General features: G+C 40.2%; 5 protein-coding genes across 10 annotated transcripts; 2 read left to right on the top strand and 3 right to left on the bottom strand.

Annotated features, from left to right (window-relative positions):
- Positions 1–14918: 14918 nt before the first annotated feature.
- On the bottom strand, positions 14919–23949 carry LOC119855976 (cryptic protein-like). The gene is made up of 6 exons (XM_038402985.2): positions 23764–23949; positions 23392–23441; positions 22322–22468; positions 18181–18295; positions 17971–18080; positions 14919–15421 (listed from the first exon to the last, which is right to left on the bottom strand). Exons 1-6 carry the CDS (start codon positions 23775–23777, stop codon positions 15294–15296), a joined length of 564 nt encoding a protein of 187 aa, XP_038258913.1. The 5' UTR covers positions 23778–23949; the 3' UTR covers positions 14919–15293.
- Positions 23950–45348: 21399 nt separating this feature from the next.
- Positions 45349–63984, bottom strand: LOC119855977 (protein FAM240B-like). The gene is made up of 3 exons (XM_038402986.2): positions 63783–63984; positions 47111–47253; positions 45349–45618 (listed from the first exon to the last, which is right to left on the bottom strand). Exons 1-3 carry the CDS (start codon positions 63927–63929, stop codon positions 45540–45542), a joined length of 369 nt encoding a protein of 122 aa, XP_038258914.2. The 5' UTR covers positions 63930–63984; the 3' UTR covers positions 45349–45539.
- A 23001-nt stretch (positions 63985–86985) lies between these two features.
- LOC119855974 (cryptic protein-like) lies at positions 86986–91977 on the bottom strand. The gene is made up of 6 exons (XM_038402984.2): positions 91721–91977; positions 90974–91023; positions 90677–90853; positions 89508–89622; positions 89309–89418; positions 86986–87478 (listed from the first exon to the last, which is right to left on the bottom strand). Exons 1-6 carry the CDS (start codon positions 91741–91743, stop codon positions 87348–87350), a joined length of 606 nt encoding a protein of 201 aa, XP_038258912.1. The 5' UTR covers positions 91744–91977; the 3' UTR covers positions 86986–87347.
- A 13475-nt stretch (positions 91978–105452) lies between these two features.
- LRRC2 (leucine rich repeat containing 2) lies at positions 105453–216338 on the top strand. Of its 2 annotated transcripts, none has more exons than XM_043515132.1 (9): positions 105453–106334; positions 143746–143891; positions 158409–158619; positions 173131–173287; positions 184157–184293; positions 205006–205151; positions 211557–211712; positions 213112–213248; positions 215085–216338. In XM_043515132.1, exons 1-9 carry the CDS (start codon positions 106314–106316, stop codon positions 215132–215134), a joined length of 1161 nt encoding a protein of 386 aa, XP_043371067.1. In that variant the 5' UTR covers positions 105453–106313; the 3' UTR covers positions 215135–216338. The 2 variants fall into 2 exon arrangements, with proteins under 2 accessions (XP_043371067.1, XP_038258934.1); XM_038403006.2 differs by lacking the exon at positions 105453–106334 and adding an exon at positions 136066–136217.
- A 2972-nt stretch (positions 216339–219310) lies between these two features.
- Positions 219311–258569, top strand: LOC119855825 (spindle assembly abnormal protein 6 homolog). Of its 5 annotated transcripts, XM_043515077.1 has the most exons (17): positions 219311–219440; positions 226664–226724; positions 227253–227332; positions 228347–228451; positions 230285–230456; positions 231744–231821; positions 231955–232074; positions 232422–232613; positions 238389–238583; positions 240374–240463; positions 240548–240724; positions 241108–241189; positions 242915–243039; positions 249687–249839; positions 251641–251744; positions 254519–254607; positions 255407–258569. In XM_043515077.1, exons 1-17 carry the CDS (start codon positions 219424–219426, stop codon positions 255472–255474), a joined length of 1908 nt encoding a protein of 635 aa, XP_043371012.1. In that variant the 5' UTR covers positions 219311–219423; the 3' UTR covers positions 255475–258569. The 5 variants fall into 5 exon arrangements, with proteins under 5 accessions (XP_043371012.1, XP_043371014.1, XP_043371013.1 ...); XM_043515079.1 differs by lacking the exon at positions 249687–249839 and having other exon boundaries at positions 219365–219440; XM_043515078.1 differs by lacking the exons at positions 254519–254607; positions 255407–258569 and adding an exon at positions 252127–254512 and having other exon boundaries at positions 219365–219440.
- Positions 258570–288358: the final 29789 nt, after the last annotated feature.

Here is a 288358-nt window from a genome sequence, read left to right as displayed (position 1 = left end):
TTCTCTGCTTGCACTGCCCCCTGAGACTCTGCCAGCCGCACCCGCCACTTGCTGCTCTCGGCCTGCCTGCCAGCCGGCTGAGGGCTCCTCTCAGCCTCCTGGCCGGACCCCAGTGCACTTCCAGCTCTGGGCAATCTCTGCTTCCCATCACCTGTGGGGCCCCATCTGTCTCCCCAGAGCTGAGCTGCCTGGGTCTGGTGCAGAACCCTGGCCAGTTTCAGTCAGGTGGGGGGAGATGTTGGGGCGGGGAGTGCTTGGCTGGGCCCCTCCAGGCAAGTGGGCCTGAGGGAACCTGGCTGGGGCAGGCCCTAGCCTGGCAGATCGCACCACTCCTAAGGGGCTGGAGTGATTTCCTGCCCCCCCTGGGACCAGCCCTGGCTGCACTGCTGGCTTAGTCCAGCAGACACAGTCACATCCCGGGAGGGTGGTGACTGCAGCTGGGAGGCAGGGCATGGGAGAGGGGGGTCTGGGGTGGTGCTGGGCTCTAAGGGGGTGGGGAAGATGTGTGTGTTGGGGCATTAGGGTGTGGGGTTTGTGTGTGGTGTGCTGGGCAGTTGTGCTGGGGCTGTGGGCAGGGGGTGCTGAACAGGGGTGGTATTGTTCAGGGTGCTGTGCATTTGTGGCAGGGTCGGGGGGGTGCTGGGTATAGAGAGTTGGAGGGTGTTTGTGTTGGGCAGGGGGATGTGTGGCACGGCATGGGCCCACCCCCGAGGGGAAGGGGCATGCTGGCAGCACAGTGCCAGGCGGGCCAGTGCATCTGGGAACTAACGGTTTGTACATAGTATCCTCGCACTGGGCAGGGCCACCCCTGCCATGCCATGCCCCATTGCCCTTGGCTGGCCCCTCGCTCTGGGGACTGACCCTCCCCATGCCATGCACCATTGCCTCCATGGGGAGCCACAAATATGTTTCTAAGTGTTTGAAATGACATTTTTTGTGTTCTCTTTTTTAATATTTTGCAATTGTTACATTATTTACCACCTAAATTTCATTTATAGAAAATCTGGACTGGCATGAAGCATGAAGTTTGTCATTAAAAACTAAATTTTTGGCAAGGTTGACAATTTTTCATGATAAATATTTTTTGACATTTTCTGGTTGGGGGGAGAAAAACCTTGTTTGAAAATTTTGGTCAGCTCTAGAAGAAGATAAATTAAGGCGGAAAATCAAGAAAATATTCCTTACAGTGGGGTCAAATAGAACTCTGAAGTATTCTCCCAAGGGAAGTGTAATGAAAGCTTCATTATATCACATTTGTAATTAGGCTGGACAATGCATTAGCAAAACATAGTAGGGAACAATTCTATATTTCTCAGAGAGATGGACAAAGTGAACAAGTAGGTCATTTACACCTCTACTGTCTATGATTCTTTTGAATAATCCTCTCTTTTAGTCTTTAACTTTATTTAGATCAAGTATGCCTTCCTAACCTTTATGAAATCACATACCAAAGCAATTCAGTTCAATCAATATCTACATAAAAGCATTCTTAACCTACATTCAACCCTTTCATGCATTCCCTCAACAGCATGGGAAATAAAATATGCTTTACAGCCTACCATTGAGGTCAGCAAATTTTGGCTGTGCTGGACAAAGTGGAGGATGTAGGGAGGAGTGTAAATTCCACAGTGAAGATCCCTTCTCTCTGAAATCATCAGCTGGCTCCTCCTTAAACAAAGGAACTACTAGCTCCAGCTCCATAGGTGATTATGTGAAAATTTTGACATTTGCAGTGAGAATTGATCTCTGAAGTAACAGGACCTGGTCTTTAAAGGTCAGCACCGACACCTTAAAGTCATCTGAAAACAGAGTAGGAGCCACTGCAGAGCACAGAAACCAATGTAATCTGCTGCTGAGAGAACACTACTAAATACTCTCAGTTGGGTTTATTCTCCATGAGCTGAAGTTTCCAGGAATTTTTCAGGCATAGTTCCATGAAGAGCATATTGCAATAATCTGTAGGTCCACCCCAGAAGGAAATGGTTGCAACCATTTTAGAAAGTACAGATGGAAAAATCCAATAATGTGAAATGTTACAATACCAACTATTTTGCAAAACTAGATTTTCTAAGAATAAGGGAATGCCATATGTTGGGAACCAAACAAATTGTATTGTGGGTTCATTTGCTGCTGTTATGCTATATTTTGTTTAGTTTAACATTTATATTTGAATCCAGTAATATTCTCCCCAACTGACTATAAATGCTGTAATTGTCCTTTATAATCAAGCTACTAGAGTGGGTTTAAAATTGTAATCCTGATGCACAGCATAGTTTATCAAATGATGTTAGTTTGCTTGATGTTTTAATTTACAAATTCTTTATTATGAGTCTAGTCCTTAGATTAGTAATTACTTCAGACATGTCATTTTTTATGTTTGATATCCACAAAAACAAGAGTAGATCAGATTCTGAACTCAGTTTTGTCACTGTAAATCTAGGATAACTCCACTGAACACAATGGAGAAATTACTCCAAATTTTTACTGGTTTAACATAATCTGGCCCAGTATCTCATTCAGGGGCAAACCACCCTCTCTAAAGATTTCCCTTTTAGTCTGGCATATTGAAGACATTGTTCCTTTCAAGCTGTGTATCTTCTGATTTCCTTGCCTGATGGAAAAAATTAGGTTAGGTTTCTTTTGATAGGAAAAGAGAAGCTTTTTTTCCTAATGTTACTAAGTGCCATATGGAGCATCATCTATTATGCACTTCACATTGGTTGAGTTTTCTAATATCTCAGCTGCTGTTTTTCCTTCCAATCTAGTTATGTTTTGAAAACTTGTGAGTTATATATGGAGATAGATGTCAATTTCTGAAAGCTATTAATCAGGATTTTTGGAGGGACTTTTCTTTCCGTTTGAAATGCACTGGAATCAATTTATTTATTTAAATTTTATTTATTTTTTGGTGGGCCAGAATGGATGTAAGAAACATTTTGGTGAAAAATAGGAACTGACTCCAAATTGGGAGCAGTTGGCATCTATGTAATACTTTTCTTAACTTAATATTTTTGTTACTTTTTTATTAGGTTTTGTAATATCCAGCAAATCATATACCAAGCCCGCAATATGTGAACAAATTTTCCAATAAGCTTCAATTACATTGTAAGTATTAAAAGAAAATTGTTGAGCACATCTAGCCTGCTGACTTGTAAGGTACAGAACTAACATATTCCATCTCAAATGATAAGCCAAAGGGAGAGAGAATTAGTACAGGAGGCATGACTTTTTATTTTTTTTTTGGACAAGCTGGAGGAGATCAAGGACAGGGGAATTAATAATGTATAATAATAAATGCTCAGTTTGTATATGGTGCTTTTCATCTATAGGTCTCAAAGCAGTTTACAAAAGAAGGTAAATATAATTATTCCCATTTTATAGATGGGGAAACTGAGGCATAGAGTGTTGAAGTGACTTGTCCATGGTCACACACCAGGTCAGCAGCAAACTTGAGACTAGATTTCATTTGTTAAGTAACTGATCTGAACCTACTTTAGTTCATGCACAAATTGAACATTCTTTGAGACTCATAATCACTTGGTGAACTATTTCCCTCACTTATCTCTGCATCTCTTCTTTTGGCCACAAGAGGAAAAGCAGAAATGTTACAGAAAAGATGTTTCCGTGGTATTTTTCAACGCAGATAAACTCAGGAAGTGTGAGAAATCTGTCTGCCCTCATGGTAAGACCTCAGTAGCTCTGTAAACATGTCTAATATGGACATTTCACTAAGGAATGTTCTCTGTTCTTGCTGAATTTCCACCCTCCTTACCCCTCACTATTTTCTGCATTATCATGATCCAGCATTAACAATTCTATCTATCCTAGGTACATATATAATCACCATTAATGTAGTACCCAACACCTTTCACAATCTTCAATTTATTTAGGCCCAGACCATTCCTCTGAGGTATGGGAATATAATTATTTCTGTTCTATAAATGGAGAACCAAGGCAGAGAGACTAAATTACATGTGTAGGGAATGAATTGAACCAGGCTTTCCTGAGTCCCAGGCTGCCACTGGACAATTCTTCCATCTTATTGCTGTTCTGTCTATGTTACATCTCTCTCTCTCTACCATATCTCCCTTAAATCTGCATAATGCTAGATAGGGTCCCTGTTTTGGGTATGTACATTCAGCCTCTTGGGCAGGGCATATTTTCCAGGAATGTTATATTTTACTGTTAGTGTTGCGAAGGGTTTTTTGTTGTTTTTTTTTCAGCTTTTTTTGTTGTTGAAACTCATTGTACTGAAATTTGCATCCTTATATTTCCTTCTGTTCTTCTGACCTCTCAGTCCTTGTCCTCAAAGAAAACCTGAAAAACACCTTCTTTAAACTCAAACCTGGGAACTTAAATTCATAACTCTACTGGACACTTGAAAACCATGGATTTAACAGAGACAGTGGCTTTATGGCTCATAACCATACTTTGTAACACACCCTGCTGCCTACTAACCCTACTTTATCCTACAATTACAAAAGTATTAAGTGAAGCACTACAGAAGCCCAGCTGTAGACACAGCCTAAGTCCATAAAATCTTCTGTTGATCTCTCTCCATTTTTGTTTTTTAATTGTATTTCATTTTGAGCCTTTTTTTGAAACACACTGTATTGAAAATTTGAATCCTTACATTTCTCTTTGTTCTTCAGTGGCTCTGGTTCCTGCAGTGACATGTGTGTCAATCAGTTTCTTCTGATTTGGAGTGAGGCCTGAGGTTGTCAGCACACAATATGCCAAATCAAATGGGGGTAGTTAATAAAAAGAGGGTTCGGATAGTTATTCCGTTTCAGGGTTTGGTGGCCAAGAATGAGCAGGCAGGACTTGGCTGGAACCAATTGCTAGGAACCAATGGGGAGACATTATTTTTTTAAGATACCCAGTCATTGGGATAGGACTACTGGTATAACTAAAAGTTCTGAAAAGCTTGAAATGTCATATACAATAGGTTTGCATATAGACTTCAGCTGCCATTCAGGTTCCATTTCAGGAGAATCTTGCTTCTGGTATCCATTTCAAATTTAGCCCTCAAGTACACGGCTTTCTCTTTTTATGAGAGTGCATTTCAGCACACCTTAATTTTGGGCAGCTTTCCTCATCTGCTGTGTTCTAAGCTTCCTTTTTATTATTTTAGTGGAAACAAAACAATAAGTGAAATTCTACCCAGGCAGAAAGGGTAATTTATTGCCATTCTATTTCTTTTAAAGACCTAGTATATCAAATTACAGGATCACTCTAATGTTCTCATAGTGTGTTGTTGTATTCCCACTGCTATATTTTTCTTTCAATCATCTTTTATGCCCAGATACTGCTGAAGTTCTTAAGCTATATTTCACAATTAAACAGATTTCTTTCAACTGTTTAATAACATCTTAGCAACATGTAAACATTAATTTAGAAAACAGTTAGTAAAACGATAAAATGTTGCATTTGGATGCTGTATCCCAAGGAATGAAGCAGGTAAGAGGAGGAAAAAGCCTGGAATTGCAAGAAGTAAGGAGGTTATGCTGGTTTGAGACCAGATAGAATCTGTGTTACCATTTGGTCAGTGACAATAATTTGCTTATGTGATTTCTATATCTCTAGCCAAACCATAGCTTTAGCATTCATTTTGTGAGATTTTTATAATGTGTTGGTCCTTTTTTGTTGGATGGTATTTAAGGGTTCTGATTCAGTAAAACAAAGGGCTAATCTCTGCTTGAAATGCTAGAGTGGTTCAGATGTAGTGCTCAGCTGTGCTGCTGTAACACTTCAGTGTAGACGCACCACAGCGACAGGAGGGTTCTCCTGTCACCATAGTTAATCCACCTCTCTGAGAAACAGTAGCTAGATTGATGGAAAAATTCTTCCGTCAACCTAATGCTGTCTACACTGGGGGTTAGGTCGGCTCAAGGGGTATGCATTTTCACACAACTGCATTGACTTAACTTTTCAGTGTAGACCTAGCCAACAAAACAAAAACTAAGGGCCTGATCCAACTCCCATGTTAGTCAGCAGGGCTGTATTGAGGTATAAATCAAGACTCCTGTCCTATTTAGAGCCTATATTCAATAGTTTGAGGTATATGTTTACACTGAAGAGCTCTGGTCAGCACAGCTTTGCTGGCATAATCCCCTAGTGTAGGTGCAGTGTTTGACATTCTGCTGGTATAGGAACACCATCTCCTTGGAGGACACTAGCTTTCTTCTGTTGGCATAGCTGCATCTACATTGGGCACAGCTGTGTCACTAAGGAGTGTGTTTTTTCATATAGCTATGTTGGTATAAGTTGTAAGGGTAGACCAGGCCTCAATTGGTTTGGGATTTCCTGCCCTTGAATGCTATGTGAAATGAGATGAGGCACTGGCTCAAGAGCCTTTAGCCTTGTGGACTTCTCAAGCCAATCCAGTTGCTGAAACACATCCAGCCATTATCCCATAAGGAATAGGAGAAGAAAGTAAGACTGAGTCTACACTGAAAAGTTATATTGGCATATACAGACGTAGCTATGCCAACAAAACCACCAGTGCAGCTGTGTTGATGGGCAAGGGCTTCCATTAATGTAACTAACTGGTTCAGGGTGGTGTTCCTACACTGACAGAAGAATCCCGTCAGTCAGCATAGGCTGCATCTACACCACATGTCAGCCAATTTACTCACCCTCCGCTTGTTTGAATATCCAGGATTTAAAAAACTGGGCCTTTTGTTCATGTTAGAGTTTCTAAACTGGGGAGGGGAAATGAGGAAGGGTGGGGGGGAAACACTCTGATGGATGGAGTAGAGGAACAGAAGTGAGTGCTTTATTTATGCATACTGAGGAGCCTAAGTATCATGTCTTGTCAGTACTATATTTAAGCACTACTTGAAAAGGCTAGGTTCCCTGTACCACTGTTTCAGTTAGGGTTTTCAGTCGTACTATAAATGACTGAACAGACAGTTAATTATAGTAAAACATGACAACAGAATGAATCCTTGTGTCCAATAGGTCACAAGACTGCATCATAGTTCTTTGGCAGTATCTCCATGTCAGCCCCTATCATTTAAACCAGTGTAGGCTGGTTTTGAAAGGCAATATGAGTTTATATAGCTTTGTTGATTAGAGAAATGCCAGAATGTGTCTGGCAGCATTGTGGTTTGTAACACTAGTTTTTCTGGTGGTAATTTTATACTGTGAAAGAGATCTTTGATTTCACTGCAGTTGGCAACCTACACATTACTGGCTGGCTGATTTCACAAGAACCTCCCAGCTTCTACACAAGAAAAATGTGACTAAATTTTCTAAAATATAGAGGGATAGACTGTGCTATCAGTTTTTAAATCCAAATCCACATAGTTTATGTGAATACATTTCAACTCATGATTTGTGGATATTACAGATGTCACTAGCTATTTACTAATCATTATTCTTATTGTATGATTGGTCATCTCAGTCACATGGTATTGTTTCTATTTGATTGGAATGGGGAAAAAATGAGCAGTGAATAACAAGTTAAAACTTTAGACAGGTAATCAATCATGCTAAAAATTGTGAAACTTTCAGGATTCAAAACCAATTGGTGGGAAGAAATTATTGTGGACACATGACACCATGAATATCAGTGTAGCAAATTTATCACATTTACTTGTGAAAATATTTGTAAACCATCTTTTGTATTTTTGTCTAGTTCTAATATGCATGTTTAAACCTGGATTGTGCTTCTTACTATGTGATCAGACATTGATATATAACATGTAAAGTGATCATCTAGACTCAATTAAAGCATAAGGAATGCTGCTTTTACAAGGTATTTAAAAATTTGTGTAATATCTTCAGAGGAAGGACTTCAGCTTTTTCTTTGCGTATCTCTTTCTATGTGAAATGCCAACAAAATACTATACTATACTATATTGCTATATAAATATTATTTGTATAGCACCATCCTCAGACTTCTGAAAAGCCTGTGATAAAGTAAACTTGAGTACTAATGATAAACTAAAATTAAGCTGAATATTTTATATACTTATTGCTGTTCTGGACTTCATTCAGATTCTTGTCTAATCCAAATGACAACCCTAGTTATTATCAGTAAGTGCTAAGTAGATTACTTTTTAAAAATGAAATAGTATTTCAAAACTTTGTTAATAATGTGAGATGGCAAGGTCGGCAGCATACCTCAAAATCATCACCTGAGCATCTGCTCATTCAGGCTTGCATGGACAATATCTAGCACAATGAGGTTATAATATAAGTAATAAATAACATTAAATATAAAGGCTAATCTTGTAAATGGTCCTTTTGTGGAACTCAAGTACATGGGACTTCAGTACATGGAGAGCTTAAGACTGGGTCTTACTTTTATGAATGTTATAAAATTATTTCCATTGCTACAATACTACAAAGTCACAATCTAAAGTTAGGAGAGTGGATGGCCAAAGAAATTACTGTTACCAACCCTTCGCCCTGGCATAAGGAATTAGCTAACTTCTTTGTAGTTGTACTCTGTCGAAGAGGTGGATCTGAAAAGTGACAGCACAGCACTGGGCAGCTATGACTGACACACAATAATAATACATTAGGAGACATGACTTCTCAGGGTAGCATATCAAATGACTTTCTGACTTTTTTTTTCTCCTGTTGAGTTTATGAAGGAAATCAAGGAACCAAAAACTTGATCGTGCAAGATCCTGTTCACAGAACAAAGTTTTGCAGTTTTTCTTCTCAGGGACTTAATTCTTTTCAAAAGGTTCCTGTGGTTTCATTGCCCCTCAGATGGAATAAATGTCATCCAGTTAGATTGCTGGGTGATGGCTAGAGTTTATTTCCAGATAAAACACGTGTTTATAAAATTCTGAGAAGGTCCAGTCCCACCCCATAAACAATATATGGCTATGTAGGCAATGCATGGCTCACCTGTGCTGCTCAGCAGCAGCTATTCTGTTACCTAAGGGGGAAGCAATGGCCAGGTAGCAGCCACATAAAGACAGTTGCATAGACTCATAGAAATGTAGGGCTGGAAGGGACCTCAGGAGATCAGCGAGGCAGAGTTAAATATACCTAGACCACCCCAACAGATGTCTATCTAACCTGTTCTTAAAAACTTGGAGGATTTCAAAGCCTCCCTTAGTAATTGGTTCCAGTGCTTAACTATCCTTATAGTTAGAAGCTTTTCCCTAAAAGCTAACATAAATCTTCCTTGCTGCAAATTAGGCTGATTACCAGTTGTCCTACCCTCAGCTGACATGGAGAACAATTAATCACCATCCTCTTTATAACAACATTTTACACATTTGAAGACTGTTATCATGTCTGCCCCTTCAGTCTTCTCTTCTCTAGATTAAACATTAGGGTTACCAAGTGTCTGGTTTTCAATCGGAGCACTTGGTTGAAAAGGACCCTCCCCAGCCCGGTGAAAATGAGCAAGTGAGTGAGGGTGGGGAACAGTAAGCGATGGAGGGAGGGGGGACCTTGGAGAAGCAGCATGCCCAGTTCTTTCACTCTTTCCTCATAGGTCACAGTTTTTAAACCTCTTGTCATATATATATATATATATTTTGGTTTCTTCTAGACTCCCTCCAATTTGATCTTACTTTTGTTTTTAAAGGGTGGTGTCCAAAACTGGCCACAGTACTCTACCTGAGGCCTCACCAATGTCAAGCACAGCAGAAGAAGTATCTGCTGTATCTTACATAGAGTCATAGAGTTTAAGGCCAGAAGGGACCACTAGATCATCTAGTCTGACCTTCTGTATAGTACAGGCCACCAACAACACCTGCACCCAGACACTCTTCCATCTACATCAGATATTCCCTGTTAATATATCCCAACATACGGTTCCCAAAATCCTCCCCATTCCCAGGGGCAGAGTTTGTGATACTGCCACACCAGCTATGGCATTCAGATTCTAAGGGATGACAGCTAGGGAAGCAGAGAGCATGATCAATACCTCCCCTGACATGCTAGTGAGGACAGGGCAAGTGTTTCATGCCTGACTGGGGGGGAAAGTCTCTTCTACTGTAGTGAAATTTTGCCTATTCATGTAGCCTCGACTTAGGGCTCCATAAAGGTGGATAGAGAGGATGAATGTGAAACAGAGCAAAATGGAAACCCTGCTGTCTTCAAATACAATTAACACTCATTTTTAAAAAAATAAACTGAGTAAAAATACTGAGTTTAGAAAGAGTGATGAGTCATCTGGATAACTGGCATATGAATGAGGATTGATTCTAGTGTAGATTCAAGCAGAAATACAAATATATGCTCTCTTTTTACTAGCATTTCCATCCCCTTGCTTTTTTCTGGCAAATGAAAACTAGTGATCACCACCACAGTGGGATAATATGTCGATCCAGTTTAATTACTATTAAAGCAGGTAGGTGTATTTTCACTACGTGTACTTGATAGCTAGGGACCTCCTTTGCAAAGTGAGAGATGTCAAAATTTAATTGGGGTCCTCTGCACTCTCCCATTCTCAAACACAAAAAGCAAATCACAGATTAAATAAGTTTTCTTTATTTTAAGTTAATTTTAGATGGCTGAGATGAAAAAATACATGAAATGCGACCCCATAAATGTCAACGCCTAGCTGGAAAAAATGACCGGTATTTGCCACTTGTATTTTTGTTTCAGAGTAGCAGCCGTGTTAGTCTGTATTCGCAAAAAGAAAAGGAGTACTTGTGGCACCTTAGAGACTAACAAATTTATTTGAGCATAAGCTTTTGTGAGCTGTAGCTGGAGCTCATGAAAGCTTATGCTCAAATAAATTTGTTAGTCTCTAAGGTGCCACAAGTACTCTTTTCTTTTTGTATTTTTGTGTAATTATGCCAACTGCATTTCAGAGTTTGTTACCCTATCTCTACAAAAGCCTAAAAGAATTAAGGAATTATTAGTTAAGCCTTCCTAAAGAAGAGGACAGAAAACATTAAGTGGTATATGCACTGTGAGAAAACACATTATGTTAGAAAATGTATTAGCTAATTTTTTTAACTAAACTGATACTGTACATGATATAGCACTTAGTATGCAGACAGGAATAAATTGTTTATTGTGTTCAGCTCGCATATTTTTAAACATGTCCATCTTTGTCCATGCTAAGAGCACAATAGGGTCTAATGTTATGCTAGATAAAATGTGCGTTAGCTCCTCTTCCCACTGTAGACAAGGGCTAGCAAGCAAATGGTGGTTTGCTTTGGTGAAATCCTCAATATAGACAAAGTTAGCATGTGAATGAACACAACTGCTTGTTCAATGGATACCTGGAGGGGACGGAGAATATGTTTTGTTGTTTGTAAATCTATCTCACTGGATGTACAAATCAGGAAACATCTAGGTCTACTCTCCTAGAGATTTTTTGGGAAATAATGTATTATAAGGGATACTTAAATGTTCCTGATTTAAGATATACAAGCAGCCTTGAAAACATCCTTTGATCTCACTCATCAGGTAGGAAGATCTTTGTGGGGGAAAAAGAATACTTTTGGAAAAATCTGATTAATATCCCAAATCAAATAATCCATAATATTTATATTTACTTCTACAAACATTTGTCAAACCCCTATAACTAATTCAGAACCCAACATATTCAGATCTGATTAAAAAGTGCAGCCCTAAGACATATGGTGTCCTCTACATAGACAGTAATAGTATAAAATCCACCACAGAGACATTTGTATCCCAAGGCAGTTAAAAGATATGTGGAAAAATCAAGTTAGTTTTTACAAGAAAGAGTCTTAAATAATGAATAAAATAATAATAAATCAACATTTATACTATGGTAGTGCCTAGGGGCTTCAACCAGGTTTGAACCCCACTATGCCACACAATGTTACAAACATACAATAAATGATGGTCTCTGACCCTTTTGACTCTTATATAATGTAAATACGATGTGACTAAATTTTGAGTCCTTCTGGCACTTCTGTAGTTTAAAAGGAAGCTCTTTAAAGTGTAAAGTAAGCAATTCAGTCAGGAAATTATCTGCCAAAGCTAAGAAAGATCAGGAAATGCCAGCTCTACAATGCAGGAACACGACTGCTTGTACAAAGGCTCAGAGTGTATACCATTCAAATTGAAAGACACCATTTTGGATGTTAACACTTCTGGTATGTGTGAATTCCCCAATCCTGCCAAAAGAAATACAGCTGAGAAGAGTATGAGTTGACTTGTATGACAGGAATGGACAATCTCAATGACTTCTATAGTATTGTAGTTTTTATTTTTGTAAGACAGGATATTGGGTCTTCCATTTTTCTGATGATATCAATACAGTTTAACATTTAGGTTGTTATGGCTCAATGGATATATTGCAAACTGATGGGGGAATCTTGCTTCAGATAAGCATCTAGAATGTCCGTCTCCATGGCTGTTGAAAAGGGTTTGGATGGGTAGAACCAGGTGGTAGTGGTTGTAGGTGGAATGCTTCCTTCAAAGCTCACACATAGATTTCAATAGAAGGTAGAGTACAAATTATTAGATCTTGTCTAAGTTAGAGCTTGTTGCAGCAGCAAAAATCCATGTAATGTAAATCATCAGTGTAGATGCACTGCAGGGATGTAAAAGGGCCTTGCATTGGTGTTGCAGTGCATTTACAGAGTGGGGTTTGCACCAGTGTATCTGCATTCGTGCAAACAATTCTAATACAACCAAGCCTTTAATGGTGCAGGTAGCAACAACTACTACTTTGTAGCTTCGACTGCATTCTGAATTGGTGGTGGAACTCAGAATAGCAGCTGAGCCAGAATCAATGGTGTCATAGGCACAGATCTAGGTGTGCTGTCAATGGGGAGTCCAATACTGGGCATGGATTGCCTCCACAGTGATGCTTTGAGTTCTCCGGAATTGGGATGGGAATCTTTGGTAGATCCTGGAATTCTGAGTGGTTGGAAGAATGTGGCCCCTGCTCCTTGCACTTAATTCCCCTTTCATGGGAGGATTCTAAATGGACTTCAAGTCACGGAGTTGTGACATTACATTTTGCCTTGCCCTCCTCGATCCTGTCATTCCCCTAACACTGCCACTGGTGCCAGTCACCACCATGACCACGTGCCTGAATGTTATGTCCCTGTCCCTCACTTTCCATTTGTTCATTTATCTTTTTGTTTGCAGACTCTTTGGGGCAGGGACTGGCTCAATGGTGCCCAAGTCTTGATTGAGACCCTTGAGTGCATCATAAATGATGACATATTACGTGCTTTTTGTCCACAATGTCCCATAATAACTAGGAACTAACAAGCATGGGCCCTATCCTGATAGGTGCTGAGTATTCCCAAGTCACTAAGGAAAACTGGTTGCTCAACAACCCTCAATATTAGACTCTCTAATCATTGTAGAATGTGCTATGGCTTGAAGCTACAGACCATATTCCAATCACAGGGAGAGGTGGTTTGTCCACAGAAGCTGTGCTGTAATAGGAGCTTCTAGGGAAGAATTGCTCATGAGGACTCCCAGTGACCACCTGCCACAACTGCAGCAGCAGCTCCCCCACCTGGGACAGGTTGTACAGTGCACTCTTCCCACTGATGTAGTTAATGAAGGAGTGGTCTTGCCTTCAACCCTCCCCTATGAGGATATGGCAGTAATGTGGAGCAGTGGCTCTACTTGCTGTCCAGCTACACTGTCTCTGCCCCCTCCCTAAGGGATATGTGGGTGGAGACTGTGCTCTCCCATCTGTAGCCCCTACATCCAGAATGGCTGCTTCCCTTGCAATTCCCCACCCAGCTCCTTCCAATGTATGCGAGATCCTGAGCCTCTGATCCCATCCACATCCTGTGGCCTCATCTAAATTCAGCCTTTGCAATATCTTCCCTCATGATTCCTCCTTAGCTCTTGAGGACAGGATAGTAATTTCAGTCCTTCTCTTTTCCCCCAAATAAGAGTGAACTGGCTGGGTAGGGAGAGGATCCAGAAGTTATCAGACATGTTTGTGGATGGCATATGTGTTGGGAGTTCTGAGAACTTTAGCTTCAATCATGTATAATCGTGTATGGGTATTAAAAATGATTCTAGTGATTAACAATACAATGAATGTGCAAATCCCTCTGTCCTGATTGGCTAAGGGCCATTAAGAAACTCTGCATTTGCATACTTTACAATTATTGAGAAACAGTCATACAGACATTAAGCAAATCAAATCCACTCAGCTAAAGGGCAAGGAATTGCATAATTTGATAACTGAGGGTTTGTTTACACATGGAATTATTCCAGAATAGCTGTTTTGGAATAAAGTTCTGGAATAACTATTCCTGAATATTATGTATGAACACTCTTATGTCATAACAAAAACTTAATCCAGTTTACTTATTGAAGTGCAACAATGCATAACTTATTGAGACTTGTGAAACATCAAAAATGGTTTTCAAAAGTGAAATTGAGTGAGAGGGCATGGGAAGGAAAGGGGTGGGGATGAAAAGAATTAGGACCTCAAATGCCATTCAGATCTGCTGATGATTCTAGACAGTCTAAGGTGGGGGAGGGACAATTAACAAAATGAACACAATGGATAAGCATCCATAATCTTGACTAAATACTCTTTAGTGATGTGTGTAGGAAACGTCTTTTGAACATAATCCACTTTCTGGAAACACATTTTCCAAAGTAATTCAGTCAAATCAACAAAGGCCCTTTTGAAAAATTGTACCCTCTGAAAAATTGTGTTTGGACTAAAAATTTTAAAATAACGTTTATTTGCATGTAGGGATAGTGGCTGAAATGATTACTTATACAATATCTTCAAGTATGAAACTATTGTAATACAAATGACTGTCTCTTTAGGATGGCTCTTTCAACGTTTTAATTTAGTTAGTGGGAAAACAAATCAATCCAGATTGACAAGAAAACCATTACTTAATGACTTACTTTTCTGTCTTTTCAACAGCTGAAATAGCCAAAAGAGATAATAAATTATTAAAAAATAGATATTTAAAGCAAAATCATATTTACAATACAATTATGGCTGTCTTAGCCTAAGTATGTGTAAATATACCATCTTCCACTGGAAGAATTGATCTTTCAATATTAAACATCATAGAAGCCAATATTTGAAAGCAATTAATAGGGCCACTTCAAGATGGGTGGGGGAAGAGACATACTTATAGCCCCTGTTTTAATGCATAGGAATAGATGGATTTGTTGTAGGATAAAATAAAAATTCTGTTCTTTTCCTAACCAAGCACCTAATAAAGCAGACAGTTGGCATCCATGAAACACTAATATCAAGTGCAGATAATCAGTTCCTGCTGCTTTCCATTATACAATTAAAGATAAAACAAAAGGCTTCATATTCATGTTACTTTCTCATTGTTAAAGTAACTACCTTTCTTGCTTCTTATCTTTGTTACTCATTAGAGGAGCTGACAAAGCAGAGGAAACAGGAATGAAACTATAAGGATGTCTGTTGTCTGTTGAAGTTTTAGTCCTTCAGAACTCATTCCAAGATGAATCCAAGCAGGCATGTTTTTCTTTGTAGGACCTGAAGGAACAAAGCATGAATTTAAATTCCTTTAAATTAAACAGAAAAAGGTATGATTTGCATGTACTTCATTGCTCCAAAGTACTTCCTTTCAGGCTTCAGCTGAACACCCAGCTATGGAGACTCTTTCAAGGGAGTGTTTACAGTTCTGAAAGAGTTGCGAATGGCAGCACTCAGAGAACGTTTAAGAAATGACTGATGAGATTGGAGGACACTCCGGAGAGAAAACCTCCAGGTATTCGTATGTAAATCCCAGATATTTGCCAGAATGTTGCTTTTAAGTACTGCCATATTTTCTTTGCAAGTGCATATGGAGTAAGTACATGGAGGTAATGTTCCCCCTAGAGACCCAGAAACTGGTTTTAATGTGAAAGAAAAATGTCAGAGTACTAAAAGCTTTCAGGTTTTTCCTTTGTAAATAAAAGCCTCCAGGGAACTTGAATGGAAAAATTCCTTCTAAAAGAGATTACCAAATTTGTTAATTCACTTGGTCTTTCCAGGTTAATTGGTTTTTGCTAATCAGAATGCTGGCCCCTTGTATTTACCTGGATTCTAACTTCTTAAGGGCTTAACATGGTAAACATTTAATGAAGAGAGATCTTTTCTTTTGTCCCACACAAACACAGATAAATTATAGTTTAGCAGATCTCTGTCTAAATTAAAGGAAATCTGGAAGGAACAATTTTCTGTTACATTATGTACTATATAAAGATTTTCACTGTGTGTGTGTGTGTGTGTAATATATATTATAAAAAATGCTATAATGCATATAAAATATAGGTCACAAATATATCTATCTATAAATAAAATGTAAAAAGAAGTGTACCCTGTAACTCCTCCTCAATTCAGAGAGATCTGCTAAATTAAAAAATATTAATCTCTGAGTATAGGGGAACTGAGGAATTCTTGAACATCACCTCTCACTCCATTAACTTTCTCCGAGAGGTTTAGTATTCCACCCCACACTCCAGATACTTATCCAAATCTTTAAAAACCAAAAATATTAACATGAACTTAGTGCTATTGAAAGGGGTTGACATACAAAATCTCTTATTTATCCACCTGTCAAGTCCATTGTGGTCAGAGATTGTACAGACTTTCCCATAATATCCTGACAGTGTGCCTCCATACTGGGCTAGAGGGGTCACCTCTAGTGAAGGCAAATCCCTACACTTATCTTTCTAAAAATTTCCCATCATTGCTACCACTGGTGGGTTTCCACTGATGATAGCAACAGTAAGAACTCCAACTTAACCAAGACCCCAGCAACTGTCAATGTGTTAATCACAGTGTCAACTAGATCTGATTTGAGCAGGATTAGATGACAGAATGATTACACTGCCAGTGGGCAGTATACAGTAGGGCCTGGTCTAGGTTGACATAGCTACGGTGCTTGGGGGCATGAAAAATTCACAACACCGACTTCCATAATTAAACTGACCTAACCTCCAGTGTATACATGGCTAGGTCAATGGAAGAATTCTTCTGTCAACTTCTTATCTACCGCGTAGGGAAGTGGATTACCTACATAGATGGAAAAAGAACAGGAGTACTTGTGGCACCTTAGAGACTAACAAATTTATTTGAGCATAAGCTTTCGTGAGCTACCGTTCACTTCATCGGATGCATTCAGTGGAAAATATGGTATTTTTGGCTGTAGCTCACAAAAGCTTATGCTCAAATAAATTTGTTAGTTTCTAAGGTGCCACAAGTACTCCTTTTCTTTTTGCGAATACAGACTAATGGCTGCTACTCTGAAACCTGTGATAGATGGAAAAAACCCTTCTGTCACTGTAGTAAGTCCCTACGTTACAGCGTTACAGCTGTAGTGCTGTAGCTGTGCCTCTTTAGGACCCATAATGTAAACATGGCCTAGCACTCCCACGATTGGTGGGAGTGCAGTGATGTTGGCAATGGTGGGAAATTTTCTGTCAAGAAGGCTAATAATATAGAGATGCCAGTGTAATCGTTGGTCTCTGGATTAAAAGCAAACTCATTCTAATACAGTCCAACACTCATCCCTATGACCATGAATGTCTAATTAGGCCACTGATAAGTCATTACTTACCCAGGCTGGCACTTGAAATGGTAACAGAGGTTTAAAAAAAAAAAAAAAAAAAAAGACTGTATAGCATTAGTACCAGTTCCCTGACAAATCCATTCCTCCTGACGCCTGGCCTCAGTGTCTGGACTCACTTTCCTCACCTAGGCTGGACCCCAATGTTAAGTTTGGTCCAGGCAAAGTGTTAAATTTCCCCTTATTCTGTACATCTGGAATCCTCATTTGTTTCATTTTATTCCCAGTATTGGTATCTGTCAGAACTCAAGAGACTCCCTTTCATTGAGTCAGACCTCCTGTCTTGAGAGGTACCTGAGGCTGCTTCTTGAATGATTCTGAATAATCCTGATACTGCCCAAGTGTTTACTCCCCTCATAGCTGATTACTGAATATATGACAGAGTTGAGCTGTGAATAGTAAAAATATGCAATAGATATGTGACTAACTTCACATGAATTGTACTTTAGAAAGGAATCATGATGCTTCTTACCACAACCATCTTCCTGGTCTTGAGGGAAACAGTGCAGAATCCCATAAATACATTGGCAGAACAAACATCCTTCTTGGGTCCACTCTCCATGGCCAATGGCACCGCAGCTACTGCAGGAGGAGAAAAGATTCCATAAACAGGAGTGCTGTGACTGAAAATTGAGTTTCCTCTTTCTCTTTCACTGGGAGATAATCCCTGTTTGTTACTTACCTGATCCGTTTATCACGTTCACAGTGTCTGCCAGTAAAGTGTTTTGGACATATGCAAAAACTCCCCAGGAAACAGGTTCCTCCATTCTGACAGCAGCTTCTGTTGAGTTTGCTGGCTTGAGTCAAAAGTAGAGAGAGCAGAAAGGAAGAACTACAAGTTATCTAAGGAACCAGACTGTCAAACAGAGAGACTTGGCATGCATAGCTAGGTCACCACTAGGAAGCTGTCTGGTAAAGAGTTACCATCTGATGGCTTTTAGGGTCCAGTTCTTTGTAGAAGATACTTGTCTACTGGGAAGAAACCACTACAGTTGGCTGAATTTGTTAGTCTTTTCAAATAAAGCAAAGATTGAAATTAATTTCTTCCTAAATTAAGGTTTGATATCCTCACATTCACAGAGGCCGTTATGCCCACAGCCATATGAGCAGTACACGTGGTGTGTACCATTGGCAGGGGCAGAGCCAGCTCCACAGCAGTGGTGAGGAGGAACAGCACTGGCTGCCCCACTACTTTTTCAAGTTTGGCCCCACAGCCCTACGTCATGAGAGGGGAGCACCAGAACCAAAACCAAGAGAGTTGCGACCTGGCACACTGGTGGTGCAGCGCTACTGCTCAGGTCACGACAAAGGGGCCATGGGGCCAAACATGAGTGTCGCTGTGACCTCCATGCACCAGGTCTCAATGTCACTCTCACGTTTGATCCCTCTACTCCCCTGTGATGACAGAGGGCAGCCGGTGCCAAACCTAAGTAGGCAGTGGAATGGCTAGCGCTACTCCTCCTCGTCACTGTGGGGCTAGCTCCTGTGTCATGGCAACCCCTTCCATCCCCTGGAGCCTTGCCCTGTCCACAGGACTCACTCATCAACAGCCCCAGGACCTGCTCAGGGAGCTGCGGTGAGTGCCCATGTCGGGGAGCTGGCTGGGAGAGGTACAGCAGGGAGCCCTGGGTCGAAAGTGGATATGAGGGGATTTTACTTAGGGCCCAGTGATGGGTCTTGGTGGGTGACACTGTTTTGTTTCCTTGTTCTGGATGGGAGTTTTGTGGAAGAAGAAACTTGAGCCTGGAACCCCCAGAGGTACCTTGCATTGTGCCTATCTTCTGAAAAAATTTTGGTTCCTCTGCACAGACATGGTCTCTTTTAGAGCCCAGCTTTGCAGGCAGTAGAGAACTTCAGTCTCCAGAGGTGTTAATCTAGTACTTTTCACAAACAAACACTTAACTTGCTTTAAAGTAGAGGAAGTGTTTCAAAACATTTACATCTGTTGGTAAGATATTTACATGTGAACTATTGAGAATATAAAAGGTAGTTTGGTTGACAGAGAGAATATGGACTGTGCCAAATTACAACAGAATGCTAGAGATCTTTCATGGGGGGGGGGACAAACAAACAAGTACAGAAGCGTAGATCAGATAGCTCTGATAGGACTGGACTCCAAAATGAAGTAACAGCAGTAGGAAGATATTACACAGATTTCAAGATATATAATCTCTGTGCTAACACACATTTTAGAAGTTCTTCTGAAATATGCTGGGTTAAAACAATGGAGACTAAGTTCTATTTATCTACAGAACAGGTATAGCAGAGGCAACAGCTGTTTAAAAGTACCTCACCCACTAATATGCATGAAGCCTGACCTCTAAAGAGTTCTTTATAGTTTGTTTTCCACTAAAGAGGTGGGGAAGTGTAAGAATAATTACAAGAACATGCTCTCTGAATCATGGCAATAGCTTTCAGCACAGCTCCCTCAATATTCACATAATGAAGAGCGTTTTCATATTTAGATAGACCAGAGGTTTGTTCCCATTCTTCTAGTGTGTGGGTCGTCCCCTCCCAGTTGTTTTAATAACAATCAAACCAAAACAAGCATTTCTGGGAAGAAAAGAATTCATAAGAAGATTTAATGTGAGTGGCAATGGCTCTCAAATGCCAGAGAAGCACTTATTTCTGAATTCTTCTCATAGATTTGTACACTTCAAGCATGGCCTCATGCGGAGGGGCATATCTATTTTCATGGAGCAGTTCTAACTGCAGAATGTGATATTTATGACTGACAATTGTACATACATTGTAGCTTGTTGCTGCTAATAAGCTACATCATGTGCAGCATTCTTAAATTATTCATTATTTGTATTAGTGTAATGGCTTAGAGCCCCAGTCACAGACCAGGACCCCATTGTGCTAGCCTTATACAAACACAGAACAAGTCAATTAAGAGTTATATCACACAGTTCAGACTTCTCTTTTTAACCTGGAAACATGAGATTTTGCAAGGCAGGTCAGACTACTGATCCACCTAGTGTGGTATCCTCTGTCTGGTAATGAGAATTCCTGATGTTTCAGAGAACAAAGTCTTGCCTGCTTCCATAGTGCACCTAAGCAGTTTTGCAGTGCTGTACATGAGAGAGATTCCTTCTCAACCCCCATAGTTCAGGCCCAGAAGTGTGCAAAATGATTCTTTTTTAGCATGCATACACAATTATAAATTCTAAGTCACACTGTTAGGCAGCCTCTTTAAAACAATTTAGCTACAGTGCCTGACTAGACTATATGCTGTGCTACTGTCTACACTGCACTTATGTTATTAAAACTTTTTTGCTCAGGGGTGTGAAAAAACACACCCACACACACCCCTGAACGACAAAAGTTTTAATGACAAAAAGCACCAGTCTAGACAGTGATTCATCAGTGGGTTTCTTTAGTTATTGTAAACAAATAGTTAAATTTGGATCATGTACACAGTGAAGCTTGATTTCCTCTTCCCCCCCACCTCGAGAATGCAAATATAAGAACTGTAAGCATAGAAAATAATATTTTTTTCAGAGTTGCAGCCGTGTTAGTCTGTATCCGCAAAAAGAAGAGGAGTACTTGTGGCACCTTAGAGACTACCACATTTATTTGAGCATAAGCTTTCGTGGGCTACAGCCCATTTCATTGCATCTGATGAAGTGGGCTGTAGCTCACGAAAGCTTATGCTCAAATAAAGTTGTTAGTCTCTAAGGTGCCACAAGTACTCCTGTTCTTTTTGCGGATATTTTTTTGATTATGTACCAATAAGTAATTAAGTGGCAACAAAACCCTAATGCCATGCTCCCCCCAAAAGAGATGATTTGAGCCAACTTTCTCAACTTCCCCAACTTCCCCTTCGTCTGTTTGCAAACAGCAAAAGTGAGAATGATGTGTATGAGGTATCACCTTTAATCCTTTCCATCAATTATAGCATTAGTGCTGAAATGGACTAGCAGCATTTTCTGATTATCCATGGGGCTACATTTTCCAAGTGCCACAGGATATTTTGATGGGATGTTGGGTGGCTAAATGCCATATAACACTTTGACAAATTACAGATTGAGGTTAGATTTATACAGTGTTGCCAAGTCCGAGTATTTAAAAATCAAAAGCGTCACACCGAAAACATCATGAGTGGCATACAAATCAGGAGATTTAAAAAAAAAAAAAAGTTATATTTGCCTTCTCATTTCTAAGCCACTAGAGTTGACCACATGGTTTATATTTAACTTTTACCTGTGAGTAGCTCCAATTTTTAAGAAATCTAATCTGCTGTACAATTTTCTGTTTTCAAGTCCGCATTTAATCGGATCATAAACTAGACTTTTGAGAGTTTCCCACTTTCTGGGCACTTGGCTGCTATTCATTTATTCTGTGTAACTGCTTAAAAATGGGCTCTAAAAGTTTTAAATGTGGCCACATGCAGCAAGGTCAATCTGCAAAAATACGTATATGCAAAAACATGCATTTTCACACACAAAGGTGTATCTTGCGTGCGTATGGGATGAATGCACAACATAATCAGAGCCCCATGATTCCATGGAATTTACTGTGGAATCCATATCTTCCTGCAGAATTTAGATTCCGTTTCTATTTAGTACAAAGGGCCTTTCATGCAAGTATATATTTCTATGTACAATGGCACAGGTTATTCATACAAACATCACTATGTATGCAAATACAGAATTTTGTGCATCCAACAGGTGGGCACAGAAGTATAGTCCTTGATTTTTTTAACATAAAGAAGTCAGGTTATTATGCAATGGTGCTTGCGTGAAAGGGTTTCTTGTTGAGAAGCTAGTTCACATTGGACATGAAAAACCTGTTGCCTCCCAATACAATGAATAACTTACCATCTGTAAGCCCAGTGAAAGGTAAGACTTCAGAGGGGTTCCTCCTCCTCCTCTCAGAATTGAGATTATTTATATCATTAAAGGTGGTTAAGGAAGTGTTCGGATTTTTCTGGTCTGGGTTATCATCACAGTTCTCCCCCTCACAGCCTTTAAATATATATTAAAAAACAACAAAAATTAGGTCAAACTCTCAGTGATGGCTAAACTGTAGATTTAGCTTTGACAGCTGCAATAGATGATGTTCCAATCAAGTTCCCATGCAAGTTTGAAGTGGTGGTGAAGATATTATTCCATCGTGGTATGGAAGCTGGTCAGTATTTTATTTACCTTTTGTCTGTTTTTCTGCTCCAGGGCCCGATCTAATTCTCATTGTCTGCTCTCAGTGAGAGTTGGGAGAGGGAAAAGGTTTTTTGGAATGTTCTGAAATATCCTGCTGACGCTTAGTAGTATGTATTACAATAGTATCAAGCATCTCCGAACGAGGGATTCAGGCCTATTGTGCTAGCCACTGTACACACATAGTTAAAAGTTGCCCCCCAAAAAACTGTACATATCCTGAGACATCAGAATTGAGCCACTTTCTGTCCTCAGTTTTCAGAGTAGCAGCTGTGTTAGTCTGTATTCGCAAAAAAGAAAAGGAGGACTTGTGGCACCTTAGCGACTAACAAATTTATTTGAGCATAAGCTTTCGTGATGCATCTGATGAAGTGAGCTGTAGCTCACGAAAGCTTATGCTCAAATAAATTTGTTAGTCTCTAAGGTGCCACAAGTCCTCCTTTTCTTTTTTGTCCTCAGTTGTGTTTAGAGTGGAGCTTGCAACTGATTCAGTGTGCAGTGTTAACGGAAGACTCCAATCCTGCAAACAATCTGGTACATGCTTAATGTTACTCACATGAGAGAAGCATTTAGGATTATTCACATATGCAAGTGTTTGCAGGGTGAGGGTAAAAGCAGTGTTTGGTTTGTATTACAAGTAAAAGTATTCAAAGTGCACAGAAAAATACATTTTTCATTTAAGAAAACCAGCAAACGCAAAATGGGAGTGAGAAGGGGGAGAGGAGTTCTCTTACCATTTCCAAATTGGATTATTTGTAAAGATAGCACCAAGCTTAAAAGAAACCTAAAACACAAAATGATACATATAAGGGAATGCTGATCTCACTAAAAGGAGTTAAATTACACCATCAAAGGAGCAATAAACCTAGAATTTATTATGCTCAACAGTCCTGGAGCAATATAGGGTTTGAGGAAGGGAAATCAACACCTACATACAGTACTACATTGAGGAGTACAAAGGAAAAAGATAGCTATAGAGAAAGATTAAATTGAAGTTAAGGATCTTAAATATAAGATTTTATAAAATGTCAATACACTTCACTAGAATGAATGAACATTGGCATTTTCCAGACTGACTCTATGTATATAAAGTAGCATTAGCTTACCTAATAAGCAGCATTTTTCCTCAGGTCAGTCTGTATTTCTTTCCTTTCCTTAAGCCTGAAATCCCTCTGCTGTATTTTTCACACCACAGTCCATACAATGAAGAACTCTTTCTGACAGAAGGGAACACAGAAGGTAGACTAAAGCTACTCCCTTGCACACCTCAGCTCACAGGGTAATGCTTATCTCCCTGAGCTTTAACACTGAGTTGACACTGTATGTATTCCCTAGCTCCCTGCATCAGGTCACTTACAATTAGCACCTTCCAACTCTCTCCTCCCACCTCCTTGCTTGACCTCTTCTCATTAACTCAGCAATTTGCCACGAGGCCAGAGGGGTGATGCTATACTGGCCCCATTATGGGGTGGCCCTGGGGCACCATAGTTAAGGTTGAACTGAACTTTCAGTTAAAAGATAACTTTCAAAGTGCTCTAATATCCACATGCACACTCAGAATGTCTTGAAAATTTCTGTGCAGCATCAGGATGCAGGATGATAGGGCTAATGGTGCAAATTTGGAGCCTTTTGATAGAGCCCAGAAAAAAATAAAATGAGTCAGGAACCAACAAAGGGACCATATTTTGAGTTTTTGTATGTTTGTTTTTGTGTAATATGCTACCTTGTTTGGGGCCTCTTAAATATTATATACAATATTTTAATGGTTGGTAATTTATTATTTAACTGTGCAGTCCCATAAGGACCTTGACAGATAAGGGAGGGATGCAATAATAATGTATTATTTATTAGATTATAAAATGTGCATATCCCTAAATAAGTGCTTGTCTACATGCAGAATGTCATGGGTTTAACTTAAGATGTGATTTTAAACAGATTTAGTTACACTTGTGCAAAAGGCCACGTAGACACACTTGTTTCTGTTTAAACCATGCTTTATTTTGGTTTAGTTTAAGCAACAGGTTTGAATGAAACTGAAATAATTCCACACAGGGATTTGCACTTTAACTAAACCAGTTTGACTAAATGAGTGCAAGTATGTTTGCAGAAGACCCTCCATGCTCTATATTAGTGGAGGCCTGTTGCACTTATTGGGTGTATGCCTATCTCAAAGTGGTTTCCTGTTATTTCTGCTGCAGTATTGTCTACCCAAGCGTTTATTATTTATGAGTAAAATTGAGAGATTTGCTTTAAAAAATAGTATGATTTTAAACAGTAATAAATTCTGAGTTTTTGAGCTTTTCAAGGTTCATATTTTCCACTTTTCTCTGCAAAAACAAAGGCTAGAAACTTAATTTGTATTAAATGAAGGCTAAAATTCTCATATTATCCAGGAGCATAGGCTTTAATAAAAATCACAAACATCATGAGGTGTGCAGCAAAATTGCAAGAAGTAGAAACTCTGCAATGGTGCCTCAGAAATAAACCAAACATTTTGATGTTTTAATTTCAAGTAAGTAAGTAAGTAAGTTAATATAATGGGGCCAATGAGTGTCTATTAAAAACAGGAGCCGGTGTAACAGTCTTGTCCAGTTTGTTTTTGCCTTCAGAGTTCACTGATGAAAGAGTGCCTATGTAAAGGTATAATAAGGAAGGAGAAATTTACAGTACTCACTAATCTTACAAAGCAATTCATTCTTCTTGTAATGATTCCCTCCCTAATTGACCCCCAAAATTGATCCTCTTTCTCTCCATGATCCTACTCTCTCACACACATACAAGTGGCCGATAAACAATGATCTTCATCAGCTCTCTGCATTTAAAAAAAAAGAAGTTTACAACCTAAGGAGAGTCAAAGACTTGCAAATTGAAGTAGTATTTGTTTCCATGAAATTTAACTCAGGATAATGATGGTAAAGAATAATTAGTACCTGATTTTTATAGATCTCAAAGGATGGGTCACTTACTTATGTGAGTGGTTCCATTCATTTCAAGGGGATTATTCATCACAGATAAGGTGAGCAGGCTCCTGCAAAGACTTAAGCACACACTTAACTTTTCATACAGTGAGGAGTTCAACAGTGCGTAAAGTTAAGCATGTTTATAAGGCCATGTCTACATTACAGGCACTACAGTGCCAGGGCATAGCTACTGCACCATAACTTTGCTGCTGTAATGCCATAATGTATGCATAGGAAGGGGTTTTTCCGTCACTGTAGAAACTCTGTCTCCCCAAGCAATGGTAGCTTTCTTCCATTGAATTAGCTGCATCTACACCAGGGTTTAGGTCATCATAGTTATGGCGCTCAGGGATTTAGATTTTTCACACCTCTGAGCACCAAAGCTATGTTGGCCTAAGTTTTAAGTGTAGACCAGAACACAGTCTTTGCAGGACTGGGATCTTAGTCACTTCTGCGGTGGAAGAACATAGCAAACATGCACCATAGTTCAGAACAGAAAGTGAAGAAAAGCAAAGGATTAAAGAAAGTGAAGAACATATCTGAATGTCTAGGGAGACTTTGAGATAGGCAAAAAGAAAAGGAGTACTTGTGGCACCTTACAGACTAACAAATTTATTAGAGCATAAGCTTTCGTGAGCTACAGCTCACTTCATCGGATGCATTCGGATGTAGCTCACGAAAGCTTATGCTCTAATAAATTTGTTAGTCTCTAAGGTGCCACAAGTACTCCTTTTCTTTTTGCGAATACAGACTAACACGGCTGCTACTCTGAAACCTTTTAGATAGGCGGAATGCAATTATTTGAGTGGGAATTCATCCGAGACACTAGGCCTAACCTTCCTATTTCTTGTTAAAGTGTTAGAGGAGCTGTAAGTACCACAAGCTGTCTTTGGTTTTACTTTTCTTCCTCTGAAAGAGGAAAATTCTGAAAAGCAGGATAACTATGTCAACAAGGGGGTGATTTTTACTGATGTAATTATACTAGTACAAACCTTAATATGGACACAATTAGACCAGTATTAAGCTATCTTATAGTATAATAGCTTGTTTCCCTACCTGTACTGAAATAAGATGTACCAATATAAAACACATTTATACTGAAACAACTCCTTGGTGGTACAGCTTTCTAATGCAGAGACGGTCTGAGGGCTTGTCTATACTTAAAACGCCTCAGTGGCACAGCTTCCCCACTGCAGCTGCACTGCTGTAGCCCTCCAGTATAGACACTACCCATGCTGACAGGAGGGATTCTCCCTTTGGCGTAGGTAATCCACCTTTCTGAATGGTGGTAGCTAGGTTGACTGAAGAATTCTTCAGTTGACCTAGTGCTGTCTACATGGGGACTTTAGGTTGGTTTAACTACTCAGCTCAGGGGTATGGATTTTCACACCCCTGACTGACATAGTTAAACCGACCTAATTTTCTAGTGTAACCAGGCTTCAGAGTCGCTTTTTTTGTGGTTTAACTTAATGCATTTTAGAAGTAGATTAAACTAAACCACACAAAGGTATTCTGGGTGCAGAATAAGAAAGGAATTCTGCAATAGCTTATTCTGGGCTATTTCCCCATGCAGACAAGCCCTGAATCTCCTACTCTTGAAGATGCAAAATAATTATATAGTGGCCATCACAAGCCCTCAACAACATATAGCTAATGGAATGGTTAATGTGATGTGGTTGTGGTTAGCTAATGAATAAATGTTGACTGTTCAAGATGTTTATTACATACATGAACCTTTTTTTTTGTATTTTCTCTTCTTTTATTTGTAGCTTAAGTTTGCTAAGATCAGTATCAGAAGGGTATTCATTTTTGGCCAATTGTTTTCTTACTGATTCCGGTAACTTCAGATCAGACATTGTTTTCAGATATCTACATTTATTATAAAGCTTAATAAAAAACAAAGTTGAAAAACCTCACTGATGGATTTGTTGGAGATGCTGTTGCTCATGTTAGAATGAAAAATGCATCTCCTTGTTTTCTCTTCTGAATTATGTTACTTTTGATTTTAAATGCAGCAACATGGTGAAAACTGACATTTCTGGAGGCGGTCAATACAATTTAGCAGCTCGTTAAAAGCTAATAGCTCAGGTGTGCTGGTGTGCCTGGGCCTAGCAAGACAATTAGCACCAGGAACCCTTGACTTTGTTATTGTTGGGTTCTATTATCATGTTGTCATTTGCTTGGCTGTATGAAACCAGTGTGGTTTCTCAAAGGCATAGATTAAATCTCAAGAGACTTGCCACCAGACCCCTTGTTACATCACAATAGTTAACTCATTCATTATTATTTCAGCTCCATCAGTATGAATTAACAGATTTTCTTAATGTGCTTGATTTTTGAATGAGTTTTACTGCTTAAGAAAGTATTTAATCTTCCCCCTCCTTTTTAGTGTGTATTTATTACCAAGGGCACTATCAGTTCAGTGTATTGCTATGGTATAGCAGCCTAATAGCAATGTAAATGTAAACTCTATTAGCTGTGTGCATCCGATGAAGTGAGCTGTAGCTCACGAAAGCTTATGCTCAAATAAATTTGTTAGTCTCTAAGGTGCCACAAGTACTCCTTTTGCGAATACAGACTAACATGGCTGCTACTCTGAAATCTATTAGCTGTATTAAACTTTGCATGCTGTACCCAGTTATTTGCATGAAAGCATAGTGTATAAAGGAAGTTTAAGTGGAACATGTTCTGAATATGTCAACTGGTGTCTAGAGAATCATAAGATATGCCTACACAACACAAAAAGATCTATCTATTCAAGGATGATCTTATGACTCAAAAAAAGAAAAGGAGTACTTGTGGCACCTTATAGACTAACAAATTTATTAGAGCATAAGCTTTCGTGAGCTACAGCTCACTTCATCGGATGCATCCGATGAAGTGAGCTGTAGCTCACGAAAGCTTATGCTCTAATAAATTTGTTAGTCTATAAGGTGCCACAAGTACTCCTTTTCTTTTTGCGAATATAGACTAACACGGCTGTTACTCTGAAACCTGATCTTATGACTGAATTACAGGAATTCTGTCCTTGGCTCTGATACAGATTTCCACTTTGACATTGGACAAGTTACTTCACTTTTCTGTACCTCAGTTTCCCTTCTGTAAAACTCGGATAAAAATGCTTTTGCTTGGCTCACAGTGGTATTGTGAAGTGTCATTAATGTATGTGAAGTGATGTGCATTCTTAGAGAAACCTATAAATTAACAGTAGCTGGCAAACTAGTTGTATAAATCAGTGGTTCAAAAAATTTTTGTACCGGAGACCCCTTTCACATAGCAAGCCTCTGAGTGCGACCCCCCCGTATAAATTAAAAACACTCTATCTATCTATCTATCTATCTATCTATCTATCTATCTATCTATCACCATTATAAATGCTGGAGGCAAAGCGGGGTTTGGGGTTTAGGTTGACAGCTCGTGACCCCCCCATGTAGTACCCTCATGACCCCCTAAGGGGTTCTGATCTTCCAGTTTGAGAACCCCTGGTATAAACAAAAAGAAAAGGAGTACTTGTGGCACCTTAGAGACTAACACATTTATTTGAGCATAAGCTTTCATGAGCTACAGCTCACTTATGCTCAAATAAATGTGTTAGACTCTAAGGTGCCACAAGTACTACTTTTCTTTTTGCGGATACAGACTAACACGGTTGCTACTCTGAAACCAGGTATAAACAGTTTCTTATAACCTGGGTTTGCCCCGGATAAGATGGCTTTGAAAACCATTATCAAGACTATAGGTTCTACCTTTCTGATATATGTCAGAGGAAAGCTCATGCCTTGTAGTGATAATGAGAGATTTTGCACTCCATAGCTTCATGGACTTTTCACCCTTGGTGAGTATTGCCAAGTGTCAGTCTTCCAGAGATACTTTACAGATCCATCTGTATATCCTGAGGGTGGCAAAACCAAATCATGGCCAACGTAAATCAAGTGAACACATGCAGTATTGGTCATATAAAATATATTCTTTGAGCATGCCCCTTGGAGTTCTCCTGGGTTTTCCACATTAGAACTACATTCTGTAGCCTTGAAGGATCTGCCTACCCTAGGAAAATGAATTGTGTGAATTGTATCATAGATTGTGATTCTTTTAGCTAATTGGATGTTCTTTATAGTAAAGTAAATAGGTTCCACAATAAAAGTAACTGCTTTACTTGTTTAAATGGTCATTTAAAAAAATTCTAGTTCATTTAAATTGCTTCTTATACTGAATTAGGTTCTGAAGGAAAGAGACGCTCATAAGCTGTTTAGGCCTTTTAAATGTACCTTTAGAAAAGCTGGTAAACCCCATGCACTTTCTCTGGGAGATCCCATGTTTACCAACGATTTAAACATCAGTTGATGTTCATGGACAGTGTAAATTCAAGCAAAAATTAATTGAATATTTAGTAATCATTGATCAGAATAATAACTATCCTAATCAAGTTCCAATGGAAGGTATAAATGTCTTGGTTTTCAAAAGTTGACTGCTAGAGAGGTCATGTATGGACCTGACAAAAAATAAGATGAGTGAACTTCCTGCTAATGAAATTCAGGAAATTGAGCAGGAAACGTTGCCAAAAGACCCCTGGGATAGGGCTTAATTATGCCTCTGCAGAAAAAGAGGGGAGGGGAGAAGTGCACATCATCTTACTTACTTGTAGTACAGGGATCGGGTAACTCACTATAAATTGGGACCAAAGCCTGCTGGGAAGAGGGAATGCTACCCAGTGGAGAGGGACAAGAGGGGGTGGGGGTGCTGAAATTCTATAGGGACCAGGGCTGGGACTACCCTTTGTTGAGAGAGAACCAGGGAATAAGCACAGGAAAGGCTCAGCTGAAGCCATATGAGAAGGCCTGAAAGAAGACCTGGGGAAGAGCAGCAGCATATTGGCAGGGGTTTCCTTGTACTAGAGGTAGTGGGTGTCCTCAGATGGTGAGGTGGATGTGCTAAGCTGCACCTTTCACAGTCTCTCTCTCTCTCTCACTCTCTGGGGCTAGTCAATGCTGTACCCATCACTAGCCCCATTCCACAATATGGGGAGAGAAATTTTACCTGGTCCCTGTGACAGTGTATACTCCCTCCCCACTCTAGCAAACTCACAATGGGAGTGGCATAATTTAGCCTGTAGCATTAGGAACCTTCTAGTTATTCACTGTTGGGTTCTACTTTACTATTGCCTTTTAAAGTAAGTGACTCAATGAATCATAGTCACTTTCGAAAGCAATTAAAAAGAATTAGAGTGTTCTAAAGAGGCAGATTGTCAGAACATTATATTATATTACCTTCCTTATTACTGCACCATCATAGGGAGTAGTACATTAATTAATAGATTAAAAGTTGTAGTTTCCTCTTTAATTAAAATTAGTTTCTAAAGGTGAACTGTAAAACTTTTGGGAGGAAGAAAAGGAGGAAGGAAATGAAGAAATGAAGGCATTATTTAAAGTCGTTAACTCTTACATCTATTGCTTATGTCACCGAGTCTTTTTTTTTTGTAGTCTTTCACTATAAAACTTTGCCCACTGAACACAGTTGTTAAAAATTGAGCTAGTTGATATGATGCTGACCACAACTTTCATGTTCCATATCATGTCATCTAATTGTAATTAAACCCTAACGGTCTGTGTTGGTTGAAAAATCATGCACAACATCATGTCAGCTAACTTGATTCTTCACAGTTATGTTCAAACAATGTAAAATATTACAGTGTAGGCCCATCCATCCTAAGTGGGTGTATTTTGCATTAGAGAAGTGTACCACAAGTCACTGAAGCAAGTGCCACTTCCTAAGTACTTTCTCCAAAGAGATGCCAGGATGAATGCTCAGCTCTCACTCAGGAAAACAACCTGGATGTATCAGAGGCAGTTGCAGCAAAGCAACAGAGGGAATACGAGCAGCACCTGTGGGGTGCCAAGGACTGATACCAGCATGGTATGCCCCTCCCAGTTATCTCTGGGAAGTCTGCTCCATTCAGTACTTATGGATGATGTTCACCAGGTTTTGAGACTGGGCCACAGCCAGTCTCAATGGGCTGAGTTTTAGTCACATCTTGGGCTGAGAGGAAGGATATATGTGTGAACGGCAAGTCTGATATTCAGTCATTCCAAAGAACAGATCTGAGCCTGCAAACTCACATGAGGAGTGCTACTGAAGCCAATAGAAACTCTTGTGTGAGTGAGAACTGCTTATGTGACTACGGAGTTGCTAGGCGGTGGCTTGTTCCAACACACATTTCCTTTTTTGCCTCTACCTGTTACAGCTTGCTGTGTAAGGACTGCATGGGGCTGGACTGGACTAAGAAGTAATTTGCTATTGGCTAGTCTGACATGAGTCTTCAAATCAATTCAAACAATATGGAATCTTTGAAAAGAGAGTGACCTGAAATTGACATATGGCTTCACAGAAGTTTTACGTTATCGTCATTGGATAGGGCGCCGTAGGGCTTTGGCAGGCATCATGGCTCATATGACTGGCAAAGAGCTATGGAGACCTTCTGGTTTTAGGTCACTGGGACAGTGACTGAAGTGTTGTATCATCTTTGGATTGTTTTTGTGTGTGTCATTCCTTAGTGGGCAGGTGTGTCCATCACCAAGCCAGCAGCCCAGATGGCCCAAGGTATTCTTATTGCCAGCCTCAGAATAGAGGCTAAAGACTAAATAGATGTGGAAATGAAGGTACTCTTTTGTGCCTATGGGTTGGTTGCTCAGGGTTTAAGAATATCAACAGTGTGGTATGGAAACTTGGAGGGCTGCTGTCCATGCTCTAACTTTTCTATGGAGAAAGAACCTGTCTTTCAGGCTTGTCAAGTCCATGCTTTCAGAAGTACTAAATTTACCTTTTAAAAAGAGACTGATCAAGATTTTCATAGTGATTCTGGGTGATTAATTTGTTGGGGGCTCAACCTGAGATTCCTTAAAAGGTCCTTTACTTACAGAAAGTACTTAGAACCTCAGCATCTTCTGACTATGAGCACCCTTCTAGAGGTATTTCAAGTTGGCCACCCAAAAATGGAGGCATGCAGAATGACTAGTCACTTCTGAAAATCTTGGCCATTAGTGCAAATAAATATTTAAAAGATGTAGAAGCTGGTTAGCTAGCCTGTGATCATTGTGTGACAACCATTTATTTCTTCCCATACCTCGAAATAGGAAAATGGACTGATTATTCAGTAAATGCATCTCCTTTACTAACAGGTATACACTCTGGCTGTGACTAAGGTAAATCAGGTGCTTTTGAGTCAGCTGCACTAACTAGCACTGTTTGAAAATTTCACAGCAAAACTTTTTCCAATGGAAGATTGGATTTTCAATTGCACCTCTCTGACCCCCAAGTGTGTCGTTTCCTCAAAACTGTTCAATTTTCTTGCCAAAAACTGAAGTTGGGGGCTTGGGGCTTTGATGAGAAGTTGAAATTTTGATGAGAAGTAAAAAAAAATTATCAATTTTCCAGTTAGCTCTAGGACTAACTAATGTAGCACAGAAGCAACTCTAGATCCCTCGTTGAGACTGATGTGTGCTGACTGCTCCCCTCTGTAAATATGAGCCTGACCAAATAGAGTAACCTTTAGTCTAGTTTCAGAGTAGCAGTCGTGTTAGTCTGTATTCACAAAAAGAAGAGGAGTACTTGTGGCATCTTAGAGACTAACAAATTTATTTGAGCATAAGCTTTCGTGAGCTACAGCTCACTTCAGGAGCTGTAGCTCACGGAAGCTTATGCTCAAATAAATTTGTTAGTCTCTAAGGTGCCACAAGTACTCCTCTTTTTTAGTCTAGTGGTAGCAAATTCAACAGTTCTAAGTAGTTGTGGGAGAACCAATCTGGATAAATAAGAAACTTCACCCAGATTTGAGTGCAAAGCCAAATCCTTTGTGAGAGATTCAGGAAAAATGTACACTCTTTTTGTAAATCACTTCTTGGTCTGGCCACACTCTGAGCTTTCTGGTTCCCTGCTGATCCTGACTTGTGATTCTGAATGCTATCCTGGCTGACGTTGCAATGGTGGGAACTGTGTGCTGGCAAAAGTGCTATCTGTAAAATTTTCTAGCGTAGATATGCCTGGATGGACTCAAGTCTGTCTTAACTCATTTGTACTGAGGAGCTGAAGACTTTTATTTACATTCCCTTGAGCTTGAGTTTAATGAAGTTATAAAAAAGGAGATCAAGGTCAGCTTAATTATAAGAATAATTTGTGGTGTCCATAACCTATTTGTAAAGGACGATGGTTTAGTTGGCTGCATAAAACAGCCTCTGCCCAGTGACAACTGCTTCCTGATTTAATCCATTTAACATGAAAATAATTGGGGTGAGTGAACCGGCTTGGAAAAAGATAATAAACAATGAACATTTTCATTCAGTTCCCCAAACAGACGCCTACGTTGAGTCTTCTTTACAGATTCAGTTTTGATCAATGTGTGTAATCATAGAATCATAGAATATCAGGGTTGGAAGGGACCTCAGGAGGTCATCTAGTCCAACCCCCTGCTCAAAGCAGGACCAATCCCCACCTAAATCATCCCAGCCAGGGCTTTGTCAAGCCGGGCCTTAAAAACCTCTAAGGAAGGAAATTCCACCACCTCCCTAGATAACACATTCCAGTGTTTTACCACCCTCCTAGTGAAAAAGTTTTTCCTAATATCCAACCTAAACCTCCCCCCCTGCAACTTGAGACCATTATTCCTTGTTCTGTCATCTGCTACCACTGAGAACAGTCTAGATCCATCCTCTTTGGAACCTCCTTTCAGGTAGTTGAAAGCAGCTATCAAATCCCCCCTCATTCTTCTCTTCCGCAGACTAAACAATCCCAATTCCCTCAGCCTCTCCTCATAAGTCATGTGTTCCAGTCCCCTAATCATTTTTGTTGCCCTCCGCTGGATTCGTTCCAATTTTTCCACATCCTTCTTGTAGTGTGGGGCCCAAAACTGGACACAGTACTCCAGATGAGGCCTCACCAATATCGAATAGAGGGGAATGATCACATCCCTCGATCTGCTGGCAATGCCCCTACTTATACATCCCAAAATGCCATTGGCCTTTTTGGCAACAAGGGCACACTGTTGACTCATATCCAGTTTCTCGTCCACTGTAACCCCTAGGTCCTTTTCTGCAGAACTGCTGCCGAGCCATTCGGTCCCTAGTCTGTAGCGGTGCATGGTATTCTGCACTTGTCCTTGTTGAACCTCATCAGATTTCTTTTGGCCCAATCCTCTAATTTGTCTAATCCTATCCCTACCCTCCAGCATATCTACCTCTCCTCCCAGTGTAGTGTCATCTGCAAACTTACTGAGGGTGCAATCCACACCATCCTCCAGATCATTTATGAAGATGTGAACAAAACCGGCCCGAGGACTGACCCTTGGGCACTCCACTTGATACCGGCTGCCAACTAGACATGGAGCCATTGATAACTACCCGTTGAGCCCGACAATCTAGCCAACTTTCTATCCACCTTATAGTCCATTCATCCAGCCCATACTTCTTTAACTTGCTGGAAAGAATATTGTGGGAGACCGTGTCAAAAGCTTTGCTAAAGTCAAGGAACAACATGTCCACTGCTTTCCCCTCATCCACAGAGCCAGTTATCTCGTCGTAGAAGGCAATTAGATTAGTCAGGCATGACTTGCCCTTGGTGAATCCATGCTGACTGTTCCTGATCACTTTCCTCTCCTCTAAATGCTTCAGAATTGATTCCTTGAGGACCTGCTCCATGATTTTTCCAGTCCCCATATATCTTCTAAATGTATAAATCATGGAGGGTTTATTTAGCTGCTTTGCACAGAACTGTTCCAAGGGGTATGGGATATTTTGAACCCCAATACAACAAATAATAATGGCAAAAGTACATTCCTTTAACCTTGATTTAGGAACGATATATTTTTCACATAGCTGCAGTAAAAACTTCTGTTTTTGTCACAGAGGTCGTGGAAGTCACAGATTCTGTGACTTTCTGCGACCTCTGTGACTTTTGCAGTGTCCAGTGTGGCTGACCCCAGCTGCTCAGGTGGCCCCAGGGACAGCCATATGGGCTGCTGCTGGAGCAGCTCTGCAGCCAGCCTCTCGGGCAGCCCCAGCAGTGGTCCCTGGCCCTGCAGCCCCAGGCAGCTGGTGACCCCCACCCTGGGCCAGCACCCCCTTCCCATCCACAGTCCTCTCCACCTGCACCCCCAAGATTTAGTCACAGAGCATCTCTTCCTCTTCCGCTGCTAAGAGTTGTGGGAAGGTGGATGAGTTTGCGGGGCATCCTGGGTCCTGTCCCAATGCCCCGTGATGAATTGCTTCGCATCCCAGCACTCCCTGTGCTTCCATCCGCATTTGCTGCCATCTTTCAACAGTTTGTGTACTGCGCGCTCTGCTGCTTCAGTTTGCTGGAATGGATCCCAATATGCTGCTCACTCTGACCAACACATCACAAGTGGCAGTGGAATATTTCTTAAACTACAAAGGCAAGAGGAGTGCGACATTGATCTCACCATGTATAGCAGCTACGACATGAGATTGCTTGTGGCATTCACAGAGGTGCTGACCACACTGGAATGCCGCTTTTGGGCTCAGGAAACAAGCACTGAGTGGTGGGATCACATTGTCATGCATGTCTGGGATGATGAGCAGTGGCTGCAGAACTTTCTTATGAGGAAAGCCACATTCATGGGACTGTGTGATGAGCTCACCCCAGCTCTGCTGTGCAAGGACACGAGAATGAGAGCTGCCCTGCCATTGGAGAAGCATGTGGCGATTGCACTGTGGAAGCTGGCTACTCCAGACTGCTACCGATCGGATGCTAAACAGTTCGGAGTGGGAAAGTTGTTGGACTCATGTTGACGGAAGTGTGCATGGCCATTAATCGCATCCTGCTCCAAAAGACCATGACTCTGGGAAACATGCACAACATTGTGGATGGCTTTGCACAAATGGGCTTCCCTAATTGCGGAGGGGTGATAGATGGGACGCATATTCCAATTCTGGCACCAGACCACCTAGCCACCGAGTACATTAATCAGAAGGGGTATTTCTCAATGGTTCTCCGGGCACTTGTGGATCACCGTGGGTGTTTCACGGACATTAATGCAGGTTGGTCCAGAAAGGTGCATGACGCACGCATGGCGGTGAAGCCAGACATGCTGCCGCACTGCTGCAGAAGCACGCAGCCCCATCGCCCAGAGCGTTGCCTGCGTGGGGGCATGGCTGGGGGGGGGGAGAGAGCGGGGGAGGGGCTAGATTTGTTTGAACCCAAGACTCGGGTTGTGATCCTGTGTGAATTGAAAGCATAAGAAAAAGCCTTGTACCACTGATCTCTGAAATCTGAAACTGCGAAATTTCACAGAGTTTCAGAGTAGCAGCCGTGTTAGTCTGTATTCGCAAAAAGAAAAGGAGGACTTGTGGCACCTTAGAGACTTACAAATTTATTTGAGCATAAGCTTTCGTGAGCTACAGCTCACTTCATCGAATGCCAATGATAGCTCACGAAAGCTTATGCTCAAATAAATTTGTTAGTCTTTAAGGTGCCACAAGTCCTCCTTTTTGTTTCACAGAGTGAAACCTAAGAGTGGGGGAAAGCCCTGTGTAATAAGAGTCCTGCAAGGCATGGAAAATATCAGGGTATGGGGGAGAGAATCCTTAGTTTACAAGCAGCCAAGCTGTCTGCACACCTAGGTCACAGGCTGCAATGCAGGCCATTGAGAAGAATAGCCGATGCTCACTGTTTACACTGTATATAGGGCTTTCGTGCTACTGAATCTTAGTATTCCCATACATCTGTAGTTTCCAGTAAAGATGAAGTGGGGGAAAGGAGTTTCAGTAGGCCTCTGGCTAGCTGAGTTTCTTTTGAAATGATTACTTGAATGCTGTTGGGATTTTATTGTATTATTGATGATGCATTACGGTGCCTGGAGCATTGGCTAGACGGCTTCATTTTAAATCTAAATAAGTATTGCATGGCCCCATTGGTCAAACACATTGCATGCCTGTCCACATAGCTCCTTCTGGTGGTGGAAGCTCAGGCTATCAACTGAGATCTCATTTGTAATTGTATAGCATGGTGCATGGCCCCACAGCACAAAATCTCCACTGCTATTGCCTTTCTGCACAGCTGAGCCGTGGCTTTGAAGTTAATTTGGGGCATTCTGTGGGCATGTAGGCTGCCCCAGGATTTGACTTTCAATGCATACATTGCATATTAATAACCTGTAAACAGTACAAGGATTATACAAGCTGCTTTCTGTTTTCTTTTCTTTATGAATAGACTACTTGATAATTTCCCACCTCTTCCTTTAAAAACACCATCTAAAACAGTAGACGCCGCTTATATGTTTTGAAAAAACAGTGTTTAATTTAAGTAAATCAAATCAAATAAAGAGCATATTCTTTCTCCTGTTGGGTTCTGATCCATTCCTTCTAATTACAATAATCTTAAATGACATGACACATCACTTGGACATGAAATGAACTATGAGATAGTGTAAGATTAGAGCGACATCAAAGCCCTGACTGATTTTCAACATTATGCAAAGCCTCTCATTTTCCTTTTGACTCAGCGCGCCATGCAGATTATAGATTGTGTTCAGTAATCATAGCAGAGCTGTTCTTCCCTGGCCATGGCTAAGTCTGTATTAGCATTCCCCTTATAAGCCCCTAGTTTCAAAGGGCTTTATAGCTTGTCCATAAAAATTTGTTCTGTGATGGAATTTGGTATTAAGGTCTCATCCCAGGATAAGAAGAATTTTTCTTTAAACATTTGATTACTGTTCGCCATTTCTGAGATGCTGTCTGAGATTTAAAATGGTAGAACTCAGTTCCTTAAAGTGCTCCCCACACCTACAATTCAAAAACAGCTTTATTTTCCAAAGTGAATGTTCACAGGTCATTATTAGACTGATTTGTGGATTTGTGCCTTTCATTTCCTAGGCAGTGAGGGGTCGGGAGGGTCAGAGAAGCAATGCACTCAACTCACAGAGTGAACTCCACCTAACAGTGACTCCTGCCACCAAGGTTACTCCACTCAGCTCTCTTGGACAGAAGAATGATGGGATAAAGCAAAGCCTTATTTTCAAGCAGGAGGGAGAAGGGGATTAAAGTACACTTCTCAGGAAGGTGTAGGCATTCTTTAGGCAGGCTGCAGACAAGGCCATGCACATTGTTTCCACAAGTAAGTCACCAAATGGTTAGAAGAGATTGGGTTTGTAAGGAAAATCCTGGGGGTAAACTGGAAGGATTGCAGTAATAAAGAGTGGTGGAAAGGGTGGTTATGTTTACATAAACAAAAAGCAAACTTTATGATAATGACATTTTATATTGAAAAACAGCAAGTCAAGAGAGAACAAAAGTAACATTTGTGTGAGAGCACACTGTGTGTGTCATCTCTGTGGCAGACTGTATAGAACACTGCTGCTCAAAATGGCTGCCAAGCAGCTGCAGACAGCAAACTTCTAGACATGTAAAAGTGCTGTACACAGACAACAAGTCATAACATTCGTAAGCTACACATAGTACAGCTGTCTGCCCTGAGACTTTCCCTTTAGGTGCAATGGGCCTAATTCTGAAGCCCATTCAAGTCTATGGAAAGATTCCAATTGACTTCAATAGGCTCAGATCAGGCCTCATGTGAAGTTGTTGCATCAGTCCAGAAGACTCTTTGGGATTGTCACAAGTACTGTTTGCAGGATGTGAGAAGGTTTGATTAAAATAAGGCTGTCCATGCTCACTGGGGTGTTGTGTAGCTCTCAGCTGTGGTCTTGCACAGATTATAAAATGCCCCAAAAGAAATGGTACTTAATTTAGGGTGCACAATTATACATTTAGGAGCTCAAATTGGCAGGTAGGCAGCTAAAACAGATGCTTGAGGGGTGATTGGAGTACTCTGGTGCAAAGTGGTTGCCCAAGTTTGAAAATTGGTTCCAAAGACTAAAGGTTTTATCCTGCAGACCAAGTTCTGTAAAATGGGGCCCTTAATGTGTATGTGCAACAGGTGGACCAACACAAGAGTTGTGATGCCTTTCAGAGACCACAGGTGTAATAAGTAGGGATGAACGGGCCAGTTCAAAATAACACTTGTCCTGAATCTTAGTCCTTCAAATGAACCACATCTAAGCCCTGTTTGTTTAAGATACTACCCCTCCTTCCAAAATCTTTGACTGCCTTTCTAAAAATTATCTATCCTACTTCTTTAAATTCAGTCATCTGGCCTGGGTCTAGTGAGTCTTCTTGTTCTTTACCTTCTGCCCACATAGTTTTGCTTCTCAGGAATCCCCAATCCACTCCTGATGATATGTTCACTAGATCCCACAATCTCTGATGGTTCTGGGCCCTGGATGGTTTTATTTTTCAAATATCAAGCTTCATGTCTTCTCTGGATTATGAGAGAGTGGTGGTTGTTGTATGAACGGAGGCAATGTGATCCAATGGTTAGGACATTGGATTGGGGCTTGGTACTTGGACGGGATAACACAGCTATGCCACTAACCTTGGGCAAGTCACTTCACTTCTTTTGCCTCTGTTTTTCCCTCCTGCTCTTTCTGTCTTGCCTATTTAGATTGTAATCTGTACGAAGCAGGGACTGTCTCTTACTAAATGTATGGATAGTGACTAGCCCAAAGAAGGTCCTGATCTTGGTTGAGGCCTCTGTGTGCCACTGTAATACAAATAACTCCAATACTTTAACACAGTATAGAGTATCTAGTAAGACTCATGATGATGCATGACCTGCTTATCTTTAAACTGGGATGGAGCTCCGTCTGTCTGTCTTTCTTTTCTTTAGGTAGTGCTGCCACTATTAAAAGAAAAAACCCAAACACTGAGTGCACTCTGCAGCAGCTGGACATACAGTTCATTAAGGGTATGTCGAAACTGGCAAGTTTCTGCACCACAAGTTATACCACTTTCATTAAAACGCTGGAATTAAACCGCTGTTGCATGTCCACACTGTGCTCCTTGTGATGCTGGAGCACATCCACATTAGCAGCTCTTGCAACAGCAATGCATTGTGGTAGCCATCCCACTGGGCAACTGGCCTCAGGGTGCTTTGGGAAGGGCTTGCAATGCCTCGTGGGGCAGGCACAGCGTCACATGATGCAGGTTTCCCAATCCCATTGTTCCATTTGAAAAGCAGCTGGCAATGAAGTGGAGGGGGCAGAAAGAGTGTGTGACTGAGAGTGTAATGTGTGTTTGGAGCAGGGGAGAGAGACAGTGTGTTTGGGGGACAGAGAGTGTGTCAGCATGCTGTCTTGTAAGTTCACACAGTGGCAGGAAGCAGCCAGTTGTAAGGCGGGGGAGGGGAAAACCTTTCCTGGGCTTTCTGCACCACACACACACACACACCTGCCTCTGTGTTCAACAACAAGAGCATTCCACATTAATGGTTTGCTTTGTGTCCCAGAGCAGATCAGCACAGCTTGCAAAGGTTGTCAGAAATGGTGCTTTGCAAGGAGAGGGGCGCATGTCTCTAGGGCAGCTGAGTTCAAAACAATGAGCAGAGCGGTCACTTGAGGCATTAGGGGATAGCTCCGGAGGCCAATTACAGCGCAGAAAGCAATCAAGTGTCTACACAGGCAATAGAGCACTGGAGTTTCTGTGCAAATAGCCTTACGACTCTCATCGAGGTGGGTTTTTCTGCAGCGCTGCAACTGAGGAGTTTCTGCGCACAGAGTGGCTTGGCAGTGTGTACACGTCTGCAGTTTGAGCGCAAAAAGCTGCTTTACTGCACAGAAACTTGCCAGTGTAGACGAACCCTAAGGAAACTGTGCTGGGTCAGGTTTATGAAAGTTCACCCAGTCCCATTCGGACTCGCTGACAAAATTGACACTACTGTATTAGCAAGAAAGAACTCTGCTCTGATTTCAGTAGGTCATTCAGGTTCAAAGCACTGCATAAACAAGCATAAAGACAATTCCTAATTTGTGGAAAACAGTGGACTCAGGAACAATGTTAAGGAACTGTCTTTAAACTCTCCCTTAAACACAGTTTTACAGTTGTCAGACCTTATCCACACAATAGAAGGGCCATTAATACAGGTAAAATGAAGTATGTGTCATTCCCATGGTAGCATTGAACATACTTCTCATAAATAGAGCCTGAGAGGGATTGGATTGTTTTAGATGATGATAAAACTATGCTACTTCTGATTTTGTCTGTGTTATAAGCTTTTAAAAAGTTGTTCTGAATCGTGCATATGTAATAAAACAGGCATAATACATCTTCTAGGAACGCGGTATCCAGGTTAGGAAGACGAATGGTAAAATAATGAAAGCTAGAAAGGATAAACAAACATATCATATTTTAATCACAAAAAATAATTAAAATGGATTGGCATAGTTGAAATATCCCATTGTTATACTCATTTGGTTTGAAAAAATCAAATGAAATGAAGTGGACCTTTGAAGAAGTGTTTTATAAAAATTCCTAGATCTCACTGTATTGGTTGCACATCCCACTCTGCTAAAAGCTCTGCCTTTACTAAGAATGACTGATAAATAATCCAGAGGGATCTTTGGCTCATTCTGTTAAGCAATAATGATCCTACAGTGCCCACATAGTTTTATCAATAACTAAACCACAACCTTTTCAGTCCTATAGTCTCTAGAGGTAAGGAACATTTTTCAGTGTTTTGGCTTGTCTTAAAGTTTGTCTTTACTCTTCACTTCCTTTTGATTTTTATAATGACCTTCAAGGTGAATTAAAGATTTATACTCCCATCTTTTCAACTTACCCCAAACATTTTCATCTCACATTCTGCTCCTGCTTCTGATTAAGTTTGTTTCTTGACATTGAATTTCAGTTTTATCGTATTTTAGTTTTTGTTTATTGATCTTAAATCGTATATATTGCTGTGGGAATGTACTGTTTTGTTACTACTAATTTATAAAGCTACTAGTCAGATTGCCCTGGAAAAAGAGATTGAGTTTGTAATCAAAATGGGTTGCTACCACCTGGATAATAAAGATGACAACATGGCCCAATGTCCTAAATCTAACACTGTGAAACCTGAACCCAAAATAATTCATTTAAACACTCAAGGTAAATTGCAAAGCTAAACTGAACACTGGGCTAAATCCAGAAATATGTTCTCAGAGCTCCCAGAATCCAGGCTGGGGAGGATGCATTCAGCACAAAGATAAGTTTCAGTTTACTATTTTAAAAATATATGTTATTCACTTCTCTTCAAATCTATTGGCACATCCTAATTTGCTCAAGACATCCCACTATGCATCATTCTGTGATATCACTGAAATAAAGTTTTGTGACGTCAGGAGCCTGAAGTATCTTGGGAAAATACTTTGGAAAGCAGGCACTCTGTTCTGTTTTTTACTCTTTCCCCCTAGTGGATTCTGACAGGTTTCCTCCCCATGATTCATTTAACTGGAAGAGAATATGTATGGAAAGTAGTCAATCCATCTGAATCCTGTAGTAAAATTTTCACTCCTAGATTTTCAGGTACAGTAAGTCTGAGTCTCTCTTGTATTGCACGTTTTAGCAGCTGCACTGATTCAGCTGTGCTGCTGTAAGCTCTCTAATGAAGCTGCTCTAAGCTGGGGGTAGGCAACCTATGGCACGCTTGCCAAAGGTGGCACGCGAGCTGATTTTCAGTGGCACTCACGCTGCCTGGGTCCTGGCCACCGGTCTGGGGGTCTCTGCATTTTAATTTAATTTTAAATGAAGCTTCTTAAACATTTTAAAAACCTTATTTACTTTACATACAACAATAGTTTACTTATATATTATAGACTTATAGAAAAAGACCTTCTAAAAACATTAAAATGTATTACTGGCACGCAAAACCTTAAATTAGAGTGAATAAATGAAGACTTCTGAAAGGTTGCCGACCTTTGATCTAAGCCGATGGGAGAGAGCTCTCCCATCAGCTTAATTTCTCCAGCCCCCATGAGCGGTGGTAGCCATGTTGCTGGGAGACGCTCCTCCACTGACATAGCGCTGTCCATACTGGCGCTTAAATCGGCATAAATTATGTTGCTCAGGGGAGTGGCTAATTCACACTCCTGAATGACATAATTTATGTCGATTTAAACTGCAATGCAGCCATAACCTTTGACCCTTGAGTCCCATTTTTGATCTCTGCTACACCAATGTAAAATCTAGTGCAACCCTGAGAGCAGAATTTGGTCTTGGCTTTAGGAGGTGCTGAGCACAGGCAAGTGAGGAGAAAATTGAGCTGCACAGCCTGGGATTGTCAAAGGAGCTAACTCCTACTAAAACTTAATGGGAGCTGTGTGCTTAACTCCCTTGAGGCTTGTCTACATGAGGAAATTTACAGATATAATTATATGGTTATAGTTATACTGTTATAACTCCCTATGTAGATGTGAAATAAGAGTGCCTTTCCAGTTTAGCTTATGTCACTTTGAAAGCAGTGTAAGAAAACCATATTGAAGAAATGGAGCATAGCATATTTTAGGCAGTTTCAGCCCACAGGGAAATTCTTTTCAAAAGTTGCGATGACTTGATGTCTGAGCATGTGGTTCAAGGTAGTTTTTTATGTTTGAACTGCTTTTTTCAGGCTCCAGATCAGCCTGTCATTTCCATATGCACAACTCCTGTTGAATGCCAGATTTGTTTTTTGCCCTCAGGTCACTCCAAAGTTGTATATTTGAAATGTGATGTACAAAGGAAAATATAACATTTTAAACGTGCTTTACGATAACAATTTACCTAAGCTATTTAAAAACCAGAATCTTGCTTTTACTGATTTCTCCTCTGCAATACAAATTCTTCCTCCCCCTTGGCAATACAAATTTTGTCTACCCTGGAACAATATGGAGGCTGGAGAACTAGTCAAATGATAGGTTTCAGAGTAGCAGCCGTGTTAGTCTGTATTCGCAAAAAGAAAAGGAGTACTTGTGGCACCTTAGAGACTAACAAATTTATTAAAGCATAAGCTTTCGTGAGCTACAGCTCACTTCATCGGATGCATTTGGTGGAAAAAACAGAGGAGAGATTTATATACACACACACAGAGAACATGAAACAATGGGTTTATCATACACACTGTAAGGAGAGTGATCACATCACCCTGGTGATGGCTTATCTTAAGTGATCACTCTCCTTACAGTGTGTATGATAAACCCATTGTTTCATGTTCTCTGTGTGTATGTATATAAATCTCTCCTCTGTTTTTTCCACCAAATGCCTCCGATGAAGTGAGCTGTAGCTCACGAAAGCTTATGCTCTAATAAATTTGTTAGTCTCTAAGGTGCCACAAGTACTCCTTTTCTTTTAGTCAAATGATGTCATCGCAAGAGACTGACAGCTGAGCAATTGAGGGAAAGGGATTTTTTGTGTGTTTTGTAAGAACCCATTTTGCCGTGCATTATTCCTGTGGCAGTCACTCTAAAAAAGAAGCAACTGGATAGCATTATTCCACTGAAAAACTTCCATTTTAGTAAAGGCTATTGCACATTTGTGGTAGGGGTTAGACGGATACACTTTGAAACAATCCGTCTTATAAGGAGGAGGAATTGGACCTGCTCTCAAAGTGTATTAGTAATAAATGAATATATTTTAAGTGTATTTGTTCTCTGTGTATATTTGTGGTTTCATAGTAGTCAAAAACCCAAAAATGTATTAAACAATTTCAACGGAAAACCACAACATTAAATTGCTGTAAAATATCGTATAATAGCGTATTTAGTAAAATACACAGGAGATTATTTCAATGAGCATTTCGTTAAAATGATATTAAATTCCTTTTCCAGGCAGTTGTCTGCATTAGGGAACCACAATTTAGGATCCATACACATTTATTCTCTCCTCACTGAATTAGGGGGTCACATAGATAATAGGTCTCATAAGCAGTAGTTGAGGTTTCACATATGAACTCCCTACATGATAATGGTGCTGTAAAATAAATCTTGTAAGCTTGTAAATAAAAATAAATTGGGTACACTATGGTTTTCTTCTGCAAAACATTTTTCCTTCTTTTCTCAAATGTGTAAGAAGCCTTCAACTAGCAGGCTCTTCATTTTGAGTCTTCATCATCTGTATCCTTTTTTCCAACCTCTCCTTCCATTCAGTTCTGAGTCTAAGACAGGAAACATAAACACTGGTATCACCAAAAAGACTCCAGTCTTGCACATCTCCGGGCTTTGAGATAATCCACCAAACTCATCTTTCTAACGTTTTCCACCACTGCTACCATTGGTGCTGCTCCGCCAGCAGTAGCAACAGTGGGAGATCTACCAAACCCTGCTCATCTGGAGTGTCTTTGAGCATAATGCCCCTGAGAATAATGTTAACATGATGAGGAAACCTATCCTGAGCTTTGGGGCTCAGTCATCTCTAGTTTTCATCTCTCCTGGCCTGACAAAACTACTTTGTGATGTCATCCCTTGTTTCTCAAGATTGGCTGCTGCCACCTGCTGGACAACCTCTTACAGTAGTTTCTTGGTTTACTTTGGCACTACTAGATTGAAAGCAAAGGAGAGACTGTGTACGGTTAAATCTACAAGATTCTTGCCAGGAACAATATTTCTTACTTGTTGACCAGATAAGTTAGGCGAGAGGTGTGAGTTCATTTCTAGTGCAGTAGTACCTAGAGGCCCCAATAAGGATCAAGGCACTGTACTAGGCACTGCACAGATTCATAGTAAGACAGTTCCTGGCCCAAAGAGCGAATAGACAAGACAGACAAAAGATGGGAGAAATTTTACAGGTGGGGAGCTGAGGATGGAAAAATTAAGGGACTTGCCTAAGGTTACAGTGTAAATCTAAGGCAGAGCCAGGAACTGAACTTAGCTGAGCTCTCATATGTCCTAGACCAGGGCACTAACTGCAACACCATCCATCCTTCCTTCCTCTTCTGTTGGATTTTAAACTTTAAAAAAAAAAAAAAAAGGGAAAGGGTGGGTGAATTTTGAACGCTTCCTTTATTTGGAACCAGCTTGTGTGAAAAGGTGCATCTTCACTAGGGGAAAAAAAAAAAAAAGGCGTGTTCTTACTTCGGGGTAACCAGCACAAGGTAAGATCCTCTGAAGACAAGGCAGTTTATAGTTTTCACAGGTTAGCAGGCTGAGGTAAAGACTAGAGAGGAGTTTAGGGTTTGCCTTGGCCTGCTGACACATGTTGAAACTACAGCTGCCTTGTTTTAATTAGGGATTGACCTTGTATTAGTTACATTAGCTACTCTGAGTTAAGAACTCACATTTTTTCCTAGAGAACACAATGCTAGACGGGCTAAATGATCTAAGGCCAGATTCTCTACTGTGGTTGAACTGAGGCTCCACACAGCACCAGACAGTGAGGGATAAAGGTAGCATTAGTGGCTTGAGCAGGGCCCAAGAATAAACTACCCTCTCTCGTCTTTATGAGATGGCCATTGAGGTCATGGTTGAGGCACACAGGGCAAGGGGCAGCGCATGAAGCTTTGTTGTTGTATATTATACAGAGAACCCATATTTCCTGGGCTGTCCTGGCATCTATTGCATGCACTAAATGTATTTATTTTTTTTTTTTTAAAGGATTACAATACCAACGCACAGAAGCAAGCACCCCTTCCCTCACCCCACGCAACTTACTTTGGCAGAGCACTTCTCTGTTGACGTTCTTTTTCAATTTGGAGATGCTTAGTTTGTTTTTCAATTGTCTTTTCCCAGAAATCTGTTAATTCCTCAGTTTCACATCCAAACACTTCAAAGCGCACATATTGACTATTCATTTTCTGTAAAGGAGAAAACTCAAATGACCAGTTACCAGTCCTCTTCTATTTTGCTGCCTGGAATATGGTGCTACTGCAGCATGCTTTAGATCTTTACAACATTGAATTCACATGCAGTCTTTTTACCATGGAAGCAAAAGAAGAACTTAATGGGAATGAATCATGCTTCTACTTCATCATTCAGAAAGCTGGCACTTGAGGTATATGCTGTACTACAGTAATTATGATTCCTTTGGTAAAATATCTTTCACCTCCATATAATTGTGGTTGTGACCTTTTAGCGCACAATTCGGGATAAAGTTACTGCACTCACTTTAGCATAATGATGAAGACTTTTTGTGTGTGCAGTGCTCATAAGTTAAAGAGATATATGTAAAAGTAACTGACATTTGTAAGATTTTTCCAAGGTTTCTCTGAAAGTAAATTGTCAACAGGCTAATTACCAGTTCATGTTAACACCTGCGATAAAGAGTAAACCCATTTCTGGCAAGTATGTTCTCATAGTATCTTTACACTTCCACAAGATGTAGGCAAGCACGTCTCTATTTGACTATTTAATTATTTATACAAAGATTATAGAAACGTCCCCCAAAGTTCCACAGGCCAAAGACTTTACCGTGAAATTAATAGCACTCTTAATAGCTTAGTCTTTCATTCCACTTTATTTCCACTGATTGTAGTTGATATTGAGACATTTTGTAGTGTTGTAACAAAGGGTGTTAATGACTTGCACATTTGGGGTTAACAGGGTGAAACTCTCCAGAGGAAGAGTTAAGGGTGCCAGGCAATAACCATACTCAATCGTTAAGGGTATTGTGTGGGTTAAAGCACTTTCAGTGTAGTTATTATTCCTTTTAGAGCTTCCTTTTATATTGCAAAGCAAGTACACAAAAGGAGGGTTAAGGGTTCACCTTTCTGGCCAGGGATGTTCTTGGTAAGAGTTTTGGGCTAGTTGTGTTTCTGTTCTTGAGGGCTAAGTGTTAAGCATGAGTTTTGCAGTGAGATTGAAGGGAGGTAGCTGCTTCTGGGGCTGGAGCAAAGCGGTGCCTCAGCTAGGGTTTATGCAAAAGACAGTTGCCTTTGTGCAGTGTGTTGCCATCTTAGTTCAAGGAAACAGGATGGTGTGTACATTTTGTAAGGAAACAAATTCCCTAGAAAATACTGACTCCACAATTTCTGCTACAAATGGGAAACTGATCTGTCGGAGTCAAAATCTGCTACTGCTTGGCAAAGGGGAACAATAACAACTGAGGTGAGTGAAAACCTTCCCCCAGCCTGATGGAATGAATCGAGGTAGCCCTTCAGGGGTAGCCTCATGAAGTGTTCCTCGTTGTAGGCCTGATCCTGCAATTGTCTGCGTGAGGGCGTACCTCTGTGCCTATCCAAAGTGCCATTAACATAAGTGGGCATAAGTGCAGGCCCAGGCATGTGATTAAGTGCAATCATCAATGGGAGCACTGGGGTCTGAATCAACAAAATAAAACAGATATAACTTGGCAACATCTGGGCCCTGAATATGGAAGGTATTGGATCACGTACCCAGGCTTAAGGTTACATACAGAAATAAGTGCCTTCCTGGATAGGCCCCGTAGAATAAGACAATGCCATTTTTGCATAGTCTTTACTGTTTTGTTAACATAATTATGCTCTAAATCACAACATATATTAGGGGGTTACATGCTTTGTTGCTTCTGCTGGCCATGCTCCTGGCATCCCTTCATGCTCCCAACGTGTTCCCCGTGTTCCCTCCTCCCGTCCCCATCTACTTCAGGGACTTGCTGCAATTCCCCCCAACTCCTCCCTGCTAGGGTCTCTGTGTGCCCCCCAATCTCTTTCCTCCCATACCAGAGTCCCCCATTCTTTTCCCTATTGCAGTGTCCCCCACTAGGGTCCCCCAGTTTCCTCCACTAATGGTTCTGTGTACCCCTGCACAGTAAAGTCCCCCATTCTCCATGCCATACCAGCGGATCTGTTCCTCTCCATTCCCTTCTCCCCCAACACCAGGGTCCTTCATTTTCACAGCATGTCAGGGATTCTGATCCCGTCCAATCTCCCTTATGCCCACACCAGGGTCCCCCATTCTCTAGTCTACACCATGTCAAGGGTGCTATGTTTCTCTCCTCCCCCACTGCCCCCATCAAGGTCCCACATTTTCCTCACCATACCTAGAGCTCTGTTTTCCTCTATTGCTCTCTCCCCATTTCTGCTATGATCCTCCATTCTCTGCAACATGCCAGTGAAGCCCTGTGTTTCTTCTTCCCTCACCCCAGACTGCCTTTCTTTCTCCCAGATTGGAAGGAAGGGGGTGGATGGCTGGTGCCATCTTTCTTCCCACTTGGGGCAGGCTAAGAAGGCAGGACATTAGGAAGGAAGATGGAATGAATGAAGCCTTCTCTCTCTTCTCCCTCTGGCTGCCCCTGCAAGCTAAGAATCTACCTCATCGCTCCCCAGCAGGTCTACACTGAAAAGTTACATTGGCATAGCTATGTCTCTCAGAGGTGTGAAAAATCCACACTCTGAACAGCGTGTCTAAGCCAACTTAACCCTCAATGTAGACAGTGCTAGGTTGATGGAAGAATTCTGTCGACCTAGCTACTGCCTCTCAGGGAGGTGGATTACCTACAGCAATGGGAAAGCCCCTCCCGTCATTGTATGGAGCGTCTACACAGAGGTGCTACAGTACAGTGGCAAAGCTGCAGTAGTGTTGTAAGTGTAGACATAACCTCAGTGTGTCAACATATTAAACTCTCCTGAGATATGAACAGGGGAAATGTTATGCTACAAGGGGTTAATGAGTGCCATCGTGAGATGACAGGAGCTCTATGTGTCCCCCTTTTCCCTCTTTTGGCATTCTGATTGCCCTCCAAATCAAGAGGGTTCTGGCCACTGATGTCTAGAACATTTCCTGAAATTTTGGAATAGATCAGATGTGGCATTCAAAAGTTATGGCACAAAAGACAAATTCCATCAAGTTGAGGGCAGGGCCTCGCAAGCTTGGCCAACTATTACAAGTGGTACATTCATGTGCTTATAGAGACTAGGAGGGTTCTTTTAGTGGTATTCCTGCAGCATTGTGGGGTTGGCATTGGCTCTGCCAGTAGGATAAGTCTGTACAGCAGCTGGGAGGGTAGACAGATATGTATTAGCTCTGCTTGAGCTAATGTACTAAAAATAATAGTATGAGTGTGGCCATGGTGGCATATGCAGCAGCATGGGTTACCTGCAGGAGCACAAACCCACCTGACCTCCTGAATACTGTTGCTGTGGCCACGTTGCTATTTTTCTCATGCTTTTCTTTTGCTCAGGCATGTTGTGGAGGGTACCAATATAAAACACCAGTTTGCCAGTATAGTTTGCATCCATGCTAGCAGCATTTTGCTGCCTAGTATAGTATACTGGTATTCCTATACTAGTAAAGCACTCCTAATGTAGACATAGCCTGAGACCAGGTCTACATTACAAAGTCTTGCCAGTATAGCTATATTGGTCAGGAGTGTGGAAAAATCTGCATCCCTGACTGACATATCTATGCCAGCAAAAAAACCCAACCAACCAACCTCTGTGTGAACACAACTATATTGGCAAAAGAGCACTTCTTCCATTATAGCTTATGTCATCTGGGAAGGTGGTTTAACTATACCTTCAAAAGATTTCCTTATGACGGTATATAAGCTGCATCTCCACTGGAGGCTCTGCTGGTATAGCTGTCCCAATACGGCCATGTGTACACTACCAGATATGCTGGCAAAACTTAGTTGCTCAGGGTGTGAAAAACACACATCCCTGAGCGACATATATTTTGCCGGCATACGTGATAGTATGCGTTGCGCTATGTCGGAGAGAGAGCTTCTCCCACCTACATAGCTACCACCACTCATTGTGGGTGGTTTTATTATGTTGACGGGACAGCTCTCTCCCGTCAGCAAAGATCAGCTACACGTGCGATCTTACAGTGGCGCAGCTGCATCGTTACAGCTGTGCTGCTTTAAGCTCACTAGTGTAGACATGGCCTATAGCTGTATCAGCAAAATCTTTCTAGTATAGACATAGCCTGAGACAAAGAGAGAATGAGAAACTCTACTGACCAATAATAGCATGGGGGAATGAGACAGCAGGTTATTCATTCTGAAGTTGAGTTATTGTTGAACTTGTACTAGAGACCGTAAAATGGCTACAGTAGGCCACTGTATTGAAGGGATAGAGTTCTATTGGTCTTTCCATTAATCAGTACAGCATTTACCTTTATTTTTCTCAGAAATGGGGAAGGTTAAAGATTATACAGGATGCAAAATTGCAAAAGCCCATGAGTTATTTAAAAAAATCAAAACAAAGCCATCTTAATTGAATATATTTTGTCTCTTTTATTACATTTCTTTCTGATAGTCATCTTGTACCTTCAAGGCAGTTTACATTCAACATCAGCTTGAGAAATAAATTTGGGGACAAATTTTATAAAATAATAATCTCTCTCTCTCAATGGGACTATTAACGGGTTAATAGCAATGCTTCTGCGCCCCATGTTACAGCTAGAAAATGTCATTATTTCCAAAAATATCCCTTTCTAGTCTTCATTAAGCATGGAACGGGTTTTAGATTATACTTATACATCCTGCTTTCCAAATGATGTGGTTTTGCATGAAAATGTCATTACAACCATCTTCCACAACATTTAATTTTTAACAAGTATGTAGGGTTTTTATGCCTTGTCTGAATTTGTAGCAATTATTTGTAATTTATTTTAATCAGAGCTGCAGAGAGCTAGTAAAATAGTCCTTATAGGCTTGCTTGGAAAAGCTTGAAGAAATTGCTGCCATTCACCTGCCAGGCATGGTATGAAAAGCAAAGCTGGGAGCTTGTAATTTTATGTAATTTTAGCTTGTAATGTTTATATAATCTATTTAGAGATTCAGTTGTTTTATGAGAAAATGTGACACATACTACAAAGAGACTAGGAGCTCAGAACAAAAATAGCCTCTTTGAAGGGATTCAGAGTAGCAGCCGTGTTAGTCTGTATTCGCAAAAAGAAAAGGAGTACTTGTGGCACCTTAGAGACTAACAAATTTATTAGAGCATAAGCTTTCGTGAGCTACAGCTCACTTCATCGGATGCATTTTCCGATGCATCCGATGAAGTGAGCTGTAGCTCACGAAAGCTTATGCTCTAATAAATTTGTTAGTCTCTAAGGTGCCACAAGTACTCATTTTCTTTTTTTGAAGGGATTGTTTTCTTTTCTTTTTGAGATTTTGCTGTGACTTTGTGTTCTTCTTGAGTTTCTGAGTTTGAAAACCCCCTTATTTGCCAACCCATTTCCCCTGAATTATTGGGACTGTTCATTTTAAGTCTGATTTTCAGAAAGACTTCACTATGGTAGTCGCTTTTCTGAAGGTGACATGTTGAGTAAGGTTTCAGAGTAGCAGCCGTGTTAGTCTGTATTCGCAAAAAGAAAAGGAGTACTTGTGGCACCTTAGAGACTAACAAATTTATTAGAGCATAAGCTACAGCTCACTTCAGTAAATCTGATAGATATATGTGGGCTGACATTTGTATTTGGGATTAATTGCAGGTACAATTGTATGCTGCAAGAAAATTATGGGTTCCATTATTTCTTGATTAAAAGTTATGCCCACAAACGTTTTGGTTGCTTTTGAAAATCTCCTTATTTCTTTTTCTGTTTCATGTGTCAATGAAAAAAATTACTTCTTTCTAGTTTTCTCTAAGCACAGCAGAATGTTACAAATGTAGGAGTATATCTCAGCATTTACCAATCTCAATCAGACTAATCGTCCTTCTAGTCCAGTATTCTGTTTCTGAGAATGACCAGTATCAGGTTCTTAAAAAAAGGGAAAAAGAAAAAGAGCCCGTAAGCAAGCAATTAGGAGTATTTTTCCATAGGGGACATTATTTCCTAACTTCCTCAGTCAGATGTGGGCTTATAGCCTGAAGCATAAGGGTTTATAGTTCTTTCTTATTCTTATAAATTCTTGATTAATATAGCCATGAATGTTCTTATTGTCCATTCATTATTTGAATCCTGCTGAGCTATTGGTCTTAATTATACCTTGTGGCAATGGGTTCCAAAGGCTAAATGTAACTCACAGAAAAAAAGTTTTTCCTTTTATCTGTTATAACTATCCTGTCTTTCAAGTTTTATTGACTGTCTTCTTGCTCCTGATATAAATAGTGATTTTTGTTTGTTCTTAACCATTAAAAGAACCAAAGTATATGTTGAAATAACACCTTGTAAGCTATCAAAAGAAGGGGTTCTGCATTAGTCTTCACTGTTAAGTCACCTGATATTCTGTGCAGAAATACTGGGAAGAATTTTAGAACAGTCTGGAGTCTGAAGTGCTATTAATGTGCTGTATGCTACATTTGGATCATGACACTTTTCTGTGTGTATGAGTCATTCTGAGGTGGGTTCACTTGCTCAGGTAAAATAAGATCTAGCCTATCCTGTCACTCGTATCAAGCTTTTTATTGTATGTTCAAATGTGGATTAATTTGCGGTTAGGCTTTTTCCCCCATTCTTGTAGCTGGACAAACCTAGAATCTGGCTCAGGGCTGCTTGGGCATTGCAGCTCTGCAGCACCACCTATGCAGGACACAGTCTGGCCCTATAAAAGGGTTATTCACTGCCCTTCTTAACACCAGAGCTTTGAAAATTTAGCACATGAATATTCAGTAGTTTTTGAAAACTGAATCTTCCTATCTGTTTCAAATTCCAGTGCTTTTACTGTTTGCCTCAATTAACACACATGCTTATAGGATTCCTGCCCCAAACCTTCCAAAATGATTGACCTCTTGTTTTCTTGGTCCTTCACATGCTCATGTATCTGAATTCAGCTGCACAATGGGATACCCTGGCTACTCCACCTGCTAATCTCTGGCCAGTAACAGAATGCTGCCCCTGTGCCAGGGGCTTCTGCAAGGAGTGGATCTGCATCTGCCTGAGAAGCCCTCTATAGGTATGTCTACACAGCAAAGAAAAACTTGCAGCTGGTTCGTGCCAGCCGACTCTGGCTCACAGGGCTGGTCTGCAGGGCTGTTTCATTGCTGTGTAGTAGACTTCTGGGCTTGGGCTGGAGCCTGAGCTCTGGGGCCCTCCCACTCTGCATGGTCCTAGAGCAAGGTCAGGCAAACTTTTTGGCCTGAGGACCACATCCGGTTTCCAAAATTGTATGGAGGGCCGGTTAGGGGAGGCTGTGTCTCCCCAAACAGCCAGGTGTGGCCTGGCCCCCACTTCCTATCTGACCCCCCCACTTCTCACCCCCTGACAGCTCCCCCGGGACTCCTACCCCATCCACCTCTCCCTGCTCCCTGTCCCCTGACCGCGCCCAAATCCCCCACCCCTGACTGCCCCGCAGGACGCCTGCCCCATCCAACCTCCCTGTTTCCTGCCCTCTGACCCCTGACCCCTAGCCACACCCCCGTGCCCTACCCACCACCCCCAACTCCCCTGCCCTCTATCCAACCGCCCCTGCTCCCTTACTGCGCTGCCTGGAGCACCGGTGGCTGGCGGCGCTACAGCCGTGCTGCCCAGAGCACCAGGTCAGGCTGCGTCTCTGCTACTGTGCTTCCTGGCCGTCCAGAGCGTTGCTCCGGCACGGCATGCTGAGTTTGCATGGGAGGGGGGAACATCAGGGGAGGGGCCAGGGACTAGCCTCCCGGGCCAGGAGCTCAGGGGCCAGGCAGGAGGGTCCTGCAGGCCGGATGTGGCCCACGGGCCGTAGTTTGCCCACTTCTGTCCTAGAGCCTGGCCCCAGGCTGAGCCCAGGAGTCTACAAGCAATTGAACAGCCCTGTAGCCCAAGCTGTGCAAGCCTGAGTTGCCTAGCATGGGCTGGGCATGAGTGTCTAGTTGCTATGTCAATTCTATTCACTCAGCAGGGGGACCTTAACCCTGCCCTCTTTTCCCTTTATGCCAGCAAAGACAAATTGGGCCCGTCTTCCATACAAATTCTATTTCCATTTTAAAAAATCTTGTTTAACACAGTAAACATAAAAGAGCTTCTCAGATAAAGGAGAGGGGAGAGGTGAGAATAGGGGAGAAGAACTGGGGAGAAGTGAGATGCTAACTTTGAACAGGGGAGAAGTGAGATGCTGACTTGGAAGTGGACACTGAACACAGCTTGAACTCAGGATCTCTGCATGTAATGAAATGTGTACAGTAACACAGTAATGTTTTGTTAAAGTATGTAAAGAGCTCGAAGTAGCCCTCTTGTAAATCTCAGGAGTTAGGACTGACCTGAGCTGGCCTGCCATAACTGCAATTGTTCTGACTGAAAGAGATTTAATTTTAAGCCTCTGGTGACAATCCTTCCAAAGGACAATGAGAAACTCACTCACAGGCAATCATTTTTGACATAGCCCTGGCTGAAAACAAGCTGGACCAAAACAGACTGCTCCCAAATGAAAGAAATAGCTGGAATGACTTTAGAAGGGGTTTTTCCTACACAAGATTAATATGATTGCTTATTTTTAGATTCAATCATATTAGAGTGCATTGATTATTTTTAAATTTAATTTGCAAAGGTATACCTCCCAGGGTAGGAAAACTATGTTACTGACAGTGCTATTTGGAAACACTAGTAATGTTATTGGGACTAACAAGTGGAATACAAGAGGAGTTAAATAGTGACACCTTGACTTTTCTGTAAGTGGAAGATCAATAGCTAGAGGCTGGAACTCACTGATTCTATGAAACACAATTACCATTAGCAGAAAAATACCTTTCCATATAAGGAATTGGAACTCAAGTTCCTTTATTAGAAAAGAGTAGATAAAAAGGGGCTTCGCTAGCATAGATAGAAAGTTGATATCCAGGGATACAACTCAACATTTTACAAGATTTTTAAATCCGTCATGTTTTAGTATAAGTATACTCACCTGCAGGGGTCACAAAGACATTTTTTCTCCATGTATAAATCACAGTACAGTTGTCTAGGGCAGTGGTTCTCAAACTTTTTTTTCCGTGGACCACTTGAAAATTGCTAAGGGTCTCGGCGGACCACTTAATGGTCTTTCCAAATGATGTTTGTACCGTTAGCTAACTATTGTAAAGCGCTTTGGATAAAAGTGCTATACAAAAAAACCTTAAAAATAATTAACTTTTTTTGTTCTACAAATGAAAGCACACAACTCATATTTTAATATCCATAGTCTTAATCTTTCTAATGAGATAGATGTGCCCTCTCTCCCCGGCCGTGGCAGCTCCCAAGCTGGGGCTGGGAAGGAGGGGGTTTCCTGGGCTGTGGCAGCCACTAAGCTGGGCTGGGAAGGAGCAGGGTCTCTCCCCAGCAGCCCTGGAGCTGGGGAAAATCACCTTTTTCTCTGGCCACCACAGTCCTACACGTTCCAAATTCCCCCCACACCCTCTTCTCACCCCCCTGCCCTCTGCCACCTACCCTCTATTCCCCCCCAAGGCCACCACCTCACCTTACATGCACATCTTCTCCAGGGTCCAGCCACCTAATTAGTGGAGCTACGCCTGTGTGGCTCTACTAATTAGGTGGGTGGCCCTTCATTCTCTCGTGTGCGGCCACCCAGGCGTGCACCTTAGGGGGAACTATCTGTGGACCACCTGGAGCTCGCAGACCACTGGTGGTCCATGGACCACAGTTTGAGAACCTCTGATCTAGAGCAATTGGTGGGTCATTGTCTTCCTCTGAGGCATCAGGGATGAAGCACTACTGGGGACAAGAGTGGTCCAGATTCTGCTTTCCCTTATACCAGCATAAACCCCAAGTTGTTTTCTGCCAGAATTGGGAAATGACTAAACCCAAGCAAGACTTAATTTATGTATCTTGCATAGATGGTATTACAAATCCGGTGCTGCTAAGGCCACTGGACCCTGCAATACCTCATGCTCTTCTTGCTAACTTCAGGTGAATGTCTTCTCCGTAGCAAGGCCTCAACTTCTTGAGTATTGTTACAAGGAAAAGGCCTATTATTTTTCTTTCGTTATTATTTGTATGACCATACAAAACATAGGAGACCTAGTCATGGACTGTGCTAGGTGCTATACAAGCACAGAACCAAAAAGGTGTTAGCTGCCCTCAATCTAAGCATGAGACATGAGACAATAGACGGGGACAGACAGATAGAAAGGGAGTACAAGGAAACAATTAGACACTATTGGTGAGTGAGTTAGGCTGTGGTCTCTGCACACCAGCAGCCTAGCCATTGTCAATTTTTTTGGCAGGTGTCCTGGCAAAAGAGAGTTTAAGGAGGGACTGGAATGTGCATGATCAGGTAGCTCTGCAGATGTTTACGGAGAGCATTTCTCAAGAGTGGGACATGGGAGACAGCACAAAGGAATTTGAAAATGTAACAAGTGGGCAAAGGAGGCTGGTGTCACCCAACTGGAGGTCAGCATTGATAGCTCAATACTGAATGGGAGTATAGGATCCTGGGATGTAGGCAGTCTTTCCTAGTGGTCAGACCAGGAGTCAGATCTAGTGGGCAGAGCAGGCATCCAGATTGGGAAATGGAATTGAGGATCTGGACAAGAGTCAACTGCCGATTACCAAAGCCAGGGGTCATGCCAGAATCAGAGTCAGGAATTGAAGCAGAGAGTCAGAGCCAGAGCTGGAGCCACAGAGTTGGGTGCAGAATGCAGAAAACAGGCAAAAGTAGCTGCAGTGAATTATCTAGTTGCTTAGAAAACTTCCTGTGCCTCCTTCTGGCTTAAATAGCATGGATGGACCAATTGGTGGAGCTGGGCAATTCTCCAATCATGGCTCCTAAGGGTGGTGTCTTGGCTGAGGCTATAGTCCTGCTAGCTCCTCTGCCCTCCAGGTTTCAGCAGATGTCAGTTGGTAGCCAGGATGCGATGGCTGTCTGGAAACTCACAGGCCTGGAACTGAGACCCAGGACATCATAGGGAAATGATAGGTAGGATGGGGACTGACTGTGAAGGGTCCTGAAAGTGGATACAAGCAGCTTATGTTTGTTACAATAGAGACGGTGTAGCCAGTGTGGGGATTTAGAAACAAAAGTGCTCTGGCCAAAGTAATGGGCTAGGAAAATGATCTTTGCAGCAGCATTCTAAATGGGTCTGAGTAGGGCAACATTTCTCTTGTCAAGGTCAGACAGAAGGATGTTGCAATAACTGAGATGTAAAAAAAGGAGAGCTTGGACAAGAGTTTTAGCTCTGTGGATGGATAGGAAAGGCTGTATCTTAGAGAACTGGCAAGATTTAGACATAACCTGGATGTGAGGACCTAGAGAGAGGTCTGAGTTGAAGATGATGCCTAGGTTATGGGCCTGAGTGACAGGCAGGATGGTGGCATTGCCCACTGTGGTCAAGAAAGGGAGAGTGTGTGTGTGTGTGTGTGAGATTAGAAGCTATGTTTTAGTCATGTTTACCTTGAGACAATGGCTAGACATCCATAAGGAGATGTCAGACACAGGCCAGAATTATAGTTTGGACAGAAGGAGAGTGGTCTGAAATACAGAAGCAAATCTGTGAGTCCTCAGAATAGAAATGGTATTGGAATTTTTGCTTGCAGATGAGATTGCCCAAAGAAAAGGTGTAGAAGGAGAAGAGAAAGGAACAGGGACAAGCCCCAGGAGAACCCTCATAGAAAATTGGAGGATAGATGAGGAGGATCCAAAGGACACACTGAAGGAATGATTATGAAGGTGCAAGGAGAAACAGTAGAGGACAGAGTCACAAAAGCCAAGAGAGGACAAAATTTTGAGAAGAAGAGCATGTTCAGTTGTGTCAAAGGCGACTGACTTGTCAAGAAGGATGAAGATGGAATACTTGTTCTGAGTTTTAGATTGGAAGAAGTTGTTAGAGACTTGGATGAGAGTGATTTCAGTTGAATGTCAGGGGCAGGAGCTGGATTGGAGAAGGTCTAGGATGGAATTGGAGGAGAGGAACTTGAGACAGCAATTGTAGACAGGGCATTCAATGATCTTAGCAAGGAAAGGGAGAAGAGAGATGGGGTTCTAGTTGCAGAGGCCAGTAGGATCAAGTTTTTTGTTTGCTTTTTTTTAAGATGGGAGAGACTAGAGCATGCTTGTATTGTGAGTGGGAAGAACTAGAGGAGAGTGAGAAGTTAAGGAAAAGAGCAAGGAAGGAGTTGAGAGTGGGTACGAGGGAGATCTGAAGCTGGGACACGGTCACTGGGGCAAGTGGATTGGTTAGAGGAGGAGAGCAGATGACAAATTTCTGTGCCTGTGATCAGGAAAAGGCAGGAAAGGATTCTACAGGGAAAGGGAAGGTGAGCTAACAGGAGGGGGAACGTTACATTATATTTTGTCAGTTTTCTCTTGGAAGAAGTCAGCAAGTTCCTGTGCAGAGAGAGAAGTGGAGACAGGGGAAGGCTTAAGGAATGAGTCAAAGGTTGTGAAAAGGCAGCTGGGATTGTGGGTGAAAGATTCAATTAAATTTGAGAACTAGAGTTCTGAACTGAAAGAGCAGAGAATGAATTTGTAACAGAGGAAGTTGGCCTGATCATAGGATTTCCAACACAGATGCTCTGCAACACTAGAGCAGGAGCAAAGGAAGTGGACGGATGTTGGGAGTGAGCCAGGGCTGGGAGTTGGCAGGATTGACCTTGAGATGGGAGAGAGGGACAAAAGAATCAAGGGTGGTGCAGAGTGATTAATGGAAGTGTCAGCAACCATGATGAAGAAAGGGAAGAGAGGATAGGGAGAAGAGGGCTGAAAGCAGACAGGAAATCATTAGCACAGAGGCCCTGGAAATCACAGAAAGGCCAAGAGCCTGGGCATGATGGAGGGGGCTGATGGCAATGTTGAAGGAGATGGTCGGAAAGGGAGAACTCTGCAACAAAGAGATCAGAGACAATTTAAATAATATAATGATATAAATAATAGAAGAAAAATAAAAAACCAATGGTTCTGATAAGATCTCTGAGAGTTCATGTCTCAGACACTGAGAGAATGCTATACAAAGAAAGAGATCCTGTTGGAATTTATTGTAATGATATATTTAAGTTTTGTGGTTCCTTGCAGACCAGTACAGAGTGTACTAAAAGTATTTATAGTCATCACCAGTACTGCACACTATCTGCTTTTTTCTCATTGCTGTAAAAAATCTTTCTATATTGGTCATATCCAGATTGCTACTGCCAATTCATTCTACCTGGGGTTTCTAGGTATTATTCATCTCCTGCTATAAAATTCCAATTGTGTATTCATATTCCCTTACATGTAGTTTGCTTAGCAAGTACACTTCATAATATAGATATGCTGGATAAATACAGAAATTGCACAGCAGAGAAATCTGGGAAATATATATATAATGTCATTGTTGACATTTGACTGAAATACTAGGAATGCTGTTTAGAGGTAGACAGTAAGACTGGTAATTAGGATGTGTCCCCCCCCCATTTTTATTATTGGCTCTGCCACTGACTTCCTCATTTGCAAAATAGGGGTGGCAATTCTTATCTCAGATGCGTGTTTGAGGATTCATTTTAGATCCCATCGATACGCAAAGAATTATTGTATTACGAGATCTGAAATACCAGTTTCCATTATAGTTTTAAATCTCAGTTTGGTTTTCAGATCCTGGACAAAAATCTGTATGTGGGAAGAAAAGTAGTTGCAAGGATAAAGCAGAAAATGTTCCCTATTTAAAGGGGGGGGGGCGCGGAAGTTGTATAGTAAATATTACCAGACATTGTTCCTTTAAAATTTGTGATGGAAAAGCTGCAACAATTTTGTGGGTTTAAGGAAATGTACCAATGTTTGCAGACATATCAAGAGTTTTATCTGTAAATTCTGGGGTGCATAGTAATTGGAGCTTGTTGGAAATTTTCCATGGGAATATTTTTATGTTGCAAAATGATGATTTGTTGAAACAGAGTAATTTCAGGGGAATGTGTTGATTTTTGACAACATTTTCCCTTTTAAAAAATGTTTTGAAACAAAGCACTTCAAAGAGGTCTGCTCTTTCAACATTTTCAGAACAGAACGTTGATTTTTCATTTTGAAATGACTTCTCGTTTTGAAATTTATTATATTTTATATATTTTAATAATAATTAATAATAAACAGATCACAATTGAAACAAAACATTTCAAATTTTTCAATATTCAGTGAATTGAGTCCAAACAAATTTTTTTTGGAATATGTCAGCTCACAAACAATTATGACTTTTTGTCCTGAATTGGGATGAAACAAAATCTTGAAATCTCAAATTTTTTTGTGGTATGAAAAATCCATTTTCCAGCCAGCTCTATCAGTCATTACATTGTGGGGCCAAAATATAAGAACACAGGGAGTTGGTCTGATTTTTGGGAAGCTTCATGAGAAAGGAAAGAGTGGCTAGTTATAGAGTTTTGGCTAGCTGCATGCTGGGGAGCTGCAAAGTATGGTCAGGATTTGTCCATCATGAGTCGTATGGCTAGAAGCTATGAGGAATATATTTTCCAAACAGGATGACTTTCAATGAAATAAAATACACCACCTTTAGAATCACTGGTACCTGGACTCTCATCATTACAGGGCAATTGCATTGCACAGCCTATCCCCCAATGGTATTCAGAAAATCAGTAGTATTGGGGTCTTCCTGAAACTACAATACTAGAACTTATTTTAATGGGACTTCGTCTTAGAAACCCAAATGTGTATCTATATTGCAGTGTATCTCTGTAGTTAAAAAGAAGGTGGTTTTTATGTATGTATTTTGGATAAGCACAATTTTTCATTTAGACCCAAGAATCATCGAGTACTTAGATAAGAGTAGCATGGTTCAGCGTAGCACTGTCTACAGACATCAGTGAAAGAACAGAACTCTGGATTGTTTTATTCCCTTGCACACATCTATTTTTCCTTCTACACTTGACAGAATTCGAGGTATGCAGTGTTGTAGCCATGTTGGTCCCAGAATATTAGACAGACAAGGGGACTTGAGCGAAGTAATATTTGAAGCATATGTTCTCTTTCCTATCTGTGGCCAGTGTAAATCCCAAGGGAGTCAAGGAGAGTTTTCTGTGCACAAGAACTTCAGAATAAGAACCATGTTTGAGTATGACTCTGACTCATTTTAATGGGAGCTACTTGCATACATCAAGAGAATAGACACTGAAACATTCATAACAGGTTTCAGAGTAGCAGCCATGTTAATCTGTATTCGCAAAAAAGAAAAGGAGTACTTGTGGCACCTTAGAGACTAACAAATTTATTTGAGCATAAGCTTTCGTGAGCTACAGCTCACTCAAATAAATTTGTTAATCTCTAAGGTGCCACAAGTACTCCTTTTGAAACATTCATGTTAGAAGGAAACATTTGCATACCAGTATCACACAACACTCTAAAGTTTGCCAGTCCTTCCTGTTAATAGCACCACTGTAAGACTTTTGTTTTCTGCAAAATATTGATCACTCTGTCCCATTTGCCAGAATCTGAACATGCTGATTCTTGGCAGACTGCCCTAAAACACAGCACAGACTAGTTTTCCTGAGACATTTTCTCACATAATAGCACTGTGTGAAATAAATCTGGAATAATGCAAGGCTACTGGCAGCTGACTCGTGTAGTATGATATCTGTAATGCTGCTATTATGGTTAATCTCTGGAGAGTGGAGACTACTCCGTCTAAGACAGCAGCATCAATGCTTTTATAATGTCATGTACTGAAGGTTTTTTTCAGTTATCTTTGTCCTCAGTTGGCCTCATTTTCTCTGTCCTCCCCTCCCAAAGGTCAAAAATATTTAGGGCCTGCATGTGGGACCCTTACACTGAGATGAGCACTTTTGAGTGTAGACCCATTGACTTCAATAAGACTACTTATGTGCATGAGCACTTACACAAGAGTAGCACATCAGACCATGTTTGAATTATTACCATTTTCTGAGCTATTCATCACTCTGTCCATCTATTATTGACTTTCTTTTAATTTAAAGCAGGTGTAGTTTGTTTTCTTGATCAAGTATTGTCTGTAGTACATGAGTTTTTCCCCACCTGTCCCATCTGAAACCTGATCCTGTGATTTGCTGAATTTAGGGCTCTTGGTAAATAGCATAAATTATTGTCTATGAAAACTTATGTTAAGATCCTAAATGATGATTGTTGAGTGGGAGGGCTTGATGCTGTGGGATCAAGGAAGACAACAGATCCTGTCTGCAGCTCATGTTCTTCATCAGATGAGAGAATTTTGACACAGCATACCAGACAGGAGAGAGGTCCACACTCAGGTTTGGGTGTCTATTTTTTTTAAAAAAATCTTCCATCTAATGGATAATGATTGAAAGTCTTTGCAGAAGAAGTATGTGTAACCCCAGCTGCCATTTGGCACACCAATCTAGAATATACAGAGACACCCATTGGTGTTTTGTCCAGTGCTGTGCCAAGGGACCTCATCCTAAAATATATTTTCTGTGTCAATACTTCTAATCTTTTCCAGAATGCTGTTAAACTGGGCACCATTCCCTGGCTTGCCTCACACCTTGACCTTTATTTGAATATACTTGTATAAGAATTAAAGTTAGAGAAGGTACTTACCTCTTGCGACATTAAGATGATGAAATGTATTATGAAAAACAAATCCTTACTTACCTTGGAGATGGATTCTTCCTGCAATAAATCCTCTGTGTGACACAAACCAGTGATGAATATTGCAAGTGCAGCCCTGGCTTCTACAGTGCCACAGGGCAGCAATGAAATCCATCCCTCAGTACTTTTTATTTGAAGTGGGGGTAACATAAATCCTTCATCGTATCAAGGCTATTTTGAACAGAACTAGTAGAGAGATAAGATCAGCCTCATTTAATGAACTTTGCAGCCCCCTGCCTGAGATGACCATGAAACACAGGCCCCTTGAGAGCATGCCTCCCTCCCACTCTGGCAGATACCACAGAGAGCATGACTTGGCAAGAGCTAGGAATTATTCTTTAAAATACACCCATTCTAATATTTGTCCTGTGAAGCTTGAAAAATTCCATATGACCATCTTGGCTGTAATGGTGTCTGGGCTGATGCGACAAATTACACTTGGTTTTGCATTAGAGGGTGCCTTGTAGAAGTATGCTGTTCTTTTGAGCTGCTGATCTAAAGATGTGTGCTTGATTATGACATATCACACAGCCTGTTCTCTCAAGACAATAGTCACAGGAGTCTGTTCTGTTAATGTTAGCTGCAAAAAGGTGTTATACTAGCACTAGTTTCATCATTTGGAGTTGTTACAACTCTATTATAGATGATCGCTTGAATTCTTATATTTCAGAGAAAAGATTTCGTACATTTGTTTAATGACAGATGTAGACCCCAATCTCAGTTTTCATTGTATCCATCTATATTGCTAAAATACCATACGTGACACTTAGCTTAAGTGGTATTTATAACGTCACTGATTACTTTAACCTTCCTTTGCTGTCATATTTCAAACTCCAAGCAGATAAAGCCACAGGCATTAGTATTTTTAGGTCTGTGCTTTTGTAGTTCAGATTTTAAAAGGTTTTTACTGTAGCTAGCCTTATAGCCAAACTCCATAAATATAAAAAAGTTGATCAAAACCCTAATTGCTGTAACTTTTTTTATAGAGCACCATTTCAATTTATTACAAATAGATTGATCTGTTAAACATTTAAAGCCGTTTTTAATGTACATTTTTTTTCCCTTTAAAGTACAGGCCCTTTAAAAATAAAACTCATATTATTATGAAGAGCCATAGAGATCAAGTCTGATATATATATATGATATATATACGTGTGTTTTAGTAACTCCCATGAAAATGACCTATAAACAGCAAAGTTACTATAAGCTGTAAGTTCATGATCCTGCAGACATGCATGTACTTAAAGTTAAGCATATGTTCAAGTGCTTGCGGGATCAGGCCTAACTCAGCAAAGACTGATCTGGCAATAGTATTTCTATTTAAAAAATGGTCGGTAACGTCTTTGGAAATCACAAGCAAATATTACACACACATATTCTACCTCTGTGTGTGTGTATTATAATATTATAACCAGATGCAAGATTACTTTGACTGCTTTTTTCTGTTATTGACCTTAATTACATCTACTCAAAAAAACAGGCAGTTGGTTCACCTGAATCCGTTTTAAAATTGCTTGAGTGCTAGTGTACACAAGACACTGCTGGCAGTATCTAAAATGGGTTGGAATGTTTTTTAATTTGTCTGAGGTGTAGACGAAGCCTTACATTTGGTGAAAATTATTTTGGTTGTATCAGTCTTTGTTCACTCCATTAGCAAATCTCCATGAAGCAGTATACCATAAACTGTTAATATGTTGCTCCCCTTCTGTGGCTCAGAAATATACTGTAAACACCTGCTTAGTGCCATTAACATGGACCTCTGTAGAATCCACAAAATGTTTCCTGACTACAAAGAACAAATCTCTGGAGAGGCTAAGGTTTTATTTATCTGTAGCTATCAAATTCTGCCTCGTGTTCAGAGCGCATACTGCCACTTATGAGGGTTGTGGAATTTAAAGGAGAAATGTTTAAGTCGTCTCCCACACTTATGTGAGCAGTCTCGCTGAACAGGACCTTCATTTCAAATCTGGCCATCTTCTGCCATTAAGTTTTAGTGCATGTTTGTAAGAGATTTCAAGGATCCAACATAAAGGGAACCAACAAAAAGAAATAGAGATTGTATGAAAACTAGAGGAGCTTGTCATCAGAGCAAGCTTCTCATATTCTTTTTTCTAAATGCTGAATCAAGTGGAAAAATACCTGAAGGTGTTTCTGGATGTGCAAGTTTTTAAAGACCATCGATTCTGCCACACTGGGAGACCTTCTTCTTCATTCACCAGTTTTTGGAATCTACATGATTTTTCTTCTGCTCCCTTTTGGCTGATACTTTAATAGTCAGAAAGAAGGGTGGCCTGCTCATCAGTATCAGAGCAGCAGTGGCTCTGTGAGTTCTCCCCATACCTCCTGATCTCCAGAATGAAACTGTCAACCAGAGAGGTTCTGAGGGCCAGATTAGGTTAGGCACCTTTCAAGAAAGTGAGGTGTCTAACCTGCTTAGGCACTTTTGTAAATCCCACTAAGTGCCTAAATAGCATTGCAAATTTGGCCTTGCAAGTTTTCAGGCTAAAGCACCTCTAACTGCTCATCTGAGAGAGGACCTACCCCACATTAGAACATCAGAGAAGGGACTCCCTGAAGATGTGGAGTGAAATCCCCCAAAGTCCTTCCTGAGAGGCCACTTACTACTTCTATAGTCAGAAGGCTAGATTCTTCTCAGGTACACCTGTGTAGCCACATTGACTTTAGCTGTGTTACACTGATTTACACCTCTATGAGATGTACATGTACAAAACAAGCCAACTTTGAAGTTTTTAGCTTGCTGGAGATAGCACAAAATACCCAATCATATTATATTGGGAAAAGCGCTTTTTTTAATGCTTGAAGAATTCAAAGGTTTATCCCATTTCACTCAAAAAACATAATTTCACTCTTGAGTTGAGCATCAGCACGGACAATTTTATCCCAATAGGAACTTTGTTTAAAAAAAAAAAGAAAGTGACAAACAACTGAAAAATGAGAATGAAACTGGAATTCATCTTTAACTTCAGTGGGTGCCAGCACCTTCCACAAAAATACTTTATCATTTCATAAGATTTTTAATCTAGGCCCATTAAGATGGCACACAAATCACACCATCCAGAGCTAAACTATAGGCGCCATGTCACACCTTTTTTTTCTTTTAATACCTTTTATAGGGAAATCTCAAGGTCAGTAAGGCAGCAGATTGGAGAGTTGGCATGTTTCATTAGCTGACTGCAACTTTTTATTGACACCAGTTATATGACATATGAAACATTTATAGAGGTCACTTAGTGTTTATTGCAGTCATAATACTGCTTCTGTGACACAGACTGGTAAAATTAGATATGGAAGGTCCATTCTGTTGTGATGCTGGCACCTTGCAGCAACACTCTGGGTGTCTGCCTGAAGCTTTTCCATTATTAATTCCATTTCCAGGAGTTTATAACTTTCAGCTGTTTCAGTTGCAACTGGCTAAAATTTACCACACAGAGCTGGATTCAAAGATTCTGAAGAAGGTGTAATTTATGTGTCTTTCAGTTAGCCGGCTCCTTGAACTACAGGGGGGGAATTCCTTTATGAAGGGAAGGGGCAGGAGCAGTTGATATCTCCTGTCCTCAGGGTTTCCACCAGGTAGAGGCAGTTTTACAGTTGGTGCTGGCAGATACTTGTCATCAGACGCTTCCAAAGGGATGCACAAAATCAGTTGTCTTTGTGTTGTCTTTTTCAACTTCAGCCTCTCTAGTGCCAGAGACTCAGCATAAAATTCACTAGGAATTTTGCTATGGCTATTGATTTTTCATGGAAGGTGCTCAGATACTACGATGATGGGCAGCAGTATAAAACCTGAGATAGTCAACCTGTTGTTAGAATGATTTTTCATCTTCATTTAATTTCTGACAAATGTTAAGTGCACAGATATCTGTGAAAGAGAGTGAATGTTGGTGTGTTGTTTTTCTTAAATGCAAACCAAGACTTCATTGGAGATTAGCTCATGAAGTCTTGGTTTGGGGGAAAATAGATATAAATCATCATTATGCTTTGTTTATGAATGGCAAAAATCTTGCCCACCCATAGTATTGGTTATGGATTCTCTGAGCCAGATTCTAAGGTGCGGTATTCAAGTGGGCATTGCTGCTTAAACTCTAATGGAACTTGCACTTGGGCCCAACATTAAAATCTGGCTAAACAACCATTTTGACCTGCCTGAGTAGGTTCACCCCAATTCAACGGGGATCCTTCATCATAGAGGCTTGTACACGCTCAGCGGCCAATTGCTGGCTTAGCAGGGGAAGGGGGCATAGATGGGACATCCTGAAAGTGCATTGATTCTTGGCTGCTGTTTTGGCCCTTGAGATCATTTGCAGTTGACATAAATCTGAGCAGCCTGAACTGCTCTAACTGGTGGACAGACCTCACACAATATAGACTCAGGACCAGAAGAGCATAATGCCATCTTTGCGCTTCCGATACACTCCTTCTGACTTACATTATATGAAGTTCAGCTGGACCCTAGAATCTGACCCACTGTGCCTCTAAATCAAAATGGGATAACTCAGGGGGCAGATAAGCATGATTTTAAATCCTGCATGAATCTAGCAATAAAAAGAAATGTAGGATGTGAATGGTTTTCATCAGCATGTTGTCACCATAAACAATGAGATAGAAACTGACCATAAAGCCTTAGAAGCTATCATTAAAAAAGCCTTTGAATGGAACAGACTTCAGAATACAAAGATTGTTTTTGAGATTACAAAAAGTACCAGGCATGTTTCAAGTAAAACTTTAGTTGAGGCAGATTAAAATCTCATATTTACCAGAAAACTGAGAGTCTCCTGTAACATTGTACAGAAGCATAATGAATATACTCACTGAAAAAACCTACAGATCCCAGCTGATCAAACTGCAGGAACTGATACATGGATTGTTTTGAGGATGCAGAATTGCAAGTCTGAAACAGGATACTTGAGGGATGGATGGAGGCAAGAGATAGATCTCATCCTGAGCTCATCTTTCCTTTTCCTGTGTGGGTGGAGCAGTTTCTGGGAGTTAGTGAGATAGGTAATATTTTCAAATGTGTGCGTTTTGACCTCAGTGGGTGAGCAGTAGAACTGATCAAATATTTTCCAATGGAAGATTTTTCTGTGGGGAAAAAGTCATTTTGTTGACATCAAAACTTTCCATGGGAATGTGTCACTTTTGACAATTTTGTTTTCAAAAGAATGGAAGCAAAGTATTTCAGCAAGGTTAAAAATGCTCAGTTTCAACCTCTATTGGAATAGAAAGTTTTGATCATTTTAAAATGATTTTTCATTGTGAAATTTATATTTTATTCTTTTCAAAAGTCAGCAATGAAAAGAAACATTTCAATTTCATTGAAATGGAACATTTTGACTGATCCCAAATTATTTTTTTCCAAAATTGTTTTGTGGGAAATTTTGACTTTTTTTAGTTTTCATTCCGATTCAGAACATTGTCTTTGAACAATCAGGCCACTTATGTAAGTTAACATGGATTTTAAGGGCTTAAAAGTAGATTGAAAATTTTGGCCATATTTTTTGAGCGAGAACCCCAATTATTTCAAACAAGGAAATGATATGTTTCATTTGCCAAGAACATTTTTATTCCAAAGAGCCAGAGAAATACTTTGCTGGCCTGGTATGTACACCTATTGCTGACATGGTTTTGAAATGTTTAATGTGTCAAATGTAGCCATCAAAAGAGCCATTATGTTCTTATCAAGTAAAACCATCACAGAATGCATCCCCTGACATTCACTTGAAGGTAAAAACTCTTTGATGTGTATTTGACCTATATTCCAACTACTTGGAGTTGAATCATCCACAAAATATTAATTATTAGTTATTAATCTTCTCAAATCTCTCTTCACAAGGAAGGGAATCCAATATCAAGCAGTTTCTGATGATGTTCTGGGAATGCTTTTGTACAATAGCATTCCCAGAAGATAGGTTTGGGCAGTAGCTCTTTCCTCCTGAGTGTGCTTTCAGGTTGTGTTCCACAAAGTTCCATCTTGTCTCCCTCTCTTGTTCAGTGTGTATATGGGGTTGTTGGAAGGGCTAGTGAGGGGAAAATGGTCTGTGGTGTCTTCACTACATGGACATCGACACTCAGTTGTATCATAAGATCTAGCTATTGCAGCTGAGCACTTGGCCCACTGTATGGTAGAGATTAAGGCCTGGATTAGGGCAAACTGGTTGAGGCTCATAATCTAGATATGAGGTAAACAATATTAGTTGACTGAGGGAATCAACTAGGAGATGTGGCAAGCTTTCTGTCAGCCCCCAACTAAAACCTCTCCAGTGCATCATCAAGGATCTACAACCTATTCTGAAGGACCACCCATCACCCTCACAGATCTTGGGAGAGAGGCCATTCCTCGGTTACAGCCAGCCCCCCAACCTGTAGCAAATACTCACCCGCAACCACACACCACACAACAAAACCACTGACCCAGGAACCTATCCTTGCAACAAAGCCCATTGCCAACTGTGTCCACATATCTATTCAGGGGATATCATCATAGGACCTAATCACATCAGCCACACCATCAGAGGCTCGTTCACCTGCACATCTACCAATGTGATATATGCCCTCATGTGCCAGCAATGCCCCTCTGCCAGGTACATTGGCCAAACTGGACAGTCTCTACGCAAAAGAATAAATGGACACAAATCAGATGTCAAGAATTATAACATTCAAAAAAACAGTCAGAGAACACTTCAACCTCCCTGGTCACTCAATTTCAGACTTAAAAGTTGCAACTCTCCAACAAAAAACTTCAAAAACAGACGCCAATGAGAAACTGCAGAATTGGAATTAATTTGCAAATTGGACACCATTAAATTAGGCCTGAATAAAGACTGGGAGTAGATGGGTCATTATACAAAGTAAAAACTATTTCCCCATGCTAATTTTTCTCCTACTGTTATACGCACCTTCTTGTCAGCTTTTGAAATGGGTCATCCTGATTATCACTCCAAAAGGTTTTTTTTCTCCTGCTGATAATAGCCCACCTTAATTGATTAGTCTCATTACGGTTGGTATGGCAACACCCATTTTTTCATGTTCTCTGTGTATATATATCTTCCTATTGTATTTTCTATTGCATGCGTCCGATGAAGTGGGTTTTAGCCCACGAAAGCTTATGCCCAAATAAATTTGTTAGTCTCTAAGGTGCCACAAGTACTTCTCGGTTTTTTTGCTGATACAGACTAACATGGCTACCACTCTGAATCCTTTGACAGAGCATCCAAACCTTTGTTCTGTTATTTAAATTTATAATTTGTGCTGCAGTACAACCCCCATTGGGTTATACTTTAAATCCATTCCAAAACAAGGGTGTGTCTCTTGTTCAGTAGTGTTTCCCACTAGAAGCATGTGGCATCAGGGGTCTGTAATGTATATTGGTTGCCTTTTTGTTTCTGAATATACTTTAAACTATAAATTCTGGCCTCTACAACTTTAAGGCTACTTCTACACTGCCCTGCAGTTCAGACTATGGGGGTGCAAATTGCAGTGCGCACCAAAGTGCTACATTGTAACTCCCCGATGTTGACATGGCAGGCATGAACTGACGGATTCCTAGTTTTCATTTATGTAATAATGTTTGAAGAAGACTCCATTTATGCAAACTAGGTACTTTTTTGTTCACGACCGCTGCCTCCCCTTGGGGAGTTACAACGCACTTCGTTGTGCACTGCTATTCACACCTCCGGACTCTGAACTGTGTGGCACCGTTGACAAGCCCTAAATCACTTGTCCTGCTTGCCTGAGAGATTCCTCCTTCCTGTGTGAAATTGCCTTAGTTGTGTTCAGTGGAGGCACTTGAGTCTGAGTTCCTTGGCTTAGCAGGGTGGAAAGCAGCAACAGGACATTCTTTGTGAGAGGCCTTTGACTTTGGAATTCAGTCCTCCTAGATTTGTCCAAAATACCCTGCTGTTCTTCAGGCCATGCTGCCCATCTGTTTTTCTGAGGCAACGGTTCCAGTAGGGCTGAACACCTACAACTCCCATTGAATCGTAACGAGTGTTTACTAGCACTCATCAAGTAATGGGTGCTTGCTAGCTCTCACCAAGATGAAAAACTAGACAGAGCAATGTTTTATTATGCGAGTGCAAGGGCTCCCCCTAGTGTACTCTGAAACCTGTCATTATGCAAGGCACTGAATTTAGCCGTATAGAGTGGAAATCTGTCAACTTAATGAAAAAACTCGCACAGATACAGACAGACATCATCTTCCTCTCCAAATGCAAACAGATGGACATCATACCGAAAGGACTGAAGGTAAAAAATCCATTACAATCTACATACCACAGAGACTATGCTGACAGCTTGTGCTACACACTCTCAAAGAAACTGCGGAACCACCTGATCAACATCCTCTACAGCAAACAGGGAAAGATTAAGAATGAGCTCTCAAAACTGGATACTCTCATCAAGAACCAACCTTCCACACAAACTTCCTCGTGGCTGGACTTTACAAAAACTAGACAAGCCATTTACAAAACACACTTTGCTTCTCTACAAAAGAAAAAGAACACTAAGCTATCTAAACTACTATATGCCACAAGGGGCCACAACAATGGTTCCCGTAACCCACCCAGCAATATTGCTAATCTATCCAACTATACTCTTAGCCCAGCAGAAGAATCTGTCCTATCTCGGGGCCTCTCCTTTTGCCCCTCCACCCCCACGAACATGATACAGTTCTGTGGTGACCTAGAATCCTATTTTCGACGTCTCAGACTCAAGGAATATTTCCAACACACCTCTGACCAACATATTAACCCACAGAGACCTTCCTGCCAACACTACAAAAAGAAGGATTCTGGGTGGACTCCTCCTGAAGGTCGAAACAGCAGCCTGGATTTCTACATAGACTGCTTCCGCCGACGTGCACGAGCTAAAATTGTGGAAAAGCAGCATCGCTTACCCCATAACCTCAGCCATGCAGAACACAGTGCCAGCCACAGCCTCAGAAACAACTCTGACATCATAATCAAAAAGGCTGACAAAGGAGGTGCTGTCGTCATCATGAATAGGTCAGAGTATGAACAAGAGGCTACTAGGCAGCTCTCCAACACCACTTTCTACAAGCCATTACCCTCTGATCCCACTGAGAGTTACCAAAAGAAACTACAGCATTTGCTCAAGAAACTCCCTGAAAAAGCACAAGAACAAATCCGCACAGACACACCCCTGGAGCCCCGACCTGGGGTATTCTATCTGCTACCCAAGATCCATAAACCTGGAAATCCTGGACGCCCCATCATCTCAGGCATTGGCACCCTGACAGCAGGATTGTCTGGCTATGTAGACTCCCTCCTCAGGCCCTTCTTTACCAGCACTCCCAGCTATCTTCGAGACACCATTGACTTCCTGAGGAAACTACAGTCCATTGGTGATCTTCCTAAAAACACCATCCTAGCCACTATGGATGTAGAAGCCGTCTACACCAACATTCCACACAAAGATGGACTACAAGCCGTCAGGAACAGTATCCCCGATACTGTCACGGCTAACCTGGTGGCTGAACTTTGTGACTTTGTCCTGACCCATAACTATTTCACATTTGGTGACAATGTATACCTTCAAATCAGCGGCACTGCGATGGGTACCCGCATGGCCCCACGGTATGCCAACATTTTTATGGCTGACTTAGAACAACGCTTCCTCAGCTCTCGTCCCCTAATGCCCCTACTCTATTTGCGCTACATTGATGACATCTTCATCATCTGGAACCATGGAAAAGAAGCTCTTGAGGAATTCCACCATGATTTCAACAATTTCCATCCCACCATCAACCTCAGCCTGGACCAGTCCACACAAGAGATCCACTTCCTGGACACTACGGTGCTAATAAGCGATGGTCACATAAACACCACCCTATATCGGAAACCTACTGACCGCTATTCCTACCTACATGCCTCTAGCTTTCATCCAGATCATACCACTCGATCCATTGTCTACAGCCAAGCGCTACGATATAACCGCATTTGCTCCAACCCCTCAGACAGAGACAAACACCTACAAGATCTCTATCATGCATTCCTACAACTACAATACCCACCTGCTGAAGTGAAGAAACAGATTGACAGAGCCAGAAGAGTACCCAGAAGTCACCTACTACAGGACAGGCCCAACAAAGAAAACAACAGAACGCCACTAACCATCACCTTCAGCCCCCAACTAAAACCTCTCCAACGCATCATCAAGGATCTACAACCTATCCTGAAGGACGAGCCATCACTCTCACAGATCTTGGGAGACAGACCAGTCCTTGCTTACAGACAGCCCCCCAATCTGAAGCAAATACTCACCAGCAACCACACACCACACAACAGAACCACTAACCCAGGAACCTATCCTTGCAACAAAGCCCGTTGCCAACTCTGTCCACATATCTATTCAGGGGATACCATCATAGGGCCTAATCACATCAGCCACACTATCAGAGGCTCGTTCACCTGCGCATCTACCAATGTGATATATGCCATCATGTGCCAGCAATGCCCCTCTGCCATGTACATTGGCCAAACTGGACAGTCTCTACGTAAAAGAATGAATGGACACAAATCAGACGTCAAGAATTATAACATTCAAAAACCAGTTGGAGAACACTTCAATCTCTCTGGTCACTCGATCACAGACCTAAGAGTGGCTATACTTCAACAAAAAAGCTTCAAAAACAGACTCCAACGAGAGACTGCTGAATTGGAATTAATTTGCAAACTGGATACAATTAACTTAGGCTTGAATAGAGACTGGGAATGGATGAGTCATTACACAAAGTAAAACTATTTCCCCATGGTATTTCTCCCTCCCACCCCCCCCCCCCACTGTTCCTCTGATATTCTTGTTAACTGCTGGAATTAGCCTACCTTGCTTGTCACCATGAAAGGTTTTCCTCCTTTCCCCCCCCTGCTGCTGGTGATGGCTTATCTTAAGTGATCACTCTCCTTACAGTGTGTATGATAAACCCATTGTTTCATGTTCTCTGTGTGTGTGTATATAAATCTCTCCTCTGCTTTTTCCACCAAATGCATCCGATGAAGTGAGCTGTAGCTCACGAAAGCTTATGCTCTAATAAATTTGTTAGTCTCTAAGGTGCCACGGGTACTCCTTTTCTTTTTGCGAATACAGACTAACACGGCTGCTACTCTGAAAAGTGTTATCTGTGTAAATAGAAATGTTTCCAACAAAAAAGGGCCCCAAATAGCAACCTTCCTCGATAAAGCATAAGTCCGATGAGACCGTACATGAGATTCCTTTGATACTGGTCAAAAGGCATGCAGGCAGTAAAGACACTCTCACAATCCCTGCTGCAAAAATAGACGTTGGTGATATTTAGCTTACGCAGACATCTTAAATGGTCCTTAAAATTGTTTCTAAATCAGTGTTTTAAAAAGACCTTAACATCAGGTTCCCACTTACTCTCTTCAATCCCCATCCTTGTGTGGTGTTTGGTGGATTGGGTCCACCTTCATCCCACCCAGGTCATCTCCTGATATGTTTCAGAAAAATAGGCACTTTCTTATTGTCCATTTCCCCCATCCCCTCTTTGTTTTGGCTTCTGCCCATTAGTTGTTGAAGGGGGTATTCACTGATGGCTCTGTAGGGCAGGTTGCACAATTTCTTGTGCCATGAGGGCAGAGAAAACTTGAACCTACAGCCCTAAGAACACACGAGCTGTGGTCTGCTGTGAGAGCAAGGCAGGAAGACTGAGGTGGTCACAAGGAGGTACTTCTTTTTGCCCACAGGCAGCTGAAGGCATAAGAAAGATCTGAGTTATGCAGCTTTCTCTGATTCCAGTGGTCCTCTGACCTGTCCACAAGCTAATCTGGCATTCCACTCTGACCACTCATCAGGTGGGGAATTTGCAGTCGTAGCAGCAGTCCCCATCAGTATTTAGGAACAGAATGATACACTGGTGGAGTCCAGAATTTTTGGTATATCCCAGAGAAACGTTTTCAATATATCATGAATTATTAAAGAAGCATTTTTATTTTGGCTCAGCTAAATTCATACATAGCACACCAAGGTCAGTGCATAAGAGTGTTAAAGAAAAACAATAAATGTAGCAGACAACTAATTTTTTTTTCTGGCAATGTTATTTCACGCACTGACACATTTTCCTCTTTAGCATCAATCTATAGGGCTGAATTCTTTAAAGTACTTTGATTAACCTACCATTATGTTGTTATTTACTCAGACCCACAAAAATATCATAATCAGTTTACAACTGTCTGCTTCCTAGTTCTTCATATTTACATTGTGTAAAATATTTCAAGAGCTTTAATATTTATACTAAACAGTAATTGTTGAAAACAAATATTTCCAAACATACTTAATATGCACATCTTTGCACTCTGTTAAACTTTAGCTGCCAGGAGCAAAGCAAGATATTTAGGCCTGGTCTACACTAGAAAATTGCACTGGCCAGGGGAGTGAAAAATCCACACCCCTGAGCCGTGCAGTTAAGCCGACCTAAGTCCCTGTGTAGACAGTGCTAAGTTGATGGAAGAATTTTTCCGTCAGCCTAGCTATTGCCTCTGAGGGAGATGGATTACCTATGCCATTAGGGGAGTTCCTTCCATTGGTCCAGGTAGTGTCTACACTGAAGCACTACAGCAGTGTAGCTGTGCCTCTGTGGTGTTTTAAGTGTAGACAAGCCCTTAGCTTTGAAACATAACAAGCTCCTGTTATTTCTTCTTGTCTTGATATCAGATAAAGCTTCTCTAAAATTAATATTCAGAGCCTCAGGATCCATGCACATATGGGAGCAGCATAGTTTGTCTTTTTGACACAATTAACCCAGTCAGTGGGTTCCTCAATCTATTTGAAAGAACAGTGAGATTAAAGGGGATTGTTTCTTTCTGTAAATGTCTTCACACAATTGCACAAGAAACATTCCTACTCCCTGCAGTGAGTGTATTCATGCTTATTCTCTGCCAGTTTGATTTTAATCCGTGAAGGGAATAATGATATGTAAAACTTTTGGAAAAATACTGAATTATTATCCATCACATGTGATAGCTTGTCAGTAATCTTGTTTATATCTGTAATATTGTGCATACTCATTTTAACTAGACAAAGATTTTCCTATCCTTAATTGCCTAAGAGAGGATTTCTCTCATATATTCTTATAGTAAATACGAGAAGAGTATTTTTTGCTAAGTATTGACAATATGTTCAACTTTGGTAAACACACCAAGAAAGACAGTTCATAGCCTGAGGAGCATGTAAAACACCCTTTTATGATTGCATTCAGAGAGCACACTGCTTTTATTCAAATGCTTGGCTATGATATGCTACAAGTGCATCAATTTAGTAGTGATGTTAGGTTCTGAATGTCTGAATGTTCTGAACGCTTCATTATTACACAATTTACTTTTCACTTGTATCTAATTGGAAGAGTAGGAGTAAAACTGGCTAGAAAACAATCATTTTGTTTTGTGAATAATTGGGGTTTTGGTATTTGCTTTCATTCCAACATGAAACAAAGCTAAGACCTTTTTTTAAGTGAAAAAACACAGGAAAGAGACACAGGGACTTGAAAGTTGATTGAGAATGCCCTCATCACCAAGCTATTGGCTGTTCTGCTGTGTTGTATGCTTTCTCTCTTATTCTGTCCCTTCTCACCTCCCACCCGCTCACCCAATCATTATGACCCAGAGAAAACTTCCTGATGAAATTTTTGTGAAAACCTGTCAGTGTAATCAAAACTGAAATTTCATGGAAATGGTATCTCTTGATTGAAAAAAAAGTTTAAGCAAATCTTTTTAGACCAGCTCTGATTGTGAGTGGACTGATCTATTCCAATGGTGCCACTTGGTGGCCAGTTACACTATCGCAGTGATACCTGTTCCATTGTTATATATGTGTATATGGCATTGTGACATTTTGAGATAGTCTGTCTACAAAACCAACAGGCCTGGTTAACATGACCCACGTAACAGCATTACTATGTTCTCAGGCAGCATTTCTCTGAGTTTGCACTTAGTGATAGATGCTTTAGAAATAGACACAAAAATTGCATTTGCTGGGGATTGGCAACTCTTCAGGGCAGCGACTGTTTTTGACTATGCAGTGATACAGGGCCTAGTCTGAGCTGAGGCCTGTAAGCATCTCTGTGATGTTGTATGCAGCTCATGATCATGCTTTTAACCAAATTGTTTGCAATAAAATGATAGGCTGCTTTGTACATTACCTAAAAATCCTTGCTTTATTTCTTAGGACTTCTCTTATTTCAATTGTAGCACTTTCAGCAACTCTTCCTTCAAAGTCTGCTCCAGAATTGCCTGTTTATATGGAACTGTGACAGCTTACTGGCTAGATAGATGTTTGCTGTGTCCTCAGCTGGGAGCTCCAATTCTGCCAGCAGTTTCTCAGCAAATATTATGATCCCAAATTGTTAACATCATGGGATGAATTTCATTCTCAGACATCAGGGCCACTCCCAGTGACGATCTGGGCTTTGGTGCCCTCAGTCCTCTACTGTGCACTAGTGAATCTGAGTTCTGTGGGCGTATGAGGGTGGAAATGGCACATTCACTGAAATCACAGGACTGAGGATTGAATATTAGTGTTCAGGACAAAGGCATCAATTTCCTCTCCTTGCTACCCTATTTAATAATTTGCACCTTCTTTGTGAGAGGAGGTTCTTGGTTTTAGATCCTGCTCAGCGATGCAGAAGAATATTTGTTTAGAACTTCCCTCCAAGATTTCAGCTAATTCTATGGGTCTAACTTTCATCAGTTTTACCCCTGAGTTACTTCAGTGGAGATACTCCTGATTTATGCCCTTATCCTGCAATGAGAGATCCTTCGCTTTCTTGGAACTTCATTGGGCTTGGTGCAGGGATCCAACACCTTATAATGGTGCAAAAGAAGATTTGGTTCCTCTGGACTTGATTCTGCTCTCAGGCAGACAGGTGTAAGTCCCATTAAGGTCAGTTTAATTGAGGGCAAATATATAGATTTTAAACCAGAAGGTACCATAATTTTGATAATCTAGTCTGACCTCTTGCACATCACAGGCTATAGAACCTCAGCCAGTGATGTTTAGAGCTGGAATGTTTTTCTGTTGGAGAATGCTGATTTGTCAAAATCAAAATGTTTTGTAGGAACTCTTTAGATTTTGATGAAGTTGGGACAGAACCCAAGCAGAATTTCAAAACATGCCTAGTTTCTTGCCAGCTTTCCTGCTCAGCTCCTTGGCAGCCCACCTGGTAGGATGATGGGGAGCCTGGACTTCCAGGCTCCTAGGTCTTTGGCAGCCTGTAGGTGGGCTGACGGGGAGTTGAGAGCCTTGAAGCCAAGGACTTCAGACTCCCAAGCTCTGAAGTTTCCAGGCTCCTCCCAAGCTCTGAAGGTCCCAGGCTCCTCCTCAGCTCTCCTGCTCTGTCAGAGCTTGCAGACTCCCAGCTCCCCTACAGCTTGCAATCTCCCAGGTTTGTGGCTGCCCTTCCATGGCTCCAGGGCAGTCTCCCAGGTGAGCTGTCCCACAGCTGGGGCTTCATTCCTTTTTGCAGACAATTTCAAAATATTGAAACAAAACTACCTTTCTCCACACAGCTGCAGGAATTTCTGCATCAACCTCACTTTCAGAAATATATCAAGTCTTGATTTAAAGACTTCAAGGGATGGAAAAGCCACCACATCCCTCTGTAAGATGTTCCAATATTTAATTATCCTCACTGTTAAAAATCGTAGCGTTATTCCTAGTCTGATTTTTGTATAGTTTCAGCTTCCAGCTATTGGATCTTGTTCCTTTTTCTGCTAGATTAAAGAGCCATTTACTATCAGAAATCTTTTCCTCATGTAGGTACTTGTAGACTGTAATCAAGTCACCTCTTTACCTGCTCTAGGATAAACAAAATAGACTAAGCTCTTAAATCTCTTAATATAAGGCATGTTTTCCAGACCTTGAATCATTCTCATAGCTCTTTTTTCTGAACCTGCTCCAATTTTTCAACATCCTTTTGGAAGCATGGACATCAGAATTGGACACCGTATTTGAGGTATATGAGGTTATACCGCCCTCCTACTTGTATCTGATATGCTCTGCATTTTCATCCAAGTTTTGCATTTGCCCTTTTATCTACTTATAACCTTGCACTGGTAGCTCTTGTTCAGATGGTTATCTGCTATTACCTCTGGGTACATTTCAGTGTCACAGCATTCCAGGATATTGTATCCCATCTTATAAGTGGGATCTATGTTTTTTGCTCCTAGTTTCACAATCTAAGATCCCAATCTTAATATTGCTGACACATTCACAACTCCCAATTAATTCCGGAGGTGTGTTTTCTTAGTAAGTATAGTTGAACTGGCAATGTAATGGCATCTAATTTAGCACAAATATTTGATGTCTTATCTTGTATTTTTGATCAGCATTTGGGATACAATGTTATCATCACTCATGACAAGCGTGCTTGACTGAAAGGAGGACATGGTATGGCACTTCACTGCATTAGCTTTTGCAGCATATCATTACTCTCCTGGAAATGTTGCAATGCACAGTGTTTCAGTACTGGATGGGTTTTCTCTCAGAGGTGTCATTTGTACCTCCACACAGAAATAGTGAAATGCATACTGTCTCCTCTCTGTCTCTCTCCTGTTCACTTTCCTTCATAATTGCAGTGTCCAGCCTACTTCTCTAATTTACTTTCACAACTCCTCTGTGATGTATGCATCTATTAAAAGGGACATATTAAAAGCCTAGTCAGGGTACTTTTTTGCCTGTAGTTCCCATCAGCTGAAGAAATTGACTTGAAGCAGCGAGGGGAAATTCCCAAGGTGACCTGCTACAAATGGAAATCAAAGTTAAGTATCAGCAAGTATTATTCTCAATTGTGAGACTGGGGTGCAGTGGTGACATGATCCTGAAAATGAATTGAGATCTGTGTTCCTGGCCAATATTCCTATGTCACCTCACTAAATTTAGCCCTGGCAGTTTGTTTCATATCAGTTACTCTGAAATTACTCATGTAAATATTCTAAACAAAGGAAGCTATGACAAGGCAGAATCTTAATACAGTTCTTGAATGGCAGCTTTGTGCTAAACAGAGATTGCACAACATCTTAAGTATTTACAAAGTGGGATATAGTGTTTGTTTATCACTCAGTGGAAAGTGGGCCATCCAGGAAAATACCTGAGAACAGAGTAGATTTATTATTTGACTGGCTCTTAGTTTTCGTAGCCAGCATTGAACTATCACGATTAATGGGGATTGGATTTACATTGGTGATGGAAAACATGTTTCGTAGATGTTCAGCACATGACACTACTCCATGCTTCCTAATTTTTGAGAAATTTTAGGTGAAAAAGCAGAGAATAGCACTTCCCTGAATTTGCAAATAAGATTACTGAGTCAAACCATTCTAGAGAGCTATTCTACACTGAGCTACTTGTTTTTCTTTAGTGTACAGAATCTTCTAGGTCCCAATGACCAATATCTTAAAATATTTCTGACCAAAGCAAGAATCAAGAATCCTTCTCATTGCCCAGGAGATTATTCTATGCCAATTTCAATTCTCTTTCAGTTCTATCCAAAATAGGGTGACCAGACAGCAAGTGTGAAAAATCGGGACGGGGGTGGAGGGTAATAAAAGCCTATTTAAGAAAAAGACCCCAAAATCGTGACTGTCCCTATAAAATCGGGACATCTGATCACCCAAATCCAGAAGTACTCCTCACATTTCACTATCCCCTCAAAATGATCTGGAAAGCAAGAGATCTTTAGAGGAGATTCTCCCACCTCATGAAAAATAGGGGAGTGGATTTTAATATTACTTGCTATAGTTGGTTCTCTTTTTTTGCATATTATCTTTCAATTCAAGGAATTACTGGTATCATGTGGATTCTATAAGAAGTTCAACTGTTTTTAGGCATGAATCTCTTTACTGAGAGTGTGAAACAGGGACAGGTCTACTGTACGGTAATCTTGAAGATTTCATATACTTGAGATTACTTGTTGAATAATATTAGTATATATATTTAGCACTGTCCAAAACACACAAATAATTGTTTAATTCTTCCTGAAGATCCTCTTTATGATGTTTATTCATTCAGCTAATCAAGCAGCACCTTGGTATTCAGTGCTGTACAAAGGAAGTACTTCAACCTTAATATTGGGACCAAAGCTACTGAATCTAAATCCTTCCTGTGCCATCGGTTGCTTAGGGCACAAATAAGACTCTGCCATCCACTGTTGCTAACCCTCATGATTTTGTCTTAACTTGGGAGGGGGAGAGAAAAGGGGTAGACGTGTGTCGGGGCTTCTGATACCAATATATGTTCAATGTTGAGTTGGAAAAAGCTTCTTCACAGTCTTAAATGAGAAGGAAGGAATTTGGGAAATCAGACTCTACAAGGAGTTGACTGAACTGTGCACCTTTTAACACTATGGGGCAGTTACAAATTCTTCTCTCTACCCTCAGAAATAGTCAGTGAAACACATGGAGACACAGCAGGTGTCAGTATCATAGTGGATAACATGATTATAATCTCAGCTACACAGGAAGAGTGTAATCAGACTCTAAGAAGGGCAATAGAGAGAGCACAAGTGTTAAACTTGATGATGTCTACAGTGATGGCTGGTGAACTTTGGGGCAAGTGGGGCCTGCATAGGATTTTTTCTCCATTCATCTTCCTTTCTCTCCTTCCCACCAGTGATGCTGAGCAGCTGAGACCTCCCCCACACCTCCCTGTCTACATCCTGGGACCTCTGTTCTCTCCCCATTACATCCTGTAAGCAGGTCAAGTCAGGGCACAGCTCGAATAACTGGGACTGGTACGGACGTGGCCATTAACAGGGCCAACCCAGCACAGCATGCTGCAAGGGCTCTGGAGAGGAAAAGCACCCAGGCTTCTGGGGCAGGACAGAGCAGCTTGTGGCTTCATGAAGGAGGTTCTCTCAGTGAAGAACTACTCCTCATATCCCTCCACTTCCAGGCTGCTGTTCATGTTGCTGCTGGTCGAGGTCATCAGTGCTGGCCACAGCTGGATTTGTGGCACTGAACTCACTGCTCAAGCCACAAACTGCAGTGACTGTACAGAGCTCTAACAGCCCTGTGTAGATCCCGCTGGTCTTCTCTCTGGGTATCTTTTGGAGCAGGCCAGCAGGGTTATACAGGGCAGTTTGAATGCTGTCCTGTCCAGGGCCGGCTCCAGCGTTTTTGCCGCCCCAAGCGGCAAAAAACAAACAAAACGAAAAACCTTGCCGCTGAACATGTAGGCAGAGCGATGGTGCGGCCACCGAATTGCGGCCGATGACCGAAGAAGAATTGTGTCCCCTCTACCGAATTGCCGCTGAGCGCGAAATGTGCGGTGACGGAGCAGCCGCTGAATTCCTGCTGCTGCCGAGGACAGATTGCCTCCCCAGAGCCCAATATCCTGCCGCCCCTTACATTTGCCACCCCAGGCACCTGCTTGGTTCACTGGTGCCTGGAGCCGGCCCTGATTCTGTAGCCTGGGGAAGTGAATCTAGCACCCCAAACCCCTCTCACTGCACAGTCTATGAATGTGTCACATGGAGGTGGAGAAGAACTCCTACAGGCACGTGAATGACAAACTCAGGAAATTTATAGCAGGCTGCTCTGACTTGCGGTGTTCATGACTCATATTTAGTGATACACAGAGACATATATCTAGGTGTGCTTTTGCATATATTTTGGGAGGGACATGGAGTCTTAATGCCCTCTATTCATGAGCCACCACTGGTTTTCTCCTCAAAATATCCAGTTCATGGAGAAGGAAGTTGAGTTTATAGGACTGTGTGGGAAAGTCCTGGTCTACTCTGTACTACCAAAATCTGTGGAATCACTGCAACTGCCTTTTAAGGGCAGCAAGCTAAAAAAATAGATTGGAGCAAGCCTATGAGAGTTTAGGGCTCGATATTACAATTGTCATGGGTACCTAGTCAAGTATAGTGACAATTCTGAAGAGGCAAGAAACAAAACAAAACAAAACAATCAAAAAAACCAAACCACACCAAGACAGCTGCGTTTTCAAGATACCAATGATGCTACATATCAGGTCACAATTGTACTCTTTGGTATATTTCCTTTATGAATGGTTTCATGTCTTTACCAATTATATGCTGTAAGGAATGGCATGATCAGTACTTTAGAGGACAGGTTGTGCCATTTGTTTTAGTTCTGAGGTAAACTGTGAGGAGTTAGAAGTCTAATGGCCTGGAGAGGTGTGAAGCATTTGATAAATATTTCCCTTTGACAGTTTCCCTTCTCCCCAGAGGTGGCCACATATAGGGAGGCACATGCATGAACTTGTGGCAACAGATGTCTAGTTTGCTAGGACATGCTATGTTTGACTGAGTGACCTATAAAAAGAGTTAGCATGAATCTGTAGAGTAAACTTCAGTGTTTGCTATAAACAAATCTCACCAAAGTGCTTGTAATTGCTTTGTTAGAAGGATGGCCCAGGCCTCCATCGTAGTGGGGGTGGAGGAGCATTTTCTTTTATCTACACTTCTAAACAGCTGGAGACAGATAAGAGCGGAGACGCTTTTGGCCTAGGCAAAGAGTCTGACTATGTGCTTTCCTTTGTCCCTTGCTGCTTTCAGTTTTCAGCCCTTCTATTTGTATTTTAATGTGTGTGCAAAACTGTATGTGGAACAGCTACCACATATCTTTTTTTTCTTAAGGAATTAAGGACTCTGTTGCTTCATTTTAAACTGAAATCCTGATCTGTTCCATGGAAGTATCCAAGAAGAGAAAACTAGCCTCATTATTCTCTAGTAACCCACTGACATGCAATGTCCGGAGCACTGACACAAAGGGAAGGAAAAAAGAAAAGGAGTACTTGTGGCACCTTAGAGACTAACAAATTTATTAGAGCATAAGCTTTCGTGAGCTACAGCTCACTTCATCGGATGCATTTGGTGGAAAAAACAGAGGAGAGATTTATATACACACGCACAGAGAACATGAAACAATGGGTTTATCATACACACTGTAAGGAGAATGATCACTTAAGATAAGCCATCACCAGCAGCGGGGGGGGGGGGGGAAAGGAGGAAAACCTTTCATGGTGACAAGCAAGGTAGGCTAATTCCAGCAGTTAACAAGAATATCAGAGGAACAGTGGGGGGTGGGGTGGGAGGGAGAAATACCATGGGGAAATAGTTTTACTTTGTGTAATGACTCATCCATTCCCAGTCTCTATTCAAGCCTAAGTTAATTGTATCCAGTTTGCAAATTAATTCCAATTCAGCAGTCTCTCGTTGGAGTCTGTTTTTGAAGCTTTTTTGTTGAAGTATAGCCACTCTTAGGTCTGTGATCGAGTGACCAGAGAGATTGAAGTGTTCTCCAACTGGTTTTTGAATGTTATAATTCTTGACGTCTGATTTGTGTCCATTCATTCTTTTACGTAGAGACTGTCCAGTTTGGCCAATGTACATGGCAGAGGGGCATTGCTGGCACATGATGGCATATATCACATTGGTAGATGCGCAGGTGAACGAGCCTCTGATAGTGTGGCTGATGTGATTAGGCCCTATGCTTTCAAAATATAGATATCACTTGAATGATCTGCCTTACCTAGTCTGGTAGATCTAAATAGGTCTTCAAGAGCTCATCTTCAACATTTCCAGTTCCTTAGAATATAAGGGTGGGGGAGGGGGCCAGGCATTTTTAAACCATTTTTTAAATGGTGAATCTATGTTCTTTGTCAACTCTTCCTGCCAAATGAGGTGAAATGATCAGATCTTTGCATTTTGAGTGAGCTAGTGATTTTCACTGATGTTAATGGGAAACACTTACCTCTCTGGTCCTAATCAGCAATTCTGGAATGCTGCTTTGCTAGAACTTTCTATTGGTCTAATTCTATCAGGCCCCAACAGCCCAATAATATACAATTTCATCAGGGTTAGTACACATACACTTACATACTCCTGCGTCTCATGTCTCTTTGATTGCCATATGCCTTACTTATGTTACACCATTTAAAACTGTGATTTTGATGTTTTATACAGTAGATGTAAATTAGCCAAAAATAATTTGAATGTACTCTAATTATACTAACTGTGCACTTACACACATTTTGTATTTGTCTTCAAATGTACAGTATATTTCAATTACTCCACAAGATATATAATCTATAATACACTGAACAAGTATGCTCTATATCAAACTTGAAAACTTTTACATGGGGCATGCATAGTTTGATCTGCGTGTTTGATACAGAATCCAAAGCACCAAGAACTCCAATTTATAACACAATGAATAATATTTTTCCAAAATAATGTACCCATTTTGTGTAAATTTTGCCCCATCTTTGTGGTTGCAGTGGTTCCTGGTGGCAGGGTGGTGGTTTCATAGGACAAGGGGAGTGGAAAAGACCTGTGCCCTGAGCATCTTGTAGAGCTCAGCTTCATGGGTGATTCCCTGCTTGATCACAGGCATGTAAGGTTTAGATTGCGATAAGCCAGGGGATTTGCTGCCTTGTGGATCTTCAGGTCCCTAACCCTGCCAACACTAGATGGGGCACTCTATGGCTGAGAATGCTACTTCTTACATTACGAGTAGGGAGTTTAATGGTGAGCATCACCTCACTAAAGTGGCTTCCTTGAAGCGCTGCAGCTTTTTTGGGGGAAGGAAACAGACTCCTCCCTCCCAAAGGGACTTCCCCAGCCAGGATACTTGGTCAGGGCACTGGTGTGTGGATTTGTCCCTTAGAGAATGGATGTCTTACTTGAATTTGCTTTCTCAGAAAGAGACCTCCATCTCTCTGTGCAGCCTATCACATCTCCATTGCTGGAGTGGAGAAGAGTATAGGATGTACACGTACCACTCATGTAGGTGTGTTGGGAGTGGGCAGAAGGGGGGGAATGAGCAGAGAGCCTTGGATCTGGCTGGTCAATATAGAGTGGCTGGAGGAATTAATCTGCTAGTTGGGGGCAGTAGCATTTTGTTATCTCTGGGATTGCAACAGGGCTGCATTTCAAGGCACAATCAACTCCTAAGTGCTCACTGGTGGTGGGGCAACACATTTCCAGAGAGCTGCTCAGATTGAATCCCAAGAGCAGCAATTAGTCACAGGAAATGCCACAACCACTTACCAACTTTCTCCTGTTCTTTTTTAAAGACCGTGAAATAAGGTTTGAATTAAAAAGTACAGAGGGATCCTTTCAAATAATATTTGTTTTATTTTTTTAAATAAAATGTTAAATATATACAAAGGAAATAATAGCTATAAATTTCCAGTGCTTAAGGCATAGAACATCAGGGGGTTTCTTCCACTGGAAGAGCGAATACTTCAAAACTAGAGAACTGCTTAAATCAGACCCTGATAGAAGTAGTAATAAGAATTAATACATAGCATTCATACAGTTTAGTGCTTTTCATAATCTAAACTCTTTACTAATGTTAACTAATTAATCCATGTCCCTTTCAGGCAGATAAGTAAATAGAGGTATCTTTAGGTTAAAGAGGAAAATCTGAGGTAGAGTACATTTCACCTCTTGTCTTTTAGTCTGTTAGAAAAATGGTTTTGTCAATGGGCAAAACTCTGATTCAAGGCGGGGGGATTTCAGTCCTAAATAAATATTCTTTCATATAGCCAGTCTCAAAGCTGCTGATGGAGCCGGCTGCAGAACAATGCGAAGAAGCAGGGGAGGAGAATGAGAGAGCAGATTTGCTGTGATCTCGGGCCACTAGAACGTAACCGGAGGAATTTCTCCTCTTCCATTTTTAGATCTGAGAAAATAATAATAATTAGAAGAAAAGTTAACATAGGAGTGAAATAGGAATGATTTCAACAGACTTTGAAATTTCCTCCCAACATCTTTGCAGGTACTTAAGTTAAAGCTATCAGATGTGAAAGCCGATCAAAAAGTCTGTTCTCAGAGGAGAGATGTGAATGGATGCCATCAAGGAGCGTTTGAGAAGCAACTGATAGCACTTATCAGCTCTTGCAGGCATTAATCTCAGCATAATCAAAAGTAAATACCAAGCACTGGCAAAGATGTTAGCAAGTGGCATGCACTCATTCTTTATGTTGACTGTTAACCCTTTCCTCAAGGGAAAAAAGCCTTCCTTCTATAGCCATTAACACACAAGCAGAAAATAACTGAGTAATTCAGCCCTAAAAATTCTGTACACTAGTTCTTATACAGCACTTTAAACCAATCTTCAAAACACTTTGCAAGTCTATGGCCTGGTCTAATCTAGAAAATTAGGTTGGCATAACTGCTTTGCTCAGGGGTGTGAAAAATCCACACCCCATAATTGTGTAGCTTGATGGGCAAAGTCCCCATGTAGCCAGCATTAGGTCAACCTAGCTACCACCTTTTGGGGAGTTCGATTAACTACGCTGACAGGCGAATTCCTCCCATCAGAATAAGGGCTAGTCTACACTGGCAGTGCTTTAACATGGCTTTCTGTGGTCTCCCAGTGCTCTAAAAAACCCCACCTCCATGAGGGGTGTAGCTCCCAGCACTGGAAGTATGTCTCCCAGCACTGCTGCACTGTGTACACTGGTGCTTTAGTGCTGAAACTTGCTGTACTGGGGTGTGTGTATGTGTGTGTTTTTTCACACCCCTAAGCAAGAAAGTTGCAGTGCTGTATATTGCCAGCGTAGACAAGCCCTAAGTTGTGTCTACTCTGAAGCGCTAGTGAGATGCTGCTGTAGCGTTTTAAGTGTAGACATACCCTAAGAGTACTCTCATGATTAAGACAGATTGAAGTGTTTCAGAGTAGCAGCCATGTTAGTCTGTATTCGCAAAAAGAAAAGGAGTACTTGTGGCACCTTAGAGACTAACAAATTTATTAGAGCATAAGCTTTCATGAGCTACAGCTCACTTCATCGGATACAAGCTCACGAAAGCTTATGCTCTAATAAATTTGTTAGTCTCTAAGGTGCCACAAGTACTCCTTTTCTTTTTTAGATTGAAGTGGTATTCATCCACCCCTAGGTTCCCATTCTGACTCTACCACCTGCTTCCTATGTGATCTTGTGCAAGTCTCTTAACTTCTTGATGCTTTAGTTTCCTTCTGTATAAAATATGAATAATATAGTCTATCCCTGCCCCAAAGAGTTGAGGTGAAGCTTGTAACGTAGTGAGATCCTCTGACAAAAGGCTCTAAGTAAGTGTAAAGACTTTATTTGTATTTTATGTTGGTAACCATTTTCAAGGTGGTTCTAAACCTTCTGATTCAGCAAATTTTATGCATGTATTTTACACATATGAATAGTTCCATTGATTTAAGTGTTTGAAAAACAGGCCAACTAATTTAACCTCTTTAATTTTTAATTGAAATGAGGAAAATAATTCCCTACTGTACAGGAGTGTTCTCATGCTTTATTAACTAATATTTGCAAAGTACTTTGAGATCTGTGGATGAGATGCTTTAGAAGTGCAAATGTAGAAGTACCCTTACATTAATGTGTTCTCAAAAGTAGACCAGGCCACTGAATAAGTTTCATGTTCTCTGAAAATGCAAATTCTTCAGAAAATAATGTTGTCAGGTGGCTACTAAAAAGCCCCATTTATTCCTCACTATATATATAAATAACCATCTCCTTACCACAGTTGTCTTGCGTTATTTCCGAAAGACAGTGCAGAATCCCATAGCCACATCGACAGAATCGACAACCCTTTTGCACCCAGACTCCATGGGCAACACTGCCACAGTTGCTGTCAATGACAAGGGAAAGGTTTTGCATTTTCCTACTTGTCTTCAATTATAACCAGGAGGATCTCTGCCATCCTCTTTGCTTTCTTACCTATTCTGCTCATCATGCTCACAATATCTGCCAGTGAAGTGTTTTGGGCATGCACAGAAACTTCCCAGGATACAGGTTCCTCCATTTTGACAACAATGTCTGTTCAGTTTTTTACCTAAAAGACAATGTTCCACAGTTTACTAAGTTTCAGAGTAGCAGCCGTGTTAGTCTGTATTCGCAAAAAGAAAAGGAGTACTTGTGGCACCTTAGAGACTAACAAATTTATTAGAGCATAAGCTTTCGTGAGCTACGAAAGCTTATGCTCTAATAAATTTGTTAGTCTCTAAGGTGCCACAAGTACTCCTTTTCTTTTTACAGTTTACTAAGAAACAGGAACACTTTGAACCAACCTCCTTTCTCATTTGTTCTTTCAGTCTCTGTAGCTGCCAAAGGATCTTCGGGATGTCTAGTGTTATTGGCCTTAGGGGCAATAAAATTAGCTGCCTGTTAGGAATGTTTGTTCAGTTAAGCTGAGTTTGTTTAGTTAAGGATTAAAAGCAAACTACTAGGGATTACAGGATGGTCAAGAAGCAACTCCTGACAACGTCTACAGAAGAAGTCTGTGTGGAACTGAAATATTTCACTTTGACAGAGGCAGATTTCAGTCACACTTATAAATCAGGGTTGTTCTTTAGCACTGTCACTCAGCCTTACTCTGCCATGCAACAGAAACTAAGGAGATCTGACTAGGTTGGATTCTCTCACGCAGAACTTTGTGATGATATGAGAAGCAGAAATCTGCAGTTGTTTTGGGGTGTTACTGTTTGTTTACAGACAGTCACTCTTAAATAAAAATGATTAAAATTTCAATTTAAAGAGAATTTTTAACCATAAAACATAAAATCATTTTAAAAAAAGTTCGTCTAGGGCACACCTCATTTGTAAGACCAACTTTTGCACTTATTTTCTTTATCCTTGACGGTGGTGTTGTAGATGGAAGAAACCTAGTTCAACCTTAATTTTATATGCCCACTTTATAAATAGTAGTACACAGGGATTTCTAAATTGTCCAGTTTAAACTATCAGAATCCAGCCTAGTTAGCGCTGAGGAGGACAGTCTGCAAAGGGTTATTTACGATGAATGAATGCTTATGAAGGCACTTTGCAAATGGTTAATATAGCAATATTACAGCACCGAGCACACATGATGGTATATAAATGTTACCTACTATCTGTAAGCCCAGTGAAAGGTACAAAAGTCCTCGAACTCTGTTGCTTGCTGCTCTCATCACTCCGATTCATGTCATTAAACATATTTAGAGTAGTGCCTTGATTTTTTGGCTGTTGCTTTTGGGCTGTTGCATGCACATTTTCTTCATCACTTTTATGCTCCTCTTTTTCACGGCCTTGGAAAGGTAGTGAAATCGGCAGGGGAGGGAAAGAGGAATTTGAAATGAGCAACACCCATTATATATTCAGGAAAACTAGCAAACAAAAAGAGATGGGGAAAATGAAGCTCCCCTTACCTTTTCCATAATGAATGACTTGCAAGGCCAGACTCACAGTAAAAAGAATTCTACAAAAATCAAAAAAGATGAAATCAGTTTATGGAAATAAAAATTATGAAGCACATTGTTGACAACTGAAATGAATTATTATTAAAAATATACAGTGGCTGATTGGCTACAGGCAGTGTAATACCAATAATTCAAATTAGCCCACCACAAAATAAACTTGTCAATGAAAAAACTGTATGTATAAATCTAGTTTCCCTTCATAATACCACAGATTCATACATTTGGTTGTTTTCAAGTTGCTATGTACAGTTGTTGAGTATAGCTAGGCTATTAGTAAAGTAACCCATTACAAAAGCACGGAAGACAAAAGTAGGCATTTAATCTTCGTTTGAACTGAAGTTCACAACTACATTGTTTCACTGTTATTCTTGTTTAAAATTGTCTGCTCTGAATGATATAAAGAGAAAAAAGAAAAGGAGGACTTGTGGCACCTTAGAGACTAGCAAATTTATTTGAGCATAAGCTTTCGTGAGCTACAGCTCACTTCATTGAATGCATCCGATGAAGTGAGCTGTAGCTCAGGAAAGCTTATGCTCAAATAAATGTGTTAATCTCTAAGGTGCCACAAGTCCTCCTTTTCTTTTTGCGAATACAGACTAACACGGCTGCTACTCTGAAACCTGATATAAAGAGAGTTTGACTCAAATCAAATGATTCCCAGATTGTAGAAAATAATTGGCAGGCAGATCTCCTTACCGAACATGCTGTCCGCGGTACATTTTCCGTCACTCTGCAATTCTAATGTGATTCTCAGCAGCTTGACTAGATGCACGATTCCAAGGTAGATCAGTCTAGGCTGTTACATGCAGCAGTCTTCATACCATACACTGTGACTGCTCCATCAAGAGACAGGATAAAGAGCAGAGAAGAGAAAACGGAGGAAACTTTCCCTTTTATCTCCAGACCATAGCAATATAGACGAGACATAGTTCCCAGCTCTGCAGCTTGTAGATCCCCACTGAGGTACTGACAGACAGTCACTTATCATTTCTCTGAGTTTGCTAGTCCACTCCACCCCTAACCCACACACAGCTTGCTGGAGGTGGAGCAAAAAGTGCTATTTACATCAGTTTCTGTTTGAATTGGGGGATCAGGTCATTGGATGCCTCAAGTTAAGTACCAAAATCCATTTTTAGGACTTCAATAAAGATCATAATTTTCAAAAAACTGAGCACCCACTTTAGGCATAGAAGTTTAGAATGTGTGGGCCTCAATGTATGATGTGATTTAATTCAATTTGTTGCCTTCTGTAACATGAGTTATTGGGCACTCACAGAGGCTGGAGACTAAATTTAATGGTGTGATCCTCTATTGCAAATCCTATATATCGCTGATCATGTAACTTATATTAACATGATATAAGTTATCATATAACATCCTTTTAATTTAATCTATAAATATAGGGGTTCCTTCATTATGAACACAGCTGGTGAAATTCTACCCGGTTGAAGAGACAGCTACAGAAAAGAAACACATTCTGGTGAATCTTTGTGCTCTTTAAAGGCAGAAGTATATATGTGTGTATATACATAATTTTTATATTACATGTGATCTATATTCAAATTTTTTATGCCTACTATGTCCCTCCTTGATTGATCCTAAATTGGTCTCTTCATAATTTCTTTATTAGATGTAACTGACTAGTGTAACTATAATAAGACAATATAAGGAAGTAATATTTGTCTGAAACATTATGGTTCAAATAGCTTTGACATCATGCAGTGTAATTTATTTTTGACTCCTTCACCCAAAGTTCTCCAGAGAGTGTCACAAATCCATATATTGTCAATGAGAGTTAAGTTTTGCATTTGGAGCCTTAATTTTGATGAAAAATTTGTAACACTCATGTAGCCATCCACCTAAACAATGGCTATGCATCGGGGGAGCATCAAGCGCGTCACTATTAATTTCAATGACAGGTTTCAGAGTAGCAGCTGTGTTAGTCTGTATCCGCAAAAAGAAAAGGAGTACTTGTGGCACCTTAGAGACTAACAAATTCATTTCAATGTCAACTGTAAATTGAACTTAGTAAATTGCCTACAGGTCTCTCTCTCTTTCAGATACCATAATCAAGATATAATTTAGCTTGCTCTAAACATCGTGGGTAAACCACATTTATGGAGATGCCATCACAGGGTACAAAGAACACACTGATCTGGCAGATCATGGATCCAATTCTCCGTTTCCTTGAAAAGTCAAATACAACTGTGCAAAGACAATGGAAAGTGGCTGTAAAACTACCACTTTAGAATCACTTATCACGGGTGCAAATGACTACCCAAAGTGCAAGCAGGGGAGAATCAGGCTCCATACGTTTTGCAGTAACCACCCGTCAGTTGTGCAATTTATTCTCATTGTGTGCAGTGTGGATAAGGGAAGAAAATATGTCCCTACTGTTCATTTAGCAAAACCTGAGGTTCACCTCAACCAGCAACTACCCATGTCTTTTCTTCACTAGAATTTACACTGAGATAGCTAACAATGTACAAACACACTTTTTTTGTAGCAAAGCCTTAGATACCACCTGCTGGCTAAACTGGACCAAAGTTCAATCTTTTCCCCAGTGCAGATGCAGGACTTTTAGCTCAGTTTTAGTTGCCTGTATTCTAGTTTAGGTGTGTTACCACTTTTCGCTAAATCAGCATTAACCACTTTCATTCCAGAGCACAGACTTGCACCCAGTCTGTTGTAATTAACTCTTTGCCATTTGGGTGCAAGTTTGTGTGTAGACCAGCCAGCACTGTAAATCCAGAGTAACTCAGAGCATAATTTGATCCAATTGTATGGCGTGGGTATACCAATGACATAGAATCTAGAATTAAGACTTTTATTTTTATCGTGACTGTGTCTATTTAAATAATGTCAGAAAAACAGAATCCTTACCTGAGTTAATAGTATCTTAGATTAAACTGGAATAACTTTTAAAATCTAGTTTACTCTTTCACAATTTTTGCTGTCTGCTCCTTTTGGATCCAGCTCGGAAAAGCACTTAAGCCTGCGCTCAAGTCCAACTCTTTTCAGGACAGTACTTAATCATATACTTAGGTTTAGCCATTTGCTTAATCCTATTGACCTTAAATTAAGTACATGCTCAAGTACATGCTCAAGTACATGCTCAGGGGTGCTTCCCTGAATCTGGGCCGTAATGTGTTTCAGGCAGTTTGGGCAATGTAATTAAACTATGCAGTGTCAGGTTTGCATGTACTAACAGTGTTTGGTTTTTAACACTGCTGGGGAATATTTCAATAAAATGTTTTCCCAATGTTTGTTTGTTAAATCAAACTCATTAAATTCCTTTGATTCTAACTGAATCTCCAATTCCATGCCTTATTTTCCATAAGTGTAAAATGAGGATACTGTTTTGAGTTCAAGAAGTAAAGCACTAGATAAATGCTTTTAATAATTTATTATTAGTAGTATTATTATTAGACAAAACATTAATTAATCTACATGCCAATGTCCCTTTAGTTTGAAACCTTTAGAAAATAAAGCTAACAGCCACACTATCACTCAAGATCCAGTTTATTGCTTTTCTCCCTCACCACAGATGGAAGCCAGAAAATGTAAACATGGCAAAATAAACATGGAGACGGAATACTTACCGGCAATAGTTTTTTTAGTAATTGTAACTCCGATTCAAATGACAGTGATGTTGCACTACTTTTTTGGTATCAAGACCCCCGTTTTATATGAGAGGTAACTTTAAAAAGGGGATGCTTGTAAAGAAATATAGATGCATCTTCACACTTTGTGCCATTTGTTTAAGATCTGAAGTCAGCCCTAAGGATTGAAAGATTTGATGGCCCAGAAAGCTGTAAATCAATTGATAAATGAGGACTTGTGGCACCTTAGAGACTAACAAATTTATTTGAGCATAAGCTTTCATGAGCTACAGCTCACTTCATCGGAAAGCTTATGCTCACTTCACGAAAGCTTATGCTCAAATAAATTGGGAAGTCTCTAAGGTACCACAAGTCCTCCTTTTCTTTCTGTGGATACAGATTAACATGGCTGCTACTCTGAAACCAACGACTGATAAATGTTTCTCACCATGTTACCATATTCCTTTCTTCCTTCTCCCTGAAGTCACACAGAAAGGGCATATGTATGGACTGAGGCCACAGACATAGCTAGGATGCCACTTTTGCCTTATGGAGAGGAGTTTGGCATGAAACTGCCTCCAATGTTTGTTGTCAACAAAATCTACCAGAAAGCAATTGCTTATTCACAAGCATCTGAGATAAACCCATCATGAGAGCAAGCCCACCTCCTTCTATCAGCTGTAAACAAGATAAGAATGGAGACAGGAGGAACTGGTCCTAACAGTTTCAATCAAGCTCTATCTCTGCTAGAGAGTTTTTTGATGGTTAAACATTAGTTAGGTGTTTCTAGTACAGTTTGTTCTGGGAGGGGTTCAGTGAGCCTCCACTTACATACCTGGTTTATGTAGATGAGTTCAGCAGCATGTCCTTACAAAATTATTTTATCAGGGCATAGGACAAATCCTTTCCTTTCAGAAATTAATATATCAGTGCATGTGGGTCTCCCAAGGTACCTATCTCACAATTCCCAGTACAGGTCCCTAATGTATGAGCAGCAGGTTATTCTGGAAGATTAAGGACCCTCCACTTTCTGCATTAACCTCTAGTATAGAGCACATCCCAAATAAATTGAGGCATCTTGCATAGTTGTTCTGACAGCTGTCATAGCTTCGACAAATGTATTGGCACATTGTCAGGATTTCAGCAGAGAATGAGGTGGGATAGAGGGCAGGAACTGGAGAATTCAGGTATCACTAACTGCCTGGACTCCATGCTGGGAATATTGACTCAGCTCAGGAGTAAGGAGATTTTAGACTAGGGACGTTGCCAATATAAGAACATAAGAATGGCCAGATTGGGTCAGACCAATGATCCATCTAGCCCAGTATCCTGTCTTCCGACAGCGGCCAATGCCAGGTGCTTCAGAGGTTATGAATAGAACAGGCAATCATCAAGTGATCCCTTGTCGGCCACTCCCAACTTCTGGCAAACAGAGGCTAGAGACACTCAGAGCATGGTATTCCTGTCAGTTCCTGATTTAAGACCAACTAAAGTGTCTGCTGGGTAGGGAGATTTACAGGCTTGAACTCCACTTCAGGGTTAGGACCAGATCTGCTGAACAGGTAGAACAGGAACAAGTTGGTGAGCTAGGCTAAGAAGTAATGGAAAACAATTACCTCTTGGGGGAATACTCATTTGGGATTGAGAAATCCACGATGCAAGTTGCATGGCAATACATAGAGTCCTCTATGTGCATCTGATGAAAGTGCAAAATATCTAAGATCACTCTGAAACCCAGCTGGAGATCTATCAAATGGCACATGGGCTATTAATAGCATAGTTTCCAAGGGTTGCATTGGAAAGGAAGACTAGTATTTTTCTAGCTAGAGGCTTTTTTAGCTATAGCTGCTTCTAGAACTTCCAAGAACAGCTCAGGTCTAAAAATTTCTATATTGTAGGAGGTGTCTGTTTGTTCACTTTACAGCTTACAAGTGTTCAATCAGATGTTCTAGTTACATCTATTCTCCACCTCCCAAACCAAAAGCTGGTCAAAATTGCTCTTCTGTCCCAAGGGATCTCTCATGTGGGGTACCATAGGGATCTGTCGTTTTTCACCCGTTCTGCTCAATATGAGGCAGTTAAGGAATTTAGGACTCTTCTACATACAAACTTGCACTGGTTTAATTACAATAGTTAAGTTAAACCAGTGAAACTCTTGTGTGGATGCTCTTATTTCAGTTTGAGTGGCTTATTTTAGTTTCTCTTAACCCTATTTCAAACTGACTTAACCTAAACTGAAATAATCCAGTCTTAAAGCAAAATAAGAGCACCCAGGCAGGGGATTGCACATATTGTATTTAAATTCACACCATTAAGTAAACTGGTGCAATTCTCCTTACAGACCAGACCTTTTTTGGAATACATGGGTTGTGGAATATTCCCTATGCATGTGATAATCTACTCTATATTTCCATCCCATTGGACCTGACTGATGCAATGGAGTGAATAACCCAGTATCTTTCTAGAGAGACAAGGTGGGTGACATAATGTCTTTTATTGGACCAACTTCTCTCTGTGTCTTTCTAAGATCAGTATATGGGTGAAAAGCAGTCCAAGCTAGGCTGAGGTGATACTACTGTGCTGGAGAAACAACTGTAACAACTAGTGAGGAAACTGCAGGGGGAATCCTTGCCCTCCTTGGAAGTGATGTGAGGAGAGGATGGGGAGTTCTGCTCTAAATGGTGGCTAGATCTGCCCTTGCAATGATTCTATTTCTTACTGCCTGCCCATGCACACATAGAGTGAAATCAGTTTAGTAACAAATATTCTGTGTTATCTGGTGGGTCTTCTTTTATTTAAGTCTACTGTTTTGTCTCAAATTGAGCAGGCTGAAAAATGCTATATATTTTCCATGAAAAATTTTGAATGAAACAAAAGATGTCAATTTCTGTTTTAAAAAAATGTGTGATTTTTTGAGTTTTTTCCCTTGCCTTTCCCCTGTTTTCTACTGGAAAAACTCTGTGTGTGTGTGTGTGTGTGTGTGTGTGTGTGTGTGTGTGTGTGTGTGATGGGGGAATAGTACAGAAAAAAGAAATGGGCAGGAGGAGGAACCAAAAACCCTAACAAAACCTGAAATGTTTGGTTTTTAAAAAACATGTTTTCATTTTTTTCTAGAAAAACAAGAAAATGTTGACCAAAATGAAAATATCCCATTAATTTTGTTTTGATTGAAAAACCATTTTCCATTACAAAAATGTTTTGATGAAAATATTTTTGCTGCTCTAGTTTCAATCAGTAAGGGAGCTGGGACAGCAATAGGCTATGGACTTTTGGTCACATTCCTGGTCCAACTCATTGCCACACCACTTATCTTATCCTCCTCCATCACCATTCTATCAGGTGACTCTCTAATGTCCTGCATCATGGGAGGCTGAGTGGGTGCCTGAGGCTCAATAATGGCCTGAGAAGGGGCAGGAGTGTCATCCTGCCTTAGTGATCTGTTGTTGTCCTGTGCCTTATTGAACTCCCCTTTATGGCTTTTCATTTTATTCTGGCACTGCATTAATGCTAAATTTGTCCTGACACTGTGGGTATCACACTAGGTCTTCACTGCAGAGTTAAGTTGGGCTCTTAATTGGGAGTTTCCCCTATCTCTCCTCTGGTCCACACACACAAACCCTCTTACCCAAGATTGGTGGTGTTTTCAGTCTGAGCTAGCTAGCTTGTGTGGCGCTATTGGCTAAAACAGGAGTGACCTTTTCACTCTGACTGGGAAACAACCCACTTAGCAGTGAGGATGCAGGATAACCACTGCAGATGTTGATAGTCTTCCAGTGCTTTCCCACAGCTCCTTCCCCTCCATATGCCCAGAAGGACAGACACATACTCCCATAATTCACTTGGAAAGAATCATAAAGCCGCTTACCTTACTACAGCTCAAAAACATCTCGGATATGCTCCCAGAAGTCCTAGCAACACAAGAGGGTGAGTGTGGCACCAGTGAAGACACAGTAACTTGCGTATGGCTTTGTATTTGTCTGTTCACCCAAGTTAACTCTGCATGTAAGGCATACTCTGAAATATTTGGTATACACTAAGTTGTTCTGAATGGCAAAGTTCAGTTCTGAATAGATCGTCTCATTAGCAGATCCTAGTGAGGATTGGGAGCTGGCATTCTTCTTTGGCCAGCTGTCAGCATGGTCCTAGAACATCTTTGTTAGGAAATGATGGTTTCAAATCCAAAAGCACTAGGTGGCCTGTACAACAATGCAGCAATATCACAGAAGTGGATGTTGATGATGAGATAGGTACTAAGTAGTTGAAGTAAGTTCAAAGAACAGACAACAGAGTTCTTGTAGGATCACCACATGGCACCCTGGGAAGATGCACAGATTGCTGAGGAATCCTTATCAGGAGTGCTCACTGAAGGGGTGAGCAAGAGAACAATGGGTTTGTGCTGGGAGGATCTGTTGAACTGGTACAGTTGTAATGTATTTGAGTTCTGTTCCACATTAGTGCAGCAACTGTCTGAACTAAAGCTGTGTGGGCAGAGGTGCTTTCAAAACTTGTTCACATCATACCTAGTTTCAGAGTAGCAGCTGTGGTAGTCTGTATTCGCAAAAAGAAAAGGAGTACTTGTGGCACCTTAGAGACTAACAAATTTATTTGAGCATCCGATGAAGTGAGCTGTAGCTCACGAAAGCTTATGCTCAAATAAATTTGTTAGTCTCGAAGGTACCACAAATCATACCTGGTATACTTCTAGTAATATCTGGAATGTCTGTGCAGTTCTTGGGAACACATTTATGTGTTGACCTGGAAGCCAAAATTTCAGAAGTTGCTCCTTTTAGCATCTGAATCTGAGCACTTAAAAATGGAGCACCCCATATCAAAAGCCAGTTTTGAAAGTTTTTGGCCTAAGTCCTTTGCAGGCTGCCCAGGTGCATGAACTGGCAGTGACAATGCAAAAATCATCCAGTGCAGATAGAACTAAAAAAGACAGAAGTAAAGCCAAAAGCATGATCTGGAAATAAAGCAGTTGTTTCAAGTAGTTAAAGCAGACCTAGGACTACAGAATGAATAGAATTGTCTCTCTTTCAGGAATGGGTCACTTCAATGTGCTTGAATGTTGTAAATTGACAAGAAGATTAAAGGGGTGGAACAGAAAAGCAACAAAGATCTTTGGAAGAGCTATATAGATAGAATCAGGTTCTTAGGGAAAGCTGTTCAAACTCAGAATAACACGTTAAAGCTTAACTTGGGAATTATCCTTTTGAAATTACTTTTCCTTTTTTTGGCTGGAGGGGTTACAAATTTAAGTGATCAGTGTTGTTTTAATCATTTGTTTGTTGAGATTAGTGAGGAACAGCAAGCTTTTAATTGTGTTTGCGCTTAAATGGTTACATGGTATGCTTGAAACCTTCTGACATGACATCCCAACCAGCTTTGAGAAAATGTAGTCTGCTTATAGACTGAATAGACTCTAATTTCAAAAGACTATAGCAACCTCCATCTTCTTCAGAGAAAATGGAGGGGATGAGGGGAAGGGAAAAACCCTGAATCTTGGGGTGTGAGGGGGGAGATGAAAAAACTTATACTGGTACATAACTTTACTCACCTGAATAGACCCATTGAAGTCAATGCAACTGGATTCACTCAGGTAGACACCCATATACTTGACTTATGTGGGGCTCCACACAGGCCTACGCGTCTAGCCATGCTGAGCCTTATGGTACAAAGGGCTCCATGCAGTTGCATAGGGGATCCCTCATGTGGATCAGTTTGCATTGACTTCAGTGGGACTATTCATATGAATAAAGTTACTTGCATGTTTAAGGCCCAGACCCTCAAAGGTATTTAGGTGCCTAACTCCCATTAAAATCAACAGGAGTTAGATGCCTTTTAGGATATGGGTGTAAATAATTAAAGGATCGGGCCCTTACCTTATATGCCTTCTTATGACAGTTAATTAAATAGCCTTCACCGACTGTTTGTTGAAATATGCCTGGTTAATTCCTTCTCTCACAGAATCCGAGTGGTTGTGAATTGTAAGACATTCCCTTCTTAAGTATGGCTCTGTAACACGCTAAAGAAATATTGCATAATGCTTGTAGGTATCAAAACAACCGCCAAGAAGGCAATTAATTTAAAACGCATGTTTAATGGTATTTGTTTTTGTGCTCTCTGCACAGACACACTCTAAAATCCAAAACATATACAGTAACCAGAAAAGGAAATGATTGAAATGGTGTACCTCTAGCTCTAAAAGGCACTTGCTCACACTGATACAGGAATCAGCTGCCAGGGGACGAATTCCTTTAGGGAGTTAGGATAAAGTCAAGAAGGTAAAAATACTTTGCATGGGAAAAATAGCTATGTCATGTATATTATATTAACAGAGAATTAAGCCAACATGTTTACCAGTTCATACCATGTGATTTTGTGCCTCTGAACATTTCAGTATTTGACATATTGGGGTGCTGAATGAACAGTTTGATAAACTCTAAAATCTATTTTAAAATACACAAATTGCTCAGATCAGCTCCCAGAAGTCTCTCTGGTCAGTGTTTAACCACAAGATGGGAACTAGGAGGTCCTAAGTTCTACTGCCACCTGTGACACTGGCAGGACTTTATAATACTTAGTAATTATATGACATTTTACAGACATCGTTTATTAAGTTGCATTGCAATATCAAGACTGGTACATTTCTTACTAATGGGAAGAGGTTACAAAGAGGTGAAAGAAAATAGCATAGGAGAGAGAAAATAACCAAAGAGGAAACAGAGAAGAGGGATAGGGGGTGTGGGAGAAGAGATGAAAACAAGGCTAAATTCATCTGGTTAAAAAGTAGGCCAGACCTTCAGCTGCTGTAAACTGGCATGCCTCCATTGAAGTCAGTGATGCTAGCTGAAGATCTTGTACAAATCTCTGACTTTTTAGGAAAATAATTCAGGCAAAAGTGTCAGGAAAGGCAAAATATCTTCCAATTAAGTGGCTGAAGCATAACAACAACATGCTGCTGTAAGTCACATGATATTTCCACAATGTTGGCTTAGCTACTTTACAAAGGTTAAAAAAAAAGGGAGGTTTCACGGTATAATCAAAGTTTTTTCAAAAAACAATTTAACAGAGATTTCCACAATAGCATGAGTCATGAAGGGAACTCAAAGCCATAAAGCAATAACACAAATATTGAATGTATGTTCTGTTAACACAGTTTTGTTTGGATAAGGATTAAAGAGGGAAGGGGGTGAATTTCTAATTAGCAAAAATATTGATCTCAAGCAAATGCCAGCAGAGCAAATATCTATGCACTCAGGTCAAGTTTACAGCTTGACTTAAGTATATATTACCACATTCATGATTAGGTTTGGCTTATCTCAAACGGCTTAAAACTAGCAGTTAGAAGATACTTTGGGAAGGCTCATGAATTTCCGTCTTAAATGAAAATCCACCATTTTCACAGCAAAATTTTCTTATTTTTACAGAGGACACTGAATACAGGAGTACAGATCTGCAGTGACCATTTCTCACCTGGAAACCTGCCCTTGCTTTTCACACACAAGTTAAAGAGGAAAAAAAAAAATCCATCCTTTTTTTTCACCAAAGTATAAATATTTGATCTTTCTCTATGGACAAAATGTTCTTCCACAGTTCCACTTACAAACTCTGACCCTAGTCTTGCAGACACTTATACATGTGCATAACTACTTCCCAGTGACTTAAATGGGACTGCTCATATAAATAAAATTATGCATATATATATGGGTTTGCAATATATGAGCTTATAAGAAGAATAACTGGCATTTATGAAGAGCCTCTGAGCACTTGACAAACTCATTTACACAGTGGGAGCCAAATCTGTAGTTCCTTAATGAATCATTGCTTAGGCAAGATTGTGGCCATATCTTCATTGCCAAAAAACTGTGAAATTGTGTCTTCACATCAACATAGTGATCTCAAGGTAGAAACAGACCAGCTCAAATCACAGTGGAGTCAAGGCTTGGATAGTTTTTACTTGGTGGTAGCTAGTCATGTTGAACCCCAAGAGGGGTATGTAGGGTTCACCCTGACTAACTACATCGAGATAAAAACTACCTGCTTTGTCTCTGCTAGGATCTTACACTGAAAGTGGTATCTCAAATTACCTATCTCAATGTAAAAACACATCTTGATTTGCAGTGCAGATATAGCCACATTGACTTATTAACCCTATAAGCGGTGGTCAGAATTATTTTTATTTTTTTTATTTTTAGGCAGTGCTGCTGGATGTAGTTGTGTCCATGCACAGGGGTCAGTCTCTCCTCTTCACAGACCAGGGGCGGGGGAACTGTAATTGCAAGTCTTTTTTCCAGCATCCCCACAAGCTGGGGAAAGGACTATGTCACAAATGTCTTGCTTCTGTACCCCTCATGATGGCTGGTGTTCACCACAGCCGCTGAAATTTCACCTGATCTTATTCAGAATGGGCTCAGAGATGCTGACACTTGTTCGCTCATCTGGAATGTATAGATAAAACTTTCTCTTTTGCGTATCTCCCCTGGAGGCACAGCTTCATTACTTGCTTTCAGAGCTGCTGAGCAGAAAGGAGGTAGCATTGAACTGCACGTTATTATTTATTTGTATTGTAGTAGCAACTAGGGCCCCATTGTGCTAGGCACTGAACAAACGGGGGAGGGAGATAGCACCTGACCCAAAAAGTTTGTTACACTCCCCGACTAGGGATGGTTTTAGAACTGGGGTTTTATTAAACTTAGCACTAAAAACAACAAAAACAAAACTCAACCCCATATAAACACAGCTTGCAGAGCCCCACTTCTGCTCTGTCACACTGGTGCACACCAAAACTTTCCTAGGACCACCTCATGCTCCCCAGCTGTGTCCCCTTTAACCTCATCAGCAGAACTCCTTAAAGGGCACAGATAAATATAATTTGGCATTCAATTATGAACGCTACACTTACAATCTAATATGCCTCCATATTGTTGCCAAGAAGGCCAATGGCATTTTGGGATGTATAAGTAGGGGCATAGCGAGCAGATCGAGGGACGTGATCGTTCCCCTCTATTCGACACTGGTGAGGCCTCATCTGGAGTACTGTGTCCAGTTTTGGGCCCCACACTACAGGAAGGATGTGGATAAATTGGAAAGAGTACAACGAAGGGCAACGAAAATGATTAGGGGTCTAGAGCACATGACTTATGAGGAGAGGCTGAGGGAGCTGGGATTGTTTAGTCTGCAGAAGAGAAGAATGAGGGGGGATTTGATAGCTGCTTTCAACTACCTGAAAGGGGGTTTCAAAGAGGATGGCTCTAGACTGTTCTCAATGGTAGCAGATGACAGAACGAGGAGTAATGGTCTCAAGTTGCAATGGGGGAGGTTTAGATTGGATATTAGGAAAAACTTTTTCACTAAGAGGGTGGTGAAACACTGGAATGCGTTACCTAGGGAGGTGGTAGAATCTCCTTCCTTAGAGGTTTTTAAGGTCAGGCTTGACAAAGCCCTGGCTGGGATGATTTAACTGGGACTTGGTCCTGCTTTGAGCAGGGGGTTGGACTAGATGACCTTCTGGGGTCCCTTCCAACCCTGATATTCTATGATTCTATGATTCTATGATTCATTGCCAGCTGGGTCCAGCTAAGGGCTGCTACTGCTTCCACACCTGTGACCTTTTAAAAATGTAAATAAGGGTGATGTCGAATACAAGTGAAGATGGGTCTGGGGAGGGATGTCAAACCTGCCCATATACATTTCAAGGCATTTTGTCCTTTAATACTGTCAGTTGCCTAATTTGGCCATTAACGCCAAGCTTCAAAATGTTAAATTTTCTTCTTTTTGTACCTTTTCTGTTCCTATGTTCCAAATTCTTCTATTACTCCATGTGCTTTCTCTTCAGTCTTGTATAATGTCTGTGTTTCCTCTCCTGCCACATGTATCAATCTCCTAGGAGTGTTTCTTAGGGCATGTCTACACTACAAACCTTACAGCGGGACAGCTATACTGCTGCAGGTGTGCTGTAAGATCTCCCATGAGGCCGCTCTATGCCAACACGAGAGAGATCTCCTGTTGGCATAATTAAACCAATTCCAACGAGCTGCGGCAGCTATGTCAACAGGAGAGCATCTCCTTAGTGCTGTCCACACCGGTGCTTCTGTTGGTGAAACTTATATTGGTTAGTGGTGTGTTTTTTCACACCTCTGATAGACAAAAGTTTTACTGACAAAAGTGCTAGTGTGGTCATAGCCTAATACTATTTTTCCGTCTCTAAAGCCCTGACTAAAATTTGCATTGGTGTCATAAGTGTAGTGGGATAACCCCCTAATGTAGATGTATTCCTCCCGCTCCCAGCCCCTCTCCATCCCCTCTTTACCCGTTGGTTTGCAGGAGGGGAGAGTAGTAGACTTCTGTGCCTGAGCTGGCAATCTGAATAGGCCATGGAGGGGGCCTGCATGACATGTAGGGACAAGTGACAGGTTTGCTTGTATTGTATTGTGATTGAGTTATTCATTGATGTGTCAACATAGCTCTTCCTTGGTGGTTGACATCTTGCAGAATTAACAATTTTAGGGAATAATCCATAAACCCAGATCAAAGGGGCAAAACCATATCTCATTTTATCTGAGACAAGCCTCTCAATAAGTCATTCATACTCACTTGTCACCTCTGTTCTTTCCCCTCCACTCTGTCACTTTGCCTGCTAATGGGAGAGCTTTATGTGTACATTAACATTACTGAGAAATCAAGCTGCTCTCTCAAAAAACATTGTATCATCAGCAATTGAGATTAGAGGGATTCCCCTAAAGATTTTTCACTGTTAGGCAGGGATAGAAATGCCTGATCCACACATTCTCCTCCATATATAGTACTTTGCTAACAGACTCAGTTGCAGGGATGCAAAAACCTGGATGGCAAGCTGCCATCCCAGAAATAGCACCTCTAATAACTTACAACAAAGCCCCTGCTGGATCAGTGTTGTGTGACAATGTGATATCACAGCTACTTTATAGGAGGTACTTTTGGCAAGGAGTTATATAGTAAGCTTATAGGACTGTTGTCACTCTGTGACACTCTGAAGCCTAGAATGTGCGTTGAGTCAGTGTGAAGCAATGGAAACAGCTATAAGCATGGTTGAGAGCTCTTTTTGTTTAGCATATCACAAGGGTCAATCACCACTGGGATTTGCAGTCTGTTGCCATCCAGTTCTTAGCTTTTTTTTTTTTGCCTTTTTACACTTTACAAATTACACCCATGCGGCCTCATGGGCTTCATCGGTAATAGGATATGCAATCTAGGTATATATAGGTAATAGGATATGCAAAATAATGTTGCAGACATAGAAAATGAGATAAGTCAGGCCAACAAAAACATACAGACTACTGCACTCACATTACTCCAATTTTTGGAGACAGTTGTGCTGTATAGATCTGTCCATCTTTTAGTTGATCGATATGGTGAGTGTAAACCAGTGTGATCCTCAAACTGTGTATAGACCAGCTCTAACAGACAGCTCTAAACTTGTCTTCACTACAGATATATATTGGTATAATTATGCCAGCAGTAACTTTCCTCATGTCAACAGGTCCCACACGTTCTTTATTTTTTTAAAAAAAAAGATGAAAACCCTATGGATACAAAGAAAAACTGCTGAATCCTGAATGTGACCTGATGCACTGCTGAATTCCTGAGATTGCAAAATGGTAGCCTGAAGAAATAGTTTTGCGAGAGAACTACACCCATTCTTGTCAATGGGGTGTTTTGTCTGGAAGGTAATTATGACAATTTAAATATCAACAATGTTAACTATTTCACTATTAATCATTGTTTATCCATGACTGCTGGACTTTGTGGGCAGATGAGATTGGTGTGGAGGTTTGACTGCCATCAAACAGTCCTAAACCAAAGTTCTACCTTCCAGATTTCAAGTCCTCATCTCCCCTCCCCACAATGCAAAAAGAAAGAGGAGATGAAAAGCCTCTTCCTAATGCCAACCCCCCAGACCAAGGGTCGGCAACCTGTGGCACGCGTGCCAATTTTTACTGGCACGCTGCTGCCAGCCGGGGTCCCGGCCACCGGCCCTGCTCAGCCTGCTGTCTGCCTGGGTGAACGGAACCCCAGACTGGCAGTAGGCTGAGCGCGGCTGGCGGCCAGGATCCCGGCTGGCAGAAGCCAGCGGACGGAACCCCAGATCGGCAGTGGGCTGAGCGCCCGCCGCTGGTCTGGTGTTCTGTCCGCTGGCCCCTCTCAGCCCACTGGTGGTCTGGAGTTCCAGCTGCTGGCCTCTTGGCTGCCGGCCCTGCTCAGCCTGCTGCCAGCCTGAGTGAACGGAGCCCCAGGCTGGCAGTGGCTGAGCAGGGCCGGTGGCCAGGACCCTGGCTGGCAGGAGCCGGCGGACGGAACCCCAGACTGGCCCTGCTCAGCCTGCTGCTGGCCTGAGACACCAGCCGCCGGACCCGCTCATCTTGTTGCTGGTCTGGGGTTCCAGCCGCCTGGCCCTGCTCAGCCCTTCTGCTGGCTTGGGGTACTGGCAGCCAGCTCAGGCTCTGCTCCTGGCCTGGACCCAGGGCTCTGCAGCCCTTATCAAAATTACACTACAATTAGCTTAAAAACTTGAAAACTTAAAAACTTTGTATATTACAGTAATCGTTAAAAAATGTATAATGTTAATAAATACATAGATTTGATGAAACAAAGTAATTGTACTTATGTGCCTGTGCTTAATTTGTGTTTTCGATGATATACCTTCTAAAAAAATCTCACATATCTCACACCCCTAAAAAGGGCATCTTGCACCCCCAGGGGTTGCGTGCACCCCAGGTTAAGAATCACTGCACTAAACTGATAAGATCTGCATTTTAATTTAATTCTAAATGGAGCTACTTAAACATTTTAAAAACATTGTTTACTTTACATACAACAATAGTTTAGTTATATAATATAGACTTATAGTGAGAGACCTTCTAAAAACATTAAAATGTATTACCGGCATGCGAAACATTAAATTTGAGTGAATAAATGAAGACTCGGCACACCACTTCTGAATGGCTGCCGACCCGTGCCCCAGACCAACCTCCTGCTCATTTCAGGGCACTAGAAAGCCCTGACTATTCATTACATAACTGTGAAAATTGTGTGGCTTTCCCCTTGAGCTTCTACACTGAAGTTTTGCATTACCTTTGCTGCACACTGAAAAGTGAAAATTAGGGGGCAGCATAAAAGTTCAGAACAGGTTTTAAATTTAAAACATATCAAACAGCCGACAGCAAACACTGCACTGATAGTATTATTTGGTTTCATGTTTAAGTCAATAAAAAATGCTGCATTTGAATTTTATTTGCAGCTGCCTCAGAACACTGAGTTCAGTGCAAAATTCAGCATGCACTGCAGCATCTTCACAAATCAATAGGTAGACCTATAGAGTTTAGATCCAGTGTGTTACATTACATGCACATGCCGAGTTCACTCCTGGGCTCTCCCATTGAGTCAGAGCATGCATGGCAATGATTAGTTATTCACTTGGGATCAGACTGTTATATCAGGCCTTGTCTATACTGAAAAGGGTTTGCTGGTACAGCTATATGGCCAGAGCTAGGCTTTGTCTACACTAAAAAGAGTCTGCAATTATAGCGACACTGGCAACGCCTCTAGTGGAGTGCTTTTGCGGGATAGCTTATACCAATTCCCTGAATGGAATAAGCTATACTGGCAAAAGGACTTTTTTGCTGGTGTAACTGTGTCTACATAGCATAACTATGTCGTGTTGGGATGTGATTTTTTCACACTCCTAATGAACGATATATGCTGGTTAAACTTTCTAGTGTAACCAGGCCTCTGTCATTAATAGGTCACAATGTCCTATTGCTGCATACGGAGAGCTCTTAACTTGTCACAGCTGTGCAAGCCAGTTACTCACATGGCTATGTTGCAAGCAGTGCTTTACAATGACAAAGAACTTTATGAAATGAGGCCACATTGCGCTTATTTACCAGTGGAGCACAGTGAAAAATTATGTTTATGTTGTGAATACAGGGACAGAGAAGTTGCATGAATGTGTGACTCAGATTGTGCTGCTAGTTGTTACTCACTGTACCCAGAGGTGTCAAATTTTGAATAACAAAGGTAACTTCGTAATGTCTTCCCAAACCACAAGTTAGACTACAGGATTAAATAATAATGACAAACAACAGAAGCTATCAGGGGAAAGGAAAGTGTTTTGGTTGGAGGGGAAAAAAAAAAAAGTCCACAAACTATTAAATGAAATCTAATCTGTTTTCCTCTCTCCAAAGGAGCGTAGGACTGAAGTGTAATTGCTATGACTGTAATAGGTCTTTCTTAGCATGGAGTTCTAGAACTAACCTTTGCTATTAAGTAATTTGTGTTTATATTGTGGCCAACAACCTTCTTTGCTTCTGTGGCAAAGTATGTCAGAGATTCCATTCTAGAGCTCTCTTTTTTTATCCCTATTAATTGCTCAGAGTTCGAGTAACAAGGTTCAGTTTGGGCCGCCCTCCCTTGGCCAGGGCAGGTCGGGCCGGGCTGTGTTCGGGCTGCCTTTCCCCTGGCTGCGGCACGGCCCGGCCCGGCAGGTTCCGTGAGCACCTGCGCGGGACTAGCTTACAGGGAACTTAGCTGCCAATCCCATCAACTTCCCCCATCCATTGAGGCAAGTGGGTGGCATTTTTTAGTGCTTGAGGCCTGGTCTAAACTACAAATGATTACCGACAAAACTTGTTTCTGTTGGCACAGTCTTTTATGTGTCCATACTCTGTTTTGAATCCTGCTGATAAAACCCTGAACTTTTGCTGGTGAAGTTAAACCAGGTCCCCAAGCAACCTAAGCTTTCCACCAGTACCATCCTACTGGCCCAATGCCTGTGTGGACAGAGAAGTATGTGTACTGGTCCAAGCAGTCCTCCAGTAACAAGCCTACAATGCATCTGTATCCACAGCAGTGACCACTCTGGTGAAAGGTTAAAATATTTGTTTAAACAAAAGGTAAGCAGTAAAAATGAGGTTTCAGGGCTGATGTATCATTATTTTGAACATTAATTTTGTCACTTGGGCTTCTCCCCAAGCAAACTTGTCACCCCTTCTATGACAAGAATGAAGTAAAACTGGTGATGAAGTAAAACAGAAAGGCTGCTGATATGATGTCACTCACAAGACATTGCCAAGCCTAGGAAGAACTTGTATTCTCCTGAGGAGTCCCCATAGCACTAAATTTTGACAGCCAGTTTTGGCCTAAGAGCTAAACAAGAGAATAAAGCTCTTTTAAAACATCTCACACTTTAATTCTTCTTAAGTTCTGCAGTGCTCAGGAAATCCACACAGCTACAGGGTGGATACATCTGCTTTCCCACCATCAGTCTTATAGTACAGGAGATCTCATGGACAAGAATGAGCCTTCTAATCTCAATCCAAGTGAGACAACTGTCTGCACTAAAAGCAGTGGTACGCAAACCCAGTGCTGGTACGTTACAACTTGGATGACACTACTCGTTCCTAATGCCATTATCAATTCCTTCCCAAGCTTGATACAATAAACAAAGCCCTCAATTCCTCAGAAGATTCTGGTAGAGGGAGGAGCTATGTTAGGAATCTCCACAAGAAACCCAAGGCTGGTCTACCCATAAGTTTTATGGGTATAACTATTTCAGTTAGGGGTGTGATTTTTTTAAGCAAAAATGATTCTATTAATAAAAGCTCTCATGTGTATGCAGTTAAATTGGTATAAATTTAAATGCTCCCTATACCAGCATAGTTTATTCCTTTTCCTATTTGGGAATAGCTATACCAGTGTAAAGCACCTTTACACTGATATAATTGTACCCAGACTACGGGGTTGTACCACTTTAACTATACTGGTATACTTACAATGGTACATCTTTCCAGTGTTGACAGAGCTTTACCATGTATTTCCTACCCATCACCCCACAGTGTAGATCAAGATTTTATCTCCAGTTACCAAAGAACAAAACAAAAAGTACTGTGAATTAAGAAATTACAAAAACTTCAATATGTCACAAAAGGTCAAACAAAAAGCATTTCTGTGAAGACTTCTTATAGCAGCAGTTGTAGTTCGAGCTGATTGTTTAAACTTTTCAAATCAGCAGCCACCTAATAAGTCAGATGGCATTGGCTGTGCTATGGTATTTTAAATGTGCTGTGATCCAAATGAATAACAATGTAATTGTGCATAAAAGCCCTGCACCCAACAGATGGTCACATCAGGTTGCTGTTCAGTTACAGTGAAACACTGAAATGACAAAGCCAATTACATATATATTTTTTTTAATTTAAACATATGGGAGGAGAACAGGTCTTGTCAACACAAACTGTCCTGCAAGGCTGCAGCTTGGCACCAGCTCCAGCTGTGCACAACAGGCATTTCCCCTCCAGCTGACAGCACTATGCACAAGACACTGAAGAGGATCAGCATTTTTCCTGATCCACTCCTTAAAGAGCACTTAGCGCTGCGAGAGCTTTGTCAAGGAAATATAGTCTGATCCTTAAATCACATTGTGAGATTAAAACAATTTTTAAAAAAAAAGCAGCAGGCATTTTATTCAGAGTTAAAGATAAATTACTATCCCTCACTTTTGCTAGCAAAAAGGAAGAAAGGTAAGTAGACAGACCAATCAACCAAAGCCCTGTGAAGTTGCCATCTCTCTCTCTCTGGGTTTGTATTCTCACAAAAGTGATACCATTTTAACTATATCAGGAGAGTTAAAGCAATTAACCCCCCCCCCACGATGGATGGAGTGATATTGGTAAAATGGTGCTTTATACTGGTAGAGCTATTCCCATATAGGGGAGGAAATAATTATACCACTGTAATGCATCTTTATATTGGTATAACTATTAGTTGCTAGGAGTGTGGGTTCTCTCTACTATTCTCCTTCCTGGAAAGATTTAGGTCTGGCTTTAATTAGAGTTAAACAGCTACATTCGTTCTGAATCATCCTATACAGGGTTTTGAACGCACATTCTATCAGATGCTTCTAACTAGTGAGTGAACATTCCCTACTGTTTACCATGCAAAAGGTAAGAAAGCTGAAGCATGCATCCAAACTGTCCAAGTGTGCAAAGGTGTTCAGACCAACATTTGGCTTCATGCCCCATCTTTAAGCTTTTCTTGACTGCTGTAAGATCTGGACTGATTGCCCCAGCAGCACTTTATTAACCTATTGAGATAATATCTATATTAGTAATGATATTAGAAAAGAAACTACAGTAGAGTGGGAAGAAATTTAGTAACCAATTTAAGATTTCTTGGACAGGTCACTTCAACTCTGTACCTCACTTTCCTATATGTAAAATGGAGATAATAGAGCTTACTTTCTCTCCACCTTTGTCTTGTCTATTTTAGACTGTAATCCTTTCACACCTGGGACTGTCTCTGCCTATGTCTGTTCAGTGCCTCGCTCAGTGATACTGTATTATTAATAATAATGTGATGCCCCTAGCCACAGGGCCTCCCTGTTTGATGTTTGTTCAGTCAGCAGATCAGGAAAATTTAGAAGGAAGACAGCAGCTATAGTAAGCTTCCACTTATGTATTTTTGTGATTAAAGTGAATGTTGCTAGCAATGCTTATTAGAAATAAAGACAAACCATGCTCTTAGAGGTATGTATTGCATAGCAGCAGAAAACTTGTTTAATAATTATTAATTTAAAGTGCAACCTCCTGAAACGCTGACTTGTCAGGCCTAAATTCTTGGCACATGAAAGCTATTCTTCAAACAGATTTCGGTTACTCAAAAGTTTGCTAATGTACATACATGGCGGAATCAAATAGCCACATTAAGATATATTAAGTACTTTTTTCCTTGGAAGGAAGGGGAAGGTGTTCAGAGATTGAAAGAGCACTGAAGTTTATAAGAACAAGACAATAGCTTACAATTTACAAAGTCAGTATGTTTTTACAGTAGAAGATAGTAAGCATAACAGTGTAGAAGTCTGTAGGTTGGTTCACTATAAAATTCTATAGCTTGCTCCAATGTTCAAGAACCCTAAATTTTGTTCAAGTAGCAGTAATGATAAAATAGCATAAAGCAATTATAATAAATTATAATAAAGCAATTATGCATTCAAGTTGACTGATGTTTGTTGGTGTTTTGTTTTTTTTGATTTGATGTACTATGGTTGGCCAATATTTATTGGCCAGACAAGGCGGACCCAGTTTGCAGGTATCATGGGTAAAATTCTGGCTGCATTGAAATCAATGGCAAAACTCCCATTGAACTCAATGAAGCCAGAATTTCCCCACACTAGTTGCTGTTTTTTAAAAGCAAACACATAACACTCTCCCCTCAAACACACATGAAAACTGAAAGTTCAGTTATTTGAAATTTTAGGCCCTTAACTGCCCTTTTACACGCTAATTAAGCATACTGGGTTCCATTTCTGCTATATTTCTTTCTAGCTACCCAAGCCAGTGTTGTATTACCACACTATGGTGATATGGGAGGTTTATTGTCATTAAACTCAACCTACATTAAGCCCTGCTTTCCTCCCTCCCATGCCTTTACATTTTAATAAAGCAGCACAGAGTAGCAGTACTGCACAAGCGCCACAACCCTAGACCTGAACACTTGTCTTCACTACTTCTGCCACAGGTATTGGGGTAGGTCCTTTTGATTAGCAGTTTGGTAATGGTAGTTAAGGGGACTAAGAAGAAAATCAGTATTTAGAACTGGGCTGCTTTGCTCTAGTTAGCTCTTTATTTAAAAGAAGGGAAAAAATTATCCTAGTCACCACTACAGAGGCTTACCCATGGGGGAAGTAAAGATTTTAGCACTGAAGACTCAGAGTTGGGGTAAATGCCCCAAGGGCAAAGAGAGGTAGTGGTGAGAAATTAGCATGAATAGAAGTCAGCTCTAACTTTGAGGACTGCTCTACATCTAAAACTTGGGTCAAACTAGCTTCATCATCAGGATTGTGAAAAATTTCATACCCTGCACAACAGAGTTAAATTAACCTAATCTCCACTGGAGATACAGGGCTTATCTTCACTACAGGGGTAAATCGACCTAAGTTATGCTACTCCAGCTACGTGAATAATGATGTAGCTTAGGTTGACTTACCCCTGTGTCTTCACTGTGCTGCGTCAATGAGAGACTCTCTCCAGTCAACTTCCCTTACTCTTCTCAGAGAGCTGGAGTACCGGGGTTGACCGGAGAGCTCTCTGCCATTGATTTAGCGGGTCATAACTAGACCCGCAAAATTGATTTCCCTGTAGTGAAGATCCCACAGTGAAGTCGATGGAAGAATTATTCTATTGACCTAACTACAGCGAGTCTCAAGTGGAGGTAGCAAGTGTCTACACTATAGCAGAGTAGCTGTGGCTCTGCCACTATATAGTGTAGTGTATATAATGTAGTGTAGGGTCTGCCAGAGGTGTACACATTCAGCAGTTTTATAAAGTGGCTCTTAAACAATTAAGTAATCACTACAAAATGTATTCTAAAGTTAGCTAACTTGGGGTAGAATCATACTGCAGACAAGGCAGCTTGTAATTTCATTAAACTTGACATGTCAAATTAAAGACTATGTGGCACCTTGGAGTTAATGTGACCTACTACTTAGTATGAAGGCTACATGCTGGCTTTTCTGCACTAGGATTTTACCTCAATTAGCTAACTCATCACTACAAAAAAGTGTGTTCTGAAGTCATGTGGTTGTGTTGTCTTAAGGGGAGTGGGGGGAAATTACATAGGCTCAGATCAGCCAGTCATATGACACGTTTTGGATCATGATTTGTGTTTTCTATTAAGCAATCTCTAGAGGTTTTTTTTGGTGCCAACAATTAGAATTGTTATATGGAACTATAATTTATAGTTCCCAAGTTCACTTCATTGTAAAACTTGGAATCCAAGAATAAGGAATATATCATGTACCTTGGGTAGGAATTTACTATATTCCACTTCAGATTCAATAAAGAGAATCCACTTGCACAGTTTAAGTGGTTGTCCTACCAGTTTTGCAGCTAAAACTGAAATATTACATCTTTTGTACATTAGTCTTCCCACTAAACTATTTCTTTAGTATTAGCTTACAATATCTTACTTTTTGAGTGAGAGCTATTTAAAAAAAACCTCACTCCACTTCTGGGAAAGTCTTATGAAATCAAAGAGATGAAATTAGGAGAGTTATATAGCATTTACTCTAAAAAACCTACATAAAATTGAGAGAATACATCTTTGCTATACATTTTAAAAAACAAACATCCTGTAGATCCCTACAGCGGAAGTCTCCCTCAAGTTCTATGGGACTGTTAAAAGCTGATAAAAACCAAACAGCGCTATTAAAATTCTACTGGACTTTTCCAATGGGAAAAATAAAGGCTGAAGATAAATTAAAAATAAAAATCTTGATTACAAGCAGAGACAAAACAGAACTTTTCTATTCTGCTTTCATACCATAAAATAGAATATAAACAGTGTAAAAAACCAGATATGTTCTGTTGGCTGTAGCTTAGAACTCATGGAAAGTATTCGGAGAATCTCCTCTTCATATTTATCTTCATCTGAAAGGAAGAATGAAACAAGTAGCTCTTTCAATGGTGAACTTGCACATCTTCTGGTTTTATTAAAAAAACTTGAGTCCTTGGAATGCATTTCTGCTGGGCAGTCAGTAGCACAGAGTATTTAAAGGAGCTGTTTATGAATAGCTGCTAATACTGAACATTCACAAGATAAAAGAGTCTGAGCTTTTCCAGTCCTCACTATCATTCAGTCTGTAAACTCTAAATAGCTGGCAGAAGTCAAATTCTTTAACTGCAGGTCATCCAATTTACTAGCGTTGGCAACACAGAAATTTTGGATAAGAAGCTAACTCCTGTTTTATTTTGCAAGTCACATAATATTTGGTGTTTTTTCTTAAGGCCTTAGCTGCTGGAATCAAACAATTGCATGAGAATCTCAGCTATCATTAAAAAGAAAATAAAAGTAAGCTTCTAACCCCCAGTTACAGGGAAAAAAAGTCTTAAAAACATTGAGTGTATGCTTTAAAGGCACAGAAACTAGAACCCAAATATTGTCTTAAAAAAATCTCATGATATTTTGTGACCTGACTCATGATTTTTGAATTTTTGGAACTGGTACTAGTGCATACTATTGAAATTACAGTGATGGTGACAATGCCTCTTTTGAGAATAGTTACTAAACAGGTTCATCTTCCAAGACTTAAGACATTAAGTTTCCTGTTTCTAATGTTTACATTAAGCTTGTTTGCAACCTAGAGCTTTAGAGCCTGTTTATGTTAAGAAGGAGGATGGAAGATTATGCATCTACTACCCCATTCTCTTAAACAAATGTACTTACCACAACCATCTTGAAACATTTGTGGGATACAATGCAAAGTCCCATAAACACATTTGCATAGGGAACAATCTTTCTGTAGCCAGTTTCCATGGAGAACAGCACCACAGTCTCTGTTAAAAACAACAGATTTCAGATTTTAAAGGCGATCCCATTGGAACAAAATACACCATTTTCATCAGTTCCTTTACCTTTTCCGTTCATCAAAGTCACAGTATCGCCCAGTGAAATGTTTTGGACATGCGCAAAAACTGCCTAGGATACAGGTTCCTCCATTTTTGCAGCAGTGTCTATTTAACTTCTTGCCTGGGGTTTTGAAAAAATAAATTATACTTATTTGCATGCCTATCAGCATTGGACAGCTATAAATGGGGATCCCTTTCACCTGCACTGAAATACATGGAACTAGACAGACAGTGAGAAATAGGTTTCAGAGTAGCAGCCGTGTTAGTATGTATTCGCAAAAAGAAAAGGAGTACTTGTGGCACCTTAGAGACTAACTTTTCTTAGTGAGAAATAGGTATTTTGTAAAGAATTAGAAGAAGTGTCTCTTCAACAAGAGGTTACTTGAGTTTTGGACATCTTTATCTTAGTACCAATACAGACTAGGAACCAAGGCAGCCCTTCAGTCCCATGATTTTCTCATGTTATTGTCTACCACACACTGAAGTCAAAGAGGGGGGGAAGAACCTAGGTCGACAAAGTTGTTTTTAGTAAAATAATCCCAATCCACAGTGATCAGGAAAACTTTACTAGCATGTGACTAGTATAATTTGGCAATGATATGGGGAAGGCCTTTGAGTATCTTTTCAGTTAAAGCTACAGCTAAAGGAAGAAGTGTCAAGAGATTTATTAAATAAGAAATTAGTGCCTTGCAGAAATTTTAAAGACTACTATGGAAAAACTATATTAGACTCATTTATTTATGCTTTTTCATCATCAAGAACAAGTCTATGGCCTAATGCAGAGCAAAATATTTTCAAGATGCAACAAGTAAATTTAATTTCCCACCCTACGCCCACTATTTAAAATGCATTTGATTTAACTTAAGCCAATAGAGGATGCATTCATAGCAATCTCAATAGTTGGGGTCTGGAACAAAAGATTTTTAAAAAGCCTCAATTAGCCCTAGGCAAATACTGTCAAGTGGTTACTCACTGGAATTGCATTGGCCAGTGATCATGCCTTTGTTGTAGGCTTTCCAAGGGCATCCTAGTAAATGAGTTTATAGGCAGAAAGGTTTGCAGAAACATTAGATTTTACTTAGCTATTGGAGAACAATCAAAGAAAGTTCGCCTTCCATGAGCATTCACATCATAAATGTGACTTTAAAGAATAGAAACACAGGGAATAGAAACTTATATAGTGACTTAAGTGGCCCATGCCCAGATATGGGCTACAGACCAAGATTTGTTTAATGTCTTTAATAAGTACTTGAATGCACATAGACAGTTAGCAAAACAGAGCAGAGGTAATTTTCAAGTTAGTTATTCATTATGAATTATTCACCCAGCACTCTTCTCACTACTCATATGGTAGAAAGACGGGTGCAGGTGCAGTTTTCCTAATTATACATAATGCATTAACTTACTGTCTGTGAGACCAATAAAAGGTACACGAGATTGCAGCTCTGAAAAGCCATTTGTTTCATTAATGGTCTTCAGGGAAAAATCAAAATATCTCAGAGGTAGTTGAGTTCCAAGAACAGCCAGATTTGTCCTGTGCTTTGGGTTCCTTTCTTCATGCTCTTAATTTGCATATAGAGAAATACATTATATAGTATAAGAATCAAAGGTAATATTTTAAAGACCCCTTTTGTCATTCAACCAATGAGATAAATCTCTTACCAGTTCCCAATTCCAGCTTAACAGTGTCAGAGAACAGAGCCAAAATGAAAACCAATCTAAAGCAGATAGAGAACTCAGCTTAGTTGCAAAGAAGAAACAAAACCACAGTTTGAGAGAAGGGGGTGAGGAAGGGAGGGAAAAAACACATAATGCAAGTAAATATTCAGTTATTAAAATTTCAGCTCTCAAGTAAGTCTTAAGTAATTACTGCCAAATAAAAAAAATAAAGAAAACCTTTTTTTCTTTAAGATAACAAAAAGTCAGTCAAAAAGTAGACTGTTGCAAAGATGATGTTCTCAATGTTTCTAACCTAGTTGAGACCCTCTTGCTCATTATCCTTCTGTCTCAGGAGACAAATGCTGTAAAAATAACTTCAGTATATTCCACCAACAACTTAACAGGCACCTTCATTTACTGGCTAGGACCATCATCCACAGAGAACCTTGGAAGCAACTTTCTTTGTTTTGTCTGGTCGAAACAAGCAGAGAACTGTTGGTGTTACTTCAGCTTTTCCCTGTAACAGCTCAATCAATAAACAATTGAAAGTCAATTATCACCTGTCTACCTCTTCTCCACACACTGATATCACCACTAGAGCTCATCTAAACAGACAACAGAACTGAGCTTGTTGCTATCAATGAATACTGCCCCAATTCTCCAGTCTCCACTGGTTCTGCAATGATTCTTATAGACTGATGTAACTCCATTGATTTGAGTGGAGTTATTTACCCCTGTGTAAGCAGAGCTGGGCCCAATATCTTTTAGAAGGGCCAGCAGACAGACCCCTCAGGTGAATGGATATGACTCGTCTACTATTGTATGCAGCGTTGTAGCTGTGGTGGGCTCAGGATATTAGAGAGACAAGGTGGGTGAGGTAATATCTTTTGTTGGACCAACTTCTGTTGGTGAGAGACAAGCCACTGAGCTTACATACAGCTCGTCTGGTCACAGAGCTCCGTGTAAGCTCAAAAGCTTGTCTTGCTCACCAACAGAAGTAGGTCCAATAAAATATATTATCTCACCCAACTAGTTTCACTTGCTGTTAAGTTACGTGCTCACTGTGCACTGGTAAATGACTACACAGGGGCAAGGTAGTGGAGAATCAGGGCTGGAAGTCTTGCTTCCACTTGGGAAATTTTTGCAAAGTTTCATACTGTTACTAATGATGGCCCAGGTCCACCAATGCTAGCAATGGTGGGAGCGCTCACAACGATGGAGCATAACTGGTTTTAGTACTTTAAGTATTGCATCATCTAGCCTTGTTCAGAACAAATCTAACTGAATTTTTGAAAAATTTCCCTACTGTAGTGTGGTCTTTGAAAAAAATTAAGCAACTCTTTTCTCACGTGCAAAATTTTGTGAGCATTTTGTAAAATAACTTTCAAGTTAACTTTTGAAAATATAGCCCTGCATATTTAGATATAAATTGTGGTTTACTAAAATTTAGCTTTAGGCATTAACATGTATCCTGGAATGTCTCTTTGTTCCCCTGTCTTGATATGAAACAAAAAGAAATAAACAGAGTACAAACCTCATTTCTTCTAGAACTTGGTAGAGGAAACATTTTCAAGTTGTAGGGTGCTGTGTAGCACTTCTTTGCATAGTTCCTCCCCGCCTTTCTTCTTTTAGTTTCTTGGTGTTAAATTGAACTGGCAGCATTACAGGCCATTTTAAATCAATGCTTTCAGAACTGCAAGAAGTGTGAAGCTGCCAGTGAAGAGTAAATGAGGAAGCCGTGATAGTAGTTATCAGCTCCTCCACATAAATATCCTGAGCATTAGAGCTGGGTGAACCTTCCAAGTTTGACTAAAAAGGGATTAATGAATTTTTTTGTAAGAGAACCAATTTGTGTGGGTTTGTAAACAATAAAGTTTGAAGAGATTTGTATTTAAATGAACCCAGTTTTCCACTGGGCAAATATTATTGCAAACCTTTAGGCAAGGACTGGGTTTGACAAATTCATAGTTTTTCATGGGTTTGCTTCATTTAATTAGTTTGCAAGCACTAGAGGGCCGTAAGCTCAAATGCTAGTCCCAAAATCTGATCAAAGGGAAACAGATGTATTATTTGTACAGGTTTCAGAGTAGCAGCCGTGTTAGTCTGTATTCGCAAAAAGAAAAGGAGTACTTGTGGCACCTTAGAGACTAACAAATTTATTAGAGTTGCATTTGGAGAGGAAGATGATGTCTGTCTGTATCTGTGCGAGTTTTTTCATGAAGTTGACAGATTTCCACTCTATACGGCTAAATTCAGTGCCTTGCATAATCACAGGTTTCAGAGTAGCAGCCGTGTTAGTCTGTATTCACGGCTGCTACTCTGAAACCTGTGATTATGCAAGGCACTGAATTTAGCCGTATAGAGTGGAAATCTGTCAACTTCATGAAAAAACTCGCACAGATACAGACAGACATCATCTTCCTCTCCAAATGCAACTCTAATAAATTTGTTAGTCTCTAAGGTGCCACAAGTACTCCTTTTCTTTTTGCGAATACAGACTAACACGGCTGCTACTCTGAAACCTGTGATTATGCAAGGCACTGAATTTAGCCGTATAGAGTGGAAATCTGTCAACTTCATGAAAAAACTCGCACAGATACAGACAGACATCATCTTCCTCTCCAAATGCAACTCTAATAAATTTGTTAGTCTCTAAGGTGCCACAAGTACTCCTTTTCTTTTTGCGAATACAGACTAACACGGCTGCTACTCTGAAACCTGTGATTATGCAAGGCACTGAATTTAGCCGTATAGAGTGGAAATCTGTCAACTTCATGAAAAAACTCGCACAGATACAGACAGACATCATCTTCCTCTCCAAATGCAACTCTAATAAATTTGTTAGTCTCTAAGGTGCCACAAGTACTCCTTTTATTATTTGTACAGTGCTGAAAGCATGGTAGGGACTTTACATGCAGTTATGAAGACAAGGGCGTTGATTCTCATTTCATTGATGTTAGCGTGATGGAGTTTCTACTGAGATGAGAATGAGGCCCCTTGGGTTGGATCCTTGGCTGGTGTAAATTGGTGTGGTTCCAATGACTTCAGTGGCACTATTCTGAATTACACCAGTTGAGAATTTGATTCATAGTCTTTAATTACATATTCAGAAATTAAACCAGGTCTTCAGATGGTGTAAATTGGCACTATTCTGTTGAGGTCAATGGAGCAATGCAAGTTTACACTAGATGAGGATCTAACCCAATATTTTTCTGGAGGATCCCTGCCTCATCAAGTGTGCAGGTTTGACAGAATGCAGTCAATGAGTCAGGGACATGGGAACTACACAGCCATTCTGCAAATCTATGTCTTATTTTGGCCAGATTCTTTTTGCCAGGATGTAAATCTGGACATAACTCTAATGGGCCTCAGAATGCAGAGGCCTCAGAAACATCTGAACTTCTGGGAAGTGGAAAGGCCTAACTGGTGGAAACTTAAGATGGGAGTGAAAAAAAATCTTGAAGTAAGAAGTAGTTTGCATAGACTTCCTGACTACACACAGGGATGTGTAGAGAAAAACTGGTACAAATTAAAGTTACCTATATTGGAAATAGCACAGGAAGTCCTAGAAGTGGGGAAATCAGTGCCAAAAAGGGTAAGAAGGGAGCATTGGTGGTAGACTCCTCAAGTTAAATAATCTGTTAAGAAGAACAAGGTAACTTTTAATAAGTGGCAGGCCAGTGGCTTGAGCAGTGATAAAATGATGAATATGGAGTCAAAAAATGAGGCCAAAAGAAGAGTTGCAACAGCTAAAAATGTGACCTGTGGCAAGCTATATAACTGACTAGAACATGAGGGAGCTAACTATCTACAAACTAGGTAAGGAAACACAGAAGACAAGGGATGTGAATGAGTTTGCTCATATTAGAAATGAACATGGGATATTGCAAATGAATGGTCAATCAATCACTAAAATCTGAAGTAATTATTTTGAAAGAGTGATGAATGAAGTGAACCCCAGGGAGGAACTAAGGGCTAGTTTACAGTAGAATTGCTACTGCGGGCAGCTGTAGCCAGCAATCTAGCTGCACTGCTGTAGCGCAGCTAGTGCAGATGTTCTATGCTGACAGGAAAGAGGTCTCCCATTGGCATAATTACTCCACCTCCCTGAGTGGCAGCAGCTATGTTAACAGAATTTAAATCACTCGGGGTGTGGGGGGGGTGATTTTTCCACACTCCTGAGTGACTTAAGTTATACTGAAGTAAGTGCTAGTGTGTACAAGCCCTAAAACCATGTAAATGGAACTGGGGAGTGATAGACTGAATACAGGAGGAAGAGGTTCTAGAATAGATGCACTTAAGAAAATGAAAAAGGAGAAAGCACCTGGGCCAGATAAAGTACCAGTTGATGTACTGAGGTCATTGGAAAGGGATGTCTGGGAGCTTAAATTAACAACTCTGCTAGACGCTAAAAAACATGGACTGAACAGAAACACTGGATTTATGGCTTATTACAACAATGTGTAACCCACTAACCCCCCTTTTTGTCCTATGACTGCAGAGGTGTTAATGGGCCACTTCACCTTGAATGGTCCCATAGAATATGTGCTAACTACTAATGCTAAACAATCTGTTCCTTCTTGCCTTTAGCTGTGATGCTCCAGTACCTTTCACAGATCTGAAGAAGAGCTCTGTGTGGCTCAAAAGCTTGTCTCTCTCACCAGCTGATATTACTTCATCCAGTTTGTCTTTCTTGTATTTTACAAGACTGTTCAATGATATTCTTAAGAAAGAGAAAATGCCAGATGAATGGCATAAAAGCTTTGAAAAAACAACAAGGAGTTCAGTGGCACCTTAAAGACTAACACATTTATTTGGGCATAAGCTTTCATGGGTAAAAAACCCACTTCTTCAGATGCATGAAAGCTTATGCCCAAATAAATGTGTTAATCTTTAAGGTGCAACCAGATTCCTCGTTGTTTTTGTGGTTACAAACTAACATGGCTTCCCTTCTGATACATAAAAGCTTTGTAGTGCTCATTTTTAAACATAAAGGAGATATTACACTGTGTGTGCTAGTTATTGCCCAATTCAGCTGATGTCACATGCTCTAAAAGTATGGGAGGACATTACTGAAATACATCTGCTTAAAACAATTGAAATTCAGAAGGGTCAGTATAGATTTATGCTGGGATGAATTACAATTGATGCCATATTTGTCCAACAAATCCAAATGGAGAAGTTTAGAGAAAAGGGCATGGTCTTTGTCACAGAGTGCTCCCGCAGCAGTGCATCACCTCACAGACATAAACCTGCCGAGACTGTTTTCCTTTCACCACACTTACCTTTTATGCCTTTTTTCTTTTTCACACAGAACATAATGCACACAGCGTGTAGGAAGAGGTTTCTACACAGTCTCTCTCCTCACCACAGTTCACCTTCTGAACTCCCCCTTACTTCCTGTTCCTTCTACTTATATCCTTCCAAATATAGCATTAGCCCAGTAATTACCACCCAGATGCCCATAATCCCTCACCAAAAAGTACTTAATTGCTCACACTTGAGTCTGGAGCCTTTTCATGCTGCAGCATGTCAGTGATCAGGGTGCTGCTACGGCTAGCACTCTGTCACAGCGGGCTTGGAGAAGGTGTATGATTTTTATATCAAGGGAATTGGTTTGGTGGAGTCTGTGATGGAGGGATATGCTGGAAGGATATGTCCATCTTATCCAGTTTATTTATGGTGGAGTGACTGCCATAGTCAAACCAAATGGGGCTACAGGAGAGAATTTCCAGATAATGATGACCTGCAGCAGGGGCCAGTGTTGAGCCTCTTCTTTGTTTGCAGTTATCTTAGATGGATAAGTGAAAATATATGAAGGTGGCTGCCTAAGAATATTCTGTTTTCTGATGACTTAGTGATATGTGCAGAAGATTGTGAGACCCTGGAATCCAGCTTTGAACAGTAGCAGCACAGTTTGGAGCAGGCAGGACTTAAAGTTGATGTTGGTAAGACTGAGGCTATGATAACTGTGAGAGGAGGACCAATCATAAAAGATATTACAGGCTGAAAGCTTAAAAGAGAGAAAGAATTGAAATACCTAGGATGAATGGTTGCTGACAATGGTGGTCTCCAAAGTGATGCCTGCCAATGTACCAAAGCTGCTTGGTGGGAGTTGACCCCAGTTCTCTGTGATAAAAAGATGACAATAAAGTTAAAAGGTAGAGTGTATACAACTGTAATTTGACCCATCCTAGTGCATAGAACAGAGACTTGGCCAGCCACAAGAAAATAAATCAGTATTCTTTCCACCAGGGAAATGAAGATATTGAGATGATGAAATGGTTGGACACTTTGTGACAGGAAATGAAGTGAGGTTGTGAGAGGCTTAATGTGGGTTGCCCCAGTTGAAGACAGGGAAGTTGAGGGAAGCTAGGCTACATTGCTATAGACATGTCCAACAGACATCTGAGAGTTATATTGGTAACATGGCCCTTGAAATGATTGTGGATGGAAGATGACCAACGGGGAGGTCAGTGACTTGATACATGAACTGGATATAAGTGAACCTGAGAGAACAATTTGCATGATAGCCACATGTACAATCATGAGTTTTTTGGAAGAAAGCTATAAAAGTCACTGACCCTGAATAGGGAAGTAGAAAGAAAGGAGAGGAGTAAATCTGGAGTAGATTTACATTGAATTTGCTCTAGTGTAACTGAAAGTACATATGAACCCTCAGAGGACAGGCTGGAAAATGTGTAGTAAATGATGCTTGAGGGAGGCTTCTCTGCTCCTTGAAGTCTTTGAACCATGATTTAAGGACTTCAATAGCTCAGACATGGGTGAGGTTTTTCATAGGAGTGGGTGGGTGAGATTCTGTGGCCTGCGCTGTGCAGGAGGTCGGACTAGATGATCAGAATGGTCCCTTCTGACCTTAGTATCTATGAATCTATGAATCTATGCTGGATTGCATAGTGAAAAAGGCAGAATTCCAGAGGATGTGGGTGGTAGCAATCAGGAAATGCTAGGAATGTAGGCACAACAAATGATGCTTATTGTGACAGTTTTTACAACTTTTTTCCTCTTGTGATTTTTTTTGTCTTGAATATTCTTAAAAGGAAATTAAAATTAAGCAAACAGCCAACTGTGTTCACAAAGGACTAGATTTTGACAGACTACACACCCATATAGGGGAGTAAGAACCCAGACCTTGGGTCACAGTACACAGGTGTAAGTTGGCACTATGCAGACATCAGCCCCCACCCCCACCCCCAGAACAGCTGGGTGAGAAACAGGAGGGAATGGGAGAACCTTGGTTGTGGCCTTCCATCCCATGCACTAGCCACCGCAAATTACTATCCACCTAAAGCAACGGACAAACAGGGAAGGAATTGTCCCTCAGACAAATGGTATGACTACTGGCAGCTTAGACACTATCTCTTATTGTTGGTGGTATTTTTATGATCCTCATTACTGTAATATCTGAGCATTTCACAAGCTTTAATTAATGTATCCTCATAATAACCCTATGAGGTAGGAAAATGCTACTATCCCCATTTTACAGATGAGGAACTTAGGCATAGCAACATTGAGTGACCTTGGGCAAGGTCACTCAGGGCTTGTCTACACTTACTGGTGGATCAGTGAGCAGTGATCGATTCCTCGGTAGTCAACTTAGCAGGTCTAGTGAAGATCCGCTAAATTGATTGCAGATTGCTCTCCTGCCGACTCCTGTACTCCACCGGATCGACAAGAGTAAGGGGAGTTGACAGGAGAGTGTCTCCCATCAACATTGCACAGTGTGGACCCCGCAATAAGTAGATCTAAGCTACGTCAATTTGAGTTATGCTATTCATGTAACTCAAATTGTGTAGCTTAGGTCGAATTTCCCCTGTAGTGTAGAGAAGGCATCAGGAAGTCTGTAGTAGAAGAGGGAACTGAATCCTCGTCTCCTAAGTCCCAGATTAGTGTCCTAGCCACTAGACCATTCTTCCTTACTCAGAGCTGCACCTAAAGGCTATATATAGCTCTTAGCTATGAAAAAATACACCTCCCCATAAGTTTTTGAATCTGCTAGTGCCTGGCCCACAAAGATGTAAACCTTCTTTAATGCTGCAAATATTCTTTCTTCAAAAAGAAAAGGAGTACTTGTGGCACCTTAGAGACTAACAAATTTATTAGAGCATAAGCTTTCGTGAGCTACAGCTCACTTCTACAAGCCTGTGATTTTTTTGGAGCTAAATATCTTTAGTTCTGATTCCCCTGCTGCCTGTTTGCAGGTTAGCAGTAATTATCAGTAGAGCTAGTTTAAAAAATGGAAACATTTTCCATTGAAAATTATTTTCATTCTTTGTTCATTTTTAACTTCTTGAAATTTTCTGACCAGCTCTAACCATGAGGCCATTCTGCCATCATAAAAACTCTTAACTTTAGACATTTACCAGGATACAGTTATTTATAAATCTGTAACAATGTCATTAAAATTGTGCTGATGGTTTGACTTATTAAAACGTCCTTTCCAAATCTAAACAATGAATACTGGTTCTAATGGGACAACTCATTTCAACAAATTATATACTTAGTAACTGATATTTTTTTTAAAACATTACATTCCTCCAGGTTAATTATTTTAAACGTATTGTTTAATCTGTGCATATTGGAAGCCAGAAATTATTAGTTCTTTGCACATGGCTTCTTCATTCTTCCATATAATTCATCATCTTGTGTGATGAGTTGCATTGTCTCCACCTGTAATTACCTTTTGTAATTACCACTGCCCCACTTGTCATGTTTGCTCGACAGAACAAAAGATAATATATGTAATGGTTAGAGCATCTTTAGTATTTACTGTTGACGCTGATACAAAGCCCAGCTGCTTAAACTTGTACTTATAATGAGAAATTTTCTCTTTGGTGAGCTACTAGGAGAATGGGGAATGTGTAGGCTTATGCCAGGGATGATACTCTGTTTGCTGCTCTATATTTGTTTTCATGGTGTCCAACGCTTGTTAATTGGCTCCATGAATCATGTACAGAACAAAACATTGACCATTTCAGAGTGAATTACCCTCTCAACACTAATGTCAATACATTGCATGTTATGAATGGTCATAACATTAAAATTCAATTTTAACCACCTCTACCCCTCCTTTCTCATTCTTGGTCCTACTCTCTTTTTGTCCTCCTCCTCCCACAAATTACAAACTATCACAAAACATTAAAAAAAAACCAAAACAACAAATCCAACCCTAAGCCTCACATGAGTACATTGATTTTCCTTCCTTTAAATGTCCTTTGCAGTTGTGATTTGATGTTAATAGTGGTGTGGAGACCTCAGGTACTGCCTCTTGGAGGTTGATGCTGCCAGCTCCCATGCTGCTTTGTTGTACATTTCTTTCTTCTCTCTGCCGGTAGTATGGGACAATATGTACGGCAGAGAAAGAAGGACTACATCACTAACTGGGCTCTGGTAGCACTAGAACTATGGTGAATCTTTTCCTGTGAAACCTGAACCCAAGCAAAATTTACTAATCTTTTTTTCTTTACAACTCCAAATCCAGTTTTATTACCTTGAAATGTTCATTTGGGCAAACTTCTTCCTTTTCACATGGACACTTTGTCTGCCAATCCTTTTATCTGCACCATATTTACCTGAGCACTTGCTGACACATTTATTAGGTCATGGAAATGTCAACTAACTTTAAATCTAATACACAAGATGACACTGAGATGAGAATTTACACACTAAACTTTTTTGCTGTTTTTATTTGGATATACTGTATTCCCAATGGGAGAGGATTAGGTTCATTCCCAAGAAATGAATACTGCTTGTTCTTCTGTTCACAGTTTTTATAGGTCTGGATTAAAACTTTTCTTTTCCCTTGTTGCTCTCTACTTTATAAAGTTATGATCAACAATTTGGCAAAAGTACAAATACTGCCCTGGGGGAACTTGCTGCCCTATGGTGAGACTTACAGGCAACAATACACAGCAAAACAAATCACAACCTAGTTTTTAAAAACTGTTGGGCCAGATTTATCACTGAGGCCAATAAAGTTACGCCAGGGATAAATTTGTCTTAGTGTGTTCAGTGACTTTAACTATGTTGTGCCTTACTTTGTGTGTGACTTCACATGGTTTTAAATGGAGCTGTAGGTGCATATTCATTAGGAAAAAAAGCTTGGCTGCATGGTAGCTGACACACTGGAAAATTCTAGTGAAGACCAGGCAGTTTGCAGCTTTCATGTGTGGGCAGACTGAGGTAAAGACTATGGGGTGCCTATGATTTACCCCAGTGACTCTCAACCTTTCCAGACTACTGTGCCCTTTTCAGGAGTCTGATTTGTCTTGTGTACCCCTAAGTTTCACCTACTTAAAATCTACATGCTTACAAAATCAAACATAAAAACACAAGTTTCAGAGTAGCAGCCATGTTAGTCTGTATTCGCAAAAAGAAAAGGAGTACTTGTGGCACCTTAGAGACTAACAAATTTATTAGAGCATAAGCTTTCGTGAGCAATGAAGTAAGCTGTAGCTCACGAAAGCTTATGCTCTAATAAATTTGTTAGTCTCTAAGGTGCCACAAGTACTCCTTTTGTTTTTATAAAAACACAAGTGTCACAGCACACTATTACTGAACAATTGCTTACTTTTTCATTTTTACCATATAATTATAAAATAAATCAATTGGAATATAAATATTATACTTACATTTCAGTGTATAGTATATAGAGCAGTATAAAAAAGTTATTGTATGAACTTTCAGTTTGTACTGACTTTGCTCATGCTTTTTATGTAGCCTGTTGTAAAACCAGGCAAATATCTGGATGTTGATGTACCCCTCACCCTGGAAGACCTCTGTGTACCTCCAGGGGTATGTGTTCCCCTGGTTGAGAACCACTGTTTTACCTCAATTTGCTAATCTATGTTAAAACTACAAATGCCTTGCTTTGCTAGGATTTTATCTCATGTTAGTTATCATTAGTTCCTAGTGGAAACAAGATTTGTGAGGTATCTGGCACTAATAGGAGGTGTTTGGTTCCTGATATCAGTGTAAGCTCTTCCTCTCTGGCTTCCTGGCACCTATGATCACTTCAGTCCTTACAAAAAGCTAACATCATTTTCCTTGTCTCTCTTTTTGAATTCCTCAGTGACCCCATTTCTCCACTGCATGAAGTTCACACTTATTGTCCTTGCCTTTTAGACACCACAACACCTGACCCCTCTTTTCTTATCTTTCCTTGTCTCTTGTGTAAAATAATTCATGTCATGGCATGTCTACATATACTTACTGAAAGGTATGTTGGACTTATCAAAAGACAATGGATAGACCTGACTGGATATCAAGGATTGAATAATGGAGAGTTCTTTAGCTCAGTAGTACCCCAGCACTTAAAAAAAAAATAGTATTGCTCATGAATTAGCGGACATAGACAACTCCTCTTTTTCATTCTGGGAGTGATCCTTCTCCATTTTAGTCCCATCCAGAATGCTGCTGACTAAGGCCTGGTCTACACCTTAAATAGGTTACCCTAGCTATGTTGCACAGGGTTGTAGAAAAATTCACACCCCTGAGTGATGTAGGTAAGCTGACCTAAACTCCAATGTAGGCAATTGCTAATTTGACAGAAGAATTCTTCTGTCAATCTAGCTACTGCCTCTTGAGAGGGTGCATTTACTATGATGGAAAAACACCTTCAGTCACTGTAGCAAGTGTCTACACTACAGAGCTAGAGTGGCGTAACTGCAGCTCTACAGCTGTAGTGCTTGTAGTGTAAATATGCCCTAAGTGGAATGCTAATACAAACACCTGTGTACCAGATATGTGCAACTACGGCATAGAAGCCATCATCCATCCATACGACATTTCCACATTCCCATTGCACAACTCAGCATGTACTGGAAAAGGGATCCTTTGCTGTATGTGTGTTTGTGTGTGTGTGAGAGAGAGAGAGCGAGAGAGAGAAATTGGATGTTTGTTTTCTTCATAGCATGACAATATTGTTGAAGGTAGAAGGGATCATATTTGGTGCTTATTGTTATGTATAAAGAAAAGGAGTACTTGTGGCACCTTAGAGACTAACAAATTTATTAGAGCATAAGCTTTCGTGAGCTACAGCCCACTTCATCGGATGCATTTGGTGGAAAAAACAGAGGGGAGATTTATATACACACACAGAGAACATGAAACAATGGGTTTAACATACACACTGTAAGGAGAGTGATCACTTAAGATAAGCCATCACCAGCAGCAGGGGGGGAAAGGAGAAAAACCTTTCATGGTGACAAGCAAGGTAGGCTAATTCCAGCAGTTAACAAGAATATCTGAGGAACAGTGGGGGTGGGGTGGGGGGGGAGAAATAACATGGGGAAATAGTTTTACTTTGTGTAATGACTCATCCATTCCCAATGCATCCGATGAAGTGAGCTGTAGCTCACGAAAGCTTATGCTCTAATAAATTTGTTAGTCTCTAAGGTGCCACAAGTACTCCTTTTCTTTTTGCGAATACAGACTAACACGGCTGCTACTCTGAAAATTGTTATGTATGTGAATTAAGTAGGTATTAATATAGTTTAGTCAGTAGATGGTGCTGTTTGTTCCATTGTTACTACACCCACTCCTGTTACAGTAGTCTGTCCTTGTCTGTGTGCTGCCTCTGAGCAGGTTTGGAATCATTCCTCTGAATTGCTGTTGTTTGTTAAAATGCAATGCTCCAGAGCATAAGCTGATCACTTTTGGGGATGAATGGTAGGATGTACTCTTCATTGTGTCGTTTCTTCCCATCAAACCTAATCTCTGAACAGGCTGCCAATGGTAGGATGTTGGTGTGGAGTAGATAAGCCAATGGTCTATTTCCTCTTCATAGCACTCATGTTCTCTTGACAGAAAATTAGTGAGAAGGATAACTGCGCTGCTTCTATTTTTAGCCTTACTTTGAAAACAACAGGTTCCTATCTATTGATCTCATTGCATTAGGCCTTGATGATGATGTGAACTCCTGGAAGAAGGTTCTGTTTTTTCCATGTTTTGATATGGACAGAAGGCGAGCTGCATTTCACTCACTGTACTGCTGCCTCTGTTGAGGATATCAGTTGATTTTGGCTTCTACCAAAATGCCCTCCTATTTCAAGTACCACCAGAGTTGTGAGCAGTGATTGGTGAACAAATAAGACATAACAAATCAGTATTACACCAGGGGCCTGCTGCATGTTTGGTTTGTTGCATAATGAAATCAAATAAGAGTTCCATTGACTGATAACATTCCCATTACTCAGCTCAGAGAACACCTCTTAAGTGAGGTTAGTCAGTTACCATCAAGTGTCAGTGAAAGCAGTTCTAAGAAAGGGGCCTTGAGATTGAGTGTGGGGCTTTGCTCTGGATTTACGTCTGCACTCATCTGCAATTATCAGGCATTAACAATATTATTATTATTATTATTATTATTTCTATAGTGCTTTGTGTTCTTTATAGCTTTGTTAGCTACCTCCCATACAAGACTTGTGCAGTCATAGCATTGTTCTTCCTTCAAAAAGATTTGGAAAATGTTCAAGTATCTTGCAGAAATCTCCATTAAAATGCTGTGAGTCTCCCTTAAAACATTAGCAAAATCCTGCAGGAACTCTTAGCAGGTTTTTGCTGGTAATTTGCGGGTTATTGCAAATTTATCTATGGACATGTCATCTCCAAAAGAATAGCCTCCACAAACCAAAATGACTTCTGATACTCTTTAATAGTATTTCAGAGTAGCAGCCGTGTTAGTCTTTATTCGCAAAAAGAAACAGAGTACTTGTGGCACCTTAGAGACTAACAAATTTATTTGAGCATAAGCTTTCGTGAGCTACAGCTGTATTTTCCACCAAATGCATCCGATGAAGTGAGCTATAGCTCACGAAAGCTTATGCTCAGATAAATTTGTTAGTCTCTAAGGTGCCACAAGTACTCCTTTTCTTTTTTTAATAGTATTGGGGATCAACTTTTTCTCTCATTCTCTTGTGGGCTTCTGAGAATTGCTTACTCTAAGAACCCTTGAGAACTGGAAATACTAATCATGTCTTAGCTTGGATGCTCCAGACACATTTTAGAGCATCTGTCTCATTGGTGCAGCTAAGCCAGGAATTAAAAGTTCACCCCGTTCCTCAGTACCCTTTCAGACTATATCAGGAAGGGCCAACTTCACAAGGTCAGCAGGGCATTGATACCTTTCTTTCAAATAAGTAATGAGCTGTCCTATTGGAATGATTTGTAGTGGGACTTGTGGATACTGTAGTGTCACTCCGCAGCTCTGGCAAGTACAGATGGCTCTTGAAGGCCATATGAATGCTGTGAAATAAAGCAACAAGCAGAAATAATTTCGGTGGCCAAGTATTCTTGTCAACACTGAGTCTTGGTTAAGCACTGCACAGCTTCTTTAGTGATTGGAAAATCTACACAGCTAATTCCATCTTTTCTTCAGTCTGACACTGGGCCATTCTCATGGGGAATAGCTTCTGCTAGACATTTGTGGGAAGTGTATCTCCAAGGACCTGTTGTTTGCCACACTGTTGCACTAAAGCATTGCCTACCCTAAGAGTTCTGAGAAAGTCTTTTACTGATGCATCTTTACTGGAGGTGGCAACAATGGCAAGCTCTGGTATAGAAGGGCACTGAAATTCTCTGGTGTTTTAACTATTGTGCTGTTTAGAATAGATCTGTTCTGAGCAGGATTCAATGACAAGGTGGTAAAAACACCAGTGCATTGTCTACCCTAATGTTCTCTCTATTTCTACCAGTGGTAGAACTGCACTGGGAGAATCTGGATCCCATATCATTCAGGGGTTGACCCTTCATCTCAGAGGTTTCTAGAGATTGTTAGCAAATGGAATATTTGCAGAACTTTATTACTTCATATCTGAACAAGTGAGGGAGAGAGAGCAGGAGAACTGTTATGTCTATGCAGTTAGTGTTTAATATTGTTTACTCAATAGATTGGGTTATTTGTTCCTGAGTTAATTGTAGCCACTCATGATGTTTTATACAAAATAATAGGCTAGGAGGTAGTGTTCAGATATAGTAATTGGAAGTTGTGCATGTGTTCTAAGCAGAATGAAAGTAAAAAGATGGGTTCTTTGAACTCCCTTGATCTGTGTCTTAATTCTTAATGGTTTATCTGGCTCTGTGAAACCAAAGAAGCAACTGGACATGGTTGAACAATCTATTTTTGGAAACAGCTTTGGGAACTGAATACTCAGTACAGACTTTTTCAGATATGATGTGGATCAGGTTGTATTATTAGTTGTCAAACTACAGTTAGTTTGAAGATTTAAATACCCATTATACAGACACTGACCTCCTTTGTAAAGTGCTTTTACTCTGGAAAATTGTTGTGTAAGAGCTAGGTATTATTATTATTTATTTATCTCTACAGACATTTCCTACAACTCCCTGAAATGGTCCAAATCCTTCCTCGAACTGAAACCAGGGGGTTGTAGTGGTCTACAGTTCCTCACTTACACCTTCTCCTTTGGAGGTACAATCCTCTTTCTCAATTTATTCAACATCTATATGAATCAATTGTTGCAGCTGGGGAGGCAACATAACTTGAAGTGTCAGCTGTCTATTTCTGAGTCCCAGCTCTACATCTCATTATAGCAAACATAAACAATGCCTTTCCCAATGCCTAGGCAACATTAACAGCTGAATGAATAGCAGTTGGCGGACCTGAAACAAGTCAAGAATCAGGCAATTTATTATTATTAATTAATAATACTGTGCAAACACATAATGACACTGTAATTACAATTAGATCTTCACTTTTTCAGGACTAAAGGCAAAACTCCATTTTTAGTCCTGCAGTTCATGGACTTGATTCTCCTCTCTCACTGGTATAAATTAGGAGTGGTTTCACTGAAGTCAGTGAAGTTATAGTGAAGTAAAACTAATAAATGAAATAAGAATCAGGCCCAGCTGCTGTAATTAATACTTACAATTGCTGAGGCTGAAGAATAATGCATATAGCTGGTCGAAAAATGTCAATTTATTTTCTTTTTTCATTTTTTTTAATTCCTCATGAAATTCTTTTGGTTTCTTTTAAATGAAAAACTGAAATCAAATCAAAGAGTTTGGTTTTCAAAAACTGTAATCAATCTTTTAGGTTTCAAAAACCAAATCAAGAATATTTTATTTTACCAAAAACTAAACATTTTTTTCAGAATAGTTTTTTTGATTTCCCATTTTTTGATGTAAAATCATTAAAAATCCTACAAAATTCTGCAACATTTTCCTTTTGGTTGAAAAACCATTTTTGATTAAAAATGTATTTCCTCCTCCTGACAATTTCAGCCAATATATATTTTTTAAAAAAATAAATAAATGGGACACCAGCACAGAGATATAAAAATGTGGATAGAGAAAAGGCTGGCATCATCAAACATAGAAAGTCCCATAGCAGAATTCCCTATAAATGAAATTGACCAGTGCACTCATAGAGTGAAAATGTGTGTGTGTGTGTGTGTGTGTGAGACACACACACACACACACACTTTCATAAAAAGAAAAGGAGTACTTGTGGCACCTTAGAGACTAACAAATTTATTAGAGCATAAGCTTTCGTGAGTAGCTCACAAAAGCTTATGCTCTAATAAATTTGTTAGTCTCTAAGGTGCCACAAGTACTCCTTTTCTTTTTGCGAATACAGACTAACACGGCTGCTACTATGAACACTTTCATAAGGAGAAGAAGAAAAAAAGGGTATTTTTCTAGGAATTTTCCTCCAAATTGGACAGAAGTCACCATAGTTATTGTACAGATGTAGGTAAGAAAAAATCAGCAGTGTAGACAAACAGAAATAGAAATGCTTCTGGTTACATTTCTACTGGCAAACATACAGCACTAGATTCTCAGGTATGTCTTGGCACATCCAAGCTTGAGGGGGAATAGGAGGTTTCCTCCAGGCTGCTGTGACTTGTGACAGCTAGAACACTGGAGTCCACTGTGACAGATTCTCCCCGAGGTGCCACCTGGAACTGGGTACTACTGAGTCCCTTGACCCACCAGCCGAGGCTCCCTCTCACACTGTACTGCTGTGACAAGCTGCACAGCCATCCAGCCTGCACTTTCACCAGCGTACATACAGGTAGGGACACACCCAGCTGCAGTTACATGTACGCTCTCAGACCAGCTCCTGCATAGGAAGGCTATAGCTAAGGCAACTCCCAGCTCCTCAGGCACGTACCTCCTCTGGAGTATAAACCCCAAATTATACCGTCTTCCTCTGCAGAAGGAACTCTATAGCATACGCTCATAAAATTCACCCTCTCCCTCAATGTGGAGAGGAATATGCAACAGCATTTGCCCATGAATTATGATTCCCACACACTTCACTCCAACTCACTGCTTTAGATAAAGCAAAAACATGTTTATTAACTACAAAAGACCAATTTTAAGTGATTATAAGGGATAGCAAACAGATCAAAGCAGATTACCTAGCAAATAAACTGGGATTCAGGTTTAGTTTCAAAGCCTAATCAGGGCTAGGATTTGACTTTGGGTTATGAACTCCCTCAATGTTTGTTCTCGTAAGACTTTGTCCCTAAATAGTGGAGCTCACAAAAGATTAGTTACTCACAGAATCAGATGGTCACCATCTGGGGATAAAATCTCACAAGAACAGTTCTCAAGAGATATTGGTCATGTCAGATCACAAAGAGTTAAAACTTTTTTTCTGGTTCTGGATCCAGCTCAGAACTAAAACAACTGGAGTGGGTTTGAATCTAAGAATTTAAATCTGAAAACAGCCACCCTGAAATTTATGGTGGTTTAGATTAGGAATTGATGTTTGCTCTTCCACCTATTGTAACCCAACATCTGATCTCTTTAGATTTGAACTAGAGAGAATATAATCAAAACAGAAGCATTTTTAGATGGGTTATTCTAAAATTAACCTTATAACCAGAGTTACAGCAAACAGCTTTTACCTACAGTTTAATAAAACTTCTAAAGGGACCTGAAATAGAGGGGGTGGGGGTAGTATTAATTGTCTTCACCTTTGAGGAGGATTTCCAGATCCCTTTCTCTTTTTATTTCCTTGTATTAACAGGTTTCTAGTCTATAAAAATTATGTTAATTGCAAGGATTTTACAATAACAATAGAAAACTGTTTAACTAATTTCAAGTATGGATTACCCATGCCATTTTCAAGTGGAAAAGTACACAGGCACCTGTGTGTGGCTTAAATAACTGTATGTTACAGTTCCCAGTAATGTTAGCTTTCTCACTTTTCCATAGGTCAAGTAAGATGCTATTCTATTAACACTGCTGTTTCTCATACTGTTGAGTCATGCAGCATAGATATTTTATCTTGCACATGTCTCTGTTCTCAGACCACAGATCATGTTATCACTGTACAAATATAGCATATTAGTGCATGTGGAAGGCTAGTCAGCTGTGGGGTTCAAACAGATCTGTCTCACCATGAACTACGTTGCTGCTGTAAACAACCTCAGAGTCCCCAATTAACTAACCATAGTGCATACCCAGGAGCTCTGGAGACTTGTGTTCTTTTAGTTGTAGGTAAGTGGTAATTTTGCTGATTACAATTTACAGTTTCTTTGGATTCATGGGGTCAGGGTGGGAAGCAGGAAGGAGCAATTGTCATCAGGTCTTTGTTGCTTCTAATGAGCTGCAAAAGAGAAAGATATATATATATATATATATATATATATGAGAAAGATAATGGAGATGCAGCATATTACATCCTAAGCAATGTATATGTTTTATACTTTAAAGATAGCTGGCCAAATTCACCCCCATGTAAGTCCACTGATTTCAACAGATTTACACATGGGACAAATTCAACCCAGTGTGTTGTATTATACACACACAATGCTTATGACTCCAGATATTTGCTCTCTCCATGTCTGCACTGTAATAAACCTTTGCTATTACATCTCAAGGACATATCTTGGTGTGAAAATGATTTTCAATAAAATAAATGGTTGGAGAGATTGGTCATTTATTTCACTGGCTGTCAAAATTTACAGTAGAAAAAAAAAGTTATAGAACTTCAGCCTCTGAAGGCCAGTTACACCTAATCTAGCACTGGTAACAGCTAATAGATCTTTGTGAACAAAAATACCATTTTAAGTTAAACATAGTTGTTGTCTTTAGTAAAAGTATTTGTGTGGTGTCCATCGCTGTGATATGAGGGCATGTGTTCCTTACTGTAGGCTAAAATGGTACTGAACATGCCCACACCCCAAAAACTGTGAGCATGGACTGTGTGAACCTCTAAAGCAACTAACTCAGCATCTTTGAGTAGATCAGTTATGTGTGATAGCACCCAGTGCACAAAGGGTCAGATCCTGGGTGTTGGCTCCATCCCCTATGCACCTCTCTGATAGCACAAAGGAGATAGAGAACTGCTTTAATGGGGAAGCTGAGGACTGCCCTGATGGAAAATGAATCCCTGGGGGGTGTAAATCTGGTGTCACCAGCTCTGTGCCACCTGGTCCCTACGTAACAAGGCATGTAGGGGGCATTCTTGGGAAGGCTGAGAACATGACAGTGATCAGGAGGAGGCAGAGCTGGAGTGTGCTGTCCTCCAGAGCTCCTCAGCCAGTAGAGTGGTCCTGAGGTGACAACTCTTGTTGGCATAATTTAGTCACTGGAGCAGGAGTAATTTAGAGCAGCCCTCCTTCTAACCTATCTAATTGGTGTATCCTAATTTATTATACTGCACTCATCAACATGGCATCAGAGTGTGAAGGAACTGAGCTGGCAAGAGCACATTGCCCCTGGCTCCCATGATTTTGAGACCAATAGTTGAAGTGTTCCTTCCAAGTGCAGTAACTGGGGCAGATGTGGAGCCTGATTCACTGTTTGCACATAGGCATTTTACTCTGTTTCTGCAACATAAAAGGATCTTAAACTGGCTGGGGAATACCTCTCATGTAAGGGAACGATGCAGAACACTAGCAGAATGGCTTGCTGACATCCCCTTTCATAGATCCCTGTGAAGGGAATGTGACTAGTGCAGAAGAAGGCGTGGCTAAAATGAAGGGACACAATGGCTCCATGGGCAACTGAGTTTAGAGCAAGCCTTAGGATGCTATATTCTCTGAAGGAGGCTAAACTTTCCTCTGGAAGACTCTGGAATATGGAAAGGATAAAGGTAGTTTAAAACTATGAGGGTCCTATACCATGTGGTACTTAGCTAGACCTGAGAATCAAGTCTGTAGTCTTTAAGTCAACCGGGGGCTAAGTCAATGGGGCGTTCTGCTTAAAAACTGGTGACATAAAATAGCCCTGAGGTAAGTGGGCCCTTAATTTTCCTGTTTTTAATTAACAGAGATACTGTAGAGATTCTTTGTAGCAAAGAACCTATATGAATCTCTCATTAAAAATATTTTGCTTTATTTTTTAATTTCAGTTTGTTTTCCCTTTCACATAGACATGTCCCCAAATTCAGCTTCATTTTAAATATGGCAGGTCTTTTAAAATATTTATGAAAATTAGTCAGCTCCTCAGTGAAGTCCAGTAAATAAAAGGAAGAAAATATACCACAAACATCAGCAAAATGTTTTTTTGCCTCCACTGTAGGAGAAAGAATCACTTCACTGAATAGATAGTTGTCTGTTCACTGAGGTGCTGGGGAAATACATCTGTAATAAATCCCCTTGCAAATGTAACATCTATCATACTTGATGACAAACACATTAGTGCTACAAGAGTTGACACGTATAAGGAATACTGTAATTCAACTGCTAATTAATCCATGATTAAAAGACCTAATTAATGAATAACCCAGTGAGAAACTGTCTCAGAATCAAGGTGCGAAGAGATAAATGATAATGGGGAATCTCATTTATGAGATCAGTTTATTTAACTAAGAGTAGAATTTGAACTGATTAAGTAATTGTGCTACAGTGATAGGCAATCTAGAAATATGTACATAGAAAACAATACAGGAGACAAGCTCAGTTTTTGCATACCTGTTATCTGCACGTTTTTGTTATTGTTGATGCTTAAAATAGCATTAACTTGATCTTTAATGGAAAAGTTAAAGGAAGAAATATCTAAGTGACTTATATCAACTTTATTATTAAATGGCCACTTTTATAATATGGCTTTTATTATGGTCTTTTCTTTTTTTAATGTATTGTTACTACAGTATAGTCACATGACATCCATCAGTAAGAACTGTGCTCAGAAGAAAGTAAATTGTAAGGTGCTATACACAGGTAGGCCACTATATAAATAGGTGCTTAAATGAACTGGGGGCTTGGATGAGAGCTTGCTGGCTACAGTTCACTCCCAACAAGACAGAAGTAATGATGGTGGGCTGGGAGAGGCAGATGGAAGAGTTGGTAGACCTTTTTACTCCTGGAATCCTAAGTAATGGCTGCCCAAAAATTCTTTCTTCCATATCCACCAGGCAAGATGAGTATGATTTATCTCTACAGTGTGGCTCTTGCCACAATTACCCATGCTTTCATTGCTTAAAAATTAGATAAATGGGTTGTGCTCAACAAAGGGCTATGATTTGGTACCATTCAGAAGCTAAAGCAGGATGCTGCAGCCTGTTTGTTAAGAGAAACTGCACATTTGGAACACATGCTCTGTGATCTGCACTGGTTTTCATGGAGCTTCTGAGTGGAATTCACAGTGTTAGTTTTAACTTATAAAGTCTTAAGTTGTTTGGGTCAGGGTTACCTCAGATATCGCCACTCTTCCCATGATGTACTTCCACAGGTGAGTTTAACCAAAGTGCTTTAGCTGGAGTTCCCTCAGTATAAATGAGAGGGAGCTGCTGGCAGGGCATTCTCAGGGTATGTTTAAACTGAAAATGCTACATTGGCGCACTTATGGGACGGCTTCTCCTGTCAGCAAAGGTAATCCACCTCCCAAGGAGGCAATAACTAGGCTGATGGAAGCACTATCTACACCAGGATTTTTTATGGCCCTGAGAGACCTAGCTAAATTCCTAGTGTAGAGCAGGCCTTGGTGAGGAGTCCTCAGTTCTGGCCCTTGCCTCCACACTTGGTCTGTCTGGCCCAGATTTATTAATCTTCTGAACACATTGCAATGGCCATCTTTTTTCTCTCTTGGTTAAAGCTGGTGAGGATCGTGTGGGCTGAGGTAGATATATTTATGTGTAGTCCTTGTTTATGGAGGAAACTGTGAAATTGTAAACTTCTTGGGGCAGGGACTGTCCTTTGGTTCTGTATTTGTACAGTACCTAACACAGTGGGATCCTAGTTCTCAAGTAGGGTTTCTAGGTGTTACCTTAATACTAATTTTTTATTTATGGGATAAGCACCTAGAACATTGGATAGGCAATTATAGATTTTTAAAAAAAATCTGTACGAGTCACAGCCTGTGTGCCTGCTGTCATGCATGTCAGATATTTAGCAGATACTCATCCTGATGATGGAGTTGTACATAAATGCTACACTTATTTCAGTAAAACGAATCATAAATACCATCTCTTTATTCTTGGTCTTTTGGGTCCTGATTCTGCCAATGCTTATATACACAAATAGATTTATTCAAATGAGTACTTCCGTTGACTTCAATGGGCCTACTTGTTTGTAAAAGTACTCACATGAGTACAAGTTTGCAGGACTGGGCCCTAAGTTGAATTTCTGAAGAATAAGTAAAACAGAAAATTGATTTTCAATCCCTTTATGTCTGGAAAACAAACGTGAAAATAACAAAAGCGGAAAGAATGAGATATGAGAACAACAACATTCAACTTCTATAGCCTGCAGCTATGAGATAATGTTGGAGCTACACATTTATAATGGTACTTTAAAATAATTCAGCACCTGATACCAGAAGAGGACATTTCACCCCCAATTTAATTATTTAAAAATAATATACACTACTTTGAAAAATAGTTGGTATGCAATGTATCATATTCCCTTAAACAGCAGGCAAAGATTTTACAACATTCTTTACAATAGACATGAATTATAGTTAATGGATGAGCTTAGTTCCTAATCGAACTCTACTGAAATCAATAGATACACACCAGGGATGAATCTGGCCCAATGTGTTACATTTGAGGATATTGATTAAGGCTCACTAAATTGCCCATATGTGAGTGTGAATTACTAGTGGTAAGATTATCTGCTACCATCGACTCCCATATGCAGAATTCCTTTTTCCAGAGGTGATGCTATTGTAAATCATACCCTTGCTTTCTTTTTATGGTCCTGGAGCCTTTCTTCCCTGGAAGGCACTGTGCTTTCATTATACAGTAGTATAGTACCAAAGAGCCTTGCTTTCATGATCTGTCTCACTAACACTTCATAAGACTGAGTGAACATTATAACAATGCATCATCCAAGAAAGGGGCTTTGATGATCTGTAATATAATTCAGAAGCAGACCTCATCCACTGAAGAAGGTATTCAGCTGCAAACTCAGTACAGTTAAAAGAGTAAACTTTGCAGACATTAGAGCAAATGCTCCTCTGGTCTGGATGGCGAAAGCCCACACAAGATAAGAAATATGCTGGTTTCAGTGTATTCTCCTCTCTCACCCATTGCTTCCTTCTAGTTAGAGGCGGAAACTGTGTGCAGAGCTTGATAGCCCTCTCACTCATGGCAGAGACTACTCCCACATCTGCTGTTGCAAGGATGGGGAGGAAAGGGAATTGAGTTTTGTTCAGGATGACTGGGCACATGAGGGAGCATGATGAATCTGTGATGCGGAAAGGATTCCTGCCACCTTCCTCAAGTGAAGGTCTCTAGCAGCTAACCCAGCTACCTGTGAAGTAGAGAAGAGTATTTTCTCCTAAGTGGCAAACTGTAAATTGATAGTGAAGTTAGGTTATGTCTACTCTACTCTTATGTCTATTACTTATGTCAGTATAACTTATGTCATTTGGGGTGTGAAAAAAATACCCCTCTGAGTGACATAAGTTACTCCAACAGAAGGGCTGGTTTAGCCAGCACTATGTTGGCAGGAGATGCTCTCCTGCTGACAAAGCTACCGCCACTCATTGGGGGTGGTTTAATTATGTCAATGGGAGAGCAACATGAGCAATCTAACAGCAGCACAGCTGCATCGGTATAGCTGTGCCTCTGTCAGCTTGCTAGTGTAGACATGGCCTTAGTGTTTGTACAATACATCTGATTATAGACAAAGCTTTCCATAGAGGAGTAAGGTCAGTGTTCTCATGACATTGCTATTAATGGGGTTTTGAGTCTGCTGTTGTCAGCAGTAGGTTAAAGAGACACTGGGAGCTATTTGTGGCTTCATTGTTAACACTCGGGTATAAGCAAACAACAGAAGCTTCTTTACCGAAGCAGGAAAGGTAAAGTTCATACAGTCATTCAAAGATACGAAAGACACTGGCATAGCAAAATACCTGACCTATCCCTATGCCTGAGTTCAGAGGCACTGTACCTTCATGATAGTACTTAGGATTTCTCTTACAGATATAACAAATAGGATATAACCCTACTTGTTGTTATCAGTCTGCATATGCCTAACTCACTGGTTAGGGGAGACTGGAGTGCTTTGTTGATAAACAATTTATTTTTGTCTTTCTTAATATGCCCTCTAGTATGGAGATATTTTTGTCTTTCTTAATATGCCCTCTAGTATGGAGATATATATAAGAGAAAAAGAACATTAAGAAAAGGTAGAATAAAAGAAAAAAAATAGGAATGTGGCGACCATTTCTCTCCCCCCCTCAAGTGTTTTGACTCAAGGCCAGACTGTAAGTGACCTCAGTGAAAGGATAGGAGGACTGGAAACAGTGGTTAGAGTAAGAACTTGGAAAAATGAAAAGCTGAAAGTTTGAAAATACACACTAAGGCAAGGGACAGGCTATTTGTTCAACAGTAGCTTGACAGTTCAAGGCCTTTGTGTGTTTTACTAACGAACAATGTAATAAAAGTGGCATCTAATGAAATCTCAAGTGAAGTTAAAAAGAGAGAAGAAACAGTAGTTTTTATCTTGGTGGAAGCAATTATTTTTAAAAGGCTTTCAGAGTTCTGTTTTATAAAATTTCCTCATGTTGGCTCAGTGAACCATTTTATGAACAAGTAGGCATAACAAAAGCCCTCTATAGATAGATTAGCTGCATCTCATGATAAAAAAATCGAGTTGAGATGATTACATCTTCAGCAATGACTCTGAGCAAGAGAGAACATTTCCAACACTGCTCCTATGAAAAGCAATGGGAATTTAGCCATTGACTTCACTATGGACTTGTCTACACTGCGACGTTGTTGACAAAACTTGTCTTTCACAGGTACTTAATCCCCCCGCCCCCGCGAAAGACAAAAGTTTTGCCTATGCAAGTGGTAGTGTGAATGCGGCTTTGTCGTCAGGAGCGCTCTCCTCCTACAAAACCAACGCTGCTTGCGGGGCTGGAAGTATTTTGTTGGCAAATATGCCGACAAAATACCAACAGAGAGTGTTCACACATGCTGACTTTGAGCGACAAAGCTGCGCAGTGTAGACGAGCCCTAAGAGCAGGAGCAGGCTGCAGGTAATAGCCCTGTGTCTAATTTGTCTCTGCAGTTTTGGCTGGACACAGCATACTTTACTTCCTGGCTTAGGCTCCACTTCAGAACTGTACTCAATTGCTTGCTTAAAAGTAGGCATGTGAAGTACCTGGCTGAACGGAGGTCCTATTGCTATGTTCTACTAAACAACTGCCACATTTCACAAATTGGTGATTGCATTTCAGTAGCAGATGAAGTGATTTCTGTATCTGATGGGACTGATCCTGCAGCCCTTAATCACATGATGAACACTTACTTGTGCAAGTAGTCGCATTGATTGGAATAAGGATTAGTAGCATGAAAAAGGGTCAGTAGGATGATGACCTAAATTTGGTAAACACTTTAGGATCATTTGGAATTGACAGGAACTTTATAAACTGTTATTATTACTATTAATTGTTAATTGAATCATTAATGAAAAAATCTTTTTCTTGGATGATACTTAATCAAGTTAATATTTCTTTGTCCATTTTTTCCCAAGCAAGCTGTAAGGAACTGGAGCAGAACATTAATTTGTATTAATTGTTTTCTTCCCTTCTTATGATTACATCTTAATGATACACTTGTTTTTTACAGGAAAAGCTTAATGTCGGTAACATGGGACATCAGGTGATAATATTTGACATTTCTGTCGTAAGAGGCTTCTGGGAAACTCAAGTCAAGAAGTATAAAGAAACTCAAAAGAAGGAGAAGGAAAGATTAACACAAAGCTCATTAGAGAAGTAAGCCAACCTACTACTCTTCTGTTTAACTGAATTCACTGACATATCTCAGAATAGCAGCAGTGTTAGTCTGTATCTGCAAAAAGAAAAGGAGTACTTGTGGCACCTTAGAGACTAAAACATTTATTTGAGCATAAGCTTTCATGAGCTACAGCTCACTTCATCGGATGCATGCAGTGGAAAATACAGTGGGGAGATTTTATATACACAGAGAACATGAAACAATGGGTGTTACCATACACACTGAGAGTGATCAGGTAAGGTGAGCTATTACCAGCAGGAGAGAAAAAAAAATTTTTGTAGTGAAAATCAAGGTGGGCCATTTCCAGCAGTTGACAAGAATGTGTGAGGAACAGTAGGGGGGAAAATAAACAGGGGGAAATAGTTTTACTTTGTGTAATGACACATCCACTCCCACTCTTTATTCAAGCCTAACTTAATGGTGTCCAGTTTGCAAATTAATTCCAATTCAGCAGTCTCTCGTTGGAGTCTGTTTTTGAAGTTTTTTTGTTGAAGAATTGCCATTTTTAGGTCTGTAATCGAGTGACCAGAGAGACTGAAGTGTTCTCTGACTGGTTTTTGAACGTTATAATTCTTGACATCTGATTTGTGTCCATTTATTCTTTTACGTAGAGACTGTCCAGTTTGGCAAATGTACGTGGCAGAGGTGCGTTGCTGGCACATCATGTAAATTGGTAGATGTGCAGGTGAACTATCAGTGATAGTGTGGCTGATGTGATTAGGCCCTATGATGGTGTCCCCTGAATAGATATGTGGACACAGTTGTCAACGGGCTTTGTTGCAAGGATAGGTTCCTGGGTTAGTGTTTTAGTCAAAGCAGAAAGTTGGCACTTATGCAGGAGTCATAGGACTTGACTGATACCATGTTTATTGTTCAGGGAAGAGAAAAAAAGAGAAAAGAATCTCTTTGCTGAAAAGTGCCTAGGGCTGAATGGTGCCTTTGGTGGAGGGACAGCATGAATCCCTAGAATGAAATCTGGCTGACCCAACAGGAGTCAGTCCTGAGTTCTCCAGTGCAACTCATCCTGATATAGTAGCTACATCACTGTTTAAAAGCCCAGGACAAGGCACATGACTGAAAGCACGCTTGGTCGAGGGGATCTGGCTATGGAGCAAACTTTCAGAGGAGATCAGGCAAACCCAAAATCTTTTGGAAATGCTGTAAAATCATCTTCTTTTAAAAAAGTTTTTCCGACAAAAGAATGACACAACACTGACACTCCCTGCTGTCCCTAAATCACTACCAAACAAAGACAAAACTAATAAACAATATACCCTAAGGAGAGCTTTTACCCCCAAAAGGAGACTGTGCCAGAGAGTCCCTGAAGTCCCACAGGAATTTATCTATTGCTATTGATTTTATGTAGGAGAGACTCAGATACTCTCATGATGGGTGGCAGTATAAAACCTTAAGACAGTTAAGCTGCTTGAAGAGGGTGCAAAGTGCTTCTTTTTCTGTGCCAGCCAGCTTCTCTGATTGCTCTGGGGTTGAGAGACAGGCCAGTGGCCTCACCTTCACCTTTCATCTTTTTGCCCCCTTTCATGCAACTAGTGCTCAAAGTTGTTAGGAGGGACCAGGGCCTGCACTTTCCAGCCAGACTATTGCTGGCCAGTGCAAAGGTGTGCAAAAGGCAGGAAACGTCCATGCACCATTTGGGCACCGATGTAGTGGCTGGCCACAATCTGGCCCCTAATTTGTGCTGACCACAATCTGGCTGCTCCATCTCTCTGTTTTTCTCTCTCTGACTCATTTGTACAGAGTGTCGGTTTTCTAAACGTTCAGAACCACAGACCATTTTGTTTCCTATTTGTGTTGGCTAGTAAAAAAGCAAACCACGACAGGCATACATCAGGGAAATTCAACAGAGATTAAAAAAAGAGGGCATCTTAATATGGTAAGGAGTAGTTTTTTCTGCTGCAATGCAGCTAATTTTAGCTACCTCACTTTTTGCCAGTGGACTAGGGCAAGACCCAGAGCTCTCCTGTGAGTCATGTTTTCCATGAAGACAACAATCTCTCTGCAGATGACATCTGTGCTTGTCATTACCCATCTCTTCTACTGAAGTAACAGTGTTTGGTGATCTGTTCTGCCTTCATTCATTAACGAGCTTCCAAATTCCTTCATTATCTTTTCTCTACCAGTGAGGGTAGGCCCAGGATTTGGTATAGAATACAGCAATACATAGCATGTGAACTTTCTATATCCACAAGGGAAATTTTTTTAAGCCTGAAATTTATACAGTACTTTGTCCCACAACACTAGGCCAGATTCTGATGCTCTTAATTTATGTTGAGAAGCATCACACTCTCCAAATAATCCCATTGATTTCAATGGGAGTACTCCAGGAGTAAGGTATTACTCAGTGTAAGTACATCAGAACCTACACCTGTGTTATTATGGATTGATACTGCAACTATTGAAATTAATTTCAAAACTCCCATTAATTCCAGTGGTGTGTTATACCAGTAAAATAAAAACCAGCAGGATCTTATTAAAGGGAAAAAGGCAAAATACCACATTTATTGTGAATACAGAAAGAATCATAGTAAGCAGTTAGTTATAGCTATAACATTCCCTTCAATCTCATATTTATTCACACATTCATGCATACACACACACACACACAGGTTCTGCAAGGTTGTTATCATAGATGCCAGCCTTAGAGTTGCTCATGCTAAACCACTGGCCAGGTGGCCTGGACATGAGGAGGGAGCAGGACCTTGTCAGATACACATCTGATGCTCCTGGAAGTTGGTTTGCAGAATCAGACCCCAAAGTTCTCACTTTCTAGAGTCCATTTTTATAGGAATTTCTTCCTATGCCAGTCTATGGGAATTGCTTCATCATGCTGTTGCTGTATCAATCAGCAGATGGCACATTCCTGACGGCTCCGTGCTGCCAGATGTTATCTTGTTCTTTGGTTCTCCCATCCTTGAGGCTGTTGGGTGGATTCCAGTCTGCCGTCCTGGGATCCTCTGGTTATTTCCACTTGACGCCTTCTTCGGCCGATGGACACTGGATTCATAGGCTGGCACCTCCCTGATCATTCAGTTATTATCCACACTAAGCATCCATCCACATACATCCTCTAACTCTATTTTAATCACAATTTTTAACAAAGCGAGATGAATACAACAAAAGGGCGGGGAGTCTCTGGATGCTGTTTCTATTGTTACAGAGTATTGCTTTGAGTCTCTCTCTGTGTGAGTAGTTGTTGTTACAAAGAATTGCCTTGAGAACAGACTCTGTCTTAGAATGTACTAACGCAATTAGCAGCTTGCAAGTTTCAAATATAGAGGGAGAGAAAGAGTACCAAAAACCAAGAGACCTCTTAATTAGTAATACCCGGGAATTTAAACTATGGGGAATCAAACTCATGTGATTTTAATACAGAACTTGTTTAATATGATCCAACAGGTCCAGGATCAAGCAGTTAAAACAATGTGGTCAAAGTCACAAAGAAAATGGCAATTAATGCAAAACTCACAATTAGAGGAAAAACCCTCTTGTCACATGACAGAATTTCCAGGAGACTTACGTGCTTAAAAACACATATATCAGCTACTGTTGCCTATTGTGTCTCCTGGGCCAGATTGTCAACTGTTGATGGAGTCCTTTCAAAAATTCTAACCTTAATGCACCATCTTGCATTAGTGGATACTGCAAAGGCTCATTATCCCAGCAGGAGCTCCTCAAAGCTTAAAGCAGGAACAGGTGAGGTCGAAAGAAACCTCACTCTACAATTGGTAGGGAGTTACCTTCTGAGGGCTATTAATCCCAAAGTTTTTTCTCTGCTTTTAGTTTGTTTTAATACATGGCACTTACACAGTGTGTTATGCTTTCCACCAAAGTAACAGTTTTGCCTGTTTTGCCTAAAGAAAAGAGCGCTGTCTGAATTCAGACAGTAAATCGATCTGCCGAGTACGAATTCAGACAGTAAGTCGATCTGCCAAGTAAATCGATCTTGCCATTTTTACAATCTCTCCCTGAGTAGAAGTTCAAGATAAATCTTCCTGTTTATATTTACAAGGTTATCCAGATCAGATTAAGAATCCCTGTTTTTAAGTTTATATAACAATCATTAACATGTGCAATAGTCACACAGTATTATGCCTGAAGTAGTCTCCTACTATACTGGGAGTAGGATTTGGCACCTATAAATATTTGTGTCTTGTAAACTCTAGTTTGTGACATGTAGCCACAATCCTTGAGGAGGGTGCACTGTGGACTGCACCATCCCAGAGAAGTGTTAGTGAGATTTTGTCTTAGACAGACATTATTTCTCCAGTACTGCTCCCTGCATGTGTTGTGTGTGTGTAAGGATTTGGAATCAGTGATTAGGCTGGTATAGAATTCCCCCCCACTCCATAGGCCAGTGGTGTGTGTGCGTGGGGGCAAGCATTATTTATACATGACCCCGCTTCCTTCCTCCTCACCATCTTTTGGTCACCTTCCTCCATGCAGATATCAAGAGCAAGCATTCCCTGCTATCCACAGAGTACAGAGAGTGGGCTTGACTTTGGCCAGGTTTCTTGTGTGTTAACATTGGTCTGGTTTCTTGCATGCTCCTTCACCCCTGTGCAGGTGAGCAAGGGTAGCACACAATCTGTCCCTACTTATGTTGTATATATGTTCACATAATGTCTCTTTTTTATTCATCATTATCAAGGTTCTTTTCCCACTTTAAACTCTAGGGTACAGATGTGGGGACCTGCATAAAAGACCCCCTAAGCTTGTCCTTACTAGCTTAGGTTAAAAACTTCCCCAAGATACAAATTTTGCCTTGTCCTTGAACCCTATGCTGCCACCACCAACCGTGTTAAACAAAGAACAGGGAAAGAGCCCACTTGGAGACGTCTTTTCCCAAAATATTCCCTCAAGCTCTATACCCCCTTTACTGGGGAAGGCTTGATAAAAGTCCTCACCAATTTGTACAGGTGGACACAGACCCAAACCCTTGGATCTTAAGAACAATGAAAAATTAATCAGGTTCTTAAAAGAAGAATTTTAATTAAAGAAAAGGTAAAAGAATCACCTCTGTAAAATCAGGATGGTAAATACCTTACAGGGTAATCAGATTCAAAACATAGAGAATCCCTCTAGGCAAAACCTTAAGTTACAAAAAGACACAAAAACAGGAATATACATTCCATTCAGCACAACTTATTTTACCAGCCATTAAAGAAAAGGAAATCTAATGCATTTTTAGCTAGATTACTTACTAACTTAAGGAGTTATGAAGCTGCATTCCTGATCTGTTCCCGGCAAAAGCATCACCCAGACAGACAGACCATTTGTTTCCCCACCCTCCCGATTTGAAAGTATCTTGTCTCCTCATTGGTCATTTTGGTCAGGTGCCATCAGAAACCATCCATAGAAGCTGCCCACTAGAGAGACTATGATTGCTAACACTTAAAAAGAAAAAGAGAGACAGAAATTCAGCTTTAGATTTTGCTGCTTATTGTTATCAATCAGAACATACATATGACTTTCCCAAAGGCCACTTCCAATGTGGAAAGAGCAGGTGCCCATGCATCTAGTTTGTACTGATCACTGGGGCTCTGGATTATAAGGATCAGATTGGAAGTGAGTCCTTTGATTTGTTTTGATGCTTTGAAAGACAAGAAAATATTTTGCGCCTTTCCACGTAACCCTCAACTACAAAGAATGTATCTGGGATTACATTCCTAACAGGAGCTACTATCTCCTTGTAAGGAGGAAAAAACCCTCACTGTTTTAGGGAGTCATATATAGGGCCAAATTCTGATACCCTTACTCACACTGAGTAGTTCCTTACTTCTCAAGTAATTCTACTGAAATCAATAGAAATACTCAATGCATACTCAGTGTGAGTAAGGGTATCAGAATATGGCCCACAGTGGTCATTTAGAAGTAGGGATTCAAAGAGAAGGCTGTTTCGAAGAGCAGTAGGTCAAAAGGGAACTTTTAGTGCACAGTAGCTGGGTCCACATGGTAATCTGGTGTGTGACAAACTAGTGCGCTATGGATTTACACCCCAGCTTGCCACAAACTAAATCTCCATATGGACAAGCTCTGAGTTTAAAGGAACTTGCTATTATTTAGTCAAATTCTGTAAGCCTTAGTTGAAAGAAACTCCCAGTGAGTTTTGCTGGAGTAGAGAAAGCAGACTTTAGCTCTTAAAGGTTCTATAACAGTCTCACTGTGAAAAATGTAAGATTCTCCTCCATTTGTAATCCTCTGAGACACAAGATTTTACAAAGAGGAAACCTTACCTATGCAAACATAGATTTTGATAAAGGAATTCCATACATTTTTGAACTGTGTTTATATTAAAAGTTGCAAAGATTATGAACCTTTTACTGAGAGTTCTACTCTAAAGTAAGGCTTGACAAAGCCCTGGCTGGAATGATTTAGTTGGGGATTGGTCCTGCTTTGAGCAGGGGGTTGGACTAGATGACCTCCTGAGGTCCCTTCCAACCCTTATATTCTATGATTCTATGAAAGTGTTAACAGCTTGTCAGCAAAACCTAATTCTGAAGTATGATGTTGTGAGAAATTGTGACTGGGTGTGTTGCCTGCCTGGATCCTATGATGAGGCCCTGGATAGCTGGGCCTTGGTTGACTTGACTTTGCCCAAGTGGATCCATCTGTTTCCCTGTTGCCTCTCCAGAGTTGTGAAATTACAAGAAAAAGGATTAAGGAGTGGAGCCAATGGAGCTGGGCTACATAAACAATCAGGACCAACCGTAGGGTATGGAAGGGAAGGGAAAAGAAAACAAGCAGGGGTGGGTTGTGGAATGAACCCAGTTCTAGAAGGAAGTAGAGTGTGTTGAATAAGTGCCATAGAGAGAATTATATTTATTATGCCCCTAGTGAAAGGAAAGATTTGCTGCTGTTGCTCTTCTATTTTTTATGTCTCACACCAGGAAAGGCTTTGTTTGTTTGGGTATAGGTTGATTGAACCTCTGGTGTGGGATAGCTTTTGCTAGGATGAAACTTTTTCTGCAAACTTGTTTCTGTTTTGGAGAGGAACTAAATGGATTGAAAAGAAACAGACTTTCTGCATAAGCAGTGAGGTTCTGTATGCTTCCCAAAACACCTGAAAGTTGTGTTTTGGTATTTCAATGCACTCGGGGAGACAGATGTATGTGAGGTGGCTTTCGGAAATGGAGATGGGTTAGATAAACTCAGAAAGCTGCGTGTATTGCTGAATAGTAGGGCACTTTTACAGGCCAGTAGGTAGCTTAGTGTTTTGCTTTTCTGTATCTTAAAACACTGGCCACAGTATTCTCCTCAGGAGTAAATGATTGTTTTATTCAAGATCCCAAAACCCATCAGAAAATCTCATCCTAAATTTTCCTGACCATGGATTAAATTATAAGACACAATATGTTAGAGATGTACAGTATTGTATATTCACTACATCTGTATGGAAATCAATACAAATTCTAGAGACTAGAGCAGCCAGCAGCTAATGCATGGGAATGGATTTGGTTTAATGCAATGTCAGTATCTAAATAAAGATTATCATTTTGAAATGTAAGTAATGTTGCTTACAGTACAGCTTCTAATTGGTTCTTCTACATTCTGATGATACTCAGTGATTTTTTGTTGCATCCTGTAATACTGAAGTGTAAATAGAAATCTGGCATGCTGTCAGAGAAGCTTCATGTAGTATGTTAAGTGCACTCATCATGTGGAAGTCTATCTCTACCTTCTGACTTCTTAAAAAAAAATAAAAAGTAAGTATCTTATAATTTATGCCATAATGTGCAATTAAAACACAAACACACTGTTAATACAAAGCTAAGACTGCACCATTAAGCTTTGAAAAGTGTGGAAATGTCCAGTCTAGCCACCTAAGGTTCTCCCCTTGAAGTGGCTCAGTAAATGCCCTGGGTTCATTCCCAGCCCACCAACAAAACATGAAGTCAATAAGGCAGAGCTTGCAGGAACTGTCTCACTCATTTCTTATCTTCACTTACCTTTTCAGTGTGTAACTAAGTTAACCAGGAATTGGACGTTTTCTGAATGTATGAAAAAAACCTGGACAATATTCAGTCCACGTGCAGTGTGTAACTTTTTTTCAAGGGCTTATAACTTTATTGATCAATAATTACTCTCCCTAGAACACTCAAAGCATCTTCTCTATTTCTTTCCTGGACTTTATTGTTCTAGTTCCAGTTGTTTTACTGCTAGTGGCTATTATTTTTTAATCTGTAAGAATTTTTATAATAATGAAAGTATTTTATTTTTGCTCCTTCATTGAGCAAAAAATGGTTCAGCTATTTTTGAGAAACTTTCTGAACAAATTTAGGCCAAATCAAGTGTTTAGGAAAATTATGAATACTTAGAAAATTGGTGGTTAGGACAGAAGTAATTATGCAAGGTTAACCACCATTTTAGCAATATAATTTTTTTTTGTTCATGTGCATTTGCTCATACAGATCTTTATACATAATGTAATGGAATATAGTTATAAATGCAGTTTTCTGGCTGTTACATTGCAGCCCGTATTCTTCAGCTGCAATCCTGTACAACAGGGCAGTAGGTTAGGTTGGGAAGAAAACAATAATTGGAATTATGGGGGGAAATTTCACTAAACAGAATTACTTAAACTGAAATTTGGCCCAGACTAACAATCCTAAACTTGCAAAAGATCCCATGAGATCATTTAATAAACCCAAGTGGCTAGGTCTTCAGATGAGTCTCACACAAGAAATGACATGTCAATTAATACAGCACCCTCAAGTAGTTTGCTAGGCTATATTTTCAGCCTGATTTTTTTCAATGATTCTGGGGAAAAAGTGTCATCTAATGAAACATCACACCGCTTCCTAAAGCACTTGTCTCTTCCTTTGAGACCTCCCATCCAGCCACTGAGCAAGTCTTAAATTATGCTTGGAAAAGAATTTTAGCCACTCACCCTTAAAAATGAATGGTGTCCTCTCATTTAATGAGTCTGAAATCCTTTTGGATGCTAAGTCCAGTCACCCTACTTATTTTCCAAACAGGTTACTTCTTCAAAGAATAACATTATTTATACTCAGCCATTATTTGTATTACTTCCAAAGTGAAATCTCTGGAGAATCTAAAATGGCAGCAGCACAGAACTTTCCCATCGTCATTATGGGGAGAAATTTAGTTTGTTTAATCTTTACACATCAATATAACAAAGGGATTTTGGATGTGGGGGGCGGGGAAGGCTAGGTCTTACTGAATATAAGATCAGCAATAACCAAAACAGTAACACTTAAACAGATATTCACAGTCTCTGCTGATCCTCCTCCATACCTCAAAAATACTATCTTAAGGGCTTACTGAAAACTGATACTCGATTGGCCTATAGTGATGTTATCACAATGCTGACATATTTCTAGGGCAAGAGTGACTTCTGTTTCAGCAAGGTGTACTTATTCCTATACCTAGCTATCAACACATAAACATCCTCATTGAAGCCAGTGTTAAACTACTTCCGTGCTTAACGTTAGGCATATGCTTAAGTATTTTTCTGAATTGGGCCCTCAGCTCTCACTTGAACGATCTCCATGCCCCAAAAGGAATACTCCCCTTTTTATGCTGTACTCATGCCACATGCCCAACTGCACTAGGCCCAATTGTGGCCAAATTATCTCTCAAACACAATGAGAATGATAGCCATCTCTTTAAAACAAATGAAACATTCACTAAAGGTTAGGATGAGGATCAAGCTATTTCACAGCTTACTAACAGTAATACTATTACTAATAATTAATAAAAAGAACACAAAAAATAAACTTTAGGGGTTATGAAGTTTGTATATCTGTAACTATCTTACATGTTGCCATACTGGTCCCAGAATTATCCAGCGTTTTCAGAACCCAAAGCAGGGATAACTTAACTGTTTCTCTCAATAGCCAATAACAATTCATTATTCTCCTTATTAGCAAAGCAGCTTTAGCAAAAAAATTTCAAGGTCCATTCTCCATATTTCTTTCCCCTTTTCATGAATCTGTCCTTTCACTTTATCTATCCCACTCAGTCAAACTGCAATGTGCAGCTGGTTTTGTTCTGTCTCCCTTAGCAAGGACAAATTATTCCTATGTGGTGTCCTCGCTTCCATTTGGGGGCGTGCATGCGGGGCGCTAAGTACGCAAGATGGTTGCAAGTTACGTCAAATCCAGTTTTCTCACAACACCAGGATATTAGAAAGACAAGATGGATGAGTTAAGAAGTTGGTCCAATAAAAGATTTCCTCACTGTCCTATATATTTGTTGTAGGGGAAAATGTGTTCCTGGGATTTCCAGGGCCTTTAAAAGAAAGCCAGTCTTCAAAACAAAGCATTTAGACTGGAAACCTACTTACTTACCTCAGAGAAATGTTAACTGAAATTAAAAGTGCCAAATAGTTGCTGGTGGAGTGTTTTCTTTAAACAACCCTCTCCCAGCCGTTCCCCCTGCCCCTGCCAACCACCCAAGAATTTGTTGCACTGTTTTATAGAATTTTCTCACTCACAACAGAGGCATTTTTTTTTTGTTTTTCAAAGGCATGCATGATAGCATTTGATAGCAGAAGTGTGACAATACATAATTTCCCTTATATGAGATTGTCAATCAGAGATAAAACAGTTTATTTTGATAAGGGTTCCATAAGAAATAATGGCAATCACATACTTTAACAGTGACTAGCTAGAGCGAAGTGATGAACCCCTAGTTGTGTTATACCAATAAAATAAAAACCAGCAGGATCTTATTAAAAGGGAAAAGACAAAATGCCACATTTATTGTGAATACAGAAAGAATCATAGTAAGCAGTTAGTTATAGCAATAACATTCCATTCAATTTCATATTTATGCACACATTCATTCATACACACACACACATAGGTTCTGCAAGGTTGTTATCATAGTTACCAGCCTTAGAGTTGCTCATGACAAGCCACTGGCCAGGTGAAGAGGGAGCAGGGCCTTGTCAGATGCTCATCTGATGCTCCTGGAAGTTGGTTTGCAGAATCAGACCCCAAAGTTCTCACTTCCTAGAGTCCATTTTTATAGGAATTTCTTCTGATGCCAGTCTGTGGCAATTGATTCATCATGCTGCTGCTGAATCAATCAGCAGATGGCACATTTCTGATGGCTCTGTGCTGCCAGATGTTATCTTGTTCTTTGGTTCTCCCATTCTTGAGGCTGTTGGGAGGATTCCAGTCTTCCCTCTGGGGGTCCTCTGGTTATTTCCACTTGACGCCTTCTTCAGCCGATGGACACTGGATTCGTAGGCTGGCACCTCCCTGATCATTCAGTTATTATCCATACCAAGCATCCATCCACATATTTCCTCTATCTCTATTTTAATCACAATTTTTAACAAAGCGAGATGAATACACAAAAGGGCGGGGAATCTCTGGGTGCTGTTTCTGTTGTTACAGAATATTGCTTTGAGTCTCTCTCTGTGTGAGTAGTTATTGTTACAAAGAATTGCCTTGAGAACAGACTCTGTCTTAGAATGTACTAACGCAATTAGCAGCTTACAAGTTTCACACAGAGAGGGAGAGAAAGAGTACCAAAAACCAAGAGACCTCTTAATTAGTAATACCCTGGAATTTAAACGATGGGGAATCAAACTCATTTGTGATTTTAATTCAGAACTTCTTTAATATGATCCAACAGTTGTCCCTGTCACCTTGGTCTGATATTACCTGTAGCATACAAATGACAGATGTATCATTAAATTTAATGATGTTTATCAATTTGTCTGTGAAAATTCTTTGACTTCTTTACGGGGGATCAGATTAGACCAGGATATTGAATAAAGAGCCAACCATTGATTTATAAGTAGGCTTGGCAGAATTTAAGTTTTATTTTTTCTAATTTTGATGGATAATATCAAGATTAACTTTAAAGCAGTTTTTTTAGGTTTTTACCTATTTAAATTTTCACAGTTGTCAGTAATTAATGACAATAGAGATGGAATTTAAAAAGGTAAAGCTTTATAACTATTAAAACACTATTAAAATGTCAACATCACATCAAAATATACACAGTAAATATACTTAAATCAATCTCTAAGAAGTTGTCAAGAAGTACTTTTTTTACTTTGCCTATCTGTAAATTTAGATTATTATAGATGAATTTTTTTGTCTGTTTGTGTGTGTATGGTGAAAATCTATGTTTACTGATAAAAATCAAATTCCTCCAAGCCTATATAGAAGTCTTTTTCTGTGCAAGGAAAGCTATATTGATTCATATTTGGTTGTTGATGCAGCCCAAGTGGTACAAGCAATGATTGCAAGTGATTAGAACATCTGCCCTTGGAATTGACCATGTCTGTATTTTGACACATACTGAATAAAATCAGGCATATTTGTTGCCCCATTGGTATATAATTCACTCTCTATCCGCATGCAGTATTTCTCTATGATGCTTAACCTTATGACCATGAGAGATTGTTCTTTAAAAGCTCTGAAGAGCATATTGCATTAAGCTGACATTAAAAGGCGATGTAAAATTTCTTCTTCGCTCTTACATCACTGTGTGATTATATTCATGCTGAATTTGTCACCAAGTTTGTAGTTGTCGTAATTCTTTTGCAATCAGTCCCTCTTTTGCTGAATTGATCAATGATTAAATTATGAGAGGTTTGGGTTTTGTTTAACTGCATTTTACTCAACTAACAATGTAGTGTTGCCTCTAGATGTTTTTATTTTCTACATTTATTTGTAAAATATCAGAGGAAAATACATTCCCTAGTTGTTACCACAGTTAAAGGATTTAGAGCTAAATCTTCCCCTTTATGGGTTTTATTGTGTTGTCTCAGTCTCCCTGGGTTGGGGATAACGGTCAGCGTGGAGGTGGCCTGCTTCTGGGCTGGGGGAAGATTTTTTATGCTCCCTCCTCTTCTACTTACTTCAGGTTTCCTGAATTCAACCAGCTAGAAATGAAACAACCATTTATGGGACTGACTGAGTAAAGGGCAAGCAAGGCACAAAAAAGCCAATTTTCAGTTCATTGAATTATCACAGTGAAATTTTTAATTCTTTGGTGGACAATCAAGGAATTTCACAGATGTGTGAGGATTGTGCCACAGAATCAAAATTCAACAATTATAGAATGCATATACCAGGAGGGCAAGTGGAGGAGGAGAGTACGAAGAAGGAGCAGTACAACAGTGGTATCTAAGTTAGGATTATTTCTAAGATATCAGAGAAGAAAACTCTAGGGGTTTGGGTACTTTTTAGTTTTCCCCTTTTTAATGGTTCAAATCCTGTTGTTTTTCTTTTTCCTCTTCCCTCTTTTTCCTTCTGGGGTTTATTTTAATTTTTCTCTATACACTTCTGTCTTGTCCACCTTTTTGCTCACAACAACAAAAAGCCTTTATAGTTAATTAGATGCACTCACTGGTAGAATAATTTTAGAAAACAATATGTCGGTGTCTTGGACCTATTTTCCCCAATGTATATTATAAAAGTATTTTTTAGATTTTTCCTAGTTGTTCCTGTGTGAACTCTCTATTAACTCTTGCCTTTCCACTCTGTTTTCCCTGTTTTGCCAGTGATCTCTGGGTTCATAGAAGGGCTTGTCTCCATGACCAAGTTGCATCAGTATAATTTAAATTGGCTTTTAAACCAATATGGATAAACTGGGGCAAAAGGCTCTGTGGAGACTCTTCTTTTGGTATAAGAATGACTTATTTTGGTTTAGGTATACCTGTTCCTTAATTGTCTTGAGCCAAACAAAAATAAGCTAACCTTAAACCAAAATATGTGTCTCTAAAATTAAATGCCATCCTCATTTATACTACTGCAACTTTGTCACATAGTCAAACCGTAAGTAACATTCATGTTGAAATTAGCAGGTGTAAAATATATTACCTGACCATTAACTTCATCTTCTATGATGTACACACCATAGTTTTTTCTTTTCTAGGTAAAAATTCTTTACTTGAATCTAAAAAGTCAGGGGAAAAATTATTTCCAATGGCTGCAAGGAAAGTTATATTGATTCATATTTTGGTTTAGCAAAAGGTTTGGAAAATATTTTTTCAGTTGCTAAATTATGGGCATAAACCCAGGACCAATTTAGAGTCTTCATTGTATTCATATATATTTGTAACTTGTTTAGTGTGAGCCTACTCCTATTGAAATCAATGGCAAAATTCATATAGGATAGGTCCTATATATGTGCATAATTTTCTGGAGCTGATCCTGTTCTCATATGCATTAAAGAAGATCCTATTCATCTGAATTCTACTATTCATCCTTACAAACCCAAGCATTACTCTTGGGCTTGGAGATCTAAATTTACATGCACAATTTGCATCTTTAGTCATGCATTTGCAAGTGCAAGCAGGACTTTTTTAGAGCAAAAATCAAATGGGTTGCCATCTGATTTGCGTCCATTCAAATGTTATTATTTACATGTGTGAAATGTGTGCACTAATTTGGAGGTTGGATAAGTCTCCTTTTAAAATATAAGACTTTAAGTTTTTGAGTTCTGTTACTTGGATTCATAGAGACTCTTTATTTGCACTGTTTCAGGATAAAGCAGGAATGGGACTTTGTACTAGAGTGCAGAAAGAAAGGCATTCCACAATCTGCATACATAAAGAACGGTTTCGTAGATACCACTGAGAAGCTCTTGGATAAAATTGAAAAGAACTCTCAGCTCTGTAAGAAGAGTACTTTGTCAGATGAAACAGACAAAGAAAGAAGCAAGTTTATTTTTCAACTTTCTGGAGAGCACTGGACGGTAAATTTAATCTGAGTCTTTTTCTGTAGTATTTGGCTGATTAGCATGACACTTTTTTTTTTTTTTTACTAACAAAGCATTTTATGCCAAAGCCTGACATTCTAGTCCATTCTGAGTAGTTTTCTACTGCATTAGAAGTGACAATAATATTACCTTCTTTTCTTGCTATAAGTTAAAAACATTTTTAGTTTTAAAATATGTTGATCATTAGTTCTGCACTGATATGTGTAATGTAGTCCTCTGGAAAGCTTGATAGTAAACCATCACAATACAATGGGATTGTTCCCTAGTTCCACCTATTGTGAAAAGGAGATGGTAATAACAGTATCAGCTTACGTTGGCTTGTCAATTACTTTTAAAATACCCCAAAGTTTGCTTGCATTCCTTGATGGTTCAGAGACAAATTTTGTTCTGCATTTGTTTAAAACAAAATCATAAGTAGAACTTACCAGTCATGGAGTGGTAGAAATAACACTTGGCATTGCTTTTCATGATACTTCAGTTTAGAAGTGAGATCAGGAGTCCACTTCCTCAACTGATGCCAGTCAGTTAGTAGTGGAGTTGATTTTTAGAGAGATAAAAGTGTACTAAAGCATGTCCTATTTTCACAATCATAGATAATTCTTTAGGTGTGTATTATGAGAAAAGGGGGGAAATCATAAAGCTACTCAGAGAGTAGCTTTTGTCTGCCTAGCTATTTAACTAGGGGCATGTCTATACTACTGCAGCAAGAGCTGCACAGCTACAGTGTAGATTGAGCTTGAAACTGTGGAATTCCTACAGAAATGAAGAACCATCACCTTCAGCTATAAGAGCAAGGCATGCTTCTTTGACCTTGCCTTCTGTGATATAAACATATAGCATCATCTACAGTTAAAAACCCTCAAACAAACCCTAATAAAACAAAGCACTTCACTGCACCCACTATTCTCTCCCTGGGGAGAGCATGAAAGAAAGAGTTAAGCATACATGGCAGATGTTAGTCCTAATATAATTCACTACTGGAAGGTGCTCAACTATTAAGTTGATGAGGGTAGTAGAAGAACATGTATAGATTAGTTTCTGGAACCACAGTTTGGGATGAAGTGTAGATTTCCAGTTCTCAGCTAGAGCTAACCCAGCAGCAAACAGTAAGTAATGAGTAGTGCTGGGACAGTGGAACTAGTGGATTGGTCTACAAAACCTTTTCCAAGTAGTGTCATTTGAATCTTCCAGGTTAGTGGGGTGTCCATTTATACGGAAATATGTCCATCCAGGAATTAGCTATTATAGGGTGTACTCACCATATAGGAAGGTAAACTTCTATGCCACTATAACATCAGAATAGAGACTGGGAATGGATGAGTCATTACACAAAGTAAAACTATTTCCCCATGGTATTTCTCCCTCCCACCCCACCCCCCACTGTTCCTCTGATATTCTTGTTAACTGCTGGAATTAGCCTACCTGCTTGTCACCATGAAAGGTTTTCCTCCTTCCCCCCCCTGCTGTTGGTGATGGCTTATCTTAAGTGATCACTCTCCTTACAGTGTGTATGATAAACCCATTGTTTCATGTTCTCTGTGTGTGTATATATAAATCTCTCCTCTGTTTTTTCCACCAAATGCATCCGATGAAGTGAGCTGTAGCTCACGAAAGCTTATGCTCTAATAAATTTGTTAGTCTCTAAGGTGCCACAAGTACTCCTTTTCTTTTATCAGAATTTATGCAGCCGATACATAACAGTCGTCCCAGATAAAATATTTTATATTGGGTTTCCACACAAGCTGTGGAAACTGAAAGAACTTTAGTGGATTTAAAAATAGCTTTCCAAGCAGTATTAGTGATACAGAAATCAAAGTGGTTACTCCAGACCTCGGAGTATTGATGAGGAACTTATTCTGCACTCTCATCTGTTGTATGATTCAGTATGTGAGTCCCTTAATATTAAATAATATTAAATAATTTAGAGATTAAATAATATTTTCAGCATTTTACAGCTCTTTATATATGTCTATATTATTAGGAAGAAAACAGCTGTTGAAAGGAACAGAGTATTTCTATTTGAGTTGATAAGTGGTTATTACAATTGTACCCGAGAGACCTTGAGACATCCTAATGATGCCCCTTGTCAACTAATGTCAAAATGTTTTGCGTTTATGGTTGGTAAGAAACTAGGTATGTCCAAAACAGTCTGAGAAGTGATGAATACATTATGAATTTTAAAGCCTTATGTTTTCATCTTTGAATTTTGTTAAAAATCGATGGGTTGTAAGTTGTAGTTTGTTGGATATTGTCCCCCAACTTCTTAAAAACAATTTTTCATAATTGATTGTAATGGTTTCCTTCTCCTCTTGCTTAATTGGTATCATTGCCCAAATTTGTTATTATTTTAAATGAGAGGCTCCAAGTTCAGAAATGCAAGTAAAATAGGGAGACATTGAATGATCCCTTAGAATATGTGCTAACTACTTATGCTAAACTATCTATTCAACTTTGTATTTAGCTCTGACACTCTTAAGTACCTTCCCAAAACCTGAAGAAGAGCTCTGTGTAGCTCGAAAACTTGTCTCTCTCACCAACAGAAGTTGGCCCAATAAAAGATATTGCCTCACCCACCTTGTCCAAATAAAATAGGAGGCAGAGCAAATAATGAATGCATAAACAATGCAGCTAGTTTCAAAAGGATTTAAATCATTTGGGATTTAGGACAACAGATTGCAAATGCTGTTTAACATAGACCGATATAAAATAATTAGTTCTGAAATCAGGAAACAAGGCCCAGTTTCTGTAAAGGTTTATTCAATTCTTTAAGCACATGAGAAGTCCCATAGAACTCAAAACAATAGTTCAGCTCCTCAGCTGGTGAAGCAAGGTGATCTACTGGCTGGCACACTGAGTTGGCCATCAGAAGATCTGGGTTCTATTCCCAGATCTACCCATGATCTGCTATGTCACCTTGGGTAAATCACTTCATCTGTTCCCTTCCCACCCTTTATCTGTCTTGTTTATTTAGATTGTATGCTCTTTGGGGCAGGTGAGGTATATCTTATTATATATTGGTGCAGTGTTTAGCAAAATGGGGCCCAAATCAGTAGGGTTGTCTACGTGCTACTGCAATATAAATAATTTATGCCAGCTGAGGATCTGGCCCATTGTTTTATTTTAACTGTCTTTCCCTCTTCGCTTCCCTCCTTCTCCCTTCATTTTTTGGAGTCTCTCTCTCTCATTTGTCCTCCCATTGTATGACTCTTCTCTCTGCAGCTCTTTCACAGGTCTCCCTTTACAGAGCAATTCCCTCTCCATGTTATTTATCCTTATCTGCCCTTAGAGAATCTCCCAACTGAACCCTTGATGAAAAAATAACGTTGTAGTATGTCAAGGTTCCTTCCCCACTCTGAATTCTAGGGTACAGATGTGGGGACCTGCATGAAAATCCCCTAAGTTTATTTTTACTAGCTTAGGTTAACACTTCCCCAAGGTACAAACTATTTTACCTTTTGCCCTTGGACTTTATTTCTGCCACCACCAAGCGTCTAACAAATATATAACCGAGAAAGAGCCCGCTTGGAAACGTCTTTCCCCCCAAAATCCTCCCCAAACCCTACACCCCCTTTCCTGGGGAAGGCTTGATAAAAATCCTCACCAATTTGCATAGGTGAACACAGACCAAACCCTTGGATCTTAAGAACAATGAAGAAGAAATTAGGTTCTTAAAAGAAGAATTTTAATTGAAGAAAAAGTGAAAAGAATCACCTCTGTAAAATCAGGATGGTAAATACCTTATAGGGTAATCAGATTCAAAACATAGAGAATCCCTCTAGGCAAAACCTTAAGTTACAAAAAGACACAAAAACAGGAATATACATTCCATTCAGCACAGCTTATTTTATCAGCCATTTAAACAAAACAGAATCTAACGCATATCTAGCTAGATTACTTACTAAGTTCTAAGACTCCATTCCTTTTCTGTTCCCGGCAAAAGCATCACACAGACAGAGAGAACCTTTGTTTCTCCGACCCTCCAGCTTTGAAAGTATCTTGTCTCCTCATTGGTCATTTTGGTTGGGTGCCAGCGAGGTTATCCTAGCTTCTTAACCCTTTACAGATGAAAGAGTTTTTCCTCTGGCCAGGAGGGATTTTAAAGGTGTTTACTCTTCCCTTTATATTTATGACATAATTCTTTTAGACTCTTAACAACACATGTCTGAATCAGCTACCTAGCAGAGATTGACAACCAGTTCATAAAGCTCTTAGCTGAGATTCTTTGTGATTTTATCACAAACGTGTACCTACTGAATTAAATAAGTTCTTCAGAGAAAGCTTTAGCTACTGCAGATGGGTGAAGGCTGTAAAAACAAGACCAATGCCATGAATATTTATTTGAATTATTTAATGAATTTACTTTGATTGGCTTCTTGCCCTCTAAGTGTTTCATTCATTAGTTATTCACAGAAAGCAGTTTACTGTCAAGAAGGATTTGTGGAATCAGCAAATTTTAAGTGAATGTTGGAAAATTTTCAGGAAAAGCAACTTTTGAATTTGTGACTGTCAGCATTAGCACAAGAAAAAGTGCCTATGCTTATCCAGTCAGGCAGTCAGAGAACTGAAACACACCATGGACCATATCTTGGCTATATTGCTTTATGCCAGCTGGGGATTTTGACCCTTGTTTTCAACAGTACATGTCCAGTAAAAAAGCTTGAATATCAAATGTGTTCAACAAACTGCTTGCTAATGAGCTACAGTACAATAACTATTTATGAGCAAATCATGACCTCAGGTACAATTTATGAAGATTAAAATACATGAAATTCACAGAATAAATAATTTATTGAAAATTATTCTCTCAGGTTTGTGATTTGACAAAACACAAAGAAGGTATTAGTGTGATATTTCTAAAGATAGCTACAGCACTTGACCCAAGGTTTAAGAATCTGAAGTGCCTTCCAAAATCTGAGGCCTGGTCTACACTATGAGTTTATGTTGGATTTAGCAGCATTAAATTGAATTAACCCTGCACCCATCCACACAATGAAGCCATTTTTTTTTTACATAAAGGGCTCTTAAAACTGATTTCTGTACTCCTCCCCAACGAGGGGATTAGCCCTGAAATCGACATTGCCGTTTCAAATTAGGGTTAGTGAGGATGCAATTTGAAGGTATTGGCCTCTGGGAGCTATCCCACAGTGCACCATTGTGACCGCTCTGGACAGCACTCTGAACTCAGATGCACTGGCCAGATGTACAGAAAAAGCTGTGGGAATTTTTGAATCTCATTTCCTGTTTGGCCAGGTGAGCTCATCAGCCCAGGTGACCATGCAGAGCTCATCAGCACAGGTAACCATGCAGTCCCAGAATCGAAAAAGAGCTCCAGCATGGACCGAATGGGAGGTACTGGGTCTGATCGCTGTATGGGGGAGGAATCCATGCTATCAGAACTACATTCTAAAAGATGAAATGCCAAAACATTTCCAAAAATCTCCGAGGCCATGACGGACAGAGGCTACAGCAGGGATGCAACACAGTGCCATGTGAAATTTAAGGAGCTCAGACAAGCATACCAGAAAACCAAAGAATCAAACGGACTCTCCAGGACAGAGCCCCAGACAATCCGCTTCTATGCTGAGCTGCATGCAATTCTAGGGGGGGCCACCACCACTACTCCACCCTGTCCGTGGACTCCGATGATGGAGTACTCTCCGCTATGCATGAGGATTTTGTGGCCGGGGAAGATGAGGAGGAGGAGGAAGAGCTTGAGCAGAGCACACAGCACACCGTTCTCCCCGACAGCCAGGATCTTTTTACCGCCCTGACTGAAATACCATCCCAACCCAAGCAAACTGGAGAAGGAACCTCTGGTGAGTGTACCTTTTAAAATATAATACATGTTATAAAAGCAAGCGTTTTTTAATGATTAAGTTGCCCTGAGGACTTGGGATTCATTCGTGGCCAGTACAGCTACTGGAAAAGTCTGTTAATGTGTCTGGGGATGGAGTGGAAATCCTCCAGGGACATCTATTAAGCTCTCCTGGAGGTACTCTAAAAGCCTTTGCAGAAGGTTTCTGGGGAGAGCTGCCTTATTCCATCCTCCATGGTAGGACACTTTACCACGCCATGCTGGTAGCAAGTAATCTGGTATCATTGCATGATAAAGCCTGGCAGTGTATGGTCCCGGTGTTTGCTGGCATTCAAGCAATATCTGTTCTTTATCTCTCTGTGTTATCCTCAGAAGAGTGATATCGTTCATGGTAACCTGGTTGAAATAGGGGAATTTAATTAAGGGGACATTCAGAGGTGGCCGTTCCTAGTAGGCTGTTTGCCTGTGTCTGAAAAGAAATTCTCCCCACAGTTAGCCATGCGGTGGGAGTGGCGGGGCATTGGTGCTGAGCTGTTCGCGTTTGGCTAGCAGCGATCTTCCCTGATACCAGCCATGCGGTGAGGTGAGGGGTAAAGTGACCATCCCAGAGAACTGGATGTTGGGGGGAGGTTAGTTTGGTTTCTGCTGCTGCATTTTAACAGGAAAACCGCAGCACTAAATGGCCAACTCAACATGCTTTGCTTGGTATGGGAGAGGAGGGTGCTGCTGTTATGAAGGTTGCAGAAGCCAAAAGAAGCCATAGAAGCCATGGTTACCATGGCCGCCTGCAAGCCGAATTCTGTTACCCGGCACTGCGTGTGTGATCTCTAATACCAAAGCCGCAGGGACTCAATATAAGATACAAAATGTGACCTTGTACCAAAATCACATGTGCTATGTAATGTGAATAGTGTTGTTCACCGTGAAAGAGTATAGCCATTGTTCTGTAAAATGTATCTTTTTAAATACTTCACTCCCTTTTTTCCTCCAGCAGCTGCAAATGTTTCAAGCCTCCCTCCTCCATCCCAAAGGCTATCTCAGATAAGGCGGCAAAAAAAGGCACACACGATGAAGTGTTCTCTGAGCTCATGCAGTCGTCCAGCACTGACAGAGCTCAGAAGAATGTATGGAGGGACATAATAGCAGAGTACAGGAAAGCAGCCGATGAACGTGAGGAGAGGTGGTGGAAGGAAGATCAGAGGAGGCATGACGCAACACTGGGGCTACTGCGGGATCAAATGGACATGCTCCGGCATCTGGTGGAGGTTCATGAACAGCAGCAGGATCACAGACTGCTGCTGAAGCCCCTGTTTAACCGCCCTCCCTCCTCCCCAAGTTCCATAGCCTCCCCACCCCAGACACCCAAGAATGCGGGGGAGAGGAGAGGGTAGGCTCTGGGCACCCAACTAGTCTACCCCAGTGGACAGCCAAGCAACAGAAGGCTGTCATTCGACAAGTTTTGAAGTGGGCTTTTCCTTCCCTCCTCCTCTCCTCCCACACCCCACCTGGGCTACCTTGTGAGTTATCGCTCTATTTTTATAATAAATTAATAAAGAATACATATTTTTTAAATGATAGTGACTTTATTTCCTTTGCAAGCAAGCTGTGATCGAAGGGGAGAGGGCGGGTGGCTTACAGGGAATTTAGAGGCAACCAAGGAGGTGGGTTTTCATCAAGGAGAAACAAACAGAAGTGTCACACAGTACCCTGGCCAGTCATGAAACTGGTTTTCAAAGCTTCTCTGATGCGCAGTGCTTCCTGCTGTGCTCTTCTGACTGCCCTGGTGTCTGGCTGCGCGTATTCAGCGGCCAGGCGACTTGCCTCAACTTCCCACTCCACCATAAAGGTCTCCCCCTTACTGTCACAGAGATTGTGGAGTACACAGCAAGCAGCAATAACAATGGGAATATTGCTGAGGTCTGAGTGAGTCAGTAAACTGCGCCAGCAACCCTTTAAATGTCCAAATGCACACTCTACCACCATTCTGCACTTGCCCAGCCTATAGTTGAACAGCTCCTTACTACTGTCCAGGGTGCCTGTGTACGGCTTCATGAGCCAGGCTGGGTCTCCAAGGAGAACTATAGGCATTTTACCATCCCCAACAGTTATTTTCTGGTTTGGGAAGTAAATCCCTTCCTGCAGCCATTTAAATAAACCAGAGTTCCTGAAGACGCGAGCATCATGAACCTTTCTCAGCCATCCCATGTTGATGTTGGTGAAATGTCCCTTGTGATCCACCAGTGCTTGCAGCACCATTGAAAAGTACCCCTTGCGGTTTATGTACTGGCTGCCCTGGTGGTCCAGTCCCAAGATAGGGATATGTGTTCCATCTATAGCCCCACCACAGTTAGGGAATCCCGTTGCAGCAAAGCCATCTACTATGACCTGCACATTTCCCAGAGTCACTACCTTTGATAGCAGCAGCTCAATGATTGCATTGGCTACTTGCATCACAGCAACCCCCACAGTAAATTTGCCCACTCCAAATTGATTACCTACTGACCGGTAGCTGTCTGGCATTGCAAGCTTCCACAGGGCTATTGACACTCACTTGTGAACTGTGAGGGCTGCTCTCATCTTGGTATTCTTGCACTTCAGGGCAGGGGAAAGCAAGTCACAAAGTTCCATGAAAGTACCCTTATGCATGCAAAAGTTTTGGAGTCACTGGGAATCATCCCAAACCTGCAACACTATGCGGTCCCACCACTCTGTGCTTGTTTCCCGGGCCCAGAATCAGCATTCCACGGCATGAACCTGCCCCATTAACACCAGTATCTCCAAATTGCCGAGGACCATAGTTTAGGGAAATCTGTGTTCATGTCCTCATCACCATGCCTGCCATCGCCTCCTCACCTGGTTTTTCAGGTGCTGGTTCTTCAAGATGGAAAGAAATGGCAGACCAGTGAAGGACAGCAATAGAGCTAGATCACAGCAGAGCCAGGGAACAAGGAAGTGTAATGTACTTTCTCTCTGCCATCCACTCTCCCCAACTTCCATGCAGCAGCTACCTGAACCTTGCCTCTGGGGTGGGAAGAGAGCATGCCAAAGACTGTCCCTCTCAAGCAAGTGGGAATGATGTGATGAGGAGAGGAGTTTGCACCAGCCAGTGGGGGAAGAGAAGTACTTTGGGCTTGGTAAAGGGATAATGCAATGTCCGTCTAACCCTCAGGCCAAAGAGGAGCTCTGGAGGAACTGTGACTAAATGGAGTGTCTCAAATCTATCTAGCTACTTATATGGCCCTCATTACCATCCTATCTGAGCACCTCACAATCTTTATCTTCACAACACCCCAGTGAGGTAAGGAAGTGCTGTTATCTCTATTTTACAGATGGGAAACTGAGACACAGAAAGGCTAAGTGACTTGCCCAATGCCACACAAGTCAGATGTGGTAGAGAAGGCCTTTAAACCTGCATCTTGTAAATCCTAGGTTAGCCCCTTACCTACTGGGTCACCCAGCCACTTCCTTCTGAGAGCTCCTCCTTGGCTGGTACAAGTATGTGTTGCCCCATAAGTTGAAGCTTCAAGTTAAGTCTCAGTTTAGCCCGTAATGGTGGGGAAAATCAAGAATGAGATGAAAGAAGAGCAGTAATAGTTTGAACCTTTAAAATTTATTTATTTATAATAGATGTAAAAATAAGTACTGCACATTTGGAGGGGTTGGGCGGAAGGAAAGGGTGGGTTAATCTTCCACAAGAATTTAGAAAGATTTCTCATTACCAGCCTTGAGGCAATTCAGACACTTTATTTTTTAACTGCCATAAACTGACAAATATATAAGATGGATCAAAATATGGTATATACCTCCTGGGCAAATGAAGCAAAAAATGAAACAATCCATATCAAAAAGAGAAGAGGAAAAAGAATTATATATAGACTCAATGTCTGCAGATTTACATATATATATATATGAAGTCATGGAATTAGAACTAGCATTAAATTACTCTTTAAAAAAATCCCAATGGTCAGCATTTGAATGTCTGTTTCAATGTACCACTAATCAAGTTAAGATGAATGATTTAGCTGTACATAAGTAGCACTATTACTGGGGCTTAATTAAGAGGAACCTATTAAAATATATCACCTTATTAATATTTTTGGGGAAACTAACAAATTTAAAGAAACACTGAGGTTTCTGATCTTAAAAACAAGTTAAAATTGTGGCCTTCACAGTTAAAGTTGCCTTTGTAATGTAAAATTCTAAAAGAACAAAACCAAACCCACACACAAAGATTTAAAGGGAGTAAAGGTGGAAACTATGAAAACTCATTTTATGAGGCAGAGTTACTGCTGCAGAGCTGGTAATGGCGCCTCAGCTAGATTATTTATTTCAGATGTTACCACTGCAGAATGATATAAAACCTAGCAGTAAGACTGCTAGATGATATACTACTTTACAAAAATAGGGTCTAAAATTACCTAGTTTTCATCTTTATCTACTGATTACTATCTGACCCAAGTTTAGGGCATTTGTTGCATAATTCAAACCATGAAAAGTTGGTCAGAATTGAAAACAATTAACTAAAACAATTTAGTATGAATTCAAAGGCTTAAAAAACCTGCACTCCCCATCATTCAAAATGCCTGAAACACATTGGTTAAACTGAATGGAGTTTTGAAAATGACCCCAGTAGCAAATTCTTTGCCAAGTATTTGAAATAATTCTAGAAATTGGCAAGGCAAAAATTGCTTCTAATTTATGAGCTGTTTAAAGACACTATTTCCAGGCTTCCTGGAGCCAAAAGAAAGATTTGGGGGTAACATTTTCAAAAGCGCTTAGGAATCCTATTTCAGAAAGTGAAAGTCAATGGGACTTGGGCTCCTAAGTGCCCAGGTCACTTTCTGAAAATGGGAGTTAGACTTCCCAGTCACTTAGACACTTCTGAAAATTTTACCCATGATTTTGACCCAGTGTTGCTATGTTGCTGTATGACCAAGTTAAAAAGAGTTTGCACTCTTCGGTCCCAGTGGGTATGTCTACATAGCAATTAGAGACCCACAGCTGGCCTGTGCCAGCTGACTCCGGCTGCGGGGCTCTTTATTGTGGTGTAGATGTTGGGGCTCGGGCTAGTGCCTGAACTCTCACTTTTCCCCTCGCAGGGTCCTTGAGCCCAAGCTTCAGCCTGAGCCCAAAAGTCTACACTGCAATTACATAGCCCCTTAGCCTGACACCTGCAAGCCCGAGTCAGCTGCCATGGTCCAGCCACTTGTTTTTGATTGCAGTGTAGACATACCCTATATTCCTTCTCAGCAGGAGACAAATTTGGAAACATTGATAAATGCTAAAAGGCAGATCTCAAAGGACCAGACTATTCTGGACCTGATTCAACAAAATACTTAAGCACATGCTGAAGTCAATAAGATTTAAGCATATGTTTTATTAAATGAGCACAAGATTACTCATGTGCTGAGAGATAAGCATCTGCTTATGTCATTTGCTGAATTTGTGGCCTCTATGACTAAACTTATTTGAGATCAAGACTGAAGAAACCCAACATTCAAACTAGCATGAGAACATTAAATATTTTTATAGTGAAAAGTAAGGGAGCGACTTGCTATGCTTAAATTCTGAGGCATATAGGAATGCAAACTTTTGCACAGAAGTGAATGTTTGATTCTCCAGTTTAGTGAGGCCAAAGTTGTCAAATCAGGGTGCTTAACATTAGATGCCTAATTGTGTAAATAATGGCTTGTCAATATAACGGTGATGTAATGCACTCTATGGAGGTGTGATTACTAAAGCAAACTAATGTATTGTACATTAATTGATCCATGCAGACTCAGCTGAAACAAATCCATTCTTTTTCCGTTGTTCGTGAATAAAGTCTTAGGGAGTTGCTTTGTGAATAACTCCACTGCTTTTGCCCTTTCTCCAAGACAAATTGAATATTCATACAGTGGGTTTGTTGAGAATACCCAAATCCTTATTTAGGCAACACTCACAGTAAATAACCATCAACATATGCAGAAATAAATATTCCCTCCCTCTCCTTCTTCAGTCTAAGGTCATCACCTTCACTGACTTCTCATCTCAGGCATTGGCACCCTGACAGCAGGATTGTCTGGCTATGTAGACTCCCTCCTCAGGCCCTACACTATGAGCACTCCCAGCTATCTTCGAGACACCACTGACTTCCTGAGGAATCTACAATCCATCGGTGATCTTCCTGAAAAGACCATCCTAGCCACTATGGATGTAGAAGCCCTCTACACCAACATTCCACACAAAGACGGACTATAAGCCGTCAGGAACAGTTTCCCCGATAATGTCACGGCAAACCTGGTGGCTGAACTTTGTGACTTTGTCCTCACCCATAACTATTTCACATTTGGGGACAATGTATACTTCAAATCAGCAGCACTGCTATGGGTACCCGCATGGCCCCACAGTATGCCAACATTTTTATGGCTGACTTAGAAAAACGCTTCCTCAGCTCTTGTCGCCTAATGCCCCTACTCTATTTCTGCTACATTGATGACATCTTCATCATCTGGACCCATGGAAAAGAAGCCCTTGAGGAATTCCACCATGATTTCAACAATTTTCATCCCACCATCAACCTCAGCCTGGACCAGTCCACACAAGAGATCCACTTCCTGGACACTACGGTGCTAATAAGCGATGGTCACATAAACACCACCCTATATCGGAAACCTACTGACTGCTATGCCTACCTACATGCCTCCAGTTTTCATCCGGACCACACCACACGATCCATTGTCTATAGCTGAGCTCTACGATACAATCGCATTTGCTCCAATCCCTCAGACAGAGACACCTATAAGATCTCTATCATGCATTCTTACAACTACAATACCCACCTGCTGAAGTGAAGAAACAGATGGACAGAGCCAGAAGAGTATCCAGAAGTTACCTACTACAGGACAGGCCCAACAAAGAAAATAACAGAATGCCACTAGCCATCACCTTCAGCCCCCAACTAAAACCTCTCCAATGCATCACCAAGAATCTACAACCTATCCTGAGCTGTAGCTCATGAAAGCTTATGCTCAAATAAATTTGTTAGTCTCTAAGGTGCCACAAGTCCTCCTGTTCTTTTTGCAGATACAGACTAATACAGCTGCTACTCTGAAACCTATCCTGAAAGGCAAGCCATCACTCTCACAGATCTTGGGAGACAGGCCAGTCCTTGCTTACAGACAGGCCCCCAACCTGAAGCAAATACTCACCAGCAAACACACACCACACAACAGAACCACTAACCCGGGAACCTATCCTTGCAACAAAGCCCGTTGCCAACTCTGTCCACATTTCTATTCAGGGGACACCATCATAGGGCCTAATCACATCAGTCACACTATCAGAGGCTCGTTCACCTGCACATCTACCACCATGTGCCAGCAATGCCCTTCTGCCATGTACATTGGCCAAACTGGACAGTCTCTACGTAAAAGAATAAATGGATACAAATCAGACGTCAAGAATTATAACATTCAAAAACCAGTCGGAGAACGCTTCAATCTCTTTGGTCACTCGATTACGGACCTAAAAGTGGCAATTCTTTAACAAAAACCTTCAAAAACAGACTCCAACGAGAGACTGCTGAATTAATTTGCAAACTGGATACAATTAACTTAGGCTTGAATAAAGACTGGGAGTGGATGGGTCATTACACAAAGTAAAATTATTTCCCCATGTTTATTCCCCCATCCTCACTGTTCCTCAAACGTTCTTGTCAACTGCTGGAAATGGCCCACCTTGATTATCACTACAAAAGGTTCCCCCACCCCGCTCTCCTGCTGGTAATAGCTCACCTTACCTGATCACTCTTGTTACAGTGTGTATGGTAACACCCATTGTTTCTTGTTTTCTGTGTATATGAATTTCCGCACTGTATTTTCCATTGAATGCATCTGATGAAGTGAGCTGTAGCTCACGAAAGCTTATGCTCAAATAAATTTGTTAGTCTCTAAGGTGCCACAAGTACCCCTTTTCTTTTTGCGGATACAGACTAACACGGCTGCTACTCTGAAACCTGACTTCTCATAGTGACTTTGGTCACTCCTGTATCCTGGGTGAGTCCTGGCCTTCTCTACTTACGGGGAAGTCCTTGGTTTGTCAAGTCACACTCCTTGCCTTGCTGGTTTTGGTAGCAGTTAAGCCTTCCATAAGAAGGTTCTGTTGAATTCCTACAAGTGAGCCTAGTTTGCCATCAGTTTTCTGCATAGAGAAGTCTAATTGAAGTCATTGGGAGTTGTGTGTGTATACTAAAAGGCAAAATCTGACCCAGTGGCTTTGGATGGTGATCTGTCTGCACTCCTTTGAACACCTTTGTTTTTAACTTCTTTGCAAAGACAATATTTAGCATCCTGTTGCAATAAATTGGAAATGATGTGCACTATGCATTGCAGCCCTATTGACCAAATACACTTTACAAAAGTACCTGGATAGGATGGTTGAAAATGATCACTGGGTGGACAGGACTCACAATCCAGACTGTCTGTTGTAAACCAATTTAGCTAGCAATGAGCAGTGGCAATGCTCCTCCTAGAAGGCAAACTCCTGGAAGGGATGTTAATAAAGTACCATCCTACCCCAAGACAACCAAGGGAAATTAAGAGGATAGATATTGCCTGGCTTTAATTCAGAAATATGGAAAACTAAAACACTAGCCAAATGCTTTTGATTTATGTAATCTCATTTAATTACAGGAATTTCCAGATTCACTGGAAGAACAGACACATCTGAAAGAATGGCATATCTACAAAACACAGATACAAACCATTCCAGCCTACATTGCCCTGTTTCAAGAGCTGAAAATATTAGAGTTATCAAATAACCAGATCACACATCTTCCAGTTGAAATTGGTATGTTGATTTGGATTTAGCTATTTAATTTTGTGGTTAAATGTGCAAATGCATGGTGGTCAATTGGCATGAAGCTCCTTCTTGTAAATATAGACCAACCCAGTCCCAAAATCTGTTCTCTCTACTGTTTTCAGCAAATAGTTATGTCTGGATGATTACTGTTTTTCTGATACTTTATATGTACTGAATCATGTATGATATTTTGCAGTCAAACCTGGCCATAATATAAGAGAGAATGACACTCACCCATTGTTAAGTTGTTAGGCAGTGACTTTGGTTTCTATGGTGCATTGTTTGTTTTTAAGTTCTACTTAAGAATGGACAGCATTTTATGGCCCATTGTTCGGTTATCAACAATGAGAGCAACATCACAGAACACCAGCCTGAAACACACAAGTTAAAGTGCGCGTGTGCGCGCACACACACACAAACAAAATAAATAAAATAAAAATTCAGATACTAGCGATGGGGAAACCCACAACATATAATTTTGGATAAAACGCCTTTTTTTAATCCATCCATTTCACCTCAATAGTGAAAGGGTCTTAAAAAAAGGGCTGTTTCCAATCCAGGCAACCAGGGGTTTTGCTCAAGACAGAATTTAATTCTTAACTCATATAGTCTGGCTTTTATTACTTTTAAATTTAAACAAATGCTCATACTATTTGGCCTTTTAGTGGTTTACAGTGGTCTCTCAAAATTGTATTTTATTTCTGAAAGATTCTACCAGTTTGAGAGAGCTTTGTTATACTTAAAATGAGGAATATTGCTGGAACTCGTACTATCAAAGCAGAAGAAACTCTCTGTGCAGCTATAAACCACACTACCACAGTAAGGCTGTAGCCCTACTCTAGGGCTTAGGCCAGGCAGAGAGATCTGAGTCTGCTATTGCTACCTACTCTTTTGGCAGTAGAGACTCATGCTTTGAGATCGAGAGGTCCCAGGTCCATGCCCTGTAGATGACCCAACTGGGGTGTCAGTATATATATCTATATACAATGCCAGTATATTCATTCAAGTAAAGGAGAAAAAAGATTTTAAAAATGGAACCTCCCTCTTTTCAATTATCTGTCCCAGAATCTTATGCAATCTTTGCTGGAAACACTGCAGCAGAGCTGTAGCGCCGTCACAGCAGTTAAGCTGTCTCCCAAGAATTCTTCTATTGACCTAGCACTGACTACACCGGGAGTTAGGTCGGCTTAGCCATTTTGCTCAGGGCTGTGGATTTTTCACACCTCTGAGCAATGTAGCTGTGTCAATATAACTTTTTAGTGTAGACCTGGCCTTAGCTTTTATTTCTATTTCTTTTAGTCAGAGACTTGGTACTTGGAGTTCACTGCCAAATTTGGCTTTCCTAGCTGGTAGATTAACACTGATACTTTTGATTTATTTATTTATTTATTTACATTGTATTTTATACAGATAATTGCCCACTGACATAAAAAAATATTTTATAGGGGCATTCTGGTGGCTAAATAGTATAACAAATCATAAACAAGACATAAGGAGGAGATTATGAACATAAAATAAAAACTCACAGTCTGGCTGTTTTATCTGTACTTTAACCTTAAAACTGACATAGGCCAGTGGGCTTAATTGGCGGAAACATTCCACAAGTGGCAGTAGGGAATAGGGGGAAAAATGATTCCAAAATTAGATTCTATGTGAGGTAACATGAAAAAAATGGTGAACCATAGTTGTCTTAAATTAACTAAAGACAGGACTGCCTAGACTATTATATGCCATATTAAAAAATTACCACTGCTTAACCATTTGAAGCAGGTAACGGCCATTAGAGTTTCTTCAGTCTGTGGTGATACTGGATATTAACAAAGAAGTCAGTCCTGCAAATCAAAGCTGATTAAGAAAAGTAATAACATTTGTTTCAAGGAATAAAGACATAAAAGCAGGTCTTACTGGCATGATCTGTTCTCTACAGAAAGATGATTTTGAAGCCATTCAAGACCTACCTTGGTAAATGAGGATAAAAAGTTTCAGATTTGTTTGCTACCAACCAATTATCTTTTTTTAAAAAATCCGTTCATTGGACTAAATTTTGCCTACAATGATTTTCATGCAATTCCCACTGAAAGAATTATTTTGGAGAAGTTCTATGACATGTATTACATAGGAAGTCAGACTAGATGATCACAATGATCCCTTCTGGCCTTGGAATCTATGAATAGCAGCTACAGTTTCTCTGCTCTATGTGTGAAATTCAGCCCTGTGTGCAGGGACTGTGTGGGGAGTATAATTACCAATTAAGTTCTGTTTTGTGTTTTTTCAGCTTAGCTTTGTGTGGTGTCACTGCATAATGTTGAGTTTTGAAGGTTTGGGGCCCTACTATGCCAGTGTGAGGTCCTCCACACCACATAAGCCCTGTGCTGAGGGGCACTATCTGCACAGCAGACAAGAGGGGTGTCTGCACAACCCTAACCTGCAGTGGAAAAGTCTACAGGTCAACTGTGCATAGATTGGTCTTGGAGGCCGTGATAATGGATGGGCTGTGGGTCCCAGCAATCCAGATCTTGTGGTGTAATTGTCTGTGACATAAGGGCCTGATCTAAAGCCCATTAAAGTAAATGGGAGTATTTGGGTCCCTTTGTATCAGGTGCCTCATGAGAAGAGGCTGCTGCTGCTATTTCAAGATATAAACTAGAATACCAGCTAAGGGGGAGGATTTCATCTCCATAATAACTTTGTAATCTACCTGTTAGAACCTGATTACTCAGGTTTTATGCAAGTGGAAAACTTTAAGCACAAGTCTTTCCATGCAAACCTCTGTACATGTTGGCAGGTATAAACAGAAAAATGCCCTTGACAGCTGACTTCCTAAGGTGAGCCAGGCTGGCAGAGAGTCACTCCTGCAGACCTCGTAAACTAGATGGGATGGAGATTTGGGGGATATCTAGCCAAATTTTCACATTATAGATTTTTTTGTTTCAAGAAAATCCCTAAGAAATTCTATACACAAAGCTGTATTTTGCTTTTGAAATAAAAGAATTGTAGGATATTGTGTTGCATTATTTTAAAGGTTTCAGAGTAGCAGCCATGTTAGTCTGTATTCGCAAAAAGAAAAGGAGTACCGGTGGCACCTTAGAGACTAACAAATTTATTAGAGCATCCGATGAAGTGAGCTGTAGCTCACGAAAGCTTATGCTCTAATAAATTTGTTAGTCTCTAAGGTGCCACCGGTACTCCTATTATTTTAAAAGTACTATGTGGTCATATAATTAGAGTGTCTTTATGGGAACAGAGTTAAGATTGTGTGTTCAACCTTAACTTTGGCATTGCCTGATTTTAACTGTGAAATCTTGATATTCTCTCTAATATAGACTTTTTTTGTTTGTTTGTTTTTTGGGGAAGGGGGCGGGATGGAACATGTAATCAATTAGTTCAAGTCTAATCTAGAAAATGTACTTTAGTCTAAAAAGGCAGCTTGGATTTTAAAATTTCTTTGACTATATAACATGCTGGGCTGAGACCTCAGTTTTGAAACCACATAAGCATGATCTTAATACCCACTGACTTAATGGGATGTACGTACACTCTTAATCTCTTTGCTGAAGCAGGGCCTAAATGTGTTTACCCTACTCTAATGGCTAGTTTGCTACCACCCAGCAGAGCTGTTCCTTCAGCTCATGTGGTGGAGAGTTATGCTTTGGTATTGAAAGTCCTGGCTTCAATCCCTGCTGACGGATAACCCCTGGTAGGAGTTGTTCTTAGGGAAACAACTACTTCTTGCACCATTGAGCTGTTAAAAATAGCTCTCAGTGACATTATTCCCTGTTGTTTATTCTGTTCCTTTGACAAACATTCCATCACTTGGTAGTAAGTTTAAAAAGGAAGTGAAAATTTCCATGAAAGTGGCAGTTAAATTGATCATGCTGTTGGTGATATGAGAATTATAGACTTGTAAATCACAAATTATCATTTCCCTTAAACATACCCAATCTTGTAGAAATCAGGGTGGGGTTTTTTTTCCATTTCAGGTTGAGTAATCATGGGTACTGTATTTGCATAGATAATATCCTGTTTGGCAATATTAACTCTAGCATTACAAGAACATAAAAACTTATTAAATCAGGGGTATTTTTAGAAGTAAATTAAATGGAAGCAAAATAACTGCTAGCAAGTATCAAGGTATCTTCATTAGGTTGGACTTAAGCCTCCTTGATGCTGCAACTTCAAGTTTGCTGTTTTATGCTCCTGTTGCAACCCTGGGAAACTTATGAACCATGGTGAATACTCTATACTCTGTTCGTAGCTTCATGATAATTTACAGTACAGAATGAAACATGCTGCTACAAGGATGGCTTTAGAGAATTGTTTACAATGTTCCCTTTTGATTGCAAATGCTTTGGCTTTTAAGTAAACTTTGCATATGGAACTCCCCATTGGAATTCACTATGAACGTGATCCAAAGTCCACTGAAGCCAATGGAAAGACATCTGTTAGTTTCAATGATGAGATCGTGTGGCTCTGTCTAAACTAGAGTTTTATAGACATGTACCATGAATCCAGTTGCACAAAACTGTGAGTGGGAAAAAAATAACTAATTACATTTTAAAATTGATTTTGAAATACCTAAAATTCTCAGTGTGCTATCTCAGTGAGCTTCCAGAATTAAGCTGGAAACTCAACCCCCCTTTTCCAATGTTATATAGTCCAGAGAAGGTACAGGATAGCAGATTTTAACTTTTTCACATGTTCATTACTGAATATTGTCCAGAGGAGTGTAATATTTGAAGAAAAACTCCCATTTGGGGGAAGGTGGAAACATTTCTCTGGCAGGTTGACTTTTTAAAAAGTGGCAGTTGTTTGCAGCTGCTCGCAGGTTTGAAATATTATAATAAATATTGGGAGACACAGATTTATGGGCAGAGGGGAAGTGAGGTTATCATAAAATGATTTTTCCCATGGCTTCTCCTCCACACATGTGTTATATTCTATTTTATCTGTCCGTCTAATCTAACTTTTAATTTGCTTAAGATATCAAGAAGGTGAATAATACATTAAAATGTAAAAAAACCAAACAAATAAACCCCCTCTGCTTTCTGGACAACAAGGGACTTTGCCAAGGTCAATGAAAATAAATAAATAAAAATGCGCTTAATTACTTCCAAGGGCTTCAGATAGTGGCACTTTATAAATCAGAGCTCCCACTGTGAATTCTGACATGCACACTCCCCTTTATGTAAACTCTCTTTGCTAAAAAAATTGTATCTATGATTTATCTTTGGGTTTTATGCTACCCGCCCATCACTGTAGTATCTCAGAACCTTACAGATAAAATAAACTGGTAAAAGAAATATCCCCGGGTGGACATACCTGGTTCTACTCTCCTTTTAAATAACAGGAAGATCTGAGTGGGGTGAGTGTAGAAAAGTTTTATCAAATAGAAAGAATTTGCTGCATTTCTTAAAGGTGATTAGACTCTGGATTCCTCTGACCTTCTCCAGATGTTAATCTGAGAGCTAGATCCCTTCCACTGAGAATGCTTTCTCCCTGGTTTCCACACACTTTGTATTGGACTTTGTGATCTCCATTGTCCCAGAAGAATACAACTGTTTTGGTGATCCACAGAGAGATTAGAATTGGTATTCCATTTTATCTGTTCAGAAAAAAAAATCATAGTCAGATAAAGTTTATATGGAGCCTTGATCCATCAAATTCCCTCCTCCCAAAACAAATAAAACCAAACCATTTGCCCTGTCCTCACCCCAGAGATTTCTTCTCACCACTCCTTGAACCTCTCTGATTCCTTGAACTTCCTCCTCAGTCCTCACAAATGGCCTCTTACTCTTAGTTCTTTTTCCCCAGGTGGAGTCTGTCTCCATCCTCCCAACCCAAATGGACTTCCTCATCTTCCCCTTCCACACATTCTGCTAGAGAGGGACTTCTAGGTTCTCTTTGACTCACTGACATATCAGGAACCCTCTAACCCTAGACCCCCTCCCACATCCCAAAGATAATATCTGAATATGTCCATGAAAATTAGCACATTTGCAAACAGGATTGATACTGGCCTTCTGATTTTTTAAATCCAAAATTTTACATGTGGATACATAGAAACTGGACAAAGAGCAAAATTTCACTAACAAAGGTCACTTTGTTTAATAATAATGATAATTTTAAAAAACGATAGTACTTTCTGAAGCACCACCCACAACCCCAAGCGTTGCCTATTTGTTATGCCACAGTCTGATGCCAAAGTAGATTGTTCAAGAAATCATAATCCCTCTCTTTTTCTGGGATACTTTGATTAGCAGTGAAATAATCAACAGTGTTGACATTTAAATTGTCATCAGTAAGCTACAGAGTTTATACTCCTTGAAATGAAACAAGGCTGAAATCACTGGTGTACCAGAGAGGATGAGGAAAAGAAACAATTTACCATTTAATGGACCAAAAGAAGCTCTTGTGTCCAGCTAATTTGGCTTGACTATTTCAGACCAATGCAGACACCTGCTTTGCAGTTTTCTGTAGGCTTATGTGGGTGGAAGAACATTGGTGAAGAGTAATGTCCTTAGGTGATAAAAACTACTTTATAATTTCGTCTACTTTTACTCTCTTAGCCACCCCCGTAGAAGCTCTAATGCAGGCTTGCCTACATCTTCAAGTGGCATGGCAATCACTATTGTTCTGCTTTGCATATTAACAATTAAAAGTTATAGGGTTTAATTACTGGGTTTAATTTTTTAAATAATGAGTTTAAAAATCACAATGAGAATATATGGTATCTTATGCAACAGCTGTGATGGCATAGCAGGTTCTAATTAAAAATAAAATATTCTTAGACATGAAATTGCCAGGGAAACTATGGGTTTCATTACTGCTTTAACTGCCTCTGCTTGGAAAATAGAAGAGGATGTTAGCTGTTTAATGCTCTAATTTATATTTTTTATGGAATGGAAAACCGAGTGCACTAGCCTCATAAAAAGAAGTCAACCACAAAGCTGTACCAGCAGCAAGTTTATTATTGTGTTTTTTTTTAAATTGTGAATTTATGCTTGAACACCATCTGAATGTAGTATTGACACATGAGGGGCCAAATCTTGATCAGTTCTATGCAGCCAAAAAGGGGGAGTATCCCTATAGGACTACGTAAATGGGCTGCATTTCTGACTGATCAGTCTCGGGGTGGCTGGGCCTGGTACATAAGGTCTGATTTTAGAGGGAAGGAGACACAAATACAGCAGGTTTCAGAGTAGCAGCCATGTTAGTCTGTATTTGCAAAAAAGAAAAGGAGTACTTGTGGCACCTTAGAGACTAACAAATTTATTTGAGCATAAGCTTCCGATGAAGTTAGCTGTAGCTCACAAAAGCTTATGCTCAAATAAATTTGTTAGTCTCTAAGGTGCCACAAGTACTCCTTTTCTTTTTTACAAATACAGCAGTGCTTGTCCCCCTCATCCTGCTCAATCAGGCTGTTCCAGTAGGACAATTTTGTTAAGATTTCTCACTGTTGCTATCACCAGTTCAGCTTCACCAGTGATAATGCTGCATTCTGCAGATCTACCCTGAGCAGGGTTAGACAACAAAGGGCTTAAAACACCAATGGTCCTCAGAAGTCTGGTGTACATTAACACTCCATCCGCCAGTGGAGCAGAAATGGTAGAAGGGATGGCAAGAAATTTTAGCAAACATTTCCTGGCAGGGACCAAATTCTCCTCTGGTCTAAATGATTCCAACTCCTATTAACTTCAATGGGAGTTACTCCTGTTTTAAAGCCAGGAAGTAATTGGGTCCATGCTGAAAGAAATCTTTCCCATCAGACTTGATGTGTTCTTCCTCCACACATCTACAGCTCAATGATTTATTTTTGTTATAATGAGGTGATAAATTGATGCAAGATAGGTTAAATAGTACAAATAATACCTTCATTTCTCTAAATCATGCTACACTTGATAGGCTAACATTATATTTTGATGCACTTCTAAATAGAATAAGCGGTTCACATATTAACAATTTAACACCCTAAATACTGCTATTATCCTCTTGCACCAGCCAAATGAATCTTGTGTGATAATACTACACTGCCAAATCTATGTCTATTGTAGTCTAAAGGCTAATTCTTCTCTTGCCAGTTTAACTGAAACACCACTTAAGAGGAAAAAGGGAAAACAATAATTTCTTATGTGCATAGAGCTTAAATACTTACTCAACTCTTCGTGAGGCAAAGCTTCACCGAGGCAATGGGAGTTTTGCCTGAGTAAAAGAACATAAATAAAAACTAAAGTCCAGGCCATGCCTCTTAGCTCAATGAATCTGCCTCAGATGCCACAGAACAACGGTGGGGGCTTCTACTTCCACAGAACTAACCTTGGCCCTGTCCCTTGGAGGGTTCACTGTGGATATGGGGCTCAGTAGCTGGGGAGAATGTAGGCCAGGGCAGGCTGACATGGAGGCAGGCATATTATCTTCCCCTGAAATCCGTAGCTCCCCTTGCAGAGGTTCCCCCATATAAGGACCCTCCACCTTCACCCTCACTGCTCCTTAGCACCAGGGCTGGATTAACTCTCCTGTGGCTTGGGGCTATTAGATTTTGTGGGGCCCCTGTATACAAGTCTTTTTCCTAATTTAAAACAAAATGATCACAATTGTGGCATCGAGGCTACTAATACTATACTAAACTTGTATTTTAATTAACTTAAAGTTGTTCTGTGGTTACATTCAGTCTTAAAACATGTAGAATGTAGTTAAGTTAATTCAAAATAGCCTACTTCTAACCTTAGAACAGCTGTTATATTAGTTTATTTCTGGGAGGGAGTTTGGGTACAGGATGGGGCTCCAGGCTGGGATATAGTGTTGGGGTGCAGGAGAGGGTGAGGGGTGCGGGCTCTGGGAGGGAGTTTGGTGCAGGAGGGGATTCTGACCTGGGGCAGGGGGTTGGGGTGCAGGAGGGGGTGTGAGGTGCAGGATCTGGCTGGGAGGTGCTTACCGCAGGCGGCTCCCAGCTGGCAGTGCAGCAGGGCTCGGGCAGGCTGCCTGCATGCTGTGGCCCCACGCCACTCTCTGAAGCAGCCACCTGGTGGCACATCTCTGTGGCCCCTGGTGGGGGGGGGATGGGGAAAGAGGCTCCATGTGCTGTCCCTGCCCCAGCACCATCCCCGCAGCTCCCATTGGCCAGGAACCCCCTGGCCCCACTGTCTAGGAGCCGCTGCCAGAGGGATGTGCCAGTCGCTTTTGGGAGCCACCCAAAGTAAACACCACCCAGCCAGAGCCTGCACCCCTCACCCCTCTTGCACCCAATCCCCTGCCCCAGCCCAGAGCCCATACCCTGCACCCAAACTCCCTCCCAGAGCCTGCACCCTGCAGTGCGTGGAGACCCATTGCCCGCGCCCCCAAGGGCTGCAGGGATGTACTGTCTGCTTCTGGGAGTGGCGCAGAACCAGGTAGGTAGCTTGTTTCCTGGCGTGCTAGGAGGGAAAGGAGTTGAGGGAGGGAGAGGGAGGAGTTTCTCATTGGGGCCCATGGACCCTCTGGAGTACCCTCGGGGACCCCAGTTTGACCCCACTTTGAGAAACGCTGCCCTAAGATATCATCATGCCTAAGATTCAGCTGACAAGGACCATAGCTTTCAATAAAGCAAATAATGTAATAACTGTACATTCTCCTTGTCTTTCATATCAGATATGAGCATCAAAGTCACCGAGATTACACAAAAGAGTGTATAATGCTTGATACTTGCCAGATGCAATTCTTGATGTCCTCCAGTAAGTTTGGTGGCAGGAGAAATCAATGACGATAAAGGCCATGCCAATTGTCACAGCACTCTCCAGCCAAAAGGCAAACTCTATATTCCTTTTTAGCAGTAACCAGGCGTGAAAGTAAGTCGAGTGACTTACCGGTATGCTGGGGCTAGCTCTGGCCCCCGGAAGGAGCGGGGCCTAGGGCGGAAGGGGTGGGGCTGAGGGAATCAGAGCCAGCCCCAGCCCACCCCCCTCCTTCTCCTTTTCCTCCTCCCCCTGTCCCGCACCGGGGTAGCAACAGCAGCCCCCAACATAGCCTGGGGGCTATTTAAAGGACTGCCCTGGTCTACTGCCCTGGTCCTTTAATTAGCCGCCAGAGCCCTGGGGAAGTGGCAGGGCTCCGGCAGCTATTTAAAGGACCAGGGCGGCAGAGGCAGCTGGAGTCCGGGCCCTTTAAATAACCCCGGAGCCCCTGCTACCCCAGAGCTCTGGGGGCTATTTAAAGGGCCTGCAGCTCCCCTTCTTCTACCACCCTGGTCCTTTAAATAGCCCCTGGAGCCCTGGGGTAGTGGCAGCAGGGCTCCGGTGGCTATTTAAAGGGCCAGGGTGGTAGAAGCAGGGGAGCCCTGGGCCCTTTAAATAGCCGCAGGAGCCCTATAGCTGCTACCCCAGGGCTCCAGCAGCAGGGCTCTGAAGGCAATGTAAAGGGTCTGGGGCTCCACCCACTGCTGGGAGCCCCAGGCCCTTTAAATTGCCCCCTGGGGAAGCCCAGCTGCCCCAATATAGTGTACTGGCTCTTGCCAGTACGCCGTACCGAGGTGTACCAGCTTACTTTCACCTCCGGCAGTAACCGAGGGCCTAATTCTGCACATGATCCAGTTCCTATTGAAGTCAATGAGAGTTTTGCCATTAATGCCAATAGAAACGTGATCAGACCTTTTGTGAGATGCTGGGTCCTTTCAACTCCCATGGAACTCATTTGGAGTTGAGGGCATTCCACACCTTGAAGAACTGGGCCCATAGTGACTTCAGTGATGTTTTGAAAAATATTTATGTCTGAATACTTTTTTTTTAACTAACTGGCACATAGGATGGCTATTCTTTTGCTAACCTGAATAGACTTTTAATTCTTTTGTGCTTCTGCCCTACTGATTTTAGCTCTTTATTTTAACAGGTTGTTTAAAACAACTGAAAGAACTCAATATGAGTTTTAATAATTTGAAGAGCATCCCTCCAGAACTGGGAAACTGTGAGAATCTGGAAAAACTGGATTTGGCTGGAAATCTAGAACTTACAGAGCTCCCATTTGAAGTAAGATCTCCAACTGCATTTCTTGTATCTGATTTATTTGGGCTGTAAGATATTTCATCACATGCAGCATAAACAGCAATTCTTACAAACTGATTTCACACACCATCACATACTTCAACTATACAGTTTTAGTAGCAATGTCATTGAAAATATCTTAGAACAGACAGAACAGAGCAGGACCAAGCGTCTGAGTGTCACTTGACAAATGGCTAAATCCTGCTCACATTTGCTCTAGTGCATAAGAGAGGGAAATGGGCCAAAAGGGATTTTGCATAGTGTTGGTGGCTAAGGGAAGGTGACTGAAGGCTTCCTGCCATGAAACACAAGTGTGTGTTGACAGCTTTATCCATGTAATGTCCCAAGTTGCAAACCCATGTCTATGGCGTGATGGTTTGTTAAAGGAACATGGTGCTGTCCCAAGCCAATAATGCTGTATGCTGTCATGAGCAGCAAAAACTGGTTGGCAGAAATGTAGATACTTACATTACTCCTGAGGATCAGTATGCTCTACTTACTGCATTGTGATAATCCATGGAGAGACACCCAGCTCTGCAACAGCAGTACATCCCTTATGTTGGATGCGTGGTTGTCTACTCACTGCTATACACATTCGACAGGTATGCTATTTAAGGCAGCATTTTGGTCCAAAATATCTATGGTGAAATTAAACAAAGTTGCTAATTTCATTTTTAATCTAGAAATTTCCTGCATTTTGCCAATGTCACCATCACTTCTCTAAACCTAGAATTTTTAAAAACTTCTTGGTTCTGTTGTAGGTCAGATGTTTGGGTGGAAAGTAGGTGTTCAGTAGTGTAGTGTGGAGAAACTGAAGCAAATCACAAGCCTGTATCCCACAGCCTCATGTCACAAGCAAACATTGCATATGGACATAAGTTATAGTATCAGGCCAGCCAGCAATTCCCATGTGTGCCTGTCTCTATAATCTTTATCCTAGTGGTTAGGGTACCTGCCCGGGATGTAGGGGATCTAAATTTGAATACCCATTCTAGAGCTCAGACTTGAACTCAGATCTCCCCCGCAACCCAGCTGAGTGCTCTAACCACGAGGCTGTATGCTATTTTGAGGTGGTTGCTTTCAGTGTCTCCTACTACTCTGAAACCTGTCTCCTACTGAAACTGTTCCACTTTATGTAAATATATAAATTTTCATTGGACCAGAGAGACAGAGAGAGTGGTTAAAGCATTTACTTGGGGGTAGGATACGTGGATTTAAATTTTCTCTGTCTGATTCAGATAGACAGATAAATAGGCTATTTGCCTGGAAAATTTTAAATCACAGTTTTTTAAAGTAGTAACATTATCTTTGATAATGTAATGTGTGTCTGAAATCTGACTGTTAGATGGGCAAGAGATGGTAACTAGGGTGACCAGATGCCCCAATTTTTATAGGGACAGCCCCGATATCTGGGGCTTTGTTTTATATAGGTGCCTATTACCCTCCCGTCTCAGTTTTTCACACATGCTGTCTGGTTACAATAATGATAACTGGTAATAACTGCTTCTTCATGAATGAAAACTATTGAAATAACTTGAATTGTGTTTGGAACCTGAGAGAGAAAGAGAAAGAGATATTTTGAAATGCTTATAATACCTGAAAGAAATTAACATATTTACTTCTGAAAATGACCAATCGGATGAAATGAATGATTCACAAGAGAAACATCACAACCTTCAGTAAGACTATAGGGCATGTGTATGGTGTATGTGTGTATGTGTTCAGAAAAATTACTCCCAAAAATATTTTTTATTAATAGATTGTCATTTGACTTTTATTTGACTTTCAAAATCCTTAAAAAAATCTTCCTTGGAAGGTTACAGAAATGTGCAACTTGAAGAAAGCAGGTAATATTCTCCACTGTAAACTTGCTTGAGAGAAATAATGGCAAACTTCAACGCATCAGAAATGATCAAAGTCTAATTTTATCTTGGTATTGTACATAGAATAATGGCCAGGGAGAAGCAGATAACATATATGATGATAGATTCAGGGAGATAGATAACACGCCAGTAATTCAGTCAAGAGTTTCTGACGGTACCATAAAAAGTTTATGAGATCATCAGAACTCTGAGACTGAATTACATCTTCAGTCTCCCTACTCTCTTTCTATCCATTTTTTTATGACAGATGTAGAATATATAGAAGTTTTTGAGCTTTTAAAGCAATTTATTGAGGAATTTTATAAGGAGAGAATTCTGGATTTTTAAACAGACACAGAAAGAAAATATTACAAACTAACTGAATTAGAGGGGAAAAATTCAGTTGTATGTGTCACATAATACCTGCTACCACTTTCTACATAAAGGTGGCAAAAGCATTGTGCACATTCAGTCTGATACACCTGCAAATTCCATGTACAAATCATGCACTTGCACCCCCAAATACCCATTTGACAACCAGCTGTCCAATCTGTGGCACACCTGCTGTGTTCTGGGACTGCAATATGTGTTCATGTATTTTTGCAGGTGCACCAGTTGTTCCTGTTTTTAACATTTCATCCACAATGACAAAGGATGTGCATAGGCCCCAGAATTTGCAAGTCAGCTGTATATGAATTCAACACATAACTGCTATATGTCAGGAATTTTCTATAGTTTTTTTATGGTGTCAAATACTGATAGGCGCTGAGCACCTGCAACTCACATTATTTCAGTGTAAGATCCAGCTGCTAACAGATGTGCAGCACCTTTAAAGATAAGGACCATTAACAATACAGTACATGATGACTTAGGTCTTTTACATTACATTTAGTTCTTTGTATGGGATAGTATACCATAGAAACCATATATAGTTAAGTCTTTTTTTCACAGAACAGCTCTGCTTGAAGCTGAGGTTCACTGAAGTCAATTAAACTGCATTGTGAATATTGATATCATTCTGGACTTCTATATCATTATTCCATACCAAAAAAATCCCCTCAATGACCCCCAAATGTCTATGTTAAAAGAGCATTATGGTTGCAAACTCAAGAACTCAAAAGTTAGGAAATACCAGAATTAATGCACACTTAATTCTGCCCCCTTTTCCAGATGCATTATGATATAGACCTTAATTACATGAGCTTATACTTTTTTTTCCACAGGTAACTTGTGCTTGTAGTGCTTTACTAGTAAAGGAATACCAGCATACTATCCTGGCCAATCGCTTTTAGTGTGCGTGTCGATACCACTATGAATGAAACTAGCTAGCTTGGTACTGGACAGTTTTTCTGGTATAGCTGTATCTACATTAGAGGCTTCTATAACTTGGCACCCTGTGTCAATCAGGGATTACACCTCTTCACACCCCTGACTGACGTAGCTCTGCTGACAGAAGTTTGTAGCATAGACCTGGCACCAGCGTCAATAAGGACTGCTTTGTGTGAGTTACAGTTGGTAGGATCGTGGCCTTTGTCTCTGTTGTCTGTGTGTCTCTCCTTCTCTATCCTCCACAATGGGCACAAAGTCCTCACAAACTATCATAGATTCATTGTCTTCTATGGAGCTGTGACAATTGCTTCTTTCCCCTAAAATCATGCTTTCTTCACATTTGGATATATCTTGACTAGAAAGATAGATTGATTTATATACTTTATAAACAGCCTCCCCCCAACATTTTGCTAACACATTTGAATGAACATATTTTAAAGGTCTCATGTAGACAGCACAAGTTATATTTTAATATGTCTTATCTTGTTCAGGTGAAACCAAGCTAACACTACAATGCTAATTTTTAAAAAATGTTTTTATTCTAATCTAGACATACTTTTTGTGTGCATATACAACTGAATGGAAACAGCTTGAATCCTAATGTCCCAACCTCTGGGATTCAAGCGACAATGACTTGGAATCCCAGCACTTCAGACCCTACATTTCAAGTCATTTTAACTCGGCGCTATACACACACACAGTTGGGCAGAAAACAATGCAGGGTGGAGGGATAATTTATCCCATGTGCCTTTAAAACAAGCAAAGAAAATCTTCTTCCAAAAGCTATGGCATATTTGATTGCATGTCACAGGCACTCCCTACATAGTTGGCTATCTGCATTATTTCATAACAGTGTTCTTTACTGGGATAACAATGATACATTGTGGTTAAGACACAGAACCGAAAGTCTGGAGATTGACATTCCAGCACAGGTTCCTTGTATTACCTTGAACAAGTCACTAAAGTTGTTTGTGCCTCAGTTTCCTCATAAGTGAAATGGGAATTATAATACTCACCTACATAGCAGGGGGATTATAAAGATAAATTAATTAATGATCACAATGTACTCTGAGACTCTAAGAAGAAATGCATTATATAGACATAATTCTTCTCTCACTGACACCATTGTCAATCAGGAGTAACTCTATGAAGTCTATGGAGTAAAATGTGTGAGAGAGAAGAATTAGGACCAAGAAATGTGAAGTATTATTCTAACGAACTATTGAGTCTAGATGCTGTTGATATGTTGTTACACATTGTGCAATTAATTTGTTTTCCTAAGAATTATAGATAAGTGTAAATTAAATACATGCCATAGTGTGCATTCATATATTTGTGTATGTAGAAAAACTGATCTGACTTCAATCCTAAGTGTACTGCTTTCAAAAGGCGATGCTTTCAACTATTATGTTACTGCATCACACAATCACCATTTCCAATTCTGGAGCAGCTCTTCCTAAGTACTCTTTTTGTGCTGGTATTTCATAGTGATACCTGTACTATGTGTAAGGGCCCGATTTTTAGTCAGTTCAAACTCCCTTGCCTTTAGAGGCATTCCTATTACTTATTTTATTGATTTTAATTCACTCAGTCCATCTCTGATAGGAAATATTTAAGAAGAAATTTAAGCAGCTACTTTTGATTTTCGGTTCAAGGAAATCAAATTTAAAAATGATAACCAAGGGTGCAGCATGGTTTTCTGAACTTCTTATTCAGTGAATAATGTATGCTGCTTTTATGGGGGATCCCAGCAGTCACTTAGATGTCCCTTTGTGCAGTCTGAACAATGCAGAGTGAATGAAATGGGGTAGAGAATCTGCTCCTGCTCCAGCATATCAATATTTTGTCAGAGAAGAGCATCCTAAAATATCTTGAGAGAGAGTGAAAAGTATGTGTGTGTATATATAATATCTTGAGCACCTTGAAAAATTAATCAAAATTAGTAAATTTAGCTCTAAGAAGCGTAAGGAATCATAGTGTGGTTTGTTTATTTTTAACATAAGGTGTAACACTTCTGCAGAGTGAGCGTGTGTGTGTGCGCATCTGTGTTTTCATGTGCATGCATATGTATTTTAATTTTATTACTTAATATCCGGCCTCCAAAGTTCAGAGAGCTGGGAGATCATGTTTTCTTTTTGTCATGCCATAATCTCAGTGTAACAGGTGGTAATCTTGTTTTGCATTATTGCTGCACAGATGGGTTCAAATAAACTGGAAACACTGGTCAATAGTTCCCCAGAGGCCTCCTTACTATAATCAGTCAGAAAGGAAAAAGGCTCACCTTTCCTGTGAACTTCACCTTCCTGTTATATTTCTCCTTGAGCAGCCATGTTACTAGCCTCTTCACCGTTTACAAGATGCAAGACCTTTACCTTGTTACAGGAGTTTTGCCTGAGTAAGGAGTGAAGTATTGGATCATAAGTAAAAAATGAACTTTATTAGTGCCCAAATCATTTGAGTTTGGTTTGTCCATATACAGGTTCAGAACCACAAAACTGTGTGCATTGGCTATTCCTTCAGTGAGGAGGTAGCAAGTCAGTGGCAAAAGGCCTACTGTGGGTGAAATCCAGCTTCTACTGAAATCTGTTGCAATGGGACAAGCATTTCACAGTGTATGTTTTGCAGTTTAAGAAAGGTACAGTTGCTTAGCCTTTCTGACTTTCTGTTCAAGAGAATTTTATTTTGGTTTGATTGTTCAATCAATGCATATACTTGCCTGCGAAGATTGAAAGCTTTTTTTGTATGGCAAATCCACCTAACGCTCACGCCAAGTTTCACACTATCATAGCATTTGCCAAAATGCTGTCAATCCAAGGCAAAGAACAGCTGCTTTGTGAAAGTGGCATAAGATATAATACCAGACATTAGTAGGAGTGTGTGAAAATTGAAAGGGGATGGGTGCAAAAGTGTTAGGTATGGGAGGAGATACACAAAGGCATTAGCACTGCATGAGTTCTTATAAGTGTTTTTAAAAGACAAGAAAGTAAAGAAGGACATGCAAACAGGATTATGTTTGCAAATAGGAAACAGGATTATGTAGTTAGACAAAGGAATGACTGTGTCAATTGATGTAGTTCTTGACCATGTGATTCAAAAATCTTATAATTAATATAACATCACTTCAAAGACATGGCATTCTCTACCAGAGCAAATCATTTGCCAATAATAGCTCTGCCTTGTTAGAGAACTGATCCCTGTATACCTTTGTATTGTGATACCAGAGACCTTTACCTTTCACTTGAATTTGAAACAAAAGTAGCATCTCCTTCTACAAGCAGAGTTTAAATGGCACCAAAAAACTTTGTATAAACAAAGAATTACTAGTGGTGACCAAATGCTACCAAAAACTGAGCAAAAGGGAATTATGTGAACATTAGAATGTCAGGTTTCAGAGTAGCAGCCGTGTTAGTCTGTATTCGCAAAAAGAAAAGGAGTACTTGTGGCACCTTAGAGACTAACAAATTTATTAGAGCATAAGCTTTCGTGAGCTACAGCTCACTTCATCGGATGCATTCATTATAAAAATGTGGATTTAATTTTAAAAAGGTTTTGTTCTCTGTAAATGAGGGGTGAGGTTTTCAAAAGTGTTCAGCATTGGCCCAACCTTGCTGTCTTTTAAAGTAAAAAATTAAACCTTGTTACAGGAGTTTTGCCTGAGTAAGAGTGAAGTATTGGATCCTAAGTAAAAAATGAACAATTCAGTGGGAGGAAAAGTTAGACCAACTCTGAGTGCTTGTGAAAATCCTACCCTCAAATGTTACCTATTCACACAAGCTAGAAAATCAGAGCCAGATTCTGCCTGATCCGTAAATAGGTGTACAGTGATGGGAGAGGAAATGCAGAACTTTCCCTCGTTTGCATGGCCTGCATAAAGAGAACACAGGGACTGCTTTCTCTATCTCTTTCTTTCCCTGGGGATGTACAGCACCTCAAGGGGGTGAGGAGGGTCAGGGAAAAAGCAAGTCACTTCTCCACAATGGCCCATTGAGTGAAAGTGAGAAGGATAGCATAACTGGTTCCTGATCATGACTAGAGTCTCTGGGCATAACCAAATATTAAATAGGAATGTATTAAATTAATTACTGAGTACATTCATCTCAGTTATCAGCTAATTACAGGCTAGTTACATGATTACAAGTTACATTTTTATAGCTGTCAGCAACATTTAATACTGTTAACCATGAATTTTTGTATATCCTCAACAGTTTCTTGTGAGGGTGGACAAGAAGATGTGATGCAGTGCTATCAGTCAGGTGCAAAGTGTTAGTGGCTGCAGATGGTGCACTATGGGCTTGAATTCTGTCAGCTGAGCCTGGGGCTTGCTGGGCATGCCCAGTTAATGAGGCTAGTTGGGATGTGGCAGAATTGTCTGATTTGCTGGCCTGCCCTGTTGGCTGGAAGATGCCATCAGGTGTGCATTTAAGCTCAGCAGTAGTGGTGGCAAGCTGCTGGAAACGTAATGCTTACTCCTGCAGCTATAATCGCTTCTGTGCCTGCCTTGTTCCCAGTCCCACTCCTGTCTTATTTTTGACCAGCTCCAGCCCTGCTGCCTTGCTCCAGCTCTGACTCCTTATCGCTGGCAGTGGCTTTGAACTTTGGCTCTGTCTGTGGCCTCTGTGATGGTTTGGGGTTTCACCTAGACCATTAAGGGGTTCTGTCATTGCCTGCCCTGGAACCCTAGGTGCTTCTGTGCTGTGTGGCTTTGGCTCTGAGCACTGACACTAGCAGCCTGCTTACAATACAATGTCTTCACCCTGGCTTCCATCAGCCTGGTTACTCCTTGCAGAGTGACAGCAACAGCCTTTCCAGTCCCAAGTCTGTCCAAAACCATCTCCCTTGCAGTGTCCAGTCCCTCTCACTGGATACTCAAATTATTACATTCGCTGCCTCCAAAGAGACAGAGCTGACACCAGCCTGTTAGTTTAGCTGAGGATTTCATCCTTAGTTTAATACACAGCACTGAGATGGTTTTGTAATAAAACAAGAATGTTTATTAACAAAGAACCAAAATTTGAATGACAATAAGTAAGAACAGAAGACACAGATATGGTTACAGTGAAACAAAACAAAACACACTTTTTAGTGACTAAAACAACTTCAGCAAGTTACAATCTTTGTCTAAGCAGGTTTCTCACCTATAGTCAGTTCCAGCTACTCTTGGTTTTCAGGCCAAGAAGGTCTACTTTTCATAAGCTCAAGGGGCGCTGCTTCCCCTTTGACACCCACGTGATGGATGATAAAATGGCTTTTTTTTTTTGGACTTTGCTTATATTTCCCAAAGTCTATTGTCTCTGTTTCAAGAGCCAGAAAGTTTCCTGGGAGTGCAGGCTCCATCCTCTGTCATGATCATTAAGCAGTCTTCCCCCTCTTAAGCTTGATGGCTTAGTTTAACTTACATGTAGATGTACTTTTCATTGTCCTCCTGAGGTATTACCTGTCTGTTTACACTGGAGACACTGGAAAACAGGGGAAACAATGATCTTTATCTTGGATTGGTTGGTCTTATACACTGCTTGCTAAACACCTTTTAAGAACATATTTTCAATACAGATCTAAAGTTCTTTATACACTGCCAGTACATATATCACACAATAATATTCATGACCAATGTGTTATCAGTTTGCATATCATAGATTCATAGAAGATGAGGGTTGGAAGAGGCCTCAGGAGGTCATCCAGTCTAACCCCCTGCTCAAGCAGGACCAACCCCAACTAAGTCATATGACATCTCACTAAATATAACATCTTACACGACACTTTTAGATACAGATTACGTCAATAGTGTGTTAAGGCAATAAGTATGTCAGGCTTGATGTGAGTTATGGTTTGATGTACCCTCTGCCAGTGGTAATGAAAGGCTCCCAGCCTCTGACTGCCTCTGATCTGACCTCCAGGCCTGATTGCCTATGCCCCAGTTTGTGACACACAGCTCCATATTATTTTTCCATTTTACCTGGATGATGCTGTATCTGTACTTTTTCAGTGTCAGGCAAAGATTGGGACTTAAAGGTGAACAAGTTGGCTGATGTTGAGCCTACATATAATAGAAGTGATGCTAGTGGCTTGGTGGAAGTAGACTGAAGACAGAGTGGTTACTGTTCCTGTTGTTGAAGAGGTTTGTCATAAGAACATAAGAATGTTCATACTGGGTCAGACCAATGGTCCATCTAGCCCAGTAATGCCAGATGTGTCAAAGGGAATGAATAGAACAGGACAATTATCAAGTGTCCACACAGTATGCAAGAGTTTTACAACTGTGGGTGATTCTGGGCCCACAAATGAATCCAAGGAGGCATTGTTTCCTAAAAGTGAAGGCTTCTGTCTATGTCTGATTAGGTGCATGTTGTGAACTTTTCTTTTCCATCTATGCATTGGTTGTTTGCTCCAACCTCCTTCTGCCTCACTCCCTCATTGTCTCTCTGTGGCCAGCTTCATTTTCCCTGTCCCTCGTTATGTTCCCTTCAATCATTGTATCTTTTCCTTTCCTCTCAGAACCTAGCAGAAGACACCCAGTACTTCACAGAGCTGGGCCCTGTAATATATCAGAAGTCACATGGAAAGGACAATGAATCTTATATTATGAAATTAATGGCTGGTAAATTTAGAACAAATGTAAAGAAATGCTTCTTCATACAGCTGATAGGCAACCTATGAAATTCATTGCTGCAGCATGCCATTGAGCCAGTTATTGTGGCTAAATATTAGAAAGCCCTGGAAAATTTTATGAACAATATCATTTATAGTTATGCAGGCTATGATAAGGTTAATTAAATCTCATTCTTCAGGGTATAAGCAGATAACTTCAGGGAAAAAGAAAGATTTTTGTCACCATGTAAAATTTTGCAAAATTGATGTTGGATATTTTTGTTTTATTGGTTTTTTCCCCTTTCTCTGACATATCAGATATTGGCCCACTGCTAGAGATAGTCTGTTGGACTGATCTGATATTGCTAATACTATTTTGTAATGCTTTTACTAGAATGAATTAGTAGTTAGATATTTGGAAGGTCAGGTGTGTGTGTCTTAGCCCCTGTTCCACCAGTTGTGCTTTTGTTGCAGTTGTTGTTTATTTCTGGAGATCTCTCTTGGGGGCAGGAAAAGGGTTAAAGAAAGTTTTATTCCCTGAAATTACTTTTAATATAGTTGAAATATTTTCATCCTCAGAAGCTGGCACCAAGACCTCAGAATATTATGTAATACAAAATGGTCTCTGAAAAGATGGCTAGAGGCAATGAAAAAATTTACAGGCACTCGATTGAAGGACCTGCTGTTGCAGTTAAGAACAGATGGAGGTCAGGAGCTAGAGTTCTTAGAAAACAAATAATCTTAATGTTTCCCAATGATCATACTACATTACCAAAACAAATCTTGAAAGTTGAACAGGACTGTTAAAAATAAACTGGGAAGCAGAGTGGTCTGAATGGATGTGTCATAGGATTGAGAATCAGGAAACCTGGGTTTTATGAAGAGACTCTTACTCTATTTGTATAGCACCTAGCACAATGGGACCTGGATCTCAGTTGGGGGCCTTTATGTGCTACTGTAATAGAAAAAAATATATATTTTATTAAGGATCAGATTTTCAAAAGAGCTCAGCACCCAATGGCTCCCAGTCAGACTCCTAAATTAAGTGGAAAGATTTTCAAGAGTATTGCAATGCCATTGAGATGCCAACTTCTGAGGATGAAAACAATGGGAACTACTAGGTGCGGCAGACTCTTCTGAAAATCTGGCTATTTCTTTTAGATTCCCAAATGACAGTTGCGTGTTTCAAAAATTTGAGCTTGATTGCAGAAGCTGAACACTTTTGAAAATCTGGCTCTACATTTAAGAGTAGGGGGCATCAACATTAATTTGGATGCTGTTGACTGTAAGAAGCACAGGGGATCTGTAAGTTGTCTAGAACTACTGCTCTAATGCAGTGATGTTATCTTATAAGAAGATAAATAGCAATCAATTATGTACATTTTTAATTTCCTGAGTTTCCATTGGCTGTGGCACAGCATTTTAAAATTGCATAAAGGAGCTTATGCATCTTCTGTGAAGGAAGCCATGATCTGGTCTCTCCTGACTTCTCTCCAGCTTTGCTGCAGAAAGGAATGTATTCATGGGAAATCAGAGAGGAGTCAGTGCTTTGAAATGTGATTTTTGTTTTCTTAGGCCTCAGTCCAATACATCACTTAAGCACATGCTTAATTTTAATGGGAGCAGTCCTATTGCAGTTAAGCAAATGCTTAAAGGCTTTGCTGGTTCAAGGTCTTATTTCTTGGCAGATTCTACACCGAATGCTAATCATATCTATATCTTCACCCCAGAAGAGCCTTCAAACATTTTAGTCCAAATGAATTGCTGAATTAGTAATACATTCAGAATTTAGATATATAGGATTATTATCCAGATCAGTTCAGTCATCCATCTAGTTCAATATCCTATCTGACTGTGGCTTCTAACAGATTCCTCAAAATATTGGTTTCAGAGTAGCAGCCGTGTTAGTCTGTATTCGCAAAAAGAAAAGGAGTACTTGTGGCACCTTAGAGACTAACAAATTTATTAGAGCATAAGCTTTCGTGAGCTACAGCTCACTTAAAGATTGTGTTCCTATCATGGATCATAATGGAATAATCAGCCTCTTGGAGAAATTTTTTCCTAGCCCCAGGCAGGTAGTAGTTGACTTATGTCCTGAAGCATGAAGATTTATATCCCTTATTTTTCTGTCCTATCTAATGTACCTGTGGATGTTTTCATTATCTGTATAAATGTCAAATCCTCTTCAGAATCCTGCTAATCTCTTTGACTCAGTAATACGCTTATGAAGTTTGCGGACGATACCAAGCTGGGAGGGGTTGCAAGTGCTTTGGAGGATAGGATTATAATTCAAAATGATCTGGACAAATTGTTTGACATAAATAGGATGAAATTCAATAAGGGCAAATACAAAGTACTCCCCTTAGGAAGGAACACTCAGTTCCACACATACAAAATAGGAAATAACTGCCTAGGAAGGAGTACTGCGGATCTGGGGTCATAGTGGACCACAAGCTAAATATGAGTCAACCGTATAACACTGTTGCAAAAAAAACGAACATCAATCTGGGATGTATTAGCAAGAGTTTTGTAAGCAAGACACGAGAAGTTATTCTTCCGCTCTACTCCATGCTGATTAGGCCTCACTGGAGTATTGTGTCCAGTTCTGGGTACCACATTTCATGAAAGATGTGGACAAATTGGAGAAAGTCCAGAAAAGAGCAACAAAAATGATTTAAAGGTCTAGAAAACTTGACCTGTCAGGGAAGATTGAAAAAATTTTGTTTGTTTAGTCTGGAAAAGAGAAGACTGAGAGGGGACATGATAATAGTTTTCAAGTACATAAAAGGTTGTTACAAGAAGGAGGGAGAAAAATTGTTCTCCTTAACCACTGAGGACAGGACAAGAAGCCATGGACTTAAATTGCAGCAAGGGAGGTTTAGCTTGGACATCATGAAAAACTTCCTAACTGTCAGGGTGGTTAAGCACTAGAATAAATTGCCTAGAGAGGTTGTGGAATCTCCATTATTGGAGATTTTTAAGAGCAGGTTAAACACAGCTGTCAGGGATGGTCTAGATAATACTTAGTCTTGCCATGAGTGCAGGGGACTGGATGACCTCTCGAGGTCCCTTCCAGTCCTATGATTCTATAGCAGCAAGTTCCATAGGTTAATTATGTAAAGAAAACTATTTCCTTTTTGGATTCATTGGAATCCTTCTTGTTCTTGTGTTTATAAGGGAATATATAGAGGAGCAGCTGATTTACCATTTCTCTATTGTTCATTGTTCTGAAAATTTATTTTTATTCATCAGTTCTTTAAACTAAAGTGTTATCGTCTGTTCAATTTTTCTTCAGTTTGATCGAGATCTTTGGGTATTACTGCAAATATTCAGTAAAGATGATAGAGAAAATTTCTTTCCATTCCTCTGATAGTTTTTGTTGTTCATCTCTGGACCCCTTCTATTTTTGCTGTATCTTTCTTGAAGACAGAGTGACCAGACGGCAACATAGTATTGCAGGTCAAGGTGTACTATTGATATATATATAGTGGCACTATAATAATTTACTGTTCTAATATATACCACTCCTTATGTATTAAAGTAGTATTTTCTCTGACTACCAGTGTACATTGAACAGAAGTTTTCATTCACCAAAATAATTATCTTTCTATCCCCCCGGGTTCCAGTTAATTTAGTAATCAGCAATGTGCGTGTTAGTAATTGACATTATTTCTTCCAGTGTATATTTGTCAACACTGAATTTCATATACTATCATGTAAACTCAAATATTTCAGATATGTACCATTAATCATAATGAATTTTGTTTACTTAAATATTTGTTCATTATCAACAGTTTCCTTACCCCAACCCCATGTTCTGATATATCCTAATATTCCTAATACTGTAGGTATTATTGAAATGCTATCTGCACAGAAAATATTCTGTGACAGTATACAAATTATACACAACTCTGCAGAACTATTTAATTGGCTAATACAGATTAACGCTTCTGGAAATACACATCATCAGCAGTTGCACAGAGCTAAGCAAAGAAAAGTTTAGGCAACACATTAGAAGAAGGTTCCTAAGAGTGAGAGGACATGGGTAGTGAAATAGACTTTTTTGGACGGTGTGTATGGACAGCACAAAACTGGCAGCTCAGGGGAGGAATGGCTAAGGTAGCTTTGAGTCTTGGCTCATCTGGAGGTTCGAGAAGCTCCTGACATTACTTAGACTGCACTAGGAGCATATCCAAGTTATAGCTGCTTCTCTGGACTGCCCAATGGGTGGCAGCACTGCTTGGAATTTCTGCAGCACTGTGTGCTGTGACTCCACCTCAAGGTGCCTCTCCCACCCTTGGCATGCCCCCTACACCAGGGCTTATGAGGGGGTCCTTGGAAGGCAGCCTTCTGGTTGTCTCTGCAGTGTCTGTGCTGGAGGAAACCACCCTCAGCTGGAACTAGGGTTTTTTTAGGACCCTTTTATCCTGCTCCAGACCTTTAACTGGGGTAAAAGAGCCAGCGCAGGGGTGAGGACCTCACTCTTTGATTTTACATAGGAATATTTATACAACTGTATGGTTTCAAAGTAGCAGCCGTGTTAGTCTGTATTCACAAAAAGAAAAGGAGTACATAATTCTGTTTGATTCATTGCTTCTCCATATACAGATTGCTTGTTCAGGGCTGAGCCAGCTGGCTAAATATTGAGCCGGATAAACTATTAATTAATTATTATTATTATTTTATTTTATTTATTACTAATCTAAAAAAGTAAATGTTCTAGCATCTAAGTCAATTGTATTTCCATCAGCAGACATTTGTAACGAATGAATACGTAATTCTGATAATACAATGTATTCTGTGGGCTGTTTATGTCTTAGGGATACAGCCCCGAGTTAGGGTGGTACAGAGTGGCAGTGACCCAGTGGGAACTGCTGGAGGCTTTGTGCTGAGGGCTGAATCCTTGGTGTACAAGAAGGTCCTTATAAGGTAGCCTTATGGGTGTTTCCTCATGACCACTGTGCCACTTGTCGAGAGGGGGCAGTGTGCACACTCTTCTTCAGGTGGCCAGTTCTCCCGGCCAGGGAAGAGAGGAGTGGAGCCATAGTTCCATCTCCTCTTTCGGAATCCCCTGGTGGTACATGCCTTATAGAGTTTTTGTACATGCATGCAGGGGCAGAACATAAAGAAACCTGTTACATGTTATAAATACTGAGATTTGTGTGGCTAGAAAAAGAATAATGCAGGATAATAAACAGGGTAGATGAGATGAAAACATTCCATGCTAGCCTGGTGGTGGTAATTAATTAAAGCACAGTAAAAGCAGTTACTCCACTCAAGGCCATTCTAGCTATAATTGGATCTGTGCATAAAAAGTTTAAAAAGAAAACCTCTGGAATGGAAGTGCAAATCTGAGAGCACTCTGCGTGGGTGAAGGAGGGAGACTGCTGAAATCCTGGCAGGGGACAAGACTATGAATTGCCAGGTTGATTGTTGAAATTTTGCCCAGTTTTAGGCTCATGAAATGTGGTGGTCACACCCAAAGGCAGATTCTGTGGATCTACCTACATTAAGAAAATGAGCCATATTTGATGATAGACTTTCAGGCAGCACTGAAAAGGTCATCCGCTGATATGGACTGGGTCAGCTGAGTTTTACACCTAATCTCTTAAAGCGTGGGACAGGTTTATCCCTGGTGTGACTCCACTGAATTTTGGGATTTTGGCTATGAAAGTGTTGGCTTAGGAAGCAGCAAGCCCAACCCTAATTGTGGAGGCTTTTCCACCAAAGACTGAGCGGGATAGGGTGACCAGATGTCCCAATTTTATAGAGACAATCCTGATTTTTGGCTCTTTTTCTTATATGGGCTCCTATTACCCCCCACTCCCACCCCGATTTTTAACATTTGCTGTCTGGTCACCCTAGAGCGGGAGTACTTTTGCAGGCTCTCCTAATTATTTTTTATAGACGTGTCTGTGGTGCTCATCAACATAGTAGATAAGGACCTCCCAAAGGCTAGTGAACTAAGGTTGACAAAGCCATTGTGAGGTATAGAGAAAGTATTATTGCTCCCATTTCTACAGATAAGAATATTGAAGCAGAGAGTGATTGATTCCCAGTATGACACAGGAAATCTGACACTTAGGAATGGAACCCAAAGATTTTAACTTCTAGTCCTGTTCCGTAACTACAAGACCATTTTTATTCCTCTGTTCTCAGCTCCTAAAAACAGGGGGACTGTTCCTGAATTTTACCTCTAAAAGTTTTGTTTTAAACTATGATTAATTAATACAAACAATTTATTCTTTAAAACAAAGACCTTTACTTTTATAGAACAGCTGGTCTCTGATTGGCTGAAGCACCCCAAAAGCCTGGTTTCTTAGTTAATCAGAATCAACAGTTCCATAGTGGTACAGTAAGCTATTGTCACTACACCACACTCCATCAGACAAAATATATCTTCTGTATATCAGTCAGCAACTGTAATAGTACTGAAGCACAGGATCAGTGCCTTTCAGCTTTGCCTTAACTTTATTTCTTGTCTTTTCTTGGTTTTTTTTTAGCATCTGCCAATATTATCCTATGACAACATTCTATTGTACTGATACTGTCTCTTTAAATGTCCTCTGTATATCTTCTAAAGGGAGTCGTTACTAGTTTACCAACCTAAAAGAAAACTGTCAACCAGTGCTTTACAGTTCTTAATGCATTTGTCATCTTCTTGGTTTATAATATTCTTTCTGGCTGCTTGAAAATAAAATTTACTTCCTTCTGATTTTTTTTTTAATTCTCCCTTTGGCAAATATTGATTGATTTACTGTGTGTTTCTGTAAGATCTAAAATGAATATGACCATTTTTAACAAACAAAATGACAACTTTAGTGGATACAGTGCCTGGTTGTGCCAAAATGTTTTTGTTTGTGTTTATATCATTACGTCTGTGTCACTCTAATAGTATTTCTCCATTAATTGCTGCTGCAGTGTGCAGAGGGAGCATAACAAAATGGTGCATTTGTACCTGTTCTGTTATAAAAGTGGACATACATTTTTTTTTCATTTATTGGTGATGGAGCAGAATATATTTTAAAAGAGATCTTTGAAAATCAAAAGATTTTACCACCAGAACATTACTTAGAGGTCAAATAATATGCAATACTATTAACAGGGGTCTTCTAACTAGTGTTTTTAATTAAAGAATATGAAAAATAAGCCCTTGGTGCGAATTTCAAGGTCCAGGTAAGTAACTGGGAGTTTTGTTATTGACTTCAGTGGGGCTAGATTTTCACCCCCTCATGTTCCTACACTACATGATTTGGAGATCTAGAAAACAGAGCTATTTTGTATTGGCAAATTGCATCAATATGTGTAGATTACACGTGGTTGGAGTACTAGCAGTATGAAGATTTATAATTTATAACTCTAATCAACAAGAAGTAACCTTTTGGGATATTGGCCCTTGATATGGCCCAAATCCAGCAAAGCACTTAGGCACATGCTTAATTTTAAGCACCGTTGTAGTCCCATTGACTGAAATGGATTTACATACTTAAATGTAAGTGTGTGCTTAAATTTCTTGCTGGATCAGGTCTTCATGCAGAATAGTGCTTTTGTTATTACCACGCAGTTCTTCAATCATGTATGTATGATCAAGGGATGAAACAAAAGTACAGGAGTCAGTGGAATAAAGGAAAAATGTAAAATCAATTAAAACACTTCCACACATCATGACTTTTTATGGCTGTTTGTATAGTCTAGTAATCCTGATGCTTTTAGTGTCAGTGGTAGTTTTGCTATTGACTTTATCTACATTGTGATCAGACATATGACTACCTGTAGACATCCCTGTGCTAGCTCTGATCTAGCTAGCGTGTGTAGTAATAGCAATGCAAGCCTGCTTGGGACCATGGTACTTGTGGGCTAATCTGTGCTGCCACCTATGCTGCTGTAACTTCACTGCTATTGTTGTTCAAGCTAGTTAGATCAAAGCTAGCTCGGGTATGTCTATACATGCTGTTGTCACACCCCTGATTGCACTGCAGACATACTCAATGGGAGAAGGATTGGTCCTGCCAGAGCTACAGAACTAACACTGGAGCAGAGACCATCATTTTATTATACAGTGTGCGCACAGTACCTAGCAGAGTGTGGCTGGGTACTCCAGGAGCTACTGCAATATAAATAAATAATAAAAACAATGAGTACATGGTTGTTTTTCTTCTCACCCCCAACGTAGTCCTGATGGCATTTTTACATTCTATAGTAGGTCATGTACCAATGTTACAGTAATAATTAATATTTTATATGCAGCCGGTTTACTCATTCTTTGAAATATTTGGCATTTTTGTTTGTTTCTCAAATCACACATGAGACGTTTTACTTCATCACTGTTTTCTTTAAGTGATATGTAATTTTTTTAAAGATAAAAGGTTGAAACGAAATAGGGCCAACATTTTAAAATTTGGGTGCCTAAAGTTAAACTCCTAAATTCACAATTAGGCATCAAAATAAATGTGGTCTGATTTTCAGATGTGCTGCTCTGATTGACTCCAGTGGTACAAGATAAGGGTGTCCAATGCCTCTGAAAATCTTTTGGGACCAATTTAACATGCTTTAATTACCAGAATTCTGTCATCTAGTTAGGAACCTGTTCCTATGTTAAGACTTTGGGGTGAGTTTCTTTATGTTACTGTCAAGATCCTGGGTTGATGAAATCACAGACTCTAACCCTAGGAGTGGTTTTGCCACAGTCTCATCTAGCATCCTGTCTCTGGTGGAGAATAGGGTATGTTTCTTGTTACCAACTCCCTGCTAACTGCTGTACTCTTCTGCAAAAAACCTTGGTGGTAATAATAATAATAATAATAATTAATAATTAATTAATTTTTAAAAATACATGCGAAAAAAATGTTAAGGGTGTGCTTTAAACTGAGAAGAGCCAGTTAGCTAAGAGTTAAAGAATTGACCTGAGTTGTTCTCTTGTCATCGGTATTGCAGCACAGATGTGTCCCAATCCTGCAAGTTACTGAGTGCCTCCTGCAAGGTTTTGAGTGCCATCCAAACCTGGCAGGAGAGGTTGAGTGATAGCCTGGCCTCATTAAAATCAGCTCACACTAAAACCACAAGCAACAGACCTTATCAGTAAATCCCTTTCAATGACAAAAATAAAGCAAAAATAAAAACACACCCATTAATCAAACAACTCATTCAAATCAGGGACACAGTGTCCTCTTCTCTCAACTGAAACTTTAACTGTCAGAGAAAAGAAAAGCAGTGGAGCTCTGGAATGCTGCAAAGGCTATTTTCTTTAAAAGCAAAATTATTAAGATAAGAAGCAATATGGGTAGTTTGTCAAATAAAGATGACAATTATGATTAACAATAAGGACCGCAATAACTGTGGCCAGGTAGTTTGACTGTCAAATGCAGCTAGTGTTTAAAATGTAGCTTGCATAAAGCCTATATTCTGACTGATTCAAAGTCAGATAACAAAGTTAAATAGCAAAAATAAACCGCTTAAATAAAAATGATAAGGTTTATAAATGAAATGTTACAGGAGGTGCAAAAATCCATTAGTCTTTCAAAAGGAAATAAATATATATAGCATTTTCTTTAGTAAATATAAAACGTAGCTGCCATAATTTCCAGTGTGTCATATTCCCCAGGGGTTTGTTGGTAGCATTTTAGTGACAGATTAAATCAAAACTTCATTTTGCTGGAACACTGTGTAGAAACCATATAGATTTTGTTTCATATTGCCCTAAAAGAAAGTGCAATGAGGGCTTGTAGCCTACACAATATAATTAGAGCCCCATATATTGTGTGGCATGCCCAACCAAAGTTTTGTATCAAGACAATCATATTTCTGTGCCAAATTCATTTTTGTGGGATTATAAACTCTGAAGAAAAACAAAATTAAATATTAAAATGATCTTTTGGCAATAGCATATAATAAATGGAAAAATAGCTATTCTTATAACACGCAGTCATGCAGCATCAATATATTTGAAAATGTAGAAAAACATCCAAAAATATTTAATAAATTTCAATTGGTATTCTATTGTTTAATGGTGTGATTAAAACTGCGATTAATCACGATTAATTTTTTTAATCATGATTAAGTATTTTTAGTTAATCGTGTGAGTTAACTGCGATTAATAGACAGCCCTACTGTAAATAATGGATTTAGTATACAGAGCCCTTCATTTAACACATTTAAATCTTAAACTGGTCTATTTTACATTGGTAGTTAACCTTAGATACATTCACAGTTTATTATTTAAAAATGTTATTCCTTTGACAGGTCTTCTAATAAAAGGATTTAGTGCATTTTTTATATATATATTTAGTTTGGGACACAGAAAATGTATTTTTAAACAGCTTTACTTAAAAAAATATTGGATTATATTCTAGGCTAATGTGAACTGGTAAAGTTGCTGTTCTCAAGTGGTCTTTTGGCTAAACATTTTCAATGCATTACATGGGTTTATAGTCAAAGAAGTCTATTTAAAGTAAGTAGAAGATATATTGATAAAACTTCCATGGTGTTTTTAAAAATGACTGTTTAGTATCTATATAGTGTGTAATAACTAGGGTGTATTAGTTATCAAAACAGCTTTATTTACTGGTTGTTAGTTTTCTGTACTATTTTGGGGAAAGGCCAGGGTCAATACCTTGTCCCAGTTGCTGTTTTCCCAGACTCCAGGCTTTTTAAAAGGGGAAATAACATTTCATTTTAGAGGTCTTTCTGGTGGATTTAGAGGTGTTGAAAAGTTTTGGAGGGAATTATGTCTGGTATCCCTCTACCTGAACAATGATGGGTGTGATGTGTGTGGCATAAAGCTGAGTACAAATCAGAAACATTATACAATCCTGAATGCTCCAAGTGATCTGGAGAAGCAATAATATTTATTTAAAGAGTTTAATGATTTGCTCATAAGATATTCTGTAGAATGTACCTAAAATGCTGCATTGTTTCTTTCCAGTTAAGTAACTTGAAACAAGTCACATTTGTGGATGTGTCAGCAAACAAGTTCCCCACTATTCCAATTTGTATACTCCGGATGTCAAGTTTGCACTGGCTGGATATTAGCAACAACAAACTGAAAGATCTCCCACAAGATATAGACAGGTAGTTCCTTACATTTCATAAATAGGCTCATGAACTAGAAAATTTGTCTAGAAAGTAACATGACAGTAACCAGCAAATTTGAATTTACCAATTATTGTTTGAAAGGGACATCATCACTGGAAAACTCCATTTCGATCTGCAAATGTATCACGTATTTTACAAGTAAAGCCTACCATTTCCATTACTGAAACATACTGAAGAACAAAATATATTTTCCTCAGTTTTCCAGTTTGTTGACCGCATGGTCTGAAGTCAATTTCCTTCTTTTGTGGTTAGCTAGTTGCTCTTCCTGTCTTATTCCTGAGCAACATAATGTTCTGTGTGGAGATAGAAGCAGCAAACTTGCAACTGAAGGCGCAGCAACTGTGCAGCTACACAGAAAGGAATATGAGGTGGGGAGAAAGGTCAAGCCAAAGCATGCTTAATGTGGCTCATAGAGCCTGATAAACATCAGCAGGGAAGCAAACTTATCTGTATGAATTTTAAATTTCCGCCCTTCTCCCAACAAAATCATTACAAATCCTTGCTATTGGGCTTGTAATTTCACGTCTGAGCTCCTGTAATATTCTTGGATGGAGATTATTTGGCTCCCCCAATTTAGCCAGTGAGCTGTTTGAGTTTGACTTCCACCTCAGATGTGGTATTTTCTACTTCCATGTCCTTGTTTCCATTAGCCACCCTAGCAGTACCCCAAGACTCCTCATTACCCTTATTAAAAGCTAAGGCAAAATATTCATTTAGGTGTTGGGCCTTGCCTATATTATCTTTGATTTCCACCCCATCCTCCAAACTTACCAGTCTCACTTCTTTTTTTCTTGTTTTCTTTTTATTTATATGGCTAAAGAACCTTGGGTTTAATTGTTTTTAATTTCCTTTGCAAGGTGCAACTCTGCTTGGCTTTTGGCAGTTCTCACTTTTTTCCCCTACACCTGCTGACCTCCAAGAGGTAGCATTCCTTGCTGATCCATACCATCTTCCATTCCTTTTAGGATTTCTGCTTTCTCTTAATAACCTGTTTGAGATGCTTGTTCATCTAGTTTGGTCTGCAACCCTTCCCCACAATTTCCCCCCATCCTTGCTTGGGATGCTGCCTCCAGATAGCTTATGCAACTTTGACTTAAAGGAATTACAAGCTTCTTCCACATTCAGATCCTTTTGTTCTTCAGTCCAGTCCACTTCCCTAAATACCTCCCATAAGTTTTTTAAGTTTGCCATTTTGAAATCAAGGATCCCAGTTACATACCTATTTTTATCCTTCCATTTAGTTTAAACTGAATTAGCTCATGATCACTTGAATCAAGAATGACAACCAATTTGTCTGTGAAGTCCTTGGTACTTACTAATACTAAATCTAAAATGGCATCACCTATTGTTGGTTCAGTGACTTTGATGGAAGAAATCTGTCAGCTATCACATCCAAGAATATCTGGCCTCTAACATTATTAGTAGCACTCGTCCTCCAATGGATATCTAAGAAATTAAAGTTTCCCATAATCACACAATTCCAAGTAGTATTTATTTCATTAAAAATATTAAAGAGGTCTCTATCCATATCCATATCAGATCCTGGGGGGCTGTAGCATACCCCAACATCTATCCCAGTGGAGCATTAGTTAGATTTCTTCCACAAAGTGATTATGAACCAAATTGATTCCATTTTATCCATTCCATCACTTCTAATTTCTTTACAGTGTACCTCATCTTTAATATACAATGCTACTCCACTACTTTTTTTCTCTCTTTCCTGAACAGGAAATACCCTTCAATATCTATAATCTAGCCATGACTACTATTCTACCATTTTTCTGTTATCCCTATAATATCTGGTTTCAATGTCTCTCTTGCTTTTTCCAGGGTCACACTGTGCTCACGGGGCACTACTTGGCTTTCTTGCTTCATATCCTTTGCTTCTTTCTCTCTGTTCTTGCCTGTGACCTCAGTATCTGTTTGTTACACACCCTTCCCTACCCAAAGCAATACTCAACTCATAAGCTCCTGAGTGAGTTCATACACACCTTTGGTCTCAGATGGGACATATGTTTACAGTTATGATAACTAAAGGGTGAGTTCATGCCTATCAACATCAATGGGGTTTTAACCCAACCCATTACAAAGTTTCTTCCAGCTGATAACCTAGCATTGCTAACTCCAAATATTAAAACTCTCAGCTAAACCCCTCCAAATCAAGAGATTGGATTAAAAATAATGAATTTTAAAATATATACATTTTGGGGTTTTTTTATTAACCTTCTGGTTTTTGAGATTTTAGAGTGCTCTTGCTTCAATCTTTTCTCTGCAAGGATGAGGATTAGAAACTTTTACTCTTTCTCTCTCCATATAATGTTGAGATTATTCTGCAATCTGCTGATTCCAGCCACTAGAGCTTTAAGAAAAACACTAAATACCATGAGGTTTACAATAAAAATCATGAGAGTTAGCAACACTGTCTAATGTGCTGAAGCATCACCATACGTTCTAGAACTCAAAGGAAATATGTGAGTCTCTCATGCAATACAGCTGCATCACTATTCTAACAGTAGAACCAGCACCTATACGGGGTGAATGAGAAAAACAATAGTTCCTTGGGTTTTATAGTTCTGCTCCCACATTCACTCTCAAGACCAAATGTTCAGCTGCAAATTACTATTGTGTGAAGAAAGGACAAGGGGCACAACACAAATGAATGGTCTCAGAATAGCAGCCGGGTTAGTCTGTATCCGCAAAAAGAAAAGGCACTTTAGAGACTAACAAATTTATTTGAGCATAAGCTTTCGTGAGCTGCAGCTCACTTCATCAAATGCATTCAGTGGAAAATACAGTGGGGAGACTTATATACACAGAGAACATGAAACAATGGGTGTTACCATACACACTGAAATGAGAGTGATCAGGTAAGGTGAGCTATTACCAGCAGCAGAGCGGGGGGAGGGGGGAACCTTTTGCAGTGATAATCAAGGTGGGCCATTTCCAGCAGTTGACAAGAATGTCTGAGGAATGGGGGGGAGAGGGTAAACATGGACTGAAGCTAAAAAATCCATTACAATCTACATACCACACAGACTATGCTGACAGCTTGTGCCACACACTCTCAAAGAAACTACGGAACCACCTGATCAACAATCCTCTACAGCAAACAGGGAAAGATTAAGAATGAGCTCTCAAAACTGGATACTCATAAAAAAACAACCTTCCACACAAACTTCCTTGTGGTTGGACTTTACAAAAAGTAGACAAGCCATTTACAACACTTTGCTTCTCTACAAAAGAAAAAGGACACTAAACTATCTAAACTACTACATGCCACAAGGGATCACAACAATGGTTCCCTTAACCCACCCAGCAATATTGTTAATCTATCCAACTATACTCTTAGCGCAGCAGAAGAATCTGTCCTATCTCGGGGCCTCTCCTTCTGCCCCTCCATCCCCATGAACATGATACAGTTCTGTGGTGACCTAGAATCCTATTTTTGACATCTTCGACTCAAGGAATATTTCCAACACACCTCTGAACAACATACTAACCCACAGAGACCTTCCTACCAAGACTACAAAAAGAAGGATTCTGGGTGGACGCCTCCTGAAAGTCGAAACAACAGACTGGACTTCTACAAAGAGTGCTTCTGCCGATATGCACGGGCTGATATTGTGGAAAAGCAGCATCACTTGCCTCATAACCTCAGCCGTGCAGAACACAATGCCATTCACAGCCTCAGAAACAACTCTGGCATCATAATCAAAAAGGCTGAAAAAGGAGGTGCTGTCGTCATCATGAATAGGTCGGAATATAAACAAGAGGCTGCTAGGCAGCTCTCCAACACCACTTTCTACAAGCCGTTACCCTCTGATCCCACAGAGGGTTACCAAAAAAAACTACACCATTTGCTTAAGAAACTCCCTGAAAATGCACAAGAACAAATCCACACAGACACACCCCTGGAACCCCGACCAGGGGTATTCTATCTGCTACCCAAGATCCATAAATCTGGAAATCCTGGACGCCCTATCATCTCAGGCATAGGCACCTTGACAGCAGGATTGTCTGGCTATGTAGATTCCCTCCTCAGGCCCTAGGCTACCAGCACTCCCAGCTATCCTCAAGACACCACTAACTTCCTGAGGAAACTGCCATCCATCGGTGATCTTCCTAAAAACACCATCCTAGCCACTATGGATGTAGAAGCCCTCTACACTAACATTCCACACAAAGATGGACTACAAGCCGTCAGGAACAGTTTCCCCAATAATGTCACGGCAAACCTGGTGGCTGAACTTTGTGACTTTGTCCTCACCCATAACTATTTCACATTTGGGGACAATGTATACCTTCAAATCAGCGGCACTGCTATGGGTACCCGCATGGCCCCACACTATGCCAAAATTTTTATGGCTGACTTAGAACAACTCTTCCTCAGCTCTCGTCCCCTAATGCCCGTACTCTATTTGTGCTACATTGATGACATCTTCATCATCTGGACCCATGGAAAAGAAGCCCTTGAGGAATTCCACCATGATTTCAACAATTTCCATCCCACCATCAACCTCAGCCTGGACCAATCCACACAAGAGATCCACTTCCTGGACACTATGGTGCTAATAAGCCATGGTTACATAAACACCACCCTATACCGGAAACCTACTGACCGCTATGCCTATCTACATGCCTCCAGTTTTCATCCGGACCACACCACACGATCCATTGTCTACAGCCAAGCTTTATGATACAACTGCATTTGCTTCAACCTCTCAGACAGAGACAAACACCTACAAGATCTCTATCATGCATTCTTACAACTACAATACCCACCTGCTGAAGTGAAGAAACAAATTGACAGAGCCAGAAGAGTATCCAGAAGTCACCTACTACAGGTCAGGCTCAACAAAGAAAATAACAGAACGCCACTAGTCATCACCTTCAGCCCCCAACTAAAACCCCTCTAATGCATCATCAAGGATCTACAAACTATCCTGAAGGATGACCCATCACTCTCACAGATCTTGGGAGAGAGGCCAGTCCTTGCTTACAGACAGCCCCCCAACCTGAAGCAAATACTCACCAGCAACCACACACCACACAACAGAATCACTAACCCAGGAACCTATCCTTGCAACAAAGCCCGTTGTCAACTGTGTCCACATATCTATTTAGGGGACACCATCATAGGGCCTAATCACAACAGCCACATTATCAGAGGCTCGTTCACGTGCACATCTACCAATGTGATATATGTCATCATGTGCCAGCAATGCCCCTCTGCCATGTACATTGGCCAAACTGGACAGTCTCTACATAAAAGAATAAATGGACACAAATCAGACGTCAAGAATTATAACATTCAAAAACCAGTTGGAGAACACTTTAGTCTCTTTGGTCACTCGATTACAGACCTAAAAGTGGCAATTCTTCAACAAAAAACCTTCAAAACCAGACTCCAACGAGAGACTGCTGAATTAATTTGCAAACTGGATACAATTAACTTAGGCTTGAATAAAGATTGGGAGAGGATGTGTCATTACACAAAGTAAAACTATTTCCCCATGTTTATTCCTCCCCACCCCCACTGTTCCTCAGACATTCTTGTCAACTGCTAGAAATGGCCCACCTTGATTATCACTACAAAAAGCTTTTTCCCTCCCCACCCCCCGGCTCTCCTGCTGGTAATAGCTCACCTTACCTGATCACTCTTGTTATAGTGTGTATGTGTAACACCCATTTTTTCGTGTTTTCTGTGTATATAAATCTCCTCACTGTATTTGCCACTGAATGCATCCGATGAAGTGAGCTGTAGCTAACGAAAGCTTATGCTCAAATAAATTTGTTAGTCTCTAAGGTGCCATAAGTATTCCTTTTCTTTAACACAAATGAAAGGAGCCTACTCCCTAACCCACAACATTAGGTCCTTTACATTGATTTCAGTCGTACTTGTATATTTGGGGAAACAAAATAAAGGCTAAATCCCGGTCACATCACTCTTATAAGTAGTTTCCATATATATTTTGTTCCCACCTATATTTTGATGACTTTCTGACAGAATGAGATACATGAGAACTTTGCATCACATTGTGTGGCATGGCATCGTCTGCACACACCTTCACTGCACGACGAAAGTGCACACTGCTACTCTAGCTTCTGATTTGGGCAAAACTTTTAGTTCTTCTCACAGGTGTATTATTAGCATCTATCTTGTCAAACCATGCATGAAACTTCCTATTGAAGTCAATGGAGTGTTCTGTGAAAAATACAAAACAGCATAAGGAAAAGCATATGGTTCATGTGAATATTTGCATACTTCTTTCCCAGAGGAAGCAATTAACAGTTGGTATTTGAATAGATACAAATATATAATAAAAGATCTTTAAAATATATTGTATCTTTAAGACATGTTTCTCTGTTATGCTTCCTTAGGCTCGATGAACTGCACACATTTCTCCTGCAGAAAAACAAGTTGACTTATCTTCCACGAGCTTTGCTCAATATGCCAAAGCTCAGTTTGCTGGTGGTTAGTGGGGATGATCTGGTCGAGATACCCACAGATGTTTGTGAATCACCCACAGGTTTAAAGTAAGTAATAGTTAGGGAGAAATGAATATACTCAAATATAGAAAGGTACGTGACCCAGTGCAGTAATGGTCCTCAAAATAGTTTTACAATTCTGTTTTCCTTTTCTTTTATTGGATTCTGTGTTCATGCTTGCTGGGCTGGGTATGTTGTTACCTGTGCAACTTTCACCAAACCTGGGGCAAAATTCTGACCTCATTTACATGAGAACCACTCTTTAAGGGCAAGGAAATCACCGAAGTCCAGTGGGGAATTGTACAAGTTTACCTCAGGGTTCCTGATATTTCACCTGTTACCAAGGTGTGTTTTTGTACTTGTACTGAGACTTTATTGCCTCATCAACATTCAGTGCTTGTGTTGGTTTAATAATGTGTATATTCTTGATTAAGAGACTGTATCCTATAGTTGCAGATTGATGGACTCGTAAGTCCTTCCCATTTGTAACTATGATAATCCTATGTCTTGATTTGACACTCAGGATTTAGGACCTGAACTCATTTGAATATGACAGAGCAGTTCCTGGTAGCATTACTATGCCATATGATTAATTGAAATATTTTTTCTTTTGACGACAGTGAAAATTTTACTGATTAATTTCTTTTTGTTGCTTTAAAGAGATGGCCCAGATTTTCCGAATTATGTACACATACTTTGTGCATGGAATTATTGAGCAGTTTGTGCAACCATGTGATTTTCATTTTCAGAGTATTGGTTTAGTATATTTACAAACATGACAAAAAAGCACGCAGACTGAACTTCTCTGTTGTAATGGATGTTGGAAAGCAACTCTAACTCCCATCATCATCAGTTGGTGTGCATCATCAACTAAGGAATTCTGACTAAATCCTGGAATGCTGTGAAACATGGATAGGATGGGATCTATGTTGACGTTTCTTGTTCTGATCAGGAGTTGCTGTACAATTATGGGACAGCTGGTCAGATGTTGTGAAGTGTGATATGTACAGATGCCCCAAAATGCTAAAACTCTGTTCCGACAGAAAAAAATATTGCAGTATGGATTACTGAATTTTATTAGGGAGAACAGAGTGTAAAGACAGTGCTACCTAAAATATTTACTCACTCCATAATAGAAAGACTATAAAACACTTTTGTTCAATTACTTAAGCATAGGTTATTCACAACTCCCTCTCTGCCTGCTACTTTTAAGTAACGTTGACTGACTAATAAAACTGACTGGCCTGCATGGTCACATGCATGGACTGTATGTGAGATCCACCCAAACAAGACAAGTTAGTAAATATAATTTGTAGAGCTAATCTGTTTGTAATTTCAGAAGGGGGGAAAAATGTGTAACATAATCAATATTTGACATATAGCAAACTACATTCGGCTGCTCATGTTAAGAAGTTATCCTTTCATGTTAATATTTCTTTTTCTACAGATTTATAAGCCTTAAGGATAATCCTCTTGAAACAATCTTGTATCACAATACCGAAGACATCATAGAAAGTGAACGTGATCGAGAGCAATTTGAGAAAGAATTTATGAAAGCTTATATTGCAGATATAAAAGAAAGAGGTATATGCACTAAATTTTTAGTAAATCTCCCATTATTTTTGATATAAATGTAGATTTCATAAAGATTTCCTGGCCACATCAAAATAATATGCTTGGATTATACAGAGATCAACAATATCCTGAATCTTTATAAAAAGTGAAGACAAGTGTAAGAGCACAATTGTATGTAAGAGCACATGAAATATGCAATTTTAAAAGCTGTAGAAGTTCTATATGCTATTGGACAAGGGTGAAAATTCTTTTGTGTCTTTTTTTCAAAAGATGAGCTTTCAGATCTGTTTTGATGAGAGATGCCAGAATCAGAGCCCGGGATCTGAACAAACATATACAAACTTTGTGGAGGGGTCAAAATTTGTTATGGTTAGGGCCCTATCAAAGTCATGGTACATTTTGGTGATAGGAGTTTAAAAATTGTAAATTTCATGATTTCAACTATTTAAATTTGAAATTTCACAGTGTTGTAATTTTAGGGGTCTTGACTCATAAAGGAGTTGTGTGGAGGTTGCAAGGTTATTTTTAGGGCAGGGGTTGTGGTACTGCTAGACTACAGTGGCGCTGCCTTCAGAGCTGGGCATCTGGAGAGCGGTGGCTGCTGGCTGGGAGCCCAGCTCTGAAGGCAGAGCCGCTGTCAGCAGCAGTACAGAAGTAGGAATGGCATGGTATGATATTGACACCCTTACTTCTGTGCTGCTGCCTGTAGAGATGGGCCCTTAATCAGCGGCCGCGATGGTCTGGCTGCCCAGCTCTGAAGATAGCAGTGCAGAAGTAAGGGTGGCATGGTATGGTATTGCACTGCCTTCAGAGCCCAGCTAGCAGCTGCCACCCTGATCTGAAAGCAGAGAGAAGTAAGGGTGGCAATACCATAACCCCCCTAAAATAACCTTGTGATCTCCCCTGCAACTCCCTTTTGGGTCAGGACCCCCAATTAGAGAAATGCTGGTTTCCCCTGTGAAATCTGTGTAGTATAGGGTAAAAGCACACAAGAGACCAGATTTCATGGGGAAAGATCAGATTTCACAGTCCGTGACACATTTTTCATGGCCATGAATTTGGTAGGGCCCTAATTATGGTGGTTATTATGCCAAGATGCCCTGATTAGAGAACAGCCCCACACTGAACTTGGAATTATACTCTAGAGCTGGGTCACCCCCTCTGCTCCCTTAGTAGCACCACTACTGAGGGGGAAAAACAGAAAATATCAAATCAGAATTTGGCCTTAAAGGCCTGGGAGATGTGTACAAAACAAGTGTGTAGTGCATGACTAGTGGGGATGTCCTATGTGAGGAAGTCCATTCATTTGTGGTGTTCCTGGGTTATTTGGTTTGAGCTGGGATAATTGACAGATTTTTTTAAAATGAATATATCTTTAAAAATTGTCCTGGGAGCCCAGGGCATTGGATATATACTCATTTATTTTGGTGCAAATTTAAATTTATTATTATTATTGTTAATAATAAAAACACTATGGTGTTTTGTTGGGGTTTTTTTTGTAAAAGTGAACTGCAAATCAATAAATATATATTTTAAAATTGTTTCTACCCCTAAGTGCTAATCCTGTGAAGTCAGACAGGCACAAAATACATTCACCTTTGTAGATGGAGTTTCAATTTTAAGGCCAGAACTTTAAGGCCAGTTATGATCATTTAGGTTGACATTCTTCATAACATAGACCAGTAGAATCTATGAAAACTAGTACACAAATCATTTGCTGTTGTAGTTCACCTTTGAAATAAAACAAAGACATCGAGCTATTTCTGGGCAACGTTTAAATATAACTGTTTACTTGATGATCATACAGCTGAAATTTTAAATAGTATACTTTTTCTCCTTTTACAGAATCTATGCCTTGCTATACTACAAAGGTATCATTTACTCTCCAGCTCTGAAGATCAGAAATCTCTAAGACACTGAAGGATACTAGAAAAACTCTATTTTTGTCTATGTGAATGGAAAATATTGATATCATGGAGAGTCATAAGCAGCTCTTAAATAATGATCACAGAATTTCTTATTTGTTACCATACTTGTTTTCAACAGCTATGGACAAAATTTCAAGGACTAAATAGTTTTCATCAGATGGAATTTCACTTTTTAAATTAACATTTATTTTCAAGTCAACAGCAACAAGCATTAAATTATACACTGCTAAGGCACTCATCATGCAAACCCTTATACATGTGCTGTACTTCACAACTGTGAATAGTACTATTGAAATCAATGGGGTTACAGTAGTAAAGTTAAGCAGGTATATGTTTGTAGGATAGGGGCCTTAAACGATATCTGGTTTACATTCTGTTGCGGTTCACGAAAAAAGATTTGTTCCTGTGCAAACAGTGGAAGTGTTAATGCTTTAGAAAATGCATGCGATCTATTATATTTTAAAGACCAAATGACTAATTCAATTGTTTGCAATAGTTCTTAATGGTAGGTTTAAATATGTTGTTTATGGGTGATGTGTTTACTTTCTGCTGTTCAGAAAGGTCCTTCTCCGGTTTTTCAGTTTAAATAAATTCCAACACGTAGACACTCAGTATCGAGTCTGTGAAAATAATGTTGCTTTTTCAATGATATTACAAGCATTTAAATTATCATAAATATTAGTACATAGGTGAATGGAATTTTTGCAGTAAGCAATTTTTAAATAATAGTTTGGCAATGGCTTAATACGACTTTAAAAGAAAAATAATCTCTGGGAAGAAGTTTGAATGAATAAAACATCATGAAAATATTTAAAAACCAAGCACTTTGACTAATATTGATAGTTCTGAATTACAGTATTTTTGTTGGCATAACAATGACTTTTTTTTTTGTAATGTAAATGCCTTAGTTTTATAAGTAGGATGATTTTGCTGGTTATGGTATTTGTTTTGCTTGTTTTGTAATCTGTTATACATAGTTCTGTAAGTGTACATACTGTAGAATGATTTAGTTTTGCATATGAATATTTTTCATGTATTAAATCAACTTTTAATCTAAAAATACTAATTGAAACTTGAAGCCATTTAATTAAAATCATCCTAAACTGTGTAACTCTGAATGGGGGAGAAACACGTAATAAAGAGTAGTAACATCACGAGGATGACATATTACAGAAGAGTGATAGCTCTGCTATAGCCAGTGAGGTAAAGACCAGTTTCTGGTTAAAGATCACCAACAATTCATGGTGAGCAAAGAAGAGTATCAGAAATATTACTTAAAGAGGTAACTAAAATATTTTTATTGCATTTATAAGAACAATTTTGAAAATATGATTTTACAATATTAAAATATTTTTCTACATTTGTTACACTGGTAAAGATAAGGTAAAATTCATTGGCCCCCAAATATTATGTAAAATACCTCAGATCAATAATATGGTGTGAAAATCATACAACTTATTAAACTCTAAGGCCCTTATCCTGTAAACACTTACCAACATGCTCAACGTTAACTATATAGCCGTATGACTACTCATTTGCATCACACATGGGTACATAGATCATACCACTAAAATGATATAAGGGATACGGAAGTTACTGCATGACATTAGAAAGGGAGAAAAGGCAGATTGTATTTAATTAATACTTTATGGCATGGAAAGTCATAGAATATATCAATATTATTTTAGTTTTTCTCCTTTATTTACTAATTTTGTGTAAATAGCAATTGTGGAATGCCCGTTTTCAGCAAATACATATTTTTGTTGCTTGTACCCTTATTATGGCTTTTGCTAAACAGAGTATTTTAAATCAATTTATTTTCAGGTTTAAAGACTTAGGTGATACAATTATTCTCTTACATGTTGTTATAAAGTACAGTAAATAAAATCATATATGGGATGTACTTTTAAAACTGGGATAATCTTGCTGATCTTCTAACAAATGCTAGGTAACAGGGCCTTAGAGGTTTTATATATTTATTCGTTTTATGAAGACTTAAAAAATTTACCACACCCCATCTGGATTGAGGACTAACCCTATTAGACTTGGGCCAGATCGACTGGTAACACACAAGTCAGGTGCACCATTCCCTGGCTATCAGCTATTGGTAATGGGAAAAATAGTGGGATTTTGGTCGCTGCTTGCGTTCTGTATCTTTCACACCAGCAGTGGATAGCAAGTGTTTTATAAAGGTGAAGTTCCACCCCTTCTAGCAGCTAGGGGCTTTCTGTCTTTTTTGCCTCATTTCGCCAGAGCTTCCTGACTGCTGTGAGAGGAGTATTGCTATTCTACTCCCCCCTGGACCTTCTAATTTTTTGAGTCCTCCTCCAAGCTAGTGAGTAACTCCTGTGCCTGCCTCTGCTACTGTTTACAGCTTTCCCAAGTAGCAACAATAAAGTTAAACTGTCCCAATTCTTGGCAGCTGAGACTCCCATTGTTGCTGGTAGTATCAAGAGTATATCTTTTACATTCTTCAGAGCTGACCTACTTGTCAAATATACACTTTTGTGCTGTTGCTATTCCAGTTTAAAAAAGGGTCTGGATTTTTTGGTGCAAGCAAAGTGACTACATTTGTTCTTTATGTATTTGGTGCAGTGCTCATGCTCGGAGATGCATAAGGGTCTGGAGATGCAGTCAGTCATTCTCTATACTCATGGTGCAATTGGGGCCAAAATTAGACAGGATTCTGTTTTTACCTTGGAGTTACTCTAGATTTATCCCAGTGTAACTGAGGGCAGCATTCACTACCTCATAATTAAGGCTGTGAGTCTTTCACAGAAGTCATGGATTCTGTGACTTTCCGGGCCCTCCATGACTTCTGCAGCTGCAGCAGCTGGCCCCAGGGCCTTACTCATCCTACTTGGCATTTTTCTTAAAGCCCCGGCTCTTGGAGTCAAGTCCAGAGGATTCTGCTTATTAGCAACCTCTTGGCTCCCAGAAAAACGTTGCTCTTATCCACGAGTTGCCAATAAGTGAAAGACAAGGTAGTAGTAGGATGAGGTAGTAGTGACCCGTTTCTGTTGGTGAAAGAGAGACAAGCGTTCTATATCCTTGGACCAACACGGCTACAACAACAGAGCATAAAATAAGTGAAAGGCAGGTTTGTGGGGCTCCAACCAGGGAAGAAAGTGCTGGGATGTGCCTTTAGTGACGGCGGACTACAAACCTGCCTGCGGCCAGGGCCGCATGTGCCCCACAGGTGTCATGGGACTAGAGCACCCACATCACCACCCAATGGGGGAGCCTCTGCCAGAGTCCGGGTGCTGTGGGCTGGGAAGGGAGCATGCAACCAGGGCCACAGCGGGCTGAGGGGCTGCAGCCCCCATGCAGGGGTTTCCCAGGGGAGCTGGAGGCTCCTTCTCCCTGTGGTCTACAGACCCTGCCCTTTGGGCGCGGCCTATCCCAGCACCTCCTTCCCGCCACCCCTGCCGGCAGCCGGAGCCGGTCTTTCCGAAACGTTGTTCCTGAGCAGCCTGCCTGTTGCTACTATCCGAATCCCCTTCACATTCAAGTCAGTGGGCTGGGATCATTTCCGGGCACGTTGCTACTAAGCAAATGTTGTTAATACGGCCATTGCTAGGAAGTGACCCCCCCCCCCATTCGGAGAGAACCTCACTTTTCATTTTCGACCCTCCCGCCTGCAGAGACCGGCTGGACTTTCTCGCCCTGGGTTATCTCGCAGGGTCGAGAACCAAAAGACAAAGAGCCCCCCCCCTTGTCCCGCCGTTATTTTTAAGGTTTCAGAGTAGCAGCCGCGTTAGTCTGTATCCGCAAAAAGAACAGGAGGACGTGTGGCCCCTTAGAGACTAACACATTTATTAGAGCATAAGCTTCCGTGAGCTACAGCTCACTTCATCCGAGGCAGAGACTCTCACAGCTTTTAAGCCAAGCCCAGGACGTTGCGGGGGCTGACTCATGAGCTGGGAGGACCCCCAGCCCCGCTGGCAATGCCGGAGCGGCTCTTCGGCTGCGTGTTGCTCCCCGTGCTCCGCTTGCGGCTCAGGCGGAGACAGGGATTAACAACGCACCGGGCACCGCAAGGGTCTCCTGCGGCCTCAGGCAACCCCAGCAGTAGAGCAGCGGGGGGGGGGGGGCGCGTCCCCTTCCGTGGCTCCGCCCGGCGCGGTCCGCTCGGCGGGGAGCGGCGGCTGGGGGCGGGCAGGCGGCTAAGGCGCGCGGCGCTAGGGCTGGGCGGGGGCGCGCGGGCTCCCGGCAGCAGGGCCGAGCTGCTCTTCTGTAAGGGGGTGGCCGCGGTGATGGGCTGCGCGGAGAGGTGAGTGCGACTCCGGCTGCCCCCGTCACAGCGGGGCCCTAGGGTCGTTATTTGCCGCTGCCGGGGCTCGAGGGCGGCCAGGCAGAGCCTGCAAAGGGAAGCCAGGGGCGTGGAGGAAGGGCGGGAACGGGCCGCCCACACTCGCCAATGCTCTCTCCGTGCAGGGGGTCGCAGCGGCCGCCTGGACCCGCCCCCCCCGACGTTGTTTTCCCGCCTTGTGGCGCGCAGAGCAGGGTGTGAGCGCTGGCAAAGGGATTTGTGTGCGCTCAGAGTCCCAGCCCAGGGAAGGCTTTCCAACGCACCCAGGGGATCTAGGAGCACGGGCTCATGGACCTTCATTGGAAACCTGCCCCCAAGCTCTCGCATTTTATCTTCAGAAATATTGGGACAGGCAGTACTGCTAATGGGGGTCACTAGCCCCAGCCGCCTGGCAGCCCCAGCCTCACCCACGCTGACAAACTCAGAACCCTTTACTTGTAGCATTAAAAAAGCTCCCCGGCCTTCCTCTTCTCATAACCCCCTAGCTTTGTAAATACATTTGCACAAGATGTCGACGCCTTAAAGCCTTGTAACAAACACATGCCGTAGGTCAGGGCTGTCAACTGTAAACATTCAGGACTCATGAGTTTGGGTTAAAAATGATTTTGTTCTTAACTGGTAACTTTTGCATTCTTTTTATCTGCTTTTTGTGTGTTTGAGCCTGTGGGGGAGTCCCATTTTCAAGTCTTCCCCCCAACCAGAAGGGATAGAAACTTTTTTTTTTAAAAAATAAAAGTTAACGTTTTCATCTAACCACTGCCTGGGGAAGGCTTTAGGAAACACCAAACTTCTCCCCTTCCCCCTCCCATTTGTCCGAACCTTTCTTCAATTGACACTCAAGCAGGGTCAATGAGCAGGCAAAAAACCTCTGTCTTTAATTTTTCTTCCAAGTTCCCATCACTTCACCTCTGTCCTTGTAAACAAACTGTCTCATTTTCCAGTGAATATGAGTTTCCTTGAAGACAGGCTCAACTCCTAAGTTTTCCACCATTTCTTTGGCAGCAGTGATGGATCTTCAGATCTGTTGTCTCTGCAAGCCACAATGAAATCAAGGCAGCATCTCATCAAAAGTAGTAGCGGTCACCATGTCCATCGACTGAGTTTGTAATGCTTGCTTACAACATTTACTTGGAACAGGATATCGTGCCAAACATAGGCGCCGACTCTGTGGGTGCTCCAGGGCTCTGCACCCACCGGTAGCCAAGCTCCCGTCCCCGCCCCTGTGCCTCACCTTACCTCCACCTCCTCCCCTGAATGCGCCATGTCCCCACTTCTCCTCCCAGTGCTTGCTACTGCAAAATAGCTGTTTCGTGATGTAACAAGCTTCAGGAGGGAGGGGGAAGGAGTGGGAACGTGGTGTGCTCAGGGGAGGAGGCAGGGCAAGGGTGGAGATTTGGGGAAGGAGTTGGAATGGGGGCCGGGAGGGGTGGGGCAGGGGTGGAGTCGGGGCGGGGCCGGGGCAGAGGGGGTCAAGCACCCACTGGCGCCAGCAGAAGTTGGCGCCTATGGTGCCAAACCACAGTTGAGATCAGAAATTTGAAGTTCAAAATTGTGCAAACAATATCAGCAGAGCTTAGGATCACCAGCCATAAAGCAGGATCTGATGTATCGATTTGTGGCATGCAATTTTTTTCACGGTTTCTGTCATCGTGCAAGGCTGATTCTTCTCTGTTGCTTTTCGTCATGTAAACCAGATTTTTCTTTGCCTCTGCTCTCCTTTTCATGTGAGCCACATTCTTCTTTATCATGAGTCTCCTTTATGCTGCTAGGAAAACTGCACGATTCTCCATCACTTTCCTCACATTTCCATTCCTTATCTTCAGGTAAATCTGCTAATTACTTAATAATAGGACTTCCATGATTTACACTTTGCTCCTCAATTTCTTCTGCACTGGGACCATCACTATTGGCATAAGCCCAGTATATGTTGTTCTGTTTCAGATATTTCCCCATCAAATTTGCTCCTTGCTGCAAACTAGGTAGCAATGGAGCTTTTTGCTTTCTATACTGAGCTCTTGAAGGTTTCTTTGCAAGATCCCCTCAAAGGTGTGTCATGGAACCTTATTTTCCACATATGGCCAAGTTCTGTCTATTAAATTTCATCTAAAGGATGGCATGTGCAGGACCCAATGTCCCCTAGGACCATGTTGGGTGCTGGTTCAGTATTAAAGTATTAAATCAGATGGAGGAGTGTCACTTTCTGATTTACCAACTCTGGGTCTCTCAGGATTTAGTTATTCCATGTGCTGAGCTAGCTTGGGAGAACTGAGTAAATGTTCTTACGTGGTGGGATGGACCTGGACTGAAATCACATCTTAAGTCACAAGTGTCAATTATCTTAGATTCTTCCTAGTCTCCATTTGCACATATTACAACCCCACCACATAAATCAGCATGACTTGCACACTGCCAAAGAGCAGCCTAGAAGAGTTGGAAGGAGAAAGTGAGAAATGTAAAAATCTTACTCTAGGCATGACATTCCTCTTGTCTCCTCTGATAGTTGTTTTCCTGACTATACTATGTTTTGTATTAACCAACTGCAGTATTGTCATAGTATTGTCTTACAAACTTCAGGGTTTCTTTAATAATATCACTGGTTTAGACAGAATGATGTGGTAAGGTAATGCTGCAACCAGATTGCTGCTGTAGCTGTGTCATGATGCATCTTGTAGGAATGTTTCAGGACTGGATTGAAGTGCATCATACTGTTGCTGGGTGAGAAAGTTTGCACTGCTCTTGCTTGCAGTGCATGACTCAAATCAAGCACTTGGATGGCAAGTTTAGCACAGTCTCTGCTCCCCTCTCATGAATTCAGGAAAAGTGCTCTGCTGGGAAGTTTAGGACCCCACTGAAACATCATCTTTGCTATCACCCTGGACTCAGAAGGTGTATGATAAATGTTTGGAGCCCTGTAAATGAGAGAAACAGTCCCATGAGGAGCACTAACAGGACAGTAAGAGCCAGAAAGTTTACTAGGGAAGGTGGTACACTTGGGTATGTCTACACTGCAATAAAACCATGGCTGGCCCATGTAGCTGATGCAAGGTAATGGGGTTCAGGCTGCGGGGCTATAAAATTGCAGCGTTCGGGCTCCCTTAGGGTACACTGCAATTTCATAGCTGGAGCCCTGCAAGCCTGAGTCAGCTGACATGAACCAGCAGTGGGTGATTTATTGCACTGTAGACATATCCTTGGATGTTGTAGCTTTCAGTCAGCTAGCACTGTAAGAAAATATCATACACAACTCTATTGCTTTGCCCAGTGTAGATGCATCTGCACTGGACTTTGCTCTGGAAGTGCACCAAAAGTATTCCAAGATCCCATGGGCTGACTGTTCTCGGGACACTCTGGTTTGTGGACAGTAAAATTTTCCCGCACTGCACCACGAATGAAGGACTAGAGTGGCCACATTTTGGGAGGGCAATAGGAAGTTTGGGATACAGGTGGTTGGATTCAGTCCCACATAATGTAGTATAGACTCTAGAATCCCAGGTTGAGACTCAGGGTTCAATAGTTGTTAACCTGGGGTTGCAGATGTGTGTCGATGCTCAAGCTGTAGGTTAACAAACCCAGCATCTGCTAACTCGAAATCTACTAACCATCTGAATGATGACCCCTCTATAGGACACTATAGGACACAGTAATTATAACTTTTGATTTCTAAATACTGTATAAGTAAAGAAACACATATTCAAATTCCCCCAAGTCAGCTGTGCTAATTGTCACATTCAATGTTTTTGTCATGGGATACCATTTTTTATTTAATTTTAGTGGATTTAGTTCTAAATTAACTAAATTTTGGACACTAAATTCTTTTATTTAATTAACAAAACAAATACTGGGCAGCAGCAGTACAAACTTCCGCATACTGCCCTACCAACATGTCTCAACCCTGAAACGGGGGTGGGAGGCATCTTTAAGGGTAAGAGGGCTCCATTGTATTTTACTGTAGCAGTGGCTTACATGTATGCAAGACTTGAACATTGCTCTTGCCAAAAGGGATTCCATTGTAGCCCTGTAACCTGCTTTTTCTTATCTGAGAGCAGCACTGCCATGACACTTATCACCATTTTATCACTGTAGCCCTGCCTCAAGGACTTGGGCTGAGCGAGGAGCATATGACTGATCGCAAGAGTGCTTCCAGCATAGCCTAACACAGAATACTCATGGACAAGGGCAGTAGGCAGAGCTCCAATGTATATGTCATGGCATTATAGGGACTAATTGGAAGAGACTATTCACATTTAAGATTGTAGACCGCCTTCTATTTATGTCTGAAACAGGCCCCCCACTATGAAATGGTCTTTCAATTTCAAATCTGTACCTGGCATATGTATGTACTTTTTTTGTTAGCTATATTTGGGGAAATCAGAAGTAATTTCTGAGATAAGGGAATTTGGAAAATCAGATGTGAATTGCTCCACAGATATTTTGTATTTATCTAGTGTGCAAATGATGTGATGGACTTTGAAAACCTCTGAAAAGTTCTGATGGGCTTTTACTCTGTTGCTCAAGTACTGTACCTTCCCTCCAGCATGACTATCATCTCTTCCTCTCGTAACTTGGTTTAATACACTTGTACTTGCTGGTATTTGTCTCCTTTTGTGCTCACAAGGAGCTACAAGTATTCTAAATGTGTTGTGGGCTCCTCATGTCTCTGAGACCAGATCTACACTAGGAATTTACATTGGTATAGGTACGATTCTCAAGGGGGTGAAAAATCTACAACCCTGGAAAACATAGCTGTACCAACCTAACCCCTGGCATAGACGGTGCTAGGTCGATGGAAGAATTCTTCTGTCAACCTAGCTATTGCCTCTTGGAGGTGGATTATCTATACTGATGGGAGCTGCGCCATTGTCGCGTTTTAAGCATAAACATACCCTTTAGGCCTCATGTAGACTTCAGGGGAATTAGTAATCTACCATATTCCCTGAGACAAAGGTGAAATTTCCCCATCACAAGTGCAAACCACCACCTTGTAAATGCATCACCTCCCATTTCCTCTTGCATGCCTGTGCTTAATGTATTTGGTCCTTCAGCGATTCTAAATTCCACAGGATCCTTAGCAGTGTTGATGGGTTCAATTCTGATGACTCTCAATCAGATTGATAAATCAGCACAATACAGAAAGGGTTAATACTTTACCCAATCTGGAGAACAGGCATAAAGTTTATATTTACACTGTTCCAAAACTATTGGCTCAATTTTGCTCATATTTATACCTCCACTTGTTTACAACAGAGAGTGATTTTACTGTATTACCACAAACCTTTCATCCCGTTTCTTATCTAGTTTTCTACATATTTTGAAGTTCACACAGACCTCTGTAACAATTATCCCTAGCTTCTAGCACACGGTTTATTTTTGACAATACTTCTGACAGATTCTGCATACGCAAACAGATTATATACAGTTTACTTGCTAATAAGTTTCCACAATAAAGTGTTGCATGAGTACAAAACATTCTGTAAAATACAACATGTTTATACAACTTAGCGTGCTTACAAAACTTTTTGACAAATCTATGATGTTGTCTAACGGTAGAACCACCTTGTCTAAAGAAATGTGAAGGAATTCTTGAGGCTTTGCTTCCACAGGATACCTGGAACATTCTGACTTCTTAAGTCCAAAGCTGAGACTGTTAGGTCTGAAATTTAACCATCTGTATATGCAGCTTTGAGGAATTTATGGTGCAGTTGTAGCAAGGCAGGGGACCGCAAGATGCTAATTACCATAGTGTAAGTTCATGTAGGATGTAATTAAATTTATATAATTGGAGAATAAACAATTTCCTGTCACAACAGTACCATTATTTTTTTTAAACTTTATTAAAAATAATTAAGAAACTGTTCAATCTTGCCTGCATCCCATTGTACTCGCTGTATTCGCTCCTGTAGCGCTGTCTGACTTGGATTAATATGATCTGTCATTGTGGCCCCATTGATGTCGCCAGTCTGGAGCCTTTCAAATCTTGTGCTCTTGGCTCCTAATTGCCAGTATGCCACTGAATTCTTGAGAACATTTTATGGCAGTGATATAACACAGTTGAGACAGGGAAAATATTTTACTTTTAGCTTTTAATTAGCTTGAATTTAGGGCAGACTGATTGCTAAGTTTGCATTTTTCAGAAGACCTCAGCTCCCATTTAGGCATCAAAATAACTGGCCAGATTTTCAGAAATTATCACCGCATTTGACGCTGAGTTATTTTGAAACTCTAGCACATATTTAGGTACCTAAATGGGAGCTGACCCCTGAGTAGGTGCTGAGCTCTTCTGAAAATTTGGCTCTCAGCATTGAAAATCGAGGATCTAGCTAGTGCTGTAGTTTTTATTCATGGTTTAGCATTCTCCGTGTCTTTCAAGGTGAAGTAACCACAGCATGGAAAGGCCTGGGGGATTTAAGGTCTTGTCTACTAGAGATCTGCCACTGCTGTTTCTGGTGGCTGGATAATGCGCAGATCCTTTCCTGAAGAGGCTCCGCATTCCTCTGAGAACGTGAATACTCATTGCTAAGGAAGATTTAAAAATAAATAAATAAAAAAATGTAACTTCTGAGAGTTCATTCCAAGTAGTTTTATAGGCTACTAAGTCATTAGAAGAAAGTATTGATAAAAAGTTGAAACTTTGTTCCATTTATTTCTGAACTTAAGGAAAAAGTTGTAATGGTTGAAGAATCTCTTCAGTCCATGCAGTCACTACAGCACTAGCCAATATTAAACACCCAAAATGAAAACAAGAAACAGTTAATATTGTGGTATGCGGAAATCTAAAAGTATTAGATCTGAAAGAGTGTCTGTAGGTAGAAACAATACAGAGGATTAAGTTGTGCTGGCAACTATGGTAGAAAATAGGGCAACAATTCTGAAAAGTCTCATTGCATGTGCTTAACTTTGTGCACTGAGAGACGTCAGTCTTCATTAAACATTGAGTAAGTGTTTTGATTCCTGAACCTATTGACTGGTTAGGCATTTGCAACTTCACTCAAATGTTAATCAAGTTGTCCAGCTATACATAACTTTATTCCGAGCAGGAATGGAACTGTAGTGCTGTTTTTCTTTTTGTTTTGTTTTGTTAACACCATGTTACAATACATTTGTAGAAAGCATGAGTTCAAATGTTAATCTTGATCTTTTGATGAAATGTCTCTTGTTGAGTGTGAGATTCTCTGTTTATATTGTAGGAGGGCTGATGTAAGGCTAACTGTTGAAACTTGTACATCATCCAGTCCTATCCATAAGAAGGTATGCTCTGAATCAAAAAATGATTTTCTTGTATTTCTGCTATCTTTTGTGAGCTAAAACAGAATGTAAACTGCCTTGATGCAGTGACACAGGCTTTTTTGCTTTTTGCATTGCTTAAGTTTCTATGAGTTGCTATGAAATTCTATGAGTTGCTTTTCTGTAAATCTCTGTATAATCATATAATCTTGTTTAAGTGTACCGTGATGAGTTTAGGGATCATACAAAATATTATTGTAGATAAACTTGACTACACTTGTCAATGTGAGTCACCACTAATGATCTGCTATTATTTACCAAAATAAAAAAAGTCTGAACCAAAGGTGTGATTCAAAACACCACTTTAGTCACTTTGTACAATGTACACCTTGTACAATGTACACCAATGTATCTTAATTGTAGTTCATTTGTCTTTTTTGTAAATATAAACTTTTTACATGTGTCGTGACTATGTATACTTTATGGTGCCAAGAGGCACATTGTTAATGTTCAACAAATAATGTTAATATAATTCTATTCTAACTTTGACAGGAACTTACAGTGCGTATTACAGATGATGCAGATCCATTATTCTTGTATTCTCTTGCTATAGGAGAGGAAGATTTTCAGAGGTAATTGCTATCTTGCTGCTTTTCTCTGAGAAACAATGGAACTTGCTATCATTAACTGTGAATGTTGTTTTAAAAACAAATATGTACAGTATTCTGTGTTTCTTACTTCATTTACTGTTACTACAAAACCTTTGCAGTTTACATACCCCCTGCATTGTGTTGTCATTTTAATATAATTTACTTACTGGTGTAGGTGTCAGCACTTGAGTTCGGAAGCAGATTCTGTTCTGAAAGATTTCTTTGTATCATAGAGGAGTATAAGTATAGGAAACGAGATGATAATCCTTCTTTAAAGTATTGTATTAATAAATAATGTAAAACTTCTCTTAACATAGTAAAAAGTTGTCCTTGTTAGTTATGCTGCCTAACAGAATGAATTTGGTTCTTTGAAAGTTCTATTTTATTCTGTTGAAAATTAATTTTGTGAACTTTTGAGTTGTGTTCATATAGTGTCTGAAGTTATGGTGCATATAGTATTTCTGTCTTTACTAAAGTCCATGTCTGGTGGCTTTTTACATAGGTGGGAATTGGTATTAAAAAAGAAATAAGATTCTTTTCTCTTAAACTGTTTTGTAGTAACTATCTTTGTGTGTGTGTTCTCAAAGATATGACTGTCTCATTTACTATCCAGATCCTACTTTAATAGGAGGGAAGAAACTGAAACCTTCTAATAAGACAGGTTTCAGAGTAGCAGCCGTGTTAGTCTGTATTCGCAAAAAGAAAAGGAGTACTTGTGGCACCTTAGAGACTAACAAATTTATTAGAGCATAAGCTTTCGTGAGCTACAGCTCACTTCATCGGATGCATTCTAATAAGAGAGTACAGAGGAAAAACTGCCCAACTAAGGGAAACTGCTAATGACAGAAAAATTGATGTTTGAGTAATACAGCACTACCACCCAGATCCCATTTAGAAAAGCTAATTTGTTTTATAGACTGACAGTGTTTAAGAATAAAGATTATTTTCTCTTGACTGTTATCCTTTACCATTGCCAACCTTTTGTTTCCTTTGCAGTTTAAAGAGCCAACAAGGACTGCTTGTAGATTTTTCAGCTTTTCCCCAGAAATTCATTGATTTGTTAGAACAATGCATTTTGGAACAAGGCAAGCAAGTGCCTCGGTAAGGGCAGTTTCATTATTTTGATGGAATTTGGATTAGAAAGGAGCTTTCAATAAATGGAAATCCTTACCTGAGCGAGCATTTCAGTGCTGCCCTCACAGTTGGTTGTATGGGTGCTTGGATATCGTGGTGATGATGAGTAATGCCTTTACAAGTGCCAGAGATGGGGGTAGCCAGGGGAGCTGTTCATGTCGTTTTGTACTTGCAAAGTTCCTTAACTCTGCTAAGAAAAAATGGTAGAGGAAGACCACTTTGCAGTCCTACTGGTAATTTAAAAACCTAAAATTCTCTTTCCTTGTCAACACCACCATTCCCCCCATCATTCAGGCCTGCAATGTGGATGTTGACTTGATTCCTACATCGCCTCACACATCCAGGCCATATCTAAATCTTGCCACTTCTTCCTCAGCTTTTCAAAAGTTCTCTTTCCATCCTCTCAAACAAATCCTTCCTTCAGGCCCTCACTGTCACTTTGCCTACTGCAACAACTTCCTCTCTGGTATCCCTGAAATCGACATTGTCTCTTTCCTCTTCCTGCAAGATATTGCAGCTAAGGCCATTTTCATTGCCTCTTGTTTTGTTCGCGTTACTGCCCACTTTCAACCCTTCCACTTTTTCCCCTTTCACTATTGAATCAGATTAAAGCATCTTGTTACCCTCTTAAAAGTCGTACATAACTCTGCCCTCTCTTATTTATTATCTGTGCTTGTCTCAATTTGTGTTACCTGCCATCCTTGATTACCTGTTCTCAGCTTCGTGCATAAGCATCTATGGGTATGTCTTCACTGCAATCAGGAGGTGTGATTGTAGCATCAAAGCTAGTTCAACAACAATAGCAGTGAAGGTGTGGCAGCACAGGAAGGTGCATTAGCTAGTCCTGCCTGCCCATGTCCATAGGTGAGTACTCAAGTAGCCATTCCCTGGGCTGCTGCTGCTTTTGTTATTTGAGCTAACTTTAATGCTGTAATCACATTTCCCAGTTGCAGTGCAGACATATCCTGAGTGCCATCTTTCATGCTGCTCTTGTGCATTGTATCTTGGAACAGATGTTTGGGGAGTATCTATCCTAGCCTTTTCAAATACATTCACTCCCTCGAGTTAACCATGTGGTGTAGATGAGGTCTAAAGGTTTTTAGTCTTCATGTGTGTTAGCAGGTTGAAGTAAACACAAAGGGAGAACCTAGGGTTCACCTTGACCTGCTAGCATGTGTAAAAACTACAATTGTCTTGTTTTTACTATAATTTTACCTTCTTACCATGTATTAGTAACCACACAACACACCTCTTTTCCTAGACAAATCCTGAGGAGCTACATCATGGCACCCAGCACTATTATTGTGTTAAATTGTGTATGCTAGATGTTAAGTGGTGTATCAAATCATGTTAGCTAACTCAATTTAGAAAAAAAACAAACACTTTTTTTTCCTTTAGTCTATTTCTCATGCAGATAGAACATTTTTGTACTTCTTGCTCCTTGACTAGTGCAGCACATCTAGGGCCTGTCTGCAATGGAGAAAGCTGGGTCTAAAACTCATTTGAAAACAGTTTAAAAATGGCTTCCTCAAGACCAGATTTGAACATAATTTAGTTGCCTGTTTCTAGACAGTCAGCCTTGTTGTTTAAACAATTTTCCAAATTGATGTGGTTGTCCATTCTGGTGGCCACCCTGTTGAGAGCTGGTCAAGAGGAGGCGCTTGGTTGAATTCGCAGATGTCTCAGTGTATCTATTAAATGGTGGGAGAAGCCCAGGGAGTCAGTGAGGTTTAAATGGATGTAACCTTTTTGATTCAAGAGAATGTTTTTAATACTTGCCTTTTGTTGGTGTGTTTATAGGTTTTTAATTCAACTTGTAACATCTTCTCCAGCATTGGACTGCATGCCTGCATGTTTAAATGTAGTAGAAACCAATCCATTCAAACATCTCACTCACTTGTCTCTAAAGCTTTTGGCAGGAAGTGACAGTGACATCAAGAAATATCTTGCCATCTGCATTAAAAATTTAAAGGTTAGCTTTAAGTCTTTCTTTTATTAAGAATTAACACAAGTACTATCAATTAAAACCCTTATAGATCAGATAGAACAAGATAAATCTTGAACCTTGGTATGATCCATGTAGGTCCATCCTTTCATGTAGAGCCCCATGACTTGAATGGGTTTCCCAGTAGGGGTAATGGTCCATACATACAAATCCAATTCCAAGATCAAGTGCCAAATTAGAAGGCTATTTAAAGCATATGATTAGTACATGGCTACCTGTTATTGCTAAGCTGGTGCTGTGCACATACCATATGTATAAACAGTTAGCCTGATTCTCATCTTATTGGGTGTAATTCAGGTGACTTCAAGAGAGTTGTCTTTGGGTTTTTTTTACCAGTTTTTAAATTAGATGGAAAATTGCGCCCAATGTCTTAGGTGTGTATATAGATGCAAGTTTTTATCTTCTTGTATATTTGTTTGAAAATTAATAAGCAGTAACACTAGAAAGTTTCCATTTAATAGGCCTGCCTAGTATAACTAGACTTGTTTTGAGAAGTGTTTTAGACAGTGTTTTGAAAACTATACTACGAGGGGGAAAAACTAGAGATGCTGAATGTGTTAAACCTCTAATTAGTTCCAGATTTCTTTCTGATGTTAAACTAATGAATCTCCCTCAACTCCCTATGAGGATAATTTTGTAGCTAAAGGAAAGTTTGTGCTATGGGAAAGAATTCCCTCCTCTTCAAATCTAGGCTGGCACAAGTAGGTCCCTTACAGGTGGTATATATGCTCTTTGCTTCATAAGGATATTTCCCCCCACCCATCTGCTATTTTAAAATCTCTTAAATGGAGTGTGACTCCAATAACAGCTAAGTCTGACTTTCAAACTGTGATGAACAAGTGTGTTTGAAGTTAGGCATAATTCTTTTCTTTCTAGAAGAAACAGAGAAACAAATAGATAAGCAAATTTGCATGGAAAATAAAAAAATATTTAAGTGCTTTAGAGATCTTCCTTTTTAAATCAAATCCATTACAATATTGTGAGCAAATTTCTTTCCTCCATTCCTGCCTTCCCCAATCCTATAACGTTACCATAAAAGTGTAATGAAAACAAAATTATATATATATATATATTTAATTTTGCTAGTGGTTTGGAAGGAGACTTCCTAATTTATTGTATACTGTCACCACTGATAGTAATAATATGGTCATTTTATGTATTACGTACTTATTATAAAGTAAAAATCTGTAATTTTAGTGTGGGCTGCTTAATGATTATATTATAGTTTTGTGGGGGTTTCGTGTTTTTTAATAGATGGAAAACAGTATCTTGGAAGATAAACTACACAGATCAGAAGAGGGGCTTTCGAAAAGGCTAACTGTAACAGCGCAGGTAGGAAGCAGCCTTTTATTTTTAAAAAAGCAAACCAAACCCTGAAAGTGTGGTGCTAAATCTATACCAAATTGACTTTTTAAAAAAAAATATAACTGCTATACAAACAGAAATCAGCATGTGATATTTTTAGGCTTTGGCAGAAAAAAATAAGGAACTGGATAAACTGCAAAATGAATGGACATCACAGTTCACTTTATTGACTGACGAGTACTCCCAAGAAATCACAGCAGAAAAGGAGAAAGTGCTACAGGTAAGTAGAAATATAGCCATTTGTCTCAGGTAGAGTAGCATCAGAATACTTCATATCTATAGCATACATATGCAAAAGTACTTTTTGGCAATCTGTTGAAGTAAATAGTCCCTCATCTAATAGCTTCTTCTAAAAAAGAGACTCCCTGAACTCTACAGTGAAGGGGAAATGCGTAAATGTTGAGTTGTTAATATTGTCTGTATCTCTTGTGAGCATGGTGTGCAGTTTTTTTGTTTAACTGTATTTAATTTAATTTTAAATTAACTTATCAGTATGTAAAATTAGATGTTTGTCTGTATGCTGTATATATGCATGACTTCACTAATATCCTTGTCTTCATGCTTAAGATTCAAGCACAGTACCACCTTCAGCATGAACAGCAAAAGAAAGAGATGGAAGCAACTTGCAACAGAAAAGTACATCACTTAGAAACGAGGGTATCTGAATTGGAAACTGTTAATAAGGATCTCACAGAGAGAAAATACAGATCTGAATCTTCTATAAGGGAGCTGAAATCCAAACTTGCAGGACTTGAAGAGGTATAGTAAAACTAGTATAATAAATGGTATACTTATTGGGGAATTAAAATTGTGTTACTGGTAATGTTTTTGTCTTTAAAATTGATTCACTTAATGAATTCCAGTAAACTTAAAAGTCTTTTTGTGTCAGATATTTAGCTGATGTAAATAAGCATAGCTCAGCTTCAGTCAACGGAGTTCTGCCAGTTCACATCAGCTAAGGATCTGGCCCCTTATTTTGATACACTTAGACTGGGATTTTAGACCCTTTGACTATCCAAACCTTAATATATTGTTACAGCCTGCTCCAAAGTAGGTGGGGAGAGTAAATAAAGCATGTAAAATTGCTACTGAAGTAGTTCTGACTCTACATACAGTCTGTACTGAAATGTTTCCTCCAACCCAAGCATGTAGCTGCTGCGTAATTATTGACCATAATTATATGTTTATTTCTATTTTGCAAATCCTTGCACTCTGGCTCAGGAAAATCTATTTGCATAAGCATTGTATAGCTGTTTCTGAATAACCATATAGCAATTATCCAAACCCCTCCATGGTAACTGGCTATTGCCCTTAGAATGCCCCATCCCTATACCTGTATTAAACCCATTTGCCTAAACATTTACTCCTCTTTCTGTGCTATTGCTTCCATCTAACCCCACATATTAAATACAACTTAATTTAAGGAAGAGATCACTCTTAATTAAGGAGGGAGGGAGATAAAGCATTTGTGGGAACCAAAGGCTAATTAGGGAGAGAGGATTCAGGCTTTTAGGTTGACCCAAGTCCTCAAAGGTTCTGGACCCACAATGCTTATTGAAAGAAATGTGACTGTTTTTTTATAAATTAAAATACTTAACTTTGGTGATATGTTCTCTTGATTTGATTTAATGTATTCTTACTAATATTCAACTAAAAATAGGTCAAATCAAAACCTTTAGTAGTACTATTGAATTTGGGTTTGATCATCAAATTTAATACCAAAATAATCAGCTCTTATAAATTCTAAAGAGGACCCTAGGAATGTGGCTGTCTGTTTAATAATCCCAACTAGAAGAATTTTATCAAAGTCAATCAAATCTGTAATCTGGAGTTGGTTAAATGTCTTAATGTAGAAAACCAACATCAACATCAGTGCCAGTTTTAAAGCTTTCTTCTTAAAATTCAGTTGTTATGTACTGGCTAACCCTTTCCTCCCTTCTTCAGGTGACCTGAAAAAGAGCTCTGTGTAAACTGGAAAGCTTATCTCTCTTACCAACAGAAGTTGGTCCCAGAAAAAATATTACCTTGCCCATCTTATGTCTCTCATATATCTGGGACTGATTCTGCTACAACACATCATCCTTAGTTTAGCATCAGTTTTGTGAAAAGTCCCATTTAAATTAGCAATTTAAAAATATTCAGTGGTTTACATACTGCAGAGACTGGATTTCTGACCCCTGAAAAATATTGGAAAGCCAGTTACGTGAGACCACCTTGAGGAAGCTGACAGGCTTATCCAGGTGAAAGTCTAGGGATGTCACCAGTTTATGGAAAACTTGACACACACATCCTATAAAAACAGCTGATTGCTGGGGCTCTTTCCCAACAATTGGTTCAACATTCATCTATTGATCAGCAAGATGAAAATTTAAGCTTGAACAATTTATGACCTGTATCATTCTTGCAAATCAGACAGTACAGTAATCTTTTTCTTTTGGAACTGGGTTATAAATCAATCAGTTTGTCTTCTGTAATCTTCATCTTGATAGATTTTAGAAAATAATTACTTTAGCGCGATAAAACCCATTTAAGAAATAAAAATGTTTAAAGTTTTATGTGTTGCCATATAAGCTATTTCTCTAACACCTTCATTGAGGCATGGGGGAGAGATAGGATCTTACGCTGTAGGAGTCATGCTTGCCATGTGTGTATATAAATGGATAGTTCAGAGGCATTCACTAGCCAGCGAGAAAGGTAGTGAGAATGAAGTGCTCATTCAACAATAATAATAATAATAATAATAGTAATAAATCTGAAGATGTTGCCTATTAACTTGGTAATAACCATGGGCCAGAGCATATACTTCAGTGACAAAAACCCCTCGGTGGGATACCAAAGGGAAGACAAAAATCTTTTGTTGAGACAGGGGTCAGGATTTCCACCCTACAAAATAAGCTGTAGTGGCTGCTTGTAGGCTGACCTAATATAGCAATGCCCAGGGCCTCGGACTCTGTGGATCTGAGTTTGCATGAGGTGAGGGTTACTTTGAGGGTTAGTTTTTGAAAGGCTTCATGTAGAGCGAGGCTGCATCAGTGTCATGTGAGAGAGGAGATAGGTCCTGAAGCGCACCCTAACCTGCTTTCTGTCACCAGCTGAGCTGGTCAATGACCTGTCAGCTTGCTGTTTTGCTGACATTTACAAAAAAGCTAGAGAAAACATGGTGTTCTTGTAATACAGAACAAGAACATTGGGAAAGGTCCTGAAAGTAGGACAGTGCTGTTTCAGTGACATATGGTTACATTGTTGATAAACTGAAATTGTGTAGTTCATTCATATTAATGTACAGTAAGGTGTGAGCATGACAGATAAGAGTTAGTTAATGTTTTTTGGTGGAAGGGAATGAACAGGCATTAATGTTTTGTGAACCTTGCAGACCCTGATAGTGTCACTGCTAACTTTGCAAAAGGGAATTCCCCTGAGCATGGTCTCTGGTACCCTGATTTAAAAAGAGATGGTCTCCAGCTGATTTAAAGTTTAAGTTTAGTTCTTCTCCACAAAACTTTCAGATATGACCTGGCAAATTATTTGGGTGCCCCGCAAAAAAAACAAAAGACATGAGGGGGTGGGAGAAACTAATAAACTTCTTTCATGCCTCATAGTCCTTGGCAAAAACATTTACAAAATCTAAATAGAATCTATCCTGCTACTATTTAAAATTAGATTGTAAGCTCTTGTGCAGGAATCAATCACTGAAGTTGTTCTGTAAAGTGCCTGGCAAATTTGTGAAATAATACTGAATCCAGTGCTTGCATGCAGTGTTACCTCTAGTGTGGCAGTGTCCTGGTCAGCCATATTGAGAGGCAAGATACTCAGATTGACAGTGTCTTGACTTATAGGCAGGAGCAGGAAAATTGGGTTTTATCTTTATTACTTTTACTTCCCCATTTCTCTGATATTGTTTCTAGAAACTTCTATTTGAAATGGATGGGGAAGAAATAGAGAGAAACCTGCTTGTGTGACCACCTTCTCAACACCTACCATTGGGATTCTCTTTTAAGGCCTGGCCAATATTTTTGACTCTATTCAGCAATAATTATTTTTTGCATAGGTATGGTCTATTCAAGTCTAAATTGCAAATTTTTATTACAACATGCTCGATCACTAAACCATACATGGTACAACCTTGATTGTCTAAATCTGCTATTCTTTATTACAATAACAGAGTTTTGGATCATACCATCATCTTCTAATTATAATAAAAAGTCATTACAGTTCTGATAATGTGTGCCCAAGATATCTGGGTAATCAATGATCCTGTAAGGTTATGATGTTGTTTCAATGGCGTAGGTGTTGCCCCTTCCACTCTACACTCAGCAGTGAGAGTAAAACTTGGAGACCAGCTGCATTGTTGCTGAACAGCAGCACAAAATAGAATAGTGTGTCGCTGGAGAGGCTGTGGCCCTCCAGTCCCTAGAGCTCATGAGTAGAGTTGAGCAGGAAATGTTTCCTGTTTTGTGAAAATTTTCACGACTTCAGAATTTTTTCCTTTTGCACATCAGGACAAAGTTGGGACCTTCCCCCCTTTTTTTGGGGGTGGGGTGGGAGAAGAGAAGTGGGGAAAGGAGTGAGTGAGATATAGAGACCTACTTCAGAATAGCCAGTAGCCTGGTGGTTAGGGTGGGAGACCTGGGTTCAAGTCCCTGCTCTGTCTGATTTTGAAGTGACATGGGATGAAAAACTATATTCTGAGCCAGCCAGAGCAAGGACTTCAACCTGAGTCTCCCACATCCCAAATGAGTGCCCTAACCACAAGGCCATTGGCTGTTCTGAGGAAGGTTGGTCTATCTATCTTTTTTCCTGCTCCTTACCTCTCAAGCCTGGGCTATTGGCTGAGGTAGGTTTCTCTGGTTTTCACTCTGACCCTTTCCTGCAAAAAAACTTGCATTTTTTGACCAGGGTGGTGGTGGTTTAAAAAAAACCCAACCTCATAAGACCTGATTTAGTCTTGCATGATCCAAGCTTTGGAGTGCTCCATGCTGTATTGTAGGTAAAGATATGCACAATCAGAAACCCATCACGGTTGTTAAGCTCTGGAACCCTGTAAAATAAGAGGGATCACTATGAAGAAGATGATGGGGCCCATTAATTCAAGAACATAACAATTCTCCTTCCTCTCTGCTGAAATCCTCCTCCTTCATTGACAAAGATATTCAGCCTCACCCTCCGACCTACCAACTTTCACGCTCTATGACACTGTTTGAGGCACCCCATTTTTACCTGCTATTTAATCTAATTCTTTTAATGTAGTACTATCATTATATACCATTACTATCATTACATACCATTAGCAGTGGTGGTAGGCTTCCATTACAGTGCATTGAACAAGATGTTCTCTTTAGTTACTATACGTGCCATATGTACAATTATTCTACCTTCATTAAATTTTTAATTGACCAGAGAGAGACACATGCACACACTTGTTTGCAGTTAGTAAGAGGATTTGATTTTTTTTTCTTTTCACAAACATTTGCATGTAGAAGGAGGTTGCCTAACCAAAGGCATATGACAAGCTAGATGAGAATTATTCTGAAATCAGTACAGACGAACTTCCCCCCACCCCATTTGCATAACTGAATAAAATGAACAGGTTACTCCATGATAAAAGGAGAATAATGGAAAAATGATTGGGCTTTTTGAGAATAAAGTTTAGTCACAGGGCAGTTTTGTTTGTGTTTTCCTGCTGTCAACTGTGTGCAATTTTCTCTGACCTCTATGCCTATGGTCTCCATTAGCACAGTAACAGTATTGGTATATTGCCGGTGTGATATTTTGTTTCTTTCCTTGTCTTGTGAATAGAATTCTACAGTTATTTGTCACTTGTTCACACAGAGGTGTTGCAAGGGCTAGGTAGTATTGCTTTTGAGGCAAGACCAAATGGGGTTTTTGTAAAGGTTTGCTTAAGAATCTGCTAGACATATTTTGAGTTCTATTATTGTATAAAATATGGTCACAAATTCCACTGACAAATATAATAACTGTACTATAGTAACTGTAATTTGCTTCAAGCACTGATACTCAGGTGTTCAGTTTGAAAGACAAAATCATATAGTTAGGTGAGGATTGTTAAATTATTCTTGCGTCTTTATTCTTAATGCATCTGCATAACTGTTTTTTAATTGTTGGTATTAATTGGCTAGCACCAAAGCATGCCAAGTGCTGTACAAACATACAAGAAAACACTGTCCTTGCCTCAGAAACATTTACACTTGGATTATAAGTTATCATAAAAGTGTAAAGAGGTTTTTATGAGGTTCCCCACTGGACCAGAGTGATTTGCAGAGACGCTAATAGCCTATGAGGAAAATTTTGGCTAGAGAAGAATAGAAATATAATGAAGACGAGTCTGTCTAAAGGCTAATCCCTGGGATAGAGCTGACCAAACTCATTATAATTTTTCATTAGTTTTTCATCTACAGCTCTCCAGTCCTCACAGAGAACTGCTTGGCTGCTCATCCTAAAATTTTTCCATAACACTTTAATGTAAAGACTTACCTGTTTTTTCTTCTATTTTTCCCCTGAATCTTCATTTGATAGGAGTATCGGAGGGCAAAACAAGAAGTTCTGTCCCTTGAAAGAGAAAATTCAACTCTTGACACAGAGTACCATGAAAATGAGAAACTACTAAACCAGCTAAGAACACTCATTGCAATCCTGGAACAAGAAGTGAAGGGTAAAGAGCAAGTAGTAATAAGAAGCACAGATGTCTGTGAAAGTGCACAAGAACACAAGGTTGGCAATAGAAACTCATTGCTTGAAAGATGTTCCCTAGAGGTGTAAAACATGCATATCTTGAAGATTTCTTTAAGTATTTCTTTGGAAAGTAAACCAGTTTTGAAATGATGTGGTGTTAATGTGAGGATTATGGCTTAAAACAAAAATTATTTTGTCAGGGTGTGTATGTTGGCACGTCTACACTATAAACATAAGCTGACCTATGTTAGGTCAACTTACAGCAACAGCAGTAACTACTGAAGTGGTTCATGTCCACACCGCCCTTCTTCTGTCAGTGGTACACATCCTCAGTAGGAATGCTTTCACCAACTTAAGAGGGGCAATGTGGGGGCTAAGAGCCATGGCTGTCTGCTCTGGGTGCAGATCCCCACCAGTAGCCCAGCTCCCTTCTCCCCTCTCTACTTGGCTCCTGCTTCCCACCGGGCTTCTTTGCTCCCCATTGGGAATGGGGCAGCAGCGCCAAGCTTCTTGTCTGTGTGCTCCCAGAGTGGGGAGCTGGGGATGTGGGGGGCAGCTGGGCTCTCACCGACCCAGACTCTAGGCATGGAGCGCCCCACTGGGTAAAGCTGTTCCCAAGCGGGGAGCCATGAAATTGACAAGAATGATAGGCAATAGATGTAAGTAACGCAGTGTCTACAGGGACACTTCATCGCCCTAACTACACCAACATAAATCCTATACCTCTCTGGAGGTGGAATTGTTATGTTGGTATAGTAGGATACTTACATCAGTGGGAGCAAGGTTGTAGTGTGTACATGGACATAAATAGGTCAATGTAAGCTGTCTATGTTGACCTAATGCTCTACTGTAGACCAGGCCTGTGTGTGTGTGTGTGTATATATAGATATAGATATAATTCTCTTTTCCCCCCCTCGGCTCCCACCAATTAATTTCTTTTTAAACAGAGTTTCCTTTAAATTTGAAACAATCGAACATGGCTACAGTCAAATTCGTTTGTCTAATTTTACTTTTTAAAACGAAAATACATTAATGAATTCAGTGCTCATGAAATAATTGATAGCCTTGGAAACTGAAGTCCTATTTACAGACCGGGCAGCAGCAGTGTACGTTTCCCCATGCTACCCTGCTCGTGTACATTTAACATTGAGATGGAAGATCTACTCTAAAGTGAGTCTTCCTCACCAGGTCTTCCTTGCAAGTGCAGCCTCTGGTCTCTTTCTATGTCTGCCAGCAAGGATGACAATTGAGATGGTGCTTTCTGAGCGAGACCTAGTGGAGAATTGTCCATCAGGATAGTCTTCAGCTGACTTTTTTTTTTTTAATTTTTAACCAGCAGAGGCATCGACTTTCTGATTTTTCTGGGTGGTGCTCGCCCCCCCCCCACTCCAGGCCCCGCCCCGACTCCAACCCTTCCTCCAAGGCCCCACCCCCATACCACTTCCTGCCCCTGCCCCTCTCTCTCTCCCCACACCTCCTGCCCGCTGCTGAATAGCTGATCCTCAGGGGGTGGGAGGTGCTGGATGGGTTGGGGAAGAGCTGATCCGTGGTGCCCACCGGTGGGTGCAAAGCATCCACTATTTTTTTCCATTGGTGCTCCAGTCCTGTACCACCACAGAAGTGGCACCTATGTTAATCAGATCTCCTTCGTAGGCTGTCAAGGGTTGCCACTGAACAGGACTAATTTAAATTGGTGACCTAAAAATAAAATGTGCACACTCTCCCATTACTAATCCCTGGAGTCTTGCAGTCACCAACGCCACTAAACAATGTTTCAGCATTTGGTTATGTTGACATTGTCCTGTCATGAATACAAAACTATCTTTCAGAAAAAGTTGGAAGAATCTCTGGAGATGAAACAGCTTCAAATTGGAAAATTTGAAACCACTGTGAAGTCTATTTCTGAGGAACTTCTGAAAGTAAGACACTTAGGAGCATTTGCTAAACTTAATCTATGGGGTAAGTTTGTTGTTCACCCAATTTTTTTTTTGGGGTGTGGGTAGGCTAATGAAATTATCAAAAAGCTCCAGGGAGAGATGAAGAAACTAATGGAGAAGATGAAGTTAAAAAATGCAGTGATACTGCAACAGGAAAAAATATTAGGAGAAAAAGAGCAAACCCTTCAAAAGGAGAGATTGGAGCTTAATAATGTGAAACGGGTTCTTCAACAAAAAGAAGAGGTAAAGATCATACAATGTCTGTGTGTATATGTTGCATGGAAAAGTATAGAGCAATGCCAATATTTAATGTTTACGTACAGTATGCAAGCTTTACCACAATCACCTGGAAGGCAGGTTGCAAATTTAAAAAAAACCAAAGAAAGAAAGTGATAACCTAACCCCCTGCCCCCGTCCCGTAAATGTCAGTGTGTGTTCTTAGTATCACAATGATTTGTTATGGGGAAAATATAGGAATAGAAACGTTGTTATTGGTGTTGGTCTAATTCTTCCTCATTTGGCAACCGTTTTTTCGTCTTTTTTGTTTCTTTTGAAGACTAGATTGCTCAGATTAATGAATTATTTACTATAAATTCATTAAATTCATAAATTCATTCTCTTCCCAGGTCTTGAAGTTGCAAGAGCAGCTGGACATCACTGTTCAGAAATTGGAAGAAAGCAAACAGCTGCTGAAAACTAATGAGAATGGTAAGGAGAGTAAAAGCACCGTTTTAGAATGATCATGTAAACTATCTAATAAGGCACAGGTTTTCATTCAAAACATTTATATTCCATGAGCATTTTAGTTTTGCTACTTCTCCACTCTGTTATGAGTTGAAACCAATTTCAAGGGCAAAGTTTGATCTTTGAACTGGAAAAGGTGGGTATGTAATTTCTCTGTGTGCATATTGAGGCATGAGTCAAATTCTAATTTGTTAAAATACTATAAAAATGGATTAACCCCACTGAAGTCAGTAGAGTAACTGAGATCAGAATCTGGCACAAAATCTTTATTGTAAGACGAGTACAGTATATAACTGTGTGGGAGGGGAAACCAAGAGTATTACAATTAAAAAACTTATAGATATGTCAAAGTCACATTGATAGCTGAATAACAACTCTGCCACTCCAACCCCGTCCAAGACCTAGGTATCAGGAAACAAAGGGACTTTGTTGACTTTAATGGGAGTTGAACGTGCTTGCCACTTCACACTCAGTGCTCAGCACTGCAGGACTGGGTTCAGTTGTGTCCCCATTATATGTGGTGATAATCCCTAGAACTTCATCTAATTAACTTCTGTCATAACCGTACAGCAAAGGGTAGCCTAGAATTCCTCCTTACCTGTAAGGGGTTAAGAAGCTCAAATAATCTGGTTGGCACTTGACAAAAGGACCAATGGGGAAAGAAGATACTTTCAAATCTGGAGTGGGGGAGGGAGAGAAGGCTTTGTGTTTGCTCTTTGTCTGTGTGTTCTCTGGGGAAGCAGAGAAGCATCAGGTCAGAAAACTCCTTCTCCTAAAATGAGTCTCAGTATTGCAAAAAGAGTAAGTAAATAAGGCAAGGCACGTTAGATTATCTCTTGTTTTTAGCTTGTGAATTTCACCTGTGCTAAGAGGGAGGTTTATCCCTGTTTTTTTTTTTTTTTTTTTTTTTTTTTTTTTGGTAACTTTAAAGTTTTGCCTACAGGGGAATTCTCTGTGTGTTAAATCTGATTACCCTGTAAAATTACCTTCCATCCTGATTTTATAGAGGTGTTTCTTTTACTTTTTTTTTCTTTATTGTAAAGTTCTGTTTTTTAAGAAACTGGTTTACATATTTGGTTGGTATATTATTCTCAAGCCTCCCCAGGAAAGGGGGTGAAGGGATTTGGGAGGATATTTTAGGGAAACAGGAACTCCAAGTGGTCCTTTTCCTGGATCTTTGTCTAACTCATTTGGTGGTGGCAGCAGTACCCATCCAAGGACAAAGAAGGATTTGTGCCTTGGGGAAGTTTTTAACCTACGTTGGTAGAAATAAGCTTAGAGGATCTTTCATGTGGGTCCCCACATCTGTACCCTAGAGTTCAGAGTTGGGAGGGAACCCTGACAACTTCTTTCAATCAACCTGAATTCAGCACTTAATATTGTAAATAACTTGTGTGCATGTTTAATATACAATATGATAGATGTTGTGACCAATGCATTTTGATTACTGTCGGCTTTCTGAAAATACATATGCTGTATAAGTAGTGCAATTCCATTTACAGCATATTCAAATTAGCTCAATTGGCTTTGCTTGCATGGTCCTAAAAGTTAAGGCATTAATTCATTGTCCTATCTTTAGTGCTCAGTTACTCTAATATACTTGCCTGTATTTTTGTATGAGACAAATTAGAAATCTGTGACATTTTATGTAGAGCTGAATGTTCATTTTATGCATTTTTTTCCTTGTAGTAATTTCCTGGCTAAATAAACAACTGAGTGAGAATAAAATTGCATCTATGCATGGGGCATCAGATCTCAGTGATATGCCATGTGCTGGAAATGCCACCAATTCAGCAGCCTTGCAGAATGGCCTGGTAAGTATTTGTGCTGTACTACACTATACTATGGTTGGGAAATCTTTTTGATTATTTATACGCACAAAACTACAGTAAGTGTCAGATCTGAATGAAAACTGAACAAAGCCACACAGTTCTAAACATGCCCATCTCTCGCTCCTGGGGCAAGATTCTTGGCCTTGCCTGTAGCTGTTTGTTTTGCATTGTCTCAGCAGCACAAAGCCACTGTAAACTGGCTGAGGAGCAGCTGAAGATTTCTTCTGAGTCACAAAGAGGAGTTGTTGGGGTTGAGTGGAGTATATAGTGATTTTCAGCAATTTAAAGCAGCTTTTAAACTACCCTAATCTATGCTGGGGGCTGTTTCTTGGCCTCTTTTTTTTTCCTCCTCACCCCCCACTGTATTAGCTTTATGACCACTCTGCTCCCTCTCTTTCCACATACCTACCTTTGTCAGCTGTGCTCAGTGTCTATCCCTTGGGGTTCAGGTGAGCATGGGTGATGGTTGAGATCTGACTGGGAAGCAAAAACCAAATGTGCAGTGGTCACATGTGAAATTTTTTCCATTTTGAAGGATTCTAATAGAGTTCCTACACTTAACCTGAGGGATATGGCTGAACTGGTTACCCCCTCTCAAAGTGATCAAAACTATACAATGGTTACAGTTTTATATTGCTTCAATGGACACAGGAGGAAATAATAAATTGGCTGGCCTCCTCTTCATTCAGTAGATTTACTGCCATATTGGAAACAGACATCCTGTCTGTGAGACTGCTGAATTTTAGATACTCCTGGACCTAGGACAGAGTTTTCCAGAAAGATGTCCATTACTGGTATACATCTGGACAATGGAAATTGTCAGCAGTGCAGAAAAGTTAGCATGTTATCTTCATGCAGTTTCTTCCTGATGTTTTATCACTTCAGAATCAGCAGGAAAAGATATGTAGCCTCTATCCAGTACATGTTGGCTCATAATGCAAACAAGAAAGGATTAAGAATTTTAAGTAAAATAGTCAATGGAGAAACATTAAATGAAGTCTGAGGTTGTGTAGTGCTTTCCAAATTATAAATCCCCCTACTGTGTTCGTGTATATATCCAAATGATACTTGTCTGAAGAAAAGAGCTGTTCAGGAATTTTGAGGTGTATAACAGATGGTACTAAACTGAAGCTGTTGGTAATATTCAAAGCAGAAGAAAAAAAGTCTTAAAATGATATTGACAGGTGGTACAGAGGTGAAAATGCATCCCAGTGGCTCAGTGAAAAATGCAGCAGTGATGAAATAGTGGTGTTCTATGGAAAATTAGACCAGGAGGACGCTAACAAGCATTTCACTTCTTTCAGGACCATCTGGAAGATGGCTTCTTACAAATGTAAAAAAGGAAAATCAATATGCGTGTTAATTCTAAGGGCTGGTTACCCTTACTCAGTCTCTGCATCCAACTGACAAATCATTAATGAGTGAGTAGTACACAGCTGAAATAGTAGAGGCACTGTGCTTTGTTAGTTGGCTGACATAAGTTTGGCTCCAACTTTTAAATTGCCTCAGAAATAATGTGTAAATTTAAAAACTGTTGCCTCTAGAGTTCAGCTTGAACATAATTTGTGAAGATTAAAATTTTCTTTTAAATGGCAAAGGTAATATTGTGGCTATGATAAATGCAATACAGTAGAGCCAGATTGTAGAAAGAAATTGGGTCCAGCCGTGGCCCAGCTGTGTGCAACCACTTTTAGTGTTTAAAAAAAAAAAAAAGCGAGCTATTTTAATTTCCAACTCTGTCAGTTTGTTTGTCAAACACGCAAGCAAGTCTAAAACTTCTGCATATCCTTTGCCCACTATTAGCTAATGTCAGACTGTTCAGAAGAGTTTTTCCACCTTACAATTCTAGTAAAGGGACAATTTGTTTAGTTGGTTTGGGGTTTTTGAGTCCGTTTAAAAATAAATAAATAAAATCTGTGGATGGGGAGACTTCCTCAAATATTATCACTCTAATTTATAACAAAACCCTTTAGGAGCTGCCCCAGTGATCATCTGTCTTGAAGGTGGTGCCCCCATTTTCCTCAGTGCTTTTTGGCTTTTTCATTTGTTGATTTGTTCTGAGGAAGTGGGGATTTAAAATCTGCATGACCCCTCCATTTCCAGAGTAGTGAGAGACAGATTCTTTTGCTCTGCTGACATTTTAAAATTCTTCTCCATCCGCAACTTGCTGACAGTCAGATGGGAGGTGAAGGGACCCAAGTCTAGAGATTCTCTGAATTTACTGAGTCCCTAGATAGCATTCCCAACTGTAAGATTGCCATATACAGAGATCCATACTTAATTTGGTATTCTACAGCTGTCAGAGTGGGATTATTTATCCCTTTAGGAATAATGAACTGACTTCACTGCTGTGGAACCCAAGAAAATGTCTGGGGTTTTCATTGGCTAGGAGCCAAGTGAGCTAATTTTTTGTCAAAGAACAACCTAAGCAGGAGTTGTCATAATGGGTTCTTTTTACTAAGGATTTCAGTATTACAATCACCCTGGGTCTGAATTGAAGAAATTAAATTGCAATTTATGAATCTGTGTACCTCTCTAGCTAGATTACTACTGTCAAAATATTTGCAGGAAAATGATGTGGGTAAAACTCTTCAAGCTGTTCTCTTGATGATAGATACAGCTATATGGCTCAATTATCTTTTATCCACTTAACATTTTTTGGTTGACAAGAATTTACTTTCTTGAAAATTAGGCTACATGGTGCTATATGGGTTAAGATGCTTTGCAGGATGTGTGTGCACTATTATGCCTCTGAAAATAAGTGATATAAATATTTTCTTAATTGGCAGTTATCTATAAAAATAACCTAGCGATGAGTAAAATTCCAAAAGATTTCCATGATGATGTTGGGAGTCACCAGATGATGCTATGATAGTCTAACAAGTCATGTTTGATTGTGTAGGACTTTTTGGGTCAGCGGGGGGAGGGGGTGAATCACACTGTTCAGTGTGTGGTGTTTTAGTTTGTTATAAAAACCTGATTTGATTTGCTTCCTAAATCTTGTACAGAAATAACTTCTTAGTCTGTAGGCATCAGCTCTTACCTATGTCATGAAAGCAAACCAGTCCCTTAAACAAGATAAAATTTTCAAGAGCGCTTAAGGAACTTAAGAGCAAAACCCCACTTTTGAAAATGGAATTTTAGCTCCTAACACAGTTTAAGCTCTTTTTTTCAAAATTTTACCCAAGTTCTCTGACTTCATAGTTTCAGAAAACCTGTAAGAACAGTGCATCCTTAAAAAAACAAACAAACAAAACCAAAACAAACAAAACAGGTGAGGTAAGACTGTCTAGAATAAACTGGAAAAATTATGAATATTCTTAGGGAGAGGAAGAAATTAAAACAGCCAGTGGAGCTTCTTCTCAAGGGTCTCCTAAAATTCAAAGCTGAGGAGCAAAAAATGCTGTTATCTACTTCTTTGGGGAAGAAGAAGAGGTAGACACGTTTATAATACTTGGATAGATGTATCTGCTGAAGAGAAAAGAAAACTAAGGGCATATTACAATAGGTTTTGAATCTCTGTAAAAGCTAACCCATTGTTAGTATAATATTCCGTACGTTTTTAAAACTAAACACTGGTTCCAGCTGAATCCAAAGAGTAATCTGAGACAGAGTTAAAGTTCCTGGCTAAGGGCGGAGAAATTACTGATATGAACAAAGTGATTTGGGAAAGGATAAAGTTTGTGACTGATTCACTAAAAGTTGTGAAAAGCTGGTAAATCAGGAAGCTGAATAAAGATTAGACAGTATTAGAACACAAGAAAAAGCTGAAGTCCAGTTAAAATTTATGGCTAACATTTTCAAACTTGGATCCCTAAATTCACATATGGACATTTGTTAGTGGCTTGAATTTTCAGAGGTGCTGAGCATCCAGAACTCTCAGTTGAAGTCCATTGGAAACTCCCACTGTCCAACACCTCTGAAAATCAAGCTATTTAGGTGTCCTGTATATAGATATGTGTGCCTCACCCAAACTTGAAGATTTTTGGCCCATATATAAAAGGAGACCGGATAATGCCTCACCATGTAATACCCAAAAAGCATCTGTGAACAATAGAAGCTCTTACTCTTTATACCTTTCATCCAGAAATTGTTTCATATTTGAGATAAGCCAATAGAAGTTTTTTTTTTCAGCATAACATATAAGTACAAGGAAAATGCAAATAACTAAAACATGCACACAGATTTACAATCTGTGCTTGGTCTCTGAACATGCCTGATCTTAAATTGGTCAGATTGTGTGTGGGGTGGTTTTTGTTTGTTTGTTTGTTTGTTTTTTTAAAGGATGGACAAAACACTTCCTAGTTCCATTTACCATTTACCACCTGCTAAGTTACAAGATGTAATGATAGAATATAAAGATATATATTTAATGGAAGTTTCCTGGGAGGGTACTAATCTTGAAGTGCACCTCCTATAAATCCCATGTTACATACTACTCAAAAATTCCTGTTGCACTGAAAGTCTGATTGGATAAAGAGCTTTGGAGATTGACAAATTGCCTCTAATTTTTTCAGAGGTGGTTGATCATATGTAGTGGGTAAACACCATGGAGATAGTGAAAAAACCACTTGCAGTAGAGCTGAAGCTGTGCTGTGTTAATGCCATGCTGATTTAGGCAGTAGTTAGAAGATTACATGATGCTTGTGCATTTGATGGTCTGATATGAGAAAATGGAGAGATGGCGTGCCTGTGTTTTAAATGTTTTGCATGGATAATCTGAATACTAGCAAATAAGACCGGACAGAGGAAGATCATTGATAACCATGTTTAATAATCCACAATAGCAATGTAGAATCACCTGTTTACCCTATTTATTCATCCCAAGTAGTGTTTTGAAAAAAGTAGGGAAAACTACTGTCAGGGTCCATGACATCAGAGTGTTGTGAATAATATATTGTAATTTTGAGCTATTGTGGAAAATATGAATTATGAAACAATCTATTAATCGAATTCATCATTAGAGCAACTGAAGGAAAGTGTTTAGTTACATTTTCTCAGCTGAGGGAATAGAGCCCAAACCTGCAAAAGTGGCAGCATGAAAGAAGGACAGCAGAGAACAGTGAGCTTTAAAATTCCATGCATAGCTTGGGTTATGCAATATAGCTAGGCAAAGAGGTAAGCTTGGCACTACTGAAGCAAAGCTACCATAATCCTATGTGGTATTGATGCTGGAATGTTCTCATACTAAAACTCAGGAAGTTGATTTTTAATCCATTTGGTTCTGATTAAGACTCATTGTGTTTGTCCCCTCTCCCCCCAGCTAAAAGATGCTTTTCTTTATTGGGAGGGTGATGCAAAACCTTTCACTAAACGTAAAGTTTTTTGAATGAGAGAGCATCTGTATTCTTTTGTTCCTTTATTCCCATTTCAAATTTTCTTCCTTCATTCTCAGTCCAGCTAACATTGTTGCTTAAATTACTGAAACCTCCTCTCTCCCCTGCTATCCCCCCCCCCCCAGTTTGCACCCAATAAATTCTGTGCTCTCCATCCCCAATTGGGCTTCTTTCTGCTCAATCCCTGATCAGCCAAAGTACTGCATCGGGGGTCTCTGCTGTTTAAGGGCCCTGTAGCTATCTTGGGTTGGAGGCGATACATAATTTATGAGGAAGGCAATGTAAGCCCCAAAGGTGTAAAGTTTGAACAGAGCAGCTTCTCTTAGTGAAAAGTTGTACTAATGAAACTAAATCAATTTCAAAAGCTTTTTAATTCTGACATAGTTTAAGTCCTTACTTTTGGGAGACAGGATAAAAGTAGGATGGGAATCTCTTAACACAGAGTTATGGAAAGGGGTGTGCCAGATTTCATAAAAGCAAATATGAAGTTCTGTAGATTGATACAAGCTCCTTAACTAACAAATATTTTTAATTGAAAGCTTTCTCTTTTGTGATTGGCTATCTGAACACATTTATCTTCTGAAAAAAGTGAAAGTATGACCTAACGAGCACTTGGAAAAAAGTGTTGTTATGGTGAAAGGTTGGGACTAAACTTACAAATGACAAGATTGTCTTTATTAAAAAAAGAGAGGTCACTGACATTTCCTTTATCTGGCCTCAAAAATACCCTGTCCTGGAACTACTTTCAAGCTCAGTTGACATATCAGAAGAGGCCTATGGCTAGCAGTGCTATTGATAGCCCCATGCTTTCATTTTACTATGAAGGGGACTCTTTTCTAAAACTTTTGGTTCTCTCCATTGGGGAAAAAATGCACAGTGGAAGGGGCTTTTCCACCTTGAAAACATTATTAAAGGGTGGCATTTTTTCAGGTAAGGGGAAAAGATGGGCATTTGTCACACTTTTTTTTTTTTTTTTCCTATTTGCTTAGTGTTCCGTTTTCTGTGTTTAGCTTTAGCTTAGCAACAAAGCGTGTACTATGGACCTATAATATGTTTCTTGCCTAGCACATACTTAAACATTAAAAAAAGTATGTGGATGAAGGGTTTGGGTTTGTTCTTTTTTGTTTGGGGTAAAACTGACCTTTCTGCCCTACTATTCTTCAGACTTTTGAAGGAGTTCTATCACAAAAATATCAAGACAACTAACACATATTTGGGAGGCTTGTTTCCTTTTGTCATATTTTACTTTAAACAGTCTTTTCTTCCACTTATTTTTGTTTGTTTCCCTTACAGCCTCAGCTTCTACTTTATAACAGTCCTTTCTCTGTCCCTGTGATGCCTCCACCAATTAGCACTGCTTCCCTTTCTAATAACTATAAAGGCTCTGTTCCTCTGCGAATGAATATCCCATATGCGGTCACCAGTGCTGCAAGATATAATCCACAGGCAGGCATATATACTTTATTATTTTTCACCTCCTTTGCACTATAATGTATTCTGCTGAAGTGTCCTAGCTCTTAACAGCTTAATTCTCCATTGTGATTTGCCTCTGGATAAAGCACAGCAGAACACGAATGTTAACATGGAATGTTTTGACACTAATAACTGCATTAGAGAGCTAGAGCTGTGCTTAATGTAAATGTTGAAAAATAGAACACTTAGAAATGGCCAATACTCTTATCTAAATATTCCCCTCCGCCCAACAGTTTTGACTTATGTCATAGATTCAAAGATACTAAGGTCATAAATACAACACAATGACAAATGTGTTAGAAAAACATTACTAACCATTTTTGACAGATTATGCCCACAGACTACATGAGAGGAGTTGGATGAATGGTTTTGGAGGAAAGGGGGAAAAAGCACTTTTCTTAACTATTTTTGCTTATTTGTTCCTCTGGAAAAATTAACTATGAGCCCAATTATATATCTATCTGAAAAAGAATTATTTTCATTTTTCTAAAACTGTACAATAAATGGCTTTTATTTGTAACTTTCACTGCCTCCCTACACTCTACCCACTAATCCATTTCTGCTAGGGACTATTACTTATATTCCAAATCTCTAGGCAGTTTTTAAGCAGTCGGCCTTTTTTTTTTTTAACTAACAAAAGGAATCTGGTACAAGAAATGTTCTCCCTATCCCTCCCCAAGCAAAACTATCACTAGTCTGCGGCTCAAGCCTGACAAAATCCATTCTTGTGCCTGATAGCTCACAATTCATAAGAGCTAGAAATGTCTATAGCCCACAGAAGAGCTGGGATCTCAGATCTTGTAATAGTATAAAGAATCTGTTCCTGGATTCAGCCAGCTGCAGTATATTGGGTCTTTCAAGTGCAACATTTGACATGTAGTAGTCTATTTTTTAAGTTGTAAAATGTATCATTTGATCTATCTCCTATTTGGAGAGTTAGACTTGAAGTCAAAATTCTTTTAGTACATAGTTGGAGGATATGAAAAACAGATTTTTTTTAAAAAAATTAGCTTTATGGGGGAGAGAATGAAAACAGTAAATTTAGCTTTAACTGTTTTAAAAAAAAGCATCATAAGAAAAATATATAAATGTGTGTTTAATTTGAAGCTTCTATTGACAATTGTGAGGCAACATTCAAAAAATGTAATAATCTCCAACTTGTCCCAGTAAAGCTTTATCCCCCCAACTCTTATTAAGTTAGGTTACCTTTAGATTAATTATTCACATAGTATGTTTACTTTTAGAGGTATTAAAATTAGCCCATTGCCTAAGCCTCTGGTTGCATTTACAGCAATAAATTCAATAATACAGATATTATACTGTTCCAAAATGGGTGCCTCAGGCATTCCCTCACTGATGCAGTTTCCTTTGAAGAACACAGACTAGGGGCCTTCTCCTGCTCCTGTTGGATTCAATGAGAGTTTTGTTATTTGTTTCAGTGGAAGCAGAATCTGACTCCAGAAGCCAGTGGACATGACTGTTCACTGCACTACATCAGTTTGAGCCATGTACTTTCATGGAAGACAATGGAGTCATGCAAGCGTAAAACAAGTGTAGTACAGCAGAGATCTAGGCCTGATGTCCCTGAGCAGTTACCCAAGTGACCCTTTAAAAAATAAGGGACTTTAAAAATCACAGAATATGGTTTAATGGTACAATGATGATTGTGTTATATTTGGGAGAGGAAAAACATGTGCTGTCTATGGTGATGGGAGCCATATAAACACACGAGTCTTGTCCAATGTTTTTGTTTTTCACTCTCTAAATTGTATAGGTTTGCATCAACTTATCAGCAAATTCCAACAGCACTCCATTACATGAGACAAGACCTTGTCCACCAACCTCCACTCCTTTAGTGCCCCCAAACTCAAGCCATGTGTAAGTTGTGGGGGGTTTTTTTCCTTTTGTTTTTTTTGCTGACTGATATAACAAACTACATCATTTTATGGTAACTTCTATAGACAGAGAGATTACACAAGTCCTATTTTAACTGTGTGTGTGTGTGAGGAAAAAGGCTTTTATGAAAAAATCACACATTTGGCAATGTCACATTGTTCGTGTTTTATAAGTAACATCAGTCTGAGATTTCAGGCAGCGCTATACTGGCTGCTGCTTGACTCTTTCCTTCAAGGAATCCATGGGACATCCCATTAGTTTGCCAGGAGAATGTTCAAAAGTGCCAAGGAAGATCTGGAAAAGAATTAAACTCTGCAGAGAAGTCTCTCAAATTTTGTTTGTTTTTGTTTAACCCCCTCTTCAGGTCCAAGAATCCTGGCAGTGGATTTTCTCTCTAATATCTACTAGGAGGCCAAGCACACTAGCTCAATGACTGGCATTTAGGAACTCCCACTGAGAACCCCTCATGGAACTGTGTGCCTTTTTTAAATTCAAAAGATAGCCAGCTAATTAGATTTTACTTGGGCACTTCTCCAAATAACTTCTAATTCTCTTCAGAATGATTTGGTATGTGGGCAGTTCTAATCTGACCTGAGCTTGTTTGTTGTCCTTGGAATCAGGATTCCCATTCACACACCACCACAACTTCATGAATGGAAATATAACTGTCAAGAGCAAGGAAAGTAAAGATAAGGTTAGAAAGTATTTTGCCTCTAGAAGCGCTTTTCAAGAAAATGAATTGTCTAGCTTGGAGGCAGATGGCACGCTATTTCCAAAGTAAAGTGAAGCCTCCTTGTAGTTCCCTGAAGATAGAGTCCAGCACACCGGTTGTTGCCCAAGCAAACCCCCAACTAAGCCACAGGAGGAGGATATAGGCGACTGTGCTGCTTGTCTTAGATGTGGGCTGTGGAACCTAACTGCTCAGCCATCTTCAGTCAGCGACCACTGTTTCCACCACCTCCTCTAACGGTGGTAAGACCTTGGAGCTAAATGGAAGACTCTACCAAGAAAAACCAAACAAAAATCCTTTCTGGAAAGAGAAGAGAAAATGGAAGCAAGTACCTAATGGCTGCGACATCAGCCAGAATATTTTAGCAGTGTATATTATTTATTGAACTCCAGTATTGTACTTTTTGCGAGGCAAGAATAGACCTGATATTCATCTCCACAATAAATGATTTTTTTCATTGGTTTCAAAAGATTATAGCCATTATTCTGACTTAAAACCAAGTTTCAGAGAGAGAGAGAGAGAGACACTTTGAGGATGTGAGAAGAGCTGTTACACTAATTTTTCCAAGTAATTTTTTTCTCTTTGTTCCTCTTATCCTGAAGTATAAAGGGGGAAAATATTTAAATCAATTCCTTGCTCCATCAGAATTTGCAGAGTAAAAGCCTTTATGGCAACATGTTAGACTCCAGCACCACATCACAGCTCATTAAAATAGAGGAACGAGGATACCTTTTGCAGAAAGAGTACACGCCATATAAGGCAGCCAACTTGATCCTCTGTGTGTAGCACATTTTCAAGGCTCTACAAAAATAGAGATTCAGGGTGGGATTTTTCAAAAGCACTTGGCATTGTCCTAATTCTGTTCCCATTGAACTCAGTGGGAGTTTTACCACTGAGTTCAATGGCAGCAGGGTTATATCAGTGTTGGTTGGCTGGTTTTGAAAGCTTCAAGTGATTCATCTTGTGGTAAAGTGCTGGATGGTGTGGTGCCTCAGTTTTTATTTTTTTCCCCTTCTCAGTTACAAATGTATCAAGTTTTACATTAATCAGTTACATTTATTTTTAGCTCATTAGGGCAGTTCATTGCCTATAATATTCTGCTATGAGGATTGTTGGACATAAATATCCTGTGTCTGACTCTATCTCCTTTCTGCTGCAAAAAGTACTTCCACCTGTACTGTAAATTCCAAATATTTCCCCATTTTGTGACTATCAAGATGGTGTGCATTTTACCACCACACCCTAACGTAAGTCTTAATTGGCAGAAAAAATATGTTGTGGTTTTTTGTGTGGTGAGAGTGGTTAGATGGTATTTTAGAAGGTGAGAGAAAAATTCTGAATGATCCAATCTTGTGACAATGCAAATAAATTTAAATGTGTGTTAGGTATTTGATAAAACTGCTCTGGATTTTTAATCTGCTCCCTCCCCCGCCCCCCAAGCAATTTACTTTTTTTATAAATTTTGTTTAGTGACTTTACTGTTTATCTAAAATTGATAGATCATTTGATTTTACTATTAATGCCAGTGACCTCTTTGTACTAGCAGTACAGAGTAGCAGAATTTTGTCATTTTCAAAGGTATCCTGACTGTGAGCATTTTGTTACTAGCCATAGCCTGTAAATGGTGATGGGTGCTGTTAGCTCTCTGTTTGTTTTAGGCTAAGAAATCATTCTTTTTAGGATTCCTAGTCAGAGTCCAAATGGATCCAATGTTTCAGTAGCTGCAGAATGAAAGCAATGAACTGCATAACTCCTATTGTTTACAGTCCACTGTTCTGCAACTGAAGTTGGTTGAACTATGCATTTACTTTGTGCCTCTTCTCCTAACCAAATAAATAAAAATACAGCTATCAGGAATATATTGTAGTGTATTACTTCTGCACATTTTAAGAATAAAGGCTAATAACTAGAAAACTGGGGAGGAAGAGGGGTGGCATAAGAGATCATATAATTTAAAAAGGATATTAATTACAGGCCTTGCTCCCTTTTGAATAACTTTTTCCCCGAACACATTTTGATATTTCAGTGAGCCACTTGGTTTAGATATGAAATATTTGAAGAAAGATGGCAACTTGCCTTTAAGAGGACTAAAACCTTTGTCTGTAGCAAGCACAGGTAAATGATCTGATGGAGTACAACTGTTTGAAAGATGACTTGTTTGTTTGACCCAATTAGCCAGAAGTTCAGGGCTGTTGGGTGCTACCATAATGTAAATGTTTAGTAGTAATACCCTGTGTATTTAACAGTGTGTGATTTGATGTTTCAGTGGTCACCATTTATAAAGTTACTATTTGATGTAGCATGATATCTTAAGATACCTCAGTTGTTTCCTGTTCGATGTGTAGGGGAATACTGAGGTAGGTCAGGTTTCACTGTTTGACACACAGTAGTATTTTAATGGAGACAATACGAATGTCTGGTGGAGTTACTTCTAGAGATGGACCTGAACTGCTAAGTTCTGATCTGAACTTCCTCAGTCTAGAAGAATAGAAACAGCATTTTGGAGTTTTGGTTCAGGCCCATTTCTACTCTTTGGTAAATTTATGTTATTAGAATAGAACAGTTTAAAGTATATTATTGGCCAAATCTGAATGTTTATAGTATGAGGTCCTGATTCAGCAAAATACTTAAGCAGGCACCTAACTTTTTAAGCATGTGAATAGCCCCGTTGACTTCAGTGGGGTTACTAACATACTTAAAGTTGATTATCTGCTTGTGTATGTGGTTGAATCAGAGACAAAATGATTTTTTTGTGGGGGGGGGGAGGTAGGGTAGCAGGGGAGGAAGCTTACTATATGCTGAACTTAACTATCTTTCCAAAACAATTTTAATATGAATAATTGTTTATATATACATTTAACCACCTTACAAAGAGTGCAACATCTGGTTGAATTTATTTTTAACATTTTTTCAGTGTTATCAAGAACTATGTTACCCAAGCAAGGAAATCCACCTGTGATATCTGCTTACTTCCCAGGGTAACAGACTAGACTTCCTGCATCATAAGTTCCAATTGTATTAAGTGGGTTGCAAACAGAAAGGTGTGCACATGTTAATGGAAGCAGCATCAAATATATACATCTGATTTAGTGTGTCTAATGTAAAAGAAAAAAGAGGTGCTTGAGCAACACTGTCATAAATTTGACTTTTATAGTCCATCTGGACTTGGTTACTTTTTTCTGTAAAGTCTGTGCTCATTAAAACTGCCAAAATATGATCTGGATGTAAAGCCAGTTATTAAAAAACCTAATGATTTCATTTCTAGATCTATGTCTTCAAAACGAGATAATGTTTTTGATTTATTTTGTTTAATATAAAGCAACAGCTGATTGACTCTTCGAAGAACAAAGCTGTGCAGGCTGACTGAAAGCATTTATTTCATGGGCTTTTGGCGCTTAGAGCTGTGTGTATGTGCACATCTTATTACTACAGAATGGACTAGTTTTTTTCCCTTGTGCTTAGAAGTGTTTTTTGTAATCCTCAAATTGTGAATTTCTAAGAACAACTTTTTTTTAAAATGGCAAATTACAGCAGGACTGCTCCAATGTGTGTGCAATATTTATTCTGTGACGTACTAAAGATGACCTCTGTTGATAACTATTCTCTCTGTGGGAGGAAAAAAATGATTTCTGCAAGCCTGGGTTTTTGTTGTGGATTTTTTTAAAAAAAAAAAAAAAACAACCCTGCATTCTATTTAAGAATTTTTGCACAAAAACTCAAAATTTGAAACATTCATTTTATATTAGCTATAGAAAGACTACAAAGTTAAAGTGCCTATTTTATTATGTATTTTATAACTGGGGTCCGACAGTTATCTAATATTTCTATTTTTAATAGATATTTGTGTCTAATATTTACTGTCAAAACTTAGAGAATTCTAGTAACAGACAATGGAGTCACTGAATTCTAGATGCTGAAAATTTGTGTACTGTACCATTCTAAAAATAGTTAGTTTTGATAGATTAGGATGGGTATAGACTCTCAGGGGTGCAACTCCATTTACTTATATCCGTTCTTTATTTGACCGTTTATTCTCCAGACCATTTTAAATCAAACATATTGGATCCACCTTTTTCAAAATGTTTAAAAACTGGAGTCTATTGGCAAAATGTTATAAGATCTGTATTTTATATGAAACTCAATACAACCAACCCATTTTGTGAGAGATTCAAGATGTCCGTGGAAGGATCTGCCTTTCATCTGATAAGGATTTGCCCTATGTTTCTACATATCTACAAGTCCTTTTCCCTCCTTCCCCCACACACTTATTTTTTTTCTTTTTCTTCTATAACATGTAGAGTCCTTGTCCTGATTTCTAAGAAATGATCCAGATATCACTGCAGTATCTCCTCCCATTTTCAGATAGTTCTAACTTGATCTGTTGTGAATAAATATTTTCAGTCTCAAAAGAAAGCATAGTTTGCAGTTGATACTCCAATAGCTTTGATCTATGATAATTTTTTCCTTTTGATTCAATAGCCTACTTTCTGGGAGATGTGAAATTGGTCATTGGATTATTAAAGTGAGACAGATCTGCTCTAAATTGATGCTCTACTGTAATCTTCAAAACAATGTTAAAATGTAATACCTGGAACTCTGCAGTTTTTTCTTTTCTTTTCAGTATTATTAATGTTAACCTTTTTCTAAACGTACTTTACATGTAGACCATATATGGGGTTGTGGGGAGCAGCAGCGGGTAGAACTAATTTCTGTTAATCCTAATTACTACCCATGCTATGCTATACTTTCATTTCTGGAACTTGCAAATGCATCTCATGTTTGGATCCAGAAAAATTGGGTATTCATAATTGCAGTATTTTTTGCTTGATCTCTTCTTCTGTGGGTTATTTTATGAGAGGATTTTGCATGTCTCAAAGAACTGTCCGAGGGTTTGGAATGTGTCTCACCTGTCACTTGATGCCTAACTTGTGTTTCAGTGTGTTGTCTGTCTTGCAGCATGTCAAAAGCGTATATAAAAATGTTACATTTTATATTTGTTTTACATTGTTGTGAATAAAATATTTGAACTCTTTGGATTGTAATTGCCTAACTTTGTTCTTTTTAAAAGCAAACAGAGAGGCTATTTTCCAGATCAATACTATTTGGCAAAATTTTTGCTCTCTGCACACTGCCACCCCACTTGATAAAAGTGGGGTGGGTGACACAGGCATAGCTAAGAGCAAAATATGAAGACGAGAGGATGGGCATAGTAAATGAGGACAGAATTTGGCTTGGTGACTCTTCAGAAAAATCCCTTATTTGCTGCCAGAAAACCATCCCCCCTTCCTCCTTGTAAACTGGCCATATTTGATGTAAATATCATTTAGACATCTTAACCATGGAAAGCTTAGTTGCTTGTAGGTTGTAGTTCTGTAATGTATTGTACATTGGGCTATGCCTTTAAAGCACTCGGAAACTGAAGGTAGTCCAGAATCAGCGTAGGAAACTTAGGATTTTTCATACTGGATCAGACCAGATTTTTTTCCCCCCTTCAATGTGCATTACTTGTGTGTTGTGCAAATGTGCATCATTTGCTGTTATGATGCCTGTCCCTCTAGCTTGTTTAAATCTCTTTCTGAAGTTCCTCACAGTCCACTCTGGTCCTGACTACCTTAAATAACTGTGTCCTTTTAAAAAAAAAAATAAATAAAAGGTATTTTTTACCTAACTGTTCATCCCCCTTTCCAGCTCAGTTTATTTGTTAAACAACACAGGACCTAGTGTAACCCTTCTGCCAGGTGGAACCAGCAGCAACCAGGGCGGGGTTCAATATCTAGGGGTTCCTTTTCAACAATACAACACAGAACTGGCTTAAGCCCCCATCCAGTCACCTCGGAAAATTACACACAACTTCTGGTTTTCCCCACTTGCAAGCACAGAGTCTGAGTGTAGAAAAGAAACTTTTAATGAAGGGTGGGAAGTCTCCCAACTTTAATTAAGGAAAATGCCACAAGCAGGATTCATGATCATAAAACTGTGAGCAGGATACCCACCCCAGATTGAATCCCCACCCCTCTTACTTTCACAGGGGGTTTGGCATTGGAGCCCCTGACTTAATGAGGTCCTTTCAGCTGAGGGTGACCTTCTCATTTGGGACAGGTTAAGCACAGTTCTACTTCCCTTTATTCATACAATAAAGACAACATTTCACTACCCCTGCATTCAGTTCTAAATGATTTTGTAACGCAACAACAACCAAAGTTGATCACTTTGAGCAACACAGCTCTATCTGCTGGATATGTTGGCAGAGTAGGTGTGTTCATGTAAATACAGTTTGCTCCTGAAGTCTCTCCCCCTCCCAGCTAGTTGTCAAGGGAGAACTCATTCAGACCCTGCTTACACTGAGACCATGAATCACCCTACTGTTTACCTTTTGCCAGGGTGAAAATTGCCTCTCTCATCCTACTCTTTCCTTTGTCTTCTAACCAGTTTTTAATCCAAGAAAATGCTTTGCTTCTCATCGCAAGATGACCTTTCTTCTTTAGTAGCCTCTTGTGTGGGACTTGTCAGAGGCCTTTTTGAAATTTAAAGTCAACCAGTTTAGTCATTATTTTAATGACTTATTCAAAAAATACTAAGATTAGTGAGCAAACAAAGTACGTTTAGTGACAATTAAGGGTGTATCAAGACTGTCCAAACCCTTGAAAATGTGGAAATAAGTTTCCATCATTCCTTGCCATCTTCTCATCTCTTGCAACAGTATTGATAACACACTGAAATTTTCATTTCCATCTTCAACCGATACCACAAAGCACTTATGTACCTCAACTTCATCCAGCTTTCTTTGTCAAACAAAACCTTGATAGTGATATCTATACTTTCTTGTATCAATAGATCGTTCATTTGGAAAATTATTCTGGTAAAACATTGCTGCCATCATAGGCACCAACACTATGGGTGCTCCGGGGCTGGAGCACCCACAGGGAAAAATTAGTGGGTGCTCTGCACCCACCAGCAGCCAAGATCCCTTCATCCCCCCCAGTCCCCCCCCCAAGCGTGCCATGTCCCCACTCCTCTGCCTACGTCCCAGCACTTCTTGCTGCCAAACAGCTGTTTGGCGGTGCTTAGGACTTTCTGGGCGGGGGGGAGGAGTGGGGATGCAGTGTGCTCAGTGGAGGAGGTTTTGAAACTTAATCTTAAAAGGCCATGAGACTGAGATGGCTGCCATTTGTAGGAGTTGTGGGAGAGACTGCTCTCACCACCAGTGGTGAGGTTGTAAGGAGATCAAGAATGGTCAGGGACTAGATGTATGTAGGAAGCAAGGAGAGAAGGAAAAGGATTGGAAGAGTGGCTGCTGGGGAGGGAGGGGAGCCCAGCTTAAAAAAAAAAAGTGGTAACGAGGCAGTGATTGCATTCACTTGTGTGAGAAAGTGAAGTAGCCAAATTCTGGGGAAATTGTGGACCTGGTATAGTCAAGGAAAGAGGTAATAACTGGCTGAGGATTTCAGCGGAAACACAGTCAAGGTAGCTGTTTGAGATCACAGGAAATGCTGTGGAGATGTTGAGAACCAGATTTATAATCATACATTAGTAGACTAGGGAAGAGAATAAAAGTTCAGAGTCAAAACTGATGTGAAGCATTCAAACAGTGCAGGTAAATGGGAAATTGGAGAGGTACTTGAGAAAAGCGTCCTTCAAGATATGTAGTTGGAATAGATTGGGACAACGCCACAATCTTACTTCTGTATAGAGTGACATTTTTTCATAAACTTATTGCTACAGAAGCTCTTATGTTACTACTACTAAAAATGTTATGGGTATTTTAATTCATAGCAATACAAAGTATCAGGTTTATAACAAATGGAGCTGAATTTGAGATCAGAATAAGGGACTATTATGATGAATGGTTTCAGAGTAGCAGCCGTGTTAGTCTGTATTCGCAAAAAGAAAAGGAGTACTTGTGGCACCTTAGAGACTAACAAATTTATTTGAGCATAAGCTTTCGTGAGCTACAGCTCACTTCATCGAAGGCATCTGATGAAGTGAGCTGTGGCTCACGAAAGCTTATGCTCAAATAAATTTGTTAGTCTCTAAGGTGCCACAAGTACTCCTTTTCTTATTATGATGAATGTTAGAGAGAAAAAGTCTCTGTCTCTCTTTGCTTCCTCTTTCTTGTAGTTTCAGTGAGATAATGCATTCAGTTTGTTCTGGTACAACCTGTCTTACTTCTCTAGCTCCTCCTTATGGCAGAGCCACACTTGTATCCCTTTCCAAGCTTGCTTACTCAAAACCAAAGGTGAAGTACAAAATGGGGTAATACAGACTACTGCGAATTATACTGCAAAATAACACAGCATATTTCCAATCCAGGATGATTTCAATAGAAGTGGTAAATTGGGGGGGTGTATGTGAACATAAGAATGGCCATATTGAGTCAGACCAATGGTCCATCTAGCTCAGTATCTGGTCTTCTGACAGGAGCCAATGCCTGGTGCATCAGAGGGCATGAACAGAACAGGTAATCATGAAGTGATCCATCTCCTTTCGCCCATTCCCAGCTTCTGACAAACAACATGTTTTTGCATCCCTGCCCATCCTGGCTAGTAGCTATTGATGGACCTATCCTACATGAATTTATCTAGGGTTTTTTTTTTTAACCTTATTATAGTCTTGGCCTCCACAACATCCTCTAGCAAAGAGTTTTACAGGTTGACTGTGTGTTTGTGTGAAGAAATACATCCTTTTGTTTGTTTTTTTTAAACCTTCTGCCTATTAATTTAACTTGTGACCCCTAGTTCTTGTGTTATGAGGAGTAAATAACACTTCCTTATTTACTTTCTCCACACCGGTCATGATTTTACAGACCTCTATCATAGCCCCCCTTAGTCATCTCCTTTCCAAGCTGAAAAGTCCCAGTAGAGTTAATTTCTCCTCATATGGAAGTTGTTCCATACGCCTAATCATTTTTGTTGCCCTTTTCTGTATTTCAATATATTTTTCCCCCAATTCCAATATGTTTTTTTCAGATGGGGCAACCACATCTGCATGCAGTATTCAAGATATGGCCGAACCATAGAATTGTATAGAAGCAATATGATAGAAAATATCTTATCTATCCCTTTCCTAATGATTCCCAACATTATTAGCTTTTTTGACTGCTGGGGCACATTGAGTAGATATTTTTCAGAGAACGATCCAGAATGACTCCAAGATCTTTCTTGAGTGATAACAGCTAATTTAGACCCCATCATTTTATATGTATAGTTTAGATTGTTTTCCAATGTGCATTACTTTGCATTTATCAACACTGAATTTCATCTGCCATTTTGTTGCCCAGTCACTCAGTTTTATGAGATCCTTTTGTAGCTCTTCATAGTCTGCTTGGGACTTAACTATCTTGAGTAGTTTTGTATCATCTGCACATTTTGCCACCTCATTGTTTACCCCCTTTTTCCAGGTCATTTGTGAATATGTTGAATAGTACTGGTCCCAGAACAGATACCTGGGGGACACCACTATTTACCTCTCTCCATTCTGAAAGCTGACCATTTATTTCTACACTTTGTTTCCTTTCTTTTTACCCACTTACTGATACAATGAAAGGATCTTCTCTCTTATCCCTGCTTAAGAGCCTTTGGTGAGGCACCTTGTCAAAGACTTTCTGAAAATCTAAGGTTTCAGAGTAGCAGCCGTGTTGGTCTGTATTCGCAAAAAAAAAAAAAAGAGGAGTACTTGTGGCACCTTAGAGACTAACAAATTTATCAGAGCATAAGCTTTCGTGTGCTACAGCTCACTTCATCGGATGCATTTGGTGGAAAATACAGAGGGGAGATTGATATACACACACAGAGAACATGAAACAATGGGTTTATCATACACACTGTAAGGAGAGTGATCACTTAAGATAAGCCATCACCAGCAGCAGGGGGGGGGGAAGGAGGAAAATCTTTCATGGTGACAAGCCAGGTAGGCTATTTCCAGCAGTTAACAAGAATATCTGAGGAACAGTGGGGGGTGGGGTGGGGTGGGGGGGAGAAATAACATGGGGAAATAGTTTTACTTTGTGTAATGACTCATCCATTCCCAGTCTCTATTCAAGCCTAAGTTAATTGTATCCAGTTTGCAAATTAATTCCAATTCAGCAGACTCTCATTGGAGTCTGTTTTTGAATCTTTTTTTGTTGAAGGATAGCCACTCTTAGGTCTGTAATGGAGTGACCAGAGAGATTGAAGTGTTCTCCAACTGGTTTTTGAATGTCATAATTCTTGACGTCTGATTTGTGTCCATTCATTCTTTTATGTAGAGACTGTCCAGTTTAGTGAGTCACTAACTGCTGGAAATAGCCTACCTTGCTTGTCACCATGAAAGGTTTTCCTCCTTTCCCCCCCCCTGCTGCTGGTGATGGCTTATCTTAAGTGATCACTCTCCTTACAGTGTGCATGATAAACCCATTGTTTCATGTTCTCTCTGTGTGTCTATCAATCTCCCCTCTGTTTTTTCCACCAAATGCATCTGATGAAGTGAGCTGTAGCTCACGAAAGCTTATGCTCTAATAAATTTGTTAGTCTCTAAGGTGCCACAAGTACTCCTTTTCTTTTTGAAAATCTAAGTACACTTATATCCACTGGATCCCCTTTGTCCACATGCTTATTGACCCCCTCAAAGAATTCTAGTAGATGTGTCTAGGGTGTAAAAAGAAAAGGAGTACTTGTGGCACCTTAGAGACTAACAAATTTATTAGAGCATAAGCTTTCGTGCGCTACAGCTCACTTCATCGGATGCATTTGGGGGAAAAAACAGAGGGGAGATTGATAGACACACACAGAGAACCGATGAAGTGAGCTGTAGCTCACGAAAGCTTATGCTCTAATAAATTTGTTAGTCTCTAAAGTGCCACAAGTACTCCTTTTCTTTTTGCGAATACAGACTAACACGGCTGCTACTCTGAAACATGTCTAGGGTGTGTGTGTGTGTATAAGCACATAGGGAAAACAGTATTTATAGATTAGGAAATCTGTAATTGTGAATGAGGAAATGTAGTATCCTTGCCTCCGTTTGGCTTGGGAAAAGATCGGTTGTAGATTTATGATGTATGTTTAAACATCATTACTTGTCAGAACAATCAAATATGCATAGCTTTAAATTACTGTGGATGAAAAGTAGTTATTTTTCCTCAGCTGTTTCACTGAAGTAGAACTAAGATGAGTATATTTTAAACTAAAACAGGGTAAGGAAATATGGTTGTTTAAACTTTTCAGTATCTTGATTATATAGATCTCTCTCTCTCTCTCTCTCTCTCTCTCTCTCTCCTATAAAGTCACTGTAGCTGTGCTGTTTATCATATGACATTTAAGTAGGGCTGTCAAGTGATTAAAAAATTAATGGTGATGGATCATGTGATTTTAAAAAAATTTACGTGCCCGATATGCTAAAGATTCATATGTCCCTTCATGCTGCAACCACCATTTCAGGGGACATATGCTGATGATGGGTTCTGCTCTATAACAATCCAAAGCAGTGCAGACTGACTCATGTTCATTTTAATTATCTGAGTCAGATGCCACCAGCAGAAGGTGGATTTTCTTTTTTGATGGTTCGGGTTCTGTAGTTTCTGCATTGGAGCGTTGCTCTTTTAAGACTTCTGAAACATGCACCACACCTCATCCCTCTCAGACTTTTGAAGGCACTTCAAATTCTTAAATTTTGGGTCAAGTGCTGTAGGTATCTTTAGAAATCTGATATTGGTATCTTCTTTGTGTTTTGTCAAATCTGCAGTGAAAGTGTTCTTAAAATGAACAACATGTACTAGGTCATCATCCAAGACTGCTATAACATGAAATATATGGCAGAATGCGAGTAGAACAGAGCAGGGAACATATAATTCTCCCCCGAGGAGTTCAGTCACAAAATTAATTAACACTTTTTTTTTTTTAATGATCATCATCAGCATGGATACATGTCCTCTGGAATGGTGGCCAAAGCATGAAGGAGCATACAAACGTTTAGCATATCTGGCATATAAATACCTTGCAATGCCGGCTACAAAAGTGCCATGCAAATACTTGTTCCCACTTTCTGGTGACATTGTAAATAGGAAGAGGGCAGCATTATCTCGTGTAAATGTAAACAAACTTGTTTGTCTTAGCGATTGGCTGAACAAGAAGTAGGACTCAGTGGACTTGTAGGCTCTGAAGCTTGATATTGTTTTGTTTTTGAGTGCAGTTATGTAACAAAAAAAATTCTAGATTTGTAAGTTGCACTTTCATGACAAAAAGATTGCACTACAGTACTTGTTTGAGGTGAATTGAAAAATACTGTTTCTTTTGTTCATAATTTTTACAGTGCAAATATTTGTAATAAAAAATATACACTTTGATTTCAATTACAACACAGAATACAATAATATGCAAATGTATAAAAATGTCCAAAATATTTAATACATTTCAATTGTTTAACAGTGTGATTACTTGCAATTAATTTTTTTAATTGCGATTAATTTTTTTGAGTTAATCAAGTGAGCTAACTGCGATTAATTGACAGCCCTACATTTAAGGCAATCATTCAACTTCCTTTATTTTTGGATTTTTCTTTCACAAATCCATAGCTTTTTGGTCTTTAAAAATGGAAACTGGCATCATATGGGCTAACATTTCTAACTTAAGTAACTAAATTTACTTACCCAGCTTACTGGCCTAATCCTTGCTCAAAGGTGCTGAGCATTTGCAGCGCCAATTAAGCTCAGTTGTGAGTGTTCAGCACTTAAGAAAATTAGGCCATTTGTTCAGGTGCTTCTAAATTGGTTCAGCTACCTAAATATAGGCTCCTAAAATTGGGTCATAAGTTTCTGTCTGTGCTGCTTCCTCCTTCTGTAGTACTACGCTTTTTATGCAATTCAGTTGCTAAATAAATAGGGTGTGAGTTCAAAAACAAGCTTGTACTGCATATTGAAGTTAAAAATTAAACTAAGGATTGGGTTCATTGTTAGTACTTTTGAGTTCGTAGTGGATACAGGGTTCGGGAATTCCTAGTAATCCATGAATGTACTCTGAGCTCCGTGAGCTTCCTTCTTAATCTAGGTTCAGTTACTTAAGATGGTTACACTTAAAAATCATTTACTTTAACAAATGTCATAGTACTAGATGCAGCAGCATATCTTATCCAGAGTTGTTAGAAGGGGCACATTGGAAGGCAATATTTAAGGATTTATTTTTAATTGGATTTTTTTTTAAATGGCACTTCTGCTATCTGAACTGAGCTGACTGTTCAAGCATATAATGAAACACATCCTTGCAATTTTTATTCTCTCCTTGATATACTGTACATTGCAATTTGTACAAAGTTCTGTATATAATATATTTTGTGCAAACAAAGGCCAGGTCATAGATATGAAGACTGACCTGTAAAGTTGGTAGAAGTGTGTATCACTATGCCTTACTATGTCCACCGGTACAGAACATCTGGTTTGTTTAGCTAAGCAATTTTTCCTCTTGGCATAAGTGGCTTATGAACAAGTACAACAGAACAATACTTCTTCATGTCATAGTGAGGGATCTCGAGAGTGTTAGACACTGTTCCTTTTAATGAATGGGATTAGCTTGCTTTTCTTCACCTTTTTTTAAAAAAAGAAAAGCTTTTGATTCAGAAAAACGGACATATACCAGAATGCTGGTCTGACTTTAAGTATAAGGTACTCGAAATTGAAGCACTTTGTGCTTTTCATCTTCAAGGTGATTTATAAAAACTAAATCTCACAATGGTTAATAAGCATTATCTGTGTATTACAGATGGGGAAACGGAGGCAGGCAGTTTAAGTGACTAGCCCTGCTATCTGAATAGAGATGAAAATTTGGGAGTGCCAGACTTCAAGCTCTGTGCTTACACTATATGTATCAGGACTTTCAAAGATGGGAAATGCAAGAGAGGATGAACTGAGAGCAATACTGATATGCTAATACAGATCTTGTATCTCTTTAGATGATGTTGATATACAAAACATTCAAAAAGTATTTAGAACTTATGGTTGTACCTACAATGACCCAGTATTTTACATATACACACAGGCCTATGTTATAAACAGTCAGAGCAGTTGGAGGTTGAGGAATAGTGTATTTTATAGTTAGTATTAAAATTGCTTTTGAAATTTTTTTTATTATGGTTAATAAAACCCTAATCACCCATCAATACCACTTCTGTTAGTGTCATCAAATAATAATTTACAGGTCTGCAAGCAGCAGCTTACTGAGAAACTATATTAGGAGACAAAGCTAGGCTGGAAGAGCCTGAACTCTTGTAGCCAATTTAAGACCAACCTCTCTCCTGTGTGCCCAAAAGCAAGGTTATTGTCAGGTGATAGGCCCAGCTAAATAGACACCACTGTCCCACTAGAGCTGGGTGGATCAGAAAGGTAAAGAATCTTATTGAGGGAACAAGTTATGTTAGGACATTAACCTGCACATTAAAGGTGATTAAAATAAATGTTGTACAATTAAAAACTGAAGGGTTTGACTTACAAGCACAATGATACTCAATACAAAGCAAACAGGTGGGGTTTTTTTGTGGGGGGACTTATGTCACTTTTATTTTGAAATACATATGTGTTCAATATGTGTTGAGGGAGAAGAGGAAGAAATGGGGCAGACTCTAATAATGAAAGCACTCCTGTTTTTCATGATAATATAGGACCTCTTTTCATATGCACTGAATCGTATGCAAAAATTCTAATATAGTGCTGTTTTTTGTCTTGAGCAAAGTACCACTAGGTGGAGCAAGTGTTGTTTAGTATTCTTCCTTTAGTATTGTTTTTTAAAGTCCTGTGCTAAAGCCTGAGAAGGCTAAGAGAACAAATCATTTAGAGTTGCAGCATCTTTGTTATTAAAAGTTATGTTAAACTATTGAAGCTTAATGTAGTTGAAAGCTGCCTAATCAAGAAAATTGTTTGCACTTTCCAACACATACCTTAATAATAAAAATTATGCTTAAAGCAACTCTAATGTGAGGGGTTGGGGGAGAGGAAGGACAATTGAACAAGCCATTATTTAAAATTCCTTGCAGACTCCGTTTCATACAGAAGATAATTGGGATGCAATCATTACATGTTTTTGGATAATGAGTTGCAAAATAGGCTTATTAAAACATTTGCTTTATACAGTGAGAAATATTCTATTAATCATATTGTTAGCATAGAAATTATGATTGGCCTTGTAACTGGAGATATACCTAGAGGATATAGAAATGTTGAAATGTGGCTACAGTGTGATGGGAATTTGTAGTATCTCACTAATCTACTCTAAGGTAAAAACCCTCCTCAGCTGGTTAGTCCTATGGATGCTCAGCAGAGGCTCAGGATGGGACCTGTTACCAACCAGGAGCGAGATGAATTTGGTAGTGGCAAATTATACCTGGGAAGCTTGAACAGCACCTGCTTGTACTATGGCTTAGTAAAGTTTATACTATTAATTCCCTTTAAGATAAGTAAATATAGTCCATTTAAAATAAAACATTCTTAAGGATTTGCAGAATAGGGTGCTTATTGCTCCTAGCTCAGGTAGTAAGACTATTCCCCCTACATGACGCTGGAGGAATTTAGGAAGAAGCCTGCAAAGATTCTCTAACTTAGACTTCAAAGCAGCTGTTTGACACTTACTGTGTGATCACAGAGAAACTTCTGCCTGCCATTTCACTATGTAATGTAGAGTGCAGGTTGCACAAACCTGGGTAAATTGGTCCCACTATGTTCAGCTTGCAGCTCTGGTCCCCTTGTAAAAGTTAAGATAACAAACCATGGTTTTCTTACCCTTTTAATACTTTCAAATCACAAACTTCACTGACTCCTAGTACACACAGGTGGTGGGCAAAGTTTTCACATGATCTGCCAAATTTTGCTCTCTGACTTCTCACTAATGCTCCAATCTGTAGCCCTTCTTGTGCAGAGACAGAAAATTCATCTGCTTTGTGGCAAAGTTGCTGGTGACTTCATAATGTGTATAAATAGGGATGAGATGTTTACCTTTCTGAAAGTTTCCCCCACCCCCTCTTAGCTGCACTGTTTAGGTGAACAAGGGCGTGATTTTATTTTCAGGAAGCAGTACAGACAGGCTGTAATGATCATAAGAAAGAGAAACCTACGTGGAGTACAACATTAGCAGTGCAAACTGCTCCATGCTGATCAATAAATATGCATCAACCTAGACTTGAAGAGTTTCCCTATGGATAAGATTAGCCTCTGTGCTCATCTTCTTCTGAGTGTGTGCACAACATGCCTCAGGTGGTATGTGACCAGGATTCATCACTGAATTTGGTACCCTGGTTGGATCATTAGCTTCCCAGGTACTGACAGGAAGTGTGACATGAGCGCTGATCTATGCCTAAACCTTAGTTTCTCTGCTAATGCTGCCACCAAGGGCACCAATTAATAATCAGTTGTGATGGTGATTTTTTTGATTTTTTGTAATATGGACCATTAGGAAAATTCTACAGTGTCTACAATAAAGCACAGGGGGTACAGCATAAAACAATCTTGCACTGTCTCTCTTGAGGGGTTTCTTTAAAAAAAACAAAAAAGTGGAGGCATTTTGAAGCATTATTGTGTGGCTGTGGAGAGGTAGGTATTCCTCTCATTTTAGTACATCACATGCACTGATTTGAGGTTTAGCATTTTAATGTTTCACACTCCCTCTCCCCCTGCCCTCCACCCTCTGGGATTTTAAGTCCTGTACCAAACCACACTCTTCCTTCTATTTTTTCTAGGACGAACTTTAGCTCCCTGAAGGGTTGGACCTATGGAGTCCTAATGACAATAGTACCCTTGTTGAAGGATTGAGAATTTTTCTTTAAAATTCCTATGTAAACAAAATCTAAGGGAATTTTTAAAAATAAAGAGTCATTTGCCAGCTTCCATGTAATGCATCAGAGGAAGAATAAAGTAAAGGTTTTCAAAAGGCACTCGAAGGCATAGAAACAGTTAATTATAAAAAAAAAAAACCCAGAGTTTACAGTGGTTTAATCTCAGGACCAGATAAAGAAGTGATGAACTTGAACCAGAAGTTAAATGCAGATTAATGTAAGAAACAGATTTGAGATTATAGGAGCTAAACTGACAATAGTCCCTTTACTTCTTTTCCTGAGACTTCTAGAGAGGAATGTATTTTGCAGGGATATACACAACTTCAGTATCCTATATTTTGGTGTCCTCCAGATGCTTTCTGGTTGAAATTTAGAGAAAGAAAGACCCCCTCCACCCCACTGTTATTTCATGGTTCTGTAAAATATGGGATGCTCTGGTAACAGAGATGCTCTCAAACCTCCATAAACAGGAACGACATGCTTCCATATTACTCCATTTCTGGTCTATGAGGGGAAAAGACTTTTCTGGGGTAACATCTAAACTACACAAGTACAATTTTTGCACTTGTAATATGATCTGTGATATATGATTTACACACAAACCAGAGGGTTTTTAAAAAGGGGAATATGACTGACTTTGGAAAGTAAACTCTAGTTACATTGTTTTCAATGTAAACCTGTGTTTCTCAGATGATTCTTGTCATCCATTCCTGACTTATGGACTGGTGTCTGGCTCCTTGTGTTAATTTCTTCTTTTAGATCCCCAGCTTTTTAGCCTATGACAACTCTAATGCTTCCACAGCAAATATCATATATGGACTTGGGCTTTAATCTGACACACCGGCATATCACCTAGAGCATGGAATAATGCTATATGTTTATACTGGAGTAGGCACGAATTGGTAGATGGAGGAATCCTGGACCAGAAAGATGCATTAGAATTTATCAATGTGTCATTAAAGATATAGAAAAGAGGAGAGCAAGGGATATTGAAAGAAATGGAGCCTTTTTGATGGATGCCCAGAATGCAGCAGTAGACAGACATGTCAGCTTTCATCCTTAGTTGCCTATATCTATGGGATGTAGACCTAGAAACAGTGAACCGTGCATGCTACTTCATACTAGACAACTGCAATGCATTCTACTTTCACTTCACCTGGAATGCCACCCAGAAACAACAGATAGTTTAATATTCAGTGACTCTCCTGTTAGGAAGGGCAGACTGATGAGATCACGTTGGTGGGGTGTTCATCACTGTATGTTGACTGTAAATGCAATTCCCAATCCTCTTCTCTTTACCCTATCAGGCACACCTTCCTCGTTTGTTTCTGTAATATTTTTCTTTTGGTCTCGAGTTTAAGGCTAGAAGAGACCGATCACTTAGTCTGCCCTCCTGTATGTCACAGGATGCCAATACCATCCAATACCCACACACTAAACCCACTTCCAAATTTAGACCAAAGAATTACAATCCAGTGGGAGACTACCCTTTCTTTCTTGATCTGAATTAAATTATTCTCCAGACTACTTCCTCCTTACCAATTTCATCTCAAATTACACTGACTTACCTCTTACTGAAGCTCATATATACATGTCTACTAATATTCCACCTTCTCTTTTTTCCTCCCTGCCTTACGTGCGATCCTCTTCTTCCTTTGCTAAGTTCTGACAAATGAATGCTCCATCCGTCTCTATGTTTTAAGTCACTCAACTTTTTTCTAATCATTCTGAGAAATTATTGCTACATGACTGAGATATGCTCCCTCCACCCCGCCCCCACTCCCTGATGTGTTGAGTCCCTCAGTTCCAAGGGCTTGTTACTCATGCTGTCCAAGATACTAGGAAACCAGCCACGCGTGGTATTACAACTGGGCCAACACTGTGACCCCCCAAACATCTCTGCCTACAATTTCTCTCTTCGTCCACTCTTTTATTGCAAATAAACAAGGTTTTCAGTGTTTTTTCAGCAGAATTTTCAAGACACTGAGGCCCTGATTAAAGTGTCATTGAAATCAGTGGGATTCTTTCTACTGCAATGGGCTTTGGATTAGATTCCAGATGAAATTTTGCTTGCAATATGGTGAGGGCTCAATTATATCTTCACTAAGGCTTCCTGAGGAGGGGAAAGACTTGCACCGCTGGAGCTCTAACCCGTGGTGGCAATATGCCTTTAAAATGCATAATGTTTCCACGGTGCCGGCAAGTGAAGGGGAGATTCCCTCTCCAACACCTCTTTAATTACAATAGCAAATAGTTCTGCCAGCAGCCTGGAGGGGTGCTATGGCTCATCATCACTTCTGAGGTGCCTAGCTTTGTCAGAAGTGTTAATATCGAGTCCCTCCCCCCCTTCACAACTGTGGATGAATATTGCAATTTGTCCTTAATTGGGGTTCTCAGTATGAGTACCGTGTGTTGCCATGTGGCTGTGAATCGTGTTTTCCAGCAAAGCCTCTCTTTTCCAGAAACATCTTTGGTTCAGAATCGGTGGGTGTTAGTTGCTCACACTCCTCCCTTTCCAAAGCGTGCATAGGCTGACAGGGTATTCATTACAAATTCTTGTCACTGTCTTCTGAAGTTCATAGCAATAAAGAAGTTCAAAAAGAGCAATTTGCTTTTGTACCTGATAAAGGCGTTCTGCATTTCACATGGTTTAGTCATCATGAAGCACTGACACCTCAAATCCTGTTTTGACAACTGTCAAACCCGTTTAATAAAAGCAGGCTATTGCCTTTAGCAAGACTGTCAAAACCCACGTGTTAGATGAAAACCTAAACTGGGACCTATGTATACAATTAACATTTGTCCCATTCTCTGCTCACCTACCAGCTGAATATTATTTGTACTTTTATTTTGGTGTGGAATATACTTCCATTTATCAGATACTCTCCTATCCGTACCGCCGGGCTATCCAAATTCCTGCCTTGTCCCCCAGTGTGAGATATAAGGTGCAGAGGACATGTATGGGATTCAGATAATGTGGAGGTTTGGATAGTCTAGCAGACATCCCAGCCAGGCTGTGAGGAGGAGGACAAGCCCCAGGCAGAGGAGAAGACACCCTGCTGCTGAGTGGCTCCTGCAGTAGCACGAGAAGCAGCCCCACTGTCAACGAGTGACTGAGTGGAGCACAGCAGAGATGCCTAGCCAGGACTGCAGAGAGGAGGAGAAGCCCCTAGCTGTGGGGCAGGCCACCTGGCTGCTGAATGACTGTTGCCCTCTTGATTACCCAAGCTCCGGTTTATTGGAGTAAAATTCATGTCCCCCATACTATGCAGGTAATTGGGAGTCCTACAGTATTGGATTGACAATGACTTTTTAAAAGTGAGCCAGATTCTGATTTTGATGGGAAATCAACTTACCCCTTGTGGAGAACTTCAGATTTATGGCTGTGTAACTGCGATCAGCCTCTAAATAAATGAAATAAATCATTTTACTCACAGTTAAATTAAAATATACAAGAAAAATAAGATATCACTGGTTAGTTTTAGTTTGTATAGGGTTAAATTGTGTCAATACAAAAGGAGGCATCAATAGGAGGTAGAGCTGAATGGTGCAGAGGTCTGAGAACTGCCATAATGGAGATGCAAGAGGCATTGTATGTCCATGAATTACACTGGCTCTGCTCCCAGAGTGCCACGCTTGCACTAGGTGCAGCACGCATGCTTCACTACTTGCCCGGATAGTGTGATGGTGAAGATACAGCACTTCAGCACTAAACAGGAGCTCCGATGTTGCTCAGAGAAACACAGAGAATGCCTTTTGTGACTAACTGCCAGGCAGAGCCTCCTCCTTGCACACTTGTGCAAGGGCTGGGCACAGCCTTTCCCACACTTAGTCTATAGGACACATTCAACAGCTCATTTTCTCTGGCATAACAGCACAGGTGCTTCTGGAGATGAATATATTGTATACATGTGAGTGACAGGTAATTTCAGACATACATAGGACCTGAACCGAAACAACAGCTGAGGGTACAGTTAGGGAGGAGTGAATTGATTGGGGAAGATGAGGAAGCACTGGTCCCAATATTAGCCTATAGCCTGATCAGAACCTGAAACTACTTAGTGGTCTGGTCTGGATTGGTTCAGAACTTCAGAAACTCTGTTCAATCCAAAGGAATTAAGGGGGTAGGGGAAGGGTTGAGCTCTTCCTGGGGTGAGTTCCAGATTGATGAACCAGTCACTACAAAGCTCTGTCTCTTACACTTAAAAATCTTATCCTTCAGGGTGACAGTTCTATGCTTTCAGTCATGGGAGCTCATGATCGAGAGGAGGACAATGGTACCTCAAATAATTTGGGCTTGTCCCTTGTAGAATTTGGAAAATGAGGGTCTAGTCCTGATGTTTGACCTGGTATTTTATGGGGAAACTCTGTAAAACGCCCACATGAGTCGCATTACCTTTTTGGTAAATTCACTGTTGGTTGCCAGCAGAGTAACACATATCTCCTCTACACAAAGTAGAGGAAGAAAGGTAAATAACTGCATCTTATATGCATGCACTTCCCTGTTCAGTAGTACTTCAGTTTATTATGGAGTACAGTGTTCCCTCACAACCAGTCTATACACAGTGGACCAGCTCCCTTGATTCAACTGAGCTGTGCTTGGCAAAAAACTGGCTCTAAACCAACTTTCCACTTTTCTCATCGTTGGCCAAACCAGGGGCTGATTCAGCTCCTGATGTAACTCAGAAATGTTTGTAGATGCTGTTTTAAATTATGGCACAGAGAACAGTCCTTCAGGGACGACAAGTGCCAACCCAGCTATGTCCAAGATGAGGCATAGAGCAACTACACTGGTGTTATTCCTGCTGGGGTTATTCCCCCTACATTAGAGGAATCCCTGGCTGCCCTGTTAGGGCAGCTGTCCATCATTACCAGAATGGCACAAAAGGGATGGGACCACGATCTGGCCCAGAATTTCACTGAACGTGGAGTGGTATGGAACCTGAGAAAGTACAGGCAGGAGATAAAGCCAAAATAATTTTCCATGTTTAATCATTCATGATAATAAATTCACAATAAAAATGCCATGAAGGCTTTCCCTGGTACATGGTGATTTATCCCTCAACAATATTCAAAAAGTATAATTGATGGACCAGTTAGAGAACTGCAGAGTAATAAAAGTTATCTTTCTCCATGCCTTTTGTGATAAAATGTATTGGGTACTTTACACATTTCATAAACTTAATTGCTATCTTACTCACACTAGCGATCATCTCTGTTACAGCTATTATTGGTTACCCTAAAATACAACTCTTAGTGTGCCATTCCATCAAGCAAGTTACCTGACATTAAGTAACTGAGCTTTGGCAGTGCAGTTAACATGCAGAGATTAAGATACATATGGAATGTCCACTAATTATGAAGTATTGTGTGGACTATAACAGTAGTTGTCAGTATTAACCTGATTTGCAGATTAATCATTTCAGGCTGGATTGTGTGGCCCCACAAGGGAGGGAATAATGAGTTTTTCCCCTTTTATGGACACGTAAAGGCTGCCCACAATCACAGCCCCTGTAGTAGGAGGGTCACAGGGGTACTTCCAGGCTGCTCCTCTGGGCGAAACTCACTGTAATGGAGACTAAGGGCAGAGGTTAAGCAGAACCATAGCTTCATCCCTCCACCCTACATACTAGCTCAGGGGTGGGCAAACTTTTTAGCCTGAGGGCCGCATCAAGTTTCTGAAATTGTATGGAGGGCCGGTTAGGGGAGGCTGTGCCCCCCAAACAGCCAGGCATGGCCTGGCTCCCACCCTCAATCTGACCTCCCCTGCTTCTTGCCCCTTGACAGCCCCTCCAGGACTCCTGCCCCATCCAACCCACCCTGTTCCTTGATGGCTCTCCAGGTACCCCTGCCCCATCTACCCCTCCCCTGCCTCTGTCCCCTGACCACCCCTGAACTCCCCATCCCTACCCAGGACAGGCAGCCATGCCGTGCAGCACAGAGCACCGAGCTCTGCAGCTGCGCTGCCCCAGGAGCTCGCCGCCCCGCCGCCCAGAGCATGGCGCCGGCGGCACAGTGAGCTGAAGCTGCGGGAGAGGGGGAAGAGCGGGGGAGGGGCCAGGGGCTAGCTTCCTGGGCCAGGAGCTCAGGGGCCAGGCAGGACAGTCCCGCGGGCTGGATGTGGCCCACAGGCAGTAGTTTGCCCACCTCTGTATTAGCTAGTACAGCTGGTCATCTGGTGAAGGAAAGGGGAGTATGCTGTCTGTATATGTTAAAGAACTGTGACTAAGGAAACCACTCACAGAACATGGACATGAAATAATTAAAGCAAGCAGGTGGTGAGCAGCCTAGAGTCTGAAAATTATTCATCCAACTGCTTCAAAAAAATACTTACAAAAACCAGCTATGTTAGATTTTGAGCAGAAGGGAATATAGATGCACAGAATCACTTGCTTGAGAAACTGACCAGAACACTACAGCAAAGCGAGTAAAATAGTCATTTACATTATCTCTTCCTGATGCTTCCTTAACATCCCTCTTTAGATCTCTTCTTTCTTCTACAGCTTGTTTTGCCTTGGACTGCACTTTGGACAGTCAGTCTTTTGACTGTATTTCTTTGACTGCCAGTGTACCCCAGAAAGGAAAAAAAGTATCCCTGTGATTTTGAGGAACCCAGTCCTCAATAGCACCTGCATCTCATTACCTTTTTTTCCTGCCTAAGTGCCCACAATGTTTGCTTCCTAGAGAGGTGCAACTGCTCTGCCATACGGGAGTCACAATGAGCCATTCCCTGCCAGCCTATTCCAGGTTGGAACCTTGACACCCCTTGGAACACAACACTCTGTTTAACATTGACTTAAACATGTTTTTACAATATGTGTGATTGGCACAACACCAAAGCAGCCTTTTTGATGATTTCCTAGCCCTTACTTACTTTCTCCAAGGGAAGTTTTTTCCCCAGTATGCCTCTCTGGAATTGGCCTTTTATGTTTGAGAGAGCTAAGCAGCTCCAGGTCTAAAATGGCCATTTTAGAATTGGCAGTCACTACTATATCTTCGCTTCCCTCTGGTAAGTATCTCTTATGTGTACCCTTTCTCATTACTAAAGACATGGTACATTTTCACTTTATAATATAATCATTGCTATTTGGAAATAAACACCATTATCAAAAATACAGCCTCATTCTTCCATGGCTGTACAAACATATACTCAGAAAAATCACAATTGGCTTGTGAACAATGTGCTAACTGTAAAGAGAGCCAAAGGTGTAATGAATATGATCTGTAATGAAAGAGGTGTGGTCTCTGTGTCCCAATACAGAGGCATTTGGGGGTTTGAGGCCTGTGACTCCACTACTACAACGATTCACCAGGCCTTTTCTTTCTCTGTAGGAGTTAGAAACTATGCAATACTATATTCCTGAGGGTCCATTGCTATACCATTGTCTAGAAGCAGAGGTGCTGGAACTAGGGGTGCTGCTGCATTCCCTGGCTTGAAGTGTTTTCCATCCTATAAAGGGTTTACAGTTTGGTTCAGTGGCGCTCAGCACTCCCACCGTACAAATTGTTCCAGCACCCCTGCCTACGAGGGATTCTTTCCCCTCCATTCCCTTGCAAGATCTGGGACCATGCAGAACTCCCATAGTCTTCAGTTAGAGTTTGCTTGAGTAAGAAAATCAGATTTGGACCCTTAGAAGTATACCTCTAAACAACTGTGATATGGATAACATAAATTAATGCTTGTAGGTAAAAGTCTCTGCAATGTGTTCATACTCAGGGGCTAGCTACTTCCAGAGAGTTTCCTTATTAAAACTTTTATGTTCAGCCCTATTTTGTGTATACAAGCCATATTTCCTGTTTTAGAATGAAATTTGATATTTCATTTATCTCAGTTGATCAGTATATACATCCCCAGAAGGGATTAATTCCCCAGAGCAAATCATGCTGCCTTAGAAGGAAATTGTGAGAGGAACAGCAGCATGCTAGGTCTTGCTCTTCGCTCATTTTTAATACTATGACTCTTCCAGTGTGTCTCCTGGTTAACATGCAGCTTTCTTAACTCACTGATGTTTTGTATGGCAACAGTGCTTTCTTGTTGCCAGTATTTTTCAAGATCAGTCCTCATGCCTGCAGTCATTTTTATCTTAGTTTTTTCATACCTTTTCCTTAGAAAAAATTATCATGTTAATAATACTTGTTGCGTGTCACTATTGAAAGAGAAATATATTGTTGAGTGGTGTAAGTATCTGTGTTAGAGTTTCATCCTGACATGGTGTAAGTGGGCCATCTAAATGGCCAAAATTCATGGACTATATAATCTCTTGATGATTTTCACCAGGAATAAATTTGGCCCTATACATTGCATTAGCAAAACTTAAAGAACATTCTGCCATTGGTGTAGCTAATTAGCTTACATCTTCCTGAGATTAGTTTGAGTCACAACTCCAATGCACCAACAAGATCACTCCAATAAGAAGCTGAGCAGATGAGAAGAGATCCAAGAATACCTAGTTTAAACATGACAGACACTATCCTAGCTTGGGCTTGTGGGGATTCTTTCAATGCAGGAGCATTTTTTTTTGGTGGCTAGAGATATATTTCTAAGTCACAGCAGTAATTCCCATAATTAACTAACCAAGCCTTCCTGAGGCCCAATAAAATCTTGTGTGATGTAGATTACAGGGTCTTGTGGTATATAATTATAGTGAACTGCCTGGATTTGTGGCAATTGTCCTTGAGCTCTCAGTTTCAAATTTTTACCTTTTGGTGCTGTTTCAGTAGGTAGATCTTAAAGAGTTTGCTGTAAATATATATATTTTAAAAAAAGCATGAACAGAGAAGAATAAGCTACCAAGAGACAGGGACTACAACCACTTCTAATTTCTTTCTCACAGCAGCTGAGCAAAATGTTTATCAGAGAACTTCAAAACATGCAGAGCAAAGGAACATAAAACGCAGATGAGTTTATGCTTTGATGAATTATTTAACCTATTTTTTTCTCCAATGAATGCAGCAATTTCTTTGAGAGATCACTTATCTAGCTGTTTATAGTGCATATACTGTAGCCATGCCTTTATTATACAGTATGACTAATTGTGTTCCATATATTTTTTTATGCTATTTTACTTTCATATCCATTGCGAAGATGTTAAAATATGTGTTTGAGATTCTTCATTAGAATCTGCTGGCAGCACTTCTCTTTCTTGACACCCATTATCAGCTTGGCATCATCTGATTTGGCACAATAGAGTTGCTTTCATCTGGTATCAATAAGAGAAATTCAAAATTGCTCCATGCTGTGGCCCAGCTGCTGGAATTTCCCTTGTGACCCTTCCTCAGTAGGCAGGGCATTATTATTGGCATATTATTGACTAAATTTATGCATTTGATTGCTAGCAATGAATCTGATTTCCACACTTTATAAATGTTTCCCTACACTTCTTGAGTGTCGAAATGAATGATTTAGCATTGCCAATTCTTACAATGTAGAAATAAACAATTTTAAATTGAATGGTTAGGATTATTTTTTATAAGTAATACATTGAACTCTAGGAAAACAATTGGAAAAATACTTCATGTTGAACCTGAATGGTGGTAGTTGTACCTAATCATGCTTTATCAAAGCAAGTACTTTTTTTTGTTCTCTCTGCTTTTTGTGTAGCTAAATCTACTTAGTTACAGGCCACAAACTTAATTCTTCCAAAATTTAGACTATGCTGCAAGCCTCTTGATAATAGAGATAAGTCTAAACTGAAACAGGTTATCCCTTCAGATTTTGAGGAATTTGGGATCTGGATTCAGAAGTGAACATCTCAGCTTGTTTTAGAGTTGTTCTCCACCACCCCAAACATGAGATCTATATCCAGGACCAAATCCTTCAGCCCATCTTTCCTGAATAATAAAGGAAATGTAGAAATTGTGATACTGGATTGGATCGAGACAATTAGGGAATGACCTGCCCACAAGGAAAGTTCTTTCTTAATTTTGGACAGCTGGCTTTGGCTTATGGTCTGACACACTGGGATTTATATCCCTTATAAATTTTTGTCCTAGCTAAAGCGACTGTGGATGTTCTCACTAAATTATAAGCTCCATGTGCCAGGATCATAATCTTACGTTTTTTTATATCGCCTAGCACCATGAGGTCCTGGTATGTGACAGAGGCTCTTATGTGTTATGGAAATACAAATATTGAAATATAAATATGCCATATTTTTCCAATTCCTATCATAATAGCAGGAAAATAGCAATTCCTTGAATGGCCAATGTTAACAATAGTTAAAAAATACTAAGTTTATCTAACTATGAAGTTCTGGGACTCTGAAATGTGATGTCTTAGCTGAAGCCTCTGGCCTTAAAGATGAAGGGGAATTGTATTAAACATAAACAAAGTCATTCAAACAAGAACATGTTTGTGATTAACAAAACATAGTACAAATATGTATGATTTCCTTTTCTGTGATCATCAGGCAATTTATTATGAGATATTGTCACACTGTGCTAGGTTTGATGTATGTCTTTCTTACAGTTGTAATTCTCAGTTTCTTGAACAAATAGTCCTGAGATTTCAAAGAATTCAAACAACATGGTGGCATATGTCCTAGTTGCCAAACATTTTTTTTAAATCATTTTTTAAAACAAACAAAAAAAGGTCATTGCTTTCCTCATAAATATTCTATTGATGGTAGGATCATCCTATGATGACGTGACTGCCTGATTAAACTCTTCATACTTTACCTAGACATCTAGATTATTATGTTCCAGAACAGATAATTTATTGTTTGTTTTCATTTGACAAGTGCTGGCGATTTTGCTTCTGTTGCCACTGACTGTTTGTAGAACAGATTTACCTACTTTCATTCCGCTCTGCTTTTCCCATAATCATCTAAATCTTTCATAAAATCTCATTATTTTAGTTGTGCATTTCCCGTATGTCGGTTGTGATATGGCTTCTCTTTACCAAATAGGCTTCTATGTACAACAACTTGGAGATATTTTGTAAAGGGTGAGACTGTGTGCGTGTGTGTGTGTGTGTTTGTGTGTGCATATGCTAAAATGTTTGAATGTAGACTGGGACTGAGCCCCATTAAGGATCCAAAATTCTGGTGTCTTCAGATCAATGGTTTGGGGGTGTGTGAGGGCTCCGGCTGGGGGTGCAGACTCTGGGTCAGGCTGGGAATGACGTGTTTTGGGTATAAGAGAGTGCTCCGGGCTGGGGGGTGGAGCTGGGGGGGTTTTGAGTATGGGAGGGGACTCCAGGCTGAGGCAGTGAGTAATGGTGTGGGAGGGGTGCGGGCTATGGGCTGGGGGTTCTGGGGTGGGGCCAGAAATGAGGGGTTTAGGGTGCAGGAGGGGGCTCCAGGCTGGAGCAAGGGGTTGGGGTGCAGGGGGAGTGAGGGCTCTGGCTGGGGGTATGGGCTCTGGTGTGGGGCTGAGGATGAGAATTTGGGGTGTAGGAGGGGGCTGCGGTGGGGGGATGAGGTGCAGGTGGATGAGGGTTCTGACTGGAGATGCAGGCTCTGAAGTAGGGCCATGGATGAGGGATGCAGGAAGGGGCTCCAGACTGGGGCTGAGGGGTTTGGAAGGCGGGATCAGGGCTGGGATAGGGGGTTGGGGCGTGGAGGGGGGTGAGGGCTCGGTATTGGGGCACAGGCTGTGGGATGAGGCTGGGGATGAGGGGTTTGGAATGTAGGAGGGTGCTCCGGGCTGGGAATGAGGGGTTTGGAGAGTGGGAGAGGGATCAGGGCTGGGGTAGGGGCTTGAGGCATGGGATGGATGAAGGCTCCAGGCAGTGCTTACCTGAAGCAGCTCCTGGAAGCAGTGGCATGTCCCCCGTTCAGCTCCTACGCGGAGGCACAGCCAGGCAGCTCTGCATGCTGCCCCATCCATAGGCACCACTCCTGCAGCTCTCATTGGCTGTGGTCCCTGACCAATGGGAGCTACAGAGCTGGTGCTTGGAACGGGGAGCTGTGTGCGGAGCCCCCTGGCTGCCTCTATGTGTAGGAACTGTAGGGGGGACATACCACTGCTTTTGGGAGCCATGCGGAGCCATGGCAGGCAGGGAGCCTGCCTTAGCCCCGCTGTGCTACCAACTGGACTCTTAATGGCCCGGTCAGCAGTGCTGACCAGAGCTGCCAGGGTCCCTTTTAGACTGGGCATTCCCATCAAAAAATGGACACCTGGCAACCCTACATGGGATTTTGCCTAGCACAGGGAATTTCCCAAGTGGTCTGGACCCAGTTAATCCTGGCTACTTTAAAGGTCTTTTGAGGTAGACAGTAGGTGGAGACTGAGGCTGCTATAATTGGACTAGGAGGCCAAACAGGCTCCAGTATATGAGGCGCACATCACAGGGTGTAAAGCCACCCTCCTTCTCCACTTTTCTGCACTAAATGAGAGTGCCCAGAACAGAATCGGTGTCCTAGCTTGGATCATACAAATGATAATTACTTTTATCATTTTTTGGGTAGTCTTTATTTGTGCTTGTCCCAAAGCCATCATATAATTTGCCATTGCTTTTATGGTGAAAAATAAGATCCCAGTGAGTTACAATAAACATGTTGCTAGTCTGAATCTGGTGCATTAGCAGAGTTGTATGGAGCAGCTTATCTATTACACTTGACTCTAACTGGCGCTATTAGTTTCTTCTGCTGAGTGCATCCGATGAAGTGAGCTGTAGCTCACAAAAGCTTATGCTCAAATAAATTTGTTAGTCTCTAAGGTGCCACAAGTACTCCTTTTCTAGGGGCTAAATCGCGATAGCAATGAAGTTAACAATTTTGCCATTGACCATAGACTTCAATGGGACCAGAATTTGGCCTTTGAGGACCTACTTTTATTTTACTGTTTAATGGGGAATTATTTCATTGTCTTCTTTCGATGTTCCCTTTAAACTTTTTACGTTTCTCAATATAATTGGAGTTACAATGAAAACAAAATCTAGCCTGAACCAGACAATTTTTGTATGCAAAGATGCATTTATGATCTTACGTAGATGTACTTACTTCATAGAGTTTGGGAAGTCTCAGAAAATATTAGTATAGTAAAATGCATGAAATCCCATTAGTCTGTAACTACTTATGATTTCTACCATAGCAGTATAACTTTAAAATGCCCTTTGGCTGAACTTATTGTTGAGCCTACAATACAACTCAACATATTCTACGGATAAGCTCATTTTTTATTTGGATTGTAGAAAAACTAAGGAAGATCTTCATTTAGAGACAAATTCTACCACCAGTTTACTCACCTCGCACTGTACATATGTTATTTGCAGAGTAAGATACTACTCAAGGTGAGTAAGGGTGGCAGACTCTAACCCAAACCTAACTGTGTTACCAGAACATAGAGGGACAAACACAGCTCTCCGATACATACACACATTAGCTTCAGTGGGAGTTCTGTGTACAAGTGTGTTGAGTTTGATCTATGAAGTCCAAAATGGCTTAAGACCTATCTACTGCAGAGATCACCTCTCCCAGGTGCCCTACCAATACAGTTGAGATGGCACAGTACTCAAGTTGAGGCCCCACTGGCATACGCAAGAAAGGGATATTGCTTGGGTGCTCAGTGAAGGCCCCACAGCTTTGTAATTTGCTCCCCAACCATTGTTCCAAGATAATCAGATCTGATTGCCTGCAGGACATGCTGAAAAGCTTATCTCTTTTCCCAGGCATTTGAAAATTGGGAGTGGAGGCTGTATTGTAATGCTTGGTTATTACAGGAGGAAGAAGAAAATTTGAGCTTTTGAATTGCCTGGTTTGCTGCAGATGCGTTATGTTGAATTCTACTGATGCGCCTTAGTTGGACCATTGGTCTGACCCAATATGGCCATTGTTATGTTCTTATAATCCAAGAAGTATGGAAATACAGTGTCTTCCTGTTAGGTCTTCTTGTTGAGTGATGTAGTTATACCCATGTAAGCCCCCTTGTAGACAACACTATGTCGAGGGGAGAGCTTTTTCTGCCACATAGCTAGCGCCTCTCAGGGAGGTGACGTAACTACGCCAAAGGGAGAGCTCTCTCCCATCAGCATAGAGAGTCTTCATTAAAGTGCTACAGTGGCGCAGCTACGCTGATGCAGCGTTTTCAGTGTAGACTTGTCCTTAAGGATTTTTGTTCCCTTCCCTGCAGAGTTCAAGCTGATAGGATGAATTCATGTGCACACCTCCTCTCCATGTGGGTGGAGGGTGGGGAGGAATGCAATTAACAAAGTTTTTGTTCTTTAATGTTTCACAATGGCTCATTTGGTTTCAATGGGCCTTCTTGATGGGAAGGGCTTAACACCTTCTGTAGGAAGCCAGCATTTTACATGAAGGAATGCTTCCTTTCTGTTTGACTCTGGGCTTGTCTTCATGTACAGCGCCACAGCAGTGCAGCTGCACCACTGTAGAGCTTTAGTGAAGACGCTATTATGCAGATGGGAGAGTTTTTCTCTTTGGCATAGTTAATCCACCTCCCAGCGAGGCGGGAAAAGCTCTCCCATCAACATAGTTCTGTCTACATCGGGGGGTTAGGTCGGTATAACTGAGCGACATAGTTATACTGATATAAGTTTGCACTGTAGATCTGGCCTTACACAATTACAGATGAGTACAATGCAAACTTCAAAATACCTTTAAAACCATACCTATATATGGGGTACAGCTGCTATAAGGGAGACTAATACATGCAACATCCTACAAGCATTTCATAAAGTCCAAACACACTCTTATCAACTTAAAATCTATTTTAAAAATGATACACTGGAGAGCCCGACTAACTCAGTTCTGTATTGGTCAGCATTGAGTTGAGGCCTGGGGCATCACACACAGGGCAGTGGGATATTTTGGGTTAGGTCTCTCAGTCTCTCTTGTTAATCTATCCAACTATACTCTTAGCCCAGCGGAAGAATCTGTCCTATCTCGGGGCCTCTCCTTTTGCCCCTCCACCCCCACGAACATGATACAGTTCTGTGGTGACCTAGAATCCTATTTTCGACGTCTCAGACTCAAGGAATATTTCCAACACACCTCTGACCAACATATTAACCCACAGAGACCTTCCTGCCAACACTACAAAAAGAAGGATTCTGGGTGGACTCCTCCTGAAGGTCGAAACAGCAGCCTGGATTTCTACATAGACTGCTTCCGCCGACGTGCATGAGCTGAAATTGTGGAAAAGCAGCATCGCTTACCCCATAACCTCAGCCATGCAGAACACAGTGCCATCCACAGCCTCAGAAACAACTCTGACATCATAATCAAAAAGGCTGACAAAGGAGGTGCTGTCGTCATCATGAATAGGTCGGAGTATGAACAAGAGGCTACTAGGCAGCTCTCCAACACCACTTTCTACAAGCCATTACCCTCTGATCCCACTGAGAGTTACCAAAAGAAACTACAGCATTTGCTCAAGAAACTCCCTGAAAAAGCACAAGAACAAATCCGCACAGACACACCCCTGGAGCCCCGACCTGGGGTATTCTATCTGCTACCCAAGATCCATAAACCTGGAAATCCTGGACGCCCCATCATCTCAGGCATTGGCACCCTGACAGCAGGATTGTCTGGCTATGTAGATTCCCTCCTCAGGCCCTTCGTTACCAGCACTCCCAGCTATCTTCGAGACACCACCGATTTCCTGAGGAAACTACAGTCCATTGGTGATCTTCCTAAAAACACCATCCTAGCCACTATGGATGTAGAAGCCCTCTACACCAACATTCCACACAAAGATGGACTACAAGCCATCAGGAACAGTATCCCCGATACTGTCACGGCTAACCTGGTGGCAGAACTTTGTGACTTTGTCCTGACCCATAACTATTTCACATTTGGTGACAATGTATACCTTCAAATCAGCGGCACTGCGATGGGTACCCGCATGGCCCCACAGTATGCCAACATTTTTATGGCTGACTTAGAACAACGCTTCCTCAGCTCTCGTCCCCTAATGCCCCTACTCTACTTGCGCTACATTGATGACATCTTCATCATCTGGACCCATGGAAAAGAAGCTCTTGAGGAATTCCACCATGATTTCAACAATTTCCATCCCACCATCAACCTCAGCCTGGACCAGTCCACACAAGAGATCCACTTCCTGGACACTACGGTGCTAATAAGCGATGGTCACATAAACACCACCCTATATCGGAAACCTACTGACCGCTATTCCTACCTACATGCCTCTAGCTTTCATCCAGATCATACCACTCGATCCATTGTCTACAGCCAAGCGCTACGATATAACCGCATTTGCTCCAACCCCTCAGACAGAGACAAACACCTACAAGATCTCTATCATGCATTCCTACAACTACAATACCCACCTGCTGAAGTGAAGAAACAGATTGACAGAGCCAGAAGAGTACCCAGAAGTCACCTACTACAGGACAGGCCCAACAAAGAAAACAACAGAACGCCACTAGCCATCACCTTCAGCCCCCAACTAAAACCTCTCCAACGCATCATCAAGGATCTACAACCTATCCTGAAGGACGAGCCATCGCTCTCTCAGATCTTGGGAGATAGACCAGTCCTTGCTTACAGACAGCCCCCCAATCTGAAGCAAATACTCACCAGCAACCACACACCACACAACAGAACCACTAACCCAGGAACCTATCCTTGCAACAAAGCCCGTTGCCAACTCTGTCCACATATCTATTCAGGGGATACCATCATAGGGCCTAATCACATCAGTCACACTATCAGAGGCTCGTTCACCTGCGCATCTACCAATGTGATATATGCCATCATGTGCCAGCAATGCCCCTCTGCCATGTACATTGGCCAAACTGGACAGTCTCTACGTAAAAGAATGAATGGACACAAATCAGACGTCAAGAATTATAACATTCAAAAACCAGTTGGAGAACACTTCAATCTCTCTGGTCACTCGATCACAGACCTAAGAGTGGCTATACTTCAACAAAAAAGCTTCAAAAACAGACTCCAACGAGAGACTGCTGAATTGGAATTAATTTGCAAACTGGATACAATTAACTTAGGCTTGAATAGAGACTGGGAATGGATGAGTCATTACACAAAGTAAAACTATTTCCCCATGGTATTTCTCCCCCCCACCCTACCCCCCACTGTTCCTCTGATATTCTTGTTAACTGCTGAAATTAGCCTACCTTGCTTGTCACCATGGAAGGTTTTCCTCCTTTCCCCCCCCTGCTGTGGGTGATGGCTTATCTTAAGTGATCACTCTCCTTACAGTGTGTATGATAAACCCATTGTTTCATGTTCTCTGTGTGTGTGTATATAAATCTCTCCTCTGTTTTTTCCACCAAATGCATCCGATGAAGTGAGCTGTAGCTCACGAAAGCTTATGCTCTAATAAATTTGTTAGTCTCTAAGGTGCCACAAGTACTCCTTTTCTTTTTGTTGAAGCTGTTCCTCTTTGTATAAAAATACTTAGTCACTGGGCCAGAGAGAGCATGAAAGTGGTTCCATAGTCCAATGGTTACCTCTCACCTGGGAGAGGGGGAGACCCAGGCAGGGCTGGTTAGGGACAGGCGAGCAGAGCAGTTGCCCTGGATGCCTTCTTCCTGTGGAAGCAGTGCCCCCCCTTTTTATGCTCCACTCTGATTGGCCAGCTCTATTTTCACTTTGCTGATTGGCTGGGTTTTTTTTGTGTTCAGCTGCTGGGGTGTGCCTGGGTTGGCTGGAAAATTTGCTAGGGCCACTCCTGGACTCAGGTTCCACTCCCCTTGCTCCAATGAATATTTAATTGTTTACATAAAATGGAACAACTCCAACAGGAAAGTTTGAGAGAAACCCGGCTCAGAATACTCCATAGCTAATGAATATATTCCATAAAGGAGCTTAATTATTTCTGACACCTGTTCTGAATGACGGGTGGCTTTTACGACCACCAGCTTCTATGAATTTTTGCCCAAACCCCAGCATAACAATACAAAGAAAGGTACTGCTTTCTCAAACATATATGCTGCAAAGAAAGTTAATGATCTATATTTTTTTTTCACATGTTCTTTCCTGTCAACCATCTAATAGGCTACCAAATTACACTTTTTGGTAGATGTCCTATAGAACAGCTACCAATATGTTTGTAAACAGTCCGCTTGTGGCTTATGCATTCCACAAAAGCTGTGCTCAACATAACTTCATATGGTACCCTGAGAAACTAAGGGGACCTGTCATGTTAGACAGGAGTCATTTATTATCTGAGTCACTATAGCCTCTTATTGGCATTAAATGCAAAAGAAACAGGGGGAAAAAAAGCAATTTGTTTGTGCAACCGTTTTAATATATTGGCTGCTGTATGCTATTTAAGCAACTACAGAGAGCATATTTCTTCCTATCAAAGGGTCCCAGGCTCAGTTGAAGTGACCTGAACAAGAATGATGGCCCTATTATTTTATCCTCCTTAAAAGAAACCAAGAAAGTCAATACAAGTAGTGAAGTTTCTAGCAAGTAAGGATTGACAGAAGTAATCATACACTGCTTGATCTTGTATTCCTTCCTTGTGTGTAGCCCCTTTGCTAAAGATGGCTTATGTTTTGAGTAAAAGCTGACTGGAAGGGTCAGGCCCATGGCTGATATAGGGGATTGTACCCATAAAACATATCTCTTTATCCAATGTATGTCCTAGTGGCTTATATCACAGCATAACAAAATTTTCATGACAGCAAGTACACTATAATATTAATACACAGTTTATTTTATGGGGCTTGATCTGTAGCACTTAGCAGCTCTTGTGAGGTGTTGAATGGCCTCAGGTCCCATTGATTTCAATAGGCGTGGAGGACAGCATCTCAGAGAATCTAGCCAATTTGTTTTATTGAAAGCATTTCTGATTTCTGCCCCTCGTACCGTACCACTCTCAACACTGCTAATTAATCAACATTTATGAAAGAGGTTGCTTTTACTATTTCAAATCTTCAGTTTATTTTTTCCTTCAAACAAACTCTAAAAATCACTGATCCCCAAGGCTTTTACAAGTGTCAGCCCCATTAGCGTCAAAAGAAAGGTTTCTTGGCTAATGGGTCCCAGGGCATCTCTATTTGTTTCAGGGCTAAAACTTCAAAAATCTTAGCAGGCTTGGCAAGTCCTATACACGCTTTTCCAGGTTGCCCAGGAGAACAATATATAATAGCAATAGGTTTGGGAAATGTATACAAACTCTCTTCTCT

This window comes from Dermochelys coriacea, chromosome 5 (assembly GCF_009764565.3).
Source record: "Dermochelys coriacea isolate rDerCor1 chromosome 5, rDerCor1.pri.v4, whole genome shotgun sequence".
Taxonomy (NCBI): Eukaryota; Metazoa; Chordata; order Testudines; family Dermochelyidae; genus Dermochelys; species Dermochelys coriacea.
Note: the sequence above shows the minus strand (reverse complement) of the source record. Positions and strands in the feature narration are given on the sequence as shown.

Bases quoted from the DNA above. Each gene is read 5' to 3' on its own strand.
- LRRC2 (XM_043515132.1), top strand. From the start codon at position 106,314: ATGGGGTGTTTTGTCTGGAAG. The intron at 106,335-143,745 runs GTAATTATGACA...TGTTTTTTACAG, and splicing joins TGGGGTGTTTTGTCTGGAAG to GAAAAGCTTAATGTCGGTAA. The intron at 143,892-158,408 runs GTAAGCCAACCT...GCACTGTTTCAG, and splicing joins ACACAAAGCTCATTAGAGAA to GATAAAGCAGGAATGGGACT.
- LOC119855977 (XM_038402986.2), bottom strand. From the start codon at position 63,929: ATGTTACCCCCACTTCAAATAAAAAGTACTGAGGGATGGATTTCATTG. The intron at 47,254-63,782 runs GTAAGTAAGGAT...TCTCCTTTACAG, and splicing joins AGGAAGAATCCATCTCCAAG to AAAATGAATAGTCAATATGT. The intron at 45,619-47,110 runs GTAAGTTGCGTG...TTCCTGTCTTAG, and splicing joins CAGAGAAGTGCTCTGCCAAA to ACTCAGAACTGAATGGAAGG.
- LOC119855974 (XM_038402984.2), bottom strand. From the start codon at position 91,743: ATGTACCGCGGACAGCATGTTCG. The intron at 90,854-90,973 runs GTAAGGGGAGCT...TACCTTTCCAAG, and splicing joins AGTCATTCATTATGGAAAAG to GCCGTGAAAAAGAGGAGCAT. The intron at 89,623-90,676 runs GTAGGTAACATT...ATTGTCTTTTAG, and splicing joins TTTCACTGGGCTTACAGATA to GTAAAAAACTGAACAGACAT.
- LOC119855976 (XM_038402985.2), bottom strand. The intron at 18,296-22,321 runs GTAAGTTATTCA...TTTTGACTCAAG, and splicing joins TTTCACTGGGCTTACAGATG to CCAGCAAACTCAACAGAAGC. The intron at 15,422-17,970 runs GTAAGAAGCATC...TTGTTCCTTCAG, and splicing joins AGACCAGGAAGATGGTTGTG to GTCCTACAAAGAAAAACATG.
- LOC119855825 (XM_043515077.1), top strand. The intron at 227,333-228,346 runs GTAATTGCTATC...TTTCCTTTGCAG, and splicing joins GGAGAGGAAGATTTTCAGAG to TTTAAAGAGCCAACAAGGAC. The intron at 230,457-231,743 runs GTTAGCTTTAAG...GTTTTTTAATAG, and splicing joins TCTGCATTAAAAATTTAAAG to ATGGAAAACAGTATCTTGGA.